Source organism: Tamandua tetradactyla, chromosome X (genome assembly GCF_023851605.1).
Source record: "Tamandua tetradactyla isolate mTamTet1 chromosome X, mTamTet1.pri, whole genome shotgun sequence".
Taxonomy (NCBI): domain Eukaryota; kingdom Metazoa; phylum Chordata; class Mammalia; order Pilosa; family Myrmecophagidae; genus Tamandua; species Tamandua tetradactyla.
The window spans coordinates 100,028,757-100,307,747 of record NC_135353.1 but is presented as its reverse complement, the minus strand read 5'-3'; the positions used below and the strand labels follow the sequence as shown (position 1 = coordinate 100,307,747).

General features: G+C 38.5%; 2 protein-coding genes, 1 long non-coding RNA gene and 5 pseudogenes across 13 annotated transcripts in view; 6 read left to right on the top strand and 2 right to left on the bottom strand.

Moving 5' to 3' along the window:
- Nucleotides 1-88,787: 88,787 nt before the first annotated feature.
- Nucleotides 88,788-91,473, bottom strand: LOC143672184 (fidgetin pseudogene; annotated as a pseudogene).
- A 15,969-nt stretch (nt 91,474-107,442) lies between these two features.
- Nucleotides 107,443-132,276, top strand: LOC143671242 (uncharacterized). 4 transcript variants are annotated; one of them, XR_013169516.1, is made up of 3 exons: nt 107,443-107,574; nt 107,775-108,025; nt 131,984-132,276. It is a non-coding gene; the product is annotated as an uncharacterized LOC143671242 (long non-coding RNA). The 4 variants fall into 4 exon arrangements; XR_013169513.1 differs by having other exon boundaries at nt 107,775-108,062; XR_013169514.1 differs by lacking the exon at nt 131,984-132,276 and adding an exon at nt 108,283-111,127.
- Nucleotides 132,277-133,568: 1,292 nt separating this feature from the next.
- TAF1 (TATA-box binding protein associated factor 1) lies at nt 133,569-233,319 on the top strand. 8 transcript variants are annotated; one of them, XM_077146274.1, is made up of 39 exons: nt 133,569-133,824; nt 134,877-134,991; nt 135,135-135,251; nt 138,664-138,783; nt 139,922-140,163; nt 140,892-141,110; nt 141,478-141,696; nt 142,050-142,257; nt 143,516-143,692; nt 144,078-144,205; nt 144,288-144,395; nt 144,521-144,694; nt 145,526-145,699; nt 145,935-146,039; nt 157,296-157,496; nt 157,671-157,812; nt 159,266-159,396; nt 160,115-160,195; nt 165,054-165,203; nt 165,382-165,501; nt 165,873-166,048; nt 166,730-166,908; nt 168,356-168,566; nt 169,046-169,211; nt 171,263-171,474; nt 183,976-184,084; nt 184,330-184,428; nt 184,703-184,880; nt 187,043-187,110; nt 194,979-195,101; nt 195,995-196,087; nt 196,169-196,253; nt 215,480-215,547; nt 218,346-218,462; nt 221,559-221,684; nt 222,492-222,596; nt 222,863-223,019; nt 223,611-223,788; nt 226,475-228,295. In XM_077146274.1, the coding sequence occupies exons 1-39, from the start codon at nt 133,627-133,629 to the stop codon at nt 226,692-226,694; spliced, it is 5,799 nt and encodes a 1,932-aa protein (XP_077002389.1). In that variant the 5' UTR covers nt 133,569-133,626; the 3' UTR covers nt 226,695-228,295. The 8 variants fall into 8 exon arrangements, with proteins under 8 accessions (XP_077002389.1, XP_077002392.1, XP_077002390.1 ...); XM_077146277.1 differs by lacking the exon at nt 226,475-228,295 and adding an exon at nt 233,189-233,319 and having other exon boundaries at nt 133,570-133,824; nt 168,353-168,566; XM_077146275.1 differs by having other exon boundaries at nt 133,570-133,824; nt 139,985-140,163; nt 168,353-168,566.
- On the bottom strand, nt 196,460-196,557 carry LOC143672334 (U6 spliceosomal RNA; annotated as a pseudogene).
- Nucleotides 233,320-243,471: 10,152 nt separating the features above from the next.
- Nucleotides 243,472-244,705, top strand: LOC143671969 (sex comb on midleg-like protein 1 pseudogene; annotated as a pseudogene).
- Nucleotides 244,706-253,712: 9,007 nt separating this feature from the next.
- Nucleotides 253,713-254,626, top strand: LOC143670121 (heterogeneous nuclear ribonucleoprotein A1-like 2; annotated as a pseudogene).
- Nucleotides 254,627-260,578: 5,952 nt separating this feature from the next.
- On the top strand, nt 260,579-262,713 carry LOC143671968 (heat shock protein HSP 90-beta pseudogene; annotated as a pseudogene).
- Nucleotides 262,714-278,349: 15,636 nt separating this feature from the next.
- Nucleotides 278,350-278,991, top strand: part of LOC143671285 (dual specificity protein kinase TTK-like) — a 3,217-nt gene continuing 2,575 nt past the window's right edge. Inside the window, 1 exon segment of the mRNA XM_077146385.1 lies at nt 278,350-278,820. Coding sequence (XP_077002500.1) covers nt 278,350-278,820 — 471 coding nt within the window.

Sequence of the window (278,991 nt, the reverse complement as noted above, 5' to 3'; positions counted from 1 at the left end):
TTCAGTCCTATTGCACAATCTGTATCCCTTCAGCTCCAATTACCAAATATCTTACCCTATTTCTATCTCCTGATGGTCTCTGTTACCAACGAAATATCCCAAGTTTATTCACTAGTGTCAGTTCATATCAGTGAGACCATACAGTATTTGTCCTTTTGTTTTTGGCTACTCTCACTCAGCATAATGTCCTTAAGGTCCATTCATGTTGTTACATACTTCATAACTTTATTCTGTCTTACAGCTGCATATATTCCATCTTATGTAAATGCCATTGTTTGTCTAGCCAACTGTCTGTTGATGGATATTTTGGCTGCTTCCATCTCTTGGTAATTGTAAATAATGCTACTATAAACATTGGCGTGTAAATGTTCATTTGTGTCCTTGCCCTCATGTCCTTTGAGTAGAGACAGCATATAGAGGGCCCTGTTTTTTTAATCCATTCTGCCAGATGATGTCTTTTGATTGGAGAGTTTAATCCATTAACATTCAGTGTTATTACTGCATGGATAGTACTTTCTTCTACTATTTTGCCTGCTGGATTTTATATGTCATATCTAATTTTCCTTCTTTTTACCTTTACTCATAGTCTTCCTTTCTACACTTTTCTCCACACCTCTCTCTTCTGTCTTCGTATCTGTCTCTAGTGCTCCCTTTAGTACTTCTTGCAGAGCTGGTCTCTTGGTCACAAATTCTCTCAGTGATTTTTTGTATGAAAATGTTTTAATTTCTCCCTCATTTTTGAAGGATAATTTTGCTGGATATAGAATTCTTGGTTGGCAGTTTTTCTCTTTTAATAATTTAAATATATCATCCTACTGTCTTCTCGCCTCCATGGTTTCTGCTGAGAGATTTGTGCATAGTCTTATTGGGCTTCCCTTGTATGTAATGGATTGCTTTTCTCATGCTGCTTTCAAGATTCGCTCTTTCTCTTTGATCTCTGACATTCTGATTAGTCAATGTCTTGCAGTATGTCTGTTTGGATCTATTCTCTTTGGGGTACACTGCACTTCTTGGATCTGTAATTTTAAGTCTTTCATAAGAATTGGGAAATTTTCCTCCATTAGTTTTTCTCCTCCTTTTCCCTTCTCTTCTCCTTCTGGGATACCCACAACATGTATATTTGTGCGCTTCATATTGTCTTTCAATTCCCTGAGTCCCTGCTCATATTTTTCCATTTTTTTCCCTGTATTTTCTTTTTCTTGCCGGATTTCAGATGTTCCGTCCTCCAGTTCACTAATCCTATGTTCTGTCTCTCAAAATCTACCATTGTAGGTTTCCTTTGTTTTTTTCATCTCATCTACCTTGCCTTTCATTCCCATAAGTTCTGTGATTTGTTTTTTCAGACTTTCAATTTCTTCTTTTTGTTCATTCCTTCCCTTCTTTATATCCTCCCTCAATTCACTGATTTGGTTTTTGATGAGGTTGTCCATGTCTTTCATATATTCTGAATTAATTATTTCAGCTCCTGTATGTCATTTGAATTGTTGGTTTGTTCCTTTGACTGGGCCATATCTTCAATTTTCCTAGTGTGATTTGTTATTTTTTTCTGGCGTCTAGGCATTTAACTACCTTAATTAGTTTATTCTGGAGATTGCTTTCACTTCTTTTACCTAGGGTTTTCTTGCTGGATGAATTTTTTGTCTATCTGTTCTTTGACATTCAGTTCAGCTTTATCTGGATCACTAGCTTAGGCTTTGTTTAACACAGGAGAATATTTCAGTTCTTGTTTTCTTGTTTCATGCCCTGCTTGTATGGTGCCTTCCCCCCCCCCCCACCTTAGGAGAGTCTACTTAGATATTATAGACCCCAACCGGATTTTTCCAGACCAAACTGGCCTCCTATCAGGAGGAAATAGTCACCTGTGTCGGTTTTCCCTTACGGTGAGACCCAGCAGGTTGAAAGGCTTTCCTGTGAAGTCTCTGGTCTCTGTTTTTCTTATCCTGCCCAGTATGTGGTGCTTGTCTGCCTGCAGGTCCCACCAGCCTAAGCTGATGGGGTACCTTCAACTTTGACAGACTCTCCCTGCTGGGGGTGTGGTGGAGACAGAGGAGAGGTTGTAGGCTGGTTTTAATGGCTTCAAATTACCAACCTCTGGTGTCTGAATTCCATGAGGGAGGGATTCCACCTGAGTTGAGCTTCACCCCTCCCCTGGGGAAGGCACAGACTCCAGACAAGCCCCCAAAAGAGCTCACTTCTGCCTATGTCTGGGGCAGTTGCAGCCTGAGAAGTCCTGCCACTATATCCAAAAGCAGTCAAGCCTTTGTAGAAACACAGCCACAAAAACCTCTGTTTCTTTCTTTTTCCCCCCCTTTTTCCGTCAGCCGTGCCCCCTTGGTGCCAGTGCAAAAATGAGCACCCTCCACTTTGACCAGGTTCTCCTAAGCGGGGGGCCTATTTTTAGTAGTCAGAAGTTGTTAATTAATTCCACAATTGGCGTTTGGTTGGGCTCAGCTCCTGCCGCTAGTAAAGTCTCTTTCCTTTCCCCTCTGGGAAGCCTCCTGTGGGGGAGGCGTGCCGGCCACCGCAGTTTGGGGAACTCACGGTTCTGTGGGGGCTTGCCGGTCCAGGTGGTCCAGACTGGGGTACGCTGTGTGTCTGGTCACTGACATGGCCCCAAGAGCTGTTCTGTACTGTTTCTGGTTATTTAGTAGTTGTTATGGAGGATGAGCTAAAATGTGCACATTGATAAGCTGCCATCTTGACCCAGAACCTGCCTTTTTATTTTCTATGCCCTTACTTTTTTGTTCATCTTTCCATACCCTGGATAAAGGGAGAGTCAGCCACAAGGTTTTCACAATCATATGTAAAAGCTATGTGATTATAGAGTCTTTTTCAAGAATCAAGGTTACTGAAACACAGCTCAACAGTTTCAGATACTTCCCTCCAGCCACTCCAATACACCATAAACTAAAAAGGAATATCTATATAATAGACAAGAATAACTTCCAGGATAACCTCCTGAATCTGTTTGAAATCTCTCAGCCACTGAGGCTTTATTTTGCTCATTTCACTCACCCCCCTTTTGGTCAAGAAGGCTTTCTCATTCCCATGTTGCTGGGTCCTGGCTCATACCCAGGAGTCAGGTATCAAATTGCCAGGAAGATTTACACCCCTGGCAGTCATGTCCTATGTAGGGGGGAGGGGAGTGAGTTCACCTACCAAGTTGGCTTAGAGAGAGAGTCCACATCTGAACAACAAAAGACATTCTCTAGCAGCACAACATTTGTTCGTAAGTATACACCATCATTTGCTAATCTATTTCTCAGTCAGTGCATCCTTCAGCCATCTGCATTCATCAGGGATCATGTATAGTGCCCAAAGTCTACCATCTATTAACACTCTCAAATTTAGATAATTTCATTATTCCCAAGAGTAAGAAAACCAATAAACACACCCTCACCAAATAGGAAATGTAAACCTCCTTTTAACTCTTGTCCCTCCTCCCATTATTTACCTCTGCTGTTGCTGCGGTAGTGCTGATGTTTTCCTTTTAAACATAGCCCACAGCATGCACTAGCAGTTTTCCCCCATACCCTGAACTTAAACACCCTTTGTACACGAATAATACCTTTGAAGTAGTTCTTCATCTTTTTTCTTTAATTTTTTATTAATTTAAAAAACAATTACAAGAAAGAAGTACCAACATTCTTAATACATGCTCATTCTGTTCTACATATATAATCAGTAATTCATATCATCACATAGTTGCATATTCATCATCATGATCATTTCTTAGAACATTTACATCAATTCAGAAAAAGAAATAAAAAGATAACAGAAAAATAAAATGAAAACAGAAAAAAAAATTTTACATACCATTCCCCTTACCCCTCCTTTTCATTGATCACCAGCATTTCAAACTAACTTTAACATTTGTTCCCCCTATTATTTATTTTTATTCCATATGTTCTACTCATCTGTTGACAAGGTAGATAAAAGGAGCATCAGACACAAGGTTTTCACAATCACACAGTCACACTGTAAAAGCTATATCATTATACAATCATCATCAAGAAACATGGCTACTGGAACACAGCTCTACATTTTCAGGCAGTTCCCTCCAGCCTCTCCATTACATCTTGGTTACCAAGGTGATATCTACTTAATACACAAGAATAACCTCCAGGATAACCTCTCGACTCTGTTTGGAATCTCTCAGCCATTGATACTTTGTCTCATTTCACTCTTCCCCCTTTTGGTCGAGAGGATTTTCTCAATCCCTTCATGCTGGGTCTCTGCTCATTCTAGAGTTTTTCTCAATCCCTTGATGCTGAGTCTCAGCTCATTCTGGGATTTCTGTCCCACATTTCCAGGAAGGTCCACACCCCTGGGAATCATGTCCCACGTAGACAGGGGCAGGGTGGTGAGTTTGCTTGTTGTGTTGGCTGGAGCTAGAGGCCACATCTGAGCAACAAAAGAGGCTCTCTTGGGGGTGACTCTTAGGCCTAATTTCAAGTAGGGTTGACCTATCCTTTGTGGGGTTAAGTTTCATATGAACAACCCCCAAGACTGGGGGCTCAGCCTATAGCTTTGGTTGTCCACACTGCTTGTGAGAATATCAAGAATTCAACTTGGGAAGTTGAGTTTTCCCCTGTTCTCATGATTCCCCGAAGGGGACTTTGCAAATACTTTTCCACTCACTGATCAAATCACTCTGGGATTCCTTGGGGGCATCACCTGGACAAACCAACAAAATCTCATGTCCTACCCAAGGTTCCATGTACTTATGGTGTTCAACCAACTATCTACATAAGTTATATTAGGAGATGCACTAGTCAAAATAGAAATTTTGTAACAAATAAACATTTTTTGCTTTAGTCTCACACATAAGTTAAAATTTTGAAATATTAATTACCATCTATTTTCGGCACCGTACAGTAATGATATTCCTTTGTTCTTCCTCATGCAAAAACATTTTTAAAATTTGTACTTTAGTCACTATCATACACTCTAGGCATTCTTAGATTATACCATCTCAATCTTTATCATCTATCTTTCTTTCTGATTTCATTTATGTCCCCAGCCCTCCTCCCTCTATCATTCTCACATCCAGCTTCATTCAGTGTTTTAACATAATTGTATTACAGTTAGGTAGTATTGTGCTGTCCATTTCTGAGTTTTCATATTCAGTCCTGTTGCACAACCTGTATCCCTTCAGCTCCAGTTACCCAATGTTTTACCCTATTTCTATCTCCTGATGGTCTCTGTTACCAACAAAATATTCCAAGTTTATTCACTAATGTCAGTTCATATCAGTGAGAGCATACAGTATTTGTCCTTTTGTTTTTGGCTACTCTCACTCAGCATAATGTCCTTAAGGTCCATCCATGTTGTTACATGCTTCATAACTTTATTCTGTCTTACAGCTGCATAATATTCCATCGTGTATGTATGCCACAGTTTGTTTAGCCACCCATCTGTTAATGGACACTTTGGCTGTTTCCATCTCTTGGTAATTGTAAATAATGCTGCTATAAACATTGGTGTGCAAATGTCCATTTGTGTCCTTGCTTTCATGGCCTTTGAGTAGAGACAGCATATAGATGGGTCTTATTTTTTAATTCATCCTGCCAGTCTATATCTTTTGATTGGAGAGTTTAATCCATTAAAATTTAGTGTTTTTACTCCATGGGTAGTACTTTCTTCTACCATTTTGCCTTTTGGATTTTATATGTCATATCTAATTTTCCTTTTTTTTAACCTTACTCATAGTCTTCTTTTCTACACTCTTCTCCACACCTCTCTCTTCTGTCTTTTCGTATTTGTCTCTAGTGCTCCCTTTAGTATTTCTTGCAGAGCTGGTCTCTTGGTCACAAATTCTCTCAGTGATTTTTTGTATGAAAATGTTTTAATTTCTCCCTCATTTTTGAAGGACAGTTTTGCTGGATATAGAATTCTTGGTTGGCAGTTTTTCTCTTTTAATAATTTAGGTATATCATCCCACTGTCTTCTCGCTTCCATGGTTTCTGCTGAGAGATCTATGCATAGTCTTATTGGGCTTCCCTTGTACGTGGTGGATTGCTTTACACTTGCTGCTTTCAAGATTCGCTCTTTCTCTTTGACCTCTGACATTCTGATTAGTCAATGTCTTGCAGTATGTCTATTTGGATCTATTCTCTTTGGGGTATGCTGTGCTTCTTGGATCTGTAATTTTAAGTCTTTCATAAGAGTTGGGAAATTTTCAGTAATAATTTCCTCCATTAGTTTTTCTCCTCCTTTTCCCTTCTCTACTCCTTCTGGGACACCCACAACACGTATATTCATGTGCTTCATATTGTCTTTCAGTTCCCTGAGTCCCTGCTCATATTTTTCCATACAGTTTCTATTTCTTGTTGGAATTCAGATGTCATGCTCCAGTTCACTAATCCTATGTTCTGTCTCTTGAAATCTACCATTGTGAGTTTCTATTGTTTTTTTCTTCTCTTCTACTGTGCCTTTCATTCCCATAAATTCTGTGATTTGTTTTTACAGACTTTTGATTTCTTCTTTTTGTTCATTCCTTGCCTTCTTTTTATCCTCCCTCAATTCATTGATTTGGTTTTTGATGAGGTTTTCCATGTATGTTCGTATATTCTGAATTGTTTCAGCTCCTGTATGTCATTTGAATTGTTGGTTTGTTCCTTTGACTGAGCTATATTTTCAATTTTCAGAGTGTGATTTGCTATTTTTTGCTGGCATCTAGGCTTTAATTACCTTAATTAGTTTATTCTGGAGGTTGCTTTCACTTCTTTTACCTAGGGTTTTCTTGCTGGATGAATTTATTGTCTATCTGTTCTTTGACATTCAGTTCAGCTTTATCTGGACCTCTAGCTTAAGTTTTGTTTAACAGAGACGAAATTTTCAGTTCTTGTTTTCTTGTTTCTTGCCCTTCTTGTATGGTGCCTTTCCCCCCCTACCCTTAGGAATGTCTACTTAGGTATTATAGACCCCATCCGGATGTTCATAGACCAAACTGGCCTCCTATCAGCAGGAAAGAGTAACCTGCGTAGGTTTTCCCTTAGGGTGAGACCCAGCAGGTTGAAAGGCTTTCCTGTGAAGTCTCTGGACTCTGTTTTTCTTATCCTGCCCAGTATGTGGTGCTTGTCTGCCTGCAGGTCCCACCAGCCTAAGATGATGCGGTACCTTCAACTTTGACAGACTCTCCCTGCTGGGGGTGTAGTGGAGACAGAGGAGAGGTTCTAGGCTGGTTTTAATGGCTTCAAATTACCAAGCCCTGGTGTCTGAATTCCTTGAGGGAGGGATTCCGCCTGAGTTCCCCTCCCCTGGGGAAGGTACGGGCTCCAGACAAGCCCTCAAACAAGTTTGTTTCTGCCTATGCCTGGGGCAGTTGCAGCCTGAGGAGCCCTGCTGCTGTATCCAAAGGCAGTTAAGCCTTTGTGAAACACAGGCACAAAATCCTCTGTTTCCTTGTTTGTTTTTTTTTCCTTTTTCTGCCAGGCCTGCCCCCTTGGCACTGGGGCACAGATGAGCAACCTCCGCTTTGACCAGGTTCACCTGAGCTGGGGGCCTATTTTTAGTAGTCAGAATTTGTTAATTAATTCCACAATTGGCATTTGGTTGGGCTCAGCCCCTGCTGCTTTTCAAGTCGCTTTCCTTTCACCTCAGAGAAGCAGCCTGTAAGGGGGGGGGGGGTGTGTGCTGGTTGCCGCAGCTTGGGGAACTCACGGTTCTGGGGCCTCGTAGCCTGTTCGGCTGGTCCAGATTGGGGTACCCTGTGTACCCAGTCACTGACGTGGCCCCAGGAGCTGTTCTCTTGTTTCTGGTTATTTAGTAGTTGTTCTGGTGAACGAACTAAAATGCGCACGTTGTTAAGCCACCATCTTGGCCCAGAATCATCTGAAATAGTTCTTGCATGAACTAATTTCTATTTCTATTGTTAATTAGTGGGACATATAGGTCTATAGAACCCCTTTCAACCTTGTTCATCTTCAGTATGGTAATATTGCTTATAGATCCCCTGTATAAATATTACCATAATGTTTATCTTCAATATGGTAATATTATTTATAGAACCTGTTTTAGCTAGGGTTTTCTAGAGAAACAGAATTAGCAGGAGATTTCCATAGATATAAAATTTATTAAAGTGTCTCATGTAACCGTGGGGACATAGCCTAAGATCTGTAGGGCAGGCTGCAAGCTGGTAACTACAATGAAGTTACTCAATGAACGCTCAGAAGAGGCTGTCTTGGCAACCATGGGAATGTAAGGGTCCAAGGTCTGCAGGGCAGGCTGCAAGGTGGTAACTGATGAAATTGCTTAATGAATTCTCTGGAGAGGGTGGCTGGACAAGCATAGGAATAGAAAAGCCCAAAATCTTTAAGGCAGTCGGTGAAGGTGGAGACTCCCATGAAGGGTCTGGATGAACTCCCCAGGGAAGGCTCACTGGCTGAAGCAGGAAGAGGGATTGTCTCTTCTGAATCCTCCTTAAAAGCCTTCTGGTCGTTAGATTAAGCATCACTCATTGCAGAAGACACTCCCCTTAGCTGATTACAAATGCAGTCAGCTGTGAATGCAGCCAGCATAGTCTTGATTTAAATCCATGAAATATCCTCAGGCAACAGACAGGCCAGCGCTTGCCCAACCAGATGAATGGGCACCACCACCTGGCGAAGTTGACCATGACAGACCCCCCTCCCAATAAAAAAAGTTAAAAAAAAAAAAAAAGAATGGGAGAAAGATCAAAGGTGATGGTGGAGTTATACAGAGAATGTAGGGTTTAATAAACAAGTATGATTGCTGAATCATTATATTGATGTTTATTTTAGTCTCCAGTATCTTAGAGCAGCTAGAAGTAAAAACGTAAAATTGTGGAATTGTAACCCATGTCAAATTCTGAAATATGTTCTACAACTAATTGTGGTGCTGTGCTTTGAAATTTATTGCTTTTTTGTATATACGTTATTTTTCACAAAAAAGAAAGAAAGAATTTGATTGTGGTGATAAAAAGTATTTAAGCCTTCTAGCCTCCTATGTTCTGGAGCAGCTAGAAGGAAAAATCTGAGAGGATCTTATGGTAGCCCATGACAAACTCTGGGATCTGTCCTATAACTACTTGTTGAAGAGTGTTTTGAAAACTGTTGCTTTATTATTTTTTGTTTTGTGTATATCTTATACTATACAATAAAAAAGTAAGAGAAATAAAAAGAGATTCTCTAGGGGTGACTATTTTTGTTGACAAACCGAAACAACATAGAAACGTGAACATTTTTTAAAAAAATATTTTTATTGACAAAATAGCATACAAACAGAAACATTCTTTAACATACAAACATTTCATACTTGGTGTACAATCAGTGGCTCACCATATCATCACATAGTTGTATATTCATCATCATGATCATTTTTAGAACATTTAAATCACTCCAGAAAAATAAATAAAAAGAAAAAAGAAAAAACTCACACATACCATACCCCTAACCACTCCCTTTCATTGATCACTAGTATTTCAATCTACCTTGAGTGAGTGGAGACACATCTCCATGTAAACCATCTAATCAAAAGTTACCAACCAGAATTGGGTGGGTCGCATCTCAATGGAAACAATAAAAAATCCTACCCAGCAATATTGAATGAGGATTAAAGAACTTGGCTTTTCTGGGATTCAAGAAAGTTTCAAACTGGCACACTCCCATTGTTTGCCAAACCCCAGTCAAAACCATTTTTTGTCAAACCTAAAGAACACCTAGAGCTCTACCTGAGATTCTATAAAACTTCCATGCCTATGATTAGTTTCCAGAAACCTACAACCTCCAGATGGTTTCTGGGCCAGATAAGTCCTGAAATCTAGAGGGACTAGCCTCTCCATGAACATCAACAAGTTCCATCCTCCTATCCCATATTGTTGACACCTATTTCCAACATGAAAAAGCTAGAATGGGCATATTTGAAATACCCCTAAAGATTGGGAAAAGTATCAAAGGGGAAGAGGAGTTATAACAGAGAAGATAGGATTTAACAAATGAGTATGACTGCTGAATCATTATATTGATATTTCTTTTAGTCTCCTCTTGGAGCAGCTCGAAAGAAAAACCTGAAACTGTAGAACTTTATGCCATACCAAACTTTCAATCTGTTCTATAACTACTTTTTACAATGTACATCAATTTTTTTTGCAATAATAAATAAACATTTTTTATTTAGCTAAAAAGAGTGATAGAATGGGAGAGAAACAAGGTGTGGGGAATGTAATAGAACTAAACCCTCATCTGATAAATAAGAAGCAAAAATGATGTATACATTTACTACATCAAGAAATAATTTTATAAATATCATTTAGAGAATGGAAGTAAAGGTGAAAGTAAACAACTGATAGAGTTAAAAGTGGCTGCCTCTAGGGAGAGGGACTAGGGATGGGCTGATGTTGGGTTGGTTTTTATTGATTATATTTTATATTTGATACAACTTGATTTTTTAACCATGTGCACATTTTGGTTTTATAAACACATATACTTTTTTAAACCTCAAATAAAAAAATTAAGTGATGAGATAGGCATGCCGCATGCTCTGAGAGCCCAGAGAAGATGCACTTGACCTCAACCCAGAACACAGAGGTGTGGTTAGAGTGACTAGTGGCAGTTTTCAGTATTACTAGAGCAGAGTCTAGGGCAGGCTATGGGAAAAGTGAGGCAGGCTGGGGCCAGGGCATACCCTGTAGACCTTGGCTGGAGCTTGGAATTTATCCTAGTGGCAATGGGGAATCACTTACGGATTTTTTTTGAAATTTTGTTTTGATTAGTTTGGTTTGTTTTCGATATTATTTATTTTTCATTGATATATATTATATATTCACATACGATGTAATCATCCAAAGTGTACAGTCAGTGGTTCACAATATCATCATATAGCTGTGCGTTTATTGTCACAATCAACATTTTTTCTTTTTTGTGAAAAATAACATATAAAAAACAATAAATTTCAAAGCACATTGCAACAATTAGTTGTAGAGCAGATTTCAGAGTTTGGTATGGGTTACAATTCCACAATTTTAGGTTTTTACTTCCAGCTGCTCTAAGACACTAGAAACTAAAGATATATCAATATAATGATTCAGCAATTGTACTCATTTGTAAACCCTACCTTCTCTGTATAACTCCACCATCACCTTTGATGTTTCTTCCACTCTTTAGCCATACTTGGGCTATGCCCATTCGAACTTTTTCAGTGTACTTTGAAAATTATTGCTTTTTTGTATATACATTTCACAATAGAAATGTATTTAAAAAATGAGAGAATAATATACTGAATCTCCATATGCCTGTCTCCCAGCTTCAGCACTTATTAAGTCATGGCAAATCTTGTTTCATCTGTATGCTCCTAACACTGTCTCCCTCATATTCCAAGATTATTTGAAGCAAAGATATACTTTTATTTACCTTCAAATATTACAGTATGTATGTGTAAAATATAAGGATTCTTCTTAAACATTACCACAAAACCATTATCAACTCCTAAAAAATTAACAATGATTCTTTAAATATCATCAAATGTACAATCACTGATAAATTTTTCCTCATCAAATCATACATATTTCTGTTTGTTTTTGGTTTGTTCTAATCAGGATCTAAATAAAGACTATACACTGCAATTGTAAACACGTGTTTTAAATATCTTTAAAAAATATTTTTATTGAGAAATCTTCACACACATACATTCTATACCTGGTGTACAATCAATGGCACACAATATCCTCACTTAGTTGTGTATTCATCACCATGGTCACTTTTTAGAATATTTGCATCACACCAAAAAAAGAAGAAACTCATAGATACCATACCCCTTACCCCTCCTCTCATTGACCACTAGTATTTCCATCTACCCAATTTATTTTACTCTTTGTCTTCCCTATTATTTATCCATATTTCTTTACTCATCTGTCGATACCCTGGATAAAAGGAGAATCAGACACAAGGTTTTCACAATCACATACTCACATTACAAGTGTTTTATCTTTATAAATCATCTTCAAGAATCAAGGCTACTGGAACACAGCTCAACAGTTTCAGTTACTTCCCTCCATCCACTCAAATACATCATAAACTTAAAAGAATTTCAATCCCACATTACGAGGGAGATTTACACACCTGCAAGTCATGTCCCACATAGGGAGAAGGGTAAGGCAGTGAGTTCATTTGTCGTGTTGGCTTAGAGAGAGAGGCCACATCTGAGAGATAAAAAAAAAAGAGGTTCTCTGGGGGTGACTTTTAGGTCTAATTATAAGTAGGCTTAGCCTATCCTTCCCAGGAACAAGTTTCATAGGGGTGAACCCCAAGATCAAGGACTCAGCCTATTGCTTTCATTGTCCCTACTGCTTGTGAGAATTTCAGAAATTCTCCAAATGAGGAAGTTGAATATTTCCCCCTTTCTCCCCATTCCCCCAAGGGACTTTGCAAATATTTCTGTATTCACTGTCCAAATCACTCTGGGACTTTTCGGGGCATCACACTAACCTGGACAAACCAACAAAATCTCATGCCCTATTCAAGATCCCATGTACTTATGGTGTTAACTAAACTGACCATACTAGTTAAATCAGGAAATGCACTACCCAAAATACAATTTTTTCAACAAATAAACATCTCTCCCTTTAGTCTCACACAGAAGTTGAAGTTTTAAAATATGCAAAATTTCATCCTTTACCCAATCTTCTGATATACCTTAGTCCTTTCCAGATCAGCTTCATTCATATCTCTACTTGATGTCTGATCACCTTTTCAACTTTTTAAACAGTTCCTGTATGAGGTACTGCTATGACTTTCATAGCTTTAGAGCTCTAACTCTGAGTCTCAGGTGTCATATAAATACCTGAAGTTTCTGGGAAAGACCAGGTTATATACAAACAACTCAGTATCTGAGGATTTAGAATTAACAGTTACATCTCCTGAATATATGTGACTGCTTGCTGTAAGGGCTTACAATCTAGGACCCTTCACAATGAGCCCCAACCTCATAACCCATGGTCTCAACTGTAGTTCACCGTATTTTTATATTATAGTTAGATCATATGATTAAGGCATGATAATATTTGTCTTTTTTTTCCTGACATTTCATTCAAATACAGCTCTTAAGGTTCATTTATCTACTTGCATGCCTCACCACTTCATTCCTTCTTACAGCTGCTCAGTAATCCATTGTATATATATATATATATATATATATATATATATATATATATATATATATATATATATATATATATATATATATATAGTTCTCTCTTCCATTCCTCAGTCATTGTACCCTTAGGCCACCTCCATTCATTGTGGATCATGAACACTGCTTCCAGAAACACCAGTGTGCAAATATCCATTCGTGTCCCCACACTCAGTTCCTCCAGGCATACACTGAGCAGTGGGGTTTCAGGATTATATGGCAACCCCACCCCTAGCCTCCTGTGGAACCACCACACTGCCCTCCAAGGGGCTAGACCTCTCATTTCTCTACCGACAGTGAATAGGTACATCTCTCTCCACATTTTCTCTAGCACTTGTTTCTGTTCATTTTTAAACAGCTTTATTCACACATCATACAATCCAGCCTAAGTGTATAGACATGCCTTTGCCACCATACTCTATCTGAAGACATTTCCTTCCCTTCCACACAGAATCCATAACCCTTTCCTAATCCCCCCACTTGCTGACATTTAGTTTTGGCATGCCTTTGTTATATTCAGAGGAAGCATATTACAATGTTACTGTTAACTATAGACCCTAGCTTACATTGCTTGTACTTTTTCCCAGATATCGTCTATTTTAAACACCTTACAATATTGACATTCATTTGTTCTCCCTCATGCAAAACCATTTTTTAATTTGTATATTTAATCACCATCATTGTACACTCTAGGCATTCCTAAATTTTACCATCTCAGTCTTTATCCTCTATCTTTCCTTCTGGTTTCATGGTGCCCCCAGCCCTTCTCCCTCTATCATGCTCACATTCAGCTTCATTCAGTGTACTTATATTATTGTGCTACAGTCAGGTAGTATTTCTGAACTTTTACAATCAGTGCTGTTGCACAATCTGTATTACTTCAGCACCAACTGTCCAATGTTTACCCTATTTCTATCTCCTGATAACCTGTGTTCTTAACTTTAGCTCTCAAAGTTCACTCATTACTGTTAGTTAGTATTAGTGAGACTGTACAGTATTTGTCCTTTTTTTTCTGGCTAATTTCACTCAGCATAATATCCTCAACTTTCATCCACATTCTTACATGCTTCATGACTATAATATGTCTTACAGGGGCATAATATTCCATCATATGTATACACTACAACTTGTTTAGCTACACATCTGTTGATGGACATTTGGGCAGTTTGCATCTCTTGGCAATTGTAAATAATGCTGCTATAAACATTGATGTTCAAATGTCCATTTGTATTCTAGCCCTCATGTCCTCTGAATATATATCTAGCAATGGGTTTCCTGGATCATATGGCAGTTCTATACTTAGCTTCCTGAGGAACTGCCAAACAGCTTTCAAGAGCAATTGTACCATTTCACAGTCCTACCAACAGTGGATAAGTGTGCCCCTTTCTCCACATCCTCCCCAGCACTTGTCATTTTCTGTTTTATTGATAATGGCCATTCTGCTGGGTGTGAGACGATATCTCATTGTGGTTTTGATTTGCGTTTCCCTAGTAGCCAAGGAAGTTGAGCATCTTTTCATGTGCCTTTGGACCATTTGGATTTTCTCTTCTGAGAAGTGTCTTTCATCTCTTTTGCCCATTTTAAAATTTGGTTGTTTGTCTTTTTGTTGTTGAGTTGAAGAATCTCTTTATATTCTGGATACTAAACCCTTATCTGATATATCATTTCCAAATATTGTCTGCTATTGCATAGGCTACCTTTTTACTTTTCTTTATTGACAAATCAAAACAACATACAAACAGAAGCATTCATTTTTACCATTTATTATTATTTTTTTAATTAAAAATGTTTTAATTGACAAGCCAAAGCAACATACAAACATGAACATTCTTAACATGCAGACATTCCATGCATGGTGTACAATCAATGGCTCACAATATCATCACATAGTAGTATATTCATCACCATGAACATTTTTAAGAATATTTGCATCACTCCAGAAAAAGAAATAAAAAGAAAAACTTCATACATACCACACCCCTTATCCCTCCCTCTCATTGACCACTAGTATTTCCATTTACCCAATATATTTCAACATTTGTTCCCCCTAGTTTTTTTATATGCCCTTTACCACTCCCTTTCATTGGTCACTAGTATTTCAATCTACTCAATTTTTTTTTTGGTTTTGTTTTTTAATTTTTTATTAATTAAAAAATTACAAGAAAGAAACACAAGCATTCTTAATATATGCTCATTCTGTTCTACATACATAATCAGTAATTCACAATATCATCACATAGTTGCATATTCATCATCATGATAATTTCTTAGAACATTTGCATCAATTCAGAAAAAGAAATAAAAAGACAACAGAAAAATAAAATGAAAACAGAAAAAAAAATTTTCCATGCCATACCCCTTACTCCTCCCTTTCATCGATCACTTCAAACTAACTTTATTTTAACATTTGTTCCCCCTATTATTTATTTTTATTCCATATGTCCTACTCATCCGTTGACAAGGTAGATAAAGGAGCATCAGACAAGGTTTTCACAATCACACAGACATATTGTGAAAGCTATATCATTATACAATCATCATCAAGAAACATGGCTACTGGAACACAGCTCTACATTTCCAGGCAGTTCCCTCCAGCCTCTCCATTACATCTTGGATAACAAGGTGTTATCTACTTAATGCATAAGAATAGCCTCCAGGATAACCTCTCGACTCTGTTTGGAATCTCTCAGCCATTGATACTTTGTCTCATTTCACTCTTCCCCCTTTTGGTCGAGAAGGTTTTCTCAATCCCTTCATGCTGGGTCTCAGCTCATTCTACGTTTTTTCTCAATCCCTTGATGCTGAATCTCAGCTCATTCTGGGATTTCTGTCCCATGTTGCCAGGAAGATCCACATCCCTGGGAGTCATGTCCCACGTAGACAGGGGGAGGGTGGTGAGTTTGCTTGTTGTGTTGGCTGGAGAGAGAGACCACATCTGAGCAACAAAAGAGGTTCTCTTGGGGGTGACTCAGGCCTAATTTTAAGTAGGGTTGACCTATCCTTTGTGGGGTTAAGTTTCATATGAACAAACCCCAAGACTGGGGCTCAGCCTATAGCTTTGGTTGTCCACACTGCTTGTGAGAATATCAAGAATTCAACTTGGGAAGTTGAGTTTTCCCCTGTTCTCATGATTCCCCAAAGGGGACTTTGCAAATACTTTTCCACTCACTGATCAAATCACTCTGGGATTCCTTGGGGGCATCACCTGGACAAATCAACAAAATCTCATGTCCTACCCAAGGTTCCATGTACTTATGGTGTTCAACCAACTATCTACATAAGTTATATTAGGAGATGCACTAGTCAAAATAGAAATTTTGTTACAAATAAACATTTTTTGCTTTAGTCTCACACAAAAGTTGAAATTTTAAAATATTAATTGCCGTCTATTTTCAGCACCCTACAGTAAAGATATTCCTTTGTTCTTCCTCATGCAAAAACATTTTTTAAATTTGTACATTTAGTCACTATCATTATACACTCTAGGCATTCTTAGATTATACCATCTCAATCTTTATCATCTGTCTTTCTTTGTGATTTCATTTATGCCCCCAGCCCTCCTCTCTCTATCATTCTCACATTCAGCTTCATTCATGTTTTAACATTATTACAGTTAGGTAGTATTGTGCTGTCCATTTCTGAGTTTCTATATTCAGTCCTGTTGCACAATCTGTATCCCTTCAGCTCCAAATACCAAATATCTTACTCTATTTCTATCTCCTGATGATCTCTGTTACCAGCTAAATATTCCAAGTTTATTCGCTAATGTCAGTTCATATCAGTGAGACCATACAGTATTTGTCCTTTTGTTTTTGGCTAATCACACTCAGCATAATGTCCTTAAGATCCATCCATGTTGTTACATACTTCATAACTTTATTCTGTCTTACAGCTGCATAATATTCCATCTTATGTAAATGCCACAGTTTGTTTAGCCACCTGTCTGTTGATGGACATTTTGGCTGCTTCCATCTCTTGGTAATTGTAAATAATGCTGCTATAGACATTGGTGTACAAATGTCCATTTGTGTCCTTGCTCTCATGGGCTTTGAGTAGTGACAGCATATAGATGGGTCCTATTTTTTAATCCATCCTACCAGTCTATGTCTTTTGATTAGAGAGTTTAATCCACTAACATTACTGCATGGGTAGTACTTTCTTCTACCATTTTGCCTTTTGGATTTTATATGTCATATCTAATTTTTCTTCTTTTTACCTTTACTCATAGTCTTCTTTTCTACACTCTTCTCCACACCTCTCTCTTCTGTCTTTTTGTATCTGTCTCTAGTGCTCTGTTCTAGTTTGCTAGCTGCTGGAATGCAATATACCAGAAATGGAATGGCTTTTAAAAGGGAGAATTTAATGAGTTGCTAGATTACAGTTCTAAGGCTAAGAAAATGTCCCAATTATAACAAGTCTATAGAAATGTCCAATCAAAGGCATCCATGGAAAGATACCTTGGTTCAAGAAGACCGATGAAGTTCAGGGTCTCTCTCTCAAGTGAGAAGGCACATGGCGAACACAGTCAGGGCTTCTCTCTCAGCTGGAGGGCACATAGCGAACATGGCATCATCCGCTAGCTTACTCTCCTGGCTTCCTGTTTCATGAAGCTCCCTGGGAGGCATTTTCCTTCTTCATCTCCAAAGGTTGCTGGTTTGTGGACTCTCTGCATCTCATGGCTACATCATTCTGCTCTCTCTGAATCTCTCATTCTCCTTTTATAGGACTTCAGAAACTAATCAAGACCCACTCAAATGGGTGGAGACGTGTCATCCCCTAATCCAGTTTAACAACCATTCTTAACTAAATCACATCAACCAGGGAGATGACCTCATTCCAGTTTCAAATATACAGTATTGCATAGGAAGTATTCTACCTTTAAGAAATGGGATTTATATTAAAACATGGCTTTTCTTAGGGGGCATACTTCCTTTCAAACCAGCACATGCTCCCTTCAGTATATCTTGCAGAGCTGGTCTCTTGGTCACAAATTCTCTCAGCGATTTTTTTGTATGAAAATGTTTTAATTTCTCCCTCATTTTTGAAGGACAGTTTTGCTGGATATAGAATTCTTGGTTGGCAGTTTTTCTCTTTTAATAATTTAAATATATCATCCCACTGTCTTCTTGCTTCCATGGTTTCTGCTGAGAGATCTACGCATAGTCTTATTGGGCTTCCCTTGTATGTGGTGGATTGCTTTTCTCTTGCTGCTTTCAAGATTCTCTCTTTCTCTTTGACCTCTGACATTCTGATTAGTCAATGTCTTGCAGTATGTCTATTTGGATCTATTCTCTTTGGGGTATGCTGTGCTTCTTGGATCTGTAATTTTAAGTCTTTCATAAGAGTTGGGAAATTTTCAGTAATAATTTCCTCCATTAGTTTTTCTCCTCCTTTTCCCTTCTCTACTCCTTCTGGGACACCTACAACATGTATATTCATGTGCTTCATATTGTCTTTCAGTTCCCTGAGTCCCTGCTCATATTTTTCCATTTTTTTCCATACAGTTTCGATTTCTTGTTGGAATTCAGATGTTCCATCCTCCAGTTCACTAATCCTATGTTCTGTCTCTCGAAATCTACCATTGTCGGTTTCCATTGTTTTTTTATTGTTCTCTTCTACTGTGCCTTTCATTCCCATAAATTCTGTGATTTGTTTTTTCAGACTTTTGATTTCTTCTTTTTGTTCATTCCTTGCCTTCTTTATATCCTCCCTCAATTCATTGATTTGGTTTTTGATGAGGTTTTCCATGTCTGTTTGTATGTTCTGAATTAATTGTCTCAGCTCCTGAATCTCATTTGAATTGTTGGTTTGTTCCTTTGACTGGGCCATATCTTCAGTTTTCCTTGTGTGATTTGTTATTTTTTGCTGGCATCTAGGCATTTAATTACCTTAATTAGTTTATTCTGGAGGTTGCTTTCACTTCTTTTACCTAGGGTTTTCTTGCTGGATGAATTTATTGACTATCTGTTCTTTGACATCCAGTTCAGCTTTATCTGGACATCTAGCTTAAGTTTTGTTTATCAGAGGAGAATTTTTACCTCTTGTTTTCTTGTTTCTTGCCCTGCTTGTATGGTGCCTTTCCCACATACACACACTTAAGAGGCTCTACTTAGGTATTATAGACCCCATCTGGAAGTTCACAGACCAAACTGGCCTCCTATCAGAAGGAAAGAGTCACCTGCATAGGTTTTCCCTTAGGGTGAGACCCAGCAGGTTGACAGACTTTCCTGTGAAGTCTCTGGACTTTGTTTTTTCTTATCCTGCCTAGCATGTGGTGCTTGTCTGCCTGAAGGTCCCCCCACCAGCATAAGATGATGCGGTACCTTTAACTTTGGCAGACTGTCCCTGCTGGGGGCGTGGTGGAGACAGAGGAGAGGTTGTAGGCTGGTTTTAATGGCTTCAAGTTACCAAGCCCTGGTGTCTCAATTCCTTGAGGGAGGGATTCCACCTGAGTTGGGCATCACCCCTCCCCTGGGGAAGGTACAGACTCCAGACAAACCCTCAAACAAGTTTGTTTCTGCCTATGCCTGGGGTAGTTGCAGCCTGAGAAGCCCTGCCACTGTATCCAAAGGCAGTCAAGCCTTTGTAGAAACACAGCCACAAAAACCTCTGTTTCCTTCTTTTTTTTCCTTTTTTCCATCAGCCGTGCCCCCTTGGCGCCAGGCAAAAATGAGTGATCTCCACTTTGACCAGGTTCTCCTAAGCTGGGGGCCTATTTTTAGTAGTCAGAAGTTGTTAATTAATTCCACAATTGGCATTTGGTTGGGCTTAGCTCCTGCTGCTGGTAAAATCTCTTTCCTTTCCCCTCTGGGAAGCAGCCTGTGGGGGAGGGGCACCGAACACCACAGCTTGGGAAACTAACGGTTCTGGGGGGGCTCACAGCCTGTCCAGTTGGTCCAGACTTGGGTACGCTGTGTGTCTGGTCACTGACGTGGCCCCAGGAGCTGTTCTGTACTGTTTCCAGTTATTTAGTAGTTGTTCTGGAGGATGAACTATAACGCGCATGTTGCTAAGCCGCCATCTTGGCCCGGAAGTCCTACTCAATTTGTTTTAACAGTTGTTCCCCCTATTGTTTATTTATTTTTATTCCATATGTTTTACTCATCTGTCCATACCATAGATAAAAGGAGCATCAGACACAAGGTTTTCACAATCACATAGTCACATTGAGAAAGCTATATCATTATACATTCATCTTCAAGAAACATGGCTAATGGAACACAGCTCCACAGTTTCAGGCACTTCCCTCTAGCCTCTCTAATACACCTTAAACTAAAAAGGAGATTTCTATATAATGCATAAGAATAACCTCGAGGATAACCTCTCAACTCTGTTTGAAATCTCTCAGCCACTGACAGTTTATTTTGTCTAGTTTCTCCCTTCCCCCTTTTGGTCAAGAAGATTTTCTGAATCCCTTGATCCTGAGTCCCAGCTCATTCTACGATTTCTGTCCCACATTGCCAGGGAGGTTTACAACCCTGGGAATCATGTCCCATGTAGAGAGGGGGAAGGCAGTGAGTTTTCTTGCCATGTTGGTTGAGAGAGAGAGATAGGCCATGTCTGAGCAACAAAAGAGGTTCTCTGGGGGTGACTTTGGCCTAATTTTAAGTAGGCTTATCCTATCCTCTGTGGGGATAAGTTTCCTATGAACAAACCCTAAGATTGAGGGCTCGGCCTATTGATTTGGTTGTCCCACTGCTTGCAAGAATATTAGGAATTCTCCAAATGGGGAAGTTGAATTTTTGCCCTTTATCACAGTTCCCCCAAGGGGACTTTGCAAATACTTCTTTATTCTCTGTTCAAATCTCTCTGGGACATATAAGAGCATTACATCAGAGAAACGTACAAAATCTCATGCCTTATTCAAGGTTCCATGTACTTGTTGTGTTCAATTAACCTGTGCATGTAAGGTATATTAGGAAATGCACTAGTTAAAATATAAATTTTGTACCAAATAAACATTTTTTGCTTTAGTCTTACACAGAATTTGAAGTTCTAAAATATGAATGACCAATGTATTTTCAGCACCCTGCAATATTGACATTCCTTTGTTCTTCCTCATGCAAAAATATTTTTTAATTTGTACATTTAGTCACTATCATTGTACACTCTAGGCATTCCTAGATTATACCATTTAAGTCTTTATCATTTATCTTTCCTTCTAGTTTCATATGTGCCCCCAACCCTCCTCCCTCTATCATTCTCACATTTAGGTTCATTCAGGATACTTACATTATTGTGCTACAATTGAATTTTTATAATCAGTTCTGTTGCACAATCTGTATCCTTAAGCTCCAATTACCCACTATATACCCTATTTCTATCTCCTGATGAACTCTGTTCTTAACTGAAATTCTCTAGGTTCATTCATCAATGTTAGTTCATATCCGTGAGACCATACAGTATTTGTCCTTTTGTTTCTGGCTAATCTCACTCAGCATAATGTCCTCAAGGTCCATCCATGTTGTTACACGCTTCATGACTTTATTCTGTCTTACAGATGCATACTATTCCATCATATGTATACACCACAGCTTGTTTAGCCACTCATCTGTTGATGGACATTTAGGCTGTTTCCACCTCTTGGCAGTTGTAAATAGTGCTGCTATAAACATTGGTGTGCAAATGTCTGTTTGTGTCCTTGCCCTCATGTCCTCTGAGTAGATACCTAGAACTTCCCACATGATGTTCAATAACAATGGTGACAGTAGACATTCTTGTCTTGTTCCTGATCTTAGGGGGAAAGCACCATCTATTGAAGAGACTGTTCTGTCCCAGGTGAGTTGGCTTGATTGCCTTATCAAAGATCAATTGTCTATACATGAAAGGGTCTTTATTTGAGCAATCTATTCGATTCCATTGGTCAATATATCTATCTTTATGCCAGTACCATGCTGTTTTGACCACTGTAGCTTCATAATATGCCTTGAAGTCAGGTAGTGTGAGACCTCCTACTTTGTTTTTCTTTCTCAGGATATTTTTAGCTATTCGGGGCACCCTGCCTTTCCAGATAAATTTGGTTATTGATTTTTCTATTTCTTAAAAGTAAGTTTTTGGGATTTCAATTGCTGTTGCATTGAATCTGTAAATCAATTTAGGTAGAATCAACATCTTAACTATATTTAGTCTTCCAATCCATGAACATGATAAGCCCTTCCATTTATTTAGGTCTTCTGTGATTTCTTTTAGCAATTTCCTGACGTTTCCTTTGTATAGGTCTTTTGTATCCTTAGTTAAATTTATTCCTAAATATTTAATTCTTTTGATTGCAATTGTAAATTGAATTCTTTTCTTGATTTCCCCCTCTGATTACTTATTACTAGTGTATAGAAACACTACAGATTTTTAAATTTTTTTATTAATTTTTAAATTTAAAAAATGACAACAAACAAATGCAAACATTCTTAACATATGATCATTCCGTTCTACATATATAATCAATAATTCAAAATATCATCATAGTTGCATATTTATCATCATGGTCATTTCTGAGAACATTTGCATTAATTCAGAAAAAGAAATAAAAAGACAACAGAAAGAAATTCATGCATACCATACCCTTACACCTCCTTTTCTTTTTTAAATTTATTTATTTTTTATATATGATACATAAGCACATACAAACACAAACATTCTTATCGTATGATCATTCCGTTCTTGTTATATAATCAATAACTCACACTATCATCACATAGTTGTATATTCATCATCATAATCATTGCTTAGAAAATCTGCATCAATTCAGAAAAAGCAATAAAAAGAAACCAGAAAAAATTCATACGTACCATATCTCTTACCCCTCCCCTTCACCAATTACCAGCATTTCAATCTACTAAATTTATTTTAACATTTGTTCCCCCTATTATTTATTTATTTTTAATCCGTATGTTTTACTTGTCCATCGATAAGGTAGACAAAAGGAACATCAGACACAAGACTCTCACAACCACACAGTCACACTGCGAGAGCCATATCATCATACGATTATCTTCAAGAAACATGGCCACTGGAGCACAGCTCCACATTTTCAGGCAGTTCCCTCCAGCCTCTCCATTGCTAAACAGGTGATATCTATTTAATGCATAAGACTAACCTCCAGGATAACCTCTTGACTCTGTTTGGAATCTCTCAGCCATTGACACTTTATTTTGTCTCATTTCACTCTTCCCCTTTTTGGTTGAGAAAATTTTCTCAATCCCTTGATGCTGAGTTCCAGCTCAATCTAGGATTTCTGTTCCACGTTGCCAGGAAGGTCCACACCCCTGGGAGTCACTTCCCATGTAGAGAGGGATAAGGCAGTGAGTTTGCTTGCTGTGTCGGCCAAGAGAGAGAGGCCACATCTGAGCAACAGAAGAGGTTCTCTTGGGGGTGACTCTTAGGCCTAATTTTAAGTAGGCTTAGGCTATCTTTTCTGGGATTAAGTTTCATATGAACAAACTCCAAGATTGGAGGCTCGGCCTATTGCTTTGATTGTCCCCACTGCCTGTGATAGTATCAAGAATTCTCCACTTTGGGAAATTGAATTTTCCCCTTTCTCACCATTCCCCCCAGGGGACTCTGCAAATATTTCCCTACCTACTGTTCAAATTGCTCTGGGATTTATCTGGGCATCACTCTGGACAAACCTACAAAATCTCATGCCTTACGCAGGGTTCCAAGTAATATAGTGTTCGATTAAGTTGTCCACATAAGTTGTATTAGGAAATGCACTTGTCAAAATATAAATTTTGTACCAAATAAACATTTTTTGCTTGTCTCACACATACATTAACGTTTTAATAAAAATTTTAACTTCTTTTACTGTATAATATACATATATACAAACCAGAGAAATAAAAAAGCAATAATTTCAAAGCACTCTTCAACAAGTAGTTACAGGACAATCCCAGTTTGTCATGGGCTACCAATGATCCTCTAATATTTTTTCCTTCTAGCTGCTCCAGAATATAGGCGATTAGAGGGCTTAAATATCTTTTTTTATTAATTTTTAGATTTTAAATATATATATAACAACAAACAAACACAAACATTCCTAACTTTTGATCACTCCATTCTGCTATATAATCAGTAATTCACAATATCATCACATAGTTGCATATTCATCATCATGACCATTTCTTGGAATATGTGTATCTATTGAGAAAAAGAAATAAAAAGAAAATAGAAAAAAATTCATACATGCCATAACTCCCCGCACCGATCCCCAGAATTTCACTCTAAATTTATTTTAACATTTGTTCCCCCATTATTCATCTTTATTCCGTGTGTTTTACTTGTCTCTTGATAAGGTAGATAAAAGGAGCATCAGACACAAGGTTTTCATGATCACAGGGTCATATTGTGAAGGCTATATCATTATACAATCATCTCCAAGAAACATGTCTACTGGAAAACAGCTCCACATTTTCAGGCAGTTCTCTCCAGCCTCTCCACTACATCTTTTTTTTTTTTTTTTTAAACATGGGCAGGTACCGGGACCCGAAACCGGGTCCTCTGGCATGGCAGGCAAGCGTCCTTGCCTGCTGAGCCACTGTGGCCTGCCCTCTCTCCACTACATCTTGACCAACAAGGTGATTTCTATTTAATGCATAAGAGCAACCTCCAGGATAACCTCTTGACTCCGTTTGGAATCTCTCAGCCATTGACACTTTATTTTGTCTCATTTTGCCCTTTCCCTTTTCAGTCAAGAAGGTTTTCTCAAGCCCTTGATGCTGAGCCTCAGCTCATTCTAGGATTTCTGTTCCACATTGCCAGGAAAGTCCACACCCCTGGGAGTCATGCCCCACATAGACAGAGGAAGGTCAGTGAGTTTGCTTGTTGTGTTGGCTGGATAGAGAGAAGCCATATCTGAGTAACAAAAGAGGTTCTCTTGGGGGTGACTCTTAGGCCTAATTTTAAGTAGGCTTGAGCCATCCTTTGTGGGGTTAAATTTCATATGAAGAAACCCCAAGATTGGGGGCTCTACCTATAGCTTTGGTTGTCCACGCTGCTTGTGAGAATATCAAGAATTCAACTTGGGGAAGTTGAGTTTTCCCCCTTTCTCATCATTCCCCGAAGGGAACTTTGCAAATATGTTTTATTCACTGTTTATATTACTCTGGTATTTATCAGGGCATCACTCTGGACAAACCAATAAAATCTCATGCCCTACTCAAGGTTCCATGTACTTATGGTGTTCAATTAAGCTGTCTACATAAGTTATATTAGGAAATGCATCGGTCAAAATATAAATTTTGTACCAAATAAACATTTTTTGCTTTAGTTTCACACATAAGTTAAAATTTTGAAATATTACTTACCATCTATTTTCAACACCTTGAATTATTGACATTCCTTTGTTCTTCCTCGTGCAGAAAAATTTTTAACTTTGCACATTTAGTCACTATCATTATACACTCTAGGCATTCCTAGATTATACCATCTCAAACTTTATTGTCTATTTTTCCTTCTGATTTCATTTGTGCCCCCAGACCTCCTCCCTCTATCATTCTCACCTTCGGCTCCATTCAGTGTTGTAACATTATTGTATTACAGTTAGGTAGTATTGTGCTACCCATTTCTGAGTTTTTACAATAAGCCCTGTTGCACAATCTGCATCTCTTCAGCTCCAATTACCCAATAGCTACCCTATTTCTATCTCTTGATGGTCTCTGTTTCCAACTGAAATTCTCCGAGTTCATCCGCTAATGTCAGTTCATATCAGTGAGACTATGCACTATTTGTCCTTTTGTTTCTGACTAATATAACTCAGCATAATGTCCTTAAGGTCCATCCATGTTGTTACATGCTTCAAGACGTTATTCTGTCTTACAGCTGCATAATATTCCATCATATGTATATACCACAGTTTGTTTAGCCACTTGCCTTTTGATGGACATTTGGGCTGTTTCCATCTCTTGGCAATTGTAAATAATGCTGCTATAAACATTGGTGTACAAATGTCCATTTGTGTTCTTGCCCTCATATCATCTGAGTAGATACCTAACAATGGTATTTCCAGATCATACGGCAATTCTATACTTAGCTTCCTGAGGAACCACCAAACTGCCTTCCACCGTGGTTGTAACATTTGACATTCCTACCAACAGTGGATAAATGTGCCTCTTTGTCCACATCCTCTCCAGCACTTGTCGTTTTCTGTTTGATTGATGATGGCCATTGTGCTGGGTGTGAGATGATATCTCATTGTCATTTTGATTTTCATTTCCCTAATAGCCAGGGAAGTTGAGCATCTTCTCATGTGCCTTTTGTATTTCTTCTGAGAAGTGTCTGTTCATGTCTTTTGCCCATTTTGTAATTGGGTTGTCTGTCTTTTTGTTGTTAAGTTGAACAATCTCTTTATATCTTCTGGATGCTAGACGTTTATCTTATATATCATTTCCAAATATTGTCTTCCACTGTGTGGGCTCTCTTTTTACCTTCTTGACGAAGATCTTTGATGCACAAAAGTGTTTAATTTTGAGGAGTTCCCATTTCTTTCTTTCCTTCTTCAATGCCCATGCTTTGGGTGTAAGTTCTAGGAAATCACCTCCTATTACAAGGTTGATAAGATATTTCCCAGCATTTTCTTCTAAAAGTTTTATGGTCTTAGATTTAATGTTTAGGTATTTGATCCATTTTGAGTTAATTTTTGTATAGGGTGTGAGATATGGTCCTCTTTCATTCTTTTGCATGTGGGTATCTTGTTTTCTAGGCACCATTTATTTTATTTTATTTTGTTTAAACTTTTTTTATTAATTAAAAAAATTAACAAACAAAACATTAAGATATCATTTCATTCTACATATACAATCAGTAATTCTTAATATCATCACATAGTTGCATATACATCATTTCTTAGAACATTTGCACTGATTTAGAAAAAGAAATAAAAAGACAACAGAAAAAGAAATAAAACGATAACAGAGAAAAAAAGATAATACATACCATAACCCTTACCCCTCGCTTTCATTTACCACTAGCATTTCAAACTAAATTTATTTTAACATTTGTTCCCCCCATTATTTATTTTTATTCCATATGTTCTACTCTTCTGTTGATACAGTAGCTAAAAGGAGCATCAGACACAAGGTTTTCACATTCACAGAGTCTCATTGTGAAAGCTATATCATTGTTCGATCATCATCAAGAAACATGGCTACTGGAACACAGCTCTACATTTTCAGGCTGTTCCCTCCAGCCTATCCACTACATCTTTAACAACAAGGTGATATCTACTTAATGCATAAGAATAACCTCCAGGATAACCTCTCGACTCTGTTTGGAATCTCTCAGCCATTGACACTTAGTCTCATTTCACTCTTCCTCCTTTGGTCGAGAAGGTTCTCTCAATCCCTTGATGTTAATTCTCAGCTCATTCTAGGGTTTTTCTCAGTCCCTTGATGCTGAGCCTCAGCTCATTCCAGGATTTCTGTCCCACGTTGCCAGGAAGGTCCACACCCCTGGGAGTCATGTCCCATGCAGAGAGGGGGAGGGTGGTGAGACCACTCATCATGTTGGCTGGAGAGAGAGGCCACATCTGAGCCACAAAAGAGGCTCATTTGGGGGTGACTCTTAGGCCTAAATTTTAAGTAGACTTGACCTATCCTTTGCGGGGTTAAGTTTCATATGAACAAACCCCAAGTCTAGGCACTATTTATTGAAGAGACTGTTCTGTCCCAGGTGAATTGGCTTGACTGCCTTATCAAAGATCAATTGTCCATAGAAGAGAGGGTCTATATCTGAACACTCTGTTTGTTTCCATTAGTCAATATATCTGTCTTTATGCCAGTACCATGCTGTTTTGACCACTGTAGCTTCATAATATGCCTTCAAGTCAGGTAGCATGGTACCTGGCTTCTTTTTTTTTTTTTTTTTTTTTGTCAGGATACTTTTAGCTATTTGGGGCACCCTGCCCTTCCAGATCAATTTGGTTATTGGTTTTTCTAGTTCTGAAAAGTAAGTTGTTGGGATTTTGATTGGTATTGCATTGAATCTGTAAATCAATTCAGGTAGAATTGACATCTTAACTATATTTAGTCTTCCAATCCATGAACATGGTATGCCCTTCCATCTATTTAGGTCTTCTGTGATTTCTTTTAATAATTTCTTGTAGTTTTCTTTATATAGGTCCTTTGTCTCTTTAGTTAAATTTATTCCTAAATATTTTATTCTTTTGGTTGTAATTGTAAATGGAATTTCTTTCTTGATTTCTCCCTCAGATCCTTCATTACTAGTGTATAGAAACACTACAGATTTCCGAGTGTTGATCTTGTAACCTGCCACTTTGCTGTACTCATTTATTAGCTCTAGTAGTTTTGCCGTGGATTTTTTGGGGTTTTCAACATATAGTATCATGTCATCTGCAAACAGTGAGAATTTTACTTCTTTGTTTCCAATTTTGATGCCTTGTATTTCTTTTTCTTGTCTAATTGATCTGGCTAGAACTTCCAACACGATGTTGAATAACAGTGGACATCCTTGTCTTGTTCCTGATCTTAGGGGAAAGTTTTCAGTTTTTCCCCATTGAGGATGATGTTAGCTATGAGTTTTTCATATATTCCTTTTATCATTTTGAGGAAGTTTCTTTCTATTCCTATCCTTTGAAGTGTTTTCAACAGGAAAGGATGTTGAATTTTGTCATATGCTTTTTCTGCGTCAATTGAGACAATCATGTGGTTTTTCTGCTTTGATTTGTTGATATGGTGTATTATATGAATTGATTTTCTTATGTTGAACCATCCTTGCATACCTGGGATGAATCCTTCTTGGTCATGATGTATAATTCTTTTAATGGGTTGCTGGATTCGATTTGCTGGAATTTTGTTGAGGATTTTTGCATCTATATTCGTTAGAAAGATTGGTCTGCAGTTTTCTTTTCTTGTAATATCTTTGTCTGGCTTTGGTATGAGGATGATGTTGGCTTTATAGAATGAGTTAGGTAGCTTTCCTTCCTCTTCAATTTTTTTGAAGAGTTTGAGCAGGATTGGCACTAATTCTTTCTTGAATGTTTGGTAGAATTCACATGTGAAGCCATCTGGTTCTGGACATTTCTCTTTGGGAAGCTTCTTAATGACTAGTTCAGTTTGTTTACTTGTGATTGGTTTGTTGAGGCTGTCTATTTCTTCTTCAGTCAATGGAGGTTGTTTATGCCTTTCTAGGAAGTTGTCCATTTCATCATTGTCTGGTTTATTAGCATTGAGTTGTTCATAGTATCCTCTCATCACCTCCTTCATTTCTGGGGGTCAGTGGTTATGTCTCCTCTTGCATTTCTGATTTTATTTATTTGTATCATCTCTCTTCTTTTTGTCAAGCTCACTAAGAGTCCATCAACCTTATTGATTTTCTCATAGAACCAACTTCTGATTTGGTTGATTTTCTCAATTGTTTTCATCTCAATTTCATTTATTTCTGCTCTAATCTTCATTATTTCTTTTCTTTTGCTTGCTTTGGGGTGAGTTTGCAGTTCTTTCTCTAGTTCTTCCAAGTGGACAGTTAATTCCTCGATTTTGGCTCTTTCTTTTTTTTGATATAGACATTTGTGGCAATAAATTTCCCTCTTAACACTGCTTTTGCTGCATTCCAAAAATTTTGATATGTCGTGTTTTCATTTTCATTTGCCTGGAGTTATTTACTGATTTCTCTTGCAATTTCCTCCTTGACACACTGGTTGTTTAAGAGTGTGTTCTTGAGCCTCCATATATTAGTGAATTTTCTGGCAGTCTGCCTATTATTGATTTCTACCTTCATTCCTTTATGATCTGTAAAAGTATTTTCTATGATTTCAATCTTTTTAAATTTATTGAGACTTGCTTTGTGACCCAGCATATGGTCTATCCTTGAGAATGATCCAGGAGCACTTGAGAAAAGGGTATATTCTGCTGTTGTGGGGTGTAATGTTCTATGAATGTCTCTTAAGTCTAGCTCATTTATTGCATTATTCAAATTCTCTGTTTTTTTATTTATCCTTTGGCTAGGTGCTCTATCCATTGATGAGAGTGGGGAATTGAAGTCTCCATCTATTATGGTAGATGTGTCTATTTCTCTTCTCAGTGTTTTCAGTGTTTGCCTCATGTATTTTGGAGCATACTGGCTCAGTGCATAAATATTTATGACTGTTATGTCTTCTTGTTGAATTGTTCCTTTATTAATATATAGTGTCCTTCTTCATCTTTTTTAACTGTTTTACATTTAAAGTCTAATTTGTTGGATATTAGTATAGCTACTCCTGCTGTTTTCTGATTGTTATTTGCATGGAATATCTTTTCCCAACTTCTCATTTTCAACCAATGTTTATCCTTGTGTCTAAGATGCATTTCTTTTTTTTTTTTTTGATGGTTTGTAATATTTTTTTTATTAATTAAAAAAAGAATTAACAAAACAATTAGAAATCATTCCAATCTACATGTACAATCAGTAATTCTTAATAACATCACATAGTTGCATATTCATCATTTCTTAGTACATTTGCATCGATTTAGAAAAAGAAATAAAAAGACAACAGAATAAGAATTAAAACAATAATAGAAAGAAAAAAAAACAAAAAAAACAAAAACAAAAAACCTATACCTCACATGCAGCTTCATTCAGTGTTTTAACATAATTGCATTACAATTGGGTAGTATTGTGCTGTCCATTTCTGAGTTTTTATATCCAGTCCCGTTGTACAGTCTGTATCCCTTCAGCTCCAATTATCCCTTCTCTTTTTTTTTTTTTTTAATTAACGGAAAAAAAGAAATTACCCCAACATTTAGAGATCATACCATTCTACATATGCAATCATTAATTCTTAACATCATCACATAGATGCATGATCATCATTTCTTAGTACATTTGCATTGGTTTAGAAGAACTAGCAACATAACCGAAAAAGATATAAAATGTTAATATAGAGAAAAAAATAAAAGTAATAATAGTAAAATCAAAACAAAACAAAACAGAACAGAACAAAAACCTATAGCTCAGATGCAGCTTCATTCAGTGTTTTAACATGATTACTTTACAATTAGGTATTATTGTGCTGTCCATTTTTGAGTTTTTGTATCTAGTCCTGTCGCACAGTCTGTATCCCTTCAGCTTCAAGTACCCATTGTCTTACCCTGTTTCTAACTCCTGCTGAACTCTGTTACCAATGACATATTTCAAGTTTATTCTCGAATGTCCGTTCACATCAGTGGGACCATACAGTATTTGTCCTTTAGTTTTTGGCTGGATTCACTCAGCATAATATTCTCTAGGTCCATCCATGTTATTACATGGTTCATAAGTTTATCTTGTCTTAAAGCTGCATAATATTCCATCGTATGTATATACCACAGTTTGTTTAGCCACTCTTCTGTTGATGGAGATTTTGGCTGTTTCCAACTCTTTGCAATTGTAAATAATGCTGCTATAAACATTGGTGTGCAAATGTCCGTTTGTGTCTTTGCCCTTAAGTCCTTTGAGTAGATACCTAGCAATGGTATTGCTGGGTCGTATGGCAATTCTATATTCAGCTTTTTGAGGAACCGCCAAACTGCCTTCCACAGTGGTTGCACCATTTGACATTCCCACCAACAGTGGATAAGTGTGCCTCTTTCTCCGCATCCTCTCCAGCACTTGTCATTTTCTGTTTTGTTGATAATGGCCATTCTGGTGGGTGTGAGATGATATCTCATTGTGGTTTTGATTTGCATTTCTCTAATGGCCAGGGACATTGAGCATCTCTTCATGTGCCTCTTGGCCATCCGTATTTCCTCTTCTGAGAGGTGTCTGTTCAAGTCTTTTTCCCATTTTGTAATTGGGTTGGCTGTCTTTTTGTTGTTGAGATGAACAATCTCTTTATAAATTCTGGATACTAGACCTTTATCTGATATATCATTTCCAAATATTGTCTCCCATTGTGAAGGCTGTCTTTCTACTTTCTTGATGAAGTTCTTTGATGCACAAAAGTGTTTAATTTTGAGGAGTTCCCATTTATTTATTTCCTTCTTCAGTGCTCTTGCTTTAGGTTTAAGGTCCATAAAACCGCCTCCAGTTGTAAGATCCATAAGATATCTCCCAACATTTTCCTCTAACTGTTTTATGGTCTTAGACCTAATGTTTAGATCTTTGATCCATTTTGAGTTAACTTTTGTATAGGGTGTGAGAGATGGGTCTTCTTTCATTCTTTTGCATATGGATATCCAGTTCTCTAGGCACCATTTATTGAAGAGACTGCTCTGTCCCAGGTGAGTTGGCTTGACTGCCTTATCAAAGATCAAATGTCCATAGATGAGAGGGTCTATATCTGAGCACTCTATTCGATTCCATTGGTCGATATATCTATCTTTATGCCAATACCATGCTGTTTTGACCACTGTGGCTTCATAATATGCCTTAAAGTCAGGCAGCGCGAGACCTCCAGCTTCGTTTTTTTTCCTCAAGATGTTTTTAGCAATTCGGGGCACCCTGCCCTTCCAGATAAATTTGCTTATTGGTTTTTCTATTTCTGAAAAATAAGTTGTTGGGATTTTGATTGGTATTGCATTGAATCTGTAAATCAATTTAGGTAGGATTGACATCTTAACTATATTTAGTCTTCCAATCCATGAACACGGTATGCCCTTCCATCTATTTAGGTCTTCTGTGATTTCTTTTAGCAGTTTTTTGTAGTTTTCTTTATATAGGTTTTTTGTCTCTTTAGTTAAATTTATTCCTAGGTATTTTATTCTTTTAGTTGCAATTGTAAATGGGATTCGTTTCTTGATTTCCCCCTCAGCTTGTTCATTACTAGTGTATAGAAATGCTACAGATTTTTGAATGTTGATCTTGTAACCTGCTACTTTGCTGTACTCATTTATTAGCTCTAGTAGTTTTGTTGTGGATTTTTCCGGGTTTTTGACGTATAGTATCATATCGTCTGCAAACAGTGATAATTTTACTTCTTCCTTTCCAATTTTGATGCCTTGTATTTCTTTTTCTTGTCTAATTGCTCTGGCTAGAACCTCCAACACAATGTTGAATAATAGTGGTGATAGTGGACATCCTTGTCTTGTTCCTGATCTTAGGGGGAAAGTTTTCAATTTTTCCCCATTGAGGATGATATTAGCTGTGGTTTTTTCATATATTCCCTCTATCATTTTAAGGAAGTTCCCTTGTATTCCTATCTTTTGAAGTGTTTTCAACAGGAAAGGATGTTGAATCTTGTCGAATGCCTTCTCTGCATCAATTGAGATGATCATGTGATTTTTCTGCTTTGATTTGTTGATATGGTGTATTACATTAATTGATTTTCTTATGTTGAACCATCCTTGCATACCTGGGATGAATCCTACTTGGTCATGATGTATAATTCTTTTAATGTGCTGTTGGATACGATTTGCTAGAATTTTATTGAGGATTTTTGCATCTGTATTCATTAGAGAGATTGGTCTGTAGTTTTCTTTTTTTGTAATATCTTTGCCTGGTTTTGGTATGAGGGTGATGTTGGCTTCATAGAATGAATTAGGTAGTTTTCCCTCCACTTCGATTTTTTTGAAGAGTTTGAAGAGAATTGGTACTAATTCTTTCTGGAACGTTTGGTAGAATTCACATGTGAAGCCATCTGGTCCTGGACTTTTCTTTTTAGGAAGCTTTTGAATGACTAATTCAATTTCTTTACTTGTGATTGGTTTGTTGAGGTCATCTATGTCTTCTTGAGTCAAAGTTGGTTGTTCATGTCTTTCCAGGAACCCGTCCATTTCCTCTAAATTGTTGTATTTATTAGCGTAAAGTTGTTCATAGTATCCTGTTATTACCTCCTTTATTTCTGTGAGGTCGGTAGTTATGTCTCCTCTTCCATTTCTGATCTTATTTATTTGCATCCTCTCTCTTCTTCTTTTTGTCAATCTTGATAGGGGCCCATCAATCTTATTGATTTTCTCATAGAACCAACTTCTGGTCTTATTGATTTTCTCTACTGTTTTCATATTTTCAATTTCATTTATTTCTGCTCTGATCTTTGTTATTTCTTTCCTTTTGTTTGCTTTGGGATTAGTTTGCTGTTCTTTCTCCAGTTCTTCCAATTGAACAGTTAATTCCTGCATTTTTGCCTTTTCTTCTTTTCTGATAAAGGCATTTAGGGCAATAAATTTCCCTCTTAGCACTGCCTTTGCTGCATCCCATAAGTTTTGATATGTTGTGTTTTCATTTTCATTTGCCTCGAGGTATTTACTAATTTCTCTTGCAATTTCTTCTTTGACCCACTCGTTGTTTAAGAGTGTGTTGTTGAGCCTCCATGTATTTGTGAATTTTCTGGCATTCTGCCTATTATTGATTTCCAACTTCATTCCTTTATGATCCGAGAAAGTGTTGTGTATGATTTCAATCTTTTTAAATTTGTTAAGACTTGCTTTGTGACCCAGCATATGGTCTATCTTTGAGAATGATCCATGAGCACTTGAGAAAAAGGTGTATCCTGCTGTTGTTGGATGTAATGTCCTATAAATGTCTGTTAAGTCTAGCTCATTTATAGTAATATTCAGATTCTCTATTTCTTTATTGATCCTCTGTCTAGATGTTCTGTCCATTGATGAGAGTGGTGAATTGAAGTCTCCAACTATTATGGTATTTGTGTCTATTTCCCTTTTCAGTGTTTGCAGTGTATTCCTCACGTATTTTTGGGCATTCTGGTTCGGTGCATAAATATTTATGATTGTTATGTCTTCTTGTTTAATTGTTCCTTTTATTAGTATATAGTGTCCTTCTTTGTCTCTTTTAGCTGTTTTACATTTGAAGTCTAACTTGTTGGATATTAGTATAGCCACTCCTGCTATTTTCTGGTTGTTATTTGCATGAAATATCTTTTCCCAACCTTTCACTTTCAACCTATGTTTATCTTGGGGTCTAAGATGTGTTTCCTGTAGACAGCATATAGAAGGATCCTGTTTTTTAATCCATTCTGCCAATCTATGTCTTTTGATTGGGGAATTCAGTCCATTAACATTTAGTGTTATTACTGTTTGGATAATATTTTCCTCTGCCATTTTGCCTTTTGTATTATATATATATCATATCTGACTTTCCTTCTTTCTACACTCTTCTCCATACCTCTCTCTTCTGTCTTTTCGGTTCTGACTCTAGTGCTCCCTTTAGTATTTCTTGCAGAGCTGGTCTCTTGGTCACAAATTCTCTCAGTGACTTTTTGTCTGAGAATGTTTTAATTTCTCCCTCATTTTTGAAGGACAATTTTGCTGGATATAGGAGTCTTGGTTGGCAGTTTTTCTCTTTTAGTAATTTAAATATATCATCCCACTGTCTTCTAGCCTCCATGGTTTCTGCTGAGAAATCTACACATAGTCTTATTGGGTTTCCCTTGTATGTGATGGATTGTTTTTCTCTTGCTGCTTTCAAGATCCTCTCTTTCTCTTTGACCTCTGACATTCTAACTAGTAAGTGTCTTGGAGAACGCCTATTTGGGTCTAATCTCTTTGGGGTGCGCTGCACTTCTTGGATCTGTAATTTTAGGTCTTTCATAAGAGTTGGGAAATTTTCAGTGAAAATTTCTTCCATTAGTTTTTCTCCTCCTTTTCCCTTCTCTTCTCCTTCTGGGACACCCACAACACGTATATTTGTGCGGATCATATTGTCCTTGAGTTCCCTGATACCCTGTTCAAATTTTTCCATTCTTTTCCCGATAGTTTCTGTTTCTTTTTGGAATTCAGATGTTCCATCCTCCAAATCACTAATTCTATCTTCTGTCTCTTTGAATCTATCATTGTAGGTATCCATTGTTTTTTCCATCTTTTCTACTTTGTCCTTCACTTCCATAAGTTCTGTGATTTGCTTTTTCAGTTTTTCTATTTCTTCTTTATGTTCAGCCCATGTCTTCTTCATGTCCTCCCTCAATTTATCGATTTCGTTTTTGAAGAGGTTTTCCATTTCTGTTCGTATATTTAGCATTAGTTGTCTCAGCTCCTGTATCTCATTTGAACTATTGGTTTGTTCCTTTGACTGGGCCATATTTTCAATTATTTGAGCGTGATCCGTTATCTTCTGTTGGCATCTGCGCATTTAGACAGATTTCCCTGGGTATTGGATCCAAAAGTTTGGAAGATTTTTCTGTGAAATTTCTGGGTTCTGTTTTTCTTATCCTGCCCAGTAGGTGGCGCTCGTGGCACACGTTTGTCTGCGGGTCCCACCAGTAAAAGGTGCTGTGGGACCTTAAACTTTGGAAAACTCTCGCCGTCCTGGGGGTTCGCTAGCCGAAGCGGCCTGAGCCGGCCTGGGGTCCGAACGCAGGGAGGGTTGCTGGTCGCCGCAGCCAGGGAAAGAGCCCGTCCGAATTTCCTAGTCGGCCCTGAGCAACAAGCGTGGCGGGAGGGCGCCAGTGGCAGCGGCCCGCCCGAGAGAGTGCACGTTCCCCGGGAGTCACGGGTTTGGAAGTGGCCTCCCCCACCCGTCACCGTTCTCCGCGGCCTGGGGGTTTCCGATCCAATTCTCTCAGTTGGTCCGGGGGCTGTGCGTGGTGTGGGCACCAGCCGCCTTGGTCTCAGGGGACTGCCTCTCCAATTCTCCCATCCGGCCCGGGAAGGGGGAAGGGAATAACTCCGGCCGCTTGCCACCCTGCCCGGTAAGGCCCGCGCGCCTCGGCGATCTCACCCGAGCTGCTTCTCTCAACCAGCCAGCCGTTCCAGGATGGGGTACGCTGTCTTTTTTATCTCTGTTGTGGCTTTGGGCGCTTTCTGTATCGTTTCTACTCCCCTAGTAGGTGTCCTGGAGAAGAAACTAAGATCCGCGCGTCTTACTAAGCCGCCATCTTCCTAAGATGCATTTCTTGTAGACAGCATATAGATGGGTCTTCTTTTTTAATCCATTCTGTCAGTCTATGTTTTTTGATTGGGGAGTTTAATCCATTAACATTTTGTGGTATTACTATAGAGGCAGTACTTTGTTCTACCATTTTGCCTTTTGGATTTTATATGTCATATCTGATTTTTCTTCTTTTTTGCCTTTACTGATAGTCTTCATTTCTATACTCTTCTCCACACCTCTCTCTCCTTTGTCTTTTCTTATCTGTCTCTAGTGCTCCCTTTCGTATTTCTTGCAGCGCTGGTCTTGTGGTCACAAATTCTCTCAGTGAATTTTTGTCTGAAAATGTTTTAATTTCCCCCTCATTTTTGAAGGACAGTTTTGCTGGATATAGAATTCTTGGTTGGCAGTTTTTCTTTTTTAATAGTTTAAATATATTATCCCACTGTCTTCTTGCCTCCATAGTTTCTGCTGAGATACCTATGCATAGCCTTACTGGGCTTCCCTTGTATGTGATGAATTGCTTTTCTCTTGCTGCTTTCAAGGTTCCCTCTTTCTCTTTGACATCTGACTTTCTGATTTGTAAGTGTCTTGGAGTACATCTATTTGGATCTATTCTGTTTGGGATATGCTGCACTTCTTGGATATGTAATTTTAAATATTTCATAGGAGTTTGGAAATTTTTAGTGATAATTTCCTCCATTAGTTTTTCTCCTCCTTTTCCCATCTCTTCTCCTTCTGGGATACCCACAACACGTATATTCATGCACTTCATGTTGTCGTTCAATTCCCTGAGTCCTTGCTCATATTTTCCCATTCTTTTCCCTATATTTTATTTTGCTTATTGGATTTCAGATGTTCCATCCTCCAGTTCACTAATCCTATCTTCTGCCTCTTAAGATCTGACATTGTAGGTTTCCATTTTTTTTAATCTCTTCCACTGTGCCTTTCATTCCCAGAAGTTCTGTGATTTGTTTTTACAGACTTCTGATTTCTTCTTTTTGTTCATTCCTTGCCTTCTTTATATCCTCCCGCAATTCATTGATTTGACTTTTGATGAAGTTTTCCATGTCTGTTCAAACATTCTGAATTAAGTGTTTCAATTCCTGTATGTCATTTGAATTGTTGGATTGTTCCTTTGACTGGGCCATATCTTCAATTTTCCTAGTATGATTCATTACTTTTTGCTGGCATCTAGGCATTTAATTACCTTAATTAGTTTATTCTGGAGATTGTTTTCACTTTTTTTTACCTAGGATTTTCTTGCTGGATGACTTTGTTGTCTACCTGTTCTTTGACATTCAGTTCAGCTTAGGTTTTGTTTAACAGATCAGAATTTTTCAGTTCTTGTTTTCCTATTTCTTGCCCTGCCTGTATGGTGCCTTTTTTTCTCCCCTTAGGAGGGTTGACTTAGGTATTATAGACCCCAGCCAGATTTTCTCAGACCACACTGGCCTCCTGTCAGGAGGAAAGAGTCACCTGCATCTATTTTCCCAGAGGGTGGGACCCAGCAGATTGAAAGGCTTTCCTCTGAAGCCTTTGGACTCTGCATTTTTCCTATCCTGCCCAGTGTGTGGCGCTTCTCTGCCTGTGGGTCCCACCAGCATAAGGTGATGTGGTACTTTTTTTTTTTTTTTTTTTTTTTTTACATGGGCAGGCACCAGGAATTGAACCTGGGTCCTCTGGCATGGCAGGCAAGTATTCTTGCCTGCTGAGCCACCGTGGCTTACCCCGTGATGTGGTACTTTTAACTTCAGCAGAATCTCCCTGCTGGCGGCGTGGTTGAGATGGGGAGAGGTTGTAGGCTGGCTTTATTTGCTTAACTTTTCCAGAACCTTGTGTCTCAATTCCTTGAGGGAGGGTATCCACCTGAGCTAAGTCCCACCCCTCTCCCCATGGAAGGCACAGTCTCCAGACAAACATTCAAACAAACTTAATTATGCCTATGCCTGGGGCATTTGGTGCCTGAGAAGGCTTGCAGCTGTATCCAAAGAGTAGTCAAGCTGTAGAAACACAGCCACAAAAAAAGAAAGAGAAAAATCATTTCCTGAGCAGGACTCCCAGTCTCAGGTTTGCCAGTCAAGATCATAAGTTGGTATGCTGCTTTGTGTATCTTCAGGTCCCATGTGCCCCCTCCTTTCCTTCAGGGCCCAGACCCTTTCAAGTATTATGTGCTATCCGATCCAAAAAAATGTCTTTTTTTTTTTTCTGTTTTCTTTTTCCTTCAGCCCTGCCCCCTCAGTGCTGGGGCAAAAACCAGCAGCCTCTGCTTTTACTCGAGTTTGGCGGAACTGGGGGCCTATTTTTAGTAGTCAGAATCTGTTAATTAATTCCACATTTGGAGCTTGGTTGTGCTTAGCCCCTGCTGCTGGTAAAGTACTTTTCCTTTCCCCTCTGGGAAGCAGCTTGTGGGGGAGGGGTGCTTGCCACCATGGTTTGGGGGACTCACGGTGGGCTCGCAACCAGTCCAGCTTGTCCAGACTGGGATATGCTGTGTGTCTGGTCACTGATGTGGCCTCAGCAGTTGTTTTTTTACTGTTCCTGGCTATTTACTAGCTGCTCTGGAGGATGAACTAAATCACACACCTCACTAAGACACCATCTTGGCCTGATCTCTCATGCCATTGATTGTTTACCATGTATAGAATGTTTGTATGCCAAGAATGTATGTTTGTTTGTTAAGGTTTTACAATAAAAATATTTTTGAGAAAGAGAGAGATCACCTCACACCTGTAATAGCTGCTGCTGTTAAACAAACAGAAAACTACAAATGTTGAAAAGGATGTGCAGAAATTGAAACACTTGTTCACTGTTGTGGGAATATATAATGGGGCACCCACTATGTAAAACAGTTTGGTGATTCCTCAGAAAACTAAATAGTGAGTTGCCCTAGGACCTGGCAATACCAATTGTTCTAGTTTGCTAGCTGCCAGAATGCATCACACCAGAAACAGATTGGCTTTTAATAAAAGGGGATTTATTTTGTTAGTTCTTCAGAGGAAAGGCAGCTAACTTTGCACTGAGGTTCTTTCTTACATGTAAGGCACAGGATGGTCTCTGCTGGTCTTCTCTCCAGGCCCCTGGGTTCCAACAACTTTCCCAGGGGTGACTTCTTTCTGCATCTCCAAAGACCTGGGCTGAGCTGCAAGTGCTTAGATGAGGAATGCTGAGCTGCTTAGGCTGTGCTAAGGTGCGCTCTCTCATTTAAGTACCAGCCAATTAAGTCAAACGTCACTCATTGCAGCAGACACGCCTCCTAGCCGACTGCAGATGTAATTAGCAACAGATGAGGTTCACGTACCATTGGCTTATGTCCACAGAAACAAAACTAGGTGTGCTCACCTGGCCAAGTTGACAACTTAATCTAACTAACACACCAACACTTGGTTTATACCCAGAAGAGCTGAAAGCAGGGACAAAAACAGACATTTGGACATCGAGGTTCATAGCTCCTTAGCTTCTTCTTTTGGCTCATCAACACTTTTTCATTATCAGCCCACCATAGTTTGAGATGTATCTGGGTATTACATTAAGCTATACAGAATTACAAGTCTCATTCCTGTTCTAAAGTCCAGGAGTTTGGGTTGTTTAAATGAGCTATACAGACAGGTTGATTTAGATTGTGTGTTAGAGAAAATTCAGGCTCTAGACATAATAAACCTCTCTGTCTTTGGTATCATATACTAGGTGAAGGTCTAGAGTACATACATTATCATCATTTACCCTGTATTCTGATTATCTTAGTCCCAGCCAGATTGGCTTTTTAATCTTTAATGGAGGCCTGATGTCTTTTTCAGTTACTTTAACTGTTATTGCATATAGTTATGCTAACTCAGGGCTGCAGCATTCCATTTCTGGGTCTTAGGTGTCACAGAGTTACTGGAAATTCCAGGGAAATACAAGCTGATACACTTATAGAATGTAGAAGTACACTTACAACTTCAGAATAAGTATGGCTGCTATAAGGGCTTACAATCTAGGCTCCAATTTTTTATAAATATTTCTAAAAGAGATCTTAGCATATTTGTTCTTTCGTTTCTGAATTTTTGCACATCACATTCTCCCCAAGATTTATTCATTTTGTTGCATGCCTCTTGACATCATTCCTTTGGTAGCCACACAGTATTCCCTCACATATATATATATCTATATATCTATATCTATATCTATCTATATCTATATCTATATATACAATATCTCACCATTCACCTTTAATATATATATATATAATATCTCACAGTTCACCTGTGACTCCCAGGGATGAGTCTGGCCCTGGCACCATGGGATCAACAACACCTTCCTGACCAGAAGGTGGAAAGAAGTGTAAAAAAATATAAGGCATCAGTGGCAAAGAGAGATCAAATAGTCAAAAGGCTATTCTGGAGGCTACTTTTATGCAAGCTTCAGTTATATAGGGCTAGTTGCCATGGTTTGCTAACCCCAACCAAGATCACTCCTGTTAACTCTTAAGAAAACCTAGAGCTTGAACTGAGACTATATAAAAGTTTCATGTACTAGGTTGGATTTCATGGAACCTGTAATTTCCAGAGGGTTCCTAGGCCAGATAAATCCTGAAATCCAGAGGTACCAGTCTCTCCAAGATTATCAACTAATTACATCCCCCTATCCTTTATGTCAACACCCGTTCTCATCATGAAAATGTTAAAATGGACATTGCCTAAAGTTCTGTATAGATTGTGAGAATGATCAAAGTAAAAAGAGGAGTTATAACAGAGAAAATAGTATTTAACAAATGAGTATGACTGCTGAATCACTATATCGATATTTCTTCTAACCTCCAGGGTTCGGGAGCAATACTTTGAAAAATCTGAAGGAGTGGAATGGTAACCCATAACAAACTCTGAAATCTGTTCTGTTACTACTTGTTGACATGTACTTTGAAAATTATTGATTTTTCTTTCTTTTCTTTGTATATATGTCATATTTCATAATAAAATACATTTAAAAAATGAAAAAAACCCACAATGAGCTACCACCTCAAACTCACTAGAATAGGTGTTACTTTAAGAAAAAAGGAAAATAAGTGCTGACAAGAAAGCAGAGAAATGGGAACCTTAGTACATTGCTGGTGTTAATGTAAAATGATAACAGCTCCAGTGGAAAACACCATGGTGTTTCCTCAAAAAGTTAAACATAGAACTACCATAAAACCTGGCAATCCTACTTTTAGGTATATACTCCAATGAACTGAATGCAGAGACTCAGGCAGATATGTGTACATCAGCATTCATAGCAGCCTTATACACAATAGCTCAAAGGTGGAAGCAATTCAAGGATTCATGAGCAGATGAATGGATAAACAAAATGTGATGTGTGTGTGTATATATACACAAATATGCATACAATGGAATATTATTCACAGATATTGTATGATTCCACTTATATGAAATAATTAGAAAATGCACCTTCATAGAGACAGAAAGTAGAGTACAGGTTGCCAGAGGTAGGAGTGGAGGGAAAAGAGAGTTAATGTATAATGAGTATGGAGTTTCTATTTGGGCTGATGGGAAACTTATAATAATAGATGATTGTAAGAGCAGCACAATATTGTGAGTGTGATTCAGTACCACTGAATTGTATGCCTGGAAATGGTTGAGAAGGGAGAGTATTTTGCCAAAAAAGAAAAGAAAAAGTTGTACTTGAAGCTAATCAAGCCTCCAGATTTATTCAATATTCAGGAAATACAGGGAACAACATCATAGGGATGCAACCAGTAAAATCCATTCTATGTGCAAGCAATATAGAACAAACAACCTGGTTTTTCATCAAATAAATCCCACAGAAGGGAAAAAACATGTGGAGCAGGGGAGACGGAGGAGTAATCGCTAGATTAAGATATTTAAAGAGGTAGAGGCAAAATGGCAGCTTAGTGAGGTGTGGAATTTAATTCATCCTCCAGAGCAGCTAGCATATAGCCAGGAATGGTTCAGAACGACTGCTGGGGGAATACCAGTGACCAGACACACAGTGTAGAGGCGGACGAGCTGAGACCCAACACAGAACCATAAGTACCCCAAGCCATGAAGGCCAGGGCCCCACCCACATGGGCACGGCAGGCTGGCTCCCTGAGGGGAGAGGAAAGAGATTTTACTAGCAGCAAGGGTTTAGCTCAACCAAGCTCCAATTGCGGAATTGATTAACAAATTCTGACTACTGAAAATAGGCCCCCAGCACAGAAAAACCTGGAATAAGCACTAAAGTTAGTAGGAGTTTTTGCCCTGGCAGAGAGGGGGTGGGGCTGATGGGGAAAAAAACAATAGCGCTTTTGAGTCAGACAACACAAAATACTGGAAAAGGGCTGGACCCCAAGAAAAGGGGGCATATAGAGCTTGGAGATAAATAGAGCCATGGACCAACTTAAGCTCTTGATTGACAAACTTGAGGAGTTAGAGGGAGTTCACATTCTGAAAAGGCTTTTTGGTTTTGTTTTTGCTTTTTTCCTACTCCTTAACAGTTCTAATGAGACAGAACTGGAAGTCTTCTCAGGCCCGAGCACTGCCCCAGGCAAGGGCAGAATTAAGTCTGTCTGAGAGACAAAATAGCTAGTCAGGTGAAAGGAAGTAATTACCTAAAGGCTGTACCTTCCTTCCCCAAGAGAAAGATGGGGCCCAGCTCAATTGGAATCCCTCCTTCAAGGAATTCAGACTCCAGGGACTGGAAAACTGAAGCAATTATTGCCAACCTACAACCTCACCTCTGTCTCAACCATGCCCCTGGCAGAGAGATTCTGCTAAAATTAAAGGCACCACATCACTTTATGCTGGTGGGAAGCCATGGGCAGACAAGTGCCATGGGCAGATGAGTGCCATATGATGAGCAGGATAGGAAAAGCACAGAGTCTAGAGGTTTCATAGGATAGTCTGCCAACCTGCTGTGTCTCACCCTCAGGGAAAACTGATGCTGGTGACACTTTCCTCCAGAGACATGGGCCAGTCCAGTCTGGGAACATCTTACTGGGGTCTAAAATATCTGAGGAGACCCTAAAAAAAAAAGGCTCCATATAGGCAGGGCAAGAAAGAGAAAAACAAGAACTGAAAACTTATCAGTCAAATAGAAACTACAGTAGAGGTCTAGAATAAGTTGAACTGAATGTCAAAGGACAGATAGAGAACAAAGGCATCCAGGAAGAAAATCGTAGGTAAAAGAGTAAAAACAACCTCAAGAATAAGCTAATTAAGGAAATAAAATGTTTAGATGCCAGAAAAAAATAATGAGTCTTACTAGGAAAATCAAAGATATGGTTCAGTCAAAGTAATAAACCAACAATTCAAATGAAATACGGGAGTTGAAACAACTAATTCAGGATGTTTGAACAGACATAAAAGGTCTCATTAAAAATCAATCAATGAGTTGAAGGAGGATATAAAGAAGACATTGGACTTATTGAAGGTGGTGCTGTACTTAAAGAGATCCACTGAACTGATACATTCACTCTGAAAAATATTTGTTGCTGGGTAATGGTATCTTTGTGTTTTCATAGTACAAAAGCTTTTCAATTTGACATTTCGTGACTTTGATTTATCAGACTGAGCCATCTTGAGGAGGTGGCTTTCATACATTGCTAAACATTTTTTACTTCCAAAATGGAGTCCAATTTATAAATGTAAGCATCCAAATGTTCCCTACATGCCAGTGATTAGGTATGTTTTAATACAGCCTATATTTCATTATGAAACACATACTTCTAAAGCAGCCTGGATTTGCTATTTAATAATTTAATCATGTCTTGATGCCAAAATTTAAGCTTTTCATTTAAAATCAGTTTACAGATTTTTTGCAGTCAGTTTTTTAATAATCAAAATACCACATCTCTTTGTTCATGGTTTAATGTTTTCATTTTCAATAAAATCATTCTCTCTGTCTTATAAAAAAAAGAAGACATTGGGTGAACAAAAAGAAGAAATTGAAAGTTTGAAAAAACGAATCATAGAACCTATGGGAATGAAAGGCACAAAATAAGAAATTTAAAAAAAACATGGAAACCCACAACAATGGATTTGAAGAAGCATAAAAAAGGATTAGTGAACTAAAGGACTGGACATCTGAAATTGACACACAAAAGAAAATATAGGGAAAAGAATGGAAAAATATGAGCAGAATATCAGGAACTTGAATGACAACATGAAGTGCAAGAATATGCATTCTATATCCAGCAAAACTGTCCTTCACAAATGAGGGGGAGATTGGAATATTTTCAGACAAACACTCACTGAGAGAATTTGTGACCAAGAGACTGGCTCTGCAAGAAATACTAAAGGGAGCATTACAGGCAGATAGGAAAGGCAGGAGAGAGAGGTCTGGAGAAGAATGTAGAAATGAAGACTATCAGTAAAGATAAAAAGAGAAAAAATATTAAATATGACACATAAATTCCAAAAGGTGAAATCATAGAAGAAAATACTGCCTTTATGGTAATAATACTAAATATTAGTGGATTAAACTCTCCAATCAAAAGACATAGACTGGAAGAATGGATTAAAAAAAAAACAACAACAGGACTAATCTATATGCTGCCTACAAGACACAAAAGGATAGATACTGTATGATTTCACTTTTATGACAAGCCTAAAGGTATATGACCTCTCTAGAGTTTTTATTTGGTGATTGAGCTGGCCCATTTCTGCTTGGATCTTCACATGCTTTGTGATTTTCTGTTGTGTTCAAGGCATTTGATTATCTTAATAAGGTTATTTTGCAAGTTGGTTTCCTTCACTCATCTAAAGTTTTGCATTCACTTGGGTTTGCATTGAAGGTCCCCTTTTGCACTTGGTTTGTCAGTAATTCACCACCAAACCAAGACCTGGGTCTCATGGAGGGGATGCAATTCTACTTGTGGGTTCCCAATAGATGGCACTCTTGAGCCACCTCTTCCCCTCAGGCCTGCCCTTTCCCTGACTGCAGCGGCTAGCTGAGCAAGATAGACACCCAGTATAATTTCAGTCAGGGCTGCTGACTTGGTGTGCACTGAGAGCCAGCCCTGGGGCTTGGGGGTGAGTGGTGTGAACCTCAGTGGAGATGCCCCTTATGGACCCAATGGATGTGGTGGCCCCTAGGCTCCTTCTTGGGATGACCTTGGGCTGTGTGGATGTGCTGAGCAGACTCACCCTGCTCTCCCTGTCCCGATCTCCTCACCTATGTCTATCAGGATCTCCCCACAAAATGCCAAAGACCATCTTTGATCACTCACCCCCAAGGACTGCAGTCCCAGCTGTTTTTTTCTGTCCCCTCTCTTGTTGCCTCACAGAGCAGGGGTGAAACAAGACTACCTACTCTGCCATCTTCCCAGAAGTTAAGTACTGGCATTTATATTTACCCATGCCATTACCTTTAACAGAACCTTTATTTCTTTATATGAATTCAATCCATTGTCAAGTGTCCTTTCCTTTCAACCTGAAGATCTCTCTTTAGCATATTTTGTAGGGCTGGTCTGGTGGTGATGCACACCCTTGGCTTTTGTTTATCTGGTAATGTGGTAATCTCTCCTTTATTTTTTGAAAGATAGTTTTGCCAGACATAGAATTCTTGGTTTGCATTTTTTTTGTTTGTTTTTAGCACTTTAAATATGTCATCTCACTGCTTTCTTGCATCCATGGATTCCAGTGAGAAATCAGCACTTAGTCTTATTGAGGGTCCCTTATCCATGACATGTTGCTTCTCTCTTCCAGCTTTCAAAATTCTCTTTTTTTCTTTGGCATTTGACAGTCTGATTATAATATGTCTCAGTGTGGATCTATTTGGGTTATCCTATTTGGAGTTTGTTTGATGTCTTAGATGTGTTTATTCACGTCTGTTCTTTGATTTTGGAAGTTTTCTGCCACTATGTCTCTGAATATTCTCTCTGCTCCTTTCTATCTTCTCCTTCTGGGTCCCCCATAATGAGTACATTGGTACGCTTAATGGTGTCCCATCTCTCAGTCCTCTCAGGCTCTGTTCATTTTCTTCATTCTTTTTCTTTTATGCTCTGAGAATGAATAATTTCAATAGTCTTACCTTCAAGTTCCCCGATTCTTTCTTCTCCCAGCAGCAAACCCCTCTAGAAAACTTTAGTTTTTTTTTTTACTGTGTTCTTCAGCTTTCTTTGGTCCCTTTTAATGATTTCTATCTCTGTATTGATATTCTCTCTTTGTTTATCTATTGTTTTCAAGGTTTGCTTTAGCTCCTTGTCCAGGTTTTCCCTTAATTCTTTTTTTATTACATGATATTTTAGTAGTTGCTTTTCCCCCAACATAAAAGAAAAATTGTACAGTATATGAGAAGTTTGATAAAATATATCCCCTTTCTCCTACAACTGCAAATTCTCTTCAATACATAATTTTAACAAATACCAGCAGAAGGGAAAGAGGGCTAAAAACAACATGATGAAATTAAGCAGTGATATATTCAAAACAATCCTAGACCTTAATTTAAAATATCATTTGAAGATGATCATGGTAGGGAAAACTCATTCTGCACTCATTTTTGAGAAAGGAAAAGTGGGGGTGGTAGGTAATTCACCACCCCTTTATTTGGAGGAAGGAGTAAGAGAAAGCTGCCAGGAAAGTCCCCTCAATCTGAAGCTACATTAGTTTTTTTTATTATTAATTTTTTAATTTTTAAAAGAAATATAACAAAAAACAAATGCAAGCATTCTTAACTTACGATCATTCCATTCTACATATATAATCAGTAATTCACAATATCATCACATACTTGCATATTCATCATCATGATCATTTCTTAGAACATTTGCATCTATTCAGAAAAAGAAATAAAAAGACAACAGAAAAAATGCATATATACAATACCCCTTACCCCTCCCTTTCATTGATCACTAACATTTCAAACAAAATTTATTTTAACATTTGTTCCCCCTACTATTTATTTTTATTCCATATGTTTTACTTGTCTGTTGATAAGGTAGACAAACGGAGCATCAGACACAGGGTTTTCATAATCACACAGTTACATTGTGAAATCTATATCATTATACAATCATCTTCAAGAAACATAGCTACTGGAACACAGCTCTATATTTTCAGGCAGTTCCCTCCAGGCTCTCCATTACATCATGACTAACAAGGTGGTATCTATTTAATGCATAAGAGTAACCTCCAGGATAACCTCTCAACTCTGTTTGGAATCTTTCAGCCATTGACACTGTATTTTGTCTCATTTTGCTTTTCCCCCTTTTGGTCGAGAAGGTTTTTCAATCCCTTGATGCTGAGTCTCAGCTCATTCTAGAGGTTTTCTCAATCCCTTGATGCAGAGTCTCAGCTCATTCTAAGATTTCTGTCCCATGTTGCCAGGAAGGTCCACACCCTTGGGAGTCATGTCCCACATAGACAGGGGGAGGGCAGTGAGTTTGCTTGTTGTGTTGGCTGAAGAGAGAGAGGCCACATCTGAGCAACAAAAGAGGTTCTCTTAGGGGTGACTCTCAGGTCTAATTTTTTTTTTTTTTTGGTTTTTCAAAAATATTTATTCTGGTAACATTTATTCAACCTAAAATTTCCCATTTTAACCCTTTTCATATATGCCATCCAGTGGTGTTAGTTACATACGCAATGTTGTGCTCCCATGATCACACTCCATTGCCAAGACTTCACCATCGCCCCAAACCGGAACTCGGTGCCAATTAAGCATTAATTCTTCCACTCCTACCCCCACCCCAGCTCCTGGTAACTTGTAGTCTAATTTATGACTCTATGAATTTGCATATCCCTAATTATTTCACGTAAGCAAGATCATAAATTTATCCTTTGACCATCTTTTTTTCTTGATTGTTTTGTCCCTCTTTTCCTCAGTTATACACTAAACTATATTGGATTGAGAAGAAGCAGGTTGACCCAGCAGTGTGAATGGTCTTCAGCAGTAGAAGGGAGCTCTTAGTAGGATTCTTCAGGGCAAAATTCATCTCCTCCCCAGAAGGGAAGAGATGATCCCTTTGATCAGGAATCCTGGGTCATTGATATGTCACAAGACAGTGTGGTTTGAATGCTCCAGAGTCTTGTCAGGCCTAATTTTTAAGTACACTTAGCCTATTCTTTGTAGGATTAAGTTTCATATGAACAAACTCCAAGACTGGAGGCTCGGCCTATTGCTTTGACTGTCCCTACTGCTTGTGAAAATGTCAAGAATTCTCCACTTGGGGAAGTTGAATTTTCCCCCTTTCTCACCATTCCCCCTAGGAGATTCTGCAAATGCTTCCTTATTCACTGTTCAAATCACTCTGGGACTTATCTGGGCAACACTCTGGACAAACCTACAAAATCTCACACCCTACGCAAGTTTCCAAATACTATGGTGTTTGGTTAAGCTGTCCACATAAGTTATATTAGGAAATACACTAGTCAAAATATAAATTTTGTACCAAATGAACATTTTTTGCTTGTCACACACATACGTTAAAGTTTTAAAATATTAATTACCATCTATTTTAACACCCTCCATTATTGACATTCCTTTGTTCTTCCTCATGCAGAATACTTTATTTTTTAATGGAAGACAAGATCAATCTCCCCAGAGATGTTAGGATATGGGCATATTATTTTAATTTTTTTTATTTTTGGAGGTAGTTCAGGGTCCAGGCATACTATTATTATTTTTTAATTTTATTTACTAATTAAAAAAATTAAGAACAAACAAACAAAACATTAACATATAATTCTGTTCTACATATATATTCAGTAATTCTCAATATCATCACATAGTTGCATATTCATCATTTCTTAGAATATTTGCATAAATTCAGAAAAAGAAATAAAACAATAACAGAAAAAAAAGATTCTACATACCATACCCCTTACCCCTCACTTTCATTTATCACTAGCATTTCAAACTAAATTTATTTTAACATTTGTTCCCCCTATTATTTATTTTTATTCCATATGTTCTACTCGTTTCTTGACAAGGTAGATAAAAGAAGCATCAGAGACAAGGTTTTCACAATCACACAGTCACATTGTGAAAGCTATATCATTCTTCAATCATCCTCGAGGAACATGGCTACTGGAACACAGTTCTACATTTTCAGGCAGTCCCCTCCAGCCTCTCCATTACATCTTGAATAACAAGATGATATCTACTTAACGGACATATTATTTTTAATGGAGAATGCATTGAAGTTTGGCCCAGAATTAGTGAAGGAGCCACTAGTTTGTATGGAGTTGAAGAAAATGAGAATATTAAGATTGGATAATAAAATACCATGTGGAATAAGGCCCAGCTTCAAATATTTGAAGAACTTAAGTGAAAGGGGAACAGATTCATTTGGTGACACTCCTGGGCTGAATAAAGAATAATGCATGAAGAGTACAGGACATCAGGTATTAGCCTCATGAACAGGTCCATTCCTGACCACTGGAGTTGTCTAATTATACAATGGCTACTTGTGGAGGAATGAACTCCCCTCACAAAGCATTTGAGCAGAAAGTGCATGATGTGCCTCAGATGCCTAGGAATAGATTCTTGCACTAATAGCTCCCTCAGTGTTTTCAATTTTAAGGTAATCTATTCTGCATTTAGCAAACCCTTCAACAAACAGGATTGTTCTTTTGAGATCTTTCACTATTCAACTCAATGTTATAAAAGCTTACCAAGGGTTCAAAGTTCTGAGAGAAAAGGAATAGGAAACTGTACCTTTAGGAAATATGGAGGGCACAGCAGGCCAAGAGAAGAGCTTCTATACAAAGAAAGGGAAGTTAGAAACCACATGGTATAGTGATTTTAGGGGAGGATTTGTATACAGGAGCATGTGAAGCAATTTTGATAAAGACAATTGTGGACAGACTTTGTAAGAATTATAAAGGAAGCATGAAGTATTTAGAGTTTGTGTAGCAAGCAGTGGGGGTGAGCATTCACTCAAAACATAGCAATATAAGAACAAGAGCTTATGGTAATAAGGCTGATGAAACATTTGATAGTGTGAGAGGGTAGAATGTGAGAATGCACTTAGAAGATTGCATGAATCCAGGCAACAATGATGAGAGTCTAAGGTGCTAGCAGCAAGATGAAATTGTAACAGAAACATAAAAGACAATTCTAAGAAAACATTCAACTAACCTTAGTGAGAATGGGAGGCATGGAGCAGAGGAGAGAGAAGTATCCTATACCAAGGGGGTACACTGTTTTGGGACCAATCTCCCTCTGAACCTGACCTGAATTGATGGAAGCCTATTTGGAGTCTTTATTTATTCCACTTTCTGAGATCATGTACTCATTTCTCTGTAAAAATATAAATAAATTTGATTATGAAGCACTACTCCAAATCTCCCTGGAAGGGTGTATAATATAAGGATTCTGCCTTGTATTACCTGTGTAATGAACCGGAGGTTCGCCTCCAAAAGCACTTGTGGCCCCTAAGGACCCAATAAAGAGCTTGAACTTATACTGCATTTTTTTTATTAATTAAAGAAAAAAGAAATTAACACAACATTTAGAAATCATTCCATTCTACATATGTAATCAGTAATTCTTAACATCATCACATAGATGCATCATCATCATTTCTTAGTACATTTGCATCGATTTAGGAAAAGAACTAGCAAAACAACAGAAAAAGATATAGAATGTTAATATAGAGAAAAAAATAAAAATAATAATAATAGTAAAAAAAAGAAAAGGAAAAAGAAAAAAAAGACAAACAAACAAACAGACAGACAAAAAAAAAAAAAACCTATATCTCAGCTGCAGCTTCATTCAGTGTTTTAACATGATTACTTTACAATTAGGTATTATTGTGCTGTCCATTTTTGAGTTTTTGTATCTAGTCCTGTTGCACAGTCTGTATCCCTTCAGCTCCAATTACCCATTATCTTACCCTGTTTCTAACTCCTGCTGGCCTCTGTTACCAATGACATCTTCCAAGTTTATTCTCGAATGTCAGTTCACATTAGTGGGACCATACAGTATTTGTCCTTTAGTTTTTGGCTAGACTCACTCAGCATAATGTTCTCTAGGTCCATCCATGTTATTACATGCTTCATAAGTTTATTCTGTCTTAAAGCTGCATAATATTCCATTGTATGTATATACCACAGTTTGTTTAGCCACTCATCTGTTGATGGACATTTTGGCTGTTTCCATCTCTTTGCAATTGTAAATAACGCTGCTATAAACATTAGTGTGCAAATGTCCATTTGTGTCTTTGCCCTTAAGTCCTTTGAGTAGATACCTAGCAATGGTATTGCTGGGTCGTATGGCAATTCTATATTCAGCTTTTTGAGGAACCGCCAAACTGCCTTCCACAGTGGTTGCACCATTTGACATTCCCACCAACAGTGGATAAGTGTGCCTCTTTCTCCGCATCCTCTCCAGCACTTGTCATTTTCTGTTTTGTTGATAATGGCCATTCTGGTGGGTGTGAGATGATATCTCATTGTGGTTTTGATTTGCATTTCTCTAATGGCCTATACTGCATTTTTTACAGCTGCTAGTGACCACCCCGTGGCAAAGAAAAATATGTTTGTGTGGACAGATGGAGGAGTGGTCATGAGTTCCACAAAAGAGGAAATTCAAAAGGCTCCAGAAGCCAGAAAAATTCACATAATATAGTCCTGAGTCTAGAGATGCCCAACTCAATTTTCAAGGTAACCAGAATTCTGGAGCTCCAACTTCTTCTTCCCCTTTCTTTGATTCCTTTAGGTAAAGATCAAGAATGCCTTCTGTCCCATCCTCTGCAGCCTGTCTAGAACATTGTTTCTAGAACAGTAGCCTAAGTTTCAGAATAACAGAAAAATAGATAGGTTATTGTCATGGTCAGGTTCATGTGTCAACTTGGCCAAGTGGTGGTTGGGCTTTTCTGTTGTGATGAGGAGATTTCATAGAATTAAATCATGATCATGTCAGCTGCATCAACAGCTGATTCCATTTCAAACGGGGCCAAAGGGGCATGCCTTCTGCAATGAGTGATGCTTAAACTAATCACTGAAAGCCTTATAAGGAGGATTCAGAAGAGACAGGCTCTTCCTGTTTCGGCTAGTGAGCCTCTCCTGTGGAGTTCATCCAGACCCTCTATCGGAATTGTCAGCTTCACAGCCTACTCTGTGGATTTTGGACTCTGCGTTTCCATGGTCACGTGAGACACTTTTATAAACTTTATATTTGCGAGTGTTCCCTGTTGATTCTGTTTCTCTAGAGACCCCTAACTAATACATCTTGGTACCAGGAGTGGTTCTTAAGAAACAGAATCTTTAAAATGTTTTTTTATGAATGGTTTTCTACTCTGATGGGACTCAAAGACACTAAGGACTCTGATTTCCATAAACAGGATGACACTCCCAATCCATGGAGTGAGTTGGTAAAAAAGATAGTCAAAATATCACCATTCGATTCTCCTAATGCTTCGCTTGTACGAAGCCAGGCTCTGGGGGATAATGTTTTTGACACCTTTACAGAGTTTTGTAGAAATAGGAGGTATAGAGATGTTGGTTGGTTGTTGTTAGATACACTGGCTACATTAAGGGGTGAAAAAGATGGGCTTAAGGCTTCAAACAAGAAGCTTAAGTGCCGTCTGAAAGATGCAAACGTTTCTATGAGTATCCTGAAGGAAAATCTTATTTCCTGTAGCCGTAGACTTGAGATCTCTGAAAATCAGACTCAGAATCTTATTGTTAGAGTAGCAACTTTACAAGGTAAACTGAAATCTCAATCTTGCATGGTGTCTGCCATTAAAGTGAGGGCATTGATTGGAAAGGAGTAGGATCCTGAAAAATGGGATGGTGACATATGGATTGATAATGATGTCGGAGGTGAGGTTGAAACCCTAGATCATGCTGAATCTTCTCTAGATAACCCTGTAGTAGTCTTCCATGAAGACATAACCGCCCCACCTCCAGCCTGCCTTCAGGACTTGGCCACCCAACCTCCTTCTGAAGGGATTAGCCCCAGAGTGATTAATCCTGTTTCACCAGATGGAACTGCAAATGAAGGCTCTGAAGCAAATGGCTTGGAAGATATTTCTAATTCTTTTCTTGATCCACCTCCACCACCCCTCATTTCTTCCAGACCTATAACTAGACTAAAGTCCCAACAGGCCCCTAAAGGTGAGGTACAAAGTATCACACATGAGGAGGTACGTTATACTCCAAAAGAACTGTGTGAGTTTTCCAATTTATATAGACAGAAATCAAGGGAATATGTGTGGCAATGGATTTTAAAGGTGTGGGATAATGGTGGGAGGAATATAAGGCTGGATCAGGCCAAATTTATGATATGGGCCCATTTATCGAGTGACCAGAAAAGCTGCTAATTTTGAGTGGGGACCTGAATAAGAGGAGGCTCTGCGACAGGTCCAGGCTGCTGTACAAGCTGCTCTGCCACTTGGGCTGTGTGATCTAACAGATCCAATAGTGCTGGAAGTGTCAGTGGCAAATAGAGATGCTGTCTGGAGCCTTTGGCAGGCCCCTATAGGAGAATCACAATGCAGACCCTTAGGATTTTGGAGCAAAGCCTTACCATCTACTGCAGATAACTACTCTCCTTTTGAGAAACAGCTTTTGGCCTGCTACTGGGCCTTAGTAGAGACTGAATGCTTAACCAATGGCCACCAAGTTACCACGAGACCTGAGTTGCCTATCATGAGATGGGTGTTGTCTGACCCACCAAGCTATAAAGTTGGGCGTGCACAGCAGGACTCTATTGTAAAATGGAAATGGTATGTATGAGATAGAGCCAGAGCAGGTCCTGAAGGCACAAGTAAGTTACATGAAGAAGTGGCCCAAATGCCCATCGTTTCCACTCCTGCCACATTACCTTCGCTTTCCCAGACCAGAGCTATGGCCTCTTGGGGAGTTCTTTATAGTGAATTGGCTGAGGAAGAGAAAACTCGGGCTTGGTTTACAGATGGTTCAGCACAATATGCAGGTTCCACCTGAAAGTGGACAGCTGCAGCATTACAACCCCTTTCTGGGATGTCCTTGAAGGACAGTGGTGAGGGGAAATCCTTCCAGTGGGCAGAACTTCGAGCAGTGCACCTGGTTGTTCATTTTGCTTGGAAGAAAAACTGACTAGAGATGCGTTTGTATACTGACTCATGGGCTGTTGCTAATAGTTTGGTTGGATGGTCAGGGACTTGGAAAGACCATATTTGGAAAATTGGTGACAAAGAGGTCTGGGGAAGAAGTATGTGGATAGACCTTTCTGAGTGGGCTAAAACATGCAGATGTTTGTGTTCCATGTGAATGCACACCAGAGGGTGACTTCAGCAGAGGAAAATTTTAATAATCAAGTGGATAAGATGACCCATTCTGTGGATACCAGTCAGCCTCTTTCCCCAGCAACTCAGTCATTGCCCGATGGGGTCATGAACAAAGTGGTCATGGTGGTAGGGATGGAGGTTATGCATGGGCTCAGCAACATGGACTTCCACTTACCAAGGCTGACCTGGCTACAGCCACTGCTGAGTGCCCAATCTGCCAGCAGCAGAGACCCACTCTCAGCCCCCGATATGGCACCATTCCCCGAGGTGACCAGCCAGCTACATGGTGGCAGGTTGATTACATTGGACCACTCCCTTCATGGAAGGGGCAGCAATTTGTTCTAACTGGAATAGACACATACTCTGGATATGGGTTTGCTTTCCATGCATGCAATGCTTCTGCCAAAACTACCATCTGTGGGCTTACAGAATGCCTTATCCATCATCATGGTATTCCACATAGCATTGCTTCTGATCAAGGAACACACTTCACAGTAAATGAAGTGTGGGAATGGGCACATGCTCATGGAATTCTCTGGTCTTACCATGTTCCCCATCATCCAGAAGCAGCTGGATTGATAGAACGGTGGAATGGCCTTTTGAAAACTCAGTTATGGTGCCAACTAGATGGCAATACCTTGAAAGGCTGGGGTAATGTTCTCCAGGAAGCTGTATATGCTCTGAATCAGTGTCCGCTGTATGGTGCTGATTCTCCCATAGCCAGGATCCATGGGTCCAGGAACCAAGGGATGGAAATGGGAATGGTACCACTCACTATTACCTTTAGTGATCCACTGGGAAAATTTTTGCTTCCTGTCCCTGTGACCCTGAGCTCTGCTGGTCTACAGGTTTTAGTTCCAAAATGGGTAGTGCTTCCTCCAGGAGAAACAACAATGATTCCACTGAACTGGAAGTTAAGACTGCCACCTGGTCACTTTGGGTTACTTATGCCACTGGATCAACAAGCCAAGAAGGGGATTACATTATTCTCTGGGGTAATTGACCCTGAATATCAGGAGGAAGTAGGACTATAACTACATAATGGAGGCAAAGAAGAGTTTTCTTGGAATATAGGAGATCCCCTAGGGCGTATTTTGGTACTACCATGCCCTGTGATTAAAATCAATGGAAAACTGCAACAACCCAATCCAGGCAGGACTACCAATGGCTCTGCAACTTCAGGAACAAAGATTTGGGTCACCCCACAAGGCAAAGAACCACGACCAGCTGAAGTGCTTGCTGAGGGCAAAGGGAACACGGAATGGGTAGTGGAAGACAGTAGTGATAAATATGAACTTCGACCATGTGATGGGTTACAGAAGTGAGGACTGTAATGCTGTTTTGTTCATGTTATACTATTTAAGTTGTAAGATATCAAGTTTAAGAATGAATATTACCCAAGGATTTGCACCCTATTCTGGACAGATTTAATGTGTTTCCAGTTATATACAGGACAGTTGAGTATTATTAGGTGAAAGAAAAAAATGTGTGTTTTAGAAGTTAGGCATGGTTTAAGGTGGTATGTATAGTTGCCAAGTTGACAAGGGGTGGACTGTCATGGTCAGGTTCATGTATCAACTTGGCCAAGTGGTGGTTGGGCAAGTGCTGGCTTGTCTGTTGCGATGAGGACATTTCATAGAATTAAATCATGATCATGTCAGCTGCATCCACAACTGATTCCATTTGTAATCAGCCAAAGGGGCGTGCCTTCTGCAATGAGTGATGCTTAATCTAATCACTGAAAGCCTTATAAAGAGGATTCAGAAGAGACAGGCTCTTCCTGTTTTGGCTGGTGAGCCTCTCCTGTGGAGTTCATCCAGACCATCTATCGGAATCGTCAGCTTCACAGCCTACTCTGCAGATTTTGAACTCTGCGTTCCTGTGGTCACATGAGACGCTTTTATAAATTTTATATTTGTGAGTGTTCCCTGTTGATTCTGTTTCTCTAGAGAACCCTAATAATACAGTTATCATCTGCAAATCCAAGGCCCTCCAGACTTCAGTAGGTGATATTTGACTCAGGCATATTCCAGCCTGGGCTCCTTTAATTCCTTTTAAAAAAAATATTTTTATTGATAAAGCAACATAAAAACATATGAACATTCTTTTTTTTAATTTTTTTAAATTTATTTTTTTAAATACCAAAAAAACACCAAACAAATGCAAACTTTCCTATTTTGATCATTCCATTCTACATATATAATCAATAATTCACAATATCATCACATAGTTTCATATTTATCATCATGATCATTTCTTGGAACACTTGCATCTATTCAGAAAAACAAATACAACAAAAACAGAAAAAAAATTATACATACAATACCTCTTTCATTGGTCATTAGCATTTCAAACAAAATTTCTTTTAACATTTGTTCCCCCATTAGTTATTTTTATTCCATATGTTTTACTCATCTGTTGACAAGGTAGATAAAGGAGCATCAGACACAAGGTTTTCAAAATCACAGTCACCTTGTGAAAGCTATATCATTGTACAAGCATCTTCAAGAAACACGGCTACTGGAACACAGCTCTACATTTTCAGGCAGTTCCCTCCAGCCTCTCCATCACATCTTGGATAAAAAGGTGATATCTACTTAATGCATAAGGATAACCTCCAGGATAACCTCTCGACTCTGTTTGGAATATCTCAGCCATTGACACTTTGTCTCATTTCACTCTTCCCCCTTTTGGTCGAGAAGGTTTTCTCAATCCCCTGATGCTGAGTCTCAGTTCATTCTAAGGTTTTTCTCAATCCCTTGATGCTGAGTCTCAGCTCATTCCAGGATTTCTGTCCCACATTGCTAGGAAGGTCCACACCCCTGGGAGTCATGTCCCATGCAGACAGGGGGAGGGTGGTGAGTTTGCTTGTTGTGTTGGCTGGAGAGAGAGAGGCCACATTTGAGCAACCAAAGAGGTTCTCTTGGGGGTGGCTCTTAGGCCTTATTTTAACTCTTGACTTATCCTTTGTGGGGTTAAGTTTCATATGAATAACCCCAAGATTGGAGGCTCAACCTATAGCTTTGGTTGTCTGTACTGCTTGTGAGAATTTCAAGAATTCAACTTGGGGAAGCTGAATTTTCCCCCTTTCTCACCATTCCCTGAAGGGGAATTTGCAAATACTGTTTTATTCACTGTTCAAATCACTCTGGGATTTATCAGGGCGTCACTCTGGACAAACCAACAAAACCTCATGTCCTACTCAAGGTTTCATGTGTTATGGTTTTCACTTAAGCTGTCTACATAAGTTATATTAGGAAATGCACTAGTCAAAATATAAATTTTGTACCAAATAAATATTTTTTTGCTTTAGTCTCACACATAAGTTAAAATTTTAAAGTATTACTTTCTGTCTATTTTCAGCACCCTGCAGTAATGACATTCCTGTGTTCTTGCTCATGCAAAAACATTTTTAAAATTTGCAGATTTAGTCACTATCATGCACTCTAGGCATTCCTAGATTATACCATCTCAGTCTTTATCATCTATCTTTCTTTCTGATTTCATTTGTGCCCCCAGCCCTTCTCCCTCTATCATTCTCACATTCAGCTTCATTCAGTGTTTTGTGCTGTCCATTTCTGAGTTTTTACATTCAGTCCTGTTGTACACTCTATATCCCTTCAGGCAGAGCTGATCTCTTGATCACAAATTCTCTCAGTGAATTTTTGTCAGCAAATGTTTTAATTTCCCCCTCATTTTTGAAGGACAGTTTTGATGGATATAGATTTCTTGGTTGGCAGTTTTTCTCTTTTGGTATCTTCAATATATCGTCCCACTGTCTTCTCACCTCCATGCTTTCTTCTGAGAAATATACACATAGTCTTATTGGGCATCCCTTGCATGTGATGGATTGTTTTTCTCTTCTTTCAAGATTCTTTCTTTCTCTTTGACATCTGACATTCTGATTAGTAAGTGTCTTAGAGTACGCCTATTTGAATCTATTCTGTTGGGGTACACTGCACTTCTTGGATCTGTAATTTTAAGTCTTTCATAAGAGTTGGGAATTTTCAGTGATATTTTCCCCCATTAGTTTTTCTCCTCCTTTTCCCTTCTCTTCTCCTTCTGGGACACCCACAACACATATACTCATGCACTTCATGTTGTCATTCAATCCCCTGAGTCCTGGTCATATTTTTCCATTCTTTTCCCTATATTTTCTTTTGCTTGTCAGTTTTCAGATGTCCCATCCCCCAGTTCACTAATCCTATCTTCTGCCTCTTCAAATCTGGCATTGTAGGTTTCCATTGTTTTTTTTCATCTCTTCTACTCTGCTTTTCATTCCCATAAGTTCTGTGATTTGGTTTTTCAGACTTTCGATTTCTTCTTTTTGTTCATTCCTTGCCCTCTTTATATCCTCCCTCAATTCATTGGTTTGATTTTTGATGACGTTTTCATGTCTGTTCAAACATTCTGAATTAATTGTTTCACCTCCTGTATCTCATTTGAGTTGTTGGTTTGTTCCTTTGACTGGGCCCCTTCTTCAATTTTCCTAGCATGATTCATTATTTTTTGCTGGTGCCTAGGCATTTCATTACCTTAATTAGTTTATTCTGAAAATTATTTTCCCTAGGATTTTCTTGCAGGATGACTTTGTTGTCTATATGTTCTTTGAAATTCAGTTCAGCTTATCCTAGTCCTCTAGCTTAGGTTTTGTTTAATAGATCAGAATTTTTCAGTTTTTGTTTTTTTTTGTTTCTTGCCCTGTCTGTATGGTGCCTTTTCCCCACCCCTTAGATGGATCTACTTAGGTATTATAGACCCCAGTCCGATTTTCCCAGTCCAAATTGGTCTCCTTTCAGGAGGAAAGAGTCGCCTGTGTCAGTTTTCCCTGAGGGTGAGACTGAGCAGATTGAAGGCTTTCCTGTGAAGTCTCTGGACTTGGCATTTTCCCTATCCTGTCCAGTATGTGACACTTTTCTGCCTTCAGGGCCCGCCAGCATAAAGTGATGCAGTACCTTTAACTTCAGTGGACTCTCCCTTCTGGAGGCGTGGTGGAGATAGAGGAGAGGTTTTAGGCTGGCTTTAATCGCTTCACTTTTCCAGACCCTGGGATCTGAATTCCTTGAGGGAGGGATTCCACCTGAGCTGCGCCCCACCCCTCTCCTGTGGAAGGCACAAGCTCCAGACAAGCTCTCAAACAAGCTCAATTTGCCTGTCCATGGGGCAGTGGGGCCTGAGAAACCTTGCATCTGTATCCAAAGAGTAATCAATCCATAGAAACAGTCACAAAAGAGAAGAAGAAAAATCCTTTTCAGAGCAGGACCCAGTTGCTCAGGTTTGCCAATCAAGAGCTTAAATTGGTATGTTGCTCTGTGTATCTCCAGGTCCTATGTGCCCTCTCCTTTCCTGCATGGCCCAGACGTTTTCAGATCCAAAAAAACCTGTTTTTTTCTTTTTTCTTTTTCTGTCAGCCCTGCCCCCTCTGCGCCAGGGCAAAAACCAGCAACCTCCACTTTTACTCGAAGTTCTGATGAGCTGGGAGCCTATTTTCAGTAGTCAGAATTTGTTAATTAATTCCACATTTGGAGTTTTGTTGTGCTCGGCTCCTGCTTCTAGTAAAGTCTCTTTCCCCTCTGGGAAGCAGCCTGTGGAGGAGGGGTGCTGGCCACCATGGCTTGGGGGACTCACGGTTCTGGGGGGGTTCATAGCCAGTCCAACTGGTCCAGACTGGGGTACACTGTGTGTCTGGTCACTGACATGGCCCCAGAGGTTGTTCTGTACTGTTCCTGGCTATTTACTAGCTGCTCTGGAGGATGAACTAAATCCCACAGCTCGCTAAGCCACCATCTTGCCTTCAATCACTTCTTAATTTGAATCTCTGTGTTTATTTTTAAACAGTTTTAGTCACACAGCATAAAATCCAGCCTAATTGTATAGACATGCCTTTGCCACCATACTCCATCTGAAGATATTTCCTTTCCTTCCACAAAGAATCCATATCCCTTTCCCAATCCCCTCCTCCTATGGACATTTAGTTTTGGCACAATGCCTTTGTTAGATTCAGTGGAAGCATATTACAATGTTACTGTTGAGTATAGACCCTAACTTGCATTGATCGTACTTTTTCCCATATACTGTCTATTTTCAACATCCTGCAATACTGACATTCATTTGTTCTCCCTCATGCAAAATCATTTCTTAATTTGTATATTTAATCACCATCATTGTACACTCTAGGCATTCCTAAATTTTACTATCTCAGTCTTTATCCTCTATCTTTCCTTCTGGCATCATACATGTCCCCAGTCCTTCTCCTTCTATCATACTCACATTCGGCTTCATTCAGTGTACTTATATTATTGTGCTACAATCAGATAGTATTGTGCTATCCACTTCTGAATTTTTAATTATCAGTCCTGTTGCACAGTCTGTATTCCTTCAGCACCAATTGCCCAATCTCTGTTCTATTTCTATCTCCTGATAACCTGAATTCTTAACTTCAATTCTCCTTTAATTCTTTAAGCATATTTAGGACCATTTTAAAAAGAAGTCCTTGTCTGGTATGTCCATGCTCTGGTCTTCCTCATTGATGGTTTCTAATAATTTGCTCTGTTCCTTTGTATAGGCCATCATTTCCTGTTTCTTTGTATGTTTTATAACTTTTGTTGAGACCTTGATATTTTGATATTTTAATGTATCTCTGAAAGATAGACATTGAAGCATTTGTTTCTTATGGTTGTATACAGCTAGTGTTATGACGGAGATTTCCTTGAATGCTAGTTGCTGACAAAAAAAAGAAAAAGAAAAAGGGTAAGAAACCACCTTTCACAGTCTTTGTAGATTAGATTGTGTAATGGTCTCCTTCAGGGATTAGCTATCCTAATAATAAATCTAGACAACAGCCCCAGGCCTCGTAATTTTTTCTGTGCATATGTCCTATCCTGGGCATAGTTTAGCCCTAGAAAATCTTCCATTTACCTGGATCTAAATGTCCTTCTTTTTCCTAGAAAACAGTGTCTCTTCACAGTCCTTGGGCTGCGCTGTAAATCCCACAGCTAGCAAACCTTTGCCCCAGACAGCTACAGTTTGACCATTCCACAGCATTCTGTGAAGAGCTCTGTCCTGGCATTTCAGTTGTTTCCAGCATTCTGTTATTATAAAAATCTCCTTGAATATACATATTTGTGATTATATGCAAGTAATATCTGTGAGATAAATTCCTACAAGCAGAGTGCTGGATCAAAAAATAGAGTAGCCAAATGTGATTTTCTCCCCAACATCCATACCATTTCTTCCCCATTGTTTAGCAGCTATAAAGTTTGGGTGTGGGTATTGAATTTACCCCTAGTTTCTAGGGGAGTGCACCACTGTGACTCAGTCAGGGTAAGCCCTTAAACTATGCCTCAGTGATTGTTTTAGGCAACCCAGGCCTAAGCCAATCAATACATCCAGTTGTCCTGGTTTAGGAATGAATGTGTGACCCAATTCAGGTCAAAGAAATGTTAAAGGATATTTGCTGAAGGATTTGAGGGAAGAAAGCTTTTTGTTTTATTTGTTTTTTGCTCTCCTCAGAGAGATACCAGAAACCAGCTTTGTCTCTTCTTTCGGACAGTGTGGTGTGGCTGATGTAAAGCCTTCAAATGTTGCAGCTCTTTTGCTACCAAAAAAGAGAATACAATTTAGGATGAAGCTGATACTTTGGAAGGCTGAACTAACAGATGGAAGGAGATTAGATCCTTGGTAACATTGTTGATCAATGGAATCAACCAATCTGAAAGCCTGTTCTTTCAGGCTTTCACTTATGTGAGCCAATAAATCCTCTTGTTTATGTCTGTTGGAGTTAGGTTTTCTGCTACTTACTAATAAAAAAGGATATGTACTTTTAAAAAATGTGCTTTCAAAATAGTTATAACAATTTATGATCCATAAACAAAACATGAAGGTGAGTAATTCTCTGCACCCTTGCTAAAACAGTGTATTATCAAACTTTCTGATCTTTGCTATTTGATAGGAGAAAAGTGGTGTCTCATTGTACTTTTAACTTAAAATCTTTTTTATCACATGTAAGGTTAAGCTTTTTTTCTGTCTGCAATTTATTTTTTAAAATATTTTTATTGACAGATCTTCACACATACATTCCATATGTGGTATACAATCAATGGCTCACAATATCATCACATAGTTGGGTATTCATCACCATGATCATTTTTTAGAACACCTGCATCACTCCAGAAAAAGAAATAAGACATGCATAAGAATAACCTTCAGGATAATCTTTGTCATATGTGTTGAAATATATTTTCCAGGTTTTTCTTTTGGCATTTCACTTTCTTTTTATTTTTAAAGTTAGCATACAATAAATTTGATTTTGTGCATGTATGATTACAGTTATATGAATTTTAACACACATATAGATCTGTGTACCCACCACCACAGTGAGGATACAGAACAATTCCAGTATCCAAAATAATTATCTTGTGCTATTTCTTCATGATTATAGCCTCCCGCACAGCTGTAATCCCTGGCAACCACTGATCTATTGTCCATCACTATAATTTCATCTTTTGAAGAATGTTATGTAAATGGAATCATACAGTAGCAACCTTTTGATACTGGCTTCTTTCACTCAGTATAATGCCTTTGAAATTCATCCATGGTGCTTCATTCATTAATAGCTCATTCTTTTAAAAACATTTTTATTGTAAAATATAACATATATACAAAAAAAGCAATACATCTCATAGTACATTGTAACAAGTAGTTATAGAACAGATTTCAGAGTTTGGTATGAGTTACTGTTCCACAATTTTAGGTTTTTCCTTCTAGCTGCTCTAAGATACTGGAGACTACCAGAAATATCAATATAATGATTCAGCAGTCATACTCATTTGTTAAATCCCATCTTCCCTGTTATAACTCCTCCTCCTTTGATCCTTCTACCACTCTTCAGGGGTATTTGGGCTATGCCAATTCTAACTTTTTCATTTTGGAAAGGAGTGTTGATAATATGGGATAGAGGGATGAAATTAATTGATATTTTTGGAGAGGCTGGACCCTCTGGGTTTCAGAATTTATCTGGCCTAGAAACCCATCTGGAGGTTGTAGGTTTCTGGAAAGTAAACTTAATATGTAAAACTTTTGTAGAATCTCAGATAGAGCCCAAGGTGTTCTTTATGGTTAACAGGAATGATTTTGGTTGGGCTTTGGCAGAGCATGGTAATTAACAATATCTAGCTGAAGCTTGCATTAGAGTGTTCCCCAGAATAGCCTCTCTACTCTATTTGAACTCTTTCAGCCATTGATAACTTATTTTGTTACATTTCTTTTCCCCCTTTTGGTCAGGAAGGTGTTTTCAATCCCATGGTATCAGGGCCAGGCTTGTCCCTGGGAGTCATGTCTCACACGGCCAGGGAGACTTTCACTCCTGGATGTCAAGACTCATATGGAAGGGACGGTAATGATTTTTACTTGCAGAGTTGGGCTTAGAGAAAGAGAGAGAGAGAGGCCACATCTGAGCAACAAAAGAGGTTTTCTGAAAGTAACTCTGAAGCATAACTATAGGTAAGATTAGCTTCTTCACTACCAGAATAAGCCTCCAGATCAAGGTCTGGCCTATGGACTTGGGAGTCTCTAATATTTACCCAGTGGTAAAATTTAATAGTTCCTTATATTTCCTCCCATCTCTCAAAGGGCTTTTTCAATACTTTTTGATTAACTGTTCAACATACTCTGTGATGTATCCAGGTATAACCTTAAACTATATAGAATTATAAGCCCTCATTCCCATTCTGGGATCAATGTGTTTGGGTTGTTTAAATGAATAACTCATTCTTTATAAGTTGCTGAGAAGTAATATTCCATTATATAGATATACCACAGTTCATTCATCCATTCTTTCACTGAGTGAATGTGTATTCATTGTTTCAGAGTTGAAGGGCACTTAAGTTGTTTCTAGTTTTTAGGTATTATGAATAGCGCTGCTATAAATATTCATGGATAGGTTTTTCTGTGAACATAAGTTTTTATTTCTTTAGAATAAATATCCAGGAGTGAGATTTCTGGGTTGCATGGGAAATGTATATTTAACTTTATTAGAAACCACCAGACCACTTTCTAGTATGGCTAGGCCATTTTGCATTTCAATCAGCATTGTATGAGACTTCCAATAACTCTGCATTTTTGCCAGAACTTGGTAATGGAAAAAAATGTTATTTTGGACATTCTAATAGGTGTTTAGTGGTATTGCATCACTGTTTTAATTTGCAGTTAACTAATGACTTAACTATGATTTCATAGTAGTTAGGGTAGAATATTATTATTGCACTGGGTAGAATTTCCAGCACTTTTTAGACAAGATTGGTGAGCACAGACATCTTTGCCTTGTTCCTGATCTTAAATATTAAACCAGAAATAAACCCTGCAAAAAGGCAAGAAGGACAGATAAAAGGCATACAGATCAGAAATAAATAAATAAAACTGTTTGTACTTGAAGATGACATGATTGTCTGTCTATGAAGAAAATCCAAAGGAATTGACAAAAGCTTCTAAACTAGTAAGAGAGTTCAGCAAAGTCACAGGATTATATAAGCATAAAAATTCCATTGTATTTCCATATACTAGCAATGAAAAGGTGGACAACAAAATTAAAAATATAATGCTGGGTGGACAAGAGTGGCTCAGTGACAGAGTTCTTGCCTGCCATGCTGGAGACCCAGGTTCACTTCCCAGAGCCTGCCCATGTCAAAAAAAATTCAACGCCATTTACGATTGCTCCAAAAAAGAGACACACTTCTTGGTAAGTCTAAAAATAAATATACAGTACTTGTATGCCTAAAACTATACAGTGCTAAAAACAAAAGCAAAACAAACAAACAAAAAATTATACTGTGTTAATGAAATAAATCAAAGGATCTAAATAAATGGAGAGACATATGATGTTTATGGACTGGAATGTTTGATGTGGCAAAGATGCTGGTTCTTCCCCAAATTGATATATATCTTTAGTGCAATTCCTAGGAAGATTTCCCAGCAAGATTATCAAGTTCGCAGAAAGATTTTTCATAGATATAGACAAGACTGATCTAAAATTTGTATGGAAAGAGAATAGATTAAAAATTTTGAAGACAAAAGGAAGGGAGGAATCAGTCTACCTGACTTCAATATTAGCTTTATAATTACCATAGTAAAGACTATGTGTTATTCTTGGATGAATAGACATAGAGATCAATGGAATAGACTAAAGAACCTGGAAACAGACCCACATACATATGCCCAACTGCTTTTGACAAAGGTGCAAAAGCAATTCAGTGGAACAAAGATAGCCTTTACAATAAATGGTAATGGAGTAATTGGATAGTCATAGACAAAAAATGAACCTCAACTTAAATCTCACACCTTATACAAAAATTAACTCAAAATAGATCATAGACATAAATGTAGATTGCAAAACCATAAATGTTTAGAAAAAAGCAGAAAAAAGTCATCAGGCTCTAGAGCTAAGCAGAGAGTTCTTAGACTTCACACTGAGAGTGTGATCTATAAAAGGAAAAATTGACAAATTGGACTACATCAATATTTAAAACTTTTACTATGAAAAAATAACCCATTAAGATGATGAAAAGTCCCAAAGTGCAGAGTGGGAGAAAATATTTGCAAGCCTCATCTAGAATATATAAAGCACTCTCATAACTCAGCAATAAAAAAAGCAGATAATCCAATTAGAAAATAGACAATAGACAAAAGAGGCATTTCATTGAAGAGATATATGGATGGCAAATGAGCACATGAAAATATGTTCAATATTATTAGCTATTAGGGAACTGTAAATAAGATATCACATACCTATTAGAACAGCTAAACTAATAATCATCAAATCTCCCATACAGAAGAATTCTAAATAATCTAAGTAGATACTTCCCCCTCAAGGAGGTGGAGCTTAACTTCTAATCCCTTGAGTTTGGGCTGTACTTACAAAGAGTAAAATATGGAAAGGGTGGGGTGGTGGCACAAAAAGGTAACTTTACCATGGAGAAGTCAATCAAATGCTATCTTAGCTTTGTGATCAAGGTAAGTATCAATTGTGGTAAGCCATGATAATCACGTCTCTTTCATATGTACTGGGAAGAGCACTTCATTTTTGTGGTAATCCCCCCAAAAATCCATAACCACAGTCTAACCATGAGGAGAACATCAAAGAAACCCTAATTGAGGGGTAGTCTACAAAATACCTGTACAATACTCCTCAAAATCACCAAGATAATAAAAAACAAGGAAAGTCTGAGAAACTGTCACAGAGCAGAAAAGGTCAAGGGACATGATGGATAAATATAATGTGGTATCCTGGATAGGATCCTTGAACAGAAAAAGGATGTTATGAACAAACAAGTTAATATTAATGTACCTATGTTGATTCTTTAGTTGTGACAAAGGTACTGTAGAAATGTAAGATGTTAACAATGGGTGAGGTTGGGTGAGCATGTATGGAAATTCTCTGTACTATCTTCACAACTTTTTGTAAATCTAAAACTATTCTATAATTTAAAGCTTATTTAAAAATAATGTGCAACAAATGAATATTTGCACACCAATGTTTATAGAAATATTATTTATGATTGCCAAGAAATGGAAACAGCCTTAATGTCCATCAATGGATGAGTGGCTAAACAAGCTGTTGTATATAGATACAGTGGAATACTATGCAGCTATAAGATGGAATAAAGTCATGAAGCATGAACAACAGGGATGAACCTTGAGGACATTATGCTGAATGAAATTAGCCAGAACAAAAGGAGAAATACTGTATGGTCTCACTAACATGAATTAATATTAATGAAATAATATTAATATTAATAATTAATTGGGGTTTGTTCATATGAAACTTAACTCCACAAAAGATAGGTTAAGTCTACTTAAAATTAGGCCTAAAAGTCACCCCCAGAGAACCTCTTTTGTTGCTGAGATGTGGCCCCTCTCTCCCAGCCAACACAACAAGTAAATTCACTGCCTTCCCCCTCTCTACATGGGACATGACTTCCAGGGGTGTGGACCTTCCTGGCAACATAGAACAGAAATCCTAGAATGAGCTGGGACTCAGCACCGAGGGATTGAGAAAGCCTTCTCAACCAAAAGGGGGAAGAGAGAAATGAGACAAAATAAAGCATCAATGGCTGAGAGATTTCAAACAGAGTAGAGAAGTTATCCTGGAGGTTAATCTTACGCATTATACAGATATCTCCTTTTTAGTTAAGTTATATTGGAGAGGCTGTAGGGAAGTGCCTGAAAATGTAGAGCTGTGTTCCGGTAGCCACGTTTCTTGAAGATGATTGTATAATGATACAGCTTTCACAATATGACTGTGTGATTGTGAAAACCTTGTGTCTGATGCTACTTTTATCTACCTTATCGTCTGATAAGTAAAACATATGAATTAAAAATAAACAAATAATATTTGTTGGGGGACTAAATGTTAAAATAATAAATAATAGGGGGACAAATGTTAAAAAAAATATTGAGTGACCTTTGAGAGTTAAAGTTAAAAGCATAGGTTATCAGGAGATAGACAGAGGGTCGAGATTGGGCATCTGATGCTGAATGAATACAGATTGCACAACAGGAGTGATTGTAAAGATTCAGAAATGGATAGCGCAATATTACTTGATAGTAACACAATCATATAAGTACACTGAATGAAGCTGAATGTCAGTATGGCTGAGGAAGAAGGACTGGGGGCACATATGAAACCAGAAGGATAGAGGATAAAGACTGAAATGGTATAACTTAAGAATGCCTAGAGTGGACAATGATGGTGATTAAATATACAAATATAAAAACATCTTTGCATGATGTGGAACAAAAGAATGTCAACATTGCAAGGGGTTGAAAATGGATGGTATATAGGAAAAGGTACAATCAATGCAAGCTAGGGTCTGTAGTCAACAGTAACATTGTAACATGCTTCCACTGAATGTAACAAAGGCATTATGCCAAAACTAAATGTCAACAAGCCGGGATATGGGGGCAGAGTATGGATTCTATGTGGAAGAAAAAGAAATGTCTTCAGAAAGATTATGGTGGTGAAGGCTTGTCTATTTACTTAGGCTGGACTGTATGATGTGCAAATAAAATTGGTTAAAAATGAATGGAGAGAAAAAGTGCTAGACAAAATGTGGAGAAAGAGATGTACCTATTCACTGTTGGTAGAGAAGCTGAGGAGTGCAGCTCCTCTGGAAGGCAGTGTGGTGGTCCCACAAGAGGCTGGGGTGGAGATGCCATATTATCTTGCAACTTCATTGCTAGGTATATACCTGGTGTTTTAGTTTGCTAGCTGCCAGAATGCAATATACCAGAAACAGAATGGCTTTTAAGAAAGGGGAATTTAATAAGTTGCTAGTTTACAGTTCTAAGGCTGAGAAAATGTCCCAATTAAAACAAGTCTATAGAAATGTCCAATCTAAGGCATCCAGAAAATGATACCTTGGTTCAAGAAGACCGATGAAGTTCAGGGTTTCTCTCTCAAGTGGAAGGACACGTGGCAAACACAGTCAGAATTTCTCTCTCATCTGGAAAGGCACATAGTGAACGCAGTCAGAGTTCCTCTCTCATCTGAAAGGGCACATGCTGAACATGGCATCATCTGCTAGCTTCTTCCCCTGGCTTCCTGTTTCATAAAGCTCCCCGGGAGAAATTTTCCTTCTTCATCTCCAAAGGTTGCCAGCTGGTGGACTCTGCTTCTTGTAGCTATGTCATTCTGCTCTGCTCTCTCCGAATCTCTCATTCTCCAAAATGTTTCCTCTTTTATAGGACTCCAGAAACTTATCAAGACCCACCCAAATGGATGGAGACATATTGTCATCTAATCCAGTTTAACACCACTCTTGATTAAATCACATCTCCAGGGAGGTGATCTGATTATGGTTTCAAACATGCAGTATTGAATAGGAATTATTCTGCCTTTATGAAATAGGATTTAGATTAAAACATGGCTTTTCTAGGGGACATACATCTTTTCAAACCAGCACACCTGGAGAAACTAAGAGTGGGGACACAAATGGACATTTGCAGAGTGGCATGTGTGGTGGCAGTGTTTGTGATTCACAATGGATGGAGATGGCCTCAGGGTACAACGACTGAGGAATGGGAGGGGGAACCGTGGTGTATACATGCAATAGATTACCGAGTAGCTGCAAGAAGGAATGAAGTTGTGAGGCATGCAGCTAGGTGAATGAACCTTAAGGACAATATGTTGAATAAAATGTCAGAAACAAAAACACAATTATGGGTGGGCCATGGTGGCTCAGCAGGTAGAGTTCTCACCTGTGATGCTGGAGACCCGGGTTTAATTCCCAGTGCCTACCCATGCAAACAACAACAACAACAACAAATATTATTATCATACCTCACTCATATAGACTTTCTATAATATTAAAACTCAGTGAACTGAAGTTGAGAGCATGGGTTATCAGGTTGGGACCTATTGTAAAGGGTCCTAGATTGTAAGCTCTTAAAGCAGTCACATATATTTAGGAGTTGTAACTGATATTTCTAAATTCTGAGATACTGAGCTATTTGTATATAACCTGGTTGTTCCCTGAAACTTCTGGTATTTATGTAACACCTGACAGAGTTAGAGCACTGAAGCTATGAAAGTCAGCATTACCCCATTCAGCATCTGTTCAAAAAGCTGAAAAAGTGATCAGATTTTGTCTAGAGATATGAATGAAGCTGATCTGGATAGTACTAAGGAAAATCAGAATACTGGGTAAAGGATGATATGGCTCATATTTTCAAACTTCAACCTCTGTGGGAGATCAAAGGGAGAGATGCTTATTTGGTGCAAAATTTATATTTTGAGTAGCACATTATCTAATTAACTTCTATGATCAGTTTAACTGAATACCATAATTACATGGAATCCCCCTTGGGGGCTGAGGAGAGAGGAGAAAATATTCAACTTCCTCATCTGTGGAATTCATGAATTCTTGCAAGCAATGGAGACAACCAATTCAATAGGCTGAGCCCTCAATCTTGCAGCACACACTATGAAGCTTATTCCTGAAAAGATGAGTCTAAGCCCACTGATAATTATGCTTAGGAGTCACCCCCAGAGAGTCTCTTTATTACTCAGATGTGGCCTCTCTCTCTAAGCCAACTAGGAGACGAACTCACTGTGCTCCTCCCTACATGGGACATGACTGCCAGGGGTGTAAATCTCCCTGTCAATGTGGGACCTGAATTCAGGGCATGAGCCAGGACCCAGCATCATGGGAATGAGAAAGCCTTCTTGACCAAAAGGGGGATGAGAGAAATGAGACAAAATAAAGTCTCAGTGACCAAGAGATTTCAAACAGAATCTGGAGGTTATCCTGGAGGTTATTCTTATGCATCATATAGATATCCTTTTTTAGTTTATGGTGTATTGGAGTGGCTGGAGGGAAGTACCTGAAATTGTTGAGCTGTGTTCCAGTAGCCTTGATTCTTGAAGAAAACTCCATAATCATATAGCTTTTACAATGTGACTGTGTGATTGGGAAAACCTTGTGTCTGATGCTCTTTTTATCCAGGTACGTATGGATGAGGGAAAAAAAGGATAAAATAAATAAATAATAGGGGGAGATAAAGGGTCAAAATTGGGTAGTTTGAAGTACTGTGGGTTAATAAGAGGGAGGGGTAAGGGGTACGGGATGCATGATTTCTTTTTATTTCTTTTTCTGGAGTGATGGAAATATTCTAAAAATGATCATGGTGAAGAATACACAGCTCTGTGATCATATTGTGAGCCATTGATTATATAATATGGTTGGACTGTACATGTGTGAATATTTCTCAATAAAAATATTTTTTTAAAATAATGTCATCTCAAGTGCAGGAAAGGATGTGGAAAAACTGGATCATTCGTGCATTTCTGGTGGGAATGTGAAATGGTATATAGCCACTCTGGAAAACAGTTTGGCAGTGTTAAACGTTCCTTCCCCCAAGGGAACCTAGCCTTCCTTTCATTCAAGGGGCTCTTCTTCTATAAACTGTATCAAGTCTGGGAATTGATTAAGGAGCCATGACTGTCTGTTTTGTAATTCAAGTTAGACATTTGTTAAGTTCACCTAAGATTCTTCTGCTTATATAGCTCAAAAAGAATTTAGTAGACTGCCCATCTATTTTACTTCTAGGTACCCCATGATCTCCTAGCCAATGCCATAAGTCTCTGCAAGTCAGAGTATTTTAACTACTGCTTTCAGTCTGATGTCCACTATGGTAGCCATGCCCACCTTGTCTTTGGCAATTATATGCCACCACATGGCTTTTGCCAACTTGGGATCCAATCATCCCCATTGTGTATATGGATTCCAGTTCAATGACAGCAGTTTCCAAAGTAATATCTGCCTTAAGAGAAGGACAACTACAGAGCTCTTCAGGGATGATGGAGCTAGTCTCACAAATTTATTCCTCACAGTCTTGGTAAAAGACATGTCCTCTGAACATTCCTGAGGTGTTTGAGCAGGTCTTTCATAATAAATCCACTCTTAACATTCTAATCTCTCTAAGCTTTTGGATCCCCTCATCTACATTATACCAGGGCAGTACTGGCATTTTAACTTCAGTTAATGTTGACCATCTTTTAAAAAAACATTTTTATTGTAAAATATATCATATATACAAAGTAAAGAAAGAAGGAAAAAACAATAATTTTCAAAGCACACGTCAACAAGTAGTTACAGAGCAGACCCCAGAGTTTGTCATGTGCTACCATTCCACCATCTCAAATTTTTCCTTCTAGCTGCTCCAAAACACTGGAGGCCAGAAGGAATATTGATATGGTGATTCAGTAGTTATACTTGTTTGTTAAATCCTATTTTCTCTGTTATACATCTCTTTCTCCTCTGGTCCCTCTTGCAATCTGTAGGTATCTTTAGGCAATGCCTGTTCTGACATTTTTATGTTGAGAATGGATGTCAACACTAAAGGATAGGGGAATGTAATCAATCAATAATTTGGAGACACTGACCCTTCTGGTTTTCAGGATTTACCTAACCTAGGAACCCTCTGGGAATTATAAGTTCCAGGAGATCAAGCTTAGTGCATGAAACTCCTGTAGTGTCTCAGTTCGAGCCCTAGGTGTTCTTAAGAGTTAACGGGAGTGATGTTGGATGAGGTTTAGCAAACCATGGCAATTAGCACTATCTAACTGAAGCTTTTATAAGAGTAGTCTCTGGGATAGCCTCTTGACACCATTTGATCTCTCTTGGCCACTGATTTCTTATTTTATTGCACTTCTTTCCCCCCTTTTGGACCAGAAGGCATTGTCATTCTCACAATGCCAGAGCCAGACTCATCCCTGGAAGTCATGCTCTGTGTTGTCAGGGAGATTTTCACCCCTGAATGTCATGTCCCATGTAGAGGGGATGGTAATGACTTTCCTTGAAGACTTGGGCTTAGAGAGAGGGGCCACATCTGAGCAACAAAAGAGTTTTCTTGGAAACAACTTAGGCCTCATTATGAGTAATCTTAGCTTCTCCCCTACAGAAATAAGATTCATAAGGGCAAATCTCAAAATCCAGGGCTCGGCCTATTTTCTTGGGAGTCTCCAATGGTTGAGAGGGTACCTGGGGTTTCCCAGATGGGAATGTTTAATAGTTCCATATATATATAATTTCTGTTTGGACTTTCAAGGAACTCTACCAATCCTTTTTAATTATCAACTCACCATAGTCTGAGATGTATCCTGGTATTACATTAAGCTATACAGGATTTCAACACCTCATTCCCATTCTGGATTCCAGGAATTTGTGTTGTTTAAATGAGCTATCCAGACAGGTTGATTTAGATTATGTGTTACCGAAAATTCAGGTTTTAGACATAATGAATCTTTCTACCTTTGGTGTCATTTAGTAGATGAGGCTCTAGAGTACATATGCTATCATATTTTACCCTGTATTCAGATTTACCTTAGACCCAGCCAGATTGGCTTTGTTTTTGTTGTTGTTTTTTTTGTTTTTGTTTTCATACGGGCAGGCACCAGGAATCAAACCTAGGTCTCTGGCATGGCAGTTGAGAGCTCTGCCTGCTGAGCCACCATGGCCCGCTGGCTTTGTTTAACTCTAATTGAGGCCTGATATTTATTTCAGTTACTTTAACCATTATTATATATAGCTATGCTAACTTTCAGGGCTGCAGCACTTCATTTCTGGGTCTTGGGTGTTACAGAGTTATTCAAAGTTCCAGGGAAATACTAGCTGATACATATTTAGCTCAGTGTCTCCGAATCTAGAAATACACCTACAACTTCACACTAAGTGTGTCTGCTATGGGAGCTTATAATCTAGCCTCCAATTTTCTTAAAAATATTTCTGAAAGAGACCTTAGCATACTTGTTCTTTTGTTTCTGGCTTATTTTGCAGAACATATTGTCCCCAAGGTTTATTCAGTTTGTTGCATGCCTCTCGACATCCTTCCTTTTTGTAGCATAATTTACATATTCCATCATATAAATATATCACAGTTCGCCATGCTGCTTCTCAGTCATTGTGCTCTTCAGCTTCCTCCATCTATTGGGCATCATGGGTAATGTCCAAAATAAACAAACCATGTCTTACAGTATCCTCACTTGGTTGTACAATCAGCAGCACTCTCAATTTTAGACAATTTTCATTGGCCCATAGCAACAAAGAACTGACAAACGCTGTCGGTGTCACCTACTATAAAATAAAAACAACCCATTATCACTTGTCCTTCACCCAATTAGTTGCCCCTGGTATTGCTGTGTATTGCTGATGTCTTTCTGTTAAATATTGGCTGTAGCATGCTGTGCCATTTGAAAGGATTTATGTACCCTAGAAAAGCCATGCTTTAATTCTAATCAGTCTTGTGGGAGCAACAGTTTCTTCTAATCCTTATTCAGGACTAAAGGTTGGGAACTTGATTAGGTTATCTCCACGGAGATGTGACTCAATCAGTTGTGGGTATTAAACTTGATTAGATGGAGACATGTCTTCACCCATTCTAGCTGCATCTTGATTAGTTTACTGTAATCATATAAAAGAGGAGACATTTTGGAGACAGTTCCTTTTGAGAACAAGGAGAATGCTGCAGAACCACGAAGTAGAGAGTCCACCAGCCAGGAATTTTTGGAGATGAGGAAGGAAAACGCCTCCTGGGTTGCTTCATGAGGCAAAAGGCCTGGAGAAAAAGCCAGCAGATGCCACCATGTTCGCCATGTGCCCTTCCAGCTGAGAGAGAAATCCTGAACTTCATCAGCCTTCTTGAACCAAGGTAGCTTTCCCTGGATGCCTTAGATTGGACATTTCTATAGACTTGTTTTAATTGGGACATTTTCTTGGCCTTAGAACTATAAACTAGCAACTTATTAAATTCCTCTTTTTAAAAGCCATACTGTTTCTGGTATATTGCATTCTGGCAGCTAGCAAACTAGAACACCTGCATTTTTAGTTTTCCCCCATATCCCTCTACTATTGACTCTTTGTCCACTCTCGAAATTTTGAAATAGTTCATGTGAGAACTTATTTATAACTGTAGATTTAATAAGCGGGATACATGACACTATACATTCCTTTCAATCATATGGACTTTCAATATGGCAATTTTACTTATAACCCGGCTAATTAGTTACCATCACTTCCATCTTTTCCCTTGCATTTCGGTTCAACCTCATTGTGTAACCTTTCCCTTAACTCTAGCTTTGGTCTACCTCTAGATCTGCTATATCCTACAGTGTAACCTCTGAAATTACCTTTACCAGAGCCATAATAGCGAATTGGCCACCTTTTGATGCATATTTCAGACAACCATCCATGCAAAATGTTAATGCTCTTCCTAACCCCTCACGTTACAACATTGAATCCAGAATCTCTGCTTAGTGGGCCTATAGCAATAAAGTCAGCCTGATGTAGCTTTGTATTCTTTCCACCATTACCCCCCACCCTTAATATCCATTCCCACACATATTCCCCTGATTTCTGTCTATATAAGTTAGAAAACTCATGCAGTTCTTTTGGAGTATAACTTCCCTTCCCAGGGTCACACTTTATACCTCACCTTTCAGGGTCTGTTGGGACTTTAGTCTAGTTATAGGCCTGGAAGAAAAGGGGGGGTAGTGAGGGCAGGTCATGAAAAGAATTAAAAATGTCTTTCAAGTCAGTTACTTTGGGGCATTCCCTTGCAGTTTCATCTGGTGAAAGAGCATTAATCTCTCCAGACAGAGGGATGAAGGCTGTTTCCTCAGGGGAGATGGTTACAGGTTTAGCAGACACAAAAGGGCTAATCTCTTCAAGTGGAGTTTGGGTACTCTTCCCTCAGGGCAGACCATTACAGGTTTATTTAGCAAAGACTCAGTAGAATCTAGGGTTTCAGTGTCCCCACTGTCATCATTTTCAACCCAATATGTCCCCATTCTAATTTTCAGAATTCCTTTCCTTTCCAATCAGTGCTCACACTTTAATAGTAGACATCCTGTTAGTTTACATTGTAAATCTGCCACTTACACAATGATGCTGTGGATCTGGTTTTCAGAGATCTCAAGTCTTTGGCCACGGGAAATACTATTTTCTTTTAAGACATACATAGAAACTTTTACATCTTTCATACAGTACTCAAGCTGTAAATATGAAGCTTCCAGCTTATTCCTTTCTTTTATAACTATATCCACTGTATCTAGGAAAAACCAGCCAACATCATACGTTTTAACTCCCAAAACTCTGTTAAGGTGCCAAAAACACTGCCACCCAGAGCCTTGCCTCATCTAAGCATACAATTAGCAGAATCAAATAGTGATCTTTTGTGAATCTCTGTTGTCAACTCATGCTGTGGACTGTCAGTGCCATCGTGATTATTGGAAATAGAGTCATTAGTGCCTTTGAGTCTAATCAGAGTAGAAAACTAATTGCAAAAACCCATTTTTGAGATTCTGTTTCTCAAGGACCACTCCTGATACCAAATCTGCAATAGTCAGGGTTCTCTAGGGAAACAGAACCAACAAGAGATAACTGCAAATGTAAGATTTTATATAAGTGTTTCATGCAACTGTGGGAATGCATGAGTCCAAATGCTGTAGGGAAGGCTGCGAGCTGACAACTCTGATGAAGGTCTTCTATGAATTCCCTAGGAGAGGCTGGCTGACTGAATTGGAGAGATTCTCTTTTGACTTCTCCTTTAAAGCCTTCAACTGATTACATTGAACACCACGCATTGCAGAAGACACTTCTCTTAGCCTACTGCAGATGTAGTCAGCCATAGATGCAATCAGCATTTAAGTGCATGAAATATTCTCACAGCAACAGATAGGCCAGAGTTTGCTTGACCAGATAACTGGACAACATCACTTGGCCAAGTTGACACATGGACCTAACCATAACAGATGTTAAAAATTTTTTCATGCTAATTTGTCATATATCAATACTTCATTTCTTTTTATTGCTAAATAATATTCCATTGCATACCATACCATATTTTATTTACCTGTTCACCAGTTGATGTACATTTGAGTTGTTTCTACTTTTTGGTCATTATAAATAATCCTGCCATAAACATGTGTATTAGTTTGCTAAGCTGCCAGAATGCAATATACCAGAAATGGAACAGCTTTTAAAAAGGGAATTTAATAAGTTACAAGTTTACATTTCTAAGGCTGAGAAAATGTCCAAACTAAGGCACTATCAAGAAGTTCCCTTACTCAAGAAAGGCTGATGCTTTCTAGAATACCTCTGTCAGCTGGGAAGACACTTGGCTGGCATCTGCTCTTCCCTTGCTCCTGGGATCCGTTGCCTTCAACCTCTGTTTCCTGTGGGGGTTTCTCACTTGGCATCTGTGGGTCTTCATCTAGTTCCCCCAGGACACAACTCTGGGTTCTGGCATGCTTAACATCTCATGGGAAGGCCCACAGTGACATCCACTGGGCCCTGCATCTCCAAACATCTGGATCTTGTGTTGGCTCTGTAGCAACTGTTCTCCAAGCATTTGCACCTGTGTCAGCTCTCAGCTTTCTTCAAAATGTTTCCTCTTTTAAAGGACTTGGGTAAACTAATCAAGACCCAACCTGAATGGGCAGAGCCACATCTTCAGGGAGATAATCTCATCCAAAGGTCACACCCACAACTGGGAGTGTCACGTCTCCATGGAGATAATTTAATTAAAAGGGCTTCCACCCTATAATATTGAATCAGTATTAAAGGACATATTTTTTTCTATACAACACTTTCAAACTGGCAGAACATCATGTACAAGGTTTTGTGTCAACATTGTTTTCAATTTTTTTTTGTTTTACCTGCGTGTGGAATTGCTAGATCATATGGTAAGTCTATGTTTGACATTTTGAAAAACTGTCAAAGTTTTTTTCCACAGTGGTTGCACCATTTTACAGTTCCACTAGCAATGTATAAGGGTTTCAGTTTTTCCATATCTTCACCAACACTTATTTTTCATTTTTTTAAAATTATAGGCATCCTAATGTGTGTAAAATGGTACTCATTTCGCTTTGATTTGCATTTCCCTGATGACTAATGATGATGAGCATATTTTCATGTGCTAATTGGCCATTTTGTACATCTTTGGAGAAATATCTATTCAAGTCCTTTGTCAGCTTCCCCCTGCCCCTATTTTTTTTCTTGAACATCAGAGATTTACTGTCTCACAGTTTTGGAGGCTAGAATTACAACATGAAGTTATTGGGAGGTATTGCTTTCTCCTTGAGTATGTAGCCTTCCACCAATCCCCAATCACACGGTGTTCTCTCCTTTTGTCATCTCTTCTGATTTCTGCTAAATTCTGACTTCTAACTGACTGCATCTGAATTTCCTTTGTTTATAAGGACTTCGATCATAAAGATTAAGGCCCTAAATAGGATCTTCAAAGATCCTATCTACAAATATAAGCCCACACCTTACACAATAATATCTTCAAAGTCCTATTTTCAAACGCCTTTGCCCTTTTCTTTTTTTAGGTACATGGTCCGGGAATCAAACCCGGGTCTCCCGGGTGGAAGGCGAGCATTCTACCACTGAACCACCCGAACTTTGCCCATTTTTTTTTAGTATCAATTCAATTTTTTAAAAACTTTTTTTATTGTATAGTATAACATACATACAAAGCAAAAAAATAAAAGAACAACCATTTTCAAAGTACTCTTCAACAAGTACTTGCAGGACAGATCGCAGAGTTTGTCGTAGGCTAACATACAATTCTCTCAGATTTTTCTTCTAGCTGCTCCAGAATATAGGAGGCTAGAGAGCTTAAATATTTTTTTACCATCCCAATCAGCTTTCTTTTCCTTTTTTTGTTAAAAATAGCATATATACAAAAAAGCTATAAATTTCAAAGCACAGCACCACAATTAGTTATAGAACATATTTCAGAGTTTGACATGTGTTACAACAATTCCACAATTTTAGGTTTTTACTTCTAGCTGCTCTAAAATACTGGAGACTAAAAGAGATATAAATTTAATGATTCAGCATTCATATTCATTTGTTAAATCCTATATTCTATGTATAACTCCACCATCATCTTTGATTTTTCCATCCCTCTCTGTAGGGGTATTTGGGTTATAGCCATTCTAAATTTTTCATATTGGAAGGGTCTGTCACTGATATGGGGTACAGAGATGGAACTATCTGATGTTCTGGAGAGGCTGGGCTAGGTTTCAGGAGTTATCTGGACCAGGGACCCAGCTGAAGGTTGTAGGTTTCTGGAAAGTTACTCTAGTGCATGGAACCCTTGTGGAATCTTATATATTGTCCTAGGTGTTCTTTAGGACTGGCTGGATTGGTCCTAGTTGGGGGTTGGCAGATTATGATAGGTAGCAAGGTCTAACTGAAGCTTGCATAAGAGCAACCTCCAGAGTAGCCTCTCAACTCTATTTGAAGTCTCTCTGCCACTGATACTTCATTAATTACACTTCTTTTCCCCTTTTTGGTCAGGATGGAATTGTTGATCCCATGGTGCCAGGTCTGGATTCATCCCTGGGGGTCATCTCCCATGTTGCCAGGGAGACTTTCACCCTTGGATGTCATGTCCCACATAGGAGCGGAGGGCAATGATTTCACTTGCAGAGTTGGGCTTAGAGAGAGTGAGGCCACATCTGAGCAACAAAAGGGGTCCTCCAGAAATTAACTCTTAGGCATGCCTATAGGTAGTCTAAGCTTCTCTGCTACCTACATAAGCTTCACAAGAGTAAGCCTCATGATCAAGGGCATGGCCTATTGATTTGGGTGTCCCCAAATTTTGACAGGATTCCCTAATGATAAGGTTTAATAGCTCCATATTCTTTCTCCCCTCCCTCAGGGGACTTTGCCAATACTTTTTGATTATCTACTTAATATACTCTAGGATGTATCCAGACATTACTGTAATCTATACAGCGTTAAAGGACTTTTTCCTTATTCTGTGCTCCCTGTGTTTCAGTTGTTCAAATGAGTTATACAGATAGGTTGAATTAGATTATGCACTACAGAAAATTTCAGCTCCAGACCAAATAAACCTTTTTTCTATTGGTCTCAAAGAGTATATGTGATTCTAAAATACAGACACCGTCTTCCTTACCCCTATGTTCTGAATTACTTTAACCCCAACATGTTCGACTTCATTCTTTTCTCTAAATATCAGGTTATATATATATAAAAAACAACCTCTCAAAATCCGGAAATAATAATCACCACTCCAGATTTAATGTGTCTATTCTAAAAGCTAACAATCTAGGCCCCTGTTTTCTTATAAGCATTTTCTAAAGGTGACATACCAATCTTGCTCTTTTGTTTTTGGCCTATTTTGTATCACCAAATGTCCCACATGTTCATTCATGTCATTGTATGCCTCACGACTTTGTTCCTTTTTATAGCAGCACAATCTTCGTACATAAGTATACACCATCATTTGCCAATCTACTTCTCTGTCAGTGCATCCTTCAGCCATCTGTATTCATCGATCTTTGTCCATTTTTAAGTTGAGTTGTTTATCTTTTGGTAGTTGAATTGTGAAGGTTCTTCATACATTCTAGATACTAGTCTTTTGTTGGCTATTTGATCTACAAACATTTTCTCCCAATATTTAGCTTGTCTTTTCAATCTCGTTTTTCTTCTTTCTTTTTTTATTAATAAAATCAATCAACATATAACATGAACATTCTTAACATATGAACATTCCATACTTGGTGTGCAATCAATGGCTCACAATATCATCACATAGTTGTATATTCATCACCATGATCATTTCTCAGAACATTTACATTACTCCAGAAAAAGAAATAAAAAGAAAAAACTCATACATATCATACCCTTTACCCCTCCCTGTCATTGACCACTAGTATTTCCCTCTACCCAATTAATTTTAACATTTGTTCCCTCTATTATTTATTTATATTTAGTCCATATTTTTTACTCATCTGTCCACACCATAGATAAAAGGAGCATCAGAACAAGGCTTTCACAATCACACAGTCACTTGCAAAAGCTATATCATTATACAATCATCTTAAAGAAACACGGCTACTGGAAACAAGCTCTACAGTTTCAGGTACTTCCCTCTAGCCTCTCTAATACATCTTAAACTAAAAAGGGGTTATCTATGTAATGCCTAAGAATAACCTCCAGGATAACGTCTTGACTCTATTTGAAATCTTTATTTTGTCTCATTTCTCTCTTCACCCTTTCAGTCGAGAAGGTTTTCTTAATCCCTTGGTACTGAGTTCCAGCTCATTCTAGGATTTCTGTCCCATGTTACCAGGGAGGTTTACATCCCTGGGAGTCATGTCCCACGTAGAGAGGGGGAAGGCAGTGAGTTTGCTTGCTGTGTTGGCTGAGAGATCGGCCACATCTGAGCAACAAAAGAGGTTCTCTGGGGGTAACTCTTAGGCCTAATTTTAAGTAGGCTTAGCCTATCTTTTGTGGGGATATGTTTCATATAAAAAAAAAAACCAAGATTGAGGGTTAGGCCTATTGATTTTGTTGTCCTCACTACTGGTGAGAATATCAGGCCTCTATATGGGGAAGTTGAATTTTCCCTCTTTCTCACCATTTCCCCAAGGGAACTTTGCAGATACTTTTTATTCACTGCTCAACTCATTCTGAGATTTATCGGGGCATCACTCGGGACAAACCTACAAAATTTCATACCCTACTCAAGGTTCCATGTACTCATGGTGTTCAATTAAACTGCCCATATAAGTTATATTAGGAGATAATTAGTCAAAATATAAATTTTGTAGCAAATAAACATTTTTTGCTTTTGTCTCAAACATAAGTTAAAGTTTTAAAATATGAATTACCATCTATTTTCAACACCCTGCAATATTGACATTCCTTTGTTCTTCCTCATATAAAAACATTTTTTTCATTTGTACATTTAATCACTATCCTTGTACACTCTAGGCATTCCTAGATTATACCATCTCCGTCTTTATCATCTATCTTTCCTTCTGATTTCATTTCTGCCCCCAGCCCTCCTCTATCATTCTCCAAGCAAATTATTTTAATAGGGAAAATAAATCCTAAAGGGTCATGTATCCTCCAGTGTTGGTTTAAACTATTTTTAATTAAAATACCCAAACACACAACTAGGAAGACATTCTTTATGCTTATGGTTGTTATAATAACCTTAAAGCAAAAACAAATGTACAAGTGAAACAAAAAACATAATATTTGAAAAACATTTAATTGAATGTTATGGATGATGATGTTTTGCTGAATTTAGATTGCTCCTTGCAGTATGAGTATGGTATTGTTTGCTTCAACACTGTCCTAGTTTGTAAGCTGCTAGAATGCAATATACCAGAAACAGAATGGCTTTTAAAAGGGGGGATTTATTAAGTTGGAAGTTTACAGTTATAAGGCCATGAAAATGTGTAAATTAAAGCAAGTCTATAAAAATGCCTAAATTAAGGCACCAACAAGAGGTTACCTTCACACAAGGCTGATGAAGTTCAGGGTTTCTCTCTCAGTTGGAAAGGCACATGATGAACATGACTACATCTGCTAGCTTTCTCGCCAGGCTTCTTGTTTTATGAAGCTCCCTCAGGGGCATATTCCTTCTTCATCTCCAAAGGTCTCTGGCTGCATGTGCTCTCTGCCTAAATTTCTAAATTTCTAGCATTTCTAAAATGCTTCCTCTTTTAAAGGATTCCAGCGAACTAATCAAGATCCACCTGGAATGGGTGGAGTCATATCTCCATCTAATCAAAGGTTAATACCCACAACTGGGTGAGCCACATCTCTGTGGAGATAATCTAATCAAGTTTCTAACGTACTTAATAGGGATTAAAAGAAACAGCTTCCTCCATGAGATGATTCAGGAATAAAACATGGCTTTTCCAGGGTACATAATCCTTTCAAACTAGTACAGACATATTCTCTTAGGAATTCAGCATGTCTTACTGTCCATTGTGTGAGGATTCAATTTTCTCATGAATTTTTCCTGTTAGAACCACAGAGAAATATTTATTTGTCATGATACTGTGCCATAATGTGGCTCCCCTTTTTTTTTTTGGCTCCAAAGCATCATTTACTTATTAGGTCATCTCCTGTCCTTTCTCATTATCCCCTCCAAATGCAGTATTACCACTGACTCCAAGTTAACAGTAAGCACCAAAACACACAGAAAACACAACTGCATATTTGGTGACAAAAATTGTTCTTGGATCCAGACTATCTGTGTCACAGGTTAAGGGACTCTTTTCAATCTCTTAACATTGTCTTTCATAAAACAAGTTTTTAATTTTGATGAGATCCATCTTCTCAGTTTTTTTTTCATTTATGAATCATGTTTGTAATGTCCAGTCTAAGAAATCTGCTAAATTGCAGGTCATGAAGATTTTCTTCCAAAAGTTTTATATTTTGTATTTAATTCCCTGACACATTTTGAGTGTGTGAATTTTTTATAAGGTGTGATGATGTTTAGGTAAAGGTTCATTTTTTTGCATGTGGATATCCAATCGTTCAAACACCATTTGTTGAAAAGGCTATCATGATATATTTTCTACCTTCAGAAACTTTTAATTTCATGTAACCATATGTTAAAATCTTCTCTTTAATGGCTTATTTTCTTTAATGGGTCTTATATATGCCTAGAAGGACTTTTAATTTCTAAAATTATACAATATCTCCAATATTTTTCTGGCATTTTTATGGTTTTTGGGTTTACTTCTAAATCATTTGCAATTTACTTTGGTGTAAGGATTGAGTTAAGAATCCAATTTATTATTTTTCAGATGGTTAGCCAATTGGCTCAGTACCATTTGTTGAGTAATCTAAATTCCGCCATTGGTTTCAAGTGAACATTTATCAAATTAAATATCCCTGTATATATCCACAATCAACTTGTCTAATTTCAGAGCAAACTTCTTGTTAGTATTTTTACTGACATTTCCTTGAATTAACAGATTAATTTAGGGAAAATTGACATCTTTGTAGTATTGAATTTTCCTGTTCAAGGATATATCTTTCCTTTTATTATTTTTTATATATTCCTATTACTGAGATCTTTTAAAAGAAGAATAGTTGAATCTTATAAATACCTATTTTATACATCTATTGAGATGATTGCATTTACCCCTCTAATCTTTTAATGTATGATGGTTAAGAGTAATATACTCATTTGGCCTATGCCTGAACAAAAGGATTTAAAATCTCAGTTTGGAAGCAACATTGTAAAGTAATGATGCTTTCATCTCTAAAATTGGCAAAAATTTAGTTGGTAGCATCCAGTACTGGTGAGTGTGCTGGTTTGAAATTGTTGTGTACTCCAGAAAAGCCATGTTCTTTAATCCTGATTCAATATTGTTGGGTGGGATCTTTTTCATTAGGTTGTTTCCATGGAAATGTGAAACAACACCCAATTGTGGGTGGGACCTTTTGATTTGGTGGTGTATTAGTTTGTTAAGCTGCCAGAAATGAAAAGACTTTTAAATAGAGAATTTAAAGGGCATGCAAGGGTAGTTAAGTGGTAGAATTCTTGCCTGCCATGCAGGAGATCCAGGTTCGATTCCTGGACTGTGCACTTCCCCCACCTAAAAAATTTTTCAACAAATGGTGTGGCAATAATGGAAAAAGAATGAAATATGATTCCCACCATACAGCATACAAAAAAGAGTAAGTTAAAAAAAGGGGGGGGGGGATTTAATAAGTTACAAGTTTACAGTCCTAAGGCCATAAATATGTCCTAACTAAAGCATCCAGATAAAGATACCTTGGCTCAAGGAAGGGTGATCTGGGAAGGCATGTGGCTGGAATCTGCTGGTCCTTGTTCCTGGTTCCGTTGCTTCCAGCTTTTTATGCCAGTGGTTTCCTCTCTAAGTATCTGTGGGCATTCACTTAGCTGGTCTGGGACAAAATTCTGAGTTTCATCTCTTAGCTTAGCAATTGGCAGGGTGGGAGATTTCTTCTTTTCATATTCTGGCTATTTCTGTGAGTCCTTGTTTAGCATCTGGGCTATTTCTGTCTCGGCCTCCAAACATCTACATTGGCTCTGAGCTTTCTCCAAAATGTTTCTTCTTTTAAAGGACTCCAATAAACTAATCAAGACCCACCCTGAATGGGTGGAATCCCATCTCTATCTAACCAAAAGGCCACACTCACAGTTGGGCGTGCCACATCTCAGTGGAGATAATTTAATCAAATGTTTCCACCCAACAATATTGGATCAGGATTAAAAGAAATAGCTGCCCCCATGAGATAGGATCACAATTAAAACATGGCTTTTCTGGGGGTACATAATAATCAAACTGGCACAGGTAGTTTCTATGGAGATGTGTCTCTACCCATTCAAAGTGGGTCACTTACAGGAATCCTTCAACAGGGAACCATTTTGGAAAAAGCTTCAGAGACATTATAGATGCAGATAGAAAGTCCCTTGGGGAACTGTTTGAAATTAAGAGCCAAAGGACTAGCAGATGCCAGCTACATGCCTTCCCAGCTAACAAAAGTATTCCAGACCTATTAGCATTCCTTGAGTCAAAGTATCTTTCCCTGGATGTCTTAGTTTGGACATTTTTATGGCCTTAGAATTGTAAACTTGTAAAACCCAACCCATTTCTGGCAGCATTAGCAAACTAAAACAATGAGGATAATGGTCACTGTTATGTATAGTTCCTATGATTATAAATTGATCCAACCTTTTTCAAGGGTAATTTGGCAAAATCTATTAAAAAACTTAAACATGTGGGACTCAGCACCAAGGGATTGAGAAAACTTTTTCAACCAAAGGGGGGAAGAGAGAAATGAGAAAAAATAAAGTGTCAATGGCTGAGAGATTCCAAACAGAGCCAAGAGATTATCCTGGAGGTTATTCTTATGCATTAAATAGATATCACCTTTTTAGTTAAGGTGCAATGGAGAGGCTGGAGGGAAGTGCCTGAAAATGTAGAGCTGTGTTCCAGTAGTCATGTTTCTTGAAGATGATTGTATAATGATATAGCTTTTGCAATGTGACTGGGTGATTGTGAAAACTTTGTGTCTGATGCTTCTTTTATCTACCTTATAGACAGATGAATAAAACATATGGATTAAAAATAAATAAATAATAGAGGAAACAAATGTTAAAATAAATTTAGTAGATTGAAATGCTAGTGAGCAATGAAAGGGAGGGGTGAGGGGTATGTTATGTATGAATTTTTTTCTGTTTTGTTTTTATTTCTTTTTCTGAATTGATGCAAATGTTCTAAGAAATGATCATGATGATGAATATACAACTATGTGATGATATTGTGAATAGTTGATTAAATGTGTAAAATGGAATGATCATATGGTAAGAATGTTTGTGTTTGCATGTTGGTATGCTTAATAAATAAACAAATTTTTAAAAAATTAAAAAGAATTAAACATGTATTTCCTTATTAATTACAATTCTATGTATCCATGCTATAGAAATATGCATAGCAGTGGGATATTTGTGCGAGTATGTTTTTTAAAGCTTTGTAACAGCAAAATGTTGGAGCCTATCTAAATTTTTTTTTTGTGGGGGGGGCTTCTCATTGCATTTATTTAAAATTTTTTAAAAAGTACATCATTTAGAATACATAAAATGCCAGTGCTTTGCAATGGTTTTGTTACTGCAGCTCTAAACTAGAGGGGAAAAAAAAAGAGGAAAAACAAAAACAGGAAAAAAATACATTCAAAAAGCCAGGCTGTTCTACTTATACAGGGGCAGTGGCTTTGGAAACTGACAGCCTACATATGACTGATCAGAGGCACTGCCCAACCTCAGTCAGCTATCAATGAAAAGTTGCACATAAAGCATTAAAGGATACAAAGAACAACTTGGTGGGGAGCAGGAGGGGAGTAGGGAATTAACCATAAGGTCACATATCCCATGGGAGGGGGAGGGGGACTGAGGTGGGAGTAAGTATAAAGGCTGACGTTTTAGGAAACTAGATTCATGGGGAAAGATGGAAGAAAACAAAGTTAACAAGTTTGCAGAGCTATACTGCCATGTGTGTGTCCACTTCAAATTTTCCACTTTACTTTCCAAGAGAAATGTAACAAAACTGAGGTAGAAATCAATGCGAGAACACTACAGCCCAGGAGATTTCAAAATAAGCAAAACTGCACCGAGAAGACTGGAGACAAAAGGAAGGGGGGAAGATGGAGAGGTTCTTTGAGGATATATGTAAGTTGGTTGGTTGTCCTTTCTTTTTGTTTGTCTGTTTGTTTTGGTTGCTATTCTCTGCATTCTATCAAACAGCAGGGCAAGCCTATAAACTAGCTTAGTGAGCTAGAATGACACCATTCCCAGCAGTTTTAATAGATAACTTGCAAACTACCACACCACCACCGCCACCACCACCACCACCACCACCACCGAGGTGGTAAAAGGCAGTCATAGTTTTTAGGTACTGTGACTTCCAGGGTCCCAAACAAGTCTTGTGGCTAACTGTTCTAGACACTAACACAAACTGAATAAGTAGCTTTCCATTAACCAGTGTACCTTTTAAGAACATTTTCACTTAATTATCAAGGAGCAATGTACTAAGAACTCTTGCAGTTATTGACATAAAGAATTATTCTGCTCTGGTTAATTCCCCATAATTAGCGAAAGAACCTTTTTTTTTTAATCCTTCCATTTCTACTTTAAATCGTAAATATTCAGTTGTATCACACGTCAGTATTTTTCTGGATACATTCAAAGTAATTTTCCTTGCTATTTTCCAATTGTTGAGGTAAACATACATTTTAATATAAAGTAACATTGAAGCCTATCCTATTACTCTCAGCAGTACACAGTGCTTTCAACACATTTCTTTGAGGTACTGTACAAATCACAATCGCTTTCCTGAGTTTTTGCAGACAAGAACATTAAAAGAAATGAACTGCAGAAATTAAGGTCCAGATTACCGTTACCCTGTTTTACCTGTTCTTAGCTTAATACTGCAGAACAGACAGGATTGAGGAATACTGTTGCTCTTAAAATGGCAAAAATCTGGTTTTCTGTCGTAACACAACCATTCATCTCTTTAGTTCAATAATGTTTGAAGTTAAAGCTCTTTATATTAGCACATGCCACCAATGTAATTGTGAGGCAAACAAAAAATAAAGCACCACTCCAGGCACTTGACAGCAACTAAATCTTGAGAACAGCAGAATGGAATCAACACACGAGGTTCACGTCCTTCTGAAATCAACACACTTGCACCTTGCTCCTTGGTGAGTGTTTTCTGGCTTGAACCGATCTGAGCATCAACAAATGCTTTCTGTCTTCTGGGACTTTCAAATCAGAAGCTCTTATTGTGATGCACTTCTCCAAATCTACCCTGACTCTAAAGATGCAACTTAATTGTCGTCTTCCTCAGTACCCTTTGCAATTTAAACACTACTGGAAAGGGGTTCTATACCCTATGTAGCAGGTTTTATGTGTGTGTGTGCCAACATTCATTACATTGTTCTAAAGAAGTTATCACTGACTGCAACCAAACATTTTGTTCCATTCAACATACATATCAAGCTCTTTTTGAGATATGCTAGGCTGAATCTTGCAGAAAGCATTTTCAAAGTCTTGATATGTGATTGGCCTCAACTGGCCGGGCATAATGGCTGAAAGGTCTGTGGCTGGCATGGCATGGAGGGGGCCCACCGCTGCTTCCTGACACAAATGAGCCACGTCTAGTCCAGAAAAGCCTTCTGTGCGCTGGACGAGCAGTGCAAACTCCTTGTCATTGAGACAGTAATTGTGCTGTGAGAGCAGTTGTACTATTCTCTGGTGCCTCGCTGTGCTGTCAGGAAGTGGGATTAAAAGTCGTTTCATGAAGTACCTCCGAAGAGATTCATCTATTTCTTCTGGTTTACTGGTGGCACAAATTACTACGATTTGGTCCTCAGCAGACGTTAGTACAGTGTCCAGCTGCATCAGAGACTCAGTTCTCATGCGACTGACCAGACTGTGTTCCTCATTCACTTGAGAGGAGAGAAGCATGTCAATGTCACTAACAAAAATCACTGAGGGCTGGCGACACCTGGCCACAAGGAAAGAGGCATGGATAATTTTCTCTGCTTCTCCTAGCCACTTGGCAACTAGTCCCGAACTGGCAATTTAGAAAAACGTGGCCCCTAGCTGACTAGCTATGCATCTGCCCAATAATGTTTTGCCTGTTCCCCGAGGTCCAAATAAAAGGATGCTCCGAGGTAAGGCCGTCAGTCCACTGAATGCATCTGACCTTAACACTGGCCATAACACCTCCTCTTTAATGACAGCCTTTACCAGGTCAAGGCCAGCAATGTCATTCCAGTCCACTGGAGGTCCTTGGGTGATAATCTCATTGGTTACCAGGTCAATGAGGTGCGTGTCAGTATTCTTCAGTTGCTCGTCCACAGAGTGGTTGGATGAGGTAGCTGCACGGAGTCCAGGGCCTGGCATGGAGTGAGAGAGGAGCTGCCTGTGCTCCTCCCCATGCTCACTCATTACTGGCGACGTGTACTTCCCAAAGGATTCACCGGACCTTGATCCTAATGAATTTTTAGCAGTACTGTAGGAAGGGGGGGGGGGGGTCAGAGCCCTACTGGACTGGCTGCTGAATTTCCTTTGCTGTTCAGAGGACATTAGCTGCTTCGTTGGCTTAAATGCTAAGGATGATGTTTCAGCACTTCTGTCAAAGCCATTCCCCCGATTTGTGTTGGAAATGCTGTTGTCGGGCATTCTGTACATAGGACTCTGTGTAGATCTCTGTTGGCCGTAGCTGTAGTTTGCGTAACTGGAGTCCATTTCTCCTTGCCCTGCCATATAGAAGGCTTTCCTTTTGAGAGAACTTGCTGAACTGTTTGTCAGAGCTGAGGGTGCAATAGGCGTCAACCCGTGACCCTGGTAGGTGTAGCCAGGAACAGTGGTGGGGGGCAGAGGGGTCGGAGCAGGAATTCCTGAAGGCAGGTATGCTGAAGGAGGAAGGGGCGCGCCCCCAGGGCTGTACCCAGACCCTACAGCAGTCTGAGGAGGATAGCTAGCAGAGGGATAGCTATAGCTGGAGAGGTTTGAAGTCCCATTGTAGCATGGGACCAGGGCTGGTGGAGGAGGAGGTGGTGGTGGTGGCTGTAGGAGCCCAGAACTATGCAAAGGTGATGGGTGAGGTGAAGGAAGTGCAGGTGTTGACTGGCTACTGTAAGTAGAATGCAAATACGATCCATTGTATCCTGGGGCATATTCCTGAGATGGGAGCCCTGCATGGAGACTAGGTACTGTGTGGCTTCCACAGGTACTACTTGAATAACTAGGTTCTGTCAGGTTGCTGGCCACCCCAGGGGAGCTCCCTATACTTGCAGAGACATCTGCTGGAGGGAGGGCTGAACTGACTCCAGCTTTGCTGGCAGTGATAACATCTGGAACACAGTTCATGGGATAAACAGCTTCGGAATTCAAGGACTGCCAGGGTTCACTTTCATTTTTCTGACCGTTCACTAGTCCTGATGGGGCATCAGCATAGTTGCTGAGAACAGGTCGGTCCACAGGGCCTTCCAAAATGCCAGAGTATTTCTCTGCATATTTTTTTAGTAGATTGGATGCAGTCAAAGCAGATATGTCATCATTCGCCCAGGCATACTGATAGGTGCGCTGCAAGTGACCTCGATAGGCTTCAACTTTGTGGGCAGGAGAACGGGTGGTTGAGGTGATGTCAAAGTGCTGCTCTGGCCACCGGGCATGCTCCGGCGTCCACTGCCTCTTCAAGCCATAAACACTGGTGCTACTGATCATTTCTTGCTGGCAGCACAAAAAGCTGAATTGGATTTCTCACAAGCAGGAATTCCAAAGGTTGCTTTTCATTAAAGCCACTTTTCCTCTCAGCTATCAAATGTCACTGCCTTGAAACGTGGGCCCTTTCGTCAGGTATTCATTTAACCTGAACGCGCGGAGCGAGCACCCGATAGGTTAGCGTAGCATCGATCCGATGTGTTTGCTGATGAATGGAAGCCCGGGTTAAGTGAAGGTGCCTATGATTTGAAATAATTCCAAGTTTTTGAAGGGAAGACGGACTGCAGCCTCTGCCATGTTGGAATTTCAAACCCAAAACAGCTGCTTGGAAGGAGCCAGCACGCCAGAGGCTGGGCGCAGGCGCAGAGCGCCGCTGAGCCAAATTCAAATCACTTTCACAATAAGAGCCAAAGATCAGTTTTCAAAGGAGAGAGGGAGAAAGAGACGGAGGCTGCCTTGAGGGAGAGAAGACGGGAGGCAGTGGCTAGAGGTGGGCAGTGGAGAGAGACGGGCAGAGGGAGTACCGGGAGGGAGAGGGAGACGCGCACCGAGCCCGCGGAGCTGGAGGGGGAGAAAGGGAGGCGGGAGGCAGGCGAGCGAGTGAGCGAGCAAGAGACGCGCCAGAGATTCTTGGGCAGGGAGGGCTCAATGGCCGCGCCGCGCTGGCCGGCCGGCGCTCGGGTCATGTTACACGGCCGGGGCCGCGGCGGCCGCCCAGCCTCCCCTATCTAAATTTGCATGAATGGCATTCAGTTAAATTATAGTTCCTAATGGAGTAAATTGTAGGTATTTTAAAAACAAGGCAGATATATATGTTTTGATGTTCAGGAAAAAAAACAAGGGGCAGAGTGGTGGAAAAGTATGCCACTTTTGTTTTTATAAAAAAGGTGTGTGTGTGTGTGTGTGTGTGTTTGTGTTTGTATTTGTTCAGAATATCTTTGAAATTGTATATAAGTAATAGTTAACAGGGGTTGTGATACAGGGGTAAAGATGACATTGTCTGTATTTTAGAACTTCACCTACTGTATGAGACCAAAGGAAAAGAGGTTTATTGTGTCCAAACCCTACATTTTCTGCAGCACATAATCTAACTCAACCTACCTGGATAGCTCATTTAAACAACCCAACACATGGAACCCAGAATGGGAATGAGGGCTTGTAAATCTGTACAGCTTAAGTGTTCTAGTTTGCTAGCTTATGGAATGCAATATACCAGAAACAGAACAGCTTTTAAAAGGGGGAATTTAATAAGTTGCTAGTTTACAGTTCTAAGGCTGAGAAAATGTCCCAATTAAAACAAATCTGTAGAAATGTCCAATCAAAGACATCCATCCAGGGAAAGATACCTTGGTTCAAGAAGGCCGATGAAGTTCAGGGCTTCTCTCTCAAGTGAGAAGGTACATGGTGAACACAGTCAGGGCTTCTCTCTCTCAGCTGGAAGGGCACATGGTGAACATGCTGTCATCTGCTTGCTTTCTCTCCTGGCTTCTGGTTTCATGAAGCTCCCTGGGAGGCGTTTTCCTTCTTCACCTCCAAAGGCCGCTGGCTCGTAGACTCTCTGCTTCCTGGTGCTGCAGCATTCTCTGCTCTCTCCAAATCTCCTTTATTCTCCAAAATGTTTCCTCTTTTATAGGACTCCAGAAATTTATCAAGACCCACCCAAATGGGTGGAGGCATGTCATCACCTAATCCAGCTTAACAACCACTATTGATTAAATCACATCTCCAGGGTGATGATCTGATTATAGTTTCAAACATACAGTATTGAAAAGGGATTATTCTGATTTACAAAATGGGATTTAGATTAAAACATGGCTTTTCTAGGAGACATACATCCTTTCAAACCAGCACATTAAGGTAATACCTGGATACATCCCAGAGTATGTTGGGCAGTTAACTAAAAAGTGTTGGCAAGTCCCTTGAGGGACAGGAGAAAAAATATGGAAGTATTAAACTTCACCGCCAAGGAAACCCCTAATACTGTCTCAAATATTTGGGGCTCCCAAGTCAATAGGCCAAGCCCTTGATCTTGAGGCTTGTTTTTGTGGAGCTTATTTCTGTAGTGGAGATGCTAAGCCTACTTAAAGCTATACCTAAGAGTTGCTTCCAGTAAACCTCTTTTCTTGCTAAGATGTGGTCTCTCTCTCTCTAAGCCCAACTCTGCAAGGAAAATCATTACCCTCCCCTCTACAGGGACATGATATCTAGAGGTGAATATCTCCCTGGCAACGTGGGACATGACTCCCAGGGCCAAGCCTGGCCCTGACACCATGGGATCAACAATGCCTTCTGGAACAAAAGGGGGAAAACATAACAAAATAAGGTATCAGTAGCTAAGAGAGTTCAAATAGAGTTAAGAGGCTATTCTGGAGGATACTCTTATGCTAGCTTCAGCTAGATATTGCTATTTACCATGCTTCACCAAAGCCCAACCAAAATCATTCCTGTTAACCCTAATGAACACGTAGGGCTCTATCTGAGATTGTATAAAAGTTTCTCATACTAAGATTACTTTGCAAAAGCCTACAACCTCCAGATGGGTTCCTAGACCAGATAAGTCCTGAAACCCAGAGGAACTAGCTTCTCTAAGAACATCAATTAGTTCCACCAGTTATCCTGTATTATCCACACCCCTTTCCAACATGAAAAAGTTAGAGCACAAATACCTTTAAAGAATGGGAGAAGGATCAAGGGAAAGAGGAGTTATAACAGAGAAGATAGGATTTAACAAATGAGTATGCCTGCTGAATCATTATATTGAGATTTCTTGTAGTCTCTAATGTCTTGAAGCAGCTAGAAGGAAAAACCTAAAATTGTGGAACAGTAACCCATACCAAACTCTGAAATCTGTTTTATAACTACTTGTTACAATGTACTGTGAAATTTATTGCTTTTTGGTATATATATTATATTTCATAATAAAAATTATTTAAAAAAAACGGGAGTTGTATCTGTGGAGGGGAACTAGGGAACTGGGAACAAGGATAGGAAGGAGACTTCTTTTTCACTGTTTTCTCTTTTGTTTACACTGAATTTTTCCATTTGCAAAATCTGTTAATATAGTTGAACTGTGTTAGTAGATTATCTAATGAAAATCCTTTTTGTATTACTGGGGTAAATTTTTCTTAGTCATGGTGTTGCATTTGATTTGGTGATGTGGGGCAACTGCATTTTATGAGAGGCATGATTCCTTAAAGTCCTCAGATAATTGAAAATGGACATGATTCACAACCATGTTTTCCATAAGAATAAATAAAAAATAAAGGGAAATATATTATTGGAGTGCATAAATCTATAACTATTATACTTTATTTTTGCCTTAGAGCGTCTTTTCAGTTTTTTTGGCTCCAGTAGCCTTGATTCTTGAAGACGGCGGTATAACAATATAGCTTTGACAATGTGATTGTGTGATTGTGAAAACCTTGTGTATGAGGCTTGTTTTATCCAGGGTATGGACAGATGAGTAAAAATATAAGGACAATTAATAAATAAATAATAGGAGGATAAGGGGTAAAAAAAAATTGGGTAAACTGAAAGTTTAGTTGGGCAAGAAATGATTTGTGAACCAGGCAATGCCAAAGCAAAAGTGGTAAGGAGCTCTGTCCACGGAGTGGAAAAGGGAAGCTTAAGTAGGGAAAATGCAGAAGCAATCAAGGTAATGTTCATATTGGCTGATGTTAAGTTTCCATTTTGTATAGGGGAGTTTTGCAGCTTGAGGAACAGATATACATTGGTTTGTGTGGTATGCGTGTTCTTTCCCATATACTGTTTGTGCTGATTTGAAATGATATATGTACCCTAGAAAAGCTATGTTTCGATCTTAATCCCATTTTGTAAAGGCAGCCATTTCTTCTAATCCCTATTCAGTATTGTATGTTTGAAACTGTAATTAGATCATCTCCCCGGAGATGTGATTTAATCAAGAGTGGTTGCTAAACTGGATTAGCTGGAGGTGTGTCTCCACCCATTTGGGGGAGTCTTGATTAGTTTCTGAAGTCCAATAAAAGAGGAAACATTTAGGAGAATGAGAGAGATTTAGAGAGAGCAGAATGACATACCTACAAGAAGCAAAGAGTCCATCTTCCAGCAACCTTTGGAAGTGAGGAAGGAAAACACCTCCCAGGGAGCTTCGTGAAGGGAAGTGTGCTGGTTTGAAAGGATGTATGGATGCTAGAAAAGCCATATTTTAATCCAAATCCAATTTTGTAAAGGCAGCCATTTCATGTTCTCAATTTCATTTATTTCTGCTCTAATCTTCATTATTTCTGCTCTAATCTTCATTATTTCTGCTCTAATCTTCATTATTTCATTCCTTTTGCTTGCTTTGGGGTTAGTTTACTGTTCTTTCTCTAGTTCTTCCAAGTGGACAGTTAATTACTCGATTTTTGCTTTTTCATCTTTTTTGATATAAGCATTTAGGGCAATAAATTTCCCTCTTAGCACTGCCTTTGCTGCATCCCATAAATTTTGATATGTTGTGTTTTCATTTTCATTTGCCTTGAGATATTTACTGATTTTTCTTGTAATTTCTTCCTTGACCCCTTGGTTGTTTAAGAGTGTGTTGTTGAACCTCCATATAGCTGTGAATTTTATGGCATTCTGCCTATTGTTGATTTCCGACTTTACTCCTTTATGATCTGAGAAAGGGTTTTGTATGATTTCAATCTTTTAAAATTTATTGAGATTTGCTTTGTGACCCAGAATATGGTCTATCCTTGAGAATGATCCATGAGCACTTGAGAAAAAGGTGTATCTTGCTGTTGTGGGGTGTAATGTCCTATAAATGTCTGTTAAGTCTAGCTCATTTACTGTATTATTCAAATTCTGTTTTTTTAATTGATCCTCTGTCTAGATGTTCTGTCCATTGATAAGTGTTTGGAGTTGAAGTCTCCAATTACTATGGTAGATGTGTCTATTTCTCTTTTCAGTGTTTTCCTCATGTATTTTGGAGCACTCTGGCTCAGTACATAAATATTTATGATTGTTATGTCTTATTGTTGAATTGTTCCTTTTATTAATACATACTGTATTAATACATTTTGTCTCTTTTAACTGTTTTACATTTGGAGTCTAATTTGTTGGATATTAGTATAGCTACTCCTGCTCTTTTCTGATTGTTATTTGCATGGAGTATCTTTTCCCAACATTTAACTTTCCACCTATGTTTACCCTTGGTTCTAAGGTGCGTTTCATGTGGACAGTATGTAGATGGGTCCTGTTTTTTAATCCATTCTGCCAGTCTATGTCTTTTGATTGGGGAGTTTAATCCATTAACATTTAGTGTTATTCCTGTACAGGCAGTACTTTCTTCTACAATTTGGCCTTTTGGATTTCACATGTCACATCTAATTTGCCTTCTTTTTACCTTTACTGATAGTCTTCATTTCTACACTCTTCTTCATACCTCTCTCTCCTGTCTTTTCATATCTGCCTCTAGTGCTCCCTTCAGTCTTTCTTTCTTTCTTTCTTTCTTTCTTTCTTTCTTTCTTTCTTTCTTTCTTTCTTTCTTTCTTTCTTTCTTTCTTTCTTTCTTTCTTTCTTTCTTTCTTTCTTTCTTTCTTTCTTTCTTTCTTTCTCTCTCTCTCTCTCCCTCTCTCTCTCTCTCTCTCTCTCTCTCTCTCTCTCTCTCTCTCCCTCCCTCCCTCCCTCCCTCCCTCCCTCCCTCCCTCCCTCCCTCTCTCTCTCTCTCTCTCTCTCTCTCTCTCCCTCCCTCCCACCCTCCCTCCTGAGAAGCTTTGTAGCTGTATCCAAAGAGCACTCAATCCATAGAAACACAGCCATCAAAACAAAAGAGAAAAATCCTTTTCAGAGCACGACCCCATTCCTCGGGTTTGCCATTCAAGAGCTTAAGTTGGATTGTTGCTCTGTGTATCTCCATGTCCTATGTGCACCCCTCTTTTCCTTCAGGGCCCAGACTTTTCCAAATTAAAAAAAAAAAACTCTTTTTTTCCCTTTTTTCTGTCAGCCCTGCCCCCTTTGCACTAGGGCAAAAACCAGCAACCTCCACTCTTACTCGAGGTTCAGGTGAGGTGGGGGCTTATTTTTAGTAGTCAGAATTTGTTAATTAATCCCACAATTGGAGTTTGGCTGTGCTCGCCCCTGCTGCTGGTAAACTCTCTTTCCTTTCCCCTCTGAGGAAGCAGCCTGTGTGGGAGCAGAGACAGGCACTGAGGCTTGGGGAAATCACGGTTCTGGGTGGCCTCACAGCTGGTCCAGCTGGTCCAGACTGGGTACACTCTGTGTCCGGTCAGTGATGTGGTCCCAGCAGTTGTTCTATACTGTTCTTGGCTATTTATTAGCTGCTCTGAAGGACTAAATTCCACACCTCACTAAGCCGCCATCTTGCCCCCTTTTTGTTTTGTTTCGTTTTTTGACATGGGCAGACTCCAGGAATCGAACCTGGGTCTCTGGCATGGCAGGCACGAATTCTGCCACTGAGCCACTGTTGCCCACCCTCAATGTGGTCTTGAGTCTCATTTCTTAATGGCTAAACCTGGAATATGAATGAAGCATGAAGATATGTTGAGGGAAATAAGCCAGGCATATCTCACTGATATGAAATCATTAGAATAAGCAAATTCATAATGTCAGAAAGTACAATACAAGTTACCTGGGGCTCAGGTGGGATAAGGAATGGGGACTTAGTACTTAATTGGTACAGAATTTCTGTTTGGGGTCATAGAAAAGTTTTTGTAATTTATGGTGGTGATTGTAGCACAACATTGCAAATATAATTAACACAAGTGAATTGTTTATTAAATATATGTTTGAATATGGTTATAAGGAGATATTTGAGGTTGTATATATGTTACCAGAATACATTTTTTTAAAAAAAGCACAAGCAAGAAAATAACATTCTTACATAAGGAGAGAGTGCCAAGATGGTGGTTTAGTGAGGTGTTGGATTTAGTTAATCCTCCAGACCAGCTAATAAGTAGTCAGGAACAGTATACACCATGCTGGGGCAACCTCAGTGATCAGATATACAGCATACCTCAGTCTGGACCAGCTGGAACAGCTGTGAGGCCACCCAGAACCGTGAGTTTCTCAAGCCATCGTAGCCAGCGCCCCTCCCCCACAGACTGCTTCCCAGAGGGGAAAGGAAAGAGAGTTTACCAGCAGCAGGGGCTAAACAAAACTAAGCTTCAATTGTAGAATTAATTCTTAAATTCTGACTACTAAAAATAGGCCCCCAGCTTAGTTGAACCTGGTCAAAGCAGAGGTTGCTGATTTTTGCCCGGGCACTGAGGGGACAGGGATGACAGAAAAAGAAAAAAGGAAACAGGTTTTTGGATCAGATAGCACATAATACTTAAAAGGGTTAACATACCAACTTATGCTCTTGATTGGCAAACCTGAGGAATGGGGCTCCTGCTCTGAGAAGGATTTTTCTCTTTCGTTTTGGTGGCTGTGTTTCTATGGATTGAGTGCTCTTTGGATACAGCTACAAAGCTTCTCAGGCTCCACTGTGTCAGGCATAGGCAGAATTAAGCTTGTTTGAGAGTTTGTCTGGACATTGTGTCTTCCCCAGGAGAGGGGTGGGGCCTAGCTCAGATGGGATCTCTCCCTCAAGGAGTTCAGAACCCAGGGTCTGGAAAAGTGAAGCAATTAAAACCAGCCTACAACCTCTCCTCTGTCTCCACCATGCCCCCAGCAGGGAGAGTCTACTGAAGTAAAAGGTACTGCATCACATTATGTGGTGGGACCTGCAGGCAGACAAGTACCACATACTGGGCAGGATAGGAAAAATGGAGACCCAGAGGCTTCATAGGAAAGCCTTTCAATCTGCTGGGTCTCACCCTCAGGGAAAACTGATGCAGGTGACTCTTTCCATATGAGAGGAGGTCAGTTTGGTCTGGGAAAATCTGGCTGGGGTCTATAATACCTAAGTAGACCCTCCTGAGGGGGGCAGAAAATGGCACCATACAGGCAGAAAAAGAAAACAAGAACTGAAAATTTCTGCTCTGTTAAACAAAACCTAAGCTAGAGGTCCAGAATAAGCTGAACTGAATGTCAAAGAACAGATAGACAACAAAGCCATCCAGTAAGAAAATCCTAGGTAAAAGAAGTGAAAACAATCTCCAGAATAAACTAATAAAGGTAATGAAATGCCTACATGCCAGCAAAAAATAACAAATCACACTAGGAAAATTGAAGATGTGGCCCAGTCAAAGGAACAAACCAACAACTCAAATGACATACAGGAGTTGAGACAATTAATTCAGAATGTTCGAAAGACATGGAAAACCTCATCAAAAATCAAATCAATGAATTGAGGGAGGATATAAAGAAGGCAAGGAATGAACAAAAAGATGAAATCAGAAATCTGAAAAAACAAATCACAGAAAGGCAGAGTAGAAGAGAAATAAAAAAAACAATGGAAACCTACAATGTCAGATTTCAAGAGGCAGAAGATAGGATTAGTGAACTGGAGGACAGAACATCTGAAATCCGACAAGCAAAAGAAAATATAGGGAAAACAATGGAAAAATATGAGCATGGACTCAAGGAACTGAATGACAACATGAAGTGCATGAACACACGTGTTGTGGGTGTCCTAGAAGGAGAAGAGAAGGGAAAAGGAGGAGAAAAACTAATGGAGGAAATTATCACTGAAAATTTCCCAACTCTTATGAAAGACTTAAAATTATAGATACAAGAAGTGCAGCATACCTGAAACAGAATAGATCCAAATAGACGCACTCCAAGACACTTACTAATCAGAACGTCAGTTGTCAAAGAGAAAGAGAATCTTGAAAGCAGCAAGAGAAAAGCAATCCATCACATACAAGGAAGCCCAATAAGAGTATGTGTAGATTTCTCAGCAGAAACCTTGGAGATGAGAAGACAGTGGGATGATATATTTAAATTACTGAAAGAGAAAAACTGCCAGCCAAGAAGCCTATGTCCAGCAAAATTGTTCTTCAAAAATGAAGGAGAAATTAAAACTTTTTCAGACAAAAGAAATCACTGCGAGAATTTGTGATCAAGAGACTGGCTCTACAAGAAATACTGAAGGGTGGGCGGGCCACGGTGGCTCAGCCGGCAAGAATGCTTGCCTGCCATGCCAGAGGACCTGGGTTCGATTCCTGGTGCCTGCCCATGTAAAAAGGAAGAAAGGAAGAAAGGAAGGAAGGAAGGAAGGAAGGAAGGAAGGAAGGAAGGAAAGGAGGGAGGGTGGGAGGGAGGGAGGGAGGGAGAGAGAGAGAAAGAGAGAAAGAAAGAAAGAAAGAAAGAAAGAAAGAAAGAAAGAAAGAAAGAAAGAAAGAAAGAAAGAAAGAAAGAAAGACAGACTGAAGGGAGCACTAGAGGCAGATATGAAAAGACAGGAGAGAGAGGTATGAAGAAGAGTGTAGAAATGAAGACTATCAGTAAAGGTAAAAAGAAGGCAAATTAGATGTGACATGTGAAATCCAAAAGGCCAAATTGTAGAAGAAAGTACTGCCTGTACAGGAATAACACTAAATGTTAATGGATTAAACTCCCCAATCAAAAGACATAGACTGGCAGAATGGATTAAAAAACAGGACCCATCTACATACTGTCCACATGAAACGCACCTTAGAACCAAGGGTAAACATAGGTGGAAAGTTAAATGTTGGGAAAAGATACTCCATGCAAATAACAATCAGAAAAGAGCAGGAGTAGCTATACTAATATCCAACAAATTAGACTCCAAATGTAAAACAGTTAAAAGAGACAAAATGTATTAATACAGTATGTATTAATAAAAGGAACAATTCAACAATAAGACATAACAATCATAAATATTTATGTACTGAGCCAGAGTGCTCCAAAATACATGAGGAAAACACTGAAAAGAGAAATAGACACATCTACCATAGTAATTGGAGACTTCAACTCCAAACACTTATCAATGGACAGAACATCTAGACAGAGGATCAATTAAAAAAACAGAATTTGAATAATACAGTAAATGAGCTAGACTTAACAGACATTTATAGGACATTACACCCCACAACAGCAAGATACACCTTTTTCTCAAGTGCTCATGGATCATTCTCAAGGATAGACCATATTCTGGGTCACAAAGCAAATCTCAATAAATTTTAAAAGATTGAAATCATACAAAACCCTTTCTCAGATCATAAAGGAGTAAAGTCGGAAATCAACAATAGGCAGAATGCCATAAAATTCACAGCTATATGGAGGTTCAACAACACACTCTTAAACAACCAAGGGGTCAAGGAAGAAATTACAAGAAAAATCAGTAAATATCTCAAGGCAAATGAAAATGAAAACACAACATATCAAAATTTATGGGATGCAGCAAAGGCAGTGCTAAGAGGGAAATTTATTGCCCTAAATGCTTATATCAAAAAAGATGAAAAAGCAAAAATCGAGTAATTAACTGTCCACTTGGAAGAACTAGAGAAAGAAAAGCAAATTAACCCCTAACAAGCAAAAAGAAAGAAAGAATGAAAAGTAGAGCAGAAATAAATGAAATTGAGAACGTGAAAACAATTGAGAAAATCAACAAAACCAGAAGTTGGTTCTATGAGAAAATCAATAAGATTGATGGGCCCTTAGCGGGGTTGACAATAAGAAGAGCGATGATGCAAATAAATAAAATCAGAAATGGAAGAGGAGGCATAATCACTGACCCCACAGAAATAAAGGATGTAATGACAGGATACTGTGAACAACTTTATGTTAATAAATACGACAATGTAAATGAAATGGACAACTTTCTAGAAAGGCACGAACAACCAACCTTGACTCAAGGAGAAATAGACGACTTCAACAAACCAATCAGAAACCAAGTAAAGAAATTAAATCAGTCATTAAGAAGCTCCGCCCAAAAAAAGTTCAAGACCAGATGGCTTCACATGTGAATTCTACCAAACAGTCAAGAAAGAATTAGTAACAATCCTGCTCAAGCTCTTCAAAACAATTGAAGATGAGGGAAAGCTACCTAACTCATTCTACAAACCCAACATCATCCTCATACCAAAGCCAGACAAAGATATTACAAAAAAAGAAAACTACAGACCAATCTCTCTAATGAATATAGATTCAAAAATCCTCAACAAAATTCTAGCAAATCAAATCCAGAAACCCCTTAAAAGAATTATACACCATGACCAAGTAGGATTCATCCCAGGTGTGCAAGGATGGTTCAACATAAGAAAATCAATTTATGTAATACACCATATCAACAAATCAAAGCAAAAAAACCACACGATCATCTCGATTGATGCAGAAAAGGCATTTGACAAAATTCAACATCCTTTCCTCTTGAAACCACTTCAAAGGATAGGAATAGAAAGGAACTTTCTCAAAATGATAAAAGGAATATATAAAAAGCCACAGCTAACATCATCCCAATGAGGAAAACTGAAAACTTTCCCCCTAAGATCAGAACAAGACAAGGATGTCCACTAACACCATTGTTATTTAACATTGTGGTGGAAGTTCTAGCCAGAGCAATTACACAAGGAAAAGAAATACAAGGCATCAAAATTGGAAAGGAAGAAGTAAAACTATCACTGTTTGCAGATGATATGATACTATATGTCGAAAACCCCGAAAAATCCACAGCAAAACTACTAGAGCTAATAAATGAGTACAGCAAAGTGGCAGGTTACAATATCAACACTCAAAAATCTGTAGTGTTTCTATACACTAGTAATGAACAATCTGAGGGGGAAATCAAGAAAAGAATTCCATTCACAATTGCAACCAAAAGAATAAAATATTTAGGAATAAATTTAACTAAGGAGACAAAAGACTTATATAAAGAAAACTACAGGAAATTGTTAAAAGAAATCACAGAAGACCTAAATAGATGGAAGGGCATACTGTGTTCATGGATTGGAAGACTAAATATAGTTAAGATGTCAATTCTACCTAAATTGATTTACAGATTCAATGCAATACCAATCAAAATCCCAACAACTTACTTTTCAGAAATAGAACAACCAATAACCAAATTTATCTGGAAGGACAGGGTGCCCGAATTGCTAAAGGTCTCTTGAGGAATAAAAACGAAGCTGGAGGTCTCATGCTGCCTGACTTTAAGGCATATTATGAAGCCACAGTGGTCAAAACAGCATGGTACTGGCATAAAGATAGATATATCGACCAATGGAATCGAATAGAGTATTCAGATATAGACCCTCTTATCTATGGACATTTGATCTTTGATAAGGCATTCAAGCCAACTCACCTGGGACAGAACAGTCTCTTCAATAAATGGTGCCTAGAGAACTGGATATCCATATGCAAAAGAATGAAAGAGAATCCATATCTCACACCCTATACAAAAATTATCCCAGAATGGCTCAAAGACCTAAACATTAGATCTAAGACCATAAAAGTGTTAGAAGAAAATGTAGGGAAATATCTTATAAATCTTATACTAGAAGGTGGTTTCCTAGACCTTATGCCCAAAGAATGAGCATTGAAGAAATAAATAAATAAATGAATAAATGGGAACCCCTCAAAATTAAACACTGTTGTGCATCAAAGAACTTCATCAAGAAAGTAAAGAGACAGTCTACACAATGGGAGACAATATTTGGAAATGATATATCAGGTAAAGGTCTAGTATCCAGAATATATAAAGAGATTGTTCAACTCATTAGCAAAAAGACAGCCAACCCAATTACAAAATGGGCAAAAGACTTGAACAGACACTTCTCAGAAGAGGCAATACAAATGGCCAAAAGGCACATGAAAAGACGCTCAACTTCCCTGGCTATTAGGGAAATGCAAATCAAAACCACAATGAGATATCATCTTGCACCCACCAGAATGGCCATTAACAATAAAGCAGAAAACGACAAGTGCTGGAGAAGACTGGAGAAAGAGGCACACTTATCCACTGTTGGTGGGAATGTCAAATGGTACAATCACTGTGGAAGGCAGTTTGACGGTTCCTCAGGAAGCTAAGTATCGAATTGCCATATGACCCAGCAATACCATTGCTAGGTATCTACTCAGAGGACGTGAGGGCAAGGACACAAGTGGACATTTGCACACCAATGTTTATAGCAGCATTATTTACAATTGCAAAGAGATGGAAACAGCCAAAATGTCCATCAACAGACGAGGGCTAAACAAACTGTGGTATATATATTTGATGGAATATTATGCAGCTGTAAGACAGAATAAAGTTATGAAGTATGTAACCACATGGATGGACCTTAAGGACATTATTCTGAATGTGATTAGCCAAAAACAAAAGGACAAATACTGTATGATCTCACTGGTATGAAGTGACATTAGTGAATAAACTTGGAGAATTTCATTGGTAACAGAGACCATCAGGAGGTAGAAATAGGGTAAGATATTGGGTAATTGGAGCTGAAGGGATACAGATTGTGCAACAGGACTGAATGTAAAAACTCAGAAATGGATAGCACAATATTACCTAACTGTAATACAATTATGTTAAAACACTGAATGAAGCCGAATGTGAGAATGATGGAGGGAGGAGGGCTGGGGGCACAAATGAAATCAGAAAAAAAGATGATAAAGACTGAGATGGTATAATCTAGGAATGCCTAGTGTGTATAATGATAGTGACTAAATGTACAAATTTTAAAAATATTTTTTCATGAGGAAGAACAAACGAATGTCATTACTGCAGAGTATTGAAAATAGATGGTAATTAATATTTTAAAATTTCAACTTATGTGTGAGACTAAAGCAAAAAATGTTTATTTGGTACAAAATTTATATTTTGACTATTCCATTTCCTAATATAACTTATGTAGACAGCTTAATCGAACACCATAAGTATGTGGAGCCTTGAGTAGGGCATGAGACTTTTTTGGTTTGTACAGAGTGATGCCCTGATAAATTCCAGAGTGATTTGAACAGTGACTAAAAATATATTTGCAAAGTCCCCTTCAGGGAATGGTGAGAAAGGGGAAAAATTCAACTTCCCCAAGTTGAATTCTTTTTTTTTTTTTAATTTTTTATTAATTAAAAAAAATTACAAGAAACACAAACATTCCCAGCACATACACTCAGCAATTCACAATATCATCACATAGTTGCATATTCATCATCATGATCATTTCCCAGAACATTAGCATCAATTCAGAAAAAGAAATAAAAAGACAACAGAAAAATATAACAAACAGAAAAAAAAATTTTTACCGGCCATACCAGTTACTGATCCCTTTCATTGATAACTAGCATTTCAAACTAAATCTATTTTAACATTTGTTCCCCGTATTATTTATTTTTATTTCATATGTTCCTCTCATCTGTTGACAAGGTAGATAAAAGGAGCATCAGACACAAGATTTTCACAATCACACAGTCACACTGTGAAAGCTATATCATTATACAATCATCATCAAGAAACATGGCTACTGGAACACAGCTCTACATTTTCAGGCAATTCCTCCAGCCCCCAAGTTGAATTCTTGATATTCTCACAAGCAGTGGGGACAACCAAAGCAACAGGCTGAGCCACCACTCTTGGGGTTTGTTCATATGAAACTTAATCCCACAAAGGATAGGTCCAGCCTACTTAAAATTAGGCGTAAGATCTCACAATGTGACTGTGTGATTGTGAAAACCTTGTGTCTGATGCTCCTTTTATCTACCTTGTCAACAGACAAGTAGAACATATGGAATAAAAGTAAATAATAGAGGGAACAAATGTTAAAATAAATTTAGTTTGAAATGCTACTGATCAATGAAAGGGAGGGGTAAGGGGTATGGTATGTAGGAATAACTTTTTCTGAATAGATGTAAATGTTCCAGGAAATGATCCTGATGATAAATATGCAACTATGTGATGATATTGTGAATTACTGATTATATATGTAGAATGGAATGATCAAAAGTTAAGAATGTTTGCATTTGTTTGTTGTTATATGTATTTTTAAACTTTTAAAATTAAAAATAAAAGAGATGTAATGGAGAGGCTGGAGGGAACTGCCTGAAAATGTAGAGCTGAGTTCCAGTAGCCATGCTTCTAACATGATTGTAGAATGATATAGCTTTCACAATGTGACTGTGTGATTGTTAAAACCTTGTGTCTGATGCTCCTTTTATCTATCTTATCAACAGACAAGTAAAACGTATGGAATAAAAATAAATAATAAGGGGAACAAATGTTAAAGTAAATTTAGATTGAAATGCTAGTGATGAATGAACGGGAGGGGTAAGGGGTATGGTATGTATAAATTTTTTTCTGTTGTCTTTTTATTTCTTTTTCTGAATTGACGCAAATCTTCTAAGAAATGATCCTGATGATGAATATGCAACTATGATGATATTGTGAACTACTGATTATATATGTAGAACAGAATGATCATAGGTTAAAAAAATATTCTTACAAAAATAAAATTATAACATAAAAAAGAAAAGAAAAGAATACATAAATTGGACTTCACCAAAATTAAAACCCTATGCAACAAACAATGCCATTAAGAAACTGAAAAGACAACCTCCAGAATGGGAGAAATTATTTGCAAATTATGTATCTGATAAGGGGCTTGTATCCAGAATATATAAGAACTCTTCAAGTCAATTATGAAAAGGCCAATAATCCAATTAAAACATGGGTAAAGGAAGATTTACATTCACACAAAACCAGTACATGCATGTTGATAGCTGCTTTATTCATCCATCACACCAAGGTGGAAACAATCCAAAAGTTAAACTGCAGTAGATCTATAGCGTGGAATTTCTACCCAGCAATGAAAAGTAATTATACACACAACTTGAATGGACCTCAAGGGAATGCTGTTGTGTGTTAAATGGTTGCCAACAAAGTATATACTGTATGATTCCATTTATATAAAACTCTAGAAAATGCACACTAATCTATGGTGACAGAAAGCAGCCCTAATTCACTCACTACCGAATTTTCTTTCATCCCCTTCAATTTTTTTCGGGGGTAGGGTGGGGTGGGGTGGGGTGGAGAGGGCGCATGGTCCGGGAATCGAATTCGGGTCTTCCGCATGGAAGGCGAGCATTCTACCACTGAACCACCCGTGCACCCTATCGCGTCCATTCTTGCAAACATCTTTTCAGGTTCCTAACTGCCTCTTCATGCTAATACTGATTTTAAGGAGAGATCAGGGGTCTGGGATAGAGGAGGTATCCTCAGTTTGCCAAAGGAAAGGTAAAGTAAATGGATCGAGTAAATGGTCCTGGGGTCAATAAGCAGTTCTCCATTATCCTAAGGTGCAGTCTTGAAGGCTGTGACTTGTTGACAGAGAGGCCGGACCTAGGACTCACTTCTCTGGAGGGAGGTCTCTTGGTGCTGAGTAGCTGCTGGATCCGACCGCGGAGCAGGGGGCGGGACTCGGTTGCTGCCCGGATGTGTAGCCGAGCCCTCTGAGCCCAGCAAGATGCGCTCTGGAGGCGTCAGCGCTGCAAGTGAACTGCGACGGAGGACTGTCCTGACTTGCCAGGTAATTTTTACTGAAAAATCCCCGGCCAACCTCCACCTCCACTCCTCTGATCGAGTCTCTCCTTTCTCTGAACTTTACTATTAGGAGCCACTCTTTGGATGGAAGGAATTTGAGGGTGGGGGGAAGTGTGTGTCTGTCCGGGGAGATTGAACCAGTTCTTCCTGTTTCTGAACCAGACGTGGGGCACCGCTCTTTTCCAGGCTGTCGAGTCCATTTGAAATTACAGAATCAAGTACCCTTGTCCAAGAAAGATGCGAGGGAAGTACCTAACCGACTTGAGGTGGCTGTTGAGTGGGTCAGTTGGATTGTCTCCACTTCGGTTAAGTTTCCATGAGCAGGATAGTCTCCTCTGGCTCCGGATTGGGGAGTGTTCACGTGGCTTCCCTCGCCCCCGAGTGCTGCGAGTCTTATTTGACCCACCCGTCTTGAACCAAAGAAGTCAGTCTTCAAGGTGAAAAGCTCCCCCAATTTAGTAGAACTACGTTGCAGTAAGTAGTCAGTACAAGTGGGGGCTTATTTACGGACTTGAATTGTTTTCGTTTCAAAAATTTACGAGAGTGATTTCAAGTGTATGTAGGCTCACTCTTGTGGGAAGGGTGAAACTTGAAGGAGACTGTGTTAGGAACGGTACTGCTTTGATCTGTGCCCTTGTCTTGACTGTTATTGGGTCGTTTTTTGTTTTTGTTTTTGTTTTTTTCGCATGGGCAGGCACCAGAAATCGAACCTGGGTGTCCGGCATGGCAGTCGAGAATTCTGCCACTGAGCCACCGTCGCACCGCCCTATTAGGTCCTTTTATATCATACGTCCCTATAGGAGAAAATTGACCGCTGTGCAGACTGTATGTGTGGAGAAGGATGCTTTATCAGATGAGATTGGAAGACTTAGAAGAAACTATAATCACAAGTTTAAGAGTGAATGACTAACTCGGAAGGAGCAGGAAGGAGCCTTCTAGAATGCTGGTCTCTGCAGCTCCAGGTCTCTCACAATTTCTAGTCCTATAGGTATACCTAAATGCCCCCTTCACAGTGTGAGGCTTAAATAAGATAGAGTATATGAATACCTATAATAGGCTTTTAATCTTTAGTTTCCCTTTGGATCCCCATAGCAACCATTTTACTTTTTCCCTGAGCCACTAATTACCAGGTATTATTTCTTGTTTGCCTTTTAATATAGGTCTTGCCACCAATATACTTACTGATATATATGTTGACCGTCTCCTTCCTTATTGTTTTAGACAATGCCTCACTTTAAAAAAAGTATAACTTGTTAAAATCATGTTAACTCTTTTATTTACTTTCCAACTTTTATGTCACCTTGATTAAATAAAGAACAAAATAGGAGAAGGAGGTATAGCAGAGAAGATGGGATTTAGCAGATGAGTATGACTGCTGAAACACTATATTAATACTTCTTCTAGCCTCCAGTGTTTTGGAGCAGCTAGAAGGAAAAACCTGAGATAATGGAATAGTAGCTCATGACAAACTCTGGGATCTGTTTTGTAACTACTTGTTGAAGAATGCTTTGAAAATTGTTACTCTTTTATTTCTTTGCTTTATATATGTGTTATATTTTACAATAAAAAAATTTTAAAAATATATAGGTCCTGCCTGCCTTTGCCACACTATACCTTCTAGCATTCAGGGACTCTTTTTTTTAATATTTTTATTTTTAATCCTTTTTTGAATTGCTCCCAGCAGTGCATCGCACAGTGTAATACCTGGAGTGTGCATAGTGGTGATGATGAGGGGAAAGCTGTAGGGTGATCCTTAACAGAACAACATCTCCCTAGATCCTGGAACTGAAGTAAACAAGTTTTTCTCATATAGCTTAGAATATTTGCCTTTTTCTTCCAACTCCTAGCCTTCTCTTAGAGTTCCAACCATTTTAAAAAGTGTTATTTTCATTTCTAACATTGTTTGTAAACTTTTTTTTTGGTAAACTTTTTAATTACGGAGGATTTCAAGCATACACACAAGTAGAGAAAATAGTATAATGAATTTCTGGGCTGAGCAAATGAGTGAATTGTACAGAGCAATCCCAATAAAAATATCAAAGACTTTTCCTAGAACTTCCCTTTCGTAAAGAGTTTACTATGAATTTGATGCTGCTTTGAGTTTTGCTTCAGATCTAGGATGTTCTAGCCATATGACATCATCTGGGCCCTCAGCTATCAGAATAATTTGAATTCCCATTTTCTGTAGACCATATATACCAGGGGTATTGGTAGTATAAACTAGTAGAATTAAGAATGGGTGCTTTTTCCTAGAGATGAGGAGCTGAGTTTGGCATGCAAAGCAGTCCTTTTGCCTGGATGTTTTGCTCTAGTTTTGTAACCTCCAGAGTTGTACTATTATCCTGAAAGCAGAGTCACTTTGAGCAGATGTTAGTCACTGGATAGTATCCAAAGGAATCAGGGAGGAAGAGTCATATAGGAAGTAACTGCTGTAAGAATTCAGAGAAGAAAGAAATTAATCCAAACTGGGAAAATCAAGGAAGGCTGTTCTCAAGGAATGTGGGGACTTTACTGTTTCCATCTACCTTGTATATTTGATCATTATGCCTGTTCCTAGATGGAAAAAGACAGCGCTGATGATAAGTGAATACCCCAGGGTGGTTTGCCTACCAAAGCTGAATTAAACTCTGGACTTTTTGTAGATGTGGTGCCTGATGCCAAAAAAAAAAAAAAAAAAAAAAAAAAAAGCCTTTAGTTGGAATGATTCAAGGATCAGAATTGGGTCTGTGTGGGGAGAGAGCTACCCCTAGTGGGCCTGTGTGGAACATACTCTGAAGCCCAACTTTTCTTTACCCTGGCTCTAAATAATCCTTTTTTTTTTTTTTGGCCTATGATATGGGCCTAATGTAGACCGTATCCAATAAGACTGCAGGATGGGGGATGTCTCTATTTCCCCTAAGGTGAGAAGTAAATTGATTCTCAATTTTTTTTTTCTGTAACCAAACACATAATGGCTATTCCCTTTCCTTCGTATTCTGACGCTTGAAGTTAATGCTATGAGGGTCAGGTCTGAAATTAGGGAAGTAGTTCAGACTCTAAAGAAAATGAGTGCTTAGAGCCTAAATTGGGAGGGCATTGATAGTATATTGATATGGGGTATAAAACATGTGAGTTCATAGTAAACATCTTCTTGGATATCATCTGTACCATATCATTTACTTTCAAACATTTGATTAATAAATACATGAGAATAGGGTGATGACATGTGTCTTTACCCAGATAAGGTAGGAAGGGTTTGATATGTAGCTGATATGTATTGATATGGGGTATAAAACATGAGAATTCATAGTAAACATGCTTCTTTTGATATCATCTGTACGATATAATTTACATTTTTTTTTGGTGTGGACAGGTACTGGAATCGAACCCTCGTCTCCAGCACGGCAGGCGAGAACTCTGCCTGCTGAGCCACCGTGGCCTGCCCCCCCCTTTTTTCATTTAGTTTTAAATGTTTGATTAATGAAGAAATAGATGAGAATAAGGTGATGACCTGTGTCTTTACCCAGATAAGGTACGGAGGGATGAGATTCCCTGGTTTGTCTAGCATTATAACCACATTACAGAATTTCTGCCTTCCCCAGTAGTAGAATAGTAGAAGAATAATTTTATGAAGTCATAATAGCTCCTAACACTTAGTGAGTACTTCCTAAGATGCAGGAACTAATAAGTACTATACATACATTCTTTTCATTTAACTCTCAAGTTAAAAACTTGCCCACATTCAGAAAACTTAGGAAGAAGTAGAATGGTTATTTTATTTTATTTTTTTTCACAATCACACAGTCACATTGTGACAGCTGTATCATTATTTAATCATCCTCAAGAAACATGGCTACTGGAATACAGCTCTACATTTTCAGGCAGTTCCCTCCAGCCTCTCCATTACATCTTCAATGACAAGATGATATCTACTTGGTGCATAAGACTAACCTTCAGGATAACCTCCCGACTCTGTTTGGAATCTCTCAGCCATTGAAACTTTGTCTCATTTCCCTCTTCCCCCTTTTGGTCAAGAAGGTTTTCTCAATCCCTTGATGCTAAGTCTCAGCTCATTCTAGGGTTTTTCTCAATCCCTTGATGCTGAGTCTCCGTTCATTCCAAGATCTCTGTCCCACGTTGCCAGGAAGGTCCACACCCCTGGGAATCATGTCCCACGTAGAGAGGGGTAGGGTGGTGAGACTGCTCGTTGTGTTTACTGGAGAGAGGGGCCACATCTGAGCAACAAAAGAGGCTCTCTTGGGGGTGACTCTTAGGCCTAAATTTTAAGTAGACTTGACCTATCCTTTGCGGGGTTGTTTCATATGAACAAACCCCAAGACTGGGGGCTCTGCCTATAGCTTTGGTTGTCCACACTGCTTGTGAGAATATCAAGAATTCAACTTGGGGAAGTTGAACTTCTCCCCGTTCTCACCACTTCCCGAAGGGGGCTTTGCAGATACTTTTCCACTCACTGATCGAATCACTCTGGGATTCATCAGGGCATCACTCTGGACAAACCAGCAAAATCTCATGTCCTACCTGAGATTCCAAGTACTTATGGCGTTCAGTCAAACTATCTACATAAGTTATATTAGGAAATGCACTAGTCAAAATATAAATTTTGTAACAAATAAACATTTTTTGCTTTAGTCTCACACAGAAGGTGACATTTTAAAATATTAATTACCATCTATTTTCAGTACCCTGCAATAATGACATTCCTTTGTTCTTCCTCATGCAAAGACATTTTTAAAATTGTACCTTGTACATTTCACTATTATTATACACTCTAGGCATTCCTAGATTATACCATCTCAATCTTTAACATCTATCTTTCTTTCTGATTTCATTTATGTCCTCAGCCCTCCTCCCTCTATCATTCTCACATGCAGCTTCATTCAGTGTTTTAACATAATTGTATTACAGTTAGGTAGTATTGTGCTGTCCATTTCTGAGGCTTTGTATCCAGTCCTGTTGCACAGTCTGTATCCCTTCACTCCAATTACCCAATATCTTACCCTATTTCTATCTCCTGATGGTCTCTGTTATGAACAAAATATTCCAAGTTTATTCACTAATGTCAGTTCATATCAGTGAGACCATACAGTATTTGTCCTTTAGTTTTTGGCTAGTCTCACTCAGCAAAATGTTCTCAAGGTTCATCCATGTTGTTACATACTTCATAAATTTATTCTGTCTTAAAGCTGCATAATATTCCATCGTATATATATATACCACAGTTTGTTTAGCCACTCGTCTCTTGATGGACATTTTGGCTGTTTACATCTCCTTGCAATTGTAAATAATGCTGCTATAAACATTGGTGTGCAAATGTCCGTTTGTGTCTTTGCCCTTATGTCCTCTGAGTAGATAACTAGCAATGGTATTGCTGGGTCACATGGCAATTCTATATTCAGCTTTTTGAGGAACTGCCAAACAGCCTTCCACAGAGGTTGCACCATTTGACATTCCCACCAACAATAAGTGTGCCTCTTTCTCCACATCCTCTCCAGCACTTGTCATTTTCTGTTTTGTTGATAATGGCCATTCTGGTGGGTGTGAGATGATATCTCATTGTGGTTTTGATTTACATTTCTCTAATGGCCAGGGACGTTGAACATCTCTTCGTGTGCCTTTTGGCCATTTGTATTTCCTCTTCTGAGAGTTGTCTGTTCAAGTCTTTTTCCCATTTTGTAATTGGATTGGCTGTCTTTTGTTGTTGAGTTTAAAAATCTCTTTATAAATTCTGGATACTAGACCTTTATCTGATATGTCGTTTCCAAATATTGTCTCCCATTGTGTGGGCTGTCTTTTTACTTTCTTGATGAAGTTCTTTGATGCACAAAAGTGTTTCATTTTGAGGAGTTCCCATTTCTTTCTTTCTTTCTTCAGTGCTCTTGCTTTGGGTGTAAGGTCTATAAAACCACCTCCAATTATAAGATTTATAAGATATTTCCCTACATTTTCTTCTAACTGTTTTCTGGTCTTAGACCTGATGTTTATATCTTTGCCCCTTTCGAGTTAACTTTTGTATAGGGTGTGAGATACGAGTCCTCTTTCATTCTTTTGCATATGGATATCCAGTTCTCTAGGCACCATTTATTGAAGAGACTGTTCTGTCCCAGGTGAGTTGGCTTGACTGCCTTATCAAAGATCAAATGTCCATAGATGAGAGGGTCTATATCTGAATACTCTATTCGATTCCATTGGTCAATATATCTATCTTTATGCCAGTACCATGCTGTTTTGACCACTGTGGCTTCATAATATACCTTAAAGTCAGGCAGCATGAGACCTCCAGCTTCGTTTTTTTTCCTCAAGAGACCTTTAGCAATTCAGGCACCCTGTCCTTCCAGATAAATTTGGTTATTGGTTGTTCTATTTCTGAAAAGTAAGTTGTTGGGATTTTGATTGGTATTGCATTGAATCTGTAAATCAATTTAGGTAGAATTGACATCTTAACTATATTTAGTCTTCCAATCCATGAACACGGTATGCCCTTCCATCTATTTAGGTCTTCTGTGATTTCTTTTAACAGTTTCTTGTAGTTTTCTTTGTATATGTCTTTTGTCTCTTTAGTTTAATTTATTCCTAAGTATTTTATTCTTTTAGTTGCAATTGTGAATGGAATTCTTTTCTTGATTTCCCCCTCAGATTGTTCATTACTAGTGTATAGAAACACTACAGATTTTTGAGTGTTGATCTTGTAACCTGCCACTTTGCTGTATTCATTTATTAGCTCTAGTAGTTTTGCTGTGGATTCTTCAGGATTTTTGACATACAGTATCATATCATGTGCAAACAGTGATAGTTTTACTTCTTCCTTTCCAATTTTGATGCCTTGTATTTCTTTTTCTTGTCTAAGTGCTCTGGCTAGAACTTCCAACACAATGTTGAATAACAGTGGTGATAGTGGACATCCTTGTCTTGTTCCTGATCTTAGGGGGAAAGTTTTCAGCTTTTCACCATTGAGGATGATATTAGCTGTGGGTTTTTCATATATTCCCTTTATCATTTTAAGGAAATTCCCTTGTATTCCTATCCTTTGAAGTGTTTTCAACAGGAAAGGATGTTGAATTTTGTCATATGCCTTCTCTGCATCAATTGAGATGATCATGTGATTTTTCTGCTTTGATTTGTTGATATGATGTATTACATTAATTGATTTTCTTATGTTGAACCATCCTTGCATACCTGGGATGAATCCTACTTGGACATGATGTATAATTCTTTTAATGTGTTGCTGGATTCGATTTGCTAGAATTTTGTTGAGGATTTTTGCATCTATATTCATTAGAGAGATTGGTCTGTAGTTTTCTTTTTTGGTAATATCTTTGCCTGGTTCTGGTATGAGGGTGATGTTGGCTTCATAGAATGAATTAGGTAGCTTTCCCCCCACTTCGAATTTTTTTGAAGAGTTTGAGCAGGGTTGGTACTAATTCTTTCTGGAATGTTTGGTAGAATTCACATGAGAAGCTGTCTGGTCCTGGACTTTTCTTTTTGGGAAGCTTTTTAATGACTGATTCAATTTCTTTACTTGTGATTGGTTTGTTGAGGTCATCTACTTCATCTTGAGTCAAAGTTGGTTATTCATGCTTTTCTAGAAAGTTGTCCATTTCATCTACATTGTTGTATTTATTGGCATAAAGTTGTTCATAGTATCCTGTTATTACCTCCTTTATTTCTGTGGGGTCAGTGGTTATGTCTCCTCTTCCATTTCTGATTTTATTTATTTGCATCCTCTCTCTTCTTCTTTCTGTCAATCTTGCTAAGGGCCCATCAATCTTATTGATTTTCTCATAGAACCAACTTCTGGTTTTATTGACTTTCTCAATTGTTTTCATGTTCTCAATTTCATTTATTTCTGCCCTAATCTTTGTTATTTCTTTCCTTTTGCTTGCTTTGGGGTTAGTTTGCTGTTCTTTCTCCAGTTCTTCCAAGTGGACAGTTAATTCCTGTATTTTTGCTCTTTCTTCTTTTTTGATATAGGCATTTAGGGCAATAAATTTCCCTCTTAGCACTGCCTTTGCTGCGTCCCATAAGTTTTGATATGTTGTGTTTTCATTTTCATTTGCCTCGAGATATTTACTGATTTCTCTTGTAATTTCTTCCTTGACCCACTGGTTGTTTAAGAGTGTGTTGTTGAGCCTCCACATATTTGTGAATTTTCTGGTGCTCTGCCTATTATTGATTTCCAACTTCATTCCCTTATGATCTGAGAAAGTGTTTTGTATGATTTCAATCTTTTTAAATTTGTTGAGACTTGCTTTGTGACCCAGCATATGGTCTATCTTTGAGAATGATCCATGAGCACTTGAGAAAAAGGTATATCCTGCTGTTGTGGGGTGTAATGTCCTATAAATGTCTGTTAAGTCTAGCTCATTTATTGTAATATTCAAATTCTCTGTTTCTTTAGTGATCGTCTGTTTAGATGTTCTGTCCATTGATGAGAGTGGGGAATTGAAATCTCCAACTATTATGGTAGATGTGTCTATTTCCCTTTTCAGTGTTTGCAGTGTTTGTCTCATGTGTTTTGGGGCATTCTGGTTCGGTGCATAAATATTTATGATTGTTATGTCTTCATGTTGAATTGTTCCTTTTATTAGTACATAGTATCCTTCTTTGTCTCTTTTAACTGTTTTACATTTGAAGTCTAATTTGTTGGATAGTAGTATAGCTACTCCTGCTCTTTTCTGGTTGTTTTTTGCATGAAATATCTTTTCCCAACCTTTCAACTTCAACCTATGTTTATCTTTGGGTCTAAGATGTGTTTCCTGTGGACAGCATATAGAAGGATCCTGTTTTTTAATCCATTCTGCCAGTCTATGTGTTTTGATTGGGGAGCTCAATCCATTAATGTTTAGTGTTATTACTGTTTGGGTAGTACTTTACTCTACCATTTTGCCTTTTGTATTTTATATATCATATCTAATTTTCCTTCTTTCTACACTCTTCTCCACACCTCTTTCTTCTGTCTTTTCGTATCTGTCTCTAGTGCTCCCTTTAGTATTTCTTGCAGAGCTGGTCGCTTGGTCACAAATTTTCTCAGTGACTTTTTGTCTGAAAATGTTCTTAATTTCTCCCTCATTTTTAATCCATTCTGCCAATCTATGTCTTTTGATTGGGGAATTCAGTCCATTAACATTTAGTGTTATTACTGTTTGGATAATATTTTCCTCTACCATTTTGCCTTTTGTATTATATATATCATATCTGATTTTCCTTCTTTCTACACTCTTCTCCATACCTCTCTCTTCTGTCTTTTTGTATCTGACTCTAGTGCTCCCTTTAGTATTTCTTGCAGAGCTGGTCTCTTGGTCACAAATTCTCTCAGTGACTTTTTGTCTGAGAATGTTTTAATTTCTCCCTCATTTTTGAAGGACAATTTTGCTGGATATAGGAGTCTTGGTTGGCAGTTTTTCTCTTTTAGTAATTTAAATATATCATCCCACTGTCTTCTAGCTTCCATGGTTTCTGCTGAGAAATCTACACATAGTCTTATTGGGTTTCCCTTGTATGTGATGGATTGTTTTTCTCTTGCTGCTTTCAAGATCCTCTCTTTCTCTTTGACCTCTGACATTCTAACTAGTAAGTGTCTTGGAGAATGCCTATTTGGGTCTAATCTCTTTGGGGTGTGCTGCACTTCTTGGATCTGTAATTTTAGGTCTTTCATAAGAGTTGGGAAATTTTCAGTGATAATTTCTTCCATCAGTTTTTCTCCTCTTTTTCCCTTCTCTTCTCCTTCTGGGACACCCACAACACGTATATTGTGTGCTTCTTATTGTCCTTGAGTTCCCTGATACCCTGTTCAAATTTTTCCATTCTTTTCCCTATAGTTTCTGTTTCTTTTTGGAATTCAGATGTTCCATCCTCCAAATCACTAATTCTATCTTCTGTTTCTTTAAATCTATCATTGTAGGTATCCATTGTTTTTTCCATCTTTTCTACTTTATCCTTCACTTCCATAAGTTCTGTGATTTGTTTTTTCAGTTTTTCTATTTCTTCTTTTTGTTCAGCCCATGTCTTCTTCATGTCCTCCCTCAATTTATCAATTTCATTTTTGAAGAGGTTTTCCATTTCTGTTTGTATATTCAGCATTAGTTGTCTCAGCTCCTGTATCTCATTTGAACTATTGGTTTGTTTCTTTGACTGGGCCATATTCTCAATCTTCTGAGCATGGACCGTTATCTTCTGCTGCCGTCTGGGCATTTAGTCAGATTTCCCTGGGTGTCGGACCCAACAAGGTTGTAAGATTTTTCTGTGTAATCTCTGGGTTCTGTTTTTCTTATCCTGCCCAGTAGGTGGCGCTTGTGGCACACGTTTGTCTCACATGTTTGGAAGGGATCCCCCCGGTCACCGTTCTCCGTGGCCTGGGGATTTCCAATCCAATTCTCTGTTGGTCCGGGGGGCCGCGTGTGGTGGGGGCGTCAGCCGCCGTGGCTTGAGGGGACCCCGTGCCTCCTTTATTAATTCCCCTATTGGTGTTTGGTTGGACCCAGTCCCTGCCACTGTCGGAAATTCCCTCCTCTCCCTGGAGGGGTGTCGGTTGCCGGCCGCAGCGGCCCGGGGAATTCGCCACCGGACCAGGAAGCCGCCTGCGGGGGAGGGGCGTCGGTCACCGGCCACTGCGGCCTGGGGAATTCGCCACCGGACCAGGAAGCCGCCCGCGGGGGAGGGGCGTCGGTCGCTGGCCACCGCGGCCTGGGGAATTCGCCACCGGACCAGGAAGCCACCCACGGGGGAGGGGCACCGGTAGCCGGCCGCCGCAGCTTGGGTAGCCCTCTGGTCCGAGACTCGTAGCCAGTCCAGGAAGCCGCCCGCATAAGAGGGGCACCGGCTGCCGCGGCTTGGGAAACTTGCCTCTCCGAGACTCTCAGCCGGCCCGGGAAGGAGGGAGGGAGGTGCTCCGGCTGCCAGCTGCCGCTGCTCGGGGAATCGCGCGCCGCTCGGGGATCTCACCGCAGCAGAGTCTCGCAGTCAGTTTAGCCAGTCCAGACTGGGGTACGCTGTGTGTCCATTCCCTGCCGTGTCCCCGGGAGCTGTTCTGCACTGTTTCTGTTCACCTAGTAGTTGCTCTGGAGGAGGAACTAAGACGCACGTACCTTACTAAGCCGCCATCTTGGCCCCCGCCCCTCCCTCATTTTTGAAGGACAATTTTGCTGGGTATAGAATTCTTGGTTGGCAGTTTTTCTCTTTTAGTAATTTAAATATATCATCCCACTGTCTTCTCACCTCCATGGTTTCTGCTGAGAAATCTACTCATAATCTTATTGGGCTTCCCTTGTATGTGATGGATTGCTTTTCTCTTGCTGCTTTCAAGATCCTCTCTTTCTCTTTGACCTCTGACATTCTGACTAGTAAGTGTCTTGGAGAACATCTATTTGGATCTACTCTGTTTGCGGTGTGCTGTACTTCTTGGATCTATAATTTTAGGTCTTTCATAAGAGTTGGGAAATTTTCAGTGATAATTTCTTCCATTAGTTTTTCTCCTCCTTTTCCCTTCTCTTCTCCTTCCGGGACACCCACAACACATATATTTGTGCACTTCATATTATCATTCAGTTCCCTGAGTCCCTGCTCATATTTTTCCATTTTTTTCCCTATAGTTTCTGTATCTTGTCGGATTTCAGATGTTCCGTCCTCCAGTTCACTAATCCTAACTTCTGTCTCATGAAATCTGCCATTGTAGGTTTCCATTGTTTTTTTCGTCTCTTCTACTGTACCTTTCATCCCTATAAGTTCCGTGATTTATTTTTTCAGACTTTCCATTTCTTCTTTTTGTTCATTCCTTGCCTTCTTCATATCCTCCCTCAATTCATTGATTTGGTTTTTGGTGAGGTTTTCCATGTCTGTTCGTACATTCTCAATTAGTTGTTTCAGCTCTTGTATCTCATTTGAACTATTGGTTTGTTCCTTTGACTGGGCCATATCTTCAATTTTCCTGGTGTGATTTGTTATTTTTTGCTGGCGTCTAGACATTTAATTACCTTAATTAGTTTATTCTGGAGATTGCTTTCACTTCTCTTACCTAGGGTTTTCTTGCTAGATGAATTTGTTGTCTGTTCTTTGACCTTCAGTTTAGCTTTTTCCGGACCTCTAGCTTAGGTTTTGTTTAACAGAGGATAATTTTTCAGTTCTTGTTTTCTTGTTTCTTGCCCTGCTTGTATGGTGCCTTTTCCCTCCCCACCCTTAGGCGGGGTCTACATAGGTATTATAGACTCCAGCCGGGTTTTTTCGGACTAAACTGGCCTCCTATCAGGAGGAAGGGGTCACCTGCATTGGTTTTCCCTGAGGGTGAGACCCAGCAGGTTGAAAGACTTTCCTGTGAAGTCTCTGGACTCTGTTTCTCTTATCCTGCCCAGTATGTGACGCTTGTCTGACTTCAGGTCCCACCAGCATAAGATGATGAGGTACCTTTAACTTTGGCAGTCTCTCCCTGCTGGGGGCGTGGTGGAGACAGAAGAGAGGTTATAGTCTGGTTTTAATGGCTTCAAGTTACCAAGCCCTGGTGTCTGAATTCCTTGATGGAGAGATTGCACCTGGGTGGGGCTTCACCCCTCCCCTGGGGAAGGCACAGGCTCCAGATAAGCCCCCAAAAGAGCTCACTTCTGCCTATGCCTGGGGCAGTTGCAGCCTGAAAATTCCTGCCACTGTATCCAGAGGCAGTCAAGCCTTTGTAGAAACACAGCCACAAAAACCTCTGTTTCTGTCTTTTTTTCCCCCGTTTTTCTGTCAGTCCTGCCCCCTTGGCACCGGGGCAAAAATGAGCAACCTCTGCTTTGATCAGTTTCACCTAAGTTGGGGGCCTATTTTTAGTAGTCAGAATTTGTTAATTAGTTCCACAATTGGCGTTTGATTGTGCCCAGTCCCTGCTGCTGGTAAAGTTCTTTCCTTTCCCCTCTGGGAAATGGCCTGTGGGGGAGGGGCGCTGGCTGCCTCAGCTTTGGGAACTCACGGTTCTGGGGGTTGCTCGCAGCCAGTCCAGCTGGTCCAGACTGGGGTACGCTGTGTGTCTGGTCACTGACGTGGCCCCAGGAGCTGTTCTGTACTGTTTCTGGTTATTTAGTAGTTGTTCTGGAGGATGAACTAAAATGTGCACGTTGTTAAGCCGCCATCTTGACCTGGAAGTGGGGGGCTGGTACACTCTTAAGTACACAGCACTAGTAAGGAAAAGCAAAACCATGTTTTTTTTTTTTTTTAAACTTTTTTATTAATTAGAAAAATTAACAAACAAAACATTTAGATATCATTCCATTCTACATATAAAATCAGTAATTCTTCATATCATCACAGAGTTGCATATTCATTGTTTCTTATTGCATTTGCATCGATTTAGAAAAAGAAATAAATGATAATAGAGAAAAAAAACTGTACATACCATACCCCTTACCCCTCACTTTCATTTACCACTAGCATTTCAAACTGAATTTATTTTAACATTTGTTCCCCCTATTATTTATTTTTATTCCATATGTTCTACTCTTCTGTTGATATAGTAGCTAAAAGGAGCATCAGACATAAGTTTTTCACATTCACAGGGTCTCATTGTGAAAGCTAAGTTTTTTAAAAAGTTTTATTGAGGTGTAACTTGCACACCAGAAAATTCACCCATTTCAAGTGTAGTATTGAATAGCTTTTAGTAAATTTACTGAGTTGTGCAACTATCACCCAAATCCAGTTTTATAATTTTCCATTACCCGAAAGAGATCCCTCAGGCACATAATCTCTGTTCCCATAGCCATATAGCCTAGGCAACCACTAATCTACTTTCTTTCTTTTATAGATTTGTCTTTTCTGGATATATCATATTGTATAGAATCATGCAATATGTGGCCTTTTGTGATTGCCTTCTTTTAATGTTTTCAAGTTTCATCTATGTTGTGGCATATATCAATACAGTTATCCCTTCTACATTGCAGGGATTGGGGTGCAGCACTCCTGCAATATGGAAAATCTTAGTAAAATTTATTGTCCCTCCCTTCGTACCAGAGAAGAAGTCTGAAGTTTTCCTTTTCGAAGGGGGTGTTTATAGTATCTTATCGTAAAATTTTGATTAAATATTTGGGCATAGGTACTTTGTAGGTCAATGTTAAGTAAAAATACTGTATGGAAAAGTAAAATATGAAATAAATATGGAAAATTAAAAAATGAAACAAACGAGGAAAATAATACTGAACATATTGCATGTATAATGAGGGACATTAAAAAAGTAACCTTTGAAATTCTCTACTGGTACTCACCATTAGCCTGTCGTACATCTTTGCTGGCCTTTGCATGTTGTTTGTGGCTTCTCCCGCAGAAACTCCCAACAAATTCCCATTTAATTTCTTATGCCGACCCATGATATATCAAAATCATGAAGAGAAAGTCACAATGTGGAAGGAATAACTGTACTTCATTTCTTTTTATTGCCTGATAATATTTCATTTTATGGATAGACCACATTTTGTTTACCCATTCATCTGTAGATAGACATCTGGGTTGTTTCCAGTTTGGGCTATTAAGAATAAAGCTACAATGATATTGTGAACAATTGATTGTACACTTTGGATAATTACGTGGTATGAGTATATATATAGTATAAATCAATGAAAAATTAATAAAGAATAATGCTACAATAAAAATTCATATACAAGTTTTTGTGGGGACATATGTTTACAGTTCTGGAGTGTATACCTAGGAGTTGAATTGTGGGTTGTAAAGTAAATTTATACAAAACCATGTTTTGGATCAAGAATAGAGTCTTTGAGAGACGGCCAAGATGGCAGCTAGGCAAGGTGTGGGATTTAGTTTGTCCTCCAGAATAGCCTCTAAATAACCAGAAACAGTTCAGAACGACTCCTGGGGCCACGTCAGTGACCGGACACACACCGTACCCTGGTCTGGACCAGCTGAACCGGCTGCGAGTCCCCCTAGAACCATGAGTTCCCCAAGCCATGGCAGCTGGCACCCCTCCCCCACAGCTGCTTTGCAGAGGGGATAGGAAAGAGACTTTAACAGCAGCAGGGGCTGAGTGCAACTAGGCTGCAAGTGTGGAATTAATTCACAAATTCTGGCTACTAAAAATAGGCCCCCAGCTCAGGTGAACCTGGTCAAAGAGGAGGTCACTGATTTTTGCCCAGGTACCAAGGGGGCAGGGCTGATGGAAAAAGAAAAAAAAAAAAAAGAAACAGAGGATTTGTGGCTGTGTTTCTACAAAGGCTTGACTGCCTTTGGATATAGCGGCAGGACTTCTCAGGCTGCAACTGCCCCAGGCATAGGCAGAAACAAGCTTGTTTGAGACCTTGTCTGGAGGTTGTGCCCTCCCCAGGGGAGGGGTGAGGCCCAACTCGGGTGGAATCCCTCCATCAAGGAATTCAGACACCAGGGCTTGGTAATTTGAAGCCATTAAAACCAGCCTACAACCTCTCCTCTGTATCCACCATGCCTCTGGCAGGGAGAGTCTGCCAAAGTTAAAGATACTGCATCAGGGCTCCCGCGCAGCGCTGCTCTCTGTGCCGCCAGACCTTCTTTTGTGGTCGTGGACACGTCTACAGTTACAAGCACCAGAGGCAGCTTAAGGCAGCTTTAGAGCAGCTCCTACTTCAGGTGGAGGCAGCCCGCAGGGCCGTCCACGCCGTGCAAGTGGAGCGTTACGTGCTGGAGCATGGGCAGTGCTGCTGGTGCCTGTGCTGTGGCTGTGAGGTGCACAAACACCTGAGCCACGGAAACCTGACTGTGCTGCATGGGGGGGCTGCTGGAGCATCTGGCCAGCCCCGAGCACAAGAAAGCAACCAACAGATTCTGGTGGGAGAATAAGGCCGAGGCCCGGATGAAAGAGAAGTTTCTGATCTCCCCCCAGGATTATGCACGAATGTCCTTCGAGCTCCGTTCAAACAGGAAGCAACATCTGGTGCCCAACATGGGGCTCGAAGAAGAAGATTCCAAATCAATATTAAGGAACCAAGGAAAAGTCTCATTAGAGGCACGTGTGTTCAGCCGATAGAAGAGGACTTGAGTCATATTGCCAAATTCCTCCTCCAGAACAGCTACTAGGGGAGTAGAAACGATACAGAACAGCTCCTGGAGCCACAACAGAGATCAAAAAGACAGCGTACCCCATCCTGGAATGGCTGACTGGCTGAGAGAACCTGCTCCGGTGAGATCGCCGAGGGGCGCGGGCTTCCCTGGGCGGGGCGGCAAGCGGCCGGAGTCCCTCCCTTCCTCCTTCCCGGGCCAGCTGGCAGAATTGGGCAGGCGGTCCCCTCAAGCCATGGCAGCTGGCGCCCCCACCAAGCATGGCCCCCCGGACCAACTGAGAGAATTGGATCGGAAATCCCCAGGCCGCGGAGAGTAGTGACTGGGGGGGGGTCCCATCCAAACACGTGACTCCCCAGTCCGGCTGGGAACGGTGCACTCTCCCGGGCCGCGGCGGCTGGAGCCCTCCCGCCACGCTTGGCGCCCCAGGCCGACTAGGAAATTCGGATGGGGGCTCTCCCAGGCTGCAGCGGCCGGCGACCCTCCCTGCGTTCGGACCCCCGGGCCAGCTGGCACTCTTCCAAGCCGCTTCGCTGGCGAACCTCCCCCATGGCGAGAGTTTTCCAAAGTTAAAGGACCCACAGCACCTTTTACTGGTGGGACCCGCAGACAAACGTGTGCCATGAGCGCCACCTACTGGGCAGGATAAGAAAAACAGAACCCAGAGATTTCACAGAAAAATCTTTCAACCTATTGGTCCAACACCCAGGGAAATCTGACTAAATGCCCAGACGCCAGCAGAAGATAACGGATCACGCTCAGAAAATTGAAAATATGGCCCAGTCAAAGGAACAAACCAATAGTTCAAATGAGATACAGGAGCTGAGACAACTAATGCTGAATATACGAACAGAAATGGAAAACCTCTTCAAAAACGAAATCGATAAATTGAGGGAGGACATGAAGAAGACATGGGCTGAACAAAAAGAAGAAATAGAAAAACTGAAAAAACAAATCACAGAACTTATGGAAGTGAAGGATAAAGTAGAAAAGATGGAAAAAACAATGGATACCTACAATGATAGATTTAAAGAGACACAAGATAGAATTAGTGACTTGGGGGATGGAACATCTGAATTCCAAAAAGAAACAGAAACTATAGGGAAAAGAATGGAAAAATTTGAACAGGGTATCAGGGAACTCAAGGACAATAAGAAGCGCACAAATATACGTGTTGTGGGTGTCCCAGAAGGAGAAGAGAAGGGAAAAGGAGGAGAAAAACTAATGGAAGAAATTATCACTGAAAATTTCCCAACTCTTATGAAAGACCTAAAATTACAGATCCAAGAAGTGCAGCGCACCCCAAAGAGATTAGACCCAAATAGGCATTCTCCAAGACACTTACTAGTTAGAATGTCAGAGGTCAAAGAGAAAGAGAGGATCTTGAAAGCAGCAAGAGAAAAACAATCCATCACATACAAGGGAAACCCAATAAGACTATGTGTAGATTTCTCAGCAGAAACCATGGAAGCTAGAAGACAGTGGGATGATACATTTAAATTACTAAAAGAGAAAAACTGCCAACCAAGACTCCTATATCCAGCAAAATTGTCCTTCAAAAATGAGGGAGAAATTAAAACATTCTCAGACAAAAAGTCACTGAGAGAATTTGTGACCAAGAGACCAGCTCTGCAAGAAATACTAAAGGGAGCACTAGAGTCAGATACAAAAAGACAGAAGAGAGAGGTATGGAGAAGAGTGTAGAAAGAAGAAAAGTCAGATATGATATATATAATACAAAAGGCAAAATGGTAGAGGAAAATATTATCCAAACAGTAATAACACTAAAAGTTAATGGACTGAATTCCCCAATCAAAAGACATAGACTGGCAGAATGGATTAAAAAACAGGATCCTTCTATATGCTGTCTACAGGAAACACATCTTAGACCCTGTTCTGGTTTGCTAGCTGCCAGAATGCAACACACCAGAGATGGATTGGTTTTTAATAAAAGGGGATTTATTTTGTTGGTTCTTCAGAGGAAAGGCAGCTAACTTTCCACTGAGGTTCTTTCTTATGTGGAAGGCACAGGATGGTCTCTGCTGGTCTTCTCTCCAGGCCCCTGGGTTCCAACAACTTTCCCCGGGGTAATTTCTTTCTCCATCTCCAAGGGCCCGGGCTGAGCTGCAAGTGCTGAGATGAGGAATGCCAAGCTGGTAGCAGTGCTACGTTGCAATCTCCCATTTAAGCACCAGCCAATTAAGTCAGACGTCACTCATTGCAGCAGACACGCCTCCTAGCTGACTGCAGATGTAATTGGCAACAGATGAGGTTCACACACCATTGGCTTATGTCCTCAGCAACAAGACTAGGTATGCTCACCTGGCCAAGTTGACAACTGAATCTAACTAACACAGACCCAAAGATAAACATAGGTTGAAAGTGAAAGGTTGGGAAAAGATATTTCATGCAAATAACAACCAGAAAAGAGCAGGAGTGGCTATACTAATATCCAAAAAATTAGACTTCAAATGTAAAACAGTTAAAAGAGACAAAGAAGGACACTATATACTAATAAAAGGAACAATTAAACAAGAAGACATAACAATCATAAATATTTATGCACTGAACCAGAATGCCCCAAAATACGTGAGGAATACACTGCAAACACTGAAAAGGGAAATAGACACATATACCATAATAGTTGGAGACTTCAATTCACCACTCTCATCAATAGACAGAACATCCAGACAGAGGATCAATAAAGAAATAGAGAATCTGAATATTACTATAAATGAGCTAGACTTAACAGACATTTATAGGACATTACATCCCACAACAGCAGGATACACCTTTTTCTCAAGTGCTCATGGATCATTCTCAAAGATAGACCATATGCTAGGTCACAAAGCAAGTCTCAATAAATTAAAAAATATTGGAATCATAGAAAACACTTTCACAGATCATAAAGGAATGAAGTTGGAACTCAATAATAGGCAGAGTGCCAGAAAATTCACAAATATGTGGAGGCTCAGCAACACACTCTTAAACAACCAGTGCGTCAAGGAAGAAATTACAAGAGAAATCAGTAAATATCTTGAGGCAAATGAAAATGAAAACACAACATATCAAAACTTATGGGATGCAGCAAAGGCAGTGCTAAGAGGGAAATTTATTGCCCTAAATGCTATATCAAAAAAGAAATAAAAGGTGCAAAAATACAGGAATTAACTGTCCACTTGGAAGAACTAGAGAAAGAACAGCAAACTAACCCCAAAGCAAGCAAAAAGAAAGAAATAATGAAGATTAGAGCAGAAATAAATGAAATTGAGAACACGAAAACAATTGAGAAAATCAACAAAACCAGAAGCTGGCTCTATGAGAAAATCAAAAAGATATAGCAAGACTGACAAAAAGATGAAGAGAGAGGATGCAAATAAATAAGATCAGAAATGGAAAAGGAGACATAACCACTGACCCCACAGAAATAAAGGAAATAATGACAGGATACTATGAACAACTTTATGCTAATAAATACGACAATGTAGATGAAATGGACAACTTTCTAGAAAGGCATGAACAACCAACTTTGATTCGAGAAGAAATAGACGACCTCGACAAACCAATGAGAATTAACGAAATTCAATCAGTCATTTAGAAGCTCCCTAAAAAGAAAAGTCCAGGATCAGATGGCTTCACATGTGAATTCTACCAAACATTCCAGAAAGAATTAGTACCAATCCTGCTCAACGTCTTCAAAAAAATTGAAGAGGAGGGAAGGCTACCTGACTCATTCTAGGAAGCCAACATCACCCTCATACCAAAGCCAGACAAAGATATTACAAAGATAGAAAACTACAGACCAATCTCTCTAATGAATATAGATGGAAAAATCCTCAACAAAATTCTAGCAAATCGAATCCAGCAACACATTAAAAGAATTATACATCATGTCCAAGTAGGATTCATCCCAGGTATGCAAGGATGGTTCAACATAAGAAAATCGATTCATATAATACACCATATCAACCAATCAAAGCAGAAAAACCACAATTGTCTCAATTGACGCAGAAAAGGCATATGACAAAATTCAACATTCTTTCCTGTTGAAAACACTTCAAAGGATAAGAATAGAAAGGAACATCCTCAAAATGATAAAAGGAATATATGAAAAACTCACAGCTAACATCATCCTCAATGGGGAAAAACTGAAAACTTTCCCCCTAAGATCAGGAACAAGACAAGGATGTCCACTATCACCACTGTTATTCAACATTGTGTTGGAAGATCTAGCCAGAGCAATTAGACAAGGAAAAGAAATACAAGGTATCAAAATTGGAAAGGAAGAAGTAAAACTATCAGTGTTTGCAGATGATATGATACTATATGTTGAAAACCCTGAAAAATCCACAGCAAAACTACTAGAGCTAATAAATGAATACAGCAAAGTGGCAGGTTACAAGATCAACACTCAAAAATCTGTAGTGTTTCTATACACTAGTAATGAACAATCTGAGGGGGAAATCAAGAAAAGAATTCCATTCACAATTGTAATCAAAAGAATAAAATATTTAGTAATAAATTTAATTAAGGAGACAAAGGACCTATACAAAGAAAGCTACAAGAAAATGTTAAAAGAAATCACAGAAGACCTAAATAGATGGAAGGGCATACCATGTTCATGGATTGGAAGACTAACTACAGTTAAGATGTCAATTCTACCTAAATTGATTTACAGATTCAACACAATACCAATCAAAATCCCAACAACTTACTTTTCAGAAATAGAAAAACCAATAACCAAATTTATCTGAAAGGGCAGGGTGCCCCGAATAGCTAAAAGTATCCTGAGAAAAAAAGTGAAGTTGGAGGTCTCACGCTACCTGACTTTAAGGCATATTGTGAAGCCACAGTGGTCAAAACAGCATGGTACTGGCATAAAGATAGATATACTGACCAATGGAATAGAATAGAGTGTTCATGTATAGACCCTCTCATCTATGGACAATTGACCTTTGATAAGGCAGTCAAGCCAACTCACCTGGGACAGAACAGTCTCTTCAATAAATGGTGCCTAGAGAACTGGATATCCATATGCAAAAGAATGAAAGAGGATCCATATCTCACACCCTATACAAAAATTACCTCAAAATGTATCAAAGACCTAAACATTAGATCTAAGACCATAAAACGGTTAGAAGAAAATGTAGGGAAATATCTTATAAATCTTCTACTAGAAGGCAGTTTCCTAGACCTTACACCAAAAGCAAGAGCATTGAAGAAATAAATAAATAAATGGGAACTCCTCAAAATTAAACACTTTTACGCATCAATGAACTTTGTCAAGAAAGTAAAAAGACAGCCTACCCAATGGAAGACAATATTTGGAATGATATATCTGATAAATGTCTAGTATCCAGAATATATAAAGAGATTGTTCAACTCAACAACAAAAAGACAGCGAACCCAATTACAGAATGGGGAAAAGACTTGAACAGACACTTCTCAGAAGAGGAAATACAAATGGCCAAAAGGCAGATGAAGAGATGCTCAACTTCCCTAAGGCTATTAGAGAAATGCAAATCAAATCCACGAGATATCATCTCACACCCACCAGAATGGCCATTATCAATAAAACAGAAAATGACAAGTGCTGGAGAGGATGTGGAGAAACAGGCACACTTATCCACTGTTCGTGGGAATGTCAAATGGCACAACCGCTGTGGAAGGCAGTTTGGCGGTTCCTCAAAAAGCTAAATATAGAATTGCCATATGACCCAGCAATACCATTGCTAGGTATCTAGTCAGAAGACATGAGGGCAAGGACACAAATGGACATTTGCACACCAATGTTTATAGCAGCATTATTGACAATTGTGAAGAGATGGAAACAGCCAAAATGTCCATCAACAGACGGGTGTCTAAACAAACTGTGGTATATACATACGATGAAATATTATGCAGCTGTAAGACAGAATAAAGTTATGAAGTATGTAACAACATGGTGGACCTTAAGAATATTATGCTGAGTGAGATTATCCTGAAACAAAAAACAAATACTGTATGGTCTCACTGATATGAACTGACATTAGTGAATAAACTTGGAATATGTCATTGGTAACCTAGACCATCAGGAGATAGAAATAGGGTAAGATATTGGGTAATTGGAGCTGAAGGGATACAAGTTGCACAACAGAGCTGAATGAAAAACTCAGAAATGGACAGCACAATACTACCTAACTGTAATACAATTATGTTAAAACACTGAATGAAGCTGAATGTGAGAATGATAGAGGGAGGAGGGCTGGGGGCACAAATGAAATCAGAAAGATAGATGTTAAAGATTGAGATGCTATAATCTAGGAATGCCTAGATTGTATAATGATAGTGACTAAATGTACAAATTTTAAAAATGTTTTTGCATGAGGAAGAACAAAGGAATGTCATTACTTCAGGCTGCTGAAAATAGATGGTTATTAATATTTTAAAATTTCAACTTATGTGTGAGACTAAAGCAAAAAATATTTATTTGGTACAAAATTTATGTTTTGACTAGTGCATTTCCTAATATAACTTATGTAGACAGCTTGATTGAACACCATAAGTATATGGAACCATGAGTAAGACATGAGATTTTATTGGTTTGTCCAGAGTGTCCTGGCAACGTGGGACAGAAATCCTAGAATGAGCTGAGACTCAGCATCAAAGGATTGAGAAAACCCCTAGAATGAGCTGAGACTCAGCATGAAGGGATTGAGAAAACCCTCTCGACCAAAAGAGGAAAGAGCAAAATGAGACAAAATAAAGTGTCAATGGCTGAGAGTACCCAAACAGAGTCGAGATGTTATCCTGGAGGTTATTCTTACGCATTAATTAGATATCACCTTGTTATTCAAGATGTAATGGAGAGGCTGGAGGGAACTGCCTGAAAGTGCAGAGCTGAGTTCCAGTAGCCATGTTTCTTGAAGATGATTGTATAATGATATAGCTTTCATAATGTGACCGTGTGATTGTGAAAACCTTGTGTCTGATGCTCCTTTTATTTACCTTATCAATAGACGAGTAAAACATATGGAATAAAAATAAATAATGGGGGGACAGATGTTAATATAACTTTAGATTGAAATGCTAGTGATCAATGCAAGGGAGGGGTAAGGGGTATGGTATTTATAATTTTTTTTCTGTTTTCTTTTTATTTCTTTTTCTGAATAGATGGAAATGTTCCAAGAAATGATCATGATGATGAATATGCAACTATGTGATGATATTGTGAATTACTGTTTATATATGTAGAATGGAATGATCATATGTTAAGAATGTTTGCATTTGTTATTTTTTTATTTAAAAATTAATTTTAAAAAGTTAATTAAAAATCAAAATTAAAAATGTCATGAAAAATAAAAAAAGAATAGTCTTTAATGTTGATAGTGTCTGCAGTTTCCTTCCAATTTTACAAGCCTCCATTACTTCTGATTTAATCTGCCTTTCCTCACATTCAAGCATCCAAGAGGCAGTATAGTGAATAATTATTTTAAGGTACATTAAAAAACATTCCATTCTGCTGCTTTGTTGTTTTAAATATTAGTATAGCAATAATATTAACTTTTCATTAATAAAGTGCAGCATTTCAGCTGCTATCCACCTTTGGACAGATATTTGTGATCTGGCCTGGAAGTGTAACAACTCGAAATGTAACAACTGGAAATGTAACAACATTCCATGGGACATCTATGCAATCAAGTGTTAAGAAGCCAAAAAAGAATGAGAAAGAGCTCTATGAACTGATACATTGTGATTTCCAGGCCATATTTAGTAAGTAAAAAGAGCAAGGTGAAAAGAATATATATATATTTGTGTAAGAAAGAAGAGGAAATAAGAACATACTTATTTTTGCAAAAAGAAGTACAGGAAGGATAAACTAGAAGCTAATGAAAAAGGTTACCTTTTAGAAGTGGATGGGAATAGGGCAGAGGGCATTTGCATGGGAGCAAGACTTCTCTGGGAATAGATTTTTATACTTTTGATTTTGAACCATGTAAAGGTTTCCATATTCAAAAAAGATTATATTAAAAAGGATGATGAAAGCAAACCCTAAAGTTGAATACAGACAGAAATATATATATATATATATATATATAATTGCTAACTCTGCAGAGGTAAAAAAAAAACAATTCAAGTAATTTTTGAACACAGTACTCTGTATATCTTTAGTGGGATTTAGTCTAAGGATAAAAAAAAAACTGCAAAGAACTTATGAACTTCCCTTACAGCTATTGTTGGCAGTGGTATTGGTCTTTTGATTCTGAAAAGAGAAAATGTATTGATGCTGGGAATTAGGGCTTTTACTGTGGAGAAGCACGACACAAGTATGGAATGGGGGAAAGTGAGGGAGAACTTTGTAGTGTTGAATTTGAATTGGAGGTATTAGAATAAACTCTGTATTTCTTTATTTTTTTTAGCTGCGTTCACTGAAAGAACGTACAAGCAATGTTACCCAGATTTCATTTCCTAAACACCGTTCCTCACTAAAAGGACCCAGGACTCCTTAAAGAAATTTCTGCTATCAGGTCTGGGACAGGCAATGTACAAAATAAGCCTGGAACAATTTGTGCCTAAAGCAAGGAAGTGCTCAAAGACTAAAGCAACTGGAGCCAGGATGAAATAGTTCCCAGTGGACAAATCTGGGAGAATTTGACCATCAAGAAGAACAATGGTGTTGGAGTATAACACATTAAAATAAAGAAAAATATAACTCACTGATGTTTTTAAAGGGAAGAAAGGTGGCAAAAAAGGGAAAGTTCTTTATTAAATAATTTCAGCTAGTATATGCAGAGGAATTTAAGAATTAGAAGTCTCCCTTTAGAACTCTCCTAATATAAATGATTAAAGCAAGGATCATCAAAAGATGATAAAATTACTGGGTGCAAGGTTGACGGGGAATGGCATATTCACACAATCTCAAAGTATCACCCTAAAGATTATTTACTAATTACAAAGGAGGAAAATGTGGCTTTGCGATGGAAAGATCTAGCAATCATTGCTTTAACCAAATGATCAGATTAGCATCACCAATATTGAGACAATCTGACATTGTCTTCTGATGGTAGGCAAAACATTTAACCAGAACGGATTTGGAGAAACAACCAGGCAAACCCAGAATATGGACTATTTTTTTAAACAACTTGCCTGGATTTCTCAACCAACTAAATATTATGAAAAAGAAACAAAAAGGCAGATAGATTCTAATTAGACTAAAGGAAAATAATCCAGGAATGGATCCTGGATTGAAAAAATGTAAAGATGCCCGAATTTGGACAATTGGGGAAATTTAAATAAGACCATATGTTAGGTGACACTGAGTTAACGTCAATTTTTAAAGATTTATAATGGTATTGTGGTTATTTAGTATGGTGTCCATTTTTTAGAGGTGATAAACCATGTTTGTAACCCATTTTCAATGTCCAGGAAAAATACCTGGCCAATGTTAGCGACTTTGAATCCAGGTAAAAGGTCAGCCGTTAACTTTATTTTCAATTTCACATTTTCCGAAGTAAAACACTGGAAAAACAAAACTCCATTTCTACGGGGAAATAGCTCGAAACAACGAACTTGCAAAGGAACCTTTATCACAATGCCCAAAGATTAGTTGGTGCCTGCTTGTATAATTTTTAGGCCGTCTCGGTTTGCAACAGAGACGCGAACTTGACAGAGAAGAAAGACCCCTTTCCTCCATTACTTCCGTGCAATGTGGCGTGGTGACCTGCGGTGTCAGGACGCCAGCTGCGTGACCCCGGAAGCTCTTTCTGATTAAAGGACGACCCATTGCGTTTATACCATGAGATGAGAAAGCTCGCGCACAAAGCGGAAGGGGCGGGACGGAACATTTTCTATGACCAACCACTTTCCACAGATTTCACCGCCTGATCGCGTATGTTCGAATCAAAAGCCGTTAGTCAAGTAGTCTTACTTATTCTGCTTTCTCGTAGGACCGCCGGTCTTTCCGGTTACTTTTTAAATATTTATTCCGCTTCCAGTAGGGGTTCGTAAGGTCAAAGAGTTCTCTGAGTCATTTCTGGGCGACGGATGTTTTTATTTCCGGTCTATGGGACCAGAGTGGAATTTGTTACTGTCCGCTGCTGCTGCTGCTGCTGCTTCTGCTGCTGGCGCTGGCGTCGCCATCATGTCAGACACGGACAGCGATGAAGATTCTGCTGGAGGCGGTCCATTTTCTCTAACCGGTTTTCTTTTCGGCAACATCAATGGAGCCGGGCAGCTGGAGGGGGAAAGCGTCTTGGATGATGTGAGGGGGTGGGCGTGGGGATAGGGATGGGGGTGGTGTGGCTGAAGAGAGTAGATGGAGAGAGGAGAGTGTTTAGGATTCAGGATGTTGTGGCGTCCTCTGAAAGGGTTCAGTTAACCTAAGAGAAGAGGGACGGTGCTATCCTAGTAACTTTTCGAGTGATGTAGTAGAGTGATGGAGCTCAATTCTGGGCCTGGGGATGGGGAGAAGAGAGAAGGGGAAATAGCAAGACACAGGATTCCGTATAGGTCAGGGGCGTGGACGTGGGTGGCTTTGGACATACCTCTTTACCTGACCCGACAGTAGAAAGCAAAACAGCAGTTTAACCCAGTGATGATGTTTTCAAGCAGTTACTATGGGACACATTAGTGACAGTGCTTTCAAGCGGTTACTGTGGGACCCTTCTTGGAAGATTCTTAATTGCGTCTGTTTCTGACATCGCTGTCCCTAGGTGGCGCTAGAGCTGTGGTACTGGACAGAACCTGTAATAGGTCATTTGGTTCAGGCCCCAACTGGTAGAACAGTGAATGTTCAAACCTTCCGGGTTAGACCACTTTTACACATTTTACCTAGTTTTCCCTGTGTGTTTACTGACATTACGAAATTGTTTCCTGTACCCAACTGAAACACACCTACTCATTTAAGTTCATTTTCTGAAGGAGTAAGACTGTTGATCAGTCTCCTCCCCTCCCATCACACACAAGATAGCAAAAAAGTCATTGCCTTCCCTTTTCTTTAACCCTAATGACCTTGATTGCCTTAACTTTTATTCAGAGAACCACTATTCAATTTATTTAGTGTCTTAAATTACTTCTAACGTAAATTACTTTTAACTGAAATTGGACATGATACTTTAATAAAGATCTGATCAATGTGAAGATTAGTGGAAGATCTACTCTACAGTTCTTGAATATAATGCCCCTTTCAGTGCGCTATAGACTCATTTTTCACATGAATTTATGGTTTTGTTGTGGACTAGGGGAAATAAGCCTTTGGTATGGGAAGCTTAGGTTTAGTTGTTATCTTCGACTCTGGTGCTGTCCCTTTTTCAGGAGTGTAAGAAGCACTTGACAGGCTTGGGGGCTCTGGGTCTGGGCAGCCTGATCACTGAACTCACGGCAAATGAAGAATTGACTGGGATTGACGGTGCTCTGGTAAATGATGAAGGTGAAGTCTGGGTCATGGGAAGTAAGGCCGGGGAGGAGGCTAGCCACTTATTCTAAATGTGCTTTTCAATGGAAATTGTCAGAGGGAGTGCGAGTTACTTGTTCTGTGTTGATTCCTTTTTTTTTTTTTTTTTTAACTTCTAGGGTGGATTAGGAGTACAGAAGATGCTGTGGACTATTCAGATATCAATGAGGTAGCAGAAGATGAAAGCCGAAGATATCAGCAGACAATGGGGAGTTTGCAGCCCCTCTGCCAATCAGGTGAATCTTCTGCTGTGTAGTTCAGTTTTGGCTCAGGTTTCCATTCCTGCTTACTTCCATTGTTCCTGTTCTCTGTGCCTTTGCTCTGCCTCTCTCATTTAGTCAGCTCAGTTCCAAGGAGCTGCTGCTGTATCTTTTTTGTTCTTGGGCAGTCTCCTCATTCTCAGGCTTTTATCTTATACTGTTCAGTCTTAAATTCTTGGTGAATGTCACATAAGGATGATAATGCTTTCTTCCTTATCACCTGTTATTTGCGTACCCACAGGGTTCGTGGCACTGTTCTACATGCTATTAAAAGTTAGAGACTATGAAAAAAGAAGTAGAGACTATGAAAGAAACTCAGTCTTTGCTCTCAAGGACTTTATAATCCAAGAAGGACTAAGTATACAATATCATATGTAAATGAATGTGTTTATTGGCTCAAATTCTCTTAATTACTCCACTCACTGTATTCCAATGCAGTATACCTAATGCTAACTTTCATCGTAGGTTTTTCTCCCTGAAATAAGGTGCTACTTTATAAAAACAGAATGTCAGAGCTGGAAGAGATTTTAGTGATCATTTATCTTTTACCTTCTTATAAGTGAGGAAAACTTGAACTTTAGAGAACTTGAATAAAATTTAGAACTTTGTCAAAAGTTGTTTGGTTAACTATTGTCAGACCCTGATTTATTCACAACTCAGTTCATTATACTTTGATTGAGCACCTGTTAAGTGTCATAAATTATACTGTGATAGGCAGTATGGTACAAAAATAACAAAATCCATTCTCTGATTTTGGGGAGCTCAAAATTATTGATCTGGAGGATAGAGCATAGGGTATGGTCATAGTTCATTCTTTCCACTACTTTACATTATCTCTCATTACAACTTGAAATCTTTATGTGAATTAGCTCATTGCCCATTGGCTGCCTCTTCTTGGAAGTAGCTTAAGGCTGCTGAGAAATGTTGATAGAGCCTTGGTATACACTTAAACTCCTTAGGGCCAGTTAATGGGTTTGAGTGTATCTTATATAAAGAATATAAAGAGAATGAACTGTACCACATACACAAGAAGTAACCCAAGAAGAACAGAAAATAGAGGCCCTACCTTCAAGGATTCTGTTATCATTTGGGGAAGATGGCATAAACCAATGCAAAAAATAATTATTCATCAGAAGGTACAAACCAACTACAAGCTCATGTTTCTGTGTCAGATGTTATATTTAGTGTTGAGGGATTGCCAGAATAAGTTAAATAGCATAGCTATTATTTTCACCCTAAGTCTAAGGGGAGGTGGTGGCAACTCTGATTTTCGGTGGAAGATGTACTTTTTCAGGTTCAAGTTTGTTGTCTTGACACAGGGGGTGATGGGATGTTGTGCATACAACTATGTATTTTGTGCAAAATTTTGAAAGAGATGAAAGACAAAGTTCGGTGGAGAGGAAATAGCAGGGCATTTTGGCTTGGAAACATGGCTTGTCTAAAGGTTTGAAAATAGAAATAGGCAAGCAGTATGGAAGAATTGGCCAGCAGTTTTCTTGGAAGGAATAGAAAGCGTACTGCCAGATAGCAAGAATCAGAGATACATAGGTGTTGGGAGCAATTTGACAGCACCTTTATTTATGCATTATTTGAGATCTGGTGCCCTTAAGAATTATAAACCAACTTTGATTGTTGAGAAAGAGGCCAGGTGATATAATGAAAAGGAAATGGACTTTTGAGTCAGAAGGTGGAAGGTTCAAATCCCAACTCCATATTTAGTGTGACCATGGGGCAGATTGCTTAATCTCTGAGACTTGGATTTCTCATTTGTAGTAATCCCTCAGTTTTCTTGTCTCCAATAAAAGTGATAATACCTTCCTTATTAATAAGGCTTTTATGAGAATTTAAGTTCATTATCATGTAATGTGAAAGCACCTACATAGAACAATGAATGCCTAGGTCATGGTAGATTCTCAGTACATGTTACTTTTCTTTCCTAAATGATACTATGGACAAGTGATGCTGATTGCTCTGCGGTTTTGATTAGAAAAGAGAGAAGTAGCAGACTAACTTGGAAACTGTTCTTGCAGACTAGATATAAAGTTATTAGGTCTGGAGTAAGGTGACAGCTATGGAAAATTATAGGTAAGATCAAACTTTGAACCTTGAGAGTTGCTGAAAAAGCTTTAGAAAGTCTTGGTGAGTCCTTGAGGAAGTGTGTTAGAAAGAGTACAGGCTTTGATGTTAAACCAGGTTTGGATTCTGCCTTTGTAAAGCTGTATGACGCTAAGTCACCTAAACTTTGTATGTCAGAATAATTCTTACTTTACAGCATTATTAGTGGGGGGGGAGATTATAGATAAAATAATTACAGATGCTTGACATGTAATGGGAGCTCAATAAATGGAAGTTGTTTTAATTACTGCTATTAATGATTGGTTGGAAAATGTTGGAGGTTCCAGTCTTTGGAGGTTAAGAGATTAAAGGAGACAGGAGGCTGAAGTCACAAGCTGAGGAAATGAGGATGGAGGTGGTATTCATAGTAACAAAAGAGAATTTAAAAGAGATAAAGGTTATTTCAGTGTGATAGGTAAAATGCAATTGTTGAATATCTGAGTTGAAAGGTTCTTTAGGTAGCAGAAGTTACAGTAGAATTGTAGAGAGGATGAGAAATGAGGGCAAGATATGTAGAGTTGGATTTAATCTGGATAAAGGTGATTGTTGAGAAAAGTAATGGAGTGTGTGGAGGGGAATAAAAGTACAGTGTTCAGGACCAAGTAACTGAGTGGTACTAATAGTTAAAGGGCAGTGGAAAGAATAGCAAATTGCAGAAGGTAGACAGAAAAAGTGTGTCAAAGCTTGGGAGGTGAGAAGCGAAGCAGTCCAGTTTTATAGAAAACTGATGGAGGAAGAATTTTGCAATTGAGCAGGGTGAAAATGAAAACCATAACAGGGTTTGATTAGAAGGAGCAAAAAATTTCAAATGGCTCTTGTTGAACTCCATACATTCCTATAGTGATATTATGCATAGTTTTTTATGGCATTTAGATATACTGTGATGTCATCTCTATCTGAAGGCAGAGGCTTCAGACAGAGGTGTGTGCTTTTTTAAAAAAAAATATATATATATATATATATATATATTTATTGAGATATCCTCATGCACCATACAGTTCATCCAAAGTATACAGTCAATGGCTTGCAGTATTATTACATAGTTGTGTATTTGTTGTCATGATCATTTTTAGAATATTTGCAACACTCCAAAAAAATAAATACAGAGACAAAAGAAAAAACCCATACGCTCCATACCCCTTCCTGTATGTTCTTAAAGAATTGGCATAGTGCTTTATGTAGTGCGTTAAATTCTTGACAGGCAGGGGAGCTTGAGGCTGGCTTTTGTCTGACTTTGTGGATACTGATGAGATCACCTTCTTGGTTTTACTAGATTATGATGAAGATGATTATGATGCTGATTGTGAAGACATTGATTGCAAGTTGATGCCACCCCCACCTCCACCCCCAGTACCGATGAAGAAGGATAAGGACCAGGATGCCATTACCGGTGGTAAGTAGGGACTGCTTAGTTTTGTCTAAGGAGCGAGTTTTCTTTCAAAAGTCCAGACTTTGGCATACACATAAGGAGCTAATAAACAAAATTAAGCTGTTAGGAAAGAAAGAATTTTCTAGAAGTGATTCATACAATCTTCAAATTTTAGCATTAAAAAGTTTTACATTTAAAACATTGGGTAATAGTATTTTCACATGTGCTTAAGAAAAATAATTTAGATCAGTGGTTTCCCAATCTGTCCATCCTAATCACCTTGAGTGTTTAAAAAAATACAGATTTCTGACTCCCATTCTTGGAAGGAATGATTCAGAAAGTCTGGGATAGAGCCTAAGAATCTTAAAGTGCTCCCCAAGTAATTTCTGATGCAGCTGATCTGTATACTGTTAGTTGTAAACCTGTTTAGATGACTTTCTTTAAAGAAATGGTTAAATGGGGAAGGCATCCTGGAATGTGTGTAAGTCATATAGAGTTGACTCTTAGATATGTAGAGATTTCAAAGACTGGTAAGTTCTTCAATGATCCATCTCACTTCAGTGTTCTATCTCACCTCATCTATCCCTATGTGTCCAACAATGACAACCTTATCCTAGGCTAGAAGATTGGAGAAGAGCAGTGTCTCTTGTATTTATGGGCTTAGTTAACCTTAATTCCTCCAATTGCAGTTTTATATCAGTTCCTTTTTAGTCTGCAAGCTAAATATCATTTGTTAACTTTGTGTCATAGGTCTTACTTCATGCCAAACAATTTTTGTTGTTATCCTGGGGGCTAAAAAAATAAACCTCTGGTTTATGATTCCATGGACTGGATATGATAGGGCCTAATTGGTATAAAGTATTGTACAGTTTTGCTATTAGTCATATTCCTTTAACCTAATAAACTTAGAGAAATTAGTAAATGTAGTAATAGTGTTTGTTTTCTTTCATCACAACCCTAGGGTACCAGGTACAAGGTGAGTTGGGAATGGTGGGAGATAACTGAGTTGGAATGAGTTTTCTGGGTTGCATACCAGTAATCCGGGTGCCTGGGATTATATCCCCTGCCATTGAGCCATGTAAATAGCCTATGAGTGTTGGCTGAGTTTGAGGAAATATTGCTCACAATTACATGCCAAAGGGGTTTCTCTTCCTTGTTGCAGTGTCTGAGGATGGAGAAGGCATCATCTTGCCCTCCATCATTGCCCCTTCCTCTTTGGCCTCAGAGAAAGTGGACTTCAGTAGTTCCTCTGACTCAGAATCTGAGATGGGACCTCAGGAAGCAACACAGACAGAATCTGAGAATGGAAAGCTGACACTACCATTGGCTGGGATTATGCAGCATGATGCCACCAAACTGTTGCCGAGCGTCACAGAACTTTTCCCAGAATTTCGGCCTGGCAAGGTATTTTCTATGGAGAATACCCACATGGCAAATCACTACCTCTTCCAAATACTGAGTTCTGTTGTAAAATGATGACTATAGATAAGAGCTAAGGGTTTCCTTATTCAGTGACATACTGCTATAGGAGTTCTTCATACCGTGTTGGGTCTTTTTTTTTAAAGTTGTGTACATTGATGTTAAGTGTGATTGATGATGTCTTTATTAGAATTGTTCTGTCTTAAAAGAACTAATCTGAGGGTGCAAGGGCAGTTCAGTGGTAGAATTCTTGCCTGCCATGCCCTGGTCTGTGCACTTTCCAAAAAACAAGCAAGCAAGCAAAACGAAGAAACAAAAAACAAACAAACAAAAATTTAACAAAATGATGCTCCAGTAACAGGATACTCACATGAAAAAATAATGAAATGTGACCCCACCATATAGCATATTAAAAAAAAAAAAGGACTAGTCCAAATTATTGAGGGACACTTCTTTACTTCCTTGGTACATTTTTTTTTTTTTGCACGGGCAGTCACCAGGAATCGAACCTGAGTCTCTGGCGTGGCATATGAGAACTCTGCCTGCTGAGCCACCATGACCTGCCCCCTTGGTAGATTTTATTAATTTGAGTTCTGTCCTCTTTCAATCTCTCTTCTACAGTTAAATAGATCCTCAAGAAAGTTTCCCGACTTGGCTGCTGCTGTTTCCAGCCTGACAGAGTCTCTGACATAGTAACATGTTCCATATTCTAGGTGTTACGTTTTCTACGTCTTTTTGGACCAGGGAAGAATGTCCCGTCTGTTTGGCGGAGTGCTCGGAGAAAGAGGAAGAAGAAGCACCGTGAGCTAATACAGGAAGAGCAGATCCAGGAGGTGGAGTGCTCAGTAGAATCAGAAGTCAACCAGAAGTCTTTGTGGAACTACGACTATGCTCCACCACCACCTCCAGAGCAGTGTCTCTCTGATGATGAAGTAGGCAAAATAGAGACCTGGGATTAAGACCTTTGACAAGAACAAATGAGTTCTCTCTAGTTTATGTCTAAATTGGAATAGTACCTTTAGCAAGTAGGGTCCTGATTATCAATGAGTGGTCAGGAGTTTCATCTCAGTGGTTCCCTCTACCCTATTGTAATAGAGAAGTATTTGGGTGGCGGAGGGGTGCAGATGGTGATAAACTGGTGAAGAGGAAGGTTTGAATGATAGGTGCTTTATGTTTTAACTTCAGTTGAAAGAATTAACCTTGTGGCTTCTCTGAGTTCCCCTCCTGACTATTAATTTATTATGGCCTTAGGCATCTAGGATTAGGAAATCCCCCTCTTTCTGCTTTGGTATTTTACAGATTACAATGATGGCTCCAGTGGAGTCCAAGTTTTCTCAATCAACTGGAGATACAGATAAAGTGACAGATAACAAACCAAGAGTGGCTGAGTGGCGTTACGGACCTGCTCGACTGTGGTATGATATGCTGGGTGTCTCCGAAGATGGCACTGGATTTGATTATGGCTTCAAACTGAGAAAGACAGAACACGAACCTGTGATGAAATGTAAAATGATGGAGGTGAGCAACATTGGGATGTAATAAAGGAATCCATGTGCCTGGGGCCCTATCAGTTTTACTTAGTCTGCTTTTCAGTTGAGAAGATACTGAGTAGGGTTTCTTAGAGGGGTAGATTTAGATGTCTGAGCTTTTTGCTTGGTATGGTCTGTCACCCTAGCAACTAGGACCCTATTGCAAGAGTTCTGTTTGTGAAATAAGTGCTGTGCCACAGCAGGACTGGGAGGTGACAGATACTTCTCCATTGTCAGGATCTTCCTTCTCTGAAGTCAAGGACCACTTAAAATGTATCTCTGATGTGGGATTTGGAGTGGAAACTTTGACCAGTGATTTGTTTTCCTTCTTTATTTCTACAGGACTCTAGAAAGCTTGAGGAAAGCAATGGCACTGATCTTTTGGCTGATGAAAACTTCCTGATGGTGACACAGCTACATTGGGAGGATGATATCATCTGGGATGGGGAGGATGTCAAACACAAAGGGACAAAACCTCAGCGTGCGAGCCTGGCAGGCTGGCTTCCTTCCAGCATGACTAGGAATGCCATGGCTTACAATGTTCAACAAGGTGTGCCTCCATGCCAGCTGTGTCCAGCACACTACCCTTCATCTCAGTCATCCTAAGTGGGCTTAGCTCTGATCTTTTAGGCTGCTGAGGGACAGTGAAGTGTTTTAGATTGGAGCCCTGATTGTAGTCTGTAATGTGTGTGTGTTTTTTTTTTAATCCTTATTAGATAGGATGGACTCTTGTTTCTCATTAGAAAAATTTGAAAGCTACTTTGAAGTTAAAGAGCTTTCTGAACTATAACGGTGCTTTATATCCTACTTTCGTTTCCAAATCCCCTTTGTCTTTATCGTTCTAGAATTTGCTTTTTCTCACCTTAAATAGGTTTAAAAAAAAAAAAAAGGTAAGCCATGCTTAATGTAGAAAACTTTGAAACTGGAGTATAGTGTTAAAAAAAAACTGCCTGTAATCCTACTATCCAGAGAGTATAAAGTGTTCACTTTTTGGTGTATTTCCTTGCAGTCTGTTGTCTTTATGTATGTGTAGTTGAGCTCATTTTTATATATACAGTTTTGTATATTGTGTTTTTCCCTAGCCAAATATTTTTGTACATCATAGAAAATTCTTAAAAATGTTTATTGACATTGGAAACTCATTTTAAATGAGAAGAAAAGAAGATACAAAATGGCATATTTGATATCCCTTTTGTGTAAATGAAAAAATAAGCAGACTGTATAAACACAGAAAGAAATATACTAAAGGGTTCACAGTGGTTGTTTCTGGTTTGTAAGATCACAGGCAGCTTCAGTTTCCTTTATGTCTTTATGTATTTTCTAAATTTCCATCAACCTGGGTTCTTTTATAATTAAGAAAAAATGTATGTAACTTTTTTTTTAATTTAAGAAACAAGTATTTTTATTTCTAAACACTGTATTGGTTGCATAGTTTTCTTAAATGGGCGTTTCGTATTTTATTTACTTACCGATAATTGTTGTATTTGTTATTATGTTTTACTACCATTTATTGTTACCATATTTTACCGTATTATTTATTACCTTAATTTATTTAACTAGTCCCTTATTGTTATACATTTAGACTGTTAAAATTTTGACTATTATAAAAAAATATTACAATGAACATTTTTGTCTGCAACTTTTTTTTGAGTGAGGAATACACTGTGTCCGGTAGATTTCCTTTTCAGTAGGCACTTAAGTGCTTTTTCTAACATTTGCTTCTTGGTTTCCCTTCCCTAGAATCATAATTGAAGGGGGCAAAAATGTTTTGTTTGTTATTGAGTCTTTCCTTCCTCTGTTTTGACTAGGTTTTGCAGCTGCCCTGGATGATGACAAACCTTGGTACTCCATTTTTCCCATTGACAATGAGGAGCTGGTATATGGACGTTGGGAGGATAATATCATTTGGGATGCTCAGTCCATGCCTCGGCTGTTGGAGCCTCCTGTTTTGACACTTGATCCCAATGATGAGAACCTCATTTTGGGTATGGTACTGGCAGAGGCCAGTGTTCCTTCTTCATCCTTGACAGTTAGCTTGTTGCTAATGTCAAGGGGCAGGAGGAAAACAGGATTGGAGGTCAAGGTTAGAAGCTTCCAGGTTGGCCATCAGGTAGCAGTTTGAGAGAAAAAATTGTGACTCTCAGCTTCTAGATATGTAGATTGTTTAGGGAAAACTCATATTAATGTAAAAATATTGGAAAGTAGCACCTTTGAGATGCATCAGGAGTATACTTGGTTCAGTTTAAGTGACTCATGGAATAGAAATGGTCTGGGAAGGGATGAGAGATCTAGTTAGGACTTGCAAAGGTATCAGTAGGAAAGATGAATCTTCAGGGATGGTAACTCCAGAGTGACTTGTTTTCTCTTCAGAAATTCCTGATGAGAAGGAAGAGGCCACTTCCAATTCCCCTTCCAAGGAGAATAAAAAGGAGTCATCTCTGAAGAAGAGTCGAATTCTCTTAGGGAAAACAGGAGTCATCAAGGAGGAGCCACAGCAGGTCTGTGAAGGAAAAGGGGCTTGGAGAACAAAAAAATTGAGAACGTAGTCTGAATAAGGCAAATTTTATGATCTATCATTAGAACATGTCTCAGCCAGAGGTGAAAGATCCATGGAATCTCTCCAATGATGAATATTACTATCCCAAGCAACAGGGTCTTCGAGGCACCTTTGGAGGGAATATTATCCAGGTAAAAGTACCACCTTTTCCGTGGTGGGTGGAAGCTCACTGCTTTGTTCTGGTGGAGCATCTGGGTAAATCTTGCCTAGGTTGGAGTTAGTATTTAGTTTGAACCCCTTGAATTTCCTGTTTCAGCACTCAATTCCTGCTGTGGAATTGCGGCAGCCCTTCTTCCCCACCCACATGGGACCCATCAAACTCCGGCAGTTCCATCGCCCGCCTCTGAAAAAGTACTCGTTTGGGGCGCTATCCCAGCCTGGTCCCCACTCAGTCCAGCCCTTGCTAAAGCACATCAAAAAGAAGGCCAAGGTATGATTGAATCCTGATTAGAAAAAACTGGCTATAAAAGATACTGGGGTATAAATTGGGGAAATGGGTTAGATAGTAGATATTAGGAGTTATTTGCTCAGAAATTATAATGTCATGGTTATTTGTGAGAAAGTCCTATTAGGAAATGCATGCTAAAATAGGGGTAAAGTGTCATGATGACAGCAATTTTCAAAAATAGTTCAGCAAAATCTATAATTACAGATAAGACAAGTACGGCAAAATATTTTATTTAGGTGGTGAGATAGTAGGCGTTCATAGTACTCCTTTTTTTTAACTTAAATTTTTTTTTATTAAAAATAACATTATACAAAAAAGCAATAAATTTCAAAGCACACTGCAACAATTAGTTATAGAACATAGAGTTTGGTGTGGGTTACAGATCCAAAATTTTTGTTTTTTCCTTCTTTCTGCTCCAAGACTCAGGAGATTAAAAGAAATCAATGTAATGATTCACCAATCATACTGATTTGTTAAATCCTATCTTCTCTATTAAAACTCCGCCATATAATATTTGCATCACGTAAATGTCCCATAGGTTAGTTCACAGCGTTGCATGCCTCACAACTTTGTTCCTTTCTGTAGCAGCACAATATTTGATCATATATATATGTATACCCACAGTTCACCATTGTATTTCTCAGTCAAGTACTATTTTTTTTAACTTTGGTATATATTTGAACGTTTTTGTATTGAAATCAAATAAAGCATGGTAAAAGCTTTTTTGGTGTGTTTGTCTTAGAATGAAGGCTCTAAGTGTATGTTGCTATTGCCCTGATTTAAAGTGGTCTGTGTTCTCTTTATTCGGAGCAGATGAGAGAACAAGAAAGGCAAGCTTCAGGTGGTGGAGAGATGTTTTTTATGCGCACACCTCAGGACCTTACGGGCAAAGATGGAGATCTTATTCTTGCAGAATACAGTGAGGAAAATGGACCCTTAATGATGCAGGTTGGCATGGCAACCAAGATAAAAAACTACTATAAACGGGTGAGTTTCTGTTCAGAAAATCTTTGTTAATTAATGTAACTATGATTGAATATGCAGTGATAATCTGTGAACATTTATTTTGTCTTTTTACTATACCTTTCTTGGGAGAAAGAAATGGTATCTTTTTTCATAGTTAGTAGTATTAGTAAAGTGCTGTCTGTGCTCATAGAATAGTTTGTGTAGGTGTATTGAGTATGTTCTGTTATAGTAACTGGGTTTACTGTGTTCCTCATAGAAACCTGGAAAGGATCCTGGGGCCCCAGATTGTAAATATGGGGAAACTGTTTACTGCCATACATCCCCTTTCCTGGGCTCTCTCCATCCTGGCCAGTTACTGCAGGTGAGAAATTCTTTCTTGTTATAACTCCTGGGGAAATTGACAGATAGAGAGCTAGTCAGCTCAGAAGAACCAATTGTAGTTGAATGAGATTCTGTTCAGACATGAAGTATGGGGAAGATCAGAATAATCCAAAATGATCATAGCTGTATATGAAATGCTGTGGGGTGTTCTGCAGGTTTATTGAGATATATTCACATACCATACAATCCATCCAAAGGGTACAGTAATGGCTTTTGGTATATTCATGGGGTTGTACGTTCATCACCACAATCAATTTAGAACATTTTCATTATTCCAAAAAGAAAAACCCATACCACTTACTTAACAGTCACCTCTCAATCCTCTGTCCTTCTCAAGTGGAACATAACCACATCTTTTTCTGTCTCTATAGATTGATTTATATTTACATTTTATGTAAATGGAATCCTATAATATGTAGTATTTGATGTCTGGTTTCTTTGACTTTTAGCTTAATGTTTTTAAAAAAAATTATTAGTGATCTTTTTTAATAAGCGAAGTTGTGGGTTTACAGAAAAGCCATAGAAAAAATACAGTGTATCCATATACCACCCCCTTGTTGTTGACACTTTGCATTAGTGAGGTACATTTGTTACAGTTGATGAAAGAATATTGAAATAGTATTAATAACTGTAGTCCACAGTTTACGTTAGGTATGTGTTTTTTCCCCATAAACCACCCTGTTAACACCTTGCGTTAGTGTTGTACATTTGTTATAATTCATCAGAGATATTCTTATACTTGTACTATTAACCCCAGTCCATCATTCACAGTAGGGTTCACTTTTATATATAGTTCCATGATTTATCTTTTAAATTTCATTCTTGTAACATACACAACCCAAAACTTTCCCTTTCAGCCACATTCAAATATGTTAGTGCTGTTAATTACACTCACAATAATGTGCTACCGTCATTACCACCATCCATTTCCAAACCATTACAGTAAATTATTTTTCTTAAAACTGGCTCCTAATTGCATTATTCTTAGGTTAAATTTTAAATATATATTTTTCAGTACACACTGGTAGAAGCCCAGAAATATCTGGGTGGCATAGGAAAATCAATTTGGGATTAATAATTTAATAAGTTTATGAATGTTCAATTTGTATGTATATGTGAAAAATTGGTGTGTTTTGATCATATTAGTTGTGGTTGTTTTGTTTCCTTAAACTTTATTTTGAAATAATTTCAAATTTACAGGACAGTTGTGAAAAGAATGTGGAACCCCTACAGAGAATTCCAACATAAAACATAACCCCTCCTGATACCCAGATCCACCATTTTTAACATTTTGCCACATTTACTTTGTCATTCTATCCATTTATATATCAATGCATCCATCCATATATCTATCAATTTTCTGCACATTTGGAAGTAGATTGTGTACATAATGCTCCTTGAACACAATATTTCCTTATACATTTTCTAAGAATGAGGATGTTCACTTACATAACCACCTTAAGTACACGTCAAGTTCGAGATCTTTAACGTTGCGGTAAAGGTATATATATATACCTTTATATATATATGTATATATATATGTATCTTTTTATATATATATATATATTTTTTATCTTTTTTTTTTAAGCCGGCACACTGCTTTCAGATTTTTGGGGTATATATCTAGAGGTCAGATTGCCAGATCAAGTGGTAGTTCTGTGTTTAACTTTTTGAGGAATCATGAAACTGTTTTCCACAGCGAGTGCTCCATTTTATATTCCCCCCAACAGTATATGAGGGTTCCTATTTCTCTCTTCCTCTCCAGTACTTGTTATTTTGTTTGTTTTTTTTCTAAGATTATATTACTTGATTTTACTTTACACTAGATGGTGGTCACGAAGCAATCCTCCTTAATAAAGCTGACAATTAGCTTCACTCAGAACATTTTTAATAATGCACATTAAAAAAAGTATTCCCCTTACAAACTGTTCTGCAATCCATATACACAATAGCTTGGAAAACAACGTTTTAGAAAACAGAAGTCAGTGTAAAAAAAAACATTAAAACAACTAGAAAAGAACGGGTTTTATAAGGCGAGCATTTTACAGTTTTTTTAATGGCATCATCAATGTCAAAAATCTGTTCCTTCTGCTGGCTTCATTGCTTGGGATTTAAAGAAATACCTTTTCTTTCTGGTTTCATTTCACCTTCTGAATCCACCCAATATTCTCTAATGTCAATTAGAACTTTCCCTTTAAGGTCCCGAACACTGACCTGTACTCATTTTTCCAGTCTGAAGCATATCATTGTCTTTGCTTGCTGCTGCTGCTGTGCTTGGGAGATGATAGGGCTCTTGAGGTTTCACCAGTCTTGCTTCTTTACAGGTTTTTCCAGAGTAACCTGCTTTTTCCGTTTTAACTTTTTGTTGACTTCACTATCAGAATTACTGCCAGATGAACTCGAAGAAACAAGTTTCTTTAATTAGGTATTTCACACTCTGCTCGTACAGAGACTCAGCTGCCTTTAGTTTTGCCAATCTTTGTCTCATGTACTTTGAGCCTCCTTGATTGTGTAAACATTTATGATTGTTACTTCCTTTTGGTGAATTGTCCCTTTTATTGATATGTAGTATCCTTCTTTGTCCCTTATGATGTCTTTACATTAAAGTCTATTTTATCTGATATGCGTAAAGCTACGCCTGGAGTAACCAAAGCTACTCCTTTGGTTACGGCTTGCGTAGAACATCCTTTTCCATCCTTTCACTTTCAATCTATTTGTGTCCTTGAGTCTAAGATGCATCTTTTGTAAATAGCATATGGATGGATTATGTATTTTAATCCATTCTGCCAGTCTGTATCTTTAATTGGTGAATCCATTAACATGCAGTTATTACTGTAAAAGTAGTTTTTGAATCTACCATCTTATCCTTTAATTTTTGTCAGATCTATTTATTCCTTTCCCACTCTCTCTTTTTATCCTTTAAATTACCCTTAGTGGTTCTCTTCAAATCTGTGCCCTCCTCCAGACCTCCCGCTCCTGTCTTTTTTTAGCTGACAGGACTCCCTTTAATATTTCTTGTCGAGCTAGTCTCTTGTATAGTTCTCTCACGCTTTGTCTTTGAAGATTTTAATCTCTCACTCAATTTTTAAAATTTTTATTTTCTGAGACATCTTCACACACATAGTCAATCCATAGTATGCAATCAATATTTTGTTTGTTTTTAAATAGCAATTTTAGAGACTCATTGTGGGTTTTGATTTGCATTTCTATAATGGCTAGGGATGTTGAGCATTTTTTCCTGTGCTAATTAGCCATTTGTATATCTTCTTTGGAGAAATGTCTAAGTCCTTCACCATTTTTTTTTCACCTTTTTTTATTTGGTGGTTTGCCTTACTGTTGTTGAGTTGTAAGAATTCTTTATAATAGTCTAGATATTAAACCCGTATCAGATATGTAGTTCCCCAAAATTTTCTCCAATTTTGTTGATTGCCTTTTCATTTTTTGATTGTCTTTACATGTACAAAAACAAAAGTTTAAAATTGTTTTTAACTTTTTTTATTGTATGGTGTAACATATATACAAAGCAAAGAAATAAAAAAGCAATAGCTTTCCAAGCACTCTTCAACAAGTGGTTACTGGACAGATCCCAGAGTTTGTAATAGGCTACCATGTGATCCTCTCATATTTTTCCTTGCTGCCCCAGAATATAGGAGGCTAGAGGGCTTAAATATTTTTTTATCATCACAATTGACTTTTTTTGTGAAAAATAACATATGAATTTAAAAAAGCTATAAATTTCAAAGCACAGCACCACAATTAGTTGTAGAACATATTTCAGACTTTGGCATGGGTTACAATTTCACAATTTTAGTTTTTTACTTCTAGCTGCTCTAAAATACTGGAGACTAAAAGAGATATCAGTTTAATGATTGATCATTCATATTCATTTGCTAAATCCTATCTTCTATATATAACTCCACCATTACCTTTGATCTTTCCATACCTCTCTTTAGGGTTGTTACAGCTAGGGCAATTCTAAATTTTTGATACTGGAAGGGTCTGTCACTAATACAGGGTAGGGAGATGGCACTATCTGATGTTCTGGAGAGGCTGGGCTAGGTTTCAGGAGTTATCTGGACCAGGAACCCATCTGGAGGTTGTAGGTTTATGGAAAGCTATTCTAGCGCATGGAACCCTTGTGGAATCTTATATATTGCCTTAGATGTTCTTTGGGATTGGCTGGAATGGTCCTGTTTGGGGATTGGCAGGTTATGATAGGTAGCAATGTCTAACTGAAGCTTGTGTAACAGCAACCTCCAGAGTAGCCTCTCGACTCTATTTGAACTCTCTCTGCCACTGATACTTTATTAATTACACTTCTTTTCCCCCTTTCGGTCAGTATGGAATTGTTGATCTCATGGTGCCAGGTCTGGATTCATCCCTGGGAGTCATCTCCCACGTTGCCGGGGAGACTTTTCACTCCTAGATGTCATGTCCCATGTAGGCGGGGAGGGCAATGATTTCACTTGCAGAGTTGGACTTAGAGAGACTGAGGCCACATCTGAGAAACAACAGAAGTCCTCCAGAAGTAACTCTTAGGCATGCCTATAGGTAGTCTGAGAAAAGTTTTAAATTTTGGAGTTTATTTATTTTTTCTTTTGTTGCTTGTACTTTTGGTAAATGTTCAGGAAATCATTGCCTAATATAAGGTCCTTCAGATATTTCCCTGTTTTCCTCTAAGAGTTTCATAGTTTTAGCTCTTCAGTTTAGGTCATTGGTCCATTTTGAGTTAGTTTTTAAATATGATATGAATTAGGGGTCCACTTTCATTCTTTTATATGTCAATATCTATTTCTCACAGCACCATTTGTTGAAGTGTCATTGTCATTTTTGAGTATTGAACCATAACAGAACTGCCATCTACATTACCCACTCATAGTGAGATGCTTTCTTTTTCTCCTTTGTTCTCATGGGTATAGAGGGCCCCTCTCATGTAACTTAGCTTTTACATACATTTTACTTCAATTAAAGGGACGTATAGAGATCACCATTGATGTGGGGAAATCTTAAGCAATCTACTATATTATCTTTTCTCTGTATCATTTCTCTTGACAATCTTAGCCATTTTCCCTATTGTTTTATCTAGCTTATTCTACTATTACTATTGGTCATTTCTCCTAAAGCATCTGCAAAGCCCATTTTTTATTTATCCATTACATCTATTAGTTCATTTCCCACTGAATTTTTATTTTTTTATTTTTTATGAGAGAAAGTTTGGGTTCACAGAGAAATCATGCCTAAAATACAGGATTCACATATACCACCCTATTAACACCTTACATTGCTGTAGTACATTTGTTATAATTGGTGAGAGCACTTTTTAAAAAAATTTTTATTGATAAAACCAGTCAACATACAATATGAACATTCTTTGTTTTCACCACATAGTTGTATATCATCATCATGATCATTTCTTAGAACATTTGCATCAATTCAGAAAAAGAAATAAAAAGGAAGCAGAAAAAAATTCATACATACCATACCCCTTACCCCTCCCTTTCATTGATCACTAGCATTTCAATCTACTAAATTTATTTTAACATTCGTTCCCCAATTATTTATTTTTAGTCCGTATGTTTTACTCATCTGTCCATAATGTAGATAAAAGAAGCACCAAACACAAGGTTTTCACAATCACACACAATCGCACAGTCACATTGTGAAAGCTATATCATTATACAATCATCTTCAAGAAACATGGCTACTGGAACACAGCTCTACATTTTCAGGCACTTCCCTCCAGCCTCTCCGCTACATCTTGACTAAAAAGGTGGTATCTATTTAATGCATAAGAATAACCTCCAGGATAACATCTCGACTCTGTTTGAAATCTCTCAGCCATTGACACTTTATTTTGTCTCATTTCTCTCTTCCCCCTTTCAGTCGAGAAGATTTTCTCAATCCCTTGATGCTGAGTCTCAGCTCATTCTAGGATTTCTGTCCCACATTGCCAGGAAGGTCCACACCCCTGGGAGTCATGTCCCAGGTAGAGAGGGGAAGGACAGTGAGTTTGCTTGTCATGTTGGCTGAGAGAGAGAGGCCACATCTGAGCAATAAAAGAGGCTCTCTTGGGGGTGTTAGGCGTAATTTTAAGTAGGCTTAGCCTGTCCTTTGCAGAGTTAAGTTTCATATGAACAAACCCCAAGATTGGGGGCCCAGCCTATTGCTTTGGTAGTCCCCACTGCCTGTGAGAATATCAAGAATTCTCCACTTGAGAATTCTTTCTCACCTTTCCCCCAAGGGGACTTTGCAAATCCTTTTTTATTCACTGTACAAATCCTTTTGGGATTTATCAGGGCATCACTCTGGACAAACCTACAAAATCTCAAGCCGTACTCAAGGTTCCATAACTTAAGGTGTTCAGTTAAGCTGTCCATATAAGTTATATTAGGAAATGCACTAGTCGAAATATAAATTTTGTACCAAACGTTTTTTGCTTTTGTCTCACACATAAGTTAAGTTTTAAAGTATTAATTACCATCTATTTTCAATACCCTACATTATTGACATTCCTTTGTTTTTCCTCATGCAAAATATTTTAAAATTTGTACATTTAGTCACTATCATTACACACTCTAGGCATTCCTAGGTTATACCATCTCAGTCTTTGTCTGTTTGCCCTTCTGATTTCATTTGTGCCCCCAGGCCTCCTCCCTCTGTCATTCTCACGTTCAACTTCATTCAGTGTTCTAACATTATTGTATTACAGTTAGGTAATATTGTGCTGTCCATTTGTGAATTTTTACAATCAGTCCCGTTGCACAATCTGTATTCCTTCAGTTCCAGTTACCCAATATCTAACCTATTTCTACCTCCTGATGACCTCTGTTCTTGACTGAAATTATCCAAATTCATTCATTAATGTCAGTTCATATCAGTGAGACCATACGGTATTTGTCCTTTTGTTTCTGGGTAATGTCACTTAGCATAATGTCCTTAAGGTGTTGTTACATACTTCATAACTTTATTCTGTCTTACAACTGCATAATATTCCATTGCATGTATATACCACAGCTTGTTTAGCCACTCTTCTGTTGATGGACATTTTAGCTGTTTCCATCTGTTGGCAATTGTAAATAATGCTGCTATAAACATTGGCGTGCAAATGTCCATTTGTGTCTATGCCCTCATGTCCTCTGAGTAGATACCTAGCAATGGTATTGCCGGGTCATATGCCAGTTCTATACTTAGCTTCCTGAGGAACCGCCAAACTGCCTTCCACAGCGGTTGTGCCATTTGACATTCCCGTCAACAGTGGATAAGTGTGCCTCTTTCTCCACATCCTCTCTAGCACTTGTCGTTTTCTGTTTTATTGATAATGGCCATTGTGCTGGATGTGAGATGATATCTCATTGTGGTTTTGATTTGCATTTCTCTAATAGCCAGGTAAGTTGAGCATCTTTTCGTGTGCCTTTTGGCCATTTGTATCTCCGCTTCTGAGAAGTGTGTGTCCAAGTCTTTTGCCCATTTTATAATTGGATTGTCTGTCTTTTTGTTGTTGAATTGAACTAATCTCTTTATATATTCTGAATACTAGACCTTTATCTGATATATCATTTCCAAATATTGTCTCCCAGTGTGTAGGTTGATTTTTTTACTTTATTGACGAAGTTCTTTGATGCACAAAAGTGTTTAATTTTGAGAAGTTCCCATGTATTTCTCTTCAGTGCTCGTGCTTTGAGAGTTCCCATTTATTTCTCTCTTCAGTGCTCGTGCTTTGGGTGTAAGATCTAAGAAACCGCCTCCTAGTATAAGATTTATAAGATATTTTCCTACATTTTCTTCTGACAGTTTTATGGTCTTAGATCTAATGTTTAGGTCTTTGATCCATTCTAGGTTAATTTTTGTATAGGGTGAGAGATACGGATCCTCTTTCATTCTTTTGCATGTGAATTTCCAGTTCTCTAGGCACCATTTATTTTAGAGACTGTTCTGTCCCAGGTGACTTGGCTTGACTGCCTTATCAAAGATCAATTGTCCACAGATGAAAGGGTCTATATCTGAATACCCTATTTGATTCCATTGGTCAGTATATCTATCTTTATGCCAGTACTATGCTGTTTTGACCACTATAGCTTTGTAGTATGCCTTAAAGTCAGGTAGCGTGAGACCTCCGACTTCGTTTTTCTTTCTCAGGATACTTTTAGCTATTCGGGGCACTATGCCCTTCCAGATAAATTTGAAAAAGTAAGTTTTTTGGATTTTAATTGGTATTACATTGAATCTGTAAATCAATTTAGGTAGAATTGATATCTTAACTGTATTTAGTCTTCCAATCCATGAACATGGTGTGCCCTTCCATTTACTTAGATCTTCTGTGATTTCTTTTAACAATTTCTCAGTTTTCTCTTTATAGGTCTTTTGTCTCTTTAGTTAAATTTATTCCTAAATATTTTATTCTTTTGGTTGAAATTGTAAATGGAATTTTTTTCTTGATTTCCCCCTCAGATTGTTCATTACTAGTGTATAGAAACACTACAGATTTTTGAGTGTTGATCTTGTAATCTGCCACTTTGCTGTACTCATTTATTAGCTCTAGTAGTTTTGCTGTGGAATTTTCGGGATTGAAAGCACATTTTTATAATTGTACTATTAATTATAGTAGGACTCACTATATAGTGAAGTTTAATGAATTTAAACAATTTTTTTATCCTATTACCATATACACAATATAACATTTTCCTTTTTAACCACATTCAGATACCTGTTTTAGTGTTATTGTATTCACAACGTTGTGGTACCATCACCACCATCCATTACCAGAACATTTCCATCGTTCCAAATTGGAGCTCTGTACATTTTTTTTATAAGAAAATAAAAAAAGTAAGAAGAATACCCAAAACATTTCCCCTCCCCATTGTTTATTTTCTGTCTTTTTTTCTTACTCACCTGCCCTTTTACTAGATAAAGGGAGTGTCAGTCATAAGGTTTTCACAATCACACAGGCAGACCTTAAAAGCTCTATAGTTACACAGTCATCTTCAAGAATCAAGGCTGTAGGATTACAGTCCAACAGTTTCAGGTTTTTCCCCCTAGCTACTCTAATACACCAAAAACTGAAAAGGGCTATCTGTATATTGCATAATAATAACCTCTAGAATGTCCTCTTGACTGTCTTTGAAATCTCTCAGCCACTACAACTTTATTTTGTTTCATTTCTCTACCCCCTTTTGGTCAAGAAGGTTCTCTCACTCCCACAACACCAAGGCCGGTCTCATCCCTGGGAGTCATGTCCCACCAGATTTTGAGTATCATCTTTGTACTGTTCTTGGTATTTCTTTTCTTGTAACTTTCTTTTGAGATTTTCTACCAATCCATCTTCTCTTTTGGTGTGGTTACTTTTTTTTTTTTTTTGACACTATCTGATGCCTTCTTATATATATATATATATATTAGGCATAGGCAGGCTCCGGGAATCAAACCTGGGTCTCTGGCTCCACAGGCATGAATTCTTGCCGCTGAACCACCATTGAGCCGCCCTATATGTATATTATTATTTTTTTAAACAGTTTTATTCACGTACCATACAATCCATCCAAAGTGTATATAATCAGTGGTTCTCAGTATAATCGGAGTTGTGCATTTATCACCACAATCGATTTGAGAATACTTTCATTTCTTGAAAAAGAAAACATCCCATACCCTTTAAAACCGTCTATTATTGACACTTAGCATTGGTATAGTACCTTTTTTACGATTGAAAGAATATTACAATGTTGTACTAGAGTCCTTAGTTTGCCTTAGTTGTATGTTTTCCCATATATCACCGTATTATTAACACCTTGTAATAGTGACATATATTTGTTCTGGTTCATTTAAGAACTTTCTTATATTTGTACAATTAACCACAGTCTTCTTCCACAACAGGTTTCTCTATAGTATGCAGTCCCATGTTTTATCCTCTAGCTTTCCGTCTAGTAACATACACTCCCTCGACTTCCCCTTTCAACCATATTCGTACTCATCACTGTTATTTACACTTAGAGTATTGTGCTACCTTCACTTCTATCCGTTTCCAAATGTTTGCAACCAACCTTTTTAAAAATTCTGTACATTTTAAGCATCATTTCCCCATTTTCTACTTTCTGTTTCCAGTTAACCTATGCGCTAGTGTTTTAAGTCCCAGAGTTTGCTCATTATAGTTCAATTAGTGCGACTATACTTTTGGTTCTAGCTTATTTTGCTCAACGTAATGTCTCCAAGGTTCATCCATGTTCTTGCATACATCAAGACTTCATTCCTTCTTACAGCTACATACTATTCCATTGTATATATATATATATACCAGTTTTCCTTCTTACAGCTACATACTATTCCATTGTGTGTGTGTATATATATACTAGTTTGTTTATCCATTCATCAGTTGATGGACATTTGGGCTGTTTCCATCTTTAGGCAATTGTGATTAATGCTACTATGAGCATGGGTGTGTTTTGTCGTTCTTAAAGATCCCTTTCTTCCTGTGATTCTTTTTTTTTTCCTGTAATTTTCTTTCTGTCTTTATCTGTTTCAAATTGAGAACTTTCTATACCCATTTAGTGAAGATTCTCCCTCTTTCTGTCCATTCTTCCTATGTTCTGAGAAGACTTTCCTTATAATCACAGGCTCCTTATAATGGTTGTTCACCATCTGGCTCCTTAAACTACATCAAATATTTGTTTCATTGTCTTCTGTGTGTCCCTTTGTGTTTAGTCTGTATTAGTCCTGGTATTTAATGTGTCCTGTCTAGCATACTTTCTATCTTGTTCTTTTTTTGTTTTGTTTATTTTTTGTTAACTCATTTTTTCAACAATTGTTTTGATCCTCACCCTTGTCCTCTAGGGTCAAGGACAGTGGTATATTACTTTTTAGTTGATAAAGTGATTTTTTTATATATGATCTTGGCAAAACCCTGTGAGGTATATGTATTTTAAGTGTCTCCATTTCATAAATAAGGAAAATTAATCTTAGAGACTTTAAGTAACTTGTCTGAAGTCATACAATGAGTGGCAGAGCCAGCATCACCTTGACTTCGCATCCTGTAGTTTCTGTACAGCTGATTCATAAAGATAGACAGTGGGTAGTAATTGATAACTCCTGTTTTCTATTCCAAATTAAAATTTGTTTATGTTACTGGATGAGTCTTAGATAGAATAGTGATGATAGAGAGCAAACAAACTTGATTTTCCTTTCTCATCTGACTGAATTTTCTATGGTTCTTCAGTATTTAATTTTTACGTGTTTTTAATTTTGTTAGGCTTTTGAGAACAACCTCTTTCGTGCCCCAATTTATCTTCATAAGATGCCAGAAACTGACTTTCTGATCATTCGGACTAGACAAGGTTACTATATTCGGGAATTGGTGGATATTTTTGTGGTTGGCCAACAGTGCCCCTTGTTTGAAGTTCCTGGGCCCAACTCCAAAAGGGCTAATACACATATTCGAGACTTTCTACAGGTAAGGATATGTTGCTAGGGAATGGGTCAGGGTGCACTTAAAAAGGGCATGTGGATTTGGGGGCACATCAGGAAAGGCCAAGACACATTGGAGCAGAAGTATGTGGGGGGGTGACCTAGTGAGGACCTTCATCCTTTACTTTGCCAAATGAAATACTTTTGGTTTGTTGAGCAGGTTTTTATTTATCGCCTCTTCTGGAAGAGTAAAGATCGTCCACGGCGGATCCGAATGGAAGATATTAAAAAAGCCTTTCCTTCCCATTCAGAAAGTAGCATCAGGAAGAGGTTAAAGCTCTGCGCTGACTTCAAACGCACAGGTTATCAATTGTGACTAGTTATTTGTCTTCTCTGCTTTTTTCCAAGAAAAGGATTATGATGATTTTCAGTGAAGGATAAACATATACAGGTAATGAAATACAAATATAAATTGATGATCAAAGCTGTATTAGTCAGGGTTCTCTAGGGAAACAGAACCTACAGGCGATATCTGTAAATACTATGAGATTTTTGTAGTAGTTGTCTCATGTGACTGTGGGGATGGATAAGTCTAAGTTCCATAAGGCAGGCTGCAAGCTGGGAATTTCAGTGAAGGTTTTCGATGAATTCCCCAGGAGAAGTTGGCTGGCGGAAGTAGAGATGGAAATGCTCTCCTCTTGCTCACTGTGTCCAGTCAACATGATAACAGTTTAATGGATCAGTGTAATATCTTGTGGGAGGAAGGGACAACATGATAACAGTTTAATGGATCAGTGTAATATCTTGTGGGAGGAAGAGACAATCGAAGTCCCTGCAGACTAGATTATGACATAGGGCTGGGAAAGAAAAGGTAATGTGGCAGGAGTGGAGGCCATGGGCATTTGGGCCACTTCCTCCTGTAACTGCTTATCCCTTCAGGACCTATTGAAACTCTTTCTCACATATGCCACTTCCATTTTATGATGGAGTGCTGTCGTGCATATCCAACTTTATGACAGGGCACGTAACACCCAGCTCATATATAGCAGCTTGGGTCTCATGATAACTTGGTGGGTCTGCATTGTGATTTTCCTATAGGGGCCTGCCAAAGTCTCTAGACAGCATCTCTGTTTGCCACTGATGCTTCCAGCACCATTGGATCTGCTGGATCATATGGCCCAAGTGGCAGAGCAGCCTGGACTTATCTCACAATCTTTTTGTTCTGGTTCCTGTTCAAAATTAAAAACTTTTGGGTCACTGGGTAAATGGGCCAGAGTAGCACACCCAGCTAGACATTTTGCCTCTTTTGGTCATAGAAGGGGCCAGATGCAACAGCTTATCCTTCACTTCAGTGAAAAGGGATATCTTGACATGCCCCACACGATTAACACCTAGAAGTTTCACTGGGGTGAAAGTCCCCTGTATTTTTATTGTATTTATCTCCCACCCTCTGACACAAATCTGCCTTATTGATAAGTCCAGAGTAGTTGCTACTAGTAAATCTAACACTGGAGGCTCTGACTGCTTTTTTGATTGGTTGCCAGGAAATTTAATGTGATTTTTGGGAAGGAAGTAATATACCAGGTTTCCTTGTGGTAGACCAAGTTATTCCTAATGCTGAATTCTAAGGTATGTTTTGATTGAGATGTAGGAACTCGAGCAGCAGAGGCTTTTTGGCCAGTCATGCTAACTATTGCTAGGCCTCTTCTAGGACATTGCCTACTTTAGTCTTGGTTTGCTATTCCTGTTGCTCTCAATGAATGTTAGCACCTTTGGAATTCAAAATAGTCTCATTCTCCCTCTGTATTTTTTCAGGGATGGACTCAAACTGGTGGGTGCTGAAGTCTGATTTTCGTTTACCTACTGAAGAGGAGATCAGAGCTATGGTGTCTCCAGAGCAATGCTGTGCTTATTACAGCATGATAGCTGCAGAGCAGAGACTGAAGGTATACTCTTCTTAGCAACTGCCTGCCTGTGGGTTTTTTCAGAGGGATGGGGGAGAATAGATACTCTTTTCTCATTGGCTTAGAGATGATGGTCACTAGATTATTACCAATTACTAAGAAAATTAACACTGAAGGAGGCATTCTCTGTGTATAAACAGTTTTGGGGAAAACTGCGGTGTAGCCAAATTTCAGTGGGGAAGCTTAAGGGATTATTGTTTTGCTTTGAAAATGATTGCACATCGTTTTGAGTGGTGACTTGAATCTCTTCTTTCCAAGACAGCCATGTAAGCAGGGAGAGTACTTGTCAGTTTTTTCCTACAGCTTCCCAGGTGGGCAGAGATGATGATTGTGCTGGAGGTGAGGTTTAGAGAAGCACAGTATCCTTATCCGGCTACTATAGGAAGGGCCAGCTGGAGTGGGACAACACAGCACTTTCCCACTGAATTAATGAGTCTGAATTTTTATGAGCGTCTCTAATTAAGCTTCCTTGTGAGCCCTGATTATCCATCTGTCAGCTAGTAAGTTCCTTGAAATGTGGTAGTATATGTTCTAATAGCCTCTAAGGATATAGAATGCTGATAGATACAGTGATGTCTTTACAGATCCCGTCCTCTATGCAAAATGTGTTTTGATATTCTGTACTTTGGATTCAGTAAAACTTATGTTTTGTGTTTTTCTACCAATTGATTGATTGATGGATGACTTTGTCCTCTTCCAGGATGCTGGCTATGGCGAGAAGTCCTTTTTTGCCCCAGAAGAAGAAAATGAGGAAGATTTCCAGATGAAGATTGATGATGAGGTTAGGCTTGCACTAATTCTTAATAGTACATAACAGTTATCCTTTTTAAAAAAGTTTTATTGAGTTTTGATTGATGTACAATAAACAACACATACTTAAAATGTGCTGTCAGGTATGTTTTGATGTATGTATATACCTCTGAAACCCTTATGACAGGATAATGATCATTATCTGTCATCCCCAAGAATTTCTTTGTGCCCCTTTGAAATCCCTTTCTCTTGCCTCTTTTCCATCCTTCTTCCCTGTCCCCTGGCTGCCATTGATCTGCTTTCTTTTACACAATAAAATTTGCATTTTCTAGAATTTTGTATAAATGGAATCACACTATATAATCTTTCTTGTCTTTTTTCACTCTGAGTAGTAATTTGGGATTCACTAAGGTCGTTGCATGTATCTATAGTTTGTTCCTTGTTATTGCTTCATAGCATTCCATGGTATGGATATACCCCAGTTTTAACTGTTTATCTGTCAAAAGACATTTTTGTTTCTAATTTTGGGCTCTTTTGAATAAAACTGCTATGCATATTCATGTGCAAATCTTTGTATGGACATATATTTCGTTTTCTCTTGGGTAAAATACCTAGGAGTGGAGTGGCTGGATCATATGATAGGTATGTGTTCAACTTTTTAAGAAACTGCTAAACTGTTTTTCAAAGTAGCTTTGCCATTTCATATTTCCACTAGATGTGCCCGAGAGTTCTAGTTGCTCCACATCTTCACCAATGCTTGGTATGGTCTTTGTGATCTTGGCCATTCTAATAGGTCTGTTGTGGTTTCTCGTGGTTTTAGTTTGCATTCCCCTAATGGCTAAGGATGTTGAGCATCTTTTCATGTGCTTATTTATCCAGATACCATCTTTGGTGAAGTGTCTGTTCCTCTTTTTTGTTCCCCTTTAAATTGGGTTGTTTGTTTTTTTACTGAGATTTGAGAGTTCTTTAAATATTTTAGGTAGTAGTCCTTGATTCGATAGGTGATTTGCACAGATTTTCTACCAGTATGTGGTTTGTCTTTTTTGGGGGGTGGGGTGGGTGTGGGTGCATGGTCCAGGAATCAAACCTAGTCTCCCACATGGAAGGCAAGCATTCTACCAGTGAACACCCGTGCACCCTTGTGGCTTGTCCTTTTAATTGTCTTAGTAGAGTCTTACTGAAGGGCTACTTGTGGTTTTGGTGTCATTTAAGAAATTTTTGCCTAACCCAAAGTTATAAAAAATTTTGTTTTCTTTTAAAAGTTTGATCAGTTTTAGGTCTTACATTTCAACTATTATCTATTTTGAATTCGTTTTTGCATACGGTCCAAGTTACGCATTAAAGTTCATTTTTTTGCATATTGATGTCCAATTGTCGCATCATTTTAAAAGATTAGAAAAAACCTTTTTATTAACCTTTGGAAAAAATGATCTTTTTTTTTTTTTTAACGTGGGCAGGCGGGTCCTCTGGCATGGCAGGCAAGTGTCCTTGCCTGCTGAGCCACTGTGGCCCACCCAAAAATGATCTATTGAAACAAAAATTTGATCATATTCTCTTTTCCAAAACCTTTCTCTGGCACCTCCTTTGTTTTAGGAAGAAGTTTTTAATGTGAATTACAAGGCTCTGCATGATTTGGACCTTGCATGTAATTCTAACTTCCTCTCTCATCTCCTGTCACTGGTACTTTAAACTCCAAACATACTGAAGTTCATTTGGTTCCCTCCATTTTTCTCTCTTGCCTACCAGGCCTTGGCTACTGTTTTCTGCCTGGAATATTTTTTCTCCACTTCTCAAACATCTGGCTTTCATCTGCTACTTATCTTCTCTTAGACACTTTCTATGACTCTTGTTCTTACTCCCACATGGGTTCAGATTGGATGGTCATCCTTTTTCATGTACATGTATAGCACCCTTATAACTTTCTTATTGTGGCACCAATGACCTAGTATCATACTTGGTTGGTTATTTGTCTCTTTTTATTAACATGTGCTCCATGAGAAAATAGTGCATGACATTTAGTAGGTGTTCAATAAATATTTGTTGAATGAGTGAATGATTATAAACAGAAGCAGAAAATGAGGTCAGAATGAGCAGAGAAGCATTGTTGTGCTGTTCTTTTGGGGTTGGAATGAAAAATGAACAGATGTCTAAGAATTTAAGAAACTAAGAGTTCTCTTGATTGGCCTTTAAGATCAAATCTTGAATAGAGAATTGGCCAATTTATAGCTAACGGTGTAGAGTATACTCTTTTTTTAAAAATATTTTTATTGAGGAATCTTTGTGCACACACAGTCCATACATGGTGTACAATCACTGGCTCGTAATATCATCACATAGTTGTAGATCTATCACCATGATCATTTTTTAAAAAATATTTTTATTATAAACAATGAACAAACATAAAAACCTTCTTGTCATGGTTACAATCAGTGGCTCACAATATCATCACGTAGTTGTGTATTCATCGCCATGATCGTTTTTTGAACACTTGCATCTCTCCAGCAAAAGAAAGAAAAAAAACTCATATATGCAATACCTCTTACCACTCCCTTTCATTGACCACTAGTATTTCAATTTATTCAATTTATTTTAACTTTGTTTCCCCTATTATTTATTTATTTACTATCCATATTTTTTACTTATCTGTCCATAGAGTATCAGACACGAGGTTTTCACAATCACACAGTCCTATTGCGAAAGCTATATCGTTATACAATCATCTTTAAGAAACATAGCTACTGGAACACAGCTCTACAGTTTCAGGTACTTCCCTCTAGCCACTCTAATACACTATAAACTAAAAAGGGGGGTATCTGTATAATGCATAAGAATAAATTTTCCGAGTTCACTCATTAAAGTTAGTTCATATCAATGAGACCATACAGTATTTGTCCTTTTTTTTCTGGCTAATTTCATGCAGCATAATTTCACTCACGGTCCATCCACATTGTTATATGGTTTGTGACTTTATTCTTTCTTATAGCTGCGTAATATTCCATCATATGTATATACCACAGCTTGTTTAGCCACTCACCTGTTGATGGACATTTGGGCTGTTTCCATCTCTTGGCAATTGAAAATAATGCTGCTATAAACATTGGTGTGCAAATATCCATTTGTGTCCTTGCCCTCATGTCCTCTGAATAGATAGCTAGCAATGGTATAGCTGGATCATATGGCAATTCTATACTTAGCTTCCTGAGGAACTGCCAAACTGCCTTCTATAGTGGTTGTACCATTTGACATTCCCACCAACAGTGGATACGTGTGCCTCTTCCTCCACATCCTCTCCAGCGTTTTTCATTTTGTTTTTTTTTATAATGGCCATCTGCTGAGTATCAGATAATATCTCATTGTGGTTTTGATTTGCAATTCCCTAATAACCAGGAAAGTTGAGCATCTTTTCATATGCCTTTTAGCCATTTGTATTTCTTCTTCTGAGAAGTGTCTGTTCATGTCTTTTAATTGGGTTAAATTTTTTAATTGGGTTGTTTTTTTGTTGTTGAGTTGAACAACCTCTTTATATTTTCTGGATACTAGACCCTTATTTGATATGTCGTTTCCGAATATCATCTCCCATTGTATAGGCTGCCTTTTTACTTTCTTGACAAAGGTATGTGATTTCTCAATACCTTTTTACTTTCTTGACAAAGTTCTTTGATGCACAAAAGTGTTTAAATTTGAGGTGTCCCCATTTATCTATCATGTTTCAATTTGAGGTGTCCCCATTTATCTATTTCTTGCTTCAGTGCTCATGCTTTGGGTGTAAGATCTAGGAAACTGCCTCCTATTACAAGCTTTATAAGATATTTCCCTACATTTTTTTCCAAAAGTTTTATGGTCTTAGCTCTAATGTTTAGGTCTCTGATCCATTTTGAGTTAATTTTTATATAAGGTGTGAGATACAGATCCTCTTTCATTCTTTTGCATATGGATATCCAGTTCCCCAAACACCATTTATTGAAGAGACTGTTCTGTCCCAGGTGAGTTGACTTGATTGCTTTCTCAAAGATCAATTGTCCATAGATGAGAGGGTCTATATCTGAAGGCTCTATTCGATTCCATTGATCAGTATATCGATTTTTATGCCAGTACCATGCTGTTTTTTCTTTTTCTTTTTTTTTTTGCATGGGCAGGTACCGGGAATCGAATCTGGGTCTCTGGCATGGCAGGCGAGAACTCTGCCACCGTGGCCCACCCAGTACCATGCTGTTTTGAGCACTGTAGCTTTGTAATAACGCCTTAAAGTCAGGTAGTGTTAGACCTCCAACTTCATTTTTCTTTTTCAAGGTTTTTTAGCTATTGGGGGCACCCTGCCTTTCCAAACATAGTGTATACTCTTGATTGGTCTTTGTGTACAGGCATAGTCACATCTTGTTTTAATTCCCTAATAATTGAGTGGGACTGTAAATACTATTCAGTGTCCCAGGAAAGGATAGGATGTTTTGACCAGACCAGTAGTAGAGATATATTGGACTTTGATTTAGTGTTGCTGGGATTGACCAGTTCTTTGAATGCATTCATGTCATCTGTTTTGAGAATATATTAGGTCATTCTAAAGAAACCCTTTGAGCAATTGGGCAGTCAAATGCAATCATCTCTTTGAGAACTCTGTCTTTGAGAACTCCCAGTGAAACCCAAAGAATAAGGGGCTGAAAGGTGCCACTGTTCACATTTTCTTTCTTACCCTGGCTGAGCTCTTAACCTCTATATAACATTAAGAAGAGAGCAGCAAGCTGAGTACTGGGCAACTTTATAACTATTGCTCCTTATGGGTAGTTTTAAAAAGCATCAGAATTACTCATTTTAATTGTTCTACTCTCTGGGTAATGGCTAGATATAGAGCAAATATTTCCCACAGCTCTTGAGAATCCTTTCCTGTATCTCAGGTTCGCACTGCTCCTTGGAATACCACAAGGGCCTTCATTGCTGCCATGAAGGGCAAGTGTCTCCTGGAGGTGACTGGGGTGGCAGATCCCACAGGGTGTGGTGAAGGATTCTCCTATGTGAAGATTCCAAACAAACCAACACAACAAAAGGTGAGACTGTGCATTTTTAGAAAGAGAAAATCAAGAGGGGAAGAAAATGGTGGCTAGAAAGGAACAGAGATGAGTAGAGTAGAGGACCTGGAAAGCAGATAAGTTGCCAGGATGACTTATATGCCTACCTTAAGGAGTTCAATTTACTAGGATTCTCACTTGTTTTTGTTTGAGGTAGGATGATAAGGAGCCTCAGCCAGTGAAAAAGACGGTGACAGGAACAGATGCAGACCTCCGTCGGCTTTCTCTGAAAAATGCCAAGCAACTTCTGCGTAAATTTGGTGTGCCTGAGGAAGAGGTGGGTACAGGCGAGGAAAATATGATCCTAGTTAGAGATGAAAAGGCTAAGTGGCCTGTGAAAGGAACTATCTGGTTAAATTTGTGGTGTAGGTTATAGCGTCTGGGTCTGAGATACTTTTTTTTGCATGCGCAGGCACAGGGAATCGAACCCGGGTCTCCAGCATGGCAGACGAGAACTCTGCCTGCTGAGTCACTGTGGCCTACCCTAAGATACTTTTTGAGTTAGCTTTCCCAAAGCTTTCTGTTTAATCTGTTTTCAGATTTTTTTATTTTATTTTTTTTTGTCTAGCTCTCTAACCCTCTGCCTTGGTTTTTCCTTTGAAATCCCTGAATGATTTGTGTATATGTGTGGGCATATCTGTCTTGTAGATTAAGAAGTTGTCCCGCTGGGAAGTGATTGATGTGGTGCGTACAATGTCAACAGAACAGGCTCGCTCTGGAGAGGGTCCCATGAGTAAATTTGCCCGTGGATCAAGGTTTTCTGTGGCTGAGCATCAAGAGCGTTACAAAGAGGAATGTCAGCGCATCTTTGACCTACAGAACAAGTGTGTTGTTTTAGTGCTGTGGAAAGCCCAAGCTAGAAAGGGGAGGGTTCCCAGACACTATTTTATAATGAAGAGGAGATCTTCTGAAAATGTGATGGATGGTATTTATCCATACTAGTACTTCTAGAGTACTCAGTCTTTTCAAAGCAGCTTGGCAAAGATTTTGAAAGGCAAAAGAGGCCAGACTTGGCTCCACATTCCATGGCAACTCTTGTGGCCTGCTTGGCCTGGCAGCAGGAACAATGGTGATAGATAGGGTTTTTCTGAAGGCATAGTGGTAGGAGAATGATAGTGCAGAATTAAAAATGACAGATGTACTGATTTGTTTCTTAGACTTCCTCCAGGAATTCTGAAACAGTTGCTTTAGTATTTCAAACTTGCCTTGTTGATGAAATGTCTAGGAAAACTTTGTAAACCTTTTCTGTTGCAGACTCTGTGTGTTAGTGGATTTGCAGGGTATTCCTTTCGGGGGGAGGGTAAGTGGTGGTGCATGGGCCAGGAATCAATTAGGATCTCCCTCGTGGCAGGTGAGATTCTACCACTCAACTACCCATGCTTTTTAAGGTAGATTTTCCAGTTTCCTATTTGTGTCTACAATCATATATTTTTTTAGTTCTTTCTGTACTTTCATATTTCCCTTGGTCTTAATTTAACATTGTTTTTTTTTCTTTCTCTTTTTAGGGTTTTATCATCAACTGAAGTCTTATCAACTGACACGGATAGCAGCTCAGCCGAAGACAGTGACTTTGAAGAAATGGGAAAGAACATCGAGAACATGTTGCAGAACAAGAAGACCAGCTCTCAGCTGTCACGTGAACGGGAGGAACAGGAGCGGAAGGAACTACAGCGGATGCTGTTAGGTGAGGGAGGTGGCTTGACAGAAAATGATCAGAGAAGGAGTGTGAAAAGAACTGCAGACTGTTGAGGTAAAGTTGGAGGCAACAGCGGTAGGGGATGAATATAGAGAAGCCTGTAGATGAGGTACAGATATCTGTGAACTAGACTCTGGGTTTGTCTTAGGGGGATAGATTGAAGATACGCTGTTAATCTACTACTGCCTCTAATCTGTATCAGGTGCCTGACCAAGCTAGGGCTAGCAGTGCTATACTTCAGGGAAGCTTTCTGGGCTTTTCATTCTAAAGGGGCAAGAGTTTTTAGTATGCAATCCACAGATGAATTTGTGGGGTTGTAATTTAACCCCTTGAAATTAGTTCTAAAATTCTGTATAAATGTGCATTTTCTGGGAGAAAGAAAGCCATGAATTTTAGAAGATTTTCAAAGGAATCTTAGACCCTAAGAAGAGTGAAGAATCATCAACCACAAATTGTAGAAGTTGGGACTGGAGATGATGAAAGCCTGAACTGGGCTGGGATATGGACATAGGAATGAGAAGAGGGGGAAATCAATATTTCACTGGGATTACTAGAAATATGGTGGTACTATTGGTTAAAGTAGGAAAGTACAGAGACAGGAGCAAGTTTAGGAAGGAAATATGTTTGGAACATATTGGAAGAAATATGTTTGAGACCTGTTGAGTTTTGAGATCCCTATGTCACTTCCCAGTGTATATGTGAAGCAGGAAGTTGAGAATCTGGATCTTGGTACTGAGAGGGTAAGGGCTGAATGAAGATGTACATTTGAATGATTGTTCTCAATCCCAATAGTCTTTCCTGTGTTTTCTCCTCTTCATGGAAGCTTTGTTGTAAAGATGTGATACATAACCCTTCTACCAGTGTGGTCCTTTAGGTCTTTGTTATTATTCCAAGTGTGGTCCTGGAACAGCAATATCTGTATCACATGGAACGTATTAGAAATGCAGAATCCCTGCTGCAGACCTACTGAATTAGGGATCTTTAGTTTCCCAGGATCCCTAGGTGATTCTTATTTGTATTAAAGTTTGACAAGCATACTCTAGGCCTTAAGACTCTGGACTTGTTTCTGTGATAACATTTTTCTCTCTGGGTGGTTAGGTTAATGTGATCATTAGCTACTTCCTGCTTGGAAGTACTTCCTTTTCCCTGTTGTTGAGAGTAATCAGAATACAGCTACTACTCTTCCTTCCACCGTTGCAAGCATGTAGTTCTTTGGGAACTTTCTGTACTTGTGAAAACAGGAAAATTGGCACTGGTAAAATGAAGTTCAGAAAGGACAAGTCAGTATACTCTGGGGCTGGTGGTGATTTTCATGCTCTCTGTAAAACCATAGTTTTGTGGCATGATGAGCTTTGAGGGTTCCACTCAACCCTAAAAAAATGACCATTTGGGTGATAGGAAGAATGTTTGGAAATCTTTTTCTACCGTGCAGCAGCAGGCTCAGCAGCATCAGGAAATAATCACAGAGATGATGACACAGCTTCTGTGACTAGCCTTAATTCATCTGCCACTGGCCGTTGTCTCAAGATTTACCGCACATTTCGTGATGAGGAGGGGAAAGAGTACGTTCGCTGTGAGACGGTCCGAAAGCCAGCTGTCACTGATGCCTATGTGCGCATACGGACCACAAAAGATGAGGAGTTCATGTGAGTATGTAGGGTGGGGGGGTTGACTTTTAGTTTACCACTTTCCAGAGCGATAAGGAGAATGATTATGTGGGTGAGGGATTGGGGGTAGTGTTTGAGTTTTAGTAACAGGATTATACCCAGTCTGCCTTAATTGAGAACCAGCTTTCCTTTAGATAGTTTGGGTTGAACAGAGCCAAATCACAGAGAGAATTTCAAATTTACTGCAAAATAAAGGCATGTGGTCAGTTCCACTTAGGTCCTTTTTTCATTATGGTTGGTTGGTTTGTAAAAACCTGAGGCATTACTCGGGACTTCTCACTCTGAGGGTATATCTCTCTATACATGGAGGGCTGATGAGTTGGGGGAACATGAGAAGGGTAGGCAGTCCCGTTTTAAGTTTAGATTGGATACCTTTAGCTCTGAGGTATTAGCTCTTGGACAGTTTTCTTGGTTTAGCTTTGCTTATATCCTGTGATTTTTTTTTCCCTGTTATTTAGTCGAAAATTTGCCCTTTTTGATGAACAGCATCGAGAAGAGATGCGAAAAGAACGGCGAAGGATCCAAGAACAACTCAGGCGGCTTAAGCGGAACCAAGAAAAGGAAAAGCTTAAGGGTCCTCCTGAAAAGAAACCAAAAAAAATGAAGGAGCGTCCTGACTTAAAAGTAAATATAATGTGGCATGATCACAACAAACAATGCAAACCTTTCCCCTTAGCTTTTGGTATCTTCCATCACTGGGATTGAGGGCAGTGTGTTGAAAGCTGGTTTGAATTGATGTAGCTATTTAGGTTCTATCAATACTAGTGTGAGTGGTACCAACAACATCAAGCCCATTGGGTGCCCTTGGTCTTACTAGGTGTCGTTTTATATTTTCTAGGAGGTGAGATAGGTTTGGTTCTTTGTTGTTGTTTTTTTGCATGTACAGTCACATATTTGTATATATGTACACACACATCTTATTTTAACAGATTAACCAAGAAACAACAAAAATAAAACATAGTAAATGTAATGCTTTGCATTACTTTAGGGATTCCAGATATTACTATGCAATCTTAATTATAAAGTACGTCATTACATGAGGCAACTGTGCTGTGGTGGAAAAGAGCCATAGACCTTGAGACAGGAGATCTGGATTACGTTTTACCACTTAATCGCTCTGTAACTTTAATGTCTCCAAACCTGTTCTCTCTTCTATAAAATGATACATCATAGAGTGTTGTATTAAGTGATAGATTGCATGGAAACCATTTTATACACTGTAAAGTACTCAACAGATGTGAAGATTTGTTATTTTAATGTTGCTTTCTTTTATGTGATACAATATTGACCTCATTTTACAGATGAAACTTAGGTCTAGGATACCACAACCACTCAGTTACTGAACTGAGAAGGAGACATATTTTGATTGGGGGCTGAAAAAACACACCCATGATGGCTGACATTACAAAGCCTACAGTCTATATTCCTCATTTTATTTTTACTGTGTTATACACATATATGTGCTTTTGTCCAATAACTTCTGATTGATAGGTGCTAAATGCAGGCTTGGGCTACCAACAGCTTTTCTGTTGTCTGTTTAATATTTTCATAGCTCACAGTTTAAATTTGGGGTGGAGATTCTCTCCTTTTTCTTCTTTGATTCATTTTTAAAAACATTTTTATTGTGAAATATATATATATATATATATATATATATATATATATATATAAAGCAATCAATTTCTAAGTACATTTTAACAAGTTAGAACAGATTTCAAAGTTTGCTGTGGGTTACAGTTCCACAATTTCAGGTTTTTCCTTCTAGCTGTTCCAAGATACAGGTTACTAAAAGGAAATAGCAATATAATGATTAGGTAGTCACACTCATTTTTAAATCCTAACTTCTCTGTTGTAATTTCTCCTTCTCTTTTGACCTTTCTCCTAGTCTTTAAGGATATTTGGGTTATGTCTATTCTAACTTTTTTTGTGTTGTAAAGGTGTGTCAACAACATGGGATAGGGGGATGGATCTGGTTGATGTTCTTGAAGAAACCGATACCTCTGGGTTTCAGGACTTATCTGGCCTAGGAACCATCTGAAGGTTTTATGTTTCTGATAAGTAAACTTAGTGTGTGCAGCTTTTATAGGATTTCCGATAGAGAGCCCTGGATGATTTTTAAGGTTAACAGGAATGATGTTGGTTGGAGTTTTAACATTTTACCACATGTGCTGTATTATTCCATTTATCAATCTATTTTCTACACATTTGAGAGTAGCTTGTTTACATCATGCTCCTTGAATGCTTCTGTGTATGTTTCTGGGTAGTCACTTATGTAAGCACCTTAACTACAATTAACAAGTTCAAGAACATTAGCATTGACATAAAGCTTACTCATTTTATTTTTTATTCCTCATTTTATTTATTATTTATTATTTTATTCCTCATTTTCAATGTGTCATTTCCAAACATGTGCTTTTGTCCAATAGCTTCTGATTGATGGGTGCATAACAGTTCTATTAGAGCAAAAGTTCTGAGACGGCTGTTTTTTCTCTTCTATCTTGTATATATTTCTGACAGTATTTTGGGGGGTCATGCACGGTCTGAGAATCGAACCCAGGTCTCCCACATGAAAGGCGAGCATTCTACCAGTGAACTACCCATGCACCCTGTTTTTCTTAAAGCTAACTTCCTATATCCTGCTTACCTCTGACATGTTGATATTTTTACTTTTGCAGCTGAAATGTGGGGCATGTGGTGCCATTGGACACATGAGAACAAACAAATTCTGCCCCCTCTATTATCAAACAAATGCTCCACCCTCCAACCCTGTTGCTATGACAGAGGAGCAGGAAGAGGAGTTGGAAAAGACAGTCATTCATAATGATAACGAAGAACTCATCAAGGTCGAGGGGACCAAGATTGTCTTGGGGAAACAGCTAATTGAGAGGTAAGGGATAGCAGACAGGAAGTGCTGTGGGAAAGATGTGTTGGACACTTTGGATCTTGATGGGTGGCCAAGGTGGGGAGTAGGTAACAAGGGTGGATATGTTCTCTGAGGATGGGTTTTCCTCAGTAGTTGTTCCCACTAATGAAAACCTCAGTTTCTTGTCATAAAGCACTCATTAGGCACTATCACTTGCCCTTGGGCAAGCTACCTGGCTTTTCTGAGTCTGAGTTTTCTTATTTACAAAAAGGTGAATAAAACCACTATTACCAGGGTAGAGGGCATGTAAAGCATGTAGTACAGTGCCTGGCATATTAAGTACTCAGTAAATACTAATTCCCTCTTCCTATTCTACCTCCAGACACATAATATTTGCAATGTCCCTAACCTCAAAGACTGTTTTGATAATGAATCATCCAGAAAGATTAAGAAGACATATACACTTATATTTATACCCTGTCCCTTGCCCTCAGAGAATTAATAGATAATGAAGTTTTTAATTAAAAAAAGTTTGTCCCTAACTTATTGGTTTGAAAATTGCGAAGCTACATAAAAATTGAAAGAAAATAGAGTGTACTGTTCTTCACCTCAGTTCATCAATTAGTAACATTTTGCCACTTCTGCTTTATCGTTATATATGTAAAACAATTTTTTTCCTGAATCATTTGAAAGTAAGTTGTAGGCATCATAACATTTCACTCTTAATTCTTTAGCACACATCTCCTAAGAATAAAGACATAATGATACTGTTATCACAGATACAAAAATTAGTATTAATTCAATAATACCTAATACTCAATCCCTACTCAGATTTCCAGAATGTCTCCTATAATGTCCTTTATTGTCCTCCCCACCCCCCATCAGAATTCAGTCTCAGTTCAAGCATTACATTGGTTAAGTGTTTGGTCTTTCAATCTAGAACTGTGTCCCTCCACCCCCCATAAATAACCTTTTTTCGTTTTATATGACATTGAATTTTTTGAAGAGTTGTCTCAAACTGCCCGCATTTTGAATTTGCCCTCTTTTCTCATCAACTAGATTTAGATTAAATGTTTTTAGTAAGATTAGTACATAGGTGATATTATGTACTAACTACAGCACATTAGGAGACACATAATGTCAGGTTGGCCTGCTCTTTTGATTATCTTATTAAATTGATGATCCCTAGTTTTTTACTTTGTAATTAGTATGTTGGACAGTAACTGAATATCCTGTTCCCTCTTCAGTCTTCCTCTCAGTGGTTTTTAGCATTCATTGATAACCATTGCCTGACTCCATTACTGTTACATTGGGGGTTGCAAAGTGGAGGTTTTCTACATTAGCAGGCATTCTTCTGTAAAGAAGCGCTTCCCCTCTTTTTTTTTTTTTTTGTCTTTAGTATTACCATGGATTTTGAAACTCCTTTTCTAAATTTAGTGTTTTATAATCCATTAGCATCATTATCATTTTCTTATTTAGGAGTATCCATACATGCACAGTCCAAGCATATTACACAATCAATGGCTCACAATATTGTGATCATTTTTAGAACCTTTATATCACCCTAGAAAAAGAAAAAAAAGAAGTTATACATCCCATACACCGTATTCCTCTCTCTCACTGACAACAATATTTTAGTCTGTTCCATTTTTACCCTTTATCTCCCCTTATTATTTATTTTTTTATCCTTTTTTTTTAACTCATCTGTGCATACCCTGGATAAAAGGAGCATCAGACACAAGGTTTTTACAATCACACAGTCACATGGGAAAAGCTATATAGTTGTACAGTCTTCTTCAAGAATCAAGACCACTGGAATACAGTTCAACTGTTTTAGGTACTTCCCTCTAGCCCCTCCTGTACACTGTAAACTAAAAAGGAATATCTGTATAATGCATAAGAATAACCTCCAAGATAAAACTCTTGACTCTGTTTGAAATCTCTCAGTCACTGAGACTTTGTCTCCTTTCTCTCTTCCCCTTTTGGTCAAGAAGGCGTTCTTATTCTCATGATGTCACGTCCCGGCTCATAACCTAAGAGTCAGGTCCCATGTTGCCAGGGAGATTTTCACCCCTGGGAGTCATGTCCCATGTAGGGGAGAGGGCAGTGAGTTCACCTACTAAGTTGGCTTAGCGAGAGAGGCCACATCTGACCAAAAAAGGGGTTCTCTGGGGATGATTCTTAGGCATAATTATCAGTAGGCTTAGCCTCTCCTTTGCAAGAATAAGTTTAATTGGGCAAACCTCAAGATTGGGCCTATTGAATTAGTCGTCCCTATTGCTTGTGAGAATATCAGGAATTCCCCAAATTGGGAAGTTGACTATTTCTTCATTTCTTCCAGTCCCCCAAGGGGACTTTGAAAATTCTATTTTTTTTTAATTTTTAAATATTCTTATTCAAGAAAACAATCACTTAGAACCACTAAAAATGAATATTTTAATTAGCTTAACCATAGGCATATTTAATAAAGTACTTTTTTGTTCTCTGCCCAGGTTATACTGGGATATATAGGGGCATCACACTAACCTGTACAAACCAACAAGATCTCATGCCCTATTCAAGAATCCATGTAATATGGTGTTCAGATAAACTGACCATATAAGTTAGTTAGATCATGTGCTACCCAGAATATAAATTTTGCACCAAATCAAACATCTCTCCCATTGGTCTTGCAGAAAAAGTTGAAGTTTGAAAATAGGGTGCATATCATCCTTTACCAGAGTTCTGATTTACCTTAGTCCTATCCAGATCAGCTTCATTCATATCTCTAGTTGAAGTCTGATCACATTTTCAGCTTTTTTAAGTTGCAGAATGGGGTACTGCTGACTTTCATAGTCTAGAGCTCTAATAAGTCTCAGCCGTCACGTAAATGTCCACAGTTTCAGGAAATGACCAGGTTATATACAAATAGCTCAATGTCTCAGCATTTAGAAATATCAGTTACGACTCCAAAATACGTGACTGCTCTTAAGAGCTTCAATCTATGAACCGTTAAAATAGGTCCCAACCTGATAACCCATGCTCTCAAATTTAATTCTCTGAATTTGTATATTATAGTTAATCCGTGTGAGTGAGGCATGATAATACTTGTCTTTTTGTTTCTAACATTTTATTCAACATACTGTCCTTAAGGTTCATTCACCTAGTTGCATGTCTCATAACTTCATTCTTTCTTGCAGCTGCCCAGTAGTCCATTGTGTATAAAAACCATAGTCCCACTTCTGTTTCTCAGTTATTATATCCTTAGGCCACCTCCAAATGTTCCTTAGTGTTCCCACTCAATTCCTCCTGGTATATACCTAGGAATGAGGTTGCGAGATCATATGACAACCTCAGCCCTCCTGTGGAAATACCATACTGTCCTCCAGAGAGGCTGCATCTCTCAGTTTCCCTACAGACTGTGAATAGAAACATTTCTTTCTCCACATTTTCTCTGGTACTTGTTCCTCTCTGTTCATTTTTTTAAAATATATTTTTATTGTTAAAATTTATCGTACAAACATTTCCTTACATGGTGTACAATCAGTGGCTCACAGTATCATCACATAGTTGTGTATTCATCACCATGATCATTTTTTAGAACATTTTTGCACCACTCCAGAAAAAGAAAAAAGAAACAACTCATATGTACCATACCCCTTACCCCTTCCTCTCTTTGACCAGTAGTATTCCCATCTACCCAATTTATTTTAACCTTTGTCCCCCCATTATTTATTTTTTATCCATAATTTTTACTCATCTGTCCATGCCCTAGATAAAAGCATCAGAAACAAGGTTTTCACAATCACATAGTCATATTGTAAAAGAGCTTTTTTACAATATGTAATTTTTAAGAAGCAAGGCTATTGGAACACAGCTATACAGTTTGAGGTACATCCACCTAGCCACTCCAATACACCATAATCTAAAAGGGGATATCTATATAATGCGTAAGAATAACCTCTGGGATAAACTCTCAACTCTGAAATTTCTCAGCCACTGACACTTTTATTTTTTCTCATTTCTCTCTTCAGAAAAGAGAAGGTTTTGGTCAAGAAGGTTTTCTCAATCTGTTAATGGTGGGTCCCAGCTCATTCCGGGATTTCTTCCCCACATTGCCAGGGAGATTTACACGCTTGGGTGTCATGTCCCACATGGGGGTGGGGAGACAGTGAGTTAACTTGCCGTGTCCACTTAGGCCACATCTGAGCATAAAAAAGGTTCTCTGGGGGTGACTCTTAGGCCTAATAATTGTTGTAGTTGTTTATTTTGTTTTCTCTTTTTCTTCTTAGGCCTAATTTTAAGTAGGCTTAGCCTTTCCTTTGCAGGAATAAGTTTCATAAGGGTGTGGACTCAAGATTGAGGGCTGGGCCTGTTGAATTGATTGTCCTCACTGCTTGCGAGAATGTCAGAAAATCTCCAAATGGGGAAGTTGAATATTTCCCCCTTTTTTCCCCTTTCCTCCAAGGGGACTTTGCAAATACTTCCTTATTCACTGTCCAAACCACTCTGGGATTTATCGGGGCATCACACTGACCTGGACAAACCAACAAAATCTCACACCCTGTTCAAGATTTCTTTTGTCCTTATGGTGTTCAACTAAACTGACCATAGAAGTTAAATTAGGAAATGTACTACCCAAAATATAAATTTTGCACCAGATAAGCATCTCTCCCTTTAGTCTCACACGAAAGTTGAAGTTTTAAAATACAGAAGATGTTCTCTACCCAGTCTTCTGATACACTTTAATACTATCCATATCAGCTTCATTCATATTTTCCCTCGATGTCTGAATACTTTTTCAGCTTTTTAAGCAGTTCCTATATGGAGTACTGCTGACTTTCATAGCTTTAGAGCTCTAACTCTGAGTCTTAGATGCCACACAAATACCCAAAGTTTCTGGTAAAGACCATGTTATATACGAACAGCTTAGTATCTCAGAATTTAGAATTGACAGTTACACTTTCTGAAAGTATGTGACTGCTCTAAGAGCTTATAATCTAGGACCCTTTACAATAAACTCCAAACTGATAACCTATGCTCTCATCTTTAGTTCACCCAAAGTTTTTATTATATTTAGTCCATGTGACTGAGGTATGATAACATTTGTCTTTTCTGTTCCCGACATTTCATTCAACATACAGCTCTTAAGGTTCAGTTAGTTGCAAACCTCACAACTTCATTCCTTTTTGTGACTGCTCAGTAGTCCATTGTATGTATACACCATAGTTCTCCCTTCAATTCCTCAGTCATTGTATCCCTAACCACCTCCATTCATTGTGGGTCAGGAACACTAGTGTCGCCAGAAACAACAGTGTGCAAATGTCCTTTGTCCCCACACTCAGTTCCTCCAGGGGTATATACTGAGCAATAGGGTTTCAAGATCATATGGCAAACCTACGCCTAACCCCCTAAGGAACTACCACACTGCCCTCCAAGGGGCTGCACCTGATTTCCCTACTGACAGTGAATAGTTACATCTCTTTCTCTGCATTATCTCTAGCAGTTGTTTCTCTCTATTCAGTTTTAAACAATTTTATTCACACCTAAGTAAATAGACATGGCTTTGCCACCATAATCTGTATAAAGACATTTCCTTTTCTTCCACATAGAATCCATACCCCTCCCCCATGCCCCCCACTTGTTGACATTTAGTTTTGGTGTAATGCCTTTGTTTTATTTCAGTGGAAGCATGTTAGAATATTACTTTTCACTATAGACCCCAGCTTGCATTGATTGTACCTTTTCCTGTATACCATCTGTTCTAGTTTGCTAGCTGCCACAATGCAATATACCAGAAATGGAATGGCTTTTAAAAGGGGAATTTAATAGGTTGCTAGTTTACAGTTCTAAGGCCGAGAAAGTGTCCCAATTAAAACAAGTCTATAGAAATGTCCAATCAAAGGCATCCAGGGAGAGATACCTTGGCTCAAGAAGGCCGATAAGGTTCAGGGTCTCTCTCTCAAGTGAGAAGGCACATGGTGAACACAGTCACGATTTCTCTCAGCTGTAAGGGCACATGGTGAGCACGGTGTCATCTGCTCTTTTTCTCCTGGCTTCCTGTTTCATGAAGCTCCCCGGTAGGCGTTTTCCTTCTTCACCTCCAAAGGTCGCTGGCTCGTGGACTCTCTGCTTCATGGCGCTGCAGCCTTCTCTGCTCTCGCCGAATCTCCTTCATTCTCCAAAATGTTTCCTCTTTTTATAGGACTCCAGAAACTTATCAGGACCCACCCAAATGGGTGGAGACACATCTCTCCTAATCCATCTTAACAACCACTCTTGATTGGGTTATATCCCCAGAGAGATGATCTAATTACATACAGTATTGAATAGGGATTATTCTGCCTTTATGAAATGGAATTTTGATTAAAACATGGCTTTTCTAGGGGGACATACATCCTTTCAAACCAGCACACCATCTGTTTTCAACCCCTTGCAATGTTGGCATTAATTTGTTCTCCCTCATGCATAAAAGTTTTTATGTTTGTACATTTGATCACCATCATTGTCCATCTAGGCATTCGTAAGTTATACCATTTCAGTCTTTATCCTCTGTCTTCTGGTTTCATATGTGCCCCCAGCCCTTTTCCCTCAACCGTACTCATATTCCACTTCATTCAGTGTACTTATATGATTGTGCTACCATCAGATAGTATTCTGTTATCCGTTTCTGAACCTTTACAATCAGTCCTGTTGCCCATTTTGTTCTTTTAGCACTAAATGCTCACTCTCCACCTATCTCCTGATAACTTGTATTCTTAACCTTAACTCAAAGTTCACTCATTAATATTAGTTCATATTAGTGAGACCGTACGGTATTGGTCCTTTTGTTTCTGGATAATTTCACTCAGCATAATGTCCTCAAGGTTCATCCATATTGTTACATGCTTTATGACTAAATTCTGTCTAACAGGTGTGTAATATTCCATTATATGTACATGCCACAACTTGTTTAGTGACTTGTCCGTTGATAAACTTTTGGACTATTTCTGTCTTTTGGCATTTGTAAATAATGGCACTATAAACATTGACGTACAAATGTCTGTTTGTGTTTTTGCCTCAGTTCCTCTGAAATATACCTAATAATTGGATTGCTGGATCATATGGCAATTTTATATTTAGCTTCCTGAGAAACTGCCAAACTGCCTGTCAGAGCGGTTGTAACATTTTACATCCCCATCAACAGTAATGCACCCCCACCGATGGTGGAAAAGTGTCCTCTTTCTCCATGTTCTCCCCAGCACTTGTCATTTTCTATTTTTTTTTTTTTTGATAATGGCCATTCTAGTGAATGTGAGATGATCTCTCATTGTGGTTTTGATTTGAATATCTTTATACATTCTGGATCATTACTCTTTTGATGCTCATGTGATTCAGAATTTGACCTCTTCAGGCCACATGCTGTGTCCTTTTGAAATGGCCCTGTTAATCTTTGAGAACCTCTTTGCTTTCTGATATAAGACATTCCAGGCTCTCCTGGAACTTCCACAGCCATTTTCTAAAGTCTTTGTTCCTTTCACTGGGGAATGGTATTTAGAAACCAAGATTTGTATAGTAGTTATGCTCATTGGTACTGTGATGTCGTTGCTTCTAGGCTCTTTTTCAGTAGACAGAACTAGGAGATAAACATATATTTTAAATGACAAGTTCATACTGATACCTCCAATTCAAATTTTACCAACAAGTTCTTCCTCATTTTTCCCTATTTCATATTTATATCCTTTCTCTAGTTTTCAACAGCAGTGTATTTATTTGATAGTTTCAGGATTACAATACCAATACCAACAACAATCCTGTAAAGTAAAGTTCAGGATGTTTGTAGTTTGTAATCCTTGGAATATAGGTCACTAAGTCAGAGTAGGTACTGTTTTCAAAAGATACTTGAATTAATGATTTTTCTTTGTATAACTATTTTTTAAAATTTTTTAATTAGTTAAAAAAAATAACAGGAAAGAAACACAAACATTCTTAATGTGTGATCATTCCATTCTACGTATATAATCAGTAATTCACAATATCATCACATAGGTGCATATTCATCATCATGATCATTTCTTGGAACACTTGCATCTAATCAGAAAAAGAAATACAATGAAAACAGAAAAATAAAACGAAAACAGAAAAAAAGCATTTCAAACTAAATTTCTTTTAACATTTGTACCCCTATTATTTATTTTTATTCCACATGTTCTACTCATCTGTTGACAAGGTAGATAAAAGGAACATGAACATAAGACACAAGGTTTTCACAATCACACAGTCATACTATGAAAGCTACCCCATTATACAGTCATCATCAAGAAACATGGCTACTGGAACACAGCTCTACATTTTCAGGCAGTTCCCTCCAGCCTCTCTGTTTTTTTTCCTCTTGGATAACAAGGTGATATCTACTTAATGGGTAAGAATAACCTCCAGGATAACCTCTCAACTCTAGAATCTCTCAGCCATTGACACTTTGTCTCAATTGACTCTTCCCCCTTTTGGTCGAGAGGATTTTCTCAATTCCTTGATGCTGGGTCTCAGCTCATTCTAGGTTTTTTTCACTGAGTCCCAGCTTATTCTCGGATTTCTGTCCCACGTTGCCAGGAAAGTCCACACCCATGGGAGTCATGTCCCACGTAGACAGGGGGGAGGGTGGTGAGTTTGCTTGTTGTGTTAGCTGGAGAGAGAGGCCACATCTGAGCAACAAAAGAGGTTCTATTGGGGGGTGACTCTTAGGCCTAATTTTAAATAGGCTTGACCTATCCTTTGTGGGGTTAAGTTTCATATGAACGAACCCTAAGACTGGGGACTCAGCCTATAGCTTTGGTTGCCCACACTGCTTGTGAGAATATCAAGAATTCAACTTGGGGAGGTTGAATTTTCCCCTGTTCTCATCATTCTCTGAAGGGGACTTTGCAAATACTTTTCCACTCACTGATCAAATCACTCTGGGATTCATTGGGGCATCACTCTGGACAAACCAACAAAATCTCATGTCCTACCCAAGGTTCCATGTACTTATGTTGTTCAACCAAGCTATCTACATAAGTTATATTAGGAAATGCACTAGTCAAAATATAAATTTTGTACCAAATAAATATTTTTTGCTCTAGTCTCATACATAAGTTGAAATTTTAAAATATTAATTACCATCTATTTTCACCACCCTGCAGTAATGACATTCCTTTGTTCTTCCTCATGCAAAAGCATTTTTTAAAATTGTACATTTAGTCACTGTCATTATACACTCTAGGCAGTCCTAGATTATACCATCTCAATCTTTATCGTCTCTCTTTCTTTCTGATTTCATTTGTGCCCCCAGCCCTCCTCCCTCTATCATTCTCACATTCAGCTTCATTCAGTGTTTTAACATAATTGTATTACAGTTAGGTAGTATTGTGCTGTCCATTTCTGAGTTTTTACATTCAGTCCTGTTGCACAATCTGTATCCCTCAGCTCCAATTATCCAATATCTTAACCTATTTCTATCTCCTGATGGTCTCTGTTACCAACAAAATTCTCCAAGTTTATTCATTAGTGTCAGTTCATATCAGTGAGACCATACAGTATTTGTCCTTTTGTTTCTGGCTAATCTCACTCAGCATAATGTCCTTAATGTCCATCCATGTTGTTACATACTTTATCACTTTATTCTGTCTTACAGCTGCATAATACTCCATCGTATGTATATACCACAGTTTGTTTAGCCACCCATCTGTTGATGGACATTTTGGCAGTTTCCATCTCTTGGAAATTGTAAATAATGCTGCTATAAACATTGGTGTGCAAATGTCCATTTTTGTCCTTGCTCTCATGTCCTTTGAGTAGAGACAGCATATAGATGGGTCCCATTCCCTAATCCATTCTACCAGTCTATGTCCCCTGATTGGGAAGCTTAATCTATCAACATCAGTGTTATTACTGCCCGGGCAGTACCCTCCTCTACCATTTTGCCTTTTCGCTTTTATATGTCCTTCTAATTTTCCTTCTTTTTACCTTTACTCATAGTCTTCCTTTCTACACTCTTCTCCATACCTGTCTCTTCTGCCTTCATATCTGTCTCTAGTGCTCCCTTTAGTATTTCTTGCAGAGCTAGTCTCTTGGTCACGAATTCTCTCAGTGATTTTTTGTCTGAAAATGTTTTAATTTCTCCCTCATTTTTGAAGGACAATTTTGCTGGATATAGAATTCTTGGTTGGCAGTTTTTCTCTTTTAATAATTTAAATATATCATCCCACTGTCATCTTGCCTCCATGGTTTCTGTTGAGAAATCTACATAGTCTTATTGGGCTTCCCTTGTATGTGATGGATTGCTTTTCTCTTATGCTTTCAAGATTCTCTCTTTCTCTTTGACCGCTGACATTCTATCTAGTAAGTGTCTTGGAGAATGCCTATTTGGGTCTATTCTCTTTGGGGTGCACTGCACTTCTCGGATCTGCAATTTTAGGTCTTTCATAAGAGTTGGGAAATTTTCAGTGATAATTTCTTCCATTAGTTTTTCTCCTCCTTTTCCCTTCTCTTCTCCTTCTGGGACACCCACAACATGTATATTTGTGCGCTTCATATTGTCATTCAGTTTTTTCATTGTTTTTTTCATCTCCTCTACTGTGCCTTTCATTCCCTTAAGTTCTGTGATTTGTTTTTTCAGACTTTCAATTTCTTCTTTTTGTTCATTCCTTGCCTTCTTTATATCCTTCTTTATATCCTCCCTCAGTTCATTGATTTGGTTTTTGATGAGGTTTTCCATGTCTGTTTGTATATTCTGAATTAAATGTTTCAGCTCCTGTATCTCATTTGAATTGTTGGTTTGTTCCTTTGACTGGGCCATATCTTCAATTTTCCTAGTGTGATTTGTTATTTTTTGCTGGTGTCTAGGCATTTAATTACCTTAATTAATTTATTCTGGAGATTGCTTTCACTTCTTTTACCTAGGGTTTTCTTGCGGGATGAATTTGTTCTCTCCCTGTTCTTTGACATTCAGTTCAGCTTTTTCTGGACCTCTGGCTTAGGTTTTGTTTAACAGAGGAGAATTTTTCAGTTCTTATTTTGTTGTTTCTTGTCCTGGTTTTATGGTGCCTTTTTCACCCCACCCTGAGGAGGGTCTATGTACATATTTATAGACCCCAGCTGGATTTTCCCAGACCAAACTGGCCTCCTATCAGGAGGAAAGAGTCACCTGCTTCGGTTTTCCCTGAGGGTGAGACAGAGCAGGTTGAAAGGCTTTCCTGTGAAGTCCCTGGGCTCTGTTTTTCTTATCCTGCCTGGTATGTGGTGCTTGTCTGCCTGCCGGTTCCACCAGCATAAAATGATGTGGTACCTTTAACTTTGGCTAGGGGCATGGTGGAGACAGAGGAGCAGTTGTAGGCTGGTTTTAATGGCTTCAAATTACCCAGCCCTGGTGTCTCAATTCCTTGAGAGAGGGATTCCACCTGAGTTGGGCTTCACCCCTCCCCTGGGGAAGGCACAGGTTCCAGACAAGCCCTCAAAACGAGTTTGTTTCTGCCTATGCCTAGGGCAGTTGCAGCCTGAGGAGCCCTGCCGCTGTATCCAAAGGCAGTCAAGCCTTTGTAGAAACACAGCCACAAAAACTTCTGTTACCTTCTTTTTTTTTTTTTTTTTACTTTTTTCCATCAGCCCTGCCCCCTTGGCACCGGGGCAAAAATGAGTGACCTCCACTTTGACCAGGTTCACCTGAGCTAGGGGCCTATTTTTAGTAGTCAGAATTTGCTAATTAATTCCACAATTAGCGTTTGGTTGGGCTCAGCCTCTGCTGCTGGTAAAGTCTCTTTCCTTTCCCCTCTGGGAAGCAGCCCGTGGAGGAGGGGTGCCAGCCGCTGCGGCTTGGGGAATTCATGGTTCTTTGGGGGCTCGCAGCTGGCCCAGCTGGTCTAGACTGGGGTACACTGTGTGTCCAGTCACTGACGTGACCCCAGGAGCTGTTCTGTATTATTTCTGGTTATTTACTAGTTGTTTTGGAGGACGAACCAAAACGTGCACCTTGCTAAGCCGCCATCTTGGCCCGAAGTCCTGTATAACTATTTTATTAATTTGATATATAATTAGATTCATTTATTTCTGTTTGTATTTGATTTGGGTTTTTTTTTCTATCCTTGCTGATATAATTTATCAAAATCCTTTACACTGAAAGAGAAGACTGTAGAGCTTTAATAATTGAGGAAAACGCAAGCTAGTTTTTTTTTTAAAAAAACAGTTTTTAATTTTTTCCTTGTTTCCATCCTGAATGACTTACTTTTCCTGAAGTCCTTTAATAGTAAGATAGAATGTTGGAGCTGGAAGGATTCTTGAACTCCTTTAGCCTAGTTCCCTTATTTTTCAAATAGGAAACTGAGATGAAGTTGAGACTTGCCTTGTTGTTTATTAATGGAGATACTATGAGACCTTGCCTGATCTGAGCCTTAAAAGGTGGATATCTCGCCTTTGGTTTGGCTTTTTCTTCCCCAGGCTCATGGTCAGGTACTTTGGACTTTTTTGTTGTAGTTGCTTTTTTTCTGAGAACTAGAAATAAGGGGCTGCATGCTATCAGAGTGTTTTTTATTGCAGTGCAGATGAGGTTCGCAGAAAATCATTGGTTCTCAAGTTCCCTAAACAGCAACTTCCTCCCAAGAAGAAACGGCGAGTTGGAACTACGGTTCATTGTGACTATTTGAATGTGAGTATCTGCATTGCTTCTTTCTGACTTCTCATTGATTCCCTCAGCCATCTAAGCCGTGGCTTTGATTTTAACCCATGGCCTTAGATTGTCCATTTGACCTTGCCCTGAGAATTGTGTGTTTTTGTTCATCACAAGGTTTCTAAAATATATTTATCTAGCTAGAAAACGTTGTGTGTGTGTATGTGCACGTGTGTGTGTGCACTTAAAGAAACATTCCAATTTCTTGTTCATTGACTCCTTAGAGACCTCATAAGTCCATCCACCGGCGTCGGACAGACCCCATGGTGACACTGTCATCTATTTTGGAATCTATCATCAATGACATGAGAGATCTTCCAAATGTGAGTACATTGCATTGGATGACAAGGCCCTTTGTACTGTCTGTGATTTCAGATAGAGGGCTATAGAATATAGATCTGGGTACCTGGAATGTCTAATTCTTTGGGATGTAATTGTTTTGATTGTTTGCTTTTAAGTAGAGGGAACAATCGGGCCTGTTCTATCTAGAAAGATTCCTTTGAGAGTTGATGGCCAGGTAAAATGTGAGAGAGTTTCTAGGAATTGACTCTGACAAGTATTCTTTGCTTATGGATGATGCTTGCTCTTGTTGTGCAGACGTACCCTTTTCATACTCCAGTCAATGCAAAGGTTGTAAAGGACTATTACAAAATCATCACTCGACCAATGGACCTACAAACTCTCCGTGAAAATGTCCGTAAGCGCCTCTATCCATCACGGGAAGAGTTCAGAGAGCATTTGGAGCTAATCGTGAAAAATAGTGCAACCTACAATGGTAAGGTTTTTGCATGTCACCTTTCAGTCTGTTGCTGGTCCTAAATCTGAACCCAACTATGAGCATTTTGGGGGTCTGAAAATCAGTGTACATTTTAAAATTATCTAATGAATACTGCTGCTTTTCTCTATTCCCGTTATTTAATTCTTAATGTACCTTCTGGAAATTTTTGAGTTTATCTGTTGAAATGTTACATGGGGAGTAGTGTGAGGAAGAAGTGGCCCTAGGTAAATAGAAGGGAGAGGCAGAGGCATTCAGTGTGGCTGGAACCAATGGAGGGTATATGCTTGTGATCATATTTGCTGTGTGTGAATCTTTTACTTGGTCTACAAGTCTGTTTGAGGGGCTGTTATATGTCCACTTTTCTCAAAAGCTGGAAAGGCAAGAAGGAAGAAACAAAATGTGTCTTCTGAGTCTTGAAAGAGGTTAATACAGCTTCTGCATGTAAAGGATAAGGTTTTCTGGTTTTCAGTTGCATTCTGTAGCACAGATTCATAAGCAAGTGTAGGGATTATAAGAACATAGAAATAATATGAATTAGAGTCTGCCAATTTCTGAGTTATCTTGCCCAGGTTACTTAACCTTTCCTAGCCATTTTATTTTCTCATCTGTAAAACTGGGCTAATAGTACCTAGATTTTAAGGAGGTACTACTTCCATAAGCAGGCCCTGACCCATTTATCCTGTCTCGTCTCCAGTGAGTGACTTCTGCATGCACAATATACTCCTACCACAGTGACCATTATATTTCACTGTGTATCCCCTGCTGTTTCTTTATGCCTTTGCAGTCTTTGCCCTCTGCCTGGAATGCCCTTTCTTCCCTTTCAGTAGTGAATTTCCATTTGTATTTTCAAGGCCAACTCATATCTCTTTGTAAAAACTTATCCAAATTGCCTATAATATCCATTTCTCCATCCTTTTTGTACCCCCTCCCACAAGGCACAATTAAATCAGCTTTTATAGCTTTTATTGTATTATCCAAAATTTACATGTTGGACTCTCCTACCATTTTGATTATTTGTCTATTTCTTACTCATCTTTGTATTCCCAAGACCTAGCAGAGTGCCAGACACATAGGAGGGGTCCAGGTTTTTAAATAAAATTTAAATATAATAAAAATTTTGAAGTTTTTTATGGAAATTGTCAGATATATTCCAAAGCAGTGAGAAGAGTAAATCTCATCATTCAGTTCAACACTTATCAGCATGTGACCAATCTTATTACATGTGTATTTCCAGAGAATATATCATTTCATCCATTGATACTTCAGGCATTTGTACTCTTATTTCTTATAATGATTGTTTTCATGTCATTCTCTTTGGCTAAATACCATGAACTCCCTAAGGTAGGAGCTGTCTTATTTTTCTTAACACTTCTTTCATTGAACACATAGTCAGTCAGTACATATTTGTTAAATGAATATAAACAAATGAGTGCCGAGTTAAATAATTAGTAGTTGAGAAGAGAGCTGATGTTTAGGTTCTGGTAACACTAACACAGAAGGTTAGACAAAGTATATAATCCAGCAAAGGGTTTTGAAAGAAGTAATTAGAATTACTGGTTAGATTAAAATGTGTTCACTTTTCCTATAATGAGCTTAAATTAGGGCAGCCATAAGCAGGAAGTGTAAGGAGATATTTCCAGGATCATCTGAAACTCTTGATAGGGGGTTCAAGGAAACTAAAGTAACAGTATGATGGGGGAGGTAGATTCCTTTATAATAAAGGTTATATATGGATTAGCCGTATGTTGTGTGAACTTCACATACCATGAGTTCTGCTAATAAAAATTGTAGCCACAAATTGTATATCTTAAGTGTGGGAAGATTATAAATCATGCATTAGTCTCTTCAGCCATCCTTAAATAAATTGTCCTTACCTATCCATAGTATCATTTTCAAGCATTGATAGCAATAGTTCTATTGTACATGGGGACATAGAAATAAGGAAAAGATTTAAAATTAATTCATCCATCCATATTGTGTACTTACTATGTAACTGGGAAATGGAGAGAAAACTGGTGTATCTATCTAACCCAACGGCTGGGTTGGTACCTGGCACATATGAGGTATGTAGTAAATGTGTTGAACAGGTGGAAGGGTGGCAGCAGCTCTTGCCTCCCAGTTTTAATGGTTCCATCTCTTATTGTTCCTGTATAATTTAGGTCCGAAGCACTCATTGACCCAGATTTCTCAATCCATGCTGGATCTCTGTGATGAAAAACTCAAAGAGGTAAGACATTTAGGTTGAGAAAAAAAGCAATAGAACTTCTAAGTGAAGAGTAGTAGGGTCAAAGAAATAAGGACTATAACAGAAGAAAGAGTAGAGAAATGTGGGAATAGCAGATCTTTAGTATTGTGAGAGCTAGAAGGGACCTTAGAAATCATATAGTCTTATCCCTTCCTTTCCTTGATGGAAAAACTGAGGAAAATGCTCTAGGTGTCATGATTATTAATTAAAGAGTAGACTACTATGATTAAAATCTAGAACGTACATAATTCTTTAGAAAGGGCCAAGAAAAATAATTTCCCCAGGAAGTCAGCTAGAACTAAGAGAGACTGGTCAGTGTTTTGGCAGGGAGGAATTTTAATTTTTTTAAGATGATCTATATTCTTTCTACCTTTTAATAGACCTTTATTGTAACACACAAAATTTCCTGTTTTAACCAATTTAAGTATACAGTGTATAGAGGTATTAATTACATGTATGTTGTGCTGCCATCACCAAAACTTTTTTATCACCTCAAATGGAAATTATGTAATCATTAATCAGTAACTTCCCATTCTCCTCTCCCCCTCCCCTGAGACCCTTAATCTGCTTTTACTCTCTTTGAATTTGCTTATTCTGTCTATTTAAATAAGTGACAGATTATATTTGTCCTTTTATATCTGACATATTTCACTCAGCATAGTATTTTCAAAGTTCATCTATGTTGTAGCATGTAACAGAATTTCATTTTTTTAATATTTTTATTTAAGAAAATGAATAATACACTTAAAACCACCAAAAAGTAGATATCTTAGTTGGCTTATCATAGGCATATTTAAATAAAGTATCTAAATAATCATTGTAAAACTGTGTTTGCACAGTAAGTTTTATAAACCAATTTAAAATTAAGGCAACAAGGAAAAAATCTACAAATTCAGGTATTAGTGTTTCTTAAATTCTAAATATTAAACACTAACTTAAGTACCATTTGTTCAACTGTCAAAACTGAATGTTCTCAAAATATCAACTAAAAAGTTATTACAAATATCAAGGTTGCTATAGTAGTGACCTATGTTACTGAATATTTTCCTGATTCAGAAAAATACAAAGATACAGATGTTTTTACAGTTAACATATGAAAATCTTAACCACCCAAAGTAGATATCTTAGCTTATCCATAGGCATATTTAAATAAATATCTAATCATTGTAAAGCCTGTTTGTGCAATTCATAAACCAATTTAAAATTAAAGCAAGCCAGAAAAATATCTACAGATACAGACATCAGAGTTTCTTGAAAAAAAAAATTTTTTTCTTCCATGGGCAGGCACCTGGAATTGAACCTGGGTCTCCAGCATGGCAGCGAGAACTCTGCTGCTGAGCCACCGTGGTCTGCCCTTAAATTTTAAATATTGCACATCTTAAATATAATTTAGTTATCAAAATGTGCATTCTCAAAATATCGGGTAGAAAGTTTTCAACTTACTATAGTAATGATCTATATTACCAAAGATTTTTGAATTTTTGATTTCTGGGATCTATTACGATAGCTTTTTTTTTTATGTGGATAGGCACCGGGAATCAAACCCAGGTCTCTGGCATGGCAGGCAGGAACTCTGCCTGCTGAGCCAACATGGCCTGCCCACTATAGCTTTCTAACATTTGTTTGTTGTTGTTTTTTTCTTTGTAAAACATAACATATATACAAAGCAAAGAAAGAAAAAAGCAGTAATTTTCTTTTTGTTTGTTTTATTTATTTATTTTTTAGTGGTAATTTTCAAAGCACACTTCAACAAGCAGCTACAGAACAGTTTGATGGGCTACGATTCCACCATCTCAGATTTTTCCTTCTAGCTGCTCCAAAATACTGGAGACAAGAAGGAATATTAATATAATGATTCGGTAGCCATACTCATTTGTTAAATCCCATTTTCTGTGTTATACCTCTTTCCTCTCCTTTAATCCTTCTCCCTTCATTCCTTTTTATGGTTGAATAGTATTCCATTGTATGGATATACCACATTTTGTTTATCCCTTCACCTGCTGATGGACTTTTGGTTGCTTCCACCTCTTGGTTATTGTAAATAACACTGCCCTGAACATGGGTGTACAAATATCTGTCTGAGTCCCTACTTCTAGTTTTTTCAGGTATATACATATAAGTGGGATTGCTGGGTCAAATGGTATTTCTATGTTTAACTTTTTGATGACCCACCAAACTTCTTCCCCACAGCAGCTGCACCACTTTACACTCTCACCAACAGTGAGAATGAGCACTTGTTGTTTTACATCTTTAAAGTGATAGCCATTCTAACTAGCTTGAAATAGGATCTAATGGCGTTGATTTGCATTTCCCTAATGGCTAGTGATGTTGTGCTAATTGACCATTAGTGTATCTTCTTTGGAAAAATATCTATTCAAGTCCTTTGCCCATTTTTTTAATTAGGTAGTTTTGTTATTGAATTGTAGGAGCCCTTTATATATTCTGGATATTAAACTCTTAATCACATACATGATTTCTAAGTGATTTCTCCCATTCTGTTAGTTGTCTTTTCATTTTCTTGATAACGTCCTTAGATGCACTAAAGTTTTGGATTTTGATCAGGTCCAGTTTATCTGTTTTTCTTTTGTTGTTTGTGCTTTTGGTATAATATCTAAGAATCCCTTGCCTAATACATGGTCCTGCAGATATTTTCCCATGTTTTCCTTGAGGATATTTAAAGTTTTAGCTCTTCTATTTAGGTCGTTGATCTATTTTGAGTTAATTTTTTTATATGGTATGAGATAAGGCTCCATTCACATTCTTTTGTATATGGCTGTCCACTTTTCCCAGAACCATTTGTTGAAGAGACTGCTCTCTCCCCATTAAGTGGGCTTGGTTCCCTTTTCAAAAGTAAGTTGGCCATAGTTGTGTGGGTTTATTTCTAGATTTTTAATTCTGTTGGTCTGTGTCTATATCCTTAATCCTTGATTACTGTAGCTTTGTGAGAAGTCCCCCCCACACACATACACACTCATACACAAATACATATATTTATTAATAAGACATGAAAATCATCTTGCAGTGTGTTCAGGTAAGCTCAGTGAAATCCTGCTTTTTTTGTTCTTGCATCATTCCACTAAATGCTTTGGGCACATGAATTGATATCCAGAGTTAAGCTCTTCACTTTAGGTGCGTAAACACCAGTTAGAACCAGAATCTTTGCTAAGAGCACCGTTTGGAAATGGGCAAAGCTTCTGGTCTTCTGAGATCCTCTTTATATAAGGGCAGAATGGCTGCAGTGTGTTTCTAACTATTCTTCATATTTTCACCAGTAAAAATCATTTCTAAAATTTCCCGTCATAATTAATGTACGTTGTAGTGTAGCTTCTGAAATGAAAAATTAAAGTGAATTTAGGCACTTTCTATATGATGTGCTCTAATTAGGAATGCCATGTTAGGTAACTGCTATTAGGGTGTCAAAGCAAGCATGTACACACACATATACAGCCCTATGTACTTATATACTCATAATGCCACAATGTTTATACTTCAGTATTTTAATTATGGAAATAGAATTAAATATCACATTATATTATTATGAAACCACAGAAGAAAGATACAAGAACCTCAGTTTTTCTATTGAGTTTTACATTGTTGGCCATTGCTGGATCCTATAATATTTCTCATTACTTACCATCCAGAGAAATAAATGGATTTATATTATGGCAACCAGTTAGCTCTTCAAAAGAAAAATAAAATAATGAAGCAGTCTTCCCCTCTGGATTTTAACCAGAGGGCTATTTTGAATCCCATTTTTCCCTACCCAGCAACTGTACTGCCATCCTGTACTTAAAGATTAATCTTCTTTATTCAAACCACAAATATCACATAGATTGCTTGAGAAACAAATAAATACACCTATGCTGGTCAGTAGCTTTTCTCTATAAGTGTATGTTATAACATACCTCACTAAATATAAGCTTCAAAAATTTCAATGATGGACTTATTTTCTTCAACTTGTCTTTTCATTTTAGCTAAATTCTCATTTTAGCCATTCTTTTTTGTTTTTTACAGCTTTTTATTGAGATATGTTCACATATCATACAATCCATCCAGAGTGTACAATAAATGTCTTTTAGTATATTCGCAGTGTTGTACACCGATTACCACAATCAATTTTAGATTGTGTACTAAATAGAAGTTCTGTACAAATTAAGCACCAGCTTCCCACTCTGTATCCCCAGTGTATCACCCTAACCTGAATTCTAGATTCTAACTCTGAGTTTGCTTATTATATTTAGTTCATATAGGTGAGATCATCATCCAATATTTGTCCATTTGTGTCTGGCTTAGTTCACTCAACATAATATTCTCAGTGTTCATCCATGTTGTCACATGCATCAGGACTTCTTTCCTTCTTATAGCTGAATATTATTCTATTGTATATATACATTTTGTTTATCCAGTCATAGGTTGATAGACACTTGGGATGCTTCTATCTCTCAGGAGTTGTAAATAATGCTGCTGTGAACATTGATGTGTAAAATGTCTGTGTCCCTGTCTTCAGTTCTTCTGGGTATATATCTAGTAGTGGGGTTGCCGGATCACTTGGCAGTTCTATACTTTAACTTCCCAAAGAACTGCCAAACTGTCTTCCATAGCCGCTGCACTATTTTACATTACAACAAACAATGCAGAGTGTTCCTATTTCTCTATATCCTCTTCAGCACTTGTAATTTTCTGGGTTTTTTTTTTTTTTTAATAATGGCCATATTGGTAGGTGTGAAATGGTATCTCACTGTGATTTTGATTTGCATTTCCCTAATAGTGTTGTTGAGCATGTTTTCATGTGCTTTTTTTTTAGGCATTTTATTTCCTCTTTGGAAAAGTGTCTATTCAAGTCTTTTGCCCATTTTAAATTGGTTGTTTGTCTTTTTATTGTTGAGTTGTAGGATTTCTTTATATATCCTGGATATTAAAACCTTATCACCTATATGGTTTCCAAATATTTTCTCCCACTGAGTAGGTTGTCTTTTCACTTTTCTTGACAAAATCTTTTCATGTGCAGATGTTTTTAATTTTGAGGCGGTCCCATTTATCTATTTTTTCTTTTGTTTCTTCTGCTTTGGGTATAAAGGCTAAGGAACCACTGCCTACCACAAGACTTTGAAGATGCTTCTTTACGTTTTCTTCTAGGAATTTCGGGCCCTGCCTCTTACATGTAGGTCTGTGAACCATTTTGAATTAATTTTTGTATAAAGTATATGAAAAGGGTCTTCTTTTATTCCTTTGGATGTGAATATTCAGTTCTTCCAGCACCATTTGTTGAAGAGTCTGCTCTGTCCCAGTTGGGTGGACTTGGCAACCTTGTCAAAAATCAGTTGACCTTAGATGTCAATTTAGAAATAGATTTCTAAACTCTTAGTTCAATTCCGTTGGTCTGTATATCTAACTTTATGCCAGTACCGTGCTGTGTTGTTGTTGTTTTTTGATTTTGCACAGTTGACATTATCCCAAATACAGTGCATAACTAATTAAAATGAGAGAAGAGCTTGTATAATGAAGTGACAGAAAAAATAATATGACTCTGTACAAATCAAATGTGCTGTCCTTAACAATGAGATACAGTTCCGTTTCTTCTATTCACACTGCAGGGTGTTCAAGTACAAAGAGCCCGTGAAGTGGCTACGAGTTTAAATATACAAAGTCATTGAAGCAAAAAAAAATCCACTCCAAGTATCATGCTATTTTGACCGCTGTAGCTTTGCAAATTCAGGAAGTTTGAATTCTCCTACTTCATTCTTATTTTGTAAGATGTTTCTTGCTCTTCTGGACCCCTTACCCTTCCAAATAAATTTGATAATTGGCTTTTCTGCCAAGTAGAAATGTTGGACTTTTGATTGGGATTTTATTGATTCTGTAAGTCAGTTTGGGTAGAGTTGGCGTCGTAACCATATTTATTCTTCCAAGTCAAGATCATGGACTGTCCTTCCATTTATTTAGGTCTTCTTTTAGCAATGTTTTGTAGTTTCCTGTGTACTAGCAAATGGCACTCTTGAGTAGACTATTTCCCACAGCCCTAAGGTTGTGTCTTTAAACCTCCACGGCCTCCACTCTGCCAGGGGCAAGGTTGAAACAATAGCTCAGAGCCAGAACCCAGTGATCTGAATTCCAAAAGCAGTGATCTGTGGTCAGCCTTGCCCCATGCCCTTAGGGAAGAGGATTTTTCCATCCCTTTCTGACAGCTGCAGCTAGCCAGGAGCTGGACCCAAGGCAACCTAACCTGCCCTGAAAGTGGGGGATGAGCACCAGCCACCACCATGTGGAGAGGACTTCCCACAGTCCTTTATCACAGTTTATCTGCCTCTTCCTTCTACTATTCCTGGGATGCCATACGGTGTTTTTCTGGCCGCTGGAGCCCCAGAATAGTTGTTTCAGATACTTCCTGCCTGTTTACTAGTAGTTTTGGACGATTGAGTGAGTTCTAGAACTCCCTACTGCACCATCTTCCCCAGAAGTTCCCATTGTGGGAAGTTTTGACATCAGGAAGAGTGAGACCCTACAACTTTGTTCTTTTTTATCAAGATGATTTTGTCTATTTGGGCCCCTTGCGGTTTCATATGAATTTGATGATTGGTTTTTCCATTTCTTCAAAAAAAAAAAAAACTGCTGGAATTTTGATATCTTTCTATTTATTTAGGTATTTAATTTTTTTTCAGCAATGTTTTGTGGTTTTCCGTTTTCAAGTCTTTTACCTTCTTGGTTAAATTTATTCCTAGGTACTTTATTTTATTTTTTGCATAGGCAGGCACCGGGATTCAAACCCAGGTCTCTGGCATGGCAGGCGAGAACTCTGCCTGCTGAGCCACTGGGGCCCGCCCGATACTTTATTATTTTAGATGCTATTGTAAATGTTTTCTTGATTTCCTTTCTGGATTGTTCATTACTGGTGTATAGAAACAACTGATTTTTGCATTTTGATCTTGTACCTTATAACTTTGCTAAATTTATTATCTTGAGTAGTTTTCTTGTATATTCTTTGGGATTTTCTATATACAGGATCACATCAGTGAATAAAAAGTTTTACTTCTTCCTTTTCAGTTTAGTTGGACTTTTTCTTTTCTTTTTCTCCTAATTGCTCTGGCTCGAACTTCCAGTACAGTGTTGAATACCAGTGGTGAAAGTGGGCATCCTTGTCTTGTTCCTGATTTAGGAGGTATAGTCCATCTTTTTACCAAAATTAAATTATAGCAGCTTACAAGCTTAAGTACAGTGATGGTAATATGAAAGTAGACATTTCACAAAAGAGGGTAACCAAACAGCCAGTAAACATGAAAAGACTCTCTACTTGATTGTCACTGGGGCAATGCAAATTTAAACTACAATTAGATACAACTACACACCACCAAAAAGTCTAAAATGAAAAAGATTGGCAATACTAAATGTTGAGGAGGATGTGGAACAACTAGAATGCAAACTTTTTTTTATTTCTGAGTGAAATGAATTTCTTGGGTTAGATGCCCTTATACAAAAGTCACTAAACAACAGTAATGGTCAGTGTTTTCATGAGTAGTTTTACAGTAAAACACAATACCATGATATTAATAACTAATTTGATGAAGTTGTTTCTGTTGTGGGTCTTAAGCTTTTGATGCCCAGGGATATATATTTTTGGTGACGTACAAGAATAGAATATAGATTCTGAAGGAGTGGTTGGAAAATCCTGTTCTGACCCTTTTACATGAGTATCATTTTTCTTATCTGTACTTTTTATCTAGAACTGAATAGTTAAAACTTAAATTTCTGGGGCAAAGGTCATAGACATCTGAACCTTAAATATTCTTTAACTTTTCTATGGTGATCAAACCTCAGGGAAACCTCTGCCTTTACTTTGCATTGTTTCATTTCAGAAAGAAGACAAATTGGCTCGTTTAGAGAAAGCTATCAACCCATTGCTGGATGATGATGACCAAGTGGCATTTTCTTTCATTTTGGACAACATTGTCACCCAGAAGATGATGGCAGTTCCAGATGTAAGTGGTTGACCTCTGTGTTAAATAGTGTACAGGAGAAAGAAAACCACTATAGGGTGTGTATGTATGTATGTATGTATGTACGTACGTATGTATGTTGGGGATTCTTGGGTGTGGTGTATTGCATTTCACACTATGTAATTTTTAAAATTGACCATTTAGCTATATAAAGTGCATTATCATTGGATCCGAAAAGGCCAAGTATCTTGAGATATAGAGAGGCTCATGCTTCTTGGTGACATTCAGTATTTGAATGCTCCTGAATAGCTCTGTGGAGAAATTAGGAAGCCACTTAATGGGAGACTTTTGATTTAGAGGTGCTTGTTGACAGGCAACAGTTTGATAATTACCTAGTGTTTGTTGTCATTTGTTTTACTTTTTTGTCTTTGGGACAATGCAGATTTAACTTTTATGTCAGAAATGCCGTGTTAATTCTATTGGCCATTTTTTTTTTACATGGGCAGGCACCGGGAATCGAACCCGGGTCCTTGGGCATGGCAGGCAAGCACTCTTACCTGCTGAGCCACCGTGGCCTGCCCTGACCATTTTTTTTTGATGATCCTCCCCAGGAATTCTGAATTGAGTTTCCTTTTTGCTCTAGGTGTGTGTATATATATATAAAATGCTATAAACTGCTGGATGGGACTAGGGAATAAAGACTTTTAATTGTGAATATAAAGCAGGAGCGCTTATCCTATCAGGCATAGGAATCCCAAGAGGAATCCATGAACCTCTTGAATTATATTCAGAGTTTTGCATGATCATGTGTTTTTCTGGGAAAACGTTCTATAGCCTTCATCAAAGTCTTAGGGGTATTTGTGATCCAATGAATGTTGAGAATCTCTGGTATAAACAGTGATTACCACTTAATTCTCATACTTTGTTTTTACTAGTCTTGGCCATTTCATCATCCAGTTAATAAGAAGTTTGTTCCAGATTATTACAAAGTGATTGTCAGTCCAATGGATTTAGAGACTATACGTAAGGTTGGTGATTTTATATAAATTCTTTCTTAGAATCAAGTGACTTTGTATGTGTGTCTGAGAACCTGATTCTTTTCATCACAGAATATTTCCAAGCACAAGTATCAGAGTCGGGAGAGCTTTCTAGATGATGTAAACCTTATTCTGGCCAACAGTGTTAAGTACAACGGTGGGTATTTCTTTTTTCCCTCTCTCCCTTTCATCTTTTGATCTGTTCATCCTTCATCCAACATTAGTTAACATCACAGTTAAGTGCATAAAACAGCCTCAAGCAGTAGTAATCAACAGAAACAGACAAGTGACTAAAAAAAACCCGAACGGATACACATTTTAGCATTTGTGTTCTGTGAAGTCTGCTAATAGTTTTTTTTTTTTTTTAATATGGAACCTGTCACAAATTTGTGTGTCATCCTTGCACAGGGGCCATGCTAATCTCTATTGATCCAGTTTTAATAGGTGCTGCCAGAGTGAGCACTGCTAATAACTTTTCATGATGAAAAAGTAATACACTTACTTTCAAAATTTGGAAAGTATAGAATAATGAGATGAGAATAAATATCAAATGGTGGATACTACTTTGGACTTTGAGCCATTACTTCTTTTCTGTGAAATGTGAAAATCCAGGACCTTAGATAGAGCTTAGGAAAATGTGCAGCTATAAACCATGGAGAGAGCTTACTCAGAGCATGGAGTTTTGCTCAGTTCATGAATTGATTGAATATGTATGCCAGGCTCTGTGCTAGCTACTTAATCTATTAAAAGAAAACAGTTACTGTCATCAGTAATTCACAACCAGTTAAAGGATAGAGACAGTAAAAAATGCAGTTTGACAAGGGCTATATAGAAGAAGGATGTTCACTGGAAGGAGGGGAAGGGGTATTTTAATTGTACTTAAGGGTTAAGAAAGGCTTCCCACAAACGCTAGTAAAGTTCAAGTTTGAATGACTCACTCATTAAGCAAACACTGGATGAATTCCTAATATGTGCCGGCACTGATAGATGCCATAAATATAAAGTCAAATTGATGTAGTTCCTGACTCCAAATTTGTTATAATTTGGGTAGAAAATCGAAAAAGAAAATCACAGTACTATATTATTATTATTATGCTAAAAACATACACAGAGTGCCATGGAAACATCAGAGTGGGATTAGAGGAAGTTTTCTCAAAGAGGGTTTTCTAAAGCTAAGTTCTAAAGGATAAATGGAGTTTGTTAGGCAAAGAATATGGAAGAGAAAATGTTTTAGGCAGAAAGAACAATGATAAATGTTGCAAAGGCCTGAAATTACACGATACATTTGAGAAACAAGTTGATGGGGTTGTGGTTGAAGTTGGTGAATGAATGGTGATTTTAGAGAGGTAGTCAGGAGTCACATCATAAAGGGCATTGTGTGCCATGTTTAAGAGTTTGGCCTTTATCCTTAGTGGAAAGACATTGTAGGAGTTAATCTGGGAAACAGCAATTAGATGTTCATTTCAGAAACATCCTTAATGACAGTGTGGAGAATATATTAGAGGGGGAGAAGAAAGGAGACCAGTTAGGAGGTTCATTTTGTAATCAGGCAGAAATCATTTTAGAACCTGAATAAAGAGAGATGAACTCCAAAGATATTAAGGAGGTTAGAATTTCCAGGAATTAGATAGGAAGGGGGTGAATAAGAGCAGCTGCAAGGATGAGACCAAAGTTTCTGACTTTCAGTGCTAATTTGAGAAAATGGTGGAAAGACTAAGATTTGAGAAGAGAGGAGAACTTGGGTTTGGGCACGTTATATTTGAGGGGAGATGTCCAGGAGTTCAAAAGAGAGGTCTGGCTTCAGTAGAGATTTGGGAGTCATCATCGTTAAAGATGGTAGTTGATATGAGAAGAGGCTGAAATTACCTGGGACATCATCTATAGTTAGAAGAATGGAGCACAGAGTCCTAAAGAACACTGATTTCTTATAGAGTAAGCAGAATAGGAGTAGCTTTTGAAGGACATGCAGGAGTAGCAGGAACGAAACTAAAGAAAATGCTGTCACCAGAGCCAAGGGAGGGGATACTATCAAGGAAGGGAGAAAACTAGTGCTGGAGAAAAGACAAATAAGGTAAAGACAGTAAAGTAAGAAAGCCCCCTTAACTTTGACAATGTGGAATTCATTGGCATGAGCCCTGTGGCAGGGAAGAACTGAGACTAGATTGTAGTTGTTTGGGTACTGAATAGGAAGGGAGAAAATAGAGACTTTCAAGAAACCTAGCTGTCATGGGGAGTAGAGCTATGAAATAGTCACTAGAGGGGGCTGTGGGATATAGGTAAGAATATCTTAAAGTTATGATGTACAGCCTGTTAACAGATTAGGGGATTGTCAAGCCTGAAGAGTTCTAATAGTGGAAGAAGTTAGAGGAATGAGAGTGAGAAGGGATAATTAGAGGAGCAGAGGTCCTTAAGGAGTTGAAAGAAGCTAGAATTCAGAGCATTAGACAAAATGCTTAGTTTTTAGATGGGAGGAAGGAGAGTTATCCACTGAGATAGGAAAGGATGAGTGTGGATTAAAACAAGTTTTATGTGTTGGGAGAAAAGTTTGAGGGTGTTCTTGCCCTATAGTTTTTAATTTTTCTGAAGAACAAAGCAAGGAGAGTGCTGAGGTAGGTGTATAGGGGGTCTGGGGTAATGGATATACTGGTGGAATAACTCCTTAAAATAGAAGGAGGAGCTAAGGGTATTTTGAGAGAATTCCCTGGCATACTGAGGTCTCAACAGAGAATCCACATGATTGTATGACTTTTCCCCAGCAATATTTAGTAGTCCTAGTAGTGTGGCTGAAGTTTGCCAGCTAGAAGGGACAGAGAATTGGAGGGGGTGGAGTGGGGGAGGAGATAACCAGAAAGACAGATAAGGAAATGGGTTGCCCTTTAGTTAGAAAGAACAGAAAGTTCAATATTATAGAAGAATGAAAGAACAGGGCAAATTCAGGGAACTTATACTTGAGTGGACCATATATTTCTTTATGGGAAGTGGTAGATAAACTTTCCATTTTTGTTCCTTCTAGGTTAGTTGAAAGAATCTGCATTTTCCCTGTTGGCTCACCGGAAATTAGAGAGTGGAAATGTCCTTTTTCAGTTCAGTCATCTTTTCAGTATTATCTCCTTAAAAACACCTAAAACTAATCAGTCAGAATTATGGTAATAAAAGTGTTGATGAAATCATAGACATCTAAAAAAAGATGATAGCAAATGATAAGCCAGGAGTGTTAAAGAAAAGCTCCTTGGCCTTGGCCTGATGATGGCTGTCTCAAAGACATAGGGCAGATTTATGAGAAGTTATATAAAGCGATAAGAAAAACCCAGAAGTCATCAAAGGACTGAGAAAAACCCTAATGAGCTGAGAATTAACATCAAGGAATTGAGAGAACCTTCTCGACCAAAAGGGGGAAGAGTAAAATGAGACAAAGTGTCAATGGCTGAGAGATTCCAAACAGAGTCAAGAGGTTATCCTGGAGGTTATTCTTACGCATTAAGTAGATATCACCTTATTGTTCAAGATGTAGCGGAGAGGCTGGAGGGAACTGCCTGAAAATGTACAGCTGTGTTCCAGTAGCCATGTTTCTTGATGATGATTGAACAATGCTATAGCTTTCACAATGAGACTCTGTAAATGTGAAAACCTTTTGTCTGCTGCTCCTTTTAGCAACTATATCAACAGAAGAGTAGAGCATATGGAATAAAAATAAATAATAGGGGGAACAAATGTTAAATTCAGTTTGAAATAGTGGTAAATGAAAGCGAGGGGTAAGGGGTATGGTATGTATAGTTTTTTTTCTCTATTATCATTTTATTTCTTTTTCTGTTGTCCTTTTATTTCTTTTTCTAAATCGATGCAAATGTACTAAGAAATGATGACTATGCAACTATGTGATGATATTAAGAATTACTGATTGTATATGTAGAATGGAATATCTAAATGTTTTGTTTGTTAATTTTTTTAATTAATAAAAAAAGTTTAAAAAAAAAAAAGAAAAACCCAGAAGATACTAACAAAAACAATGAGCAGAGGACAGATGGATAAATCACAGAAGACAAAAATTAAATAGTTAATAAACATGAATAAACATTTACCAGCACTAGTAATCAAAGAATGCAAATTTAAACAAAGAGGTATCATTTTCCACCTTTTTTTAATGGAAGCATTCAGTGTTAGTTGGGGTATGGTGATGCAGATGCTCTCACATATTGCTATTGGCAGTGTAAAATTGAAAGTCATTTCTGGAAAGCTATTTGGCAGCATTGAGTCTTAAAATAGAAGAATAGACTTTATAGTCAGCTAGTCTTGGATTTGAATATTATCTCCACTGCTTAATAGCAGTGTGACTTTGGGCAACTAACAGCCTCTGCTTTCCCATTTGTAAAATGGGAATAATGTGCCTTCCTTAGAGGGCTGTTGTTGGGATTAGTTAAAATAATGCATGCAAGTGCTGAGCACATAAGATTGTAATCTGTCCTAATCAGAGATGTAGACAAAGATGTTCGTGATAATGTTATTTATATTAATGAGAAATTAAGAATAACCTGAATGGTTAATGCAAAGGGAATGATTAGTTATAGCGTCATCTATAATGATAGAGTATTATGCAAACATTAAAACCTTTTATTTAAAAACTAAAGGATTGTGGCCTGGGTGAACTCTCTCAGCTTAGTTACACTGTGTGACCCAGTCAAGACCTGACTGCTTCATGCCCAAGCTTTCCCATCTGTAAATTGGGAATCAGCTAGACTCTGTCATGGTGGTGTTATTTTGAAGAGTTAAGATCCTTATAAAATGATCAGCACAGAGCTTGGCAGCAGAGTAAGCACTCACTAAATACTTCTTTATAGCAAAAATAATAATGCAGTGCTCACAATATTGGGTGAGAAAAGCAAAACACAAAATTGTATATTTCATATCTGTTATCTTTTTTTTTTTTAAAGATGGATAGACATAGGAAAAAAGACTAGAAGGAAATATACCAAAGTGATAGTAGTGGTTATTTCTGGGATGCAGGATTAAAATTTTGTTCATTTTTATCTTTTGGGTCTTCTAAGTATTTTGCTGGTGTAGAGGTCAGGGAACTCTTCCCAGAGGAGGTGACTTGTGAGCTGAATTTTGAAATATGATTATAATACCTAATTGTTTTTTAAGATTTGAATTTTATCTTATATAAATTATACCTCAATAAAGTTGATTTAAGAAATAAAGAACCCTAATATCATAATCAACAACACACAAAATCAGATTTCCCTCATGCTTTGGGAACTTCTTCCCCCATCCTCATTAGATATCTGTCCTAATAATCAATTATAATGACTTAGTTGGCCAGTGATACTTGGTAGAATATGGGGTTATCAGATGTAACACATTAGCATCAATTCAAGAGAATGCTTTGGGCCCTGCATTATCAAGAACGTTTTGTTTTAACAGATTATTAAAATTCCTGTGGCAGAAAACAGCCCAGGCCCCAGTGTCAGGAGCCTAACTTCACATCTGCAATCCATGGGGTTTTGGTGGCACCCCTCCCTACCTTTTCAAGTTCTTCCTTCCTTTAGCTACAAAACAGTGTAATAGCTAATTTTTTATCGAGCATCTCCTGTGCCAAGCAAATAGTCAAGTAGAGAAGAAGAAGTTCTAGGCAGAGAGCACAAATGGGGACTGATAAAATGGAGAGCATGCCCCATCTAATGGGACAGTCACTATTTAACTTAATTGTTGTCATACAGTATTGCAAGATCTTTTTCAAGAGAAACTGAATATCAGGTTTGTTGGTTTGTTTGTTTTTATGGTACCTGGCATCATTTTTATTAGCTTCTCAATCATTAATTGAAAAGAAAAAATTGTAGAATAATGTTATTAAAAACAGGTCTGATATAGCTCAGTCATACTATGTATCATAAAGCAGGTATGAGATATTTTATATTCACAGAGGTATGATACAGTATTGTCCTACATCTGTAATACTAGACAATACAATTAAAGACTTGATTCTACTTTTCCAGCAGAGGGCCCAAAGGTTGGTGTGACACAGCTCTGATCAAGAAATGCACCTTCTTAGAAAGGATTTTCTTTAATTAGCGGCACAGTTCTAAGGACGTTGCTTTTCATGAACATCAACTAAAAACTGTTTTAAAAACAAACAAAAAAACCAAAACATTTGATTCATACAAAGATGACAGAATGGAGGCAAACAGGACTCAACTAATATTTTGCCAAATCTGTAACACTGCTGCCATGATCACCAGTGTGCAAACGTCCATTCATGTCCCTCCTATGGAACCACCACACTGCCCTCTGGAGAGGCTGCACCACTCTTTTTTCCCTATCAACAGTGAATAGGTATGTCTGTTTCTCCACATTCTCTCCAGCACTTGTATCTCTCCATTCATTTTTAAACAGTTTTAGTCACACATACAATCTAACCTAAGTAAAAAATCAGTGGTTCCTGGTATAATCACATAGCCATGTCTTTGTCACCTCAATCTATATGAGGATATTTCTTTTTCTTTCACAAAGGATCCCATATCCCTCCTCCATATCCACCACTTATTGACATTTAATTTTGTCATATTGCCTATGTTACATTCATTGGAAGCATATTACAATGTTACTGTTAACTATAGTCCTAGCTTGCATCGATTATATTTTTTTCCCGTATATCATCCATTTTCAACACCTTGCAGTGTTGACATTCACCTGTTCTCCCTCATGCAAAAACATTCTTTTATTTGTACATTTAATCCCAATCATTGTCCTCTCTAAGCATTCCTAAGTTATACCATCTCAGACTTTATCCTCCATCTTTCCTTCTGGTGTCATACATGGCCCCAGCCCCCTTCTCCCTCGACCATACTATGGACATTCAGTTTTTATGTCAGTTCTAATCTTTAAATGTTGACATCTAGTATAAATTTGTTAAGAACACTGTGCATCAAATAAAGCATTCCTTTCTGCAAGCCAAATCTGGCCAAATGGAAGATATGAAGGATATAAGAAGACATTAGTTTGCAAAGCACAGGGGCAGATCAGGGAAAAGAACTAAAGCCAGGAGAGGCTTGATAGGTTGGGAGACAGGAGTTAATGGGCCTGAAAATTTCTTTGAGGTTAGAGTGAGAGAATGAAAAAAAAAAAACTGGATATATGCAATCCGATGAGAGAGTAGGATATTAGAGTTGAGGCTTTGAGAGGTGAAACAGTTTTTGGTAAAGATAATGTCCTGGATACAGCCTTGAATATATTTGGCTGCAGTGAAGGTGCAAACCATTGACATGAAGGTTGAAAGGATTTTTGGATAGGTGGTATATGTAAGTATTAGAGTAACCCAAGGAGAAAGGATTTGGAGAAGAAAGGAAGATTGTGCCAGATATATAAGTCCTTTTGTTGACTTATGCTTCATTAGTCATATATTTAGCCCGTGTACTATATTATATATAGCTAGCCTGCTTAGTACTAAGGTTAGGATCATTATGTAAAATCCAGAAGATAAATAATACTACATAAAAAAACTGCAGCTGGAAAGTATGCAGTTCCTATCAAGAGGAATTGGTTCTTCAAGAAAAAATACTTTTTATTTTGAAACATATACAAAGCAAAGAAAGAAAAAATCAGTATTTCTCAAAGCACATTTCGACAAATAGTTACAGAACAGATCCCAGAGTTTATCATGGGCTCCCATTCCACCATCTCAGATTTTTCCTCCTAGCTTCTCAGAAACATTGGAGGCTAAAAGGAGTATTAATATAGTGATTCAGCAGTCACGCTCATTTGTTAAATCCTGTTTTCTCTGATAGATCTCCTCCTCCTTTGATCCTTTTCCCAATCTGTAGGGATCTTTGGGCAATGTCTCTTCTGACTTTTTCATCTTGAGAAAAAGGTGTCAACGCTAAAGGATGGGGGATTAATTAGTTGATAATCTTGGAGAGGCTTGGTCCCTCTGGGTTTCAGGATTTATTTGACCTAGGAACCCTCCAGGAATTATAGGTTCCAGGAAAGCAAACTGAGTACAGGAAACCTTTATATCTGTTCTATTTGCAAGCTATCAGAATGCAATATACCAGAAATGGAACGGCTTTTAACAGGGAATTTAATAAGTTGCAAGTTTACAGTTCTAAGGCCATGGAAATGTCCAAATTAAGGCAAGGCTATAACCCTGATGAAATTAAGGCATTATATGTATATATCTATTATATAGTAATGAGTGTCTAAATTAAGGAAAGATACCTTGGTTCAAGAAGGTTAATTATGTTCAGGGTTTCTTGGTTCAAGAAGGCCGATGATGCTGAGGGTTTCTCAACTGGAAAGGTACATTGCGATGTCTGCTAGCTTTCTCTCCAGGCTTCTCCAACAGCTTCCCAGGGGCGTTTTCTTTCTTCATCCCCAGTGGCATCTGGCTGTGTGGGCTCTGTTGGTTCTCGTGGCTTTCAAGCCTTTTCCAAAATGGTTCCCTCTAAAAGGCTCCAGTAAGCATCCCTACCTTGAATGGATGGAGACACACATCTCCATGGAAACCATCTAATCAAAAGTTGCCACCTGCAGTTGGGAAGGTCACATCTCCATGGAAACAATAAGAAATGTCCCACTCAGTAATATTGAATGAGAGTTTAAAGGACATGGCTTTTCTGGGGTACCTTATAGCATCAAATGGGCACAGAGTCTCAGTTTGAGCCCTAGTTCTTAAGTGCTAGTAGTAGTGATGTTGGTTGGGGTTTAGCAGACCATGGCAATTGGCACTATCTAATTGAAGCTTGCATAAGAGTAGCCTCGAGAGTAACATCTTGACTCCATTTGATCTCTTTTGGCTACTGATGTCATATTTTATTATACTTTGTTTTCCCATTTTCATCCAGAACGTTTTGTGTATCCCACGGTGCCCGGGCCAGACTCATCCCCAGGAAGGAATTGGTCTTTTACTTAAGTGGTGGCATTGGACTGTACCCTAATATCTAATGATAGAGTTCAAGCCCTTAGGCCTTCCAGCTACCACATAGGAACTGAATCAATCCCAGAGCCATGTTAAGTAACATTTTAAAAGAGCATTCATAATCACGGAAACCCAGAACTTCAAGTGAGTTGAAGCTGTATGTAGTAGTTCCAAAAGGCATAGAACCAAACCCCAACCAAAACCATTCCTGCCAATCCTAAAGAACACCTAGGGCATTATGTAAGATCCTACAAAGGTTCCATCCACTAGGGTAACTCCAAAGCCTACAACCAGGTGGATCCTTGGACCAGATAAGCCCTGAAATGCAGAGGGGCCAGCCTCTCTAGAACATCAACTAGTTCCATCTCCCATCCCATATTATTGACAGCTTCTTCCAACATGAATGGGCATAACCTAAATATCCCTAAAAAATAGGAGAAAGATCGAAACTGATAGTAGAGTAATACAGAGAAAGTAGGGGTTAACAAATGAGTATGATTGCTGAATCATTATATTGTTATTTCTTGTAGTCTCCAGTGTCTTAGAGCAGCTAAAAGTAAAAACCTAAAATTTTGAGTCTGTTCTACAACTGATTGTTGCAGTGTGCTGTGAAATTTACTGCTTTTTTGTGTACAATACAGTACTTCTCACAAAAAGAAAAAAAGTCTATTGTGGTGATTAAAAAAAAGGCATGTAACATTACATGTTGGTTGAAGGAGAGTCACATAGATAAAAAAATTCCTTCTGAAAACCACATCCCAAACTTTTTGCCAGTCTTAATAAAGCCATAAGAACATAATAGTTTGGTTAAATTCAAAATGAGCTCCTTGGTTTGTGCCAGTAGGTGATGCTAGATAATCTAGGCTACCATGATGAGATCCCTTTGCACCAGTAATTTCAGCTCTCTGATTGCTAATATCAAATAACAGTTTCCTCTTCCAGTGTTCTTAAAGTGAAAAATCAGCTCTAGTAAGAAGCGATCTTCAGGGTGGGCCTTGGGATGAGTAGCACATGTGTCATAAAACCCTGAAGTTTGAGAATGCTCAGTGGGACCTCACAGTCTATATTATACATTTATATAACATGCACTTAAAAAACGTGAGAAGGAATTTTTTTTTCATTTTTGTTTGAGTAACTCTTAACCCTGTGTGAGCCCCAATAGTTGTTCAACTTAAAGGACCCTGGTAATTGTTCCTTCCCTGTCTTTGTGGAGTCTCATCCTATGCATTTGTAGCTTAATATTCAGCCAAAACTCAAGAAAACCTCTCTGCAGATTTTCTGTTATTTTTCTGTAGAGCTCCTTCCTCTCCAGTTCTGCTCTGCAAATTCCAGCTGTCTTAGCCTCTTCAAACTACAGTCTTTGTTTCCACAGTTCAGTGAGACTACTGTTTTGCTTGGGTTCTGTAAAAATCTTCAGAAAACCAGGGACAATTGTAGGACTCACTTTCTTTATTACTCTTCTCTTAGGGATTGCAGTCCTATACTTTGTGTTGGTCAGTATTTGGAAACAGTAGTTTCATATGTTTTTTTTTTTCCAGTTTTCTGGGAGGACTAGTCCAATAGCTGTTATTCTGTTGCCCAGGAGGTCTTTCTATTTTGTTTATGGTGTTTTCTGACAAACAGAAACTTTTCATTTTTTAAGTAGTTGTATTTATCAGTCTTTCCTTTTATTTTGGGGGGTTCCCATTCCATTTATTTTTTTTATTAGCAAAGTTGTGGTCTTCAGAACAATCTTGCATAGAATACAGGATACCAGTATACCACCCTATTACTAATATTTTGCATTAGTATGGTATATTTGTTAGAATTGATGAAAGTGTATTTTTATAATTGTATTATTAATTGTAGTCCATAGTTAGCTTAGGGTTTACTGTTTGTGATGTGCAGTTTCAGGAATTTTTAAAAACTTTTTATTCTAATAATGTACATACAATCTAAAATTTCCCCTTTCAACCACATTCAAATATATAACTCAGTGTCATGAATTACATTCACAATGTTAGGCTACCATCACCAAGATCCATTATCAAAACTTTTCCATCATCCCAAATAGAACCTCTGTACCTTTTAAGCTTTAACTCCTTATTCCCTACCCTAGGCTTGTCCTCTGGTAACCTATAGTCTAGATTCTGACTCAGTGAGTTTGCTTATTCTAATTATTTCATATCAGATCATACAATATTTGTCCTTTTGTGTCTGGCTTATTTTTTTCCTGTATTTTTGTCTTTGGTATAATTATTTAAGAGACCTTCCCTCCCCCAAGATATCCACCTGTATTTTTAACACATATATATATTTTTTATTTTTATATATATACACACACACGTTTTTAAGCTTTTTTTATTGTATAGTATGACATATATACAAAGCAAAGAAATAAAAAGCAATAGTTTTCAAAGCACTCTTTAACAAATAGTTACAGGACAGATTCCAGAGTTTTTCATGGGCTACTATACAATCCTTTCATATTTTTCCTTCTAGCTGCTCCAGAATATAGGAGGCTAGAGGACTTAAATACTTTCTTTTCATCACAATCGACTTTTTTTCCTTCTTGTTTTGTGAAAGATAACATATATACAAAAAAAGCTATACATTTCAAAGCACAGTACCACAATTAGTTGTAGAACATATTTCAAACTTTGACATGAGTTACAATTTCACAATTTTAGGTTTTTATTTCTAGCTGGTCTAAAATACTGGAGACTAAAAGAGATATCAATTTAATGATTTGGCATTCATATTCATTTGTTAAATCCTATCTTCTCTGTAAAACTCCACCATCACCTTTGATCTTTCCATACCTCTCTTTAGGGTTGTATGGCAATTCTAAATTTTTGATATTGAAAGGGACTGTCACTAATATGAGGTAGGGAGATGGAACTATCTGATGTTCTGGAGAGTCTGAGCTAGGTGTCAGGGCTTACCTGGACTAGGGACCCACCTGGAGGTTGTAGGTTTCTGGAAAGTTACTCTAGTGCATGGAACCCTTGTGGAATCTTATATATTGCCCTAGTTATTCTTTGGGATTGTCTGGAATGGTCCTGGTTGAGGGTTGGCAGTTTATGATAGGTAGCAAGGTCTGCCTAACTTGAAGCTTGCATAAGAGCAACCTCCAGAGTAGCCTCTTGACTCCATTTGAACTCTCTCTACCACTGATACTTTATTAATTACACTTCTTTCCCCCCTTTTGGTCAGAACACATATATTTTTAATAGTTAAATGTTTATATAGGATCTAAGGTATAAGTTAAATATTTAATTCTCTTTTTTTCCAAATGATTAGCCAAGTGTCCAAGTCCTATTAATGAATCAGCTACACTTTTCTACTAATTTAAATGCTGTATTTATCCTATGCTAAATTCTTAAATATTCTTAAACCTGTTTCTGGACTTTCTAGTCTGCTTTATTGATTTTTTTGTCCAGTGTGGTGTTAGCATATTGTCTTCATCATTAAGGCTTTCTAATTTAAATGTCTTGGCTATCTTCACCCAATTATTCTAAATAAACTCTAAGATCATTTTTGTTAGGTGCTAACTTGTCCCCAAATAAGTAAATAGCATTGAAATCTTACTTAATTGATAGACTAATCTGGATAGGTATATATCTTTGTAATGCTGCATTTCTCCATCTAAGAGCTAATGGTTTCTTCATTTATTCACATTTTCTTTCATGTCCCTCAATAAAAGTTTCTAGTTTTCTTCATATACTTTGTAGGTGTTTTTTATTTTAATCTATTCCAGTGTATTTTATAGTTTTTGTTGTTGTTGAGCTTGTGTTCTCTTTTGTTGAGTTTTTTCCTAGGTGATTTAAAAGTCACTCCAGCTTTAGCCTCTTGTTGCCATATTTTCTCTTTCTTTTCTCAGCTAGACTTCTTTTATGAGTATATACTACGTCCTTTCTCCATTTTTTTTTTTACCCACCATTCATACTTCATTTAGCTTTGATCTGGCTTCTGCCCTCCCCAATCTACTAAATAAACAGGATCACATAATTACCAGATATAGAAGGCAATTTTCAGTCTTTTTACCTCTTCCTGGGATTTGGCATCATCAACACACCCCTTCCTGAAACTTTATTATAATTTGGCTTCCATGACACCTTTCAGCTATTTTCCGCCTGCCTCTTAAGACCATTCCTATTTGGTTTCCTTTGTTGGATATTCTGCCTAATCCTGTAACTTCTTTCACCTTGCTGTTGATGACTTTCAACTCCATTTTAGGCAAAGATCTCTGTCTCTAAGATCTGAACATTTCCTCTTGGATGTCCCAGTGGAACTTCAAACATGTCTCAAACTAACAAACATGCCTCAAATTGTCTTCTCTCTCTCTCCCTCAAGCCTTATCTGCTCCAGTTTCTCCCTTCATCCTTCTTTACTCCACTCACTCCTTTACTATTTTATCTGGGTTTAGTGGAACATCAGCATCACCCAGTAGGTATATTTAGAAACCTCATCTTGATTCTTTCCCTTAATTAAGTCCCTAGTTCTAATACATCACTAAAGTCCTCCTTATATTTTGCCTAGATTATTACAATAAATAAAATAGTCACCTGATCAATATTCCAACCCCTAAACTTAATTCCTCCTTAAATTATCATTCTCATTCTTGAACGATAGATCTCTTCTTTAAAAATAATAACCTGCCAACCTGATTAAGATGGTGGAGTGAGATGATTCAGGGTTCAGTCCCCCGCAGAAGCTTTGAATAACCACCAAGAACTGGGAAAAACATCTTTCTCAAAGTGCGAGGTAGTAGTTAGTTAAGACTGCAGTAACAGGGCAAGGGCCGAATCTACTTAAATGCAGTAGGATCTCATGGCATCCTGAGTGGTTCCTCCCACCTTCTTCACCTGCTCAGGAAGGACCCAGCCCATGCTTCCAATGCAAATCATTAGTCCTGGTTCCAGAGGTAGTAGATTAACCCATGTGCATGTAATGGGAGCGTGAAATTTGGCCCAATCTGTCTGATAGTAGCCCAAGACACTGGCCATCCCAGAACTTGCCCTGTGTATCCAAGGCAGTTGTTCACAGAGCTCTCCTACAGAACGCTGTGGGAGAGCTGTTAAGTGGTTGGCTGGAAAAAAATGGCTGACAGTAGGATGTACAACGCATGCCTGGGACTTCGAGGAAACTGTTTTCCTAGGGAAAAGGGGACATTCAGAAATGTGTGAATAGGGGAATTCCTAGAACCACCTGTGTCATGCCCAAGAAAAGACACATACATCTTGGAGGACCCTATACTTTGGCTTGGAGCTATTTTCTAAACTCATTGTATGAGTAAGTTCTGAAGGAGAGCAGTGGCACGTCAGTCTACAAAAAGTAGGGAAAGGTTCCCCCCCCGCCCCATTCAGGTATTGAGGGAAAGCGCCATCATAAGACTAGCTGAAAACAAACTTAAAGAACAGATGCCTCAGTCAGTTACCACCAATAATGCATTAAAATATCACAAATTACAGCAAAAAAACTATAACACATGTAAAGACCCAGAAAGTAATGGCCCAGGCAAAAGATAAGATTAAGGCATTAGTAACCTTCAACAAGGAGGACCAGACCTGGCATATACCAGACAAAGACTTTTTTTTTAAAGTTCCTAAATATATTCTAAGAGCTAAAGGAAAACACCTCCAAGAGCTAAAGAAAATTGGGAAAATGACAGATGGACACAGAGAACACCAATAGAGAGATGGAAATTATGAAAAGGGACTAAACAGATGAAGACCATAATAGTAAATAAAAATTACCTAAAAGGGCTCAGCAGCAGATTGGAGCTGGCAGAATAAAGAAATCGTGAACTTGAGAATAAGACAATTGGAATCATCCAGTCTCAGGAGCAGAAGGAAGACAGAAAGTGAAGAAAAGTGAACAAAGCCAAAGAACCTCTGACATCATCTAGTATGCCAATATACAAGTGGGAGTCCCAGAAGAAGAAAAAGAGGGAGAGAAAACATTCAAAGAAATAATGGCTGGAAACTTCCCAAATTAAAGGGCGGACATGAGTATTTACATCCAAGACAGTCAGTGAACCCCAAACAGGATAAACTCAAATAGACACACGCCACGGCATATTATAAATATGTTCAAAGCCAAAGATAAAGAGAATTCTGAAAGCCACATGACAGAAGTAATGTGTCACATACAAGAGAGCCTCAATAAGATTTAAGTGCTGACTTCTCATTGGAAACTAAGGAGGCAAGACAGCCATGGGATGACATATTTAAAGTGCTGAAAACAAAAACTGCCAAGTAAGAATTCTATACCCTGAAAAACTGTCTTTCAGAAATGAGGGAAAGATTGAGACATTCCCAGACAAGCAAAAGCCAAGAGAGTCGCCACTAGACCAGCCTTACAAGAGGCTGGAGAGAGTTCTGCAGGTTGAAAGGAAAGAATACTAGACAATGAAATCAAAGCCATATGAAGAAAAAGGATCTCCAGTAAGGATAATGCTAGGGGTAAATACAAATGCCAGTGTGGTGGTATTTTTGGTTCATAACTCCACTTTTTTACTTCCCATAGGATCTAAAAGGCAAATGCATATAATGTAATGATAATCAGTGGTTTTGGACTCAGTGTAGGTATAAATATGCAATTTGTAACAAGAACTACATAAAGGTAAAGGGATGAATGGGTATAGGAACATAGTTTGTGTTTACTATTAAAGTTAAGTTATCTAAGCAAATGAGAATGTTAGAGATTTGGGATGTAAATTTAAGCCCCATGATAACTACAAAGAAAATAGAATATGCAAGCCCATCGAGACAGAAATTAGAGTACAGGTTGTCATGGGCAGGAGGATTGGGGAGTTATGGGTGTATAGTTGCTATTTAGAGATGGGAAGATTTTAGTAATGGAAGGTGGTGAGGTTACCATAACAATAAGAATATAAGTAATCTCACTGAATTATATGCTTGGGAGTGGTTGAGATGGGAAATTTTATGTGTAAATGTTTCCATAATTTAAAAAAAAAGCAACTAAAGAGACAGAAGTTAACTGCAGTATGTGCGATACATGACATTTGGTCATGTTAATATATATTGAGTAAAATAATATGTAACCTTTTTTGTGATTGTCTTTTTTGCTAAGCATAATTCCCTTGAGATTAATCCAATATGTTTCAATAGCTCATTTTTTTAATTCCTGAATAATAGTATTCCATTCTATGGATATACCAGGGTTTGTTCAACCGTTCACTCTTTGATGTATATTGGGGTTTCAGTTATTTGCTATCACAAATAAAATTGCTGTGAACATTCATGTACAGGTATTATGTGAATAAAAGTTTTCATTTCCCTGGGATAAATACCCAAGAATACATTGCTAAGTATATATGTTTAATTTTATAAGAAACTGCCAGATTGTGTTCCAGAGTGACTGTACCATTTTATATTCCCACAAGCAATGTTTGAGGAATCCAATTTCTCCACAGCATTTGGTAGTATCACTGTTTTTAATTTTAGCTGTTTCTCTATCTTATTGTGGTTTTAATATGCATTTTCCTAATGGCTAGTGATGTTGAGCATCTTTTGATGTGCTTATTTGCCATCTGTGTATTTTCTTAGGTGAAGTGAAGTATCTTCATTTCTTTTGCACATTTTTAATTGGATTGTTTTCTTATAAGTTTTGAGAGCTCTTTATATATATATATATGTTCTAGGTACAAAACCTTTATCAGCTGTATGATTTGCTAAGATTTTCTCCCAGTCTGTGGCTTGTGTTTTTTTTTATATAGGGTAATTTTATTTTATTTTATTTTATTTCTTTTTAACATGGGCATGCACCGGGAATCGAACCCGGGTCCTCTGGCATGGCAGGCAAGCATTCTTGCCTACTGAGCCACCATGGCCCGCCCTATGGCTTGTGTTTTTAGTCTCTTAACAGTGTCTTTTGACGAGCAGTTGTTTTTAATTTTGATGAAGTCCAGTTTATCAATGTTCTCTTTTATGGTTTGTACTTTTGGTGTTATATCAAGAATCTTTGCCTAGCCCAAGCTTACAGAAGTTTTCTCTTATGTTTTCTTCTAAAAATGTTTTGTTTTATGTTTTCCATTTAAATCACAATCCATTTTGAATTGTTTTGTATATGGTATGAGATTTTATGGTGAAGTTAATGTTTTTGCCTATGAATGTCCAATTGTTCAAGCATTATTTGTTGAAAAGACTCTTTTTCTGTTGAATTGCTTTTGGTTTCATATGCTTTGTCAAAAGTAAGTTGAGGGGGTGCAAGGGTAGTTCAGTGGTAGAAATCTCACCTGCCATGTGGGAGACCTGGGTTTGATTCCCGGCCTGTGTACTTCCAAAAAAAAAAAATTAAAAAATTTCAACAAATTGTGCTGCAATAATGGGATGATCACATGGAAAAAGAATGAAATGTGATCCCTACCATACAGCATGCAAAAAAAAAAAAAGGCAGTTGAGTGTATTTGTGTTGTTTTATTTCTGGGTACTCTTTTCTGTTCCATTGATCTATGTCTCTCCCTCTGCATTACTTGATTATCGCAGCTATGTAGTAAGTCATCAAGTAGACTTATTCCTCCCACTTTATTCTTTTTCAAAATTGTTTTATATTATGGTTCTTTTGCCTTTGCATTGAAACTTGAGAAGAAGCTTGTCTATTTGCAAAATCTTGCTGGAATTTTTATAGGAATTGAGTTAAACTTTTAGATAAAAAACTTTATTGATCCTCTTTCATGTTAGTGCATATAGGTCTCTATCATTCTTTTTAAGGTATTCCATAGTACGGATGTACTATAATTTGTTTAACCATTCCCCCATTGATGGGCATTTAAAATATTTCTGTAATGCTAGTTTCCAAATAGTTTTTCACTATTATAATATTACATTGTATGTTTATGGGAATATTTCCATAGGAAATTTTTTTTGTATGCTGTATGGCAGGGGTCATATTTTATTCTTTCTCCGTGTGAGTGTCCCATTATTGGAGCACCATTTGTTGAATTTTTGTTTGTTTGCTTGTTTGTTTTGTTTTGGGGAAGTGCATGGGCAGGGAATTGAACCCAGGTCTCCTGCATGGCATGTGAGAATTCTACCACTAAACTACCCTTGCACCCCCTCCATAGGAAATTTTGATAGATGTTCTGAAATAGTGTCCCAAAAAGGCTATACCTGTTTATAGTTAAGTGAACAGTCCTTTGACTGGGCCATATCTTCAGTTTTCCTAATATGAATTGTTACTTTTTGCTGGCGTCTAGGCATTTAATTAATTAGTTGATTCTGGAGATTGTTTTCGCTTCTTTAACCTAGAGTTTTCTTGCTGGGTGAATTTGTTGTCTGTCTGTTCTTTGACATTCAGTTCAGCTTTTTCTGAACCACTAACTTAGGTTTTGTTTAACAGAGGAGAATTTTTCAGTTCTTATTTTCTTGTTTCTGACCCTGCCTATATGGTGCCTTCCCCCTCGCCTCCCTTAGGAGGGTCTACTTAGGTATTTTTTACAGACCCCAGCCAGACTGACCTCCTGTCAGGAGGAAAGAGTCACTTGTATTAGTTTTCTCTGAGGGTGAGACCCAGCAGATTGAAAGGCTTTCCTATGAAGTCTCTGAACTTGGTGTTTTTCCTATCCTTCCCAATATGTGGCGCTTGTCTGCTTGCAGGTCCCACCAGCATAAGGTAATGCAGTACCTTTAACTTCAGCAGACTCTCCCTGCTGGGGGCGTGGTGGAGACAGGAGAGGTTGTAGGCTGGCTTTAATTGCTTCACTTTTCCGAACTCTGGGGTCTGAACTCCTTGAGGGAGGGATTCCATCTGAGTTGGGCCCCACCCCTCTTATGGGGAAGGCACAGTCTCCAGACAAACACTCAAGCAAGCTTAATTCTGCCTATGCCTGGGATAGTGGAGCCCAAGAAGTCCTGCTGCTGTATCCAAAGAGCAGTCAAGCCATAGAAATATAGCCACCAAAACAAAAGAGAAAAATCCTTTTCAGAGCAGGACCTCTGTTCCTCAAGTTTGCCAATCAAGGGCGTAAGTTGTTACATTGCTCTGTGTATCTCCAGGACCTATGTGCCCCCTCCTTCTCAAATCAAAATAAACCTCAGTTTCTTTTCTTTTTCCGTCAGCCCTGCCCCCTCTGTGTCAGGGGAAAAAACAGCGACCTCTGCTTTACTCGAGGTTCAGCTGAGCTGGGGGCCTATTTTTAGTAGTCAGAATTTGTTAATTCTACAATTGGAGTTTGGTTGCACTGAGCACCTGCTGCTGGTAAAGTCTCTTTCCTTTCCCCTCTGGGAAGCAGTCTGTGGGGGAGGGACACCGGCCACTGCAGCTTGGGGAACTCACGGTTCTGGCTGGGCTTGCAGCCAGTCCAGCTGGTCCAGACTGGTTTACGCTGTGTGTCCAGTCACTGACGTGGCCCCAGCAGTTTCTCTGTACTGTTCCTGGCTAAGCTGCCATCTTGGCCAAATGGTAATAAAATATTAAATTCTACACCTGAAGTCTGCAAAGGTAATAGCATTTTCTTTTCTCTTTTATAGGGCCTGAGAGTCAGTATACGAAGACTGCCCAGGAGATTGTAAACGTCTGTTACCAGACATTGACCGAGGTAGGTGGTAAAGAGGCAGTCCCCTTAGCATCTAGTTTTCTGAAATCCTTTTGTTCCTTTGGGTGAGGAGGACTTCCCTAACTATCCTATTTAAATTTTTTTTTAATTGTGAAATATATGCAGAAAAACCTAATAAATTTCAGAGTACATTGTAACAAGTAGTTGTAGAACAAATTTCAGAGTTTGGTATGGGTTACATTTCCAAAATTTCAGGTTTTTCCTTCTAGCTGCTCTAAGACACTGGAGTCTAAAAAGAAATATCAGCATAATGATTCAGCAGTCACACTCATTTGTTACGTCCTGTCTTCCCTGTTATAACTCCTCCTTCTCCTTTGATCCGTCTCCCAATCTTTAGGAGTACTTGAGCTATGCTCATTCTAACTTCTTCATGTTGCAAAAGGGTGTCAGTTTTATGGGATAGGGGGATGGAACTAGTTGGTGTTCTTAGAGTGGCTGGCTCCTTTGGGTTTCAGGACTTAACCTGGTCTAGGAACCCATCTGGAAGTTGTAGGTTTCTGGAATGTAATCTTAGTGGGTGAAACTTCTGTAGAATCTCAGGTAGAGCTCTAGGTATTCTTTAGGGTTGACAAGAATGGTTTTGGTTGGGGTTTGGCAAGCCATGATAATTAGCAATATCTAGCTGAAGCCTGCTTAGGAGTCACCTCCAGAATAGCATTTCGCCTCTATTTGAACTCTTTGTTACATTTCTTTTCTCCTTTTTGGTAAGGAAGGTATTGTCAATCCCATGGTGCCAGGCCCAGGCTTTATCCCTGGGAGTCATATCCACCTTGCCAGGGAGACTTTCACCTCTGAATGTCATGTCCCACATAGGAGAGAGGGTAATGATTTTACTTGGAGAAAAATCTTCGAGAGATGGGCCACATCTGAGCAACAAAAGAGGTTTTCTGAAAGTAACTCTTAGGCATGATACAGGTAGGCTTAGCTTCTCTGCTGCAGAATTAAGCTTCACAAGAGCAAGCCTCAAGATCAAGAGCTTGATATTTTAATACTTCAACTTCCTTGTGAGACCAAAGGAAGAGATGTTTATTTGGTGCAAAAATTTATATTTTAGGTAGTGCATTTCCTAATTTAACTTGTGTGGTTAGTTTAGTTAAACACCATAGGTGCGTGGAATCTTGAACAGGTTTTGAGATTTTGTTGGTTTGTCCAGGTTAGTATGATGCCCCAATATATACCAGAGTAATTTGGACAGTGAATAAAGTCCCCTTGGGGGACTGAGGAGAAAGGAGGAAATATTCATCTTCCCCATTTGAGGAATTTCTGATATTCTGTCAAGCAGTGGGGACAACCAATTCAATAGGCTTCACCCTCAATCTTGGGGTTCGCCTCCATGAAACTTATTCCTGCAAAGGATAGGCTAAGCTTAATTAAAATTAGGCCTAAGGGTCACTCCCAGAGAACCTCTTCTGTTGCTCAGATGTGGCCTTTCACTCAAAGCCAACTCAGCAAGTGAACTCACTGCCCTCCCTCCTGAGTAGGACAGGAAAGCAGATCCCTAGGTGTGTAAATCTCACTGGCATAAGAGGGAGAAATCCCAGAATGAGTCAGGACCCGGCATCAAGGGATTGAGAAAGCCTTTTTGACCAAAAAGGGGAAGAGAGAAATGAGACAAAATAAAGTTTCAGTGGCTGAGATATTTCAAACAAAGTTGAGAGCTTATCTTGGAGGTTATTCTCATGCATTATATAAATATCCCTTTTTAGTTTATGGCGCATTGGAGTGGCTAGAGGGAACTACCTGAAACTGTTGAGCTGTGTTCCAGTAGCCTTGATTCTTGAAGACGATTGTATAATGATAAAACTTTTACAATGTGACCATGTGATTGTGAAAACCTTGTATCTGATGCTTCTTTTATCTAGGGTGTGGACAGAGGAGTAAAATAATACGGAAAATAAATAAGTAATGGGGAGGACAAATGGTAAAATAAATTGGGTAGATGGAAATACTAGTGGTCAGAGAGAGGGAGAGGTAAGAGATAAAGTATTTATGCACTGTTTTTTTTTTTCCTTGTTATTTCTTTTTCTGGAGTGATGCAAATGTTCTAAAAAATGATCGTGGTGATGAATATACAACTATGTGATGATATCGTGAGCCATTGATTATATAGCATTTATGGAATGTATGTGTGTGAAAATTTCTTAATAAAAACATAAAAAGAAAAAAATCAAGGGCTTGTCCTGTTGACTTGGGAATCCCTAATGTTGAGACAGTATCAGGGGTTTCCCCAGTGATAAAGCTTAATAATTCCATATTTTTTCTCCTCTCCATAAGGGAGAAAAATTATCTGCTCAGCATACTCTGGGATATATCCAGGCATTACATTAAGCTATACAGAATTGCAAATCCTCATTCCCATTCTGGGCTCCATGTTATTTAAATGAGCTATCCAAACAGGTTGAATTAGAGTAAGTACTACAACAAATTTAGGTTTTGGACAAAATAAACCTCTCTATGGACTTATACATAAGTAGGTGAAGTTATAAAATGCAATGTCATCCTTACCCTAGTATTCTGATTTACCTTACTGACTATCCTATTTTTAAATATAACATCCCACCCCCTACCCTTACCCTACATCCTCTGTTTCCTTTTCTGCTTTATGTTTCTAGCTACATGTTTTTTAACATATACTTAGGTATTTTGATAATCATCCTGCCACTAGCATATACTCTCCATGAAGATAGGATAGAGATTTTTTTTGTCTCTTTTGCTACTTTTATATCCCCAGTGCTTAAAGCACATACATGTTGAACAAATTCATTAATTTTATTTCTCAGTATGATGAACACTTGACTCAACTTGAGAAGGATATTTGTACAGCTAAAGAAGCAGCTTTGGAGGAAGCAGAATTAGAAAGCCTGGACCCAATGACTCCAGGGCCCTACACACCTCAGGTGAGTCTGAGGACCAGGAACCTCCTCTTACAAGTTTTCTTGTTGGTGTGGGAAGTGGGGAGCATGTTAACTTCTGTTTACTGAGATACCATTCTTCTCTGTCCTCTTCATATGCCTTTCGTGTGCTTTCTTGTCTTCTCAAAGGCTAAGGTGAGTGAGGGCCGTGGGTCTTGGTGGCCTTATTGAATCCAGAAGAGAGACAGCTGTGGGATGAATGAGAGGGGGGAGACCTTAGTTGTTTAGGTAGTATTTGGGAATACCAATTACTGATTTATGTGGCCAGAGGTATCCTCTGTGTCTCTCTTGTTCATCAATCAGGGCTCTAGGATATCTATAGAGTGCAGATTTCTCATTTACAGACATGGGCCACATTGTTCCTGTGCCCTGTATACCCCTGATTACTCATTCCCTCAGAGTTATCTCGGTGTGCCTCAGATACCACCCATTTTCCTGGATTGACTCCCTCTCCTAATGAAGACAGGTAATATTCGTAACATTCTTAAAGTCTGGGGAACAGGATCAATGAGAAATTTTTACCCTTTCTGGTCTGACTCAACCCCTGATTTATGTTTTCTCTACACTCTTAGAAAGCTGGCATATTTGAAGAGTAGGAATTAACAGAATATAACTGATGCTTGGTATCTGTATTTGAGGCACTACGGTAGAGTGGAAAGTGCATGAACTTTGGCCTGAAACTGGTCTGGGTTTGTGTCTTAGGCCTGCTACCGTGTCTAGTGCTGTGATCTTGGGAGGCTAAATTAACCTCTGTAATTTAGTTTCTTTTTCTCTAAAATCTACTTTTCAAGACTGTTGTAGGCAGTGGTAAAAAATGTATACCAGGCACATAATAGACTTTCAGTAAATGTTTGTTTCCCTTCTCTGCATGAAAGTTGTCTATAAGGTTCCCAGAGGCCCTTTCAAATTTAACCAAATGTATTAATGCTAAATTTTCTGTATTCCCACAGGAAAATTTTTTTCTCATATCTACCCAGGTTTTACTCTGAACTGTTAGTGCAACATACGTGATCTCTGTTAGATTATTGCTGTCTCTTTATCTCATTCATGCACTGTCCCTATCTATCTCTCTTTCACTCTCTCTTTCATCCCAAAACCTAGGTTACTGAGGGGCCAGGTACAAGGAACCCTCAGATACTTCTTCCAGACCCAGAGCAAGAAAGGCTCTTGGAGCATGTGGGCAGATTGAGTCAAGGGGTCTTGGGTGAGTGATGTTGCCCAGGAAGGCCCTATTTGCTAATAAGCCCACAGCTTCCACAAAGCCCTTTCTGGTAAGTTAGAGGCTGGGTGTTAGCAATCATTCCTCAGGAGAGTCTAGCCATTGAGTGGTACAAGGTTTACTCTAGGACAGTCTAAGCCTTGCCTTTTGGTGAGTCAAAGCCTTGGACCCCAAAGTTATCTTCTTCTTTTCTTCTTTTTCTCCCACCCTACCTCATGGCTGAGGAAAGCCTTACAACTGTTTTCCTTCCTGAGCAGTAGCTGTTGTTTGGTGCAGTTAAAGGATTTCTTATAAAGAGTAGTGTGTAAATAGTGCTGCCCTTTTATACCAGTTTACCCCTCTCATCATTCCCTTCACTCATACAGGCTTATGCTTAGAGATAATAAGCACTGTTCATTACCTTATAACCTTAGGAAATGCACTTTACTAATTACTACAGTCAAACCCAAATGCTGTATTAGAGGGTGTTTGTACCTGTCATAATACAGTTCTGGTTGTATAGAAACATGATAGTAATCATACCTTACTTCTAAATGATGGTAGTCAATCATGTATTTTCATTCAGCTATTCCCACCTAGCTTGTATTGCATCCATCCTACATTGGGCTTAGCATTTCATATAAAACTGCTCGCTTTGCACCCTTCCACACTAGAAGATTTTTCAGAAGTATCATTCTCCAATTTTTCCTTCTCATCCATAACTGGTTCATCAGTTCTGTAATTTGAATTCTGTTTTTCTACTTTTTTCTCAAAACTCTTCTTATCTCAGCCTCACTCTTTGTTTGTTGGCTTAAAAAAATGTGTGAGTTTTTGTTGATAAAAGTAACATATTCATTGCAAAAACTGGAAAATATAAAGAAGAAAATAAGTCACCTGTAATCCATTCTTAACCATTCAAAACCAACCACTGAACATTTTGGTGTTTCTTTCATATCTGTGGTATATATGCGTTTATAGATAAACTTTTAAAATGAAACTGGTAAATATAGTTTTGTATCCTAGTCTTTTCACTTTTATATTATATCATTTCATTAGTCTTAGAAAACATGATTTTTTAATAGTTGCATCCATATTTCTACCTTCAGCCTGGCTTTTGATATTTTTCTTCTTTCTCTAGCCTGCTATCAATTCCTTCTACCCTCCTGTCACGTGAATGGTCCCTTTGCTAATTCCCTGTTCTCTTCAGGGGTGGGAAGAGGAAAGGGATTTATGATTTACCAAGTACCAGGCATTGGGTTTACACATATCTCTTAATTCTCAGAACAACCCTATGAGGTAGACATTATCATCCATACTTTACAGTTGAGGAAGCCAAGGCTAAGAGAGATTAAGTAATTTATTGAAAGTTACTCAGCTAGCAAGTGGTGGAGTCAGGTCTGAAACCTAGGGCAGTTTACTTCCAAAGCCCATGGTTTTTCACCACACCATTTTGCCTCATCGTATTCTCTAATGAGCTCACGGCCTTTAAACCAACCATTCCACTCTCTTGTCAGAACTGAACTGTCTTAACCCATTTTCTCTTAGATCTAAATCATCAACATAGCCCTGGGCCTAAAAAACAATAAGACAAGGCTTAGAATTAGAATATTGACCAGAAAGGCTGTTAAGACAGAATTCCCCATAGCTTTGATGCTTTTCTGTTTGGGGCTTCTGATTATATACATCAGATGCCTCACTGCTAGAATAAGCAACATTTGTAACATTCCCAAAACCTGTCCATAAAGCTGTGCCAAACTATGTTTTCTCTTTAATTGGATTGCTCTGCATGACCTTTTTCTGCAGTGAATGGTTTAATGGGGAGTTCTCTGCATTTCTTATTCCCATCTCTAAATGGAAGCTAAGTTGTGTGTTTTGTGCCACAGCCTCCTGATTTGTATGATACGAACACGTCCCTCAGTATGTCTCGAGATGTCTCTGTATTTCAAGATGAGAGCAATATGTCTGTCCTGGATATTCCCGCTACCACTCCAGAAAAGCAAGTAACACAGGTAGAATGTCCTTTTTCTCTTTGTGAGATTGGTAGTATGCCAAGGGGGTGGAGGATGGGTAGCACTAGTAAGTAGTTGGTGGTGGTATATGACATGTCAAGGGTGATTTGGGCCCCTTGGCCCTGGATTAAAGGTTTAGAAATGTGGTATCAAATTGGGATGGTGGCAGGTTGCATGGCTGACACTGTCTTCTGCCTGTCCCCATGGCACAGTAGAATTTCAAGGGAAGGACAAGGATGAAAAGTGTTTGAGGCATCAGAGCAGTTTAGCAGGTGGCTAGAAAGACAAATTGCATTCATAGACAGAATTCAAGTTAATTGTCCTGCTTTTTTATATGTAATATAATCTAAATTAAAATCATTTTTAGACTCCAGTTAAATTTAAAATAATTGACCTGTTCTATAGGTGTCAGAAGATAATCCTCATCTGAAGCCAGAAATCCTATCAGCCGTTCTTAGTCAGGATTCCACTGGAGATTGTAAAACTCAGGAGGGTTTTTCTATCCCATAGAGTCCAGCACAAGCTAAGGAAAGTTTGGGTTAGAAAGGAAGACTGTCCATTTGATGATGATAAAGTAAGAGTAGACCAAGGACCTTCCTGTTCTTAGGGATTGTTACCCTACCCTAGATTTCCAAACAGTGAATGGGGAAGGGGGATGCACATGCCTTGAGTTGTGTTAACAGCCCCCACTAGCAGTGGGGTTGGCTGGGATGTTAGGGAGGAGCATCAGTCCTGAGTGAGAGCCCTTGATTAACTCCTCCTGCAGACATGTCCCTCAATGACGTGCTATTTGTGTTCCTTACTCAGATGCGCCAGGGCCGAGGTAGGCTGGGCGAGGAAGACTCTGATGTAGATATTGAAGGGTATGAGGAGGAGGAGGAGGAGGATGGGAAACCTAAGACTCCAGCCCCAGTGAGTATACTTACAGAAAGCTTATGGTTGCATTATACTCTCATAGGAGCCCCAATAGTAGAGGGCAGGCCATATCCCAAGGTGATATCAGAAGGTCTCCATAGTGAGCCCCAGTCTGACTTTAATCCTTGAAACCAGCTAAACAAGTTTATCAAAACTATATAACAACGTGTAAGGCAGCAAGGGGGACTGGTGGTAGCTTTTGGACTCTTACTTGGTCAATTCATGAATTCATGGGACTTTGATCCCCAACTGGTCTTATTCAGGAAGGTGAAGATAGAGATGGTGATCTTGCAGATGAAGAGGAAGGAACTGTGCAACAGCCTCAAGCCAGTGTCCTGTATGAGGATTTGCTTATGTCTGAAGGAGAGGATGATGAGGAAGATGCTGGCAGTGATGAAGAAGGAGATAATCCCTTCTCTGGTATGTCTAGTTCCTTTGCTTCTGTTCCTTTAGAGCTCGCCTTAGTACCTTCAGGACTGGATAGGAGGCTCTGCTGTTAGCAAACACTGCCTCTTTTATTGAATTCTCATTAATAAACTTCAGGATTTTGAGCACTCACTCACAGGATAAGCAAATGCATTAACTTCAAAGGAAGTGAAGTCATGCAGCAGAGGAGGTACAAAAGACAGCATGAAAAAAGGCAATGCTTAAATAGTAGTTCAATTTGTATACCTTCTGAAGATGAGAAAAAAGTGTGGTATGTGGCAGTAGGGAAGGAAAATTAAGAAAAAAAACATTCTATTTAAAGATGTTCTATAGATTAATGGCAGCAGCAGGAAAAAGTATGGGAGGAGATGATAGGAGAAAAAACACATAGATTGAACTGAGAGGGAAAAATGAAATGGTTACTTGGATTTGGTTTCCAAACTATAGATTTTCCTAATGTTGACCCTAGGCATTTATAAGAGAAGCTTCTGAGGTGAGGAGTACTGGTAAAATGCTTGTGCAGATATATGGATATTAATTCTGTCAGATTTTTCTCTTGATAATCCAATCTGTCTCTTTTCACAGCTATCCAGCTAAGTGAAAGTGGAAGTGACTCTGATGTGGGATCTGGTGGGATAAGACCCAAGCTGCCCCGCATGCTTCAAGAGAACACAAGGATGGGCATGGAAAATGAAGAGAGCATGATGTCCTATGAGGGAGACGGTGGGGAGGCTTCCCATGGTTTGGAGGATAGCAACATCAGGTAATCGGCAGCATCATGCTACAGGGCTGTGGCATCACTGCCCAGCAATGATGTCACAGGGCCCAGCATCAGATTACTTTCATCCATCAAACATTTTCTGAGCACCTACTAGGGCCAGGCACTGTGCTAGGCCCTGGGGATACACAGAGGAGCAAGACATATCCTGCCCTTGAGGAGCTCACAGTCTAGTGGAAGAGACTGACCAAAACAAATCATTGCAAATACAATGTGATAAGTGCTATAGCATAAGTAAGTGAAAAGTATGAAGGTACCACTGAGGAGGGAGTGTCTCACTCTGCTTGAAGTGATTAGGGAGAGTTTCCCAGACGAGGGAACATTTGAACTGGACCTTAAAAGATGAAAAGGCGTCTCCAAAGTAGATATGGTGGGAGCAGGTGGGGTGATATTTATAGGTGGAACGATGTATTCAAAGTCACAGAAATATAAGATAACAAAGAGTGTTCCAGAACAAAAGGGGGTTGTTGGGAATTGAGGCTCCAGAATAGCAAGGGATTGTATTGTGGGGGACTTCAAATGACATGCTAAGACATTTGGATTTTATCCTGTGGGTAATAGGAATTATCACTGGAAGGAAAAGGAAATAACATCAGATTTGTGTATTAAATAACTCTTAGGGCAATGTGGGACAGACAATAAGAACCTGAACTGGAATCTGTTAGGAGCGGGGCGGGGGGAAACAAACGGAAGTATTCAAGAGCTATTTAGTCTGTAGATCAATTGGATTTAGGAGATACGGGAATCAGATGAATAATGAATGGAAATATCATTGAGATGGGAAAGAGTGAGAACAAGTGTTATATATTGTGGGAAAACAGGAAGAAATGAATTTGGCTTTGGACATGTTGGGCTTAAGGTACATATATACATCTAGGCAGGTCTATTTAGCAAGCAGCTAGTCTTTTATGTATTCATTTGGCAAATATTTGTCACAAGTACAGAACAACTAAGATGGGGTCCCTTCTTTCAAGGAGTTCAGTCTAGTGGGGAGACCTAAAACAGGTAAGCAGGTAACCACAATGTAACATAATAAGTGGTGTGATAGGCAACCACAGGATTTTTCTGGGACTTGGGTAGTGGGGGTAGAGGAAGGGAGCTGGCTGGAGAAGGAAACCAAGCTGAGTACAAATAGGAATTAGCTGAATGAAGAGGAAAGAAAAGGGCATTCCAGAGAGCAGGAACAGTATGTGTAAAGACACAGAGACATAAAACACTAGAGAATGCAAGCTCAGTATAGCTGGAGGTTTTGATCAGTCCATGTAAGAGTATGATAAGAGAAGAAGTGGGTAAGGAACAAATCATGAAGGACCTGAAAGGTTTGGGCAGCCATTAAATGAGAATAGTATGATCATATTTAGATTTCTAAAAGATTGCTCTGTGCAGTGGGCACTGAAAAATGGGCAAAAGGCATGAGCTAACAGTTCACAAAAAAATAGCCAATTAATATATGAAAAGTTAACTTCCCTAATAATCAAAGAAATGTGATAAAACATTGAGATACTATTTTTTATCTGTCAGATTGGCAAAGATTAAATGAATGATAATGCCCAGTTTTGGAGAGAGTATGAGGGGAAAAGAGAACATTCTGAAACTGTTGGTAATGTAATTAATAAAATGGGGTGGGCAAGAGAGAGGTGTAGTAACTTATTACAAATCAAAAACTTAAAAAATGTACATCCCCCTTGGCCCCAAAATTCCATGTCTAGAAAATTATTCTACGGGGATAATAAATACCTTGATCAAGATGTTTGTACAAGGATGTTTATCACAGCATTGTTTCTAATAGTGGAAAATTGGGGACAGTTTAAATGTTCTAGTGAGAGACTGTTAAATAAATCATGTTACAACCATGCAGTGGAATGGAGCTATTAAAATGATGCTATAGATGTATGTTTATTGACATGGGAAGATGTTCATTATATATATCATTAGTGGAAAAATCAGATTTCTAAAGAGTATATAGAATATTCCCATTTTGTAAATAAAAACATGTTTAAGCATATAAATACATAGAAAAAAATTGGAAGGTCATATACCAACAGATTATCTCTGGGTGGTGGGGTTATTGGTAATTTTTTCTTTTTTTCTCTTTCTGGTGTGTATGTTCTAAGTTTTTTACCAGTGAACGTGCATTATTTGTGTGATTTTTTTTAAGTAAAATTAAGAATAAACAAACAAACAAAAAATAAACAGCACTCTGGCAGAAGTATGAAGAATAAATTGGAGAGCAAGACTGGAGGCATGAAGACTTATTTCGGTCATGCAGGCCAGAGATAATGGACTGAGCCAAGGCAGTTGAAAAAGAGGGGATAGAAGCAAGATATATTAAAGAGGTAGAATCTTCAGCTGTTGACTAACTGGATATGGAAGTGAGTGAGGCTGTAGCGGTAGGCTGTCAGAGCATTTATGGTCATGTAAGCTGGCAGTGTGTGTTGTTCAGGTGTAGGTGAGTTTCTTTGATTCAAGTTCTTGTGTATATGAAGTTGGCAAGTTGATGTCTTTGAACAGGATCGTTTTTTTCCTGAGGGATCTATAGACAGTCCAGAACCAGTTGTTTTAGTGTCGAGGGGAGGTGAGATGGGCTGATTCCCTTGGTGGCACCGAGAATGGGACTGGTCAGCTAGAGGATGGTGCCCGAGCTTGAGAGATGACATGTTTCTCTTCTCAGTTATGGGAGCTATGAGGAGCCTGATCCCAAGTCGAACACCCAAGACACAAGCTTCAGCAGCATCGGTGGGTATGAGGTATCAGAGGAGGAAGAAGAGGAGGAGGAAGAGCAGCGCTCTGGGCCGAGTGTACTAAGCCAGGTCCATCTGTCAGAGGACGAGGAGGACAGTGAGGATTTCCACTCCATTTCTGGGGACAGTGACTTGGACTCTGATGAATGAGGCTTCCTTTTGGCCTCCTTGGTCAGCCTTCCTTGTTCTCCAGCCTAGGTGGTTCACCTTTCCCCAATTTGTTGATATTTGTACAGTGTCTGATCCAGAAATCACCAGAAGTTAACTAACAACCTTAGCCTTTAAAAAAATTAGTGAGTAATTGCTAATAAATCACCTCTCCTGACCTTCCTGGGGCAGTGTCACCCTTCCAGAGCAACTGCTTTCCCCCACCAATAGCCCATCCCCAAAAAAAAGTAAGAAGAGAGAGAGAAAGAGATAGCTCCTTCTTCTCCATTGCCCCTCTTTTCACTCCATTTATTGCTCTTGGAATAATTTTTCCCTGTGGAAGGAGGAGATATTATGAAAGGAAAAATAATTTTTTATATTCTCTTGATGTGTAAGTTTTCCAAGCATGGTATCTTCTTAGTTTTCTAATTTGTAGGTGGAACAGGTGACAGCTCCCATGCTGTGACAGAGAATTGGGGTCTGATGGACTCTGTGCCACACTTTAAAAATATATCAATCTGTTAGATAAGCTACCAGCTATTTTTATTATTTATTTTATCATGTAATGCCTTTTTCCTAAATGGGTTTAAGGCAAATGACTAAATCTTTGAAACAACCTATAGGTCAGTATTTATATGTTACCATGTAAATGTGTTCTGTCCCTTCCTCCCATCCACACCCCCCAGGAGAAATAGTAGGGAATTGGTAAGTTTCTGAGGGCAAAGACTGTGTCTTCTGTTTCTTTTCGTGCCTGGGATATGGTTCTGTGCTTATTAGGTACTGTAAGTATTTCTAGAATCATAAAATCCTCAACAGATATATTAGGCGTTTCTGCTCCGTACAAGCACTCTATCAGATCCTTGGGATGCAAAAGTAAATAAGACACATCCCTTTTACCCAAAGAGCTTGTCATCAAGTTGGGGGAGGGGGAGTAGAACTCTAAACATGTTAATAAATCATTACAGTACTGTGAGATAAGTGCAATTAAGAAGCTAGTTATAAATTATAGGGGAAAACAGAGGGGTGATCATGTCTGAAAAGTCAGGGAGGTATTCCTAGAGGTAATTTTTAAGCTGATTTGTGGAAGAATTAAGTAGAAGTTTGCCAGATGGAAAAGTCCAGGCAGAGTGTAACATGAAGTGAAAAGGCCAAAGTCTAGAAACGGCAGAGTGTGTTCCTAGTTTGTTTGTTTGTTTGTTTGTACCTGCCTTGTTCCAGAAAGAATTTAAGGCGATTTATGTTCCAGTCCTGGCTAGAGAGGAGATCGAAAGATGGGTAGGGAGTATATCATCAAGAGCTTTGCATTTGATGCTGAATGAATTTTATATTATGGGAAATGAGTTATAGGTGTGATATAATGTGTTTTAGAAATTTTCTGTAAATTGAATGAAGAAAGAAATTGAAGAATCATGTACAGTATGATCCCATTTTTGTAAAAGATAAAATTGTGTATATATTTATTTGTGTTTATATATACTTGTATATGCAAAGGAAAAGATCTGGAAGGATATACACTAAATCATTCAAAATGATAACCTCTGGGGAATGGGGATTGGAAGGGAGGGGGTTATATGGTTGCATGTATACTAGGTGTGGGGTATTGTACTTTTATTTCTGTATTGTTTGAATTTTTTTTTACAAGTATGTATTATTTTTGTAATAAAAAAAATTTTTAAAATTCCAGCAGCAGTGTGGAGAATGGTTTGGAGGGGAAGGGATCAAATCTAGTTCAAGTAAGGGGAATGGCGCCTGAACTAGGGCTGTGATATTGGGATGGGGCTGGGAGAAGGGGAATGGATTTGAGAAGTCTTTAGGGAGTAGAATCAACAGGTTTTATGACCAATTGGCATTTGGGGATGGAGAAAGAGGAATGGAAGGTGTGGCTTCCAGAATTTTGGTTTGAGTGACTGGGTGATTACATGGTATTCATTCATTCAACACTTACCAAGTCACCTGTTTTGTTTTAAACTTCTATTGTGGTAGCATATGTACAACATAACATTTCCAGTTTTAACCACTTTCAGGTAGGTATACAATACAGTGGTAGTAATTACATTGATTGTGTTGTGCTGCCATCATCATCATCTGTTAACAAAACTTTTCCATCATCCCACGCAGAAACACTACCCATTAAGCAGTAACTCCCCATACTCCCCCGACCCTTGTACCTGTGATTTTTCTGTCTCTATGAATTTTCAAGCCACCTATGTTTATCAAGCAGTCTGCTAGAGGCAGATATAATTTCTGATCTCAAGGAACTTATGGTCTCTAATGAGAGATAGGCATGTAAATATAAACAGGCTAAATAAAAAGTAATCATTGCAATAAATATTAACAAGATACAGGGGTGAGACAAATAAGTCATCAACTCTGCTTGTGGAGTAAGGAAGGGAAGGTTTCACAGAGGAGACACTTGAGATAAATCATGAAGAGTGAGGAGGAATTTGCCAGTCAGGCACAGGAGAGAGTAATAGGAGGTGGGAGGGAATTCTAGGCAGAGAGATCAGAATGCTTAGAGACATAAAACACCAAGGTCTGTTCATGGAACCACAAGTAGTTCTGGAGGCAATTGGGATGAAATGAGAGGTTCTGTCTTGGTGACTGGATAGTGAAGAGCAAGAGAGAGTAGAACCTAGGTGGACTTAGAAGGCCACCAATTGAATAGTGATTAATTACATTCACTAAACAGTTTGAGGCTGAAAGAGGGAGGAGAAACAGTTAAGTTCTGTTTTTAGCATGAAAGTTGAAATATAATAGGTGTAAAGCCCAGGATTTGTACAGCTTTGGGAGTAAGTGAGAGTACCCAGAAAGCATGTATAGATCCAGAAGAGTATGAAGGACAGAATCCTGGGGAAGATCAGTATTTAAGGGTGGACAGAAATAGAAGGAAAACCTGAAGAATGATATTTCTGAAAAATGAAGGAATTTTAAAGCTGAGGGGTGGGGTGGGGTGGTGGTGTCTATATACTGTAGAAAGGTAAAGTAAAATGAGGCTTAAGAGAGTCTTTGCCATTGGGAACCTGGTGACCTTAGCTAGCAAAAGCAGTTACAGCAGAGTAGTGGGATTGGAAGCCACCAGCAGCAAATTGAGGAACAGATGGGAGAGGAAGAAGTGACAAAAACAATCTTTCAGGGAACTGGGCTGTGAGGAATAAAAGAGAGTCTTAAGAGAGAAGTCACATAAGCACACTTAACATAGGCTTTGGGGAAGAAAGTAGTAGAGAAGGGGTAAAAAAAAAAAGCAAGAGAGGATAATTGTTCGGAAAATATGTCTATGAAAATAGAAGGGAGATATTAACTAGCATAGGTAGTGAAATTGCCTTAGGAGAAGAGATCTCTTCCTCTTAGAGAAAACGATGGATGGTATTAGTGTGTAGGTAAGGGAGATAAGGAGTTGGCGGAGGTAATACTTCATAGCTTCAGTTTGTTCGGTGAGATAGGTAAGCCCATCCTTGTAAAAATAGGATGAAGACTTGAAAGGGTTCAACTACTAAGAGGAATAATGAAAAACTGGAAGCTAGTTAAAATGTTCATTAGTAGCAGAGAACTTGAATTTATGGTACATACATTCAGTGAAACTATACAACTGTTATAAAGAACTGAGGTAATTAATTATTGCTTAATGGGCACAGAATTTCATTTTAAGTGATGAAGAAATTATGGAAGCGAATGGTGGTGGTAGTTGCACAATATCATAAAGTAATGAGTGCCACTGAATTGTACACTAAAAATGGTTAAAATAGTAAATTTTATGGTATATGTATGTTGTATTGAAAAATAAAATAATGAATTAAATCTATATGTGCTATAATATGGAAAGATATTCTTGAAAAAATAAGTCAGAATAATAGGGTTTGATTTCATTTGTTTGTAGGACAAAATGGATATAAATCCATGTTTGTTAATTACAGAAAAGACTTGGCGAGTTAACACCTGTAGGAGTGAGATGGAATGGGGGGGCTCGTTCTTTTCTTTAACTCTTCGATTTATATTTGAGTACTTTAAAAAAAAAATAGGGAAAAGGGAGTTGGAACCAACTAGGGATCCATAAAAGATTTGCCAGGTGTTGGATGCACCGTTGAGATTAAAGACCATTCATTTAAAATGGTGCCAATTTACTTTATCGTGCAATCTTCTCCAGAGGTACATAGCAACATAACTGGCAGGGTAAAGCCAGAAAAGGTAAAGTAGGTTAGGCTGAAGACCTGGCTGTAAAAGAGAGTTGATTGATGGGTTTCATTTTACTTCAATCACGATAGCTTGAGTGTTCTGAGCCAGGCACTGAGCTGTGGGTACAACCAGCAGTCTAGTGCTAGAGATGCAAAGTACTCACAGGAGAATAAGTGCAGTGGTAAAATAAATATAGTGTACTATAAAGATACAGAAGAGGACATGGAACCTCAATTCTGGAACCAAGGGAGACCTTCCCTGAGACATCTAATACATGAGTTAGCCAGGCAAGGAGGACATATTTGAGTATAGAGAATAGATATCATTACAGGCTGAAAAGATAGCATGTGCAAAAAACATTCTACTGTAAATGAGGATGGTTGGAACATGGTGCATATAGAAGGGGCTGGCGAGTGCTGAAACTGTAGAATTAGCCAGGGTCCAGATCATTCTTTGCGAAAGAATTTAGACTTTTATCCTAAAGGGAATAGTGACCTCTGAAGGACTTACATCACAATAGCAGCAATTTGTAGTATGGATTTGTAGGAGAGCAAGACTAGATGGTTGTGGTGATCATATAGGCAATATATTATGAGTCAATTGTAAGACAATGGCAGTAAGAGATTTGAGAGGATTGTAGAATCTATAAGTCTTGGTGTGACTGATTAGATGTGAGAGATCTTTTCAGTTAGTCAGGCAGTCAGTAAATATTGATGGAGCCCCTAGTGGGTGCCAGGCATTATTCTAGATGCTCTGAATACAGCAGTAACTAAAATGAAGTCCCTTTCCTCAAAGACCTTAGATTTAGTGAGGGAAGTAGACAATAAAAGCAAGAAGGGCTATGAAAAAAAATATGAGAGTTTCTGGTGTGAGGATGATAATTCAGTGGTCCAGGAAGATCTTGCTGAGTAGCTGTCACTGGCATATAAATGTGTGGGTATTACTTTAATAAATTAAAACTTTTTAAAAAATGTGAAAGTTAAAGTAATGAAAGAACCACAAAAGATACTATAGAAGACTGGCCAGAATAGTGTGAGGAAACCAAGATAAACTCTTGTCAGGGGAGCCAAATGAGAGTTTCGAGTCAACCAGATAAGAACTGAATTTTGTCATTTGGATTTGGCATTTGGTTGAGCCTGGTGAGAATATTTTCTTTGGAATAGAGATGCGGAAAATAGATGGCAAGCAAAGTGAAGAGTCAAATTGAATGTGTCAAAGTGGAAATAATTTCTAAGAGTTTGTTTGATTAAATAATAGCTATCATTTGTTACATTAGCCTCTGTGCGGAGTGCTGAAACTTACCTGGCCTCATTTAATCCTGAACCATCTATGAGATAGGTATTGTTATTCCCATTTTACAGATGAGAAAACTTACTCAAGGTCACGCAGGTAGAGGGGTTAGCCTTGGACTGAAGGAGAACTGCCTTTAAGACCAGAAAGATGAGTATTGGATATATGCAAGCTGTAGGAAAGGGGCAAACCATGCCTGGCATTGTAGATCCTATTATAGAATTTTGTCGTTACCCTAAAAAGTACTGGGAAAACTTTGCAAAGGGGATGCGTTGGGGCCTGGAACGTTAACCACAGATATGTTTCCAAAATGTCAATTCCACATCAGTGTAAAAATAGCCAGTGTTTTTTTCCATTTGTAATTTGCAATTCTAGGGTCTTAAAAATTAACAGTATACCATTTGCCTGAATATAATACTCTAACGATGATAATCTAAGTTTGACAATGGACAACTGGTATGCTTTTAAAAGTACTGATTCCTAGGTTCCACCTCAGCTCTCTTCAATCACAATGTCCAGGGGAGGTGTTCTAAGTTATTATCTGGGAAGCTTGGGAAGCCGTGATCTAGCAACATTCTTAAACCAATGTTATCTTCTATTATCAGCTGTTTTTGAACTAGAATGGGGGGGGGGGGGTAGTACCTATTGTAATTATGAATTCTTAGGCTTGGAATATACATTTATAATATGTACACCTGGTAATTCTGATGTGGCTAGCCCTTCAAATAATAACTGTAATAACATTAATAATAATTCTTCAGTAAACATAAATACTTTAGAAGAAATATAGTCACACTGCTTTAAATTGTGAGATATACCATATTCCAAATGTATCCTTTGCCTTTTGCATCATTTTAACTTAATAGACAAGGTTTTAAAAAACAAGTGATTGCCCATAATAATATTTTATATTTCATCTATTATTTATAAAAGTCATGCATAAACTATGACAATTAAAATTATTTATAAATACTGCAAGTTGGTTTAAATGGATATAAGACTTTCAAAATCATTTCTTTTAAATTTTGCTTATATAGGTTTGGATTTTCCACATTTTGGCAACTCGGAATCCAGTGTTTTCAGTCAACTCCATATTACAGCTTTTCAACTTTCTAAAATATTCATTCATCCTGATTTATAATAAAATTTATATGTTCACTTATATTCTGTGTTTGTGACTCAATCACTTACCAAGTACGGATAAGGCTTTCTATTAACCAAAAAATTGACTCAGTTAATCTATACGGGATGTAGGAATGGTCAAATAACAGAGTAAGCAGATTAATTACATTTTAGTAGGCAGGGGTATGTCATATCAAGGATCACAAAATTATTCACTCTCTTCCTGTGTTTCCTTCCTATGAAATCAGGAATACTTTAAGGGAAGGAAAAGAGTATATTGAAAAATCGGAAGTAGCTTAAATGGTCAAAACTAGAGAAATAGAATAGTTAACTTCTTAGGAAGGGGAAAGAATTTACAAATGAGAAATGAAGGTAATTGTTAGGGTGCCAGAGGTATTCATTCTGTTCAGTTCCCCCCAGAGGTTGGTATATCAGAAGAAAGCATAGTAGTGGGGAAGTATATCTGAAGCCATTTATGTTAAACGACGTTACTTCCTAAATTTCTTTATCCTAAATTGACATTCTGCCTAGCTTTTAAAATAATATAAGCATAGTGCTGGGCACACAATATCATGTAGGCAAGAGTTTTTAACCCAGACGTTTTTATTTGCTTGTTTATTTCTACCTCCAACACACCCAACAAACATACTTTCATCAGTAACAAAGGTTCTAGATTCTCAAAGAGGGATGGAGGTCCCTGTTAGTTATGTGGTATTGGGGAAGTTCATCAGAAAGTTGGAGGAGGATTGTTTTTAAAGCTTCGCAAGTAATGGGGTATCTTGCTCCCCCGACCCTCCCCGTTTCCCAGATTTCAACAACCTTATGACATTTCTCCAATAAGGCAAACATTTTTAGGTCTCAGTACTTCCATTCAAAACCACTTGATCCTTATCAACAAGAAATTTTTAGCCTTTTACCTTTGTTCTGCTTTATCACACAGCTGTCAGTCTGTCAAACTGTGGTTGAAATTAACGGATCCTAACCGCTTTGGGGGGTATGGACAATTTTGAAATAAGATAAAAGCTGCAGACCCTCCCTCCAGAAAAATATGCATAAATGCAGAAGGTTTCAGTTGTCATTTCAGATGTTTCTTGAAATCTGGTTAAAAACTTAATTTTTTAAATGGGGTAGTCTGAGGTGTAAAAGAGATTTTTTTCTCCAAAGATGTCTAAGTTCCAAACAATAGAGAATCATTATACTCCTATATCTTAAGAAAAAAAATCTTAACTTGCAGTCTTTAATGCTAATTTACAATAGAAAAAAAAAGGGCATGTTTCATTTTTCTGAGATAAATTTATGTCATTCCATTTCCTCCAACCATTTAGTTGCCAGTTGTAACACCAGATTCCAGTAGAATCTCTGTGGGCTAGGAGAAAAAAAAATCTTAACAAAAACCCACATTTCAGATCCAGATACAGTGTAGTGTGGTAGTTTCAGAGTACAGGCTTGAGTGTCATACTTGTGGTTTTTGCCATTTACTAGCCATGTGACCTTGGGCATTTAACTACAGTTCAGTTTCCTCAGCCATCTCATAGGGTTGTAGTGAGAGTTAAAGAAGATAATGCATATGAAATACTTGGCATAGTGCCTGGTACATAATAAACACCCAGCAAATGTTAACAAATGTTATTATTGACTATTTTGAATAAGCAAAACTTGTTTAAATTAATAAAAAGAATTCTAACTAAAGGTGAAATCCTTCTCTTTTTTTTTCTTTTTTAATGCAATTTTATTGAGATATATTCACATGACATACAATCCATCCAAAGTATACAATCAGTGGCTCATAGTATTATACTTAGTTGTGCATTCATCACCACAATCAATTTCTCCTTTTTAAAAAAAAAAAATTTATTTTGAAATATTTTCAAACTTACAGGACGGTTACAAAAATAATACAAAATACATACAGAGAACTCTAACACACCCCTTTCCCCCCCAGATACCCAGATTCATCAATTTTCATATTTTGCTGCATTTGCCATATCATTCTATCTATCAATGTATCAATCCAACCATCTATCCATCTATCTCTGTCTATCACTCCATTTTCGGAGTACTTAAGGGTACTCATGCTCCTTGAACATTTCGTAAGAACAAGGAGACACTCAATGTAACTACTTTAAATGCAATTGTAAAGTTCAAGAAATTTAACATTGATATGAAGCTTACAGTTTATATTCCAACTTTTTTGCATATCTCAAAAAATGTCCTTTTATTCCTTTTCGCCTTATTAGATCCTGTCCAGCATCATGTAACGCATTTAATTGTCATTGTCCCTAGTTGCTCATTCTTTTTAATTGCACAAATATATATACAACACAAATTTTCCCTTCTTAAGCTCTCCCAAGCATGCCGTTCAGTGGGATTAATCACATTCACAATGTTGTGGTACCTTCACCACCTTCCATTACTAAAACTTTCCTATCTCCCCAAGCAGAAACCTTATATTCACTAGGCATTAACTCCTCGTTCTTCCTGATCCCCTGCCCCTGGCAACCTGTACTCTGATTTCCATCTCTACAAACTTGCATATTCTCTGTTATTTTATTTGTAGTTACCATGGGGCTTAAATTTAACATCCTAAATCTGTAACCCTTGTTTACTTAGAGATCAACTTCAGTGATAACAGGAACTATGTTCCTGTACCCATCCATCCCCCCACCTTTATGCAGTTCTTGATACAAATTGCATGTTTATACATTATGCGTCCAGAACCATTCGTTTATCATTACATTTTATGCATTTGCCTTTTAGATCCTATAGAATGTAAAAGGGGGAGTTTCAAACCAAAAATACAGTAGTACTGGCATTTATAGTTACCCTAGTGTTATCCTTACTGGAAATCCTTATTTCTTCATGTGGCTTCAATCTATTGTCTAGTGTTCTTTTCTTTCAACCTGCAGAATTCTCTTTTGCATCTCTTGTGGTGCTGGTCTGGTGGTGGCAAACTCCCTTAGCTTTTGTCTGTCTGGTACTGTCTTAATCTCTCTCATTTTATTATTATTTATTTTTGTTTTATTTTATTTTTTATCTTTTATCCTTTTTATTTTTAATTCTTTCTCCCTCATTTTTGGAACACAGTTTTGGCAGATATAGAATTCTTAGTTAGCAGGTTTTTGCTGTTAGCAGTTTAAAATAAGTTATCTCACTGCCTTCTTGCCTACATAGTTTCCAATGAGAAATCACTTAATCTTACTGTATGTGACATGTTTCTCTCTTGAGGCTCTCAGAATTCTCTCTTCATCTTTGGAATTTGACAGTTTGATTATAATGTGCCTTGGTGTGGGTCCCTGGATTTATCCTGTTTGGAGTTTGTTGAGAGTATTGGATATGTATATTTATCCTTCTCCTTACATTTGGGAGGTTTTCAGCCACTATTTCTTTGAATTTTCACTCTGTTCTTTTCTTTCGTCTCCTTCTGGGACTCCCACGATGCATATGTTGGTACGCTTGTGACCCACAGGTTCCTCAGGTTCTGTTCACTTTTCTTCATTCTGCTTCTCAAACAGGATGTTTTCAATTGTCTTATCCTGAATTCACTGATTCTTCTGTCAGCTCCAATCTGCTGTCAAATCCCTCAAGGAAATTTTTAATTTCCATTACTTTTGTCTTCAGCTCTTTCATGCCTTTCATAATTTCCACTTCTCTTTTGATATGTTGTATTCATCTTTTGTTTTCCTGATTTCCTGTAGTTCTTTGTCTTGTTTTCCTTTAGCTCTTGAGCATAATTAGGACCATCTGCTTTTTAAGTCTTGTCTGCTATGCCCCAGGTCTGGTCCTCCGTCCTCATTGGTGGTTTCTAATGCGTTAATGTTTTCCTTTGCTTGGGCCACCCCTTCCTGTCTTTGTGTGTTTTCTGCTGTTGTTGAAACCTGGACGTTTTGCTATTTTACTTTATTACTGGAGCTTAGACTCCAACACATCTGATCCTGAAGCTTGTATCCAGCCTGGTGTCACATAGCTTCCCTTGATGCCAGAAGCTAAGAAGGAAAGAAGGAAGGGCAGACAGAAGGGAGGGAGGAAGGAAGGAGATACATAATGGATATTAGATATAAAGAATAATAGAACCATTAAGTGTGCACCTACCACCTAGCTTAATAAATTACATTTTTTTCAATAGTTTTATTTTGAAATAATTCTAGATTTACAGAAGAGTTGCAAATATAGTACAGAGAGTTCTGGTATACCCTTCACCCAGCTTCCCCTAACAATATCTTACTGAGCATGATGCATAAGAAATTAGCATTGGTATAGTTCTAGTAACTAAACTACAGATTTTATTCAAATTTTCTTAATTTTTCATTAATATCCAGGATATCATGTTGCGTTCAGTCCTTTTGTCTCATGAGCTTCCTCCAGTCTGTCGCAATTTCTCAATCTTTCCTTGTCTTTCATGACCTTATTACTTTGGAAGAGTACTGGTCAGGTGATTTTTTTAGAATGTCTCTCAATTTGGATTTGTCTGATTTTTTTTTTTCATTATTAGGCTGGGGTTTTGCATTTTGGGAAAGAAGACCACTGAGGTGAAGTGCCCTTCTCATTGCATCATATCAGGTGTTACACGATATCAGCTTGCCTTATGTTAACCTTGATCACTTGGTTAAGGAGGTGACTGCCAGATTTCTCCTCTTAAAGTTACCATTTTTCCTTTTCTATACTCTGTTCTTTAGACACAAATCACTCAGTCCAGCCCACACTCAAGAGGAGGGGAAATTGGGCGGGCCATGGTGGCTCAGCAGGTAAGAACGCTTGCCTGCCATGCCAGAGGACCTGGGTTCAATTCCCGGTGCCTGCCCATGTTAAAAAAAAAAAAAAGAGGAGGGGAAATTAATTTCCACCTCCTGGATGGAGAAGTGTCAAAGAAGTCGTGGATATTTGTTAAAACCACCATGATAATTAATTCTTTGATAGACCCCTTTCATTTTGACCCTCTGTAATTTATTGTGCTGGTTTGAAGCTGTTATGTACCCCCAGAAAAGGCCATCTTCTTAATCCATTCCTGTGGGTGCAGACCTGTTGTGAGTAGAACCTTTTGTTAGGTTATTTCAATTGAGGTGTGACCAGCCCATTCAAGGTGGGTCTTAATTCTTTTTACTGGAGCCTTTTATGAGAATATAAAGGACAGAAAACATGGAGAGAAATACCCAGAGAGAAATACCCAGAGAGAGCACAGAGAGAAAAGCCGGGGAAATGCTAAAGGAGGACCCACAGAAGCTCAGAGAGGAGGCTGTTGGAGCCGGGAGCTGAAAGCAACAAAACTTGGGAGTGAAGGACCAGCAGACACCAGCTATGTTCTTTGCTATCTGACAGAGGAACCCTGGATGTCAGCAGCCTTTCTTCAGAGAAGGCATCATCCTGTTGATGCCTTAATTGGGACATTTTCATGGCCTTAGAACTGTAAATTTGTAAACTAATAAATCCCCATTGCAAAAGCCAACCATTTCTGGTATATTGCATTCTGGCAGCTACAGCAAGCCAAAACGGTTATTGTTACCAATTTTGCTTGCACCATGTATCAGCCACCTCATATTTCTTCATCCCTGAGGCTGTTTTGAAAGACAATCTGTCACTGCCTTCTTGAAAACAATAAGGTATATGTACAGTAGTTTCCCAAACTTGTCTGTCATAATCACTTGGGGTACTTATTTATAGGTGTCCAGGCTCCTCCTCTAGAGTTTGATTCAGTAGGGTGTGGGCTTGGAAACTTTAAAAGCAGCCCAGGTGATATTTTCTAAGAATTCTCAAATTTGAGAAAACTGGCTTATAGCATTTCTCTCGTTTTCCAATAGTTAAACATGGACATAAAATTTACTATTCTATATTTTATGGGATGCTCTTTATTTCTCTTTTTGAAATTGAGGACATTTGCACATTTCCCATTTTCCACAAAGTAAGGACATTTGAATATAAACCCCAAAATCTTCCTAATTGCTTATTAACTGTATTCCACATGGAAAATGGCAGATAGTCTCCACCTCTTTCACAGTAGCTTGGTCTCTTCTTCCCCTTACACTTCTATCTTTGAGTCCTTGGCTGCTTTTCTAAAAAGGCCATAAGATTTTCTTTAGGAGTTAATCTCTGCTCATGTCTTCTAAGTTTTGAGGGTTTCAGTAAGGGTGCCATTCATTTTTATTATCCCACTTCCATAATAATAATTTCAATAGCTACCATTTTTTATTACTAATAACATGTCAGATGTCATGCTTTATGTTTTAGATTGACCAATAAGAAATTGCCTTTTTTTTTTTTGTAAGTCAAACGTTTGAATATTGGCCATTTCCTATGGGTAAACCTAGCAATTATTTCCTTTAATCCTTACAATAACCCTGAGGGTAGGTAGTACTGTGCCCATTTCACAGAGGAGAAAGCTGAAGATTAGAAAGATGAAGTGACTTTCCTAAGGCCACGTATTTACAACTGGTAGAGTCAGGATTTGGATGCAGGGCTATTTCCAAAAATCAGGTTTTTAAACACAATTCCATTTTAAAGAAAATGTTACTGTGGGAATAGGGTAAAGAAGGTACTTAACACATGGTGGGTGAGAGTGTAACTTAGTACAACTTTTCTGAAAGCTCTTTGGAGCTACGTATCAAAAACCTTAATAATATTCATACCCTTTCATCTAATAACTCCCTTTCTAAAGAATTATCTGAAGGAAATAGTAAGAAATGACCATGAAGATTTATGTAAAACATGCTCATCAAAGCATTATATTTTTAATATTAAGAATTAGAAACAATGATTGTTCAACAATAAGAGATTAAATTAAGGTACAGCCATAAAATGGAAATATGTCATGGGAAAATGCTCATGATAAAATTGAGATGAGGAGTATACAAAATTTAAGTATGACTTTTTTGTTTCTAAAAAAGTACAGAAAAGGTCTCTTGTATGTTATGACTATTTGTGTTTGTATGTTGTTTTATCAGTAAAAAATATTTTAAGAAAAAGTAAAGGTCTGGAAAGAAGTACAGGAAAAATGATAAGGTAGTTATAAATGTACAGTGAGATTAAGAGTGGTCTTCATTTTTTTTTTAGCTTTTCTAGAAAGAATTGTCTGTAATAACATGTACTGTTTTGCTTTGTTTTGTTTGCACGGGCAGGCACCGGGAATCAAACCCGGGTCTCTGGCATGGCAGGCAAGAGAGAACTCTGCCTGCTGAGCCACTGTGGCCCTACAATAACATGTATTTTATCATTAAAAATATTGAAAAGGAAATTTTGGTAAAAGCCAAAAGTCATCTAACTCCCACTACCCTTAACATGATAGCTATTTTCATTATATAATCATTGAAATGAAAAAAGATTTCAGAAGATAAAAATGAATCTTTTTTCCCATGATTATATAATTTTATCTGATAGGAGTCATGGTATACAAATAATGTTTTTTTAACTTTAAAGTTTTAGAAATTATTATTGCACAATTACTATTGCTCACTGTAGAAAATTAAATACTATGGATAAGCAAAAAGATATAAACCTGTAATCCTACCATCTAGAGAAAATCATGTAACCTTTTGTGTGTATAGATAGTTTCCAGCCTTGTTCTTACACACTTCTGTTTAAATGTATGTAAATATTAAGAAACTTATTATGGGAATTGGCTCACACAACCGTGTGGATTTGGCATGTACAGATTCCAAGGGCAGGCCACAGATTGGGAACTCAGTGGTAACGTTGAATTCTGCCGGAGAAGTTGCAAGTTGGGAACTCTGATGAAGGTGATAATGAATTTCCTAGGAGAAGCTGGCTGGCTGAAATAGAAATAGAAATTCTTTCCAAATGCTGAAATCCTCAATTCTCCCTTGACTCCAACTGATGGTATGAGGCAATCTCCTCTGTTGATTGTAGATGTAATCAGCCATAGATGCAATCACTGACTGATGCTTTAAATCTACAAAATACCTTCACAGTAACAATCAGGCCAGTGCTTACTTGACCAAACAACTGGACACCATAACCTAGCCAAGTTGACACATGAAATTAACCATCACAATAATATATATAGATTTTTTTCAAAATTAGATCGTACTTGCACATGCCATTTTATATTATGCTTCCTAAACATTATGTTATAAACCCTCATCCATGTTTCTGTATAGTTTATATAATGGTCACTTATGTATTGTGGTAAAATACATACAACACAATTTTCCATTTTAACTGCTTTCTTGTGTACAATTTAATGATATCAGTTATAACCACAACATCGTGAAACCAAAACTACCATCCATTACCAAAACTTTTCCATCACCCCAAAAAGAAACTCTGTACCCATTAAGCAATAAATCCCCATCCCCAACCCCCACCTTGACCCCAGGCAACCTGTAATCTTTCTGTCTCTATGTATTTGCTTATTCTAGGTGTTTCGTGTAAGTTGGAATCACAATATTTGTTCTTTTGTGTCTGGCTCATTTCAATTCAACATAATGTCTTCAAGACTCATCCATGTTGTCACATGTATCAGAATTTCATTCCTTTTTATGGCTGAGTAATATTCCATTGTATGTATATACCAGGTATTGTTTATCCATTCATCTGTTGATGGACACTTGAGTTGCTTTCATGTAAAGGTCACTTTTAATGGCTGCATAATAGTTTACTGAATTAATTTATCCTTATTTACTTAGCCATTTCCCTATTATTATGTTTTTAGATTGTTCCTAAGATTTCTCAATTTTAGGTAATACAATAAACACTTCCTGCTTATAGCTTTTTACTTCTCAAATTGTTTCTCTAGCATCAGATCCTGAGTGTGGAATTATTAGGCCAAAGGTCAAAAACAACTTTTTAAAATTGTCATTTATGTAATATACAGTTAAAAAGACAGAAGTTCTCATAGTGGATGAAAAATTCCTCTAGTCCCAGTCCTTCCCTTTTATCCTGCACTCACTTTCCCTAGAGGCAGCCACTATTGTCTGTTACAAAGATATTTATGGGTTTTAATATATATCATCATATTGCTTTCCCTAAGTTTAGATTTGTTTATCTTGCCAGCAGTCCTGTGTGAACATAATAATTTCATTACAACTTTGACAACTTTATTTTTTTTTAGACAAATGGATCAATAAAGTTTTATTTTCATTTTAATAACTTAGTAATTGCCTTTACTATTTTACTACACACAAAAAATAAATCATTGCTTTCCTCCACTTTTTTTAGTGTCACGGTCCTATAAGAAACATTTTTTATTTGAATAAAGGATATAAAACATGTAGCCTCTCTTCAATCACTTAACATTTCTGATCTTTGCTATAACTGCCTGTAGTTATGTTTTGAGATTCACACATTTCACAATATTAATGAATGACTACTATGTGTCAAGCACTGTTTTGACACCTAGGATACAGAAATGAACAAGTGGCAAAATTTCTGCCCTCATGGAATAAGAATAGAAGTAAACTTCCTCAACATTATAAAGGGCATATAGCACAAGCTCACAGCTAACATCCTATCAAATGGTGAAAAACTGAAAGCTTTCCCTTAAAAATAAAAAACAAGATAAAGATGTCCACTGTCACCACTGTTATTCAATGTTGTACTGGAAGTTCTAGGGAGAGCGATTAGCCAAGAAAAATAAATAAAAGGCATCCAGGGCGGGCCACGGTGGCTCAGCAGGCAAGAATGCTTGCCTGCTATGCCCGAGGACCTGGGTTCGATTCCTGGTGCCTGCCCATGTTAAAAAAAAAAAAAGGCATCCAAATTGGAAGAAGGGAAACTGTCACTATTTGCAGATGACATTATTCTATATATGGAAAATTCATGACAAGGCTCATAGAGCTAACAAATTAAGCAAATTGGTGTGGTACAAGATTAACACCCCCAAATCAGTAGTGTTTATATACACAAATAATGAATAATCAGCAGATGAAACCAATAAATAAATTCCATTCACAATAGCAATTAAAAGAATCTAATATCTAAGAATAAATCTAACCAAGGATGTAAAGGACTTGTACACAGAAAACTACAAAATGTTGCTAAAAGAAATCAAAGAAGACCAAAAGAAACAGGATATTCCATGTTCATGGGTTAGAAGACAATGTCATTAAGATGTCAATCCTCCCCACAGTGATCTACAGATTTAATACAATCTCAATCGAAATTCTAATAACCTTCACAGAAATGGAAAAGCCAATCATCAAATGTATATGGAAGTGTCTCGCAGCGAGCGCGTGCCCGGGGGTCGGGTGGGATGGGGGAGGGTCGGCATTTCCAGTATCAGCGATGTTCCAAAGTTGCCAGTGGTTTCAACGGTCCCTGCCGTCACCGATCGGGGAAACCGGGCCACCGCGAGCGGTTCTTCCCGCGTCCTCCAGAGGTGGCAGCTTCAAAACAGATAAGAACACGAATACCTGCTTATGACGATGATAATACTGTCCTTTATGCATATGAGCCAAACAATACATATATTAATAATCAAGAAAATGTTGTATCTGACACATTCTACCACGAGGAGCAACAAAAAACACTGTTGGACATCCTTTCCCATTGTCAGGTCATATATGATGCTATTCAAAACCTGGATAAGAAGTTTGATACGATGCATGGAAAGGTTACAAAAATCCACCGTTTCAATATGAAAACTATGTGGCAAACTCGTAAGCCACTTGGATATGCGTATAAGAATTATAAGTACCTGCTTTCTAGAAAAATTAGATTCCAGAAAATGAAGAAGAAGGAGCCTCCCTCTACATTCTCCTACCCTGAAAGTTATAGTCCAACCTTGCCAGTGGAAAGGCAGGATAATGAAAGTGGTGATGTTCTGAACAACCCAATAGAAACGACTTTTCAATCGGATGTGCCCTCTGAACCAGAGCAGCCACTTTTCAGGGAGCTGGAGCAGGAGCAGGAGCAGGGCCTTGAGGAGAGCCCACAGTGGCATTCATTTCAGCCATATTTCTCACCAGACGACCCAATGCCTGGTCCGGCTACAATGTCCTGCTTTTCCAGCCCAGGTACTCCAAGCACCAGCAGTTATCTCCTCTGCCGGAGCTTCCAAAGTGCCAGCTTCAACAATGATGGTCCCTGGAGAATGCAGTCCAACAAATAACACTGATCTGATGAATTACAGTTTACTGGAAAATAAGAGCATCAACCAACACACTAACTCATCACCTGTCTGCCTCCCTCCCAATTTCATTACAAGTTCACCAGTTGAACTTGACGCCGGAGAACCGACACAAAGCTTCTCTAAGGATCCTTCAAGCTGGTCAGTGGAAGAAGTGATACAGTTGATGGAACAAATGGATCCTCAGACATTCACCCCGTTTGCTGACCTCTTCTGTCATCACGACATTGATGGGAAGGCTCTCCTACTACTCAAAAGTAACATGATGATGAAGTATATGGGGCTGAAGTTGGGAACAGCTGTGAAACTATGCCACTACATTGATAGACTTAAACACAAAAAATACTTCCATGGTTGAAATATGTTTTTATAAATCTAGATTGTACTTAATTCTGGGGTTATAGAATTGTTTTGCTCTGATTTTATAGAATTTCCTTTAAAATATGTTATATGAATTGTAGAACCACATTACGTCGAATCTACTTTTTAAAAAACTATTTAACATGCTAGTATTTACATATTCAAATTAGCAATTAGTTCTTTGTGTCTTTTTATTTTTTCTAATTGCACAGATTACATATGGACTTCATGCAGGAAACAGAAAAATCTCTGATTCTGGTTAATCTTTATTTATTGAACCAAAACATCTAAATCCCGAAGGGGAAATGTCAAGGACTGACAACTTCTCTAATTAAATCCTTGAGGATTTTTCCTTAGAAGAAAATTTAAAGATGCGATTATAGATATCATCTCTTTCTCAAATATTTTATCTGTCCATTGCTGCAGTGTCCTGTTCATGTTCTACCAGTTTCCTGAAAAGGAAGAGCCATATAACTTATGTTCCTCTGTTATTTATTTCTCAGTATGTTGTATTTGTTTGGATTTTTAAAAAATAAACTTATAGATCTTCCCAAAGCAATAAGTTTTTTTTGATAAATTATAGGTTAGATAGAATAGTCATTTTATGCAGGAGATATTTATACTTCAAGGGTGGTTTAGATGGAGTCTGAATACAGTTTTTTTTCAATGAAATACCTATTATTTTAGAACTTTCCGTATTTTGACTCAGCTTGGACATTTAGCTAGGCATTCATTGTTCTCATCTCTATAAGGATATTTATATCCAAATTTTGAAAAGATACATATTTTATTGAATGTGTTTATTCTTCATATGGATACTATACCATATTTATATTTTATTCTATATCTATAGGTATGCACAGAAATAAACCTTTTATTTTTTAATTTAAGATGTCACTTTGCACCACTGACGAACTACATATATAGTTAGATGTTTTTATTCTGCTAAAAATACGTGCATTCATTGTTTTGGAGGGGTTGAATATATATGCCCTGGAGATATCATAGAGCCCAGGTGCAGTCCCGATGCTTGGAGAGGGTGGAGCTGAGAAAAAGGTGGTCTCCCCAGTGTCCTCCAAGGTTGCATTAGGAGAGAGGTGGGCCACTGCATAGGCCCTTGGAAAGGGTGGGACTGCTACTTTCTAAAGCCCCAAAGATAAAGGACTCTCAGAGTTTGAAATCTAATGGAGTTTGCCTGCAGGTTTTTGACACTGCTTGGGTCCAGTGACCCTGGTTTTCCTTCCAATTTCTCCCTATGGAAATGGAGAAAATTCTATGACTGTCCCTCCTTTGAATGTTGGCAGCAAATAACGTGTTCTTAGTTTTACAGGTCCAGAGCCAGAGGAGAATACTGCCTTAAGACAAGCCATGCCTGTAGCTGACCTTGATGAGAATTTGTAGTGTTTCTGACTTTGTATTGTATTTGTATTGTTACTGAAATTGTTTAAGTCTTTCTGAGACTGTTATGGAATGAATATATTTCGCACTTGGAAAGAACATGTCTTTTGAGGGTTCAAAGGGTGGAATGTGCTGGTTTGGATCTGTTGTGGACCCCAGAAAAGCCATGTCCTTTAATCCTCATTCAATATTGCTGGTGGGTGGGAGGTTTTTCATTGTTCCCATGGAGATGTGACACACCCAATTGTGGGCGGTAACATTTTATTAGATGGTTTCCATGGAGATGTGTCTCCATCCATTCAAGGTGGGGCTGCTTACTGGAGCCCTTTAAGCGGGAGCCATTTTGGAAAAACTTTAGAGCCCATGCAGCTAGAGACCTTTGGAGATGAAGAAGGAAAATGCCGCCCAGGGAACTTCATGAAACAAGAAGCCAGGAGAGAAAGCTAGCAGACTTTGCCATGTGCCCTTCCAGCTGAGAGAGAAACCCTGAACTTTATCGGCCTTTCTTGAGTGAAGGTAACCTTTTGTGGTGCTTTAATTTGGACATTTTCATAGCCTTGCCTTATTTTGGATATTTTCATGGCCTTCGAACTGTAAACTTGCAACTTAATAAATTCTCCTTTAAAAAAAAAAATACGTGCATTGTTTACCATCACTAGTACCTCTCAACTTATTCTTCAGGAGATAAGAAAGAACCACGCAGGGAGGTTCTCTGCCCTATGCAGTGTTTCTAATTTGCTTAGATCTGAGCCATTTATTCTGTTAAATTTTGGAAGATGCACAAGTCCTCACTTGTCATTTTGGGCTTTGTTGTCAAGATAGAACTTTCTAGGGAAACGTTCATTGTTATTCTGTTATTACGTTGTTACTACTTTGTATAATTTTTGGTATAATGTTGATAAGCTGTGAGAGGTAGTGCTAATTTATTAGCCATTTCTTATAAATGTCAATACAATGTACACCACGGACACGAATGTGCATTTTCTTTTTAGAAAACCAAATGTACCTTATATATGAAAGCAGCTATTTTCTAGGTACATGTGGTTCAAAAGGAGGTTTCTTCTGTGTTGTTCTTCACGTTTTATAATGCAAGATTGTAACTTAAACTTGGTCTTCTTTCAAATTGTTTGAGTGAAGATACTGTGCCTAGTTGAATATTCCTCAGGTGTATATATAAATAAGATGTTCTGTAGTTTTCTGATTGTAAAATTTAATAAAGTTAACCAAAACAATTAAAAAATTTATATGGAAGAGTTTGGAGCCCTGAATAGCTAAAGCCATCTTGAAAAAGAAAAATGAAGGTGGAGTACAAACATTTCTTGACTTTAAAACTTACTACAAAGCCACAGTAATCAGAACAGCACAGTGCAAAATTTGTTCTACAACTAATTGTTGCAATGTGCTTTGAAATGTATTACCTTTTTGTACATATATTATTGTTCTAGTTTGCTAACTGCCAAAAGGCAATATATAGACATGTCTCCACCATTCCAGGAGGGTCTTGATTACTTTACTGGAATCCTATGAAAGAGGAAACATTTTGAAGAAAGCAGGAGGATCTGAGAAGCAGAGAACCACAAGAGAGAAAGCTGGGAGATTCAGAGAGAGCAGAGAAGAACAACATAGCCACAAGAAGCAGAGTCCACCAGCCAGCGACCTATAGAGATGAGGAAGGAAAATGCCTCCTGGGGAGCTTCATGAAACAGGAAGCCAGGAGAGAAAGCTAGAAGATGATGCCATGTTTGCCAAGTGCCTTTCCAAATGAGAGAGAAACCCTGACCATGTTTGCCATGTGCCTCCTCAGATGAGAGAGAAACCCTGAACTTCATCAGCTTTCTTGAAGGTTTCTTTCCCTGGATGCCTTAGATTGGATATTTCTATAGACTTGTTTTAATTGGAACATTTTCTCGGCCTTAGAACTGTAAGCTAGCAATTTATTAATTTCCCTTTTTTAAAAGCCATTCTGTTTCTGGTATATTACAACTTTGACAACTTTAGATGTTAACTTAAAATTGATTTTTCCCCCCTTGATCTTGAGGCTTGCTCTTGTGAAGCATATGTATGTAGCAGAGAAGCTTAGCCTACCTATAGGCATGCCTAAGAGTTACTTCTGGAAGACCTCTTTTGTTACTCAGATGTTGTCTCACTCTCTCTAAGCCCAACTCTGTAAGTGAAATCATTGTCCTCCTCCTATGTGGGACATGACATCCAGGGGTGAATGTCTCTCTGGTGGCATGGCAGATGACTCCCAGGGATGAGTCCCAACCCTGGTACCATGGGATCAACAATTCCATACTGACCAAAAGGGGGAAAAGAAGTCTAACTAATTAAGTATCAGTGGCTGAGAGAGTTCAAAAAGAGTAGAGAGGCTACTCTGGAGGTCACTCTTAGGCAAGCTTCAGTTGGACATTGCTACGTATCATAGCTTGCTTGACCCCAGCCAGGACCGTTCCAGCCAATCCTGGAGAACACCTAGTGCAATATGTAGGATTGTGCATGGTTTCCATGTGCTGGGGTGACTTTCTAGGGGCTTGCAGCCTCCAGATGGGTCCCTGGACCAGATAGGTCCTGGGGGCTAGAGGGCCCAGCCTCTCCAGAGCATCAGCTGGTTCTGTCTCCCTATCCCATGTTGTTGACAGCCCTTTCCAATATGAAAGGGTCACAGTGGCCATGGCCCAGGTTCCCCTAGGGAGTGGGATAGGGGGATCGAAGGTGATGGTGGAGTTATACAGAGAAGGTAGGGCTTAACAAACAAGTATGATTGCTGAAACATTATATTGATATTTCTTTTTGTCTCCAGTATCTTAGAACAGCTTGAAGTAAAACCTTAAAATTGTGGGATTGTAGCCCATTCCAAACTCTGAAATCTGGTCTACAACTAATTGTTGTGCTGTGCTTTGAAATTTATGCTTTTTTGTATATATATTATTTTTCACAAAAAAGAAAAGAAAGTCGATTGTGATGATAAAAAATACTTATTCCTTCTAGCCTCCAATGTTCTGGAGCAGTTGGAAGGAAAAATCTGAGTTGATGATATGGTAGCCCATGACAAACTGTGGGATCTTTCCTGTAACTACTTGTTGAAGGTGCTTTGAAAATTATTGCTTTTTTCTTTCTTTGCTTTGTATATATGTTATATTATACAATAAAAAAGTTTAAAAGATTGACTTTGCTCATTTTCATTCATCCAACAAACATTCCAGTAGCTACTACATGCTACAAACTGAGGATACAAAGAATGAGACCCAGCCTCTGCCGGTCTAGACTGACACAAGAAGCAGAAACTTAGGAATACGGTATGATCAGTGCAATGGGAATAATGTGAAAGGAAGAGGGAAAATTGAGAGGAAGAAGTAATCAACTTTGCAGGGTATCTGAAGGTGGGGAGGGTGAGAAAAAGCTTTATGATATAAAGAACCTTTAAGCTGAGTCTAGATGGATAAATGAGGTTTCCCAGTAGGGGGATGAGTACATTCCAAGCAGATAGTACATATCCAAAAGCCAGAACCTTGAATCAGCATGGAATGTTAAGAGAACTGCAAGGAATACAATGTGATTGGAGCACTGGATATGTGGGGAAGAAAGGTGAGAATAAGGGTAAGGGTAGGAAAGGCAGGGCTGATCATGAAACAGATGCCAAAAGGGTTTATAGGCCACCATTGCGGTTTGGTAAAGCTGCCAAAATGCAATATACCAGAAATGGGTTGGTTTTTACAATGGGGATTTATTAACTTGCAATTTACAGCTCTTAGGCCTTGAAAATGTCCAACTGATGGCGTCAACAAGGTGATACCTAGACTCAAGATAGGCAGTCAGTATCTGGGGCTCCTCTGTCATATGGCAGGGCACATGGCAACATGTGCTGTTCCTTCTCTTTCAGGTTTCATTGTTTCCAGCTTCTGGCTTCAGTGGATCCCTTTCTCAGCTTCTCTGGTGCTCTTCTCTGTGAGCTTCTGTTAATTTCATCTCTTTGTTTCTGTATGCGTTTTATTCTCTTATAAAGGACTCCAGCAAGAGGATTAAGAGGTGGGTCACGTTTCAGTTGAAATAACCTAATCAAAATTTCTACCCACAATAGGTCTACACCCACAGGAATGGATTAAAAGAACATGGCATTTTCTGGGGTACAAAACAGCTTCAACTATCACACTTCACCCTCTGGATCCCCAAAAGACATGTTCTTTCCAAATGCAAGATAACATTCATTCCATTACAATATCACAAAAGATTTAAATCTTTTCAGTAAACAGTATTAAGTACAAAGTCTCATCAAAATCAGTTACAGGTGTGGTCTGTCCTGGAGCAAACTTCCCCTCTGGCTGTTGACCTGTGAAACTTAGAATATGCTATTTGCTTCCAATATACAAAGGAGGGACAGTCATAGAGTGAACATTCTCATTTCCATAGGGAGAAATTGGAAGGAAAATAGGGGTCACTGGATCCAAACAGTTCCCAAAACATGCAGGGCATACTTCATTACATTTCCAGGCCTGAAAGTCATCTATAGAATTATGTTTTGTCCTTGGGGTCTGATACAGCGGAAGCCTCATCCTTTCCAAAAGCTTGTACAGAGGCCCTGCTCTCTCCAAACACTGGGGTGGGTGAGGGTCCAACATACCCAAGCATTTGGGAGACAGCTATGCTCTCGGCTCCACCCTCCTCAAGCATTGGGGTGGTGGCTGTACTCTCTGCCTTCTCCAAGGCACAGTCTCAACACTCTCAGAACAATGGGGTGTTCTGGGGTGGTAGCATTTTCCTGAACAACAGAGCAGGAAAGTAAGCCCTCTGTAAGCTATGGGGTAAATTCACCCTTTCCGTGTATATGGGTGGGTCTGCTCTCCTGGCCCAAGGTGTCTTTGCTCTAGACCTCAGCTTCCACGGTTCTGCCTTTGAGGTCGTTTTTCTTTAAATCTGTCCCTTTTCTGGCCCTTTTTGTCAGTGGTTCCTTTCATACAGATCTTGCAAGAAATTTGTCAGTTTCTCATGCAGCACACAGAAGACCCAACCATCAGACAATAGGACTTTGCACAAATCTTTTCTGAATAACTCCATCTCCAATCCTGACTCATACTGAAATGGCTGACTGGTTCCATGTTCAGTTAAATCCCCACATAGGGCTCTATCATCTGGGGACTCACTTTCCAGAAACTCAGAATTTTCCACATCATCAGTTTCTGGTTTCTTTGTACCCAAAAGTTCAGTTCTCAGCTTATCCCTTTCCTCTCACATTTTGTTATAAGCTGCAAGGAGAAGCCAGGCAGCACTTTCTGCATTTAATTTGGAAATCTCTTCAGCTTAATATCCAATCTCATCACTCAAATTTTTCCATCCATCTGACATCAGGACTCAATTTTGTCAAATTCTCTGCCACTTTAAAACAAGGGTCACCTTTTCTCCAGTTTGCAATGACACATTCATCATTTCTGTGTAAGGCCTTATCAGAAGTACCTTTAGGGTCCATATTTCTACCAACAGTCTCTTTGGAGCAATCTAGGCATTTTCTATCAAGCACCTCACAATTCTTCTAGAATCTTCTCTTTACCCATTTATAAAAGTCATTCTAGCATTTTTGGTATTTGCATCTCAGCACCCACCTCTTCTGGTACCAAAATCTGTTTTGGTTTGCTAAAGCTGATGAAATGCAATATACAGAAATGGTCTGGCTTTTAACAATGGGGATTTAATAGCTTACAAGTTCACAATTCTAAGTCCATCAAAATGTGCAAATTAAGATATCAATAGGATGATACCTTCTCTGAAGACAGGCTGCTTGCAATATGGACTCCTCTGTCAGATAGCAAGACACACAGTGATGTCTGCTGGTCCTTCTCTCCCAGGTTTTGTTGCTTTCAGATTCTGGTTTCAGTGGCTCCCTCTCTCAGCTTCTCTGGTGCTCTTCTTGTTAGCTTCTCTTAATTTCATCTCTTTGCTCCTGTATGTGTTATATCCTCTTATAAAAGACTCCAGTAAGAGGATCAAGACCCACCTGAATGAGGTGGGTCACATCTCAACTGAAATAGCCTAATCATAATGCCCCAACCACAATAGGTCTACACCCACAGGAATGGGTTAAAAGAACATGGCCTGGCCTCTTGCCTTCCTCACCTCTGTCTTTGGGATAGTGCCCAATGTCCTCTTACATGTGTTCTCAATAAATTTTCTATCTGCTTACTCTTTGGGCTGTGCCCTTGAATTCTTTCTCATGGCATGAGCAAGAACCTGGAATCCAAAATCAGGCAAGATGTTTCAGCGAGCCACCCAGGAGACATTTCTCTTTGACCATCTGGACTGTACTCTAGTGCAGACTCTAAGCAGTAAGTTAAGAGCACAGACACTTCTAGGAAGATGAGTGAGTCAGCTCACCAGCTTTTGGATGGTACCAGGCCACCCATCTCCTAAGTCTTTGAGCACCCTGGAGATAGGGAGCCTGATCCAATGGGCCCAATGGATCAGTGCTTGAAACAGTATGCCAGTGACCTGGGATGCTGGGCACCAGTAGTGAAATCTGCCTTTTTCTTCTTTCTCTTCCTTAGAAATGGGGAGTGCTCCCAGTCTACTACAATCCTGCCTGGCCACAGTATTGTCTAGAGGACAGTCACTGTTAGCGCACAAATGGAATAGTCAGTCATAACCCTATCTTACTATTAAGTCTCTTTTGTAGAAGGGAGGGAAAGTGGCAAGAAATTCCTTACATATAGCTTTTTTTTTTTTTAACACGGACAGGCACTGGGAACCAAACCCAGATCTCTGGCATGGCAGGCAAGAACTCTGCCACTGAGCCACCATTGTCCACGTACAGCTTTTATGGCCTTATACCAGGACAAACCCATGAAGGGCTCTTGCAAATTATGTTATGCCCAAGAGAACTATCAAAAACTTCTACCTCATAACTATTCTTTGAGGAAGGAAGCAAATGTTTTAAATACCCCCTTTTAAAAAGCCCCTCTTCCTGGAATTGTCATTAAAATCCATTGCAGCTGAATATAAAAGCCAACAGTCAATATAAGTTAAAGATGGGGAACCATAGCCCTCGAATGGAACTCTCAATTATAATACCATCCTTCAATCTGTAAAAGACAGGAAAAGTAGTAAAAAAAAATTGCTATGCCCAGATATTTATGACTCTCTATCAAAAAAAGGATCTTACGAGAAACTTGTAGCTCATATTATGCCCATGTCTCAATTTCCATTAAAGGAAAAACACCTGTGTGTTAAAAGGCATTGAAAAAAAATGTACCATTAAGCTGGTTAATTGTAAGAAGCCAAAGGAAATCACTTAGGAGAAAGAGGAAAATCTGGTTCTGTTCCTGAGGAGGCTAATAGAAGCCTTGATTCCCAGGAAGGCCAGATTTGCTGGGCATGCATTTCATCAGCCTGTGAGCCCCTACATTTGGAGAAAACTGCAAAAGCTCTCCATGGGTCACAAACTCCCACTAATGACTTTTTAGAAACTACCTTTTCTGTCCTTAACTATCAAAAACAAGACCAAGGAGGAAGAGAAGGCAAAGAAAGGTAAGCAAAACAAAAACCAAAAAAAACCCTGAGAGCTTTCTGCTCATGGACGCTGCTGAGAAAGAATCATTGAAATCTTTCCCCCCACTGCTGTCATGTCCGAGTCAGAGTCTCCTAAAGAGCCTGAACAGCTACAGAAACTTCACCAGAGGGTTAAGCTTTGAAACAACCAATGAGAATCTGAGGAGCCTATTTGAGCAATGGGGAACACTCAGACTGTGTAGCAATGAGAGAACCAAACACCAAATATTCCAGAGGCTTTGGGTTTGTCACCTATGCCACTGTAGAGAAGGTGGATGCAGCCATGAATGCAAGGCCACATAAAGTGCATTAAAGAGTTGTGGAACCAAAGAGGACTGTCTCAGGAAAAGGTTCTGAAAGACCAGGTGCCCACTTAACTGTGAAAAAGTTCTTTGTTGGTTGCGTTAAAGAAGACACTGAAGAGTATCACCTAAGAGGTTATTTTGAGCAGTATGGGAAAATTGAATTGATTGAAATCATGACTGACCTAGGCAGTGGCAAGAAGAGAGGCTTTGTTTTTGTAACCTTTGATGACTATGACTCTGTGGATAAGATTATAATTCAGAAGTACCATACTGTGAATGGCCATAACAGTGAAGTAAGGAAAGCCCTAAGCAAGAGACGGCCAGTGCTTCATTCAGCCAAAGAAGTCAAAGTGGTTCTGGAAACTTCACTGGTGGTCATGGAGGTGGTTTTGGTGAGAATGACAACTTTGGTCATGGGTCATGCTGGCTTTGGTGGCAGCAGGGATGGCTATAATGGATTTGATAATGATAGAAGCAATTTTGGAGGCGGCAGAGGCTACAAAGATTTTGGCAATTGCAACAATCAATCTTCAAATTTTGGACCCATGAAGGGAGGAAACTTTGGAGGCAGAAGTTCTGGCCCTTATAGTGGTGGAGGCCAATACTTTGCCAAACCACAAAACCAAGGTGGCTATGGTGGTTTCAGCAGCAGCATTAGCTATGGCAGTGGCAGAAGGTTTTAATTACTTCCAGGAAACAAAGCTTAGCAGGAGATGAGAGCCAGAGAAGCGACAGGGAAGCTTCAGGTTACAACGTATTTGTGAACTCAGCCAAACACAGTGGTGGTAGGGCCCAGCTGCTACAAAGAAGACACGTTTTAGGCAATACTCGTGTGTATGGGCAAAAAAACACAAGGATTGTATTTGTGACTAATTGTATAACAGATTATTTTAGTTTCTTTCTGTAGAAAGTATAAAGCATTGCAACAAAGGGTTTTAATGTAGATTTGTTTTTTGCACCCATGCTGTTGACTGCTATATGTAATAGTCTGATTCATGACACTAAATAAATGTGTCTTAAAAAAAGAAAGGAAAAAAAACAGAGAACAAGCTCAATTTATGCAGTCATTGTTAACAGTGCCCTGTCCTCTCGAGGTCACCCAAATTGTGGTTCCAGGCCTCAAGGGTCTTGCTTCAATTGTGAGTCAGAAGTCCATTGGCAAAAAGGGTGCCAGAAACCTCAAGACAACCCACAACCTCAGGACCTACTGGGGCCTTGCCCCAGATGTCACCAACATGGGCTTCGGGCCCAGGGACTGTACTGTCTCCCAAAGGGGAGGCAGGATGCTAGTGGCAAGTGAAGATAACTAAAGGTGTCTGAGGCCACATTTGGCTCTGCTGACTTCACATTTGATCAACTTAGAGGAGCCCTGGCTGAACTCGACATGACAGGTAAGATTATTAATTTCTTAATTAATACTGAAGCCACTCTGTTCTAAACTGTCACTCTGGGCCAACTTCCATTCGGACTTGCTTAATTATGGGAGTTGATAGTAAAGCCAAAACCAAAACCTTCACTATCCCTCTCCTTTGTAAGCTCACAGACATTCTAGTATCCCATCGATTTCTCATTTCCCCTGAATGCCTCACCCCCTGTTAAGAAGGATCTTCTCCACTGCTTGGAGAGGGGCACCTTAAGACTCAGAAACTGGCTAGTGTTACCCCTTGTTTTCCCCAAGGCCCATACTAGATCCAAGGCCTCTTGGCATTCCCCCAAAAATCTTTAAGCAAATAAACCTGTCTATATAGAATAAAGGCACCCCAGGGCAAGCCCACTGAGTAGCCCTGTCTGCATTCAAATTTTCAGCCCTAAATCCTAAAAAACACACTCTTTTGTATTCCTCATCACCCTAACTCTCCATACCTATTTGCTTTTAAATAGCAAAAATGTAAAAATAAAATTCCTACCATGTTCATTTAGTGCTGCCCCAAGGATGGGGGTACACCATGTTCATGGATTGGAAGACTAAATAGAGTTAAGATGTCAACTACCTAAATTGATTTACAGATTCAATGCAATGCCAATTAAAATCCCAAAAACTTACTTTTCAGAAATAGAAAAAACAATAACCAAATTTATCTGGAAGGGCAGGGTACCCTGAATAGCTAAAAGTATCCTGAGAAAAAAAGATGAAGTCAGAGGTCTCATGCTACCTGACTTTAAGGCATATTATGAAGCTACAGTGGTCAAAACAGCATGGTATTGGCATAAAGATAGATATATCGACCAATGGAATCGAATAGAGTGCTCAGATATAGACCCTCTCATCTATGGACAATTGATCTCTGATAAGGCAGTCAAGCCAACTCACCTGGGACAGAACAGTCTCTTTGATAAATGATGCCTAGAAGTTTTGAACTGGATACCCATATGCAAAAGAATGAAAGAGGATCCATATCTCACACCCTATACAAAAATTAACTGAAAATGGATCAAAGACCTAAGCATTAGATCTAAGACCATAAAACTGTTAGAAGAAAATGTAGGGAAATATCTTATAAATCTTATAAAGGGAGGTGGTTTCCTAGACCATGCACCCAAAGCAAGAGCATTGAAGAACGAAATAAATAAATGGGAACTTCTCAAATTAAACACTTTTGTGCATCAAAGAACTTTGTCAAGAAAGTAAAAAGACAGCCTATACAACGGGAGACAATATTTGGAAATGATATTTCAGATAAAGGTCTAGTATCCAGAATATATAAAGAGAATGTCCAACTCAACATCAGAAAGCAGACAACTCAATTACAAAATGGGGAAAAGACATGAACAGACACTTCTCAGAAGAGGAAATGTAAATGACCAAAAGGCACATGAAGAGATGCTCAACTCCCCTGGCTATTAGGGAAATGCAAATCAAGACCACAATGAGATATCATCTCACACCCACCAGAATGGTCATAATCAATAAAACAGAAAATGACAAGTGCTGGAGAGGATGTGGAGAAAGAGGCACACTTATCCACTGTTGGTGGGAATGCCAAATGGTATGACCGCTGTGGAAGGCAGTTTGGCAGCTCCTCAGGAAGCTAAGTATAGAATTGCCATATGATCTGGTAATACCATTGCTAGGTATCCACTCCCAGGACATGAGGGCAAGGACACAAATGGACATTTGCACACCAGTGTTTATAGCTGCATTATTTACAATTGCAAAGAGATGGAAACAGCCAAAATGTCCATCAACAGACGGGTGTCTAAACAAACTGTGGTATATACATATGATGGAATATTATGCAGCTTTAAGACAGAATAAAGCTGTGAAGTATGTAACCACATGGATGGACCTTAAGGACATTATGCTGAGTGAGATTAGCCAGAAACAGAAGGACAAATACTGTACGGTCTCACTGATATGAACCAACATTAGTGAATAAACTTGGAGAATTTCATTGGTAACAGAGACCATCAGGAGATGGAAATAGGGTAAGATATTGGGTAATTGGAGCTGAAGGGATACAGACTGTGCAACAGGACTGATTGTAAAAACTCAGAAATGGACAGCACAATACTACCTAACTGTAATACAATTATGTTAAAACACTGAATGAAGCTGAATGTGAGAATGATAGAGGGAGGAGGGCTGGGGGCACAAATGAAATCAGAAAAAAAGATGATAAAGACTGAGATGGTATAATCTAGGAATGCCTAGAGTGTATAATGATAGTGACTAAATGTACAAATTTAAAAAGTGTTTTTGCATGAGGAAGAAGAAATGAATGTCATTAGTGCAGGGTGCTGAAAATAGATGGTAATTAACATTTTTAAATTTTAGCTTATGTGTGAGACTAAAGCAAAAAATGTTTATTTGGTACAAAATTTATATTTTGACTAGTGCATTTCCCATATAACTTATGTAGACAGCTTAATTGAACACCATAAGTCCATGGAACCTTGAGTAGGACATGAGATTTTGTTAGTTTGTCCAGAGTGATGCCCCGTTAAATCCCAGAGTGATTTGATCAGTGAGTGGAAAAGTATTTGCAAAGTCCCCTTCAGGGAATGGTGAGAACAGGGGAAAATTCAACCTCCCCAAGTTGAATTTTTGATATTCTCACAAGCAGTGTGGACAACCAAAGCTATAGGCTGAGTCCCCAGTCTTGGGGTTTGTTCATATGAAACTTAACCCCACAAAGGATAGGTCAAGCCTACTTAAAACTAGGCCTAAGAGTCACCCCCAAGAGAACCTTTTTTGTTGCTCAGATATGGCCTCTCACTCCATCCAACACAACAAGTAAACTCACCACCCTCCCCCTGTCTATGTGGGACATGACTCCACATTGTGGACCTTCCTGGCAACGTGGGACAGAAATCCCAGGATGAGCTGAGACTCAGCATCAAGGGATTGAGAAAAACTCTAGAATGAGCTGAGACCCAGCATCAAGAGATTGAGTAAACCTTCTTGGCCAAAAGGGGAAAGAGTGAAATGAGACAAAGTGTCAGTGGCTGAGATTCCAAACAGAGTCGAGAGGTTATCCTGGAGATTATTCTTATATGTTAAAAAGACATCACCTTGTTAGTCAAGATGTAATGGAGAGGCTGGAGGGAACTGCCTGAAAATGTAGAGCTGTGTTCCAGTAGCCATGTTTCTTGAAGATGATTTTATAATGATACAGCTTTCACAATGTGACTGTGTGATTGTGAAAACCTTGTGTCTGATGCTCTTTTTATCTACCTTATCAACAGACAAGTAAAACATATGGAATAAAAATAAATAATAGGGGGAATAAATGTTAAAATAAAGTTAGTTTGAAATGCTAGTGATCAATGAAAGGGAGGGGTAAGAGGTATGGTATGTATGAATTTTTTTGTTTTCTTTTTATTTCTTTTTCTGAATAGATGCAAATGTTCCAAGAAATGATCATGATGATGAATATGCAACTATGTGATGATATTGTGAATTACTGATTATATATTTAGAACGGAATGATCAAAAGTTAAGAATGTTTGTGTTTGTTTGCTGTTTTTTGGTATTTAAAAATTTTTTTTAATTAATAAAAAAAAGTTTGCCAGAATATCTCAAAAACATGAAAATAAAGCTAGTCAAGGAAGTACCATCTCCTTCTGAAGAAATAAAAACAGGTGAGGATGAAGATAAGGAATGTAATGATGCTTTGCTGAAGGAAAATGAAAGTCCTGAGATGTGCTGCGAGACAAACTTGCAACACGGGAACAAATAAATGTATTTGCCATCAAGCTGGGTAAACAATGGAAAATTCTGGCTCCTTAATTGGAAATGAAAGACTCTAAAATAAGGCAGATTGAGTGCAACAGTGAAGACACGAAGATGAGAGCTAAGCAGCTACTAGTTGCCTGGCAGTATCAAGAGGGAATACATATAACACCTGAGAATCTGATTAATGCATTGACTAAATCTGGATTAAATGACCTTGAAGAAAGTCTAACTAATGACAATGAGACAAATAGTTAGCTTTATTATTATTATTATTAAAACGATAAGATTTTTTAACCGAGAAGCATTTGATAACAGGTCCACTGGTTTTGGTAAACAATAAACATTTTTATAACAAAAAAATGTTTTTTCATAACAAAAATAATGTTTATAAAGTAAATTCAGTCTGTAATATTCAAGGCTAATCAAAATTTAATAAGCCCATTTATAATTTTTTTATAAAAGAACTTTTGTGTAAAACAGTATATGCATACAAAACTGGAATTTAATTTTCTCTGTTAAAATAATGCAAATTGTTAATCTACTCTTTTTTCTTTTTTTAAATGGAAGTTTGTGTTATATTCACATGCCATATAATCATCCAAGGTATACAATCAGTGGTTCACTGTGTCATGATATAGTTGTGAATTCATCATCACAATAGATTTTTGAACATTTTCATTACTCAAAAAAACATAAGAATAAGAATAAAAATAAGAGTAATAAAGAACACCCAAAAACTTCCCAATTTCCCTGTGTTAATTTGTAAGCTGCTGGAATATGATATACCAGAACTAGAACAGCTTTTACTAATGAGGAATTTAATAAATTACAAATGTACACTTCTAAGGAAGTGAAAGTGTCCAAATTAAAGCACCAACAAGAGGTTACCTTCACTCAAGGAAGGCTGATGTATCTGGAATACCTTTGTCAGCTGGGAAGTCATGTGGCTGGCATCTGCTGATCTCTTCCTCCTGGGCTCTGTTGCTTTCAGTCTCTGTCTGTGTGGACGGTCCTCACTTTGCTTCTCCAGGGCTGGCTTTCATCTCTTGTCTGCCCTTGGCTCTCTCCAGGTTCTGGCTTGCTTAACATCGCATGGCAATGTCTGCTGGGCAACAAGCATCTCCAAACATCCATGTCTCTGTTCTCTATGTGTCCACATCTGTGTCAGCTCTACTGTGAAGTTTCTGTCAGCTCTGAGGCTTCTGTCATTTCTCTAGGCCCTGTTGTTTCTGGCTCTGTGGTTTCTGAGGTTTCTCCAAAATGTTTCCTCTTTTAAAAGATTCCAGTAAACTAATCAAGACTCACTCTGAATGGGAGGAGTCACATCTTCATACAATCAAAAGTTAATACCCACTCTTGAGTCACCCCCCCACACACACACAGCTTTTCTGTCACATGTGAGCTAGGCACGGTCCCTGTCCACTGTACTTTCTGGCACTTGCTGCTCATTCCCTTCAAGATGCTGGAGGTAGTGGAGACTTTTGTCTTCCAGGCAGAGATTGCCCAACTTATCATCAATACTTTCTATTGCAACAAGGAAATTTTCCTTTGGGAGTGGCTCTCTAATGCTTCTGATGCTTGGAACAAGGTTTGCTATGACAGCCTGGCAGAGTCCTCCAAGTTGGACGGTGGCAAAGAGTTGAAAATTGACATCATCGCCAACCCCCAGGAATGTACCCTGACTCTGGTGGATACAGACATTTGCATGACCAAGGCTGATCTCATAAATAATTTGGGAACCATTGCCAAGTCTTGTACCAAAGTATTAATGGAGGCACTGCAGGCTGGTGCAGACATCTCTATGATTGGGCAATTTGGTGTTGGCTTCTATTCTGCCTACTTGGTGGCAGAGAAAGTGGTTGTGATCACAAAGTACAATGATGATGAGCAGTATGCCTGGGAGTCTTCTCCTGGGGGCTCCTTCACTCTTTGTGCTGACCATGGAGAGTCTTTTAGCTGTGGTACCAAAGTGATCTTGCACCTTAGAGAAGATCAGACAGAGTACATAGAGGAGAGCAGGGTCAAAGAAGTGGTGAAGAAGCACTCACAGTTCATAGGTTACCCTATCACCCTTTATCTGGAGAAAGAACAAGAGAAGGAAATCAATGATGATGAAGCAGAGGAAGAGAAAGGTGAGAAAGAAGAAGATAAAGATGATGAAGAGAAGCCCAAGATTCAAAATGTGGGCTCAGATGAGGAGGATAGTGGTAAGGACAAGAAAAAGAAAACGAAGAAGATTAAGGAGAAGTACATTGATCAAGAAGAACTGAACAAGACCAAGCCCATTTGGACCAGAAACCCTAATGACATCACCCAGGAGGAATATGGAGAATTCTACAAGAGCCTTTCCAATAATTGGGAAGACCACCTGGCAGTCAAGCACTTCTCTGTGGTAGGTCAGTTGGAATTTCGGCCATTGCTCTTCATCCCCCATCGGGCTGCCTTTGACCTCTTTGAAAACAAGAAGAAAAAGAACAACATCAAACTTTGTGTCCATTGTGTGTTCATCATGGACAGCTGTGATGAATTGGCACCAGAGAATCTCAACTTCATTCCCGGCATGGTCGACTCTGAGGACCTGCCCCTAAACATTTCAAGATAAATGTTGCAGTGGAGCAAAATCTTGAAAGTCATTCACAAAACATTGTGAAGAAGTGCCTTGAGCTCTTCTCTGAGCTTGTGGAAGACAAGGAGAACTACAAGACATTTTATAAGGCATTCTCTAAAAATCTGCAGCTTAGACTCTATGAGGACTCCACTAACTGATGACGCCTTTCTGAGCTGCTGCGCTATCATACCTCCCAGTCTGGAGATGAGATGCCTTCTCTTTCTGAATATGTCTCTTTCATGAAGGAGACCCAGAAGTCCATCTGTTATAGCACTGATGAGAGCAAAGAGCAGGTGGCCAACTCTGCTTTTGTGGCACGAGTGTGGAAGTGGGGCTTTGAGGTTGTCTATATGACTGAACCTGTTGATGAGTACTGCATGCAGCAGGTCAAGGAATTTGATGGGAAGAACCTGGTCTCAGTTACCTAGGAGGGTTTGAAGCTACCCGAGGATGAGGAAAAGAAGAAAATGGAGGAGAGCAGAGCCAAGTTTGAAAACCTCTGCAAGCTTATGAAGGAAATCTTGCATAAAAAGGTCGAGAAGGTGACAATCTCCAATAGACTTGTGTCTTCACCCTGCCACATTTTAACTAGTATGTATGGCTGGGCAGCCAACATAAAACAGATCATAAAAGCCCAGGCGCTTTGGGACAACTCTGCAATGGGCTACATGATGGCCAAAGAGCACCTGGAGATCAACTCTGACCACCCCATTGTGGAGACACTGTGGCAGAAGGCTGGGCAGACAAGAAGGACAAGGCAGTCAAGGTCTTGGTGGTGCTATTGTTTGAAGCTGCACTGCTCCTCCTCTGGCTTCTCCCTTGAGGATCCCCAGACTCATTCAAACCGCATCTATTGCATGATCAAACTAGGTTTAGACATTGATGAAGATGAAGTGACAGCCAAGGAACCCAGCGCTGCTCTTCCTGATGAGATCTGCCCTCTTAAGGGTGATGAAGATGCACCTCACGTGGAAGAAGTAGATTAGCTGTTTCTATCCACAAACCTTGTACTCACTGTATAGTGTTGCTCTGGTTCCCACAGCAGCCCAAGTGGCCCTGTTCCACCTGGCTCCGTCTACTGATATCTAGTGGTTCTTTTCCCCTTTCCTATTCTTGTGTCTAAGGCAGGTTGTAAAGACCATGAGCCCCATCCCATTTGACAATGGGGCTGGATGTTGCATATTGTGAGGTTTTTGTTGTTGTTGTTGTTTTATTTTGTTCTGAAATTAAAGCGTGCAAATAAAGAAGATGCTTTTTTATGCCAAAAAAAAAAGTTAATATCCACGACTGGGTATGTCACATCTCCGTGGAGACAATCCAATCATGTTTTCAACCTACATTATTGAATTAGCATTAAAAGAAAGGGCTGCTCCCACAAGATTGGATCAGGATTAAAACAAGGCTTTTCTAGGATATGCAATAATACTTTCAAACCAGCACATCCTCTATCCCTTCTATTATTTATTTATTTTTTGTCTTTATTTTCTTACTCATCTGTCCATATACTGGATAAAAGCAGTGTCAGTCATAAGATTTTCACAATCACACAGTCACACCGTGCAAGCTATACAGTTATGCAATCATCTTCAAGAATAAAGGCTCCTGGATTACAATTCAATGGTTTCAGGCATTTCCCTCTAGCTAATCCAATACACCAAAAAATGAAAGGGATGTCCTTATAATGCATAAGAATAACCTCCAGAATGACTCTCAACTCTATTTGAAATTTCAAAACCACTGAAACTTAATTTTATTGCATTTTCTACCCTCTTTTAGTCAAGTTTTCTCAACCCCACAGATGGGCCAGGCTCATCCCCAGGATTTAGGACCCTAGTTGCCAGGGAGATTTATACTTCTGGGAGTCTTCTCCCAATAGAGGGGAGGACATTGAGTTTACCTACAGAATTGTCTTAGAGAGAGAGGCCACATCTGAACAACAAAAGAGGTTCTCTGGGGGTGACTCCTAGGCAAAATTATAAGTAGTCTTACTACTACTTATAAGTAAGTAGTCTTACTTCTCCTTTGCAGGAATAAGTTTCATAAGGGCAAGCATCAACATCAAAGCCTTGGCCTATTAAATTGGTAGTCCCCAATGCTTGTGATAATGTCAGGTCTTCCTCAGGTGGAGAAGTTTAATATTTACATATTGTTCCCCAGTACTTCAAGGGGACTTTGAAAAAATTTTTTATCTTCTACCCAGATTGCTCTGGGATGTATCGGGGCATCACACTAACCTGTACAAATGAACGAGGTCTCACTCCCTATTCAAGGTTCCATGTAATCATGGTATTCAAATAAAGTGACCATACAAGTTAGATTAGATACTGTGCTATAGAAAATATAAATTTTGCACCAAATAGACACCTCTTCCTTTGGTCTCACACTGAAGTTGAAGTTTAAAAATACAGTCAATATCATCTTTTACCCTTTAGTCTGATTTACCTTAGTCCTAATCAGATCATCTTCATTCATATCTCTAATTGAAATCTGATCTCTTTTTCAGCTCTTTTAACAGTTGCTATATAGGGTAATGCTGATTTTCTCTTTAAAACATTTTTATTGAAGTGGAAGAGAGAGTTCAAATAGAGTCGAGAGGCTACTCTGGAGGTTGCTCTTACACAAGCTTCAGTTAGACCTTGCTACCTATCATAACCTGCCAATCCCCAATCAGGACCATTCCAGCCAATCCTAAAGAACACCTAGGGCAATATATAAGATTCCACAAGGGTTCCATGTGCTAGAATAGCTTTCCAGAAACCTGCAACCTCCAGATGGGTTCCTGGTCCAGATAAGTCCTGAAACCTAGCCCAGCCTCTCCAGAACATCAGATAGTGCCATCTCCCTACCCCATATTAGTGACAGACACTTCCAATATAAAAAATTTAGAATCACCATAGTCCAAGCACACCTAAAGAGAGGGATGGAAAGATCAAAAGTGATGGTACACTTATACAGAGAAGATAGGATTTAACAAATAAATATAAATGCTGAATTATTAAATTGATAGCTCTTTTAGTCTCCAGTATTTTAGAGCAGCTAGAAGTAAAAACCTAAAATTGTGAAATTTTAACCCATGTCAAAGTCTGAAATATGTTCTACAACTAATTGTGGAGCTGTGCTTTGAAATTTATAGGTATTTTGTATATATGTTATTTTTCATCAAAAAAAAGAATGAAAAAAAGTCGATTGTGATGATAAAAAAATATTTAAGCCCTCTAGCTTCCTATATTCTGGAGCAGCTAGAAGGAAAAATATGAGAGGGTCATATGTTAGCCCATGACAAATTCTGGGATCTCTCCTGTAGCTACTTGTTGAAGAGTGCTTTGAAAACTATTGCTTTTTTCTTTGCTTTGTATATATGTTATACTATACAATAAGAAAGTTAAAAATAAAAAATATTTATTTATTTATTGAGAAATATTCACACACATACAGTCCAGCCAAAGCATACAATCAGTGGCTCACAGTATCATTACATAGTTGTGTATTCATCACCATGACCATTTTTAGAATATTTGCATCACTCCAGAAATAAAAAGAGAAAACTCAAACATCCCTCCTTCTCATTGACTACTAGTATTTCAATCTACCCATTATTTTTACCCAGTATCCCCCCATTATTTATTTATTTTTAGCCTTCTTTTTTTACTCATCTGTTCATACCTTAGATAAAGGGAGCATCAGAAACAAGGTTTCACAATCACATGGTCGCATTGTAACAGCTATATACTTATACAATCGTCTTCAAGAATCAAGGCTACTGGAATACAGTTCAGCAGTTTCAGGTACTTCCCTCTAGCCACTCCAATATACCATAAACTAAAAAGGGATATATCTATATAATGCATAAGAATAACCTCCAGGATAACCTCTCGATTCTGTTTGAAACCTTTCAGCCATGGAAATTTTATTTTGTCTCATTTCACTCTTCCTTCTTTTGGTTAAGAAGGCTTTCTCAATCCCATTACACTGGGGCCTGGCTCATCACAGAAGACCTATCCCACATTGCCAAGTAGATTTACACCCGTGGGAGCCATGTCCTATGTGGGGGTGGGCAGTGAGTTCACCTGCAGACTTGGTTGAGAGTGAGAGGCCAAATCTGAGCAACAAAAGAGGTTCTCTGGGGGTGAGTCAGACATAATTATAAGTAGTCTTAAACTTCTCCTATACAAGAATAAGTTTCATAGGGGCAAGTCACAAGATTGAGGGCTCGACCAATTGAATTGGTTGTCCCCACTGCTTGCGAGAATATCAGGAATTCCCCAGATGGGGAAGTTAAATATTTCTTCCTTTCTCCCTAGTTCCCCAAGGGGACTTTGAAAATACTTTTTTATTCTCTGCCCAAATTACTTTGGGATGTATCAGGGCATCATACTAGCCAGTACAAACCAACAAGATCTCCTACTCTTTTCAAGATTCCATGTAATTATGGTGTTCAAATAAACTGACAAAACAATTTAAATGAGATAATATGCTACCCAAAATATAAATTTTGCACTTAATAAACATCTCTTCCTTTGGTCTCACACAGAAGTTAAAGTTTTGTTTTTCTTTAAATATTTTTATTGTAAACCTTAACAAACATAGACACATTCTTGGCATACAAACATTCTATACATCGTGTGCAATCAATGCCTCACAATTTCTTCTCATAGTTGTATATTCATCACCGTGATCATTTTTTTGAACATTTGCTTCTCTCCAGCAAAAGAAATTTAAAAAAAGAAAAAAGAAAAATTCATACATACCATACCCCTTACTCCCTTCTCATTGACCACTAGCATTTCAATCTACTCTATTTATTTTAACCTTTGTTCCCCCTATTATTTGTTTATTTTTATCCATATTTTTAAAACTTTTTTATTGTATAGTATAACATATATGCAAAGCAAAGAAATAAAAAAGCAACAGTTTTCAAAGCACTCTTCAATGAGTGGTTACAGGACAGAACCCAGAGTTTGTCATGGGCTACCATATGACCCTCTCATATTTTTCCTTCTAGCTGCTCCTGAATATAGGAGGCTATATATATAACATATACACAAAAAAGCTATAAATTTCAAAGCACAGCACTACAATTACCTGTAGAATGTATTTCAGACTTTGATGTGGGTTACAATTTCACAACTTTAGGTTTTTACTTCAAGCTGCTCTAAAATACTGGAGACTAAAAGAGATATCAATTTAATGATTCAGCATTCATATTCATTTGTTAAGTCCTATCTTCTATGTATAATTCCACAAACCACCTTTGATTTTTCCTTGCCTCTCTTTGGGGTTGTTTGGGCTCTGGCATTTCTAAATTTTTGATATTGGAAGGGTCTGTCACTAATACAGGGTAGGGAGATGGAACTATCTGATGTCTGGAGAGGCTGAACTAGGTTTCAGGACTCATCTGGACCAGGGACCCATCTAGAGGTTGTGGGTTTCTGGAAAGTTTCTCTAGTGCATGGAACCCTTGTGGAATCTTATATATTGCCCTAGGTGTTCTTTAGGATTGGCTGGAATGGTCCTGGTTGGGGGTTGGCAGGTTATGATAGGTAGCAAGGTCTAACTGAAGCTTGTGTAAGAGCAACTTACACAATGCTTAATAAAATAAGCATTTTCTAAAGGTGACCATACCATTATTGTTTTTATGTTTCTGGCTTGTCTCTATTTGAACTCTCTCTGCCTCTTGTCTCTATTTGAACTCTCTCTGCCTCTTGTCTCTATTTGAACTCTCTCTGCCACTGATACTTCCTTAGTTACACTTCTTTTCCCCTTTTGGTCAGGAGTAATTGTTGATACCACAGTGCCAGGCCTGGATTCATCCTTAGGAATCATCTCCCATGTCACCAGGGAGACTTTCACCCCTGGATGTCATGTCCTACATAGAGGGGAGGGCAATGATTTCACTTGCAGAGTTGGGCTTAGAGAGACCGAGTCCACATCTGAGCAACAACAGAGGTCCTCCAGAAGTAACTCTTAGGCATGCCTATACGTAGTCTAAGCTTCTCCACTACCCACATAAGCTTCACAAGAGTAAGCCTCAGGATTGAGGGCATGGCCTATTGATTTGGGTATCCCTAAAATTTGACCCAGTATCAGGGGATTCCCTGCTGGTAAGGTTTAATAGTTCCATATTCTTTATCCCCTCACTCAGGGAACTTTGCCAATACTTTTTCTTTTTCATAGCATAGTTGTATATTCATCATCATGATCATTTCTTAGAACATTTGCATCAATTCAGAAAAAGAAAACAGAAAACAATTCATACATACCATACCCCTTACCCCTCCCTTTCATCGATCACTAGCATTTCAATCTACTAAATTTATTTTAACATTTGTTGCCCCTATTATTTATTTATTTTCAAACCATATGTTTTACTCATCTGTCAATAAGGTAGATAAAAGGAGCATCAGACACAAGGTTTTCACAATCACACAGTCACACTGCGAAAGTTATATCATTATACAATCATCTTCAAGAGACATGGCTACTTGAGCACAGCTCTACATTTTCAGGCAGTTCCCTCCAACCTCTCCATTACACCTTAACTAAACAGGTGATATCTATTTAATGCATAAGAATAACATCCAGGATAACTCTCGACTCTGTTTGGAATCTCTCAGCCATTGACACTTTATTTTGTCTCATTTCTCTCTTCCCTCTTTCAGTCGAGAAGATTTTCTCAATCCTTTAGTGCTGAGTCCCAGCTCATTCTAGGATTTCTGTCCCACGTTGCCAAGAAGGTCCACACCCTTGGGAGTCATGTCCCACGTGGAGAAGGGGAGGGCAGTGAGTTTGCTTGTCATCTTGGCTGAGAGAGAGAGGCCACATCTGAGCAACAAAAGAGGCTCTCTTGGGGGTGACTCTTAGGCCCAATTTTAAGTAGGCTTAGTCTATCCTTTGCTGGGTTAAGTTTCATATGAACAAACCCCAAGATTGGGGGCTCAGCCTATAGCTTTGGTTGTCCCCACTACTTGTGAGAATATCAAGAATTCTCCAGTTGGGGAAGTCGAATTTTCCTCCTTTCTCACAATTCCCCCAAGGGGACTTTGCAAATACTTTTTTATTCCCTGTTCAAGTCACTCTGGAATTTATTGGGGCATCACTCTGGACAAACCTACAAAATCTCATGCCCTACTCAAGGTTCCAAGTACTATGGTGTTTGATTAAGCTGTCCACATAAGTTATATTAGGAAATGCACTAGTTGAAATTTAAATTTTGTACCAAATAAACATTTTTTGCTTTAGTCTCACACATAAGTTAAAGTTTTAAAATATAAATTACCATCTATTTTCAACATCCTGCAGTATTGACATTCCTTGTTCTTCCTTATGTAAAAAATTTTTTTAATTTGCAGTTAGTCACTATCATTATACACTCTAGGCATTCCTAGATTATACCATCTCAGTCTTTATCATCTATCTTTCTTTCTGATTTCATTTGTGCCCCCAGGCCTCCTCCCTCTATCATTCTCACATTCAGTTTCATTCAGTGTTCTAAAATTATTGCATTACAGTCAGGTAGTATTGTGCTATTCATTTCTGAATTTTTACAATCAGTCCTGTTGCACAATCTGTATCCCTTCAGCTCCAATTACCCAATATCTACCCTATTTCTATCTCCTGATGTGCCAATACTTTTTGATTATCTGCTTAATATACTCTAGGTTGTATCCAGGCATTACAATAGTCTATACAGAATTAAAGGACCTCTTTCTCATTCTGTGCTTCCTGTGTTTCAGTTGTTCAAATGAGCTATATAGGTAAGTGAAATTAGATTATGCACTACAGGACATTTCAGTTCCAGATAAAATAAACCTTTCTTCCACTGGTCTTAAAGCGTTTGTGTGGTTCTAAAATATAGACACTGTTTTCCTTATCCCTATGTTCTGAATTACATTAACCCCAACCTGTTCAGCTTCATTCTTATCTCTAAATATCGGGTTATATACTTAAAACAACCTTTCAAAATCCAGAAATAATAATCACCACTCCAGACTTAATCTGTCTGCTCTAAAAACTTACAATCTAGGCCCTGTTTTCTTATAAGCATTTTCTAAAGGTGACCATACCATTATTGTTTTTATGTTTCTGGCTTATTTTGTCTCATCAAATGTCCCACATGTTCATTCGCGTTGTTGCATGCCTCACAACATTGTTACTTTTTGTAGCAGCACAACCTTCGTTCATAAGTATACACCATCGTTTGCCAACCTACTTCTCCGTCAGTGCATCTTTCAGCCACCTGCATTCATCAGGTATCATGTAGAGGGCTCCAAGTCCACAGTCCATCCACATTCTCAATTTTAGATAGTTTCATTGCTCCTAAGAAACAGAAAACCAATAAACACACCCTCGCCAAACAGGAAATCTAAACCTCCTCTTAACTCTTGTCCCTCATCCCATTATTTACCTCTGCTGTTGCTGTGGTAGTGCTGGTGGTTTCCTCTTGAACTTAGCTCATAACATGCAATTTTCCACCTGTACTTTGGACTTAAACATTCTTTATACAAGAATTATATCTTTGAAGTAATTCTTATAAGAACTCATTCATATTTCTAGTGTGAGTCAGTGGGACACGTAGGTCTATACAAACTCTTTCAATCTTCTTCATCTTCAATATGGTAATATTACTTCTAGACCCACTAGAAAATCACCTTTGGTCCTATCTATTCCCTTACATTGGAGTTTAACCTCATTAGCTAACGGTTCACCCGTATCTAGCTTCTATGTACCTCTAAGTTCCCATATTCTGTATTATAAGCCTCGATTATACCTTTATGCTGGTCATAAAAGTGGATTCATACAGTATCTATCCTTTTGTGTCTGGCTAACTTCACTCAGCATTATGTCCTCAAGGCTCATCCATCTTGTCATGTGCTTCAGAACATCATTTTTTCTTACTGCTACATAATATTCCATCGTATGTATATACCACATTTTGTTGATCCACTCGTCTATTGATGGGCATTTGGTTTGTTTCCATCTTTTGGCGATTGAGAATAATGCTGCTATGAACATCAGTGTGCAAATGTCTGTTTGTGTCATTGCTTTCAGTTCTTCTTGGTATATACCAAGTAGTGCTATTGCTGGGTTATAGGGCAAATCAATATTTAGTTTCCTAAGGAACCACCAAACATTCTTCCTTAGTGGCTGCACCATTATACATTCCCACCATCAGTGCATAAGTGTCCCAGTTTCTCCACATCCTATCCAACATTTATAGTTTCCAGTTTGTTTAATAGCAGCCATTCTTATAGGTGTGAGGTGGGAACTCATTGTAGTCTTGATCTGCATTTCCCTTATAGCCAATGAAATGGGCATCTCTTCATGTGCTTTTGAGCCATCTGTATTTGCTCTTCAGAAAAATGCCTATTCATATCTTTAGCCCATTTTATAATTGGGCTGTTTGTTCCTTAGTTGTTGAGTTGTATGATTTCTTTGAATATACAGGAAATCAAGCCTTTGTCTGATAAGTGATTTCCTAATATTTTCTCCCATTGAGTTGGCTGCCTCTTTCATCTTTTTGACAAAGCTTTTTGAGGTGCAGAAGCATTGATTTTGAGGAGTTCCCATTTATCTATTTTTTCTTTGTTGCTTGTGCTTTAGGTGTAAAGTTTAGGATGCTACCTCCTATTAGTAGGTCTTGAAGATGTTTCCCTACATTTTCTTCTAGAAGCTTTGTGGTACTAGTTTATATTTAGATGTTTTGATCCACTTTGAGTTAATTATTCTGTAGGGTGTAAGATAGGGGTCCTCTTTCATTCTTTTGGCTATTGATATCCTGTTCTTCCATGCCCAATTATTGAAAAGACTATTTTGTCCCAGTTCAGAGGATTTGGGGCCCTTGTCAAAAATCAGTTGACCATAAAGTTGTCTGTTGTCTGTTATCGCTGATCTTCAGACCCCTTGAAAAAAAAACAGTTGACCATAGATTTGGTGGTCTATTTCTGCACTCCGATTCAATTCCATCGGTCAATGCTTCTGTGTCTGTGCCAGTACCATGCTGTTTTGATCACTGTGGCTTTATAATAGGTTTTGAAATCAGGGAATGTTAATCCTCCCACTTCGTTCTTCTTTTTAAGGATGCTTTTAGCTATTCGGGGTCTCTTTCCCTTCCAGATGAATTTGGTAGTTAGATTTTCCAAATCTTCAAAGTAGGCTGTTGGAATTTTGATTGTTACTGTGTTGAATCTGTAGATTAACTTGGGGAGAATTGACATCTTTACTATATTTAGCCTTCCTATCCATGAGCTGGGAATATCTTTCCACCTATTTAGATCTCCTTTGATTTCTTGTAGCAGTGATATGTAGTTTTCTGTGTACAAGTACTTTACATCCCTAGTTAAGTTCATTCCTAAGTATTTGGTTCTTTTACTTGCTATTTTGAATGGAATTTTTTCCTTAACTGCTCCTCAGCTAGGTCATTGATTGTGTACTGAAATGTTATTGATTTTTGCACATTAATTTTATATCCCACCACCTTGTTGAATTTGTTTATTAGCTCAAGTAACTTTACTGTTCTCAGTAAATTTCTCAGGATCTTCCAAGTATAGTATCATATCATCTGCAAATAATGAGAGTTTTACTCCTTCCTTTACAATTTGGAGGCCTTTTATTTCTTTTTCCTGCCAGATTGCTCTAGCTAGAATTTCTAGCACAGTGTTGAATAATAGTGGTGCCAGTGAGTATCCTTGTCTTGTACCTGATCTTAAGGGGAAGGCTTTCAGTCTCTCTCCATTGAGTACAATGCTGGCTATTGGTTTTTCATATATTCTCTTTATCATATTGAGGTAGTTACCTTTGATCCCTATCTTTTGGAGTGTTTTTTTTTTTATCAGAAAATGATGCTGAATTTTGTGGAATGCTTTTTCAGCATCAATAGAGATGAACATGTGATTTTTCCCTTTTGATTTGTTAAGCTGCTGTATTACATTAATTGATTTTCTTGTGTTGAACCATCCTTGCATTCCTGGTAAAAAATCCCACTTGGTGATGGTGTATAATTCTTTTAATGTGTTGTTGGATTCGATTTGCTTATATTTTATTAAGAATTTTTGCATCTATGTTCATTAGGGAGATTGGCCTGTAGTTTCCCCTTCTTATAGCCTCTTTACCCTGTTTTGGTATCAAAATGATTTTAGCTTCATAAAATGACTTATCTAGAGTTCCTTTTTCCTCAATTTTTGGAGAATTTTGAGCAGAATTGGTGTTAGTTCTTTCTGGAATGTTTGATAAAATTCCCCTGTGAAGCCATCTGGCCCTGGGCTTTTCCTTGTAGGAAGATTTTTGATGACTGATTGAATCTCTTTACTTGTGGTTGGTTTGTTGAGATCCTGTATTTCTTCCTGAGTCAGTGTAGCTTGTTTGTGTGTCTCCAGGAATTTGTCCATTTCATCTAAGTTGTCTAGTTTGTTGGCGTATAGTTGTTCATAGTATCCTCTTATGATTTCTTTTATTTCTTCAGGGTCTTTGGTAATGCACCCCTTTTCATTTCTGATTTTGTTTATTTGCATCCTCTGTTTTTTTTCTTTGTCATCTTGCTAATGGCCCATCAATTTTATTAATTTTCTCAAAGAACCAACTTTTGGTTTTAATGATTCTTTCTATTTTTCTTTTGTTCTCCCATTCATTTATCTCTGCTTTAATCTTTGCTATTTCTCTTCTTCTATTTGCTTTGGGGTTAGTTTGCTGTTCTTTCTCAAGTTCCTCCAGGTTTGCTGTTAAGTCCTCGATTTTTACTCTTTCTTGTTTTTTAATGTAGGCATTTAGGGCAATAAATTTCCCTCTCAGCACAGCCTTTGCCACATCCCACAAGCTCTGATAAGTTGTAGTCTCATTTTCATTCATCTCCAGATAGTTACTGATTTCTCTAGCAATTTCTTCTTTAACCCACTGGTTATTTAAGAGTATGTTATTTAATCTTCATATATTTGTGAATGTTCTCATTCTTTGGTGGTTATTGAGTTCCAGCTTCATCCCATTGGTGATCAGAGAAAGTGCTTTGAATAATTTCAATATTTCAAAATTTATAAAGACCTGTTTTGTGCCCCAGCATATGATCTATCCTGGAGAATGTTCCATGAGCACTAGAGAATAATGTATAACCTTGTGCTTTGTGGTGCAAGGACGTATATATGTCTGTTAGGTCTAACTCATTTATCAAATTATTTAACTTCTGTATTTCCTTGTTGATCTTCTGTCTGGTTGTTCCATCTATAAAGGAGAGTGGTGTATTGAAGTCTCCTACTATTCCTGTTGAAACATCCATCGCTCTGTTCAGTTTTGCCAATGTCTGTCTCATGTACTTTGGGGCTCCTTAATTGGGAGCATACACATTTATGAATGTTATATTTTCTTGGTGAATTGACCCTTTAATTAGTATATACTGTCCTTCTTTGTCTCTTATGATGTCTTTACATTTAAAGTCTATTTTATCCAATATTAGTACAGCTACTCCTGCTTTCTTTTGGCTGCAACTTGTGTGGAAAATCTTTTTCATCCTTTCACTTTCAATCTATTTGTATCCTTGTATCTAAGATGAGTCTCTTGTAAGCATCATATAGCCAGATTATGTTTCTTAATCCACTCTGCCAATCTGTATCTATTAATTGATAAGTTTAACCCATCAACATTCAAAGTTATTACTGAAAAGGCATATCTTGATTCCACCATCTTATCTTTTTAATTTTTTTTGTCAAATCTATATATTCTTTTCCCTCTTTTTCTTTGTAGTCTTTAAATTATCCTTAGTGGTACTCTTCAATTCTGTGCCCTTCTCCTGACCTCCCTCTCCTGTCTTTTTTTTTCTCACCTGGCAGAATTCCTTTTAGTATTTCTTGTAGGGCTGGTCTCTTTTTGTCTGTGAAAACTTTAATCTCTCCCTCAATTTTGAGGGACAATTTGGCTGGGTACAGAATTCTTGGCTGGAAGTCTTTCTCTTTGAGGATCTTGAATATATCATACCACTGCCTTTTTGCCTCCAGGATGATAGTTGAGTAGTCTGAACTCAGTCTTATTTGGTTTCCCTTGTATGTAATAGATTGTTTTTCTCTTCCCAGTTTCAGGATTTTCTGCTTCTCTTTAACATTTGACAGACTGATTAGCATGTGCCTTCAGGACTACCAATTTGGTTTTATTCTGTTTGGAGTTCTTTGGGCTTTTTTGACTCATATATTTATGTCCTTTATGAAGGTTGGGAAGTTTTCCCCCATTATAGCCTCACCTACTCTTCCTAGCCCTTTACTCCTCTCTTCTCCTTCTGGGACACCAATGATTCCTATGTTTGTGCACTTTGTTTTGTCTATCATTCCCCCAAGTTCTCATTCAATTTTTTCCATATTTTTTAAAATTAATTTTTAAATTTAAAAAAAATTACAAGAAAGAAACACAAACATTCCTAATATATGATCATTCCGTTCTACATATATAATCAGTAATTCACAATATCATCACATAGTTGCATATTCATCATCATGATCATTTCTTAGAACATTTGCATCAATTCAGAAAAAGAAATAAAAAGACAACAGAAAAATAAAACGAAAACAGAAAAAAAATTATACATACCATACCCCTTTACCCCTCCCTTTCGTTGATCACTAACATTTCAAACTAAATTTATTTTAACATTTGTTCCCCCTATTATTTATTTTTATTCCATATGTTCTACTCATCTGTTAACAAGCTAGATAAAAGGAGCATCAGACACAAGGTTTTCACAATCACACAGTCACATTGTGAAAGCTATATCATTATACAATCATCTTCAAGAAACATGGCTATGGGAACACAGCTCTACATTTTCTGGCAGCTCCCTCCAGCCTCTCCATTACATCTTGGATAACAAGGTGATATCTGCTTAATGCGTAAGAATAACCTCCAGGGTAACCTCTCGACTCTGTTTGGAATCTCTCAGCCATTGGCACTTTGTCTCATTTCACTCTTCCCCCTTTTGGTCAAGAAGGTTTTCTCAATTCCTTGATGCTGAGTTTCAGCTCATTCTAGGATTTCTGTCCCACATTGCCAGGAAGGTCCACACCCCTGGGAGTCATGTCCCACATAGACAGGGGGAGGGTGGTGAGTTTGCTTGTTGTGTTGGCTGGAGAGAGAGGCCAATCTGAGCAACAAAAGAGGTTCTCTTGGGGGTGACTCTTAGGCCTAATTTTAAGTAGGGTTGACCTATCCTTTGTGGGGTTAAGTTTCATATGAACAAACCCCAAGACTGAAGGCTTTCTTCCATCTTTTTTGTCATTTGCTGTTTTGAGTCTTTGAAGTCAATCATCCTGTCCTCTATATCACTTATTCTTTCTTCTGTCTCTTCAAATCTGGTGTTGGGTGCATCTAGTATGTTTTTTATTTGGTCAACATAGTCTTTAATCTCTGTGATTTCTGCTATTTTTTAATTTATTCTTTCAAATTCCTCTTTCTGCTCTTCTACAGTCTTCTTGATCTTCTTTATGTCATTCGCTAGTCCACTTATTTTATTAACTAGAGTTGTATGAACATCTTTGATTACTTGTTCCAGTGTCTATGTCTCCTCAGGCATTTTAATTTGGTCATTAGGCAGGGCTGTATCCGTCTGCCTTGTGATATGTTTAGTGATCTTCTGCTGTCTTTGTTGCATGTAAATATCTTGAATGATTTACTTTGGGAGTTGATTTCTTTCAGTAGTCGAAGGCCTTGTGTTTGTGGGATGGTTGTACAGCAGGGAGCAGGGCATGGGGTGGAGCACTCAGTACAGTGATTTGTTTCAGGGCAGGTATGGACACAGGTTGGGATGTTACCCTGATGCTTGTGAACATGGGCGCCCAGAGTCCAGGGAGGTTGTAGCTGTGCATGTGCACCAGTCTGGGGAGCATAACCCTGGTATGTGTTGATCTAAGGCATTAGGTCCTTTGTGCACATGCATAGAGCTGTGGCTGCCAGATGGCATTATGCCTTCCTGGATTGGGAGCAGATATGACCCAGCTGTGCAGGTTGGCACTTTCTCTGAGCTGGGAAGTGAGGCAGAGGGCTGCGTGCATACATGGTTTTAAGACTTCTGTAAAGTGCGGTTCTCAGAGCTGAATGATGTGATTGGGGGCCCGTGCATATGTGTGGGTCTGGGAGTGCCATAAAGGGATGCACTGAGCTCAGGCAGGGTGGGGTGAGGCTGTGCGACACTATGAGTGGGGGGTGAGCAGGGTAGCCTAGGTATGGAGATTAGTGCTGGCAACCTTTATGCACTGACAATATCCTGCAGGGAACAGGGAGGGGGAGGTAGTGCTCGGGAACAGTGCAGGAGAGGTGGGTTGGGCTGCACTTGGGGTAGGGGTGTGGGGCAAGTACGTGCACTGGAGCCTGGTGGGGTGGGGCACCTGGAATGTGGGGAATGGGAGAGGGTGATGGGGTTCAGGTGCATGGGATGTGGGGTGTGGGGTGAGTCGCTGGTCACGGGGCTGCACTGGTGAGGGTGGTGGACCCAAGGAACGCGGCCCAGCTTACTTCCTAATCCTGTGCTCCAGTCTGTGCACTCCCATGGGCTCCGTGGCTTTGCACCTCTGTGCCAGGCTCCAGCTTTCTGTCTCTCAGTTCCTCGGCCTCTGCCACCAGGGCTGCTGCATGTGATGCAGAAGGCTCTCTCAGATCAGTCACACTCCCGAATTGCCACCTCAGTTGCCCTCCTGTCCCTTCTCTAACTTTTCCGTGAAGCAGGGCTAATCTTGAGCTACTCTAGTCAGCCATCTTCCCAGAAGTCCAGTTTTTTATCCACATTTTTTTACTCATCTGTCCATACCATAGATAAAAGGAACATTGGGCATAAGGTTTTCAAAATCACACAGTCACATTGCAAAAGCTATATCATTATACAATCATCTTCAAGAAACAAGGCTGCTGGAACGTAGCTCTACAGTTTCAGATACTTCCCTCTAGCCACTCTAATACACCATACACTAAAAAGGGGATATCTGTATAATGCATAAAAATAACCTCCAGGATAACCTCTCGACTTTGGAATCTCTCAGCCACTGACACTTTATTTTGTCTCATTTCATTCTTCCCCCTTTTGGTCGAGAAGGTTTTCTCAATCCCCTGATGCTGAGTCCCAGCTCATCCCAGGATTTCTGTCCCATGTTGCCAGGGAAATTTACACCCCTAGGAGTCATGACCTGTGTAGAGGAAGGACTGCAGCGAGTTCGCTTGCCATGTCAGTTTAGAGAGAGAGAGGCCACATCTGAGCAACAAATGAGGTTTTTTGGGGGTGACTCTAAATAGGCTTAGCCTACCTTCGCAGGGATAAGTTTCATAGGGGTGAACCCCAAGATCGAGGTCTTGGCCTATTGATTTGGTTGTCCCCACTGCTTGTGAGAATATCAGGAATTTTCCAAATGGGGAAGTTGAATTTCTCCCTCTTTCTCCCCTTCCTCCAAGGGGGAGTTTGCAATACTTTATTTACTGTTCTAATCACTCTGGGATTTATTGGGGCATCACACTAACCTGGAGAAACCAACAAAATCTCATGCCCTATCCAAGGTTCCATGTACTTATGGTGTTCAATTAAACTGACCATACAAATTAAATCAGGAAATGTGCTAATCAAACTATAAATTACTGCCTTGTGGGTGCATGGAGCAATGGTGGTGGTGGAAATGGAGGTTGAGAATCTAAGTGGCAGAGAATTGATGATTGATTCCATAATGAACAAAGTGAGAGATATTAAAAATAAATTAAAAAATGAAGACCTTACTGAAGACCTAAGCCTGAATAAAGTCTCTACTGATACTACCAATAATTCAAGAACTGTTAATCAAATCATGATGATGGCAAATAACCCAAAAGTCTGGTTAAATTTGTTGCTTAAACTAGAAAAAAACAGTGTCCCCCTAAATGATGCTCTTTTAAATAAATTGATTGGTCAATACAGTCAAGCAATTGAAGCACTTCCTCCAGATAAATATGGCCAAAATGAGAGTTTTGCTCAAATTCAAGTGAGATTTGCTGAATTAAAAGTGTTTCAAGAGCCAGATGATACATGTGACTACTTTCAGATGGCCAGAGCAAACTGTAAGAAATTTGCTTTTGTGCATCTATCTTTTGCACAATTTGAACTATCGCAAGGTGTTCTAGTTTCCTAGCTGCTGGAATGCAATATACCAGAAACAGAATGGCTTTTAAAATCGGGAATTTAATGAGTTGCTAGTTTACAGTTCTAAGGCCGAGGAAATGTCCCAATCACAACAAGTCTATAGAAATGTCCAATCAAAGGCATCCAGGGAAAGATACCTTGGTTC

Excerpts from the sequence above, each read along its gene's own strand:
- TAF1 (XM_077146273.1), top strand. The coding sequence starts at position 133,627 with ATGGGACCAGAGTGGAATTTGTTACTGTCCGCTGCTGCTGCTGCTGCT. Across the intron at positions 140,164-140,891 it reads CAGAATTTCGGCCTGGCAAG|GTGTTACGTTTTCTACGTCT; the intron begins GTATTTTCTATG and ends TCCATATTCTAG. Across the intron at positions 157,813-159,265 it reads CGCTGACTTCAAACGCACAG|GGATGGACTCAAACTGGTGG; the intron begins GTTATCAATTGT and ends GTATTTTTTCAG.